Below are 276,588 nucleotides of genomic sequence, written 5' to 3'. Positions count from 1 at the left end.
TCAGAACCTCCCCTGATAATTCCCTGCCAGGTGTGTCACTCACCTCTCCTTTCCCCTCCCAGCACTGTCTGTCAATCCTGGAATTCCAGAATTGGCAGATCCAAAGGATGCCCTCTACCCCTGGGGGCATTGGGCCATCCAGGTGTCCTTTGTCCCTTTGTCCCTCCCCTCCTGTCCCTGCTTGGTGGCTCCCTGCCCCTTCCCTGCCCCTCTCCCCGGGGTTCAAAGGAGCAGCAACCATGGGCTCAGGGAGTTCTGTTGGAGCTGGTGCTGCATTCAGAGGCCTGTGGGCCAGAATAAAGCTCTGCATCCAAACCCTCCATCAGAACCGACTCCTTTCCTTCACCATCGCCTCAAAGCTTCTCCACAGAGGGAAACCTGAGGAGCAGCCCCTGTTATGGGGGGCAGCTCCATCCCAGCACCACCAGAGCTCCTGCAGGCCTGGACTTGTCCCCACGGGCCCAGTGCAGCACCCAGCCAGCCCAAAGTGTCTGTGGGGTGAAACACCACACACCCAGCCGGCCCAAAGTGTCTGTGGGGTGAAACACCACACACCCACAGCCCAAAGTGTCTGTGGGTGAAACACCACACACCCACAGCCCAAAGTGTCTGTGGGGTGAAACACCACACACCCACAGCCAAAGGTGTCTGTGGGGTGAAACACCACACACCCACAGCCCAAAGTGTCTGTGGGGTGAAACACCACACACCCAGCCAGGCCAAAGTGTCTGTGGGGTGAAACACCACACCCCCAGCCAGCCCAAAGTGTCTGTGGGGTGAAACACCACACCCCCAGCCGGCCAAAAGTGTCTGTGGGGTGAAACACCACACCCCCAGCCGGCCAAAAGTGTCTGTGGGGTGAAACACCACACACCCAGCCAGCCCAAAGTGTCTGTGGGGTGAAACACCACAGTGCCGCTGTTTGGTTCAGCACCAAGGGCCAGACAAGCTCAGGCACATCCCATCCTGCTATATTGGTAATTATTCCAATAAAACCCCACTTGGAGAATAATCCAATGGTTTAAGCGTGGCCCCCAGCGTGGTTTGGAGAAAGGAATTCCAAGGGGAAGGGGTGGATTTGGGGTGTTTCCTCCCTGGCTGTTTATGGAACGACTGGAGAAATTCAAACTCCCATTAAATGCTTGCTTCTCAATTTCAGGAATTCGTTTTGCCTTTAACCAAAATTCCCCAGAGCTTGGTCTCGGAGCAGGAATTCACAGTTCTGTGTCACAATGGGGTCTTGGAACGGTTTGGGTTGGAAAGGACCTTAAATCCTGGCCAGTCCCATGGGCAGGGACAATTCCCACCATCCCACGTGGCTCCAGGCCCAGATTGGACCTGGGAATTTGGACCTGGACAGGTTGGACAAGGAATTTGGGATGCTGGGGGATGAGAAGATCCATTTGACCCAGCAATCCAACAGAGTCCTGGGATGAGCAAAGACCTGGAGTTGTTGGAAAAGGGAATCTCCAGGGAAAGCTCAGAGCCACTTCCAGGGCCTGAAGGGGCTCCAGGAGAGCTGGAGAGGGACTGGGGACAAGGGATGGAGGGACAGGACACGGGGAATGGCTTCCCACTGGAAAAAGGGAGATCTGATGGAATTTTGGGAAGGAATTCCTGACTTGGAGGGTGGGGAGGGGCTGGGGTGGAATTCCCAGAGGAGCTGTGGCTGCCCCTGGATCCCTGGGAGTGTCCAAGGAAAGGTGGGAAAAGGGAAGGATCCAAGGAAATCTTGGAGCACCTTCCAGAGCCTGAAGGGACTCCAGGAGAGCTGGAGAAGATTTGGGACAAGGGAAGGAGGGACAGGACACAGCTGTCCTGTGTCCCACTGGCTCCCACTGCCAGAGGGCAGGGATGGATGGGATATTGGGCCAGAATTCCTGGCTGGGAGGGTGAGGAGGGGCTGGGCTGGAATTCCCAGAGGAGTTGGGGCTGCCCCTGGATACCTGGAAGTGCCCAGGGATTTATGGTTGGACATGGGTTGGATTTATGGTCCCTTCCCACCCAGATCACTCTGGAATTCCACGACTCCATGATTCTCCCCGAGCTGCTGACACCCAGGCTGCCACTCCTCCTCCCCAAATCCCGTTTTTCCAGGCACTGGGAACAACTCCTGGGCATGGTTCCTGCTCCCAGATTTCGTGGGCAGCCGCGATTTCCCAGCTTTTCCCACGCGGCAGCAGGTGGTGCCAGGGAGGATCAAGGATAAACAGGGATAAACACGGACACAGGAGCCTCGGGAATTCACTGGGATCTGGGAGTTCTGGCTCAGGAATGTGACCAAATCCAGCATTTAAATCTGGCCTATCCAATCCAAAATAAACCCAAATAACCACATCCAACATTTAAACCTTTCCTATCCCATCCAGAATTGAACCCAGCACCAAACTCAGATTAAAATCTATCCCATCCAGAATTAAATCCAGCGCAAGACACAGCATTTAAACCTGTCCTGACCCATCCAAAATAAACCCCAATAACCAATCCTAGCATTTAAACCTTTCCTATCCAATCCAGAATTAAATCCAGCACCAAACTCAGATTAAAACCCTGCACCATTCTTGTTTTATCCATTCAAAATTAAACCCAGCATCAAACCCAGCATTTAAACCTTTCCTATCCCACCCAGAATTAAACCCAGCACCAAAAGCAGTATTTAAACCTTTCCTAACCCTGCCCCACCCCTCCAAAACACAGCCCAGGAGCCAAAGCTGATATTTAAATTTAGATTACTCCTACTCCCATCTCCAATTATTTTTAATTCCTTTTCCATTTGTGCTACCGGAGACTTTCTCCTTTTGTTGGGAATTAATTTGCTCTAATTTAGGGAAGCGTTTTTGATTGCTTTTGATTAAGTTTAACAAGCAGGGAGGAAAAAAAAAAAGGAAAGCTGCAGCTTTAGACATCAAAGCAAACAAATCCTTGGGCTGGGCTTAATTAATAACGGCTGGCACTCCCCGAACAGGGAATTTATCCATTATGGAACAAGAAATTCCGTGTTGGAATCATTAATCCACATGAAAACACGGCCTGGGCAAATCCATGGATTTCTGGGAGGTGAAGACGAGTGTTGGTTTAAAATCTGGGATTTGGGATGAGGCTCAGGAGCTCAAAAAATGGGAATTTTCCACTGGAGAGGAGAAAAGTCATGCGTGCTTCCCACTGGAAGGACAAAAATTCCCAGTTTTTCCTCTTCCCTGTGATGTTCATGGATCCTCTTTTAACTCCCAGAGCAGGGCAGGACAGAATTCCAGGCTCAATCCTGCTCCAGCCAGGAGTGGGAAGCAAAAATCCCCAAAATCCCAGTGCTTCAAGATCTTTTAGGAAAACGTCCCATAATCCATTCTGGGATGGATCCTAAATCAGGAATTTGATCCTAAAATGGGAATTGGATCCCAAAATGGGAGTTGGGTCCTAAAATGGGAATTAAATCCTAAAATGGGAAATGGATCCTTAAATGGGAAATGGATCCTAAAATGGGAATCGGATCCTAAAATAGGAAAGGGATCCTAAAATGAGAATTGGATCCTAAAATGGGAATTGGACCCTAACCTGGGAAATGGATCCTAAAATGGGAATTGGATCCTAAAATAGGAAAGGGATCATAAAATGGGAATTGGATCCTTAAATGGGAAATGGATCCTAAAATGGGAAATGGATCCTAAAATGAGAATTGGATCCTAAAATGGGAATTGGATCCTAATCTGGGAAATGGATTCTAACCCAGCTTCTCCCAGGATAAGGCATGGACAGCTCTGGAAGATGCTCCTCTTAATTACCCTAATTAGAGAAGAAGCTGCCCCAAACGCTGCTTTTCCAACATTCCCAAGGAAATTTGTGGATTGATCCCTTTGCCATTGGATTTTATGGATGGAGAGAGTTGGGAAATGAGAGTCCCTTGGTCCTTTCCCTTAATTGCTCTCCCTCACCAGTTCAGCAGATGGAAAATCCCTTTCCAAACATTCCAAGGAACCCCAAAAACTCCTCCCAAATATTCCAAGGAATCCCAAAAATCCCTTCCAAACATTCCAAGGAATCCCAAAAGTGCCTTTCAAACAGTCCAAGGCATCCTTAAAATTTCCTTCCAAACATTCCAAGGAATGCTGAAAATCCCTTCCAAACATTCCAAGGAACCCCAAAAACTCCTCCCAAATATTCCAAGGAATTCCAAAAATCCCTTCCAAACATTCCAAGGAATCCCAAAAGTGCCTTTCAAACAGTCCAAGGCATCCTTAAAATTTCCTTCCAAACATTCCAAGGAATGCTGAAAATCCCTTTCCAAACATTCCAAGGAACCCCAAAAACTCCTCCCAAATATTCCAAGGAATCCCAAAAATCCCTTCCAAACATTCCAAGGAATCCCAAAAGTGCCTTTCAAACAGTCCAAGGCATCCTTAAAATTTCCTTCCAAACATTCCAAGGAATGCTGAAAATCCCTTCCAAACATTCCAAGGAATCCCGGCACCACAGCCAGGCCTTCCAAAAGATTTATTCCCAGTTTTCCACCCAAGACAAGGTGTGGGAAAGGGAAACCATGGATCTCTTCAGGTTTTGGGAGCTGAGTATGCTTTGGGAAGGCAGCTGGGATAATTTGGGATAAATCCCGGGAAATCCGAGGCTGTGGGATGTGGATGGAATTTTTTTATTCCATGCAAGGAATTTTGGATGCTTTTTCATTTAGGGAATTGGAGGGGGGAGAGAGAATAAGGGGGGAAAGTCGGGAGAGAGGGAATGGGAAGAATGGAATTGGGAGATGGGGAAGGAAAGGAGAGGGAAGGAAAAGGAGGGGGAAGGAAAAGGAGGGGGAAGGAAAAGGCGATGAACAAACAAACAAACAAAAAAAAATTCCCAAATCCACCCGAGCGAAGGCTCCAAAACAAATTAAGGTTGCCACGGCAACCGGGGGTGTGTGGGCAGCTCCGAACGCACGGAATTAAAACCGGCGTCATGTTCAGCGCTTAATTAAAGCCCGGCCCGGAGCTGCCTCCCCGGGACACCGGGAATTCGGGATATCGGGACACCTCCGCTCTGCCGCGCCGGGAATGGGGCTGGGAATTCATCCCAAATCCCCGGGATGAGCGCTGGGCTTGATTCCCAAACGCTCCGAGTGCGGCCGGTGCTCGACCCCCATCCCCATCAAGGCACGGGGAGGGGTTGGGAGCGCATCCAGCGGGGGGAAATTCCAAGTTTTCCCCCCCTTCCCGCTTCCTATGCACTTGATTTTCTCCAGGAGTGACCGCGCGGGGTCATCCAGAGGAGGCCGGGGCCGCGGGGCTGATGGAGACAGCGGAGCCCTTGTTCCTGCCCGGGCTCCTCGGGGATCATCCAGGGGCTGGAGCATCCTCTGGAAAATGAGGCCTTTATGCCTCGAGCTCTGGGAATGGGGCCGGGAGAATTCCTGGAGGAATTCCTGGGGGATCCAACCCCATTGATCATTGACACTGTGACCAGTTCAGTGCCAGCCTGGGGGGAAGTGGGAGCGCTGGGAAGGAATTTTTCCGCGCTGCCCCAGGGAATTCGGGATGATTTTGGGTTTAATTCCAGCGGGATCCATCAGGTTTTCCATTCCACGGGTTTGAAATCCGTGCTGGAGCCACCTGTGACTTCCCAGCTCCTGCCTTAATCCTCCTTGACATCCCGGCTGCTGCTGCTGCTTCCATAATGAATATCCAGACAGGGAATTAGGGCCGGGATTCATTTCACCCACCGAGCCTAATTAACGGATGCAAAGATGCAGCGCTGGAGCGGGAGGCAGGGATAATTCCTGAATAATTCTGGAATAATTCAGGAGGGCACAGAAAAGGCTCCACGCAAGCCTTGCCCTGGCCAGGACAGCAAAACCTCCCCCTGCAGAGGTTTGGGAGAGCTTTTCCAGGTTTTCCAGCCCTTTTAAAAGGCACCCAGATCCAAGGAATTGGAAGGCAGGGGCTTGGAGCGCCCTGGGATCGTGGGAGGTGTCCCTGCCCCTGGCAGGGGTGGGATGAGAGGAGCTTCAAGGTCTCTCCCAAGCCGGAGCATCCCATGATTCTGTGAATTCCTCTCCTGGAAAAGGCTGCTGGTTGTGCCCCCACTCCCACGGCAGGGCAACATCCCAGCTGGCAGGGAATTACTGCTGGCACATCCCAGGATTTGCTGTCTTTAACCCTGTGTAAATCCCGGGAGCTTTTCCTCATTTTCATGGATTTCTTCCCGAGGCCAGAGGTTAAAGAGGAAACCTTCCAAGGCTGTCATTTATCCTGGTTTGGATTTTTTTTTTTTTTTTCCCGCCAAGGAGCCTCGAGACAGGCGTTTTACTGGAATTTACTGGGATTGAAACCTCCTCCCCTGGAAGGTTTGGTCTCTCCAGGAAAGTTTTTGGGAGAATCATGGAATCCTGGAATGCTTTGGGTTGGAAGGAACCCTAGGGATCAGCCAGTTCCAGCGTCTCCCACTATCCCAGATTCCCAACCTGCCCTTGGGCACTTCCACTGGATGGTTCGGTCTCTCCAGCAAAGTTTTTGGGAGAATCAATCATGGAATGCTTCGGGTTGGAAGGGACTTTAGGGATCAGCCAATTCCAACGTCTCCCACTGTCCCAGATTATCCCAACCTGGTCTTGGACATTCCCAGGGATCCAGGGGCATCCACAGCTCCTCTGGGAATTCCATCCTCACCCTCCCAAGCAGGAATTCCTTCCCAAAATCCCATCCATCCCTGCCCTGTGGCAGTGGAATCCATTCCCTGTGTCCTGTCCCTCCATCCTTTTTCCAGCTCTCCTGAATCCCCTGGATGAAAACCCAGCCACGTTCCCCCTCCAATCCCAAACATCTGCAAATCCTCCCATCCCTATCCCACATTTCCACCCCTTTTCCTTGGATTTTCAGTGGAGAAACACCAAAACACCAAGACAGCCCCAATCCAGCAATGAACGAATCCAAATTTTCCAGAAAATTCTTTCCCCCTCAGGTTTGAGGCTCCCTCCTGATGCCTTCCCAGATTTCTCCTCCAAAGATCCGCTATTTTTAAAACCCTCCCTAAAACCCTTTTCCGTCTATTTTTTCCTCCCTGCTCCCACTGCTTGGCATTTCCTCCGAGGAGCATGGGGACTTTTAAACTGCTCCAAAAACCTGGATGCAAAACAAAATTTAAAAATCTCTCTTGGAATATTTCCTTTGGAAGGACCCAGCTGGGATCTACAGCCCCGGGCACAGAGAGAAGGAATAAAAACACCTGGAGAGGCAAAAATTCCTTAAGGATCCAAAATGCCCATCATGAAATCTGGACACGGCCAGGAGGAAAAAGCTTGGGAATTCATGTGGAATATTCCAGGAAATGCTTTGCTTTCCAAAGAGGTTCAATGGCTTTTTATTCCCCTTGGAACGGCTGGGAATGGGGGAATTCCTCATGGAATTATCCATTGGGATTTGAGGATTTGTAGAGTTTTTGTGAGGGCACCACAAGGTGACCCCAGGGACACAAAATATTCCTTAAAACTCCTCCAAAATTCCAAAATATCCCACAAAAAACCTCATTTCCCAGTAATTCCTCCTTGGAGCAAACCCCATGACATTCTCACCCCAGCTGATCCATCCTAAAACCCCCAAAATGTTCTTTATTCCCCCAAATCAAACTCCAAATTCCCCCAAATTCCCCCAAATCAAACTCCAAATTCCCCCAATTCCAAGGACAGGAGGGTGATGCCAAGCTGGAATTCTGAAGCATTAATTGGGATTTATCTTCTGCTTTATCCCAGGAAGGAAAAGCTCTCCTGGGAAAAGCTTGAGTGGATTTTTCCCATTATTATTTTATGCCACATCCTCCCAAAAAAAAAAAAAAAAAAAAAAAAATTGTGTTTTCAGCGCTTTCTCCTATCGGGAAAGTAATTGAGTCCAAATGAAGAGGGAATTATCTCCAGAGTTAATTATCCATCCTGGCAGCCGGGGTTTTACATCCCAGCATTTTCCACTTCCACACAAAGCACGGGAATTCTCCTCTGCTGTAATTAATGTGCTGGGAATGTGGCGGAGGAAGCTCCAGGGTTTGGGGTGGATTTGGGGAGATTTTGGCAATCTAAGCAGAGAGGGGATGGGAATGACTCCAAACCTGGGCACAGAACGGTGCTGGAATTGCCATTCCTGAAGTGAATGTTGGAATGGCCGTTCCTGGAGGGAATACTTGAGCAAAACCCATTCCAGGGCTGGAATCACCATTCATGGAAGGGATCCTGGATCAAGACCCCATTCCCAGTGCTGGAACTGCCATTCCCAGAGGGAATCCTGGAATCACAAATCCTGGAGGGAATCCTGGATCAATTCCCCATTCCCACTGCTGGAATCACCATTCCCAGAGGGAATTCTGGAATCACCATTCCTGGTGGGAATCCTGGAGCAAAACCCCATTCCCAGTATTGGAATCACCATTCCTAGAGGAAATTCTGGATCAATTCCCCATTCCCAGTGCTGGAATTGCCATTCCTAAATGGAACACTGGATCAAGACCCCATTCCCAGTATTGGAACTGCCATTCCCAGAGGGAATTCTGGAATCACCATTCCCAGAGCGAATCCTGGATCAATTCCCCATTCCCAGTATTGGAATCACCATTCCCAGAGGGAATCCTGGGTCAATTCCCCATTCCCAGGGCTGGAATTGCCATTCCTAAATGGAACACTGGATCAAGACCCCATTCCCAGTTTTGGAACCGCCATTCCCAGAGAGAATCCTGGAATCACCATTCCCAGAGGGAATCCTGGAGCAAATCCTTTTCCTGGAGGGCATCCTGGAGCAAATTCCCATACCACTGCTGGAATTCCTGGAGGAATTATTGGGAAAGATCTGCTTCCAGTGCTGGAATTGCCATTCCTGGAGGGAATCCTGAATCAAGACCCCATTCCCAGTTTTGGAACCGCCATTCCCAGAGGGAATCCTGGAATCACCATTCCCAGAGGGAATCCTGGAATCACCATTCCTGGAGCAAATCCCCATACCAGTGCTAGAATTCCTGGAGGAATTACTGGGAGAAATCTGCTCCCAGTGCTGGAATTGCCATTCCTGGTGGCAATCCTGGATCAAGACCCCATTCCCAGTGCTGGAATTGCCATTCCTAGATGGAACACTGGGATCACCATTCCTGGAGAGAATCCTGGAGCAAATCCCCACTCCCAGTACCTCCCAGTAACCCCAGGATCTCCATGGATCACAATTCCTGGGCAGGGAACACTGGGGATGCCCAGTGCTGCTGGATGGAGACACTTCCCTGACCTTTCCAAGCAGCTCCCACTCCTTCAGGAAAATCCCAGAGCACTCCCAGCTTTCGCAGGGAAAAATCCCTGCTGGATTTTCCAGCCTCTTTCCCAAGGAAACCCAGCAGCACTCAAGGCTCCCAAACTGAGAAACGCCCAGATTTGGGAATCACCCCCAGGAGGGATCCCAAATTTTGCTGTGGAGCTCCCAAATCCCTTTTTTTGGCTGCCCCACACCCGGCTCCGGCTCAGAGCTGCCCCATCCCAGAAAAAAGCAGCCTGAGATTGTGGCAGGAATTCCAGGAGGGACAGGATTTGTTTATGTTTCCTGTGCCAGCTCCCACATGCCCCCGTCGGATTTTCCATGCTGGAAAAGGGAATGTTCATCCCTCCCTCCCCTCTCTGCCAGCTCCAGCTCCTGGCAAACAGCTCTGGGATCCTTCCATCCCATTTTCCACATCCCTGGAACATCCAAGACCTCCTTGGAACAAGCTGGGATAATGGGAATTGTCCCAGTCCGCAACAGAGGTTGGAATGAGATTATTTAAAACTCCATCCCATCTGGAATTCTGTGATTCAACAATTTTACCATCCCCAAGATTCCCAAAATCCCTTTTTTTCCACGGGCACAGCTGGATGGGAATTGATATTTCTGCTCCCCAAATAAAAATCCACTGCACCGAACAAAAATCCCAAATAAATAAAAATATCCAGCCCCTCACTCTTCCTGTGCCCCAAATCCGAACATTTTCAGCACTGCCAGGTTGTCTTGGGAGAAAAAAAATTCCAAATCCCATCAAGGGAGGGACTGGAATTTGAAACCTGAAATTCTTGCACATAAAAATTCCCAAAATACCACCAGAAAACGGGAATGTGGCAGCTCCTTGGGAATTTTTTCCTGTTTGTTGTCTCCTGCAGGAAAAAAAAGGTGGGGAATTGTTGAATTCCAACCCAAATCTTGGCATTCCTGCAGCTGAAGGGTTCCTGTTTTTCCCCTGCCCCCAGATATGGGGATTTTTATGGAATTTTGGATTTTAAGGCTGCTTCATTCCTTGGTTTGTTCTCCTTGGTTTATTTTGGTTTTTCTTTTTTTCCATTATAGACATCGTTAAAAAAAATAAATTTTCCAAGAATACATTTGGAAGTTGTTGTGGGAATCGGAGGAATTAAAAAAAAATTTTAAAAAAAAAGAGGGAAAATAAAGGGAAAAATAGGAATTAAAAAGCCACAGCATGGGTAGGGTTATGTATATGGGAATATCCATATGTTATATGTATATAGGAAATAAAGTGGAGAGGGAAAATAGGGAATTCCGACCCTGGATGGGTCAAATTCCACTCCCAACCCAAATTCCAAATTAAAAAAAAAAACTAAAAAAAAAAAGAAAAAGGAACCTCTTCCCCTGGAATGATTGAAAACATCAGCACAACCTCACACGTTTCACACCAGTTTCTTTTCTCTTCCATTCGGAAACTCTCCGAGGAAAAATCCCAACCAGAATCCCCCAAAATCCAATGGGAAGAGCAGCAGGAGTCCCCTCGAGGTGGCTCCCGATGGCGCCTTCATCCTCCAGGATGTTCCCATGCGGAATCCTCGTTGTCCCTGTGGCCACCCCAGTGCAAAGAATCCTGAAATTCACCTTTCCCAACTCCTTTCTCCGACTTTTTTCCCCCCTCCCCGGCACCGCTGGCAGCTCCAGACCCCCATTCCAGGCCCAGTCCAGGGAGTTTTCCTTGAAAACCAACCCAGAAAAGACCAAAAAAAAAATAAAAATGCCCCCAAAAAAACGGGTAAAACAAAAAGTAGGAAGAAAACCACCAAAGTTTCCCAGCGTGGTGGAGGCTCCTCCTGCCTCTCCAGAGCTCGGCATTCCCGGGATTTGGGAGCGTTCCAGTCTCCGGCACGAACGCGGCAGCGGTGGGCACTGGTGGGCACTGGTGGCACTGGTGGGCACTGGTCCGAGCGTCCCCGTCCCACCGGCCGCTCCTTCCCACCCCTTTTATAGCCCCAGAACTGGGATCAGGATGGGAATGAGGAGCAGGATCCGGCTCTCCCGCTGCCGGCTGCTTCCCGCCTTGGGATCCATGAAAGTCTTCTGGTCCGGCATCACATCCGTGGTCAGCTGGGCCTGGGGAGGAAGGAAAAGAGAGGGGTTTTAGGGAAAAGCATCCCAAAGTTGGGAGACACCACCAGGGTGGCGTTCCCAAGATCTCTGCTTTGGGAGAGAATTCCCAAGTACCTGGGAGTAGCACAAGCTCTGCTCCTTGGATTGGTTGGGCTTCAGGCCTTGTTCCTGGCAGGAGAAATTGGGAATGGTTAGGGGAGGAATGTGCCCCGGGAGCTGGTTTGGGATCTTGAATTTCCCTGCAGGAATCAGCTCAGAGCAGGTGATGGAGCACTGGGAGATTTGGGAATGGCTCATCCCATCTCCACAGGGAGCCCAGGGGCTTCGGTGGATCCTGCCTCACTGTGATCCTGACAGGAATCCTGCCTGGAATCCTGGGATACACCACCAGTCCCCATCCTACTCCTCTGCATTCCTGGGACATCTCCAGCCATCCCCCAATCCCATTTCCCTCCCATTCCTGGAACATCCCCAGCCATTCCCCAATCCCATTTCCCTCCCATTCCTGGAACATTCCCCAATCCCATTTCCCTGAATTCCTGGAACATTCCCCAACCCCATTTCCCTCCCATTCCTGGAACATCCCCAGCCATTTCCCAATCTCATTTCCCTGAAGTCCTGGGACATTCCCCAGCCCCATTTCCCTCCCATTCCTGGAACATCCCCAGCCATTCCCCAATCCCATTTCCCTGCATTCCTGGGACATTCCCCAGCCCCATTTCCCTCCCATTCCTGGAACATCCCCAGCCATTCCCCAATCTCATTTCCCTGAAGTCCTGGGACATTCCCCAGCCCCATTTCCCTCCCATTCCTGGAACATCCCCAGCCATTCCCCAATCCCATTTCCCTCCTACTCCTTTTCCACCCATGGAACAAAACATGGATGCCCAAGCCCAGCACTCGGCAAGACAACACGGATTTTCCAGATTTCCCAAAAACTATGGAATTCCAGCTCCCAAACGAGAAGAAGTCAGGCTCAGAGATCAACCTCGACAGGCGAGGGGTAAGATGAGCAGGGAATCCCATTTCCCTCCCCAAACAGTGCCCGGATCCCTCAAACCCCTGGATGAATCCAAGCAGGACATTTCCCCAATCCCACGGGATGCAGCCACTGTCCCACACCCCACCAGTGCTCCCAGTTTGCGGCAGGGACTGGGCCCCACCTGGAGGGAGGTGCAGGTGCTGATGACGCTCGTGTCGTAGGCGGTGTTGCTGTCGTTGACGTCGTCCGGCAGCACCGGGCTCTTCTCCACCTTCGGCGGCACCGTCACGGCGGGATTGGGAATTTTGGGAGCCAGGTTCACGTCGGTGCCGTTCCCAAAAGCCTGGATGGCGTTTCCTGGCAGCGGGAGAGATTTAGGAAGGGTGGGAATGATAGGATGAGGGAAAAGGGGTGGGGTGGGGCGGGGAAGCGCCTTACGGAGACAGGGATTTTCCGTGAAATCCCGCAGGAATTTCTCGCACTCCTCCTCCATATTCCCGCTGCCCTTGCAGGAGCACCAGGGCGAGATGGTGATGCTGGTGGTGCTGGCGTCCACGTAGTTGGGGGTGATGTCAAAGCCTGGCAAGGAGGAGGGAACGGAGATGAAATCCCAGTGGGAAAATCCATTCCCAATCCCGACTCCCGGCACTCACCGATGAGCCCTGCATAGGAGCCCAGGCACGCCTGGAAGTTGTCACCAGGACAGTTGGTCAGGGACTGGAAGGTGGCCTGGCAGTTGGTGTGGAAATCGGCCAGCCGGGATCTGCAGAGGAGGAAAAGTGGGAAAACAATGGGATTTCAGCGCCAATTCCATCCCAGAGTGACTCTGCGGCCAGCAGGAATTTTTGAACGGAATAAAAGTGCCCCATTCCCAATATCCCCACATGGGCTGTGAAATTCCAGGGCCATTCAGGCTCTCCAGCTTGGTTATCCAAGTGCTCCCAAGAGGAGACAGGATCCTGGGAATAGCTGTGCTCATCCACGCCTCAGATCCCAAAGAACAGCAAAAACACAAGGGGAGTGTCCTCGAAAAGGGACGGAATTGGGGTGGTCTGAGGGGCTGCTCCGTGATGGGGATGGGAGGATGGGGAAGGAGGAAGAGCTCAGGATGAAGCAGGGATTTCAGGGAAAACCAGGATTCTGCAGCCCTGCCATGGTGCATGAGGCAAGGAGGAAACGTTCTCCTACTCCTTCTTCCTGGAAATAAAACTCCCCCACCAGGAGCGTTGTTTTCATGTTTATTTTCCTTCCTTGTGACTCAGCCCATGGAAAACTCCCCACAGAGCGGAGCGGCTCCATCCCACTCCCATTCCCAGGGCAGGTGCTCAACTCCTGGAAGGGAATTTTCCTTGCACAAAGCCCAGAAAAGCTTTTCCAGCATTTTTATTTTTGGAGGGACGCTCCACCCTCCCTGCAGCCAAACCTCAGCTCCAGGGTGGGAATGGCAGAAATCCAAAAAACCTGCTCCTTCCCCCAGCTTCTCCGCGGGAGAGGAATAAAACTTTCCGACAGCATTTCCCTCTCTTCCCAAATCCGAGGCGAAGGGACGTCAATTCCCTGCAGGAAGCGCGGCGAGTTCAGCGCCGAGCGCCAGGAAAATTTGTCACCGCTTCTCCGCGGGGCTCCACTCCCGGCCCGGAGCATCCTCCCAGGCAAATGTTATTCCTTTCATAATCCATGAAGACGCAGCTGGGAAATCCTTCAGGAATATCCAAGCCAGATGTCACTCTTCCCGTTGGACACGGCGACTTTGGAAGCCGCTGGATGGGATTCGCTGCCAGGAATAAAAGCTCGGCCCCAGCCCGGCGGGTTTTGGCTTTCAGGAGCTCCAAGAGAATGAAAACAAGGGAAAGGAGAAGGAGCCAAGTCCATCTTAGCAGGAACAAGGAGGGATCGGTGCCAAATCGCTGCTGGCAGCTGGAGGAGGCAGGCAGGTGGGGATGGCTTGGAAAAGTTGGGAAGAGCTGGGCTGGCTCTGGGTGAGGGATGGAGGAGGATTTTCCTAAGAGTTGCCTCCTCCTCCCAAAAAAAAAAAAAAAAACAAAACCCAAAGGAGTGGAAGAAAAGGGATTTTAAACATTAATTCTGGATGCACACTCAGATCTGCCATCCAAGGGCTTCCAAACTGCTCCTCTTGGATTCCTGCAGAAAAATTGACAGGAAAGGATCCCAGGGGTGAACAGGCCCTGCTCCCAAATCCAGGCACTTCCCAAGGATGTGGATCCCTGGATCCCATTAATTATCCTGGATTTAAGGGACTTTTTAATTCCATACCTTTAATTCCCAGTGCATAAATCCCAAATTTCTGGAGTTCTGTGCACCTGTACATTTATCCCAAGGGCTTAAATACCAGATTTAAGGGACTCTGAGCATTCCTACACAAACACCTGGTGCCAATATCCCAAATTTATGGGACATTTCGTGCCTGTTCTTTTATCCCAGGTGCATAAACCACAAATTTAGGGGATTTTTTGGTACCTGTGCATTTATCCCACATGCATAAATCCCAAATTTAAGGGATTTTTATTCCTGTCCTCCCACCCCCAGTGCACATATCCCAAATTTACAGGACATTTTGTGCCTGTACTTTTATCCCAGGTGCATAAACGACAAATTTAGGGAATTTTTGTTCCTGTCCATTTAGGGGACTTCAATCATCCCTACAGAGCCCACCTGCCTCCAGCTCCTCTCCCATTCCCTGTTTTTCTGCAGGAATTCAGCACCACCAAAACCCCACCGGCTCTGACATTAAAATTTACCAAACACGGAGGTTTTGGGAGAGGTTTGGGGGGTTTTTTTGTGATTATTTAAAGCGCTTAATTGAGTGTTAAATACTCCCATCCCCCTCAGCCGCGGTGATAACTCAGCACACATCAAACCCAACAGCATCCTGCTCCTGAATATTTCATGGAAAAGACACCGGGATTCCTCCTGAAGTGGATTTTTTTTTTTTTTCACGGGCAATTTATGGGGACTGAGGGAATTAAAAATAAAAAAAAAAAAGCTGGGAAAAATCGGCTCCCCCTCTCCTGCCCAGCTGGGGATGTTCAGGAAGCTGCGACAACACGGAAAAAACTCGGCGAGACACGAAAATCCCACTGGGCATCGCCCTCCCAACATTCCCATCCTGCTGGAGAGGGATTCTTTTGAAGCTGGAGAGATGCTGAGATTAAAAAAAAAAAATTCCCCTCCAAACGCTCCCAGGTAAATTCAAAGAGTCCCAGGGAGGGGGAGCAGCTGGAGGAAAGAGGGAAGCTGGAATATAAAAGTCGGCTTTGGTGGATGACCCGCTGCCAAATCGAGCGAGGAGTTCACAGGGGAGGGAAGGAAAGATCAATGGATGGATTTGTTTTATCCAGGAGAAGTTGTCTGGGGAGAGGAGTCACCTGCTCCGGGCTGAGCCGCGGGAGGCTGGAGGGGAAAAAGGGAATTTTTTGTTGTCGTTCTGAGGCTCTCGGCCTCGATTCCAGAGGAATTTCTGCATGGAAAAAAAGGGGGTCAGGCTTGGGAAAGGGGCTGCACGTGGTGGGTTTGGAGTCTCCATGGGTGAAGGTGTCCAGGGAACCCCTGGAGGCATCCAGGGAATGCCTGGAGATACCCAAGGAACAACTGGAGTGGCCAAGGATGACCTGGAGGTGCCCAAGGAACCCCTCGAGGTGTCCAAAGTTCCCGTGGAGGTACCCAAGGAACCCCTGAAGACATCCAGGGAATGCCAGGAGGTTGCCAAGGAAGCCCTGGAGATGCCCAAGGATGACCTGGCAATGCCCAAGGAAGCCCTTGAGATGCCCAAGGAACCCCTGGAGGCATCCAAGGGACCCCTGGAGGTGCCCAAGAAATCACTGGAGGTGTCCAGGGAATGCCTGGAGATACCCAGGAAACCCTTGGAGATGCCCGAGGATGACCTGGAAGCGCCCAGGAAACCCTTGAAGATGCCAAGGGAACTCCTGGAGATGATCAGGGATGGCCTGGAGGTGCCTAAGGAATCCCTGAAGGCATCCAGGGAATGCCTGGAGATGCCCAAGGAACCCCTGGAGGTGTCAAAGGAACCCCTTGAGGTGCCCAAGGAATCCCTGGCGATGCCTAAGGATGACCAAGAGATGCCCAGGGAACCCTTGGAGATGCCCAGGGAACCCTTGGAGATGCCCAGGAAATCCTTGGAGGTGCCCAAGAAACCCCTGGAAGCATCCAAGGAACCCCTGGAGATGCCCAAGGAACCCCTGGAGGTGACCCCCAGAGCTCTGGGCTGGGGACAAGTGGGGACCAAAGCCCGGACTCTGCTCCTGGAGGACTTTCCCTGATCCTGGAGGACTTTTCCAGCCTCTGCAATTCCTTGCTCGGGGCCATGGACACGGCAGGAAAACCCCAAACCCACAACAAACCGAGGGAGAAACTCCCGAAGCTGAGAAAACCCAGCAAGAGGCAAAACAATCAGGGCAGAACCTCAAAGCCGGCAGCTCCTAATTAACAAATTAATAAATTAATTTAATTCTCCACGTTTTTCAGGCCACCAAATTTTGCTCCAGCGCTGAGATCGGTGACTCAAAGGCCTTTTTTGTGGTGGATTTGTTTCCTTCTCCAGCCGGGAAGGGGAGGACGGAGCGCAGGCACCGCTTGATTTTAATTGCGGGCCCGTTCTGTCCCATTGAGCCGCTAAGTGAGCCCAACAGGAGATTGTGTTTACACAAGCAAAGCCCGGCTCAAGACAGACTCGCTGTCACATTAAGTCAATACTCGGGAAGCCTCTCGAGTTAATTATTCAGCGAGAATTGACTGATTCTCGTGGTGAGAGCCCGCAGGGAGCCGAGCCCTCCCCCAGCCTCCTCCTCCTCTTCCTCATGCGGGGGAACCCCCCCAGTGCTGCCCCTCTGCTTCGAAATCCACCGGATTTGGGGATTTTCACAGATATCCCAATCCCAAAAGGGGTTTGGAGGCTTCTGCACACCCTCCAAACCCGAGCTCTCCCAGCTCCCGTTAAATCCTGGAGAAATTTTTCCCTACTCCTTCTTCCTCCCCTGCTCCTTCTCCTCTTCTTCCCCAGCCACCTCCACGAGTGAGGGAGCTCCCAGTGCTGCCCCTCCTCTTCAAAATCCACCAGATTTGGGGATTTTCACTCATTTCCCAATCCCAAACCAGATTTGGAGGCTCCTCCACTCGCCTCCAAACCCGAGCTCTCCCAGCTCCCATTAAATCCTGGAGAAATGTTTCTATGTTCCTTCTTCTTTCCCTGCTCTCTCTCCTCTACTTCCCCAGCCATCTCATACGAGGAACCCCCCCAGCGTTGCCCCTTGGCTTTCCAAACCCACCAGATTTGGGGATTTTCACAGATTTCCCCAAACCAGGTTTGGAGGCTCCTCCGCTCCCCTCCAAACCCGAGCTCTCCCAGCTCCCATTAAATCCTGGAGAAATGTTTCTATGTTGCTTCCTCTTTCCGTGTTCCTTCTCTTCTTCCCCCAGCCACCTCCATACATGGGGGACCCTCCAGTGCTGCCCCTCCGCTTGGAAATCCACCAGATTTGGGGATTTTCACTGATTTTCACAGATTTCTCCAATTTCTCCCAGATCCTGTTAAATCCTGGAGAAATTTTTCCCTGTTCCATCTTCTTTCCCTGCTCCTCCTTCTCTTCTTCTTCCCCAGCTGCCTCCTCATGTGAGGGACCCCCCCAATGTTGCCCCTCCAAACCTGGTTTGGGAAATCCATGAAAATCCCCAAATCTGGTGGATTTCCACTTATTTTCCCAGATTTCTCCAAGCTCTCCCAGGTACGGTTAAATCCAGGAGAAATTTTTCCGTTCTCCTCTTCTTCCCCAGCCTTCTCCTCATGTAAGGGACTTCCCAGTGCTGCCCCTTGGCTTTCCAAATCCACCAGATTTGGGGATTTTCACTGATTTCCCAATCCCAAACTGGGTCTGGAGGCTTCTTCACATCCTGTTCCTCTGAACCTGAGTTCTCTCAGTTCCCGTTAAATCCTGGAGCAATTTTTCTCGGCTCCTTCCTCCTCCCCTGCTCCTTCTCCTCTTCTTCCCCAGCCACCTCCATACATGGGGGACCCTCCAGTGCAGCCCCTCCACTTCGAAATCCACCAGATTTGGGGATTTTCACTGATTTTCACAGATTTCTCCGAACTCTCCCAGCTCCCATTAAATCCTGGAACAATTTTTCCCCGCTCCTTCTTCTTCCCCGACAGGCTCTCATTACAGGGAGTAATGAGGATTTGAGCTGCTGTTTATCAAGGGAACATCCATTACAAACAACGGCCGCGCCCGCAGCCGCCGCCGCGTTCCCTTCCCGTGTTCGGTGCTCCATCAATCCCCAGCCAGCCTGGATCCCCTCCCTCCCTCCTTCCCCAGCCCAAACCTGGCCAAAATGCTTGGTGCACAACTATCCCGAGAGGGGGAGCATCCCTGATTCCCCTGGATTTAAATACACCAAAAAGTGGGATTAAAAAATCTGAGAAATGATCCAAGATCTCCACTTTGGATGTTTCAACCCCAGCCAAAATCCTTGACAAAAATCCTGACCCCCCCGCCCCTTGAATTTAAACACATGAAAGCAAGAGATAAAAATCTGGGAAATGACCCAACATCCCCACTTTGGATGCTGAGGAGCTCCAGCCCAACCTTGGCCAAAATCCTTGACACACAAATATCCCAAGAGGGGGAGCATCCCTGAATCCCCTGGATTGAAACACATCAAAAAGTGGGATAAAAAAATACAGGAAATGGCCCAACATCCCCACCTTGGCCAAAATCCTCTTCACAAAAATATTCTGGGAGGAGGGAGCGTCCCTGACCCCCTTGGATTTAAACACAACAAAAACTGGGATAAAAATCTGGGAAATGACCCAACATCCCCAGTTGGGACACTGAGGAGCTCCAGTCCAACCTTGGCCAAAATCTCTAACACATAAATATCCTGGGAGGAGGAGCATCCCTGACCCCCCTGGATTTAAACACAACAAAAATCTAAAATTAAAATCAGAGAAATGACGCAACATCCTCACTTAGGATGCTCCAACCCCAATCAAAACCCTTGACAAACAAACATCCCATAAGAGGGAGCATTGCTCACCCCCCTGGATTTAAACACAACAAAAACTGGGATAAAAATCCGGGAAACGACTCAACACCCCCACTTTGGCCAAAATCCTTGACACACAAATATCCCGGGAGGGGGAGCATCCCTGACCCCCTTTGGATTTAAAGACACTGAAAACAGAGATAAAAATCTGGGAAACGACTCAACATCTCCACCCTGGATGCTTCAACCCCAATCAAACCCTTGACAAATATCTCGTAAGAGGGAGCATTCCTCACCCCCCTGGATTCAAACACACCAAAACCAGAAATTAAAATCAGGGAAATGACCCAACATCCCCACTTTGGATGCTCCAATCCCAGCCAAAATCCTCTTGACAAAAATATCCTGTAAGAGGGAGCATCCCTCACCTACCCAAAACTGGGGTAAAAATCCAGGAGATGATCCAACATCCCCACCTTGGCCAAAATCCTTTGCACAAAAATACCCTGGGAAGGGGAGCATCCCTGATCTCCTCTGGCTTTAAACACACCAAAAACTGGGATAAAAATCCTGGAAATGACCCAATGTCCCCACTTTGGATGCCGAGGAGCTCCAGCCAGTGGAGGCTGGGAATTTCTCCGGCACCGGCACCACTGAAGCGTGTAAGAGCAGATTATTTGTGCTCCCGACTTGCTGATGCAAGATGAAAAATCCAGCCAGCTGCAGCTGCTGAAATCAGCTCTTTTCTCCCCTTCCCTTCCCTTTCCCCTTCGCTGAGGTTTGCGCTTCGCCAAAGGTTTTTGTATTCCGGGAGCTAAAACCTGTCCCTTGCAATCAGCCGCAAAAACTCTGGGACTTTGTCAGCTCCTGCGAGCTGGGAAAGATGGGGTAAAAATAGGGAAAAGATGGGGGGAAAATAGGGAAAAGATGGGGGAAAATGGGGGGGAAAGATGGGGGAAAATGGGGGGAAAAGATGGGGGAAAAAGATGGGGGGAAAGATGGGGTAAAAATAGGGAAAAGATGGGGGAAAATGGGGGGGAAAGATGGGGGAAATAGGGAAAATATGGGGGAAAAAGATGGGGGGAAAGATGGGGGAAATAGGGAAAAGATGGGAGAAAAGGGCAAAAAAGATGATGGGGGAAAAAAGATCATGGGGGAAAAAAGATCATGGGGGAAAAGATGAGGGGGAAAAGATCATGGGGGAAAAGCTTCTCGAGCTGGGAAAGATGGGGAAAAGATGGGGAAAGATGGGGGAAAATGATGGGGGAAAAATGATGGGGTAAAAATGATGGGGTAAAGCTTCCAGAGCTGGGAAAAGCTGGGGAAAAACATGGGAAGAAAAAGGTGGGGGGAAAATGGGGGGAAAAGGTGATGGGGAAAAGGTGATGGGTGAAAAGCTTCCCAATCTGGGAAAAGCTAGAGGAGAAAGGTGGGGGAAAACGGTGGGAAGAACAGGTGGGGGGAAAAAGATGATGGGGGAAAAAGATGATGGGGGAAGCTTCTCAAGCTGGGAAAAGCTGGGGAAAATTGTGGGGGGAAAGGGGGGGAAAAGGGGGAGGGGAAAGGTGGGGGGAAAAAAAGGTGATGGGAGAAAAGGTGAGGGAAAAAGATGGGGAAAGCTTCCTGAGCTGGGAAGAGGCGGGGAAAGCATCCCAAGCTGCATAAATCACGGCTCAGTTGCTCCCGGAGTCCTGGGGCAGCTCCCGTGGGATTTGAGCCCGGGTCGAGGCCGTTGGAATGGATTTATGTGGAGCAAAAACCTGGGATTTCAGCCCAGGATAAACCAGATCCTGCTCTCCAAAGATCCTGTCCCCTCGCCCTGATGCGAGTCCTTGAGGGGACACAAGGAGGGACATCTCAGACCCTCCGAAGGACGGCAGGGAAGGGTTAAACCCCTCCTGCATCCAGAACATTCCACATGCAGAGCCATTCCCAGCAGGATGGAGCAGCTGGTGGCTTCCTTGAGACCTTTGTGACCGAGGGGACAGGGCTGGTATCCGACCCCAGCAGCCCCACCCAGATGGAAAGCAGCACAGAGAGTCAGGAGAAGCTCTGGCAGGGCTGTTTTCCATGCTGGAATATTCATTTTCCCTCTCCTCCAATTATTCTGCTTTTTTTTTTTGGTGTGGAATTCTTGCCCTACAGGAGCAGCAGCCCCTGGATCAATCTCCGTGCAGGAAAAATCCCAGCCCGCCAGAGAGGGTTTTCCCTCATTGGGCTTTGAGCCAGGAGGGTTAATTAATTATCCTGGCAGGTTAATTACTCTGGCAGGAGAATTATCTCATCTCCTGTCACCTCTGGCTCTGGGAGCACTTGGGATCTGCTCTGGCTCCAGAGACTCGCCAGGCCCCTGTCGGATCGGGATGAGCATCGGGCTGGGATGTTGGATCGAGAAATTAACGGAAAATGGGAAATCCCATGGGCCTTCCTCATCCTTCAGGATCAGAAGACATGGAGGAGTTTGGGCTGGATGAACTCATGGATAATGGGAAATCCCATGGCACTGCCTTGTCCTCTGGGATCAGGGGACATGGAGGAGTTTTGGCTGGATGAATTCATGGATAATGGGAAATGCCGTGGCCCGGCTGAGCCCTACTTTGTCCTCCAGGATCAGGAGGAGTTTTGGATGGATAAACTCATGGAAAATGGGAAATCCCACGGCCCAGCCTTGTCCTCTGGGATCAGGGAACATGGAGGAGTTTGGGATGGATAATGGGAAATCCCATGGTCCTGCCTTGTCCTCTGGATCAGGGGACATGGAGGAGTTTGGGATGGATAAACTCATGGATAATGGGAAATCCCACGGTCCTGCCTTGTCCTCTGGGATCAGGCGACATGGAGGAGTTTGGGATGGATAAACTCATGGAAAACGGGAAATCCCACGGCCCAGCCTTGTCCTCTGGGATCAGGGAACATGGAGGTGTTTGGGATGGATAAACTCATGGATAATCGGAAATCCCACAGTCCTGCCTTGTCCTCTGGATCAGGAGGGGACATGGAGGAGTTTTGGCTGGATAAACTCATGGGAAAACCCATGGCACAGCCTTGTCCTCCAGGATTAGGGACACGGAGGAGTTTGGGAATGGATAAATTCCTGGATAACGGGAAATCCCATGGCTCTGCCTTGTCCTTCAGGATGAGGGACATGGAGAAATTTTGGATGGATAAATTCCTGGATAATTGGAAATCCCATGGCCCTGTCCATGTCCTCCAGGATCAGGAGTTTTGGCTGGATAAACTCCTGGATAATGGGAAATCCCTGCCTCGTTCCCCAGGGTGAGGGGACACAGGGGTTTTGTGCCCCATCATTCCCAGCTGGAGATGCCAGAGGGGACCGGACGGGTTGAGATTTTCTCCTGAAAACCCAGATCCAAGGAATGCATCCCTGCGCCATCCCAAGGAAAAAATCCCTGAGCTTCCAGCAAAACCAACACAAACAAATCCCAGATTTGGGCATTTTCCAGAGCAAGAGCCCCCGTCCCATCTCCCAAAAAACCACATTTCCACCTTGGAGCAAACAAAACCTCCCAGCAGCCGCTGCCTCTTCCCTCTTTCCCCCTTTCCCTCCTGGTGTGGGGATTTCATTCCATGCAGGAATTAAAGCTCTGCAGCCCCCCCAGCTCTCCCGGCCCCGTTATCCCTCTCGGAGCGCGGATCCGTCGGCAGCATCCGCCTCGGAGCGCGCTGATGGAGAGGAGCTGCCATTCCCGGGTATCTTTTATTCATGGCCACCGGCTCCTCGGATTACTTTTTGATAAAAAGCCACATTCCCACATTTCAAACATCTCCACTCGCAGCCCGAGGAAGACCCGGAGCTCGCATTTATTTCCCTGCTGAGCGCCGGGGAGCTCCATCACCTTGACGGGAGAAGATCCCGCTCCTGGTGGGGCCGTCGGGAAGCGGATCCGGCTCCCGAGGGGGACAGGAGGGGTCGTGCCCGGTGACAAACGGGTGACAGAAGGAGCAGGAACCTCAGTGCCCGGGGGAAACAGCGGGAATTCAGCAGCCGGGGAAGGTTTGGGGGACGCAGTTCCATCCCTGGGGTTTGTCCCCTGGATGTCCCCAGGGCAGTGTCCCAGTGCCACTTCCAGAGCCAAACATAGGCGAAAACAGAGCCTGGGGGTTGGCACTGATACTGGGGGTGACACTGATGCTGAGAGGGTGACACCAGTGCCAGGGCAGTGACGCTGATAGTGGGGAGTGGCACCAATGCCAGGAAGGTGACATTGATGCTGAGAGGGTGACACTGATACTGAGGGTGACACTGATGACCAGGTGGTGACACCAATGCCAGGAAGGTGGCACTGATGACCAGGGCAATGACGCCAATGCCAGGACTGTGACACCAATGACAGGAAGGTGACACTGATGACCAGGGCAATGACATCAATGCCAGGAAGGTGACACTGATGGCCAGGGGCCGACACTAGTGATTGGGAAGGTGCCACCAGTGCTAGGGAGGTGACATTGATGCCAAGGGATGACACCGATGCCAGGAAGGTGGCACTGATGACCAGGGCAATGACACCAATGCCAGGACTGTGACACCAGTGCTAGGGAGGTGACACTGATGACCAGGGGGTAACACCAATGCCAGGAAGGTGACACCAATGCCAGGAGGGTGACACTGATGGCCGGGGGCTGACACTAATGACTGGGAAGGTGCCACCAGTGCTAGGGAGGTGACACTGATGCCAAGGCGTGATACCGATGCCAGGAAGGCGACACTGATGACCAGGAGGGTGACACCAATGCCTGGAGGGTGACACTGATAGCTGGGGGGTGACACCAGTGCCAGGGAGGTGACGCTGCTGACTGGGCGGTGACACCAACCCCAGGGAGGTGACACAACACCCGCCCCACACCCCAAAACCCCCCACGGCACCCCCTTTTTACCTGCACAGGTGATCCGCCCGGCAGGCGCCGCGCAGGTCCAGGCAGTTGGGCTTCTCCTTGTCCTCGTAGGAGCAGGAGGGGACGATGGTCTGGCGGCGGCGCTCGGCGCACGCCGGGTCCCTGCACGAGCAGAAGAGCAGGCGGAAGGTGAACTCGCCGGGCACGCGGTCGAAGAACTGGCGCAGGGCCTTGTGGCACTTGCGGCGGCTGCAGGGCTCGGTGGCCGACAGCTCCCGGCTGCAGGTGGAGATGTAGCCCGAGCGCAGGCGCTTGCAGTTGTCGTTGAGGTTGCAGGCCTTGGCCGCGTCCAGGCAGTGGTTGCTCTTGGAGGTGGTGGCCGGGTCCATTCCTACGCAGGGAAGAGGATATTTGGGGTCAGGAAGGTGGGGAGGGATGGATGGGTGGGTGGATGGATGTGGTAAAGCTGGGCAGGTGGAGTGTGGGAAGATGGGATTGAGGTGGGGGAATTGGCCTTGACTCCTGGAGATGCCCTCAAGGCTGTGGAGATGCCCTCAAAAACAGCCTGAAGCTGGGACTGGGAGATGCCCGCAAAGCTGGGGAGATGCCTTCAAAAGCGTCCTTAAATTGGGATTGGGAGATGCCCTCAAAGCTGGGGAGATGCCCTCAAAACCACCATTAAACTGGGATTGGGAAGTGCCCTCAAAAGCATCCTTAAACTGGGACTGGGAGATGCTCTCAAAGCTGGGGAGATGCCTCCAAAAACACCCTTAATCTGGGACTGGAAGAGGCCCTCAAGGCTGGGGAGATGCCCTCAAAAACAGCCTCAAACTGGGACTGGGAGAAGCCCTCAAAAACATCCTTAAACTGGGACTGGGAGATGCTCTCAAAGCTTGGAAGATGCCTTCAAAATCATCCTTAAATTGGGATTGGGAGATGCCCTCAAGGCTGGGGAGATGCCTTCAAAATCATCCTTAAATTGGGACTGGGAGATGCCCTCAAACCTGGGATGGGAAGAGGCCCTGAAACCTGTGAATAAGCCCTCAAACCTGGGATGTGAAATATCCTTGACCCTGGGATGAGGAGAATTTCTCGAAACTGAGGAGATGTCCTCAAATCTGGGATGAAGAAATGCTGTTGACCTGGGATGGGGAGGAACCTCCAAAGCTGGAGAGATGTCCTCAAAACTGGGGCTGGGAAAAGCCCTCAAACCCAGGCAGATGCTCTCAAAACCGGGGAGATGGCCTTAAACCCCGGGAGATGCCCTCAAACCTGGTGAGATGGCTTCAAAACCCGGGGAGATGCCCTCAAAACCCAGAGAGATGCCCTCAAACCCAGGATGGGGAAGTGCCCTGGACCTGGGGAAGATGCGACCGGCATTGTGTCATCCCCGTGGCATCGGTGTCACCTCCCAGCATCTCCAGCCCAGCCCATCCCTGGGCTGACCCCATCCCATTCCAGGCACAATCTGTAGGATCAACATTCCCCAACCGGGATCCGCTGGGCAGAATCCAGGCTGTGAATTTTGAATTTGCAACATTCCTTTCCTCTTGTCAATTCTTCAAAGAATGGTTATTAATTATTAATTAATTAATTAATAATTCTTCAACTCCAAAAGTGGAATAATCAGCTCAACTCCACGGTGGACCCCACAGCCCCTCCTGGGGCTCCCCAAAAGTGGGACAGCTCCAGACAGGGATGAGAGGGACAAGAGAGGATCAATCCCGGATCCATCTGGGAATCCCATCCTGGGAATCCCATCCAGAATCCATCCTGGGAATCCCATCCCAGGGATCTCATCCTGGGAATCCCATCCAGAATCCATCCTGGGAATCCCATCCCAGGGATCTCATCCTGGGAATGTCACCCTGAATCCATCCTGGGAATCCCATCCCAGGGATCTCATCCTGGGAATGTCACCCTGAATCCATCCTGGGAATCCCATCATGGGAATCCCATCCAGAATCCATCCTGGGAATCCCATCATGGGAATCCCATCCTGCATCCAACCTGGGAATCCCATCCCAGGAATTCCATCCCAAATCCATCCTGAGAGGCCCATCCTGGGAATGTCACCCTGAATCCATCCTGGGAATCCCATCCCGCATCCATCCTGGCAGTTCCATCTCAGGAATCCCATCCCAAAGCCATCTTGGGAATCTCATCATGGGAATTCCATCCAGAATCCATCCTGGGAATCCCATCATGGGAATCCCATCCAGAATCCATCCTGGGAATCCCATCATGGGAATCCCATCCTGCATCCATCCTGGGAATCCCATCCCAGGAATCCCATCCTGCATCCAACCTGGGAATCCCATCCCAGGAATTCCATCCCAAATCCATCCTGAGAGGCCCATCCTGGGAATGTCGTCCCACATCCATCCCAGGAATCCCATTCTGGGAATCCCATCCCATATCCAGCCCAGGAATTCCATCCCGGGAGTCCCATCCTGAGGAATCCAATCCCTCAGGAGAGGACAGACAAGGCCAAACCCCAGCCTGGGAACAAACGCTGAGTTTTCCTTTTTTTTTTTTGCTGGGAATGATGGATCATCCTCTGCAGCCGCCCAGGTGCTGCTTCTGAATTCTCCTCCATCCCTCATTCCCTCCACATCCCGGCCAAATCCATGGATTCTCCTCCACCCCCTCCCAGCTTCTGCTGGCGTGCCAAGGAAGGCTCCTAATTGGCCTAATTGGAGGGTGCTGCTAATTAACAGGACAGGGGATGGACACATCAAGGGGGAAAATGGGATTGGAGAGGTGGGGAAAAGGAGGATTAAGGTGGGGAAAAGGAGGGTTGAAAAGGTGGGGAAAAGGGGAATTTAGGTGGGAAAAAGTGGACTGGGGAGGTGGGGAAAATAAGGATTTAGGTGGGGAAAAGGTGATTGAAGAGGTGGGAAAAAGAGAATTCAGGTGGGAAAAGGGGGATTCAGGTGGGAAAAGAGGGATTGGAGAGGTGGGGAAAAGGAGGACTGAAGAGGTGGGAAAAATAAGGATTTGGGTGGGAAAAAGGAGGATTTATGTGGGAAAAGGAGGATTTAGGTGGGAAAAATGGAATTGGAGAGGTGGGGAAAAGGAGGACTGAAGAGGTGGGGAAAATAAGGATTTGGGCGGGAAAAAGGAGGATTTATGTGGGAAAAAAGGAATCGGAGAGGTGGGGAAAAGGGGATTTAGGCGGGGAAAGAGGGATTGAAAAGGTGGGGAAAAGAGGATTTAGGTGGGAAAAGGGGGATTGGAGAGGTAGGAAAAAGGTGGATTTAGATGGCAAAAAGGGAATTCAAGAGGTGAGAAAAAGGGGATTGAAGAGAAGGGGAAAAGGAGGACTGAAGAGATGGGGAACACCAAGGTCTCTTTACTCCCCTGTTTTTGGGGATGCATCGAGCCCTGCCCGCACCCCAGATCACCCCGAGCCCTGGAAGGGCTGAGCAGCAGATTCCGGGCTCCAAGCCGGGATTTTGGGATCCGCGGGAAGCGGCAGCCGATTGTCTCCTGCTCGGGAGCTTCGCTGCTGCCCTGCCCGAGACCTGCGGGGCCCCGGCTGCATCTTAATGGAGCCGCGGCTTTGGAAGCGCTGCGCTCCTGTGGGGAGCTCATTAATAAAGCACGAGCATGAAAATTGCATGAGCAGAGACGGAAACGGGCGCCGAGGAGCTGGGCACGGGGGCTGGGGCCACCAGCTGTCCCCTCTGCGTGTCCCCACTGGGGACAGGGGAGGAGGAGGAGGAGGAGGATGGGATTTGGGGGATTTGGGTGTGGACAATTCCCAGCTGGAGCCTCTCCCTTCTTCCACGGGCTGTGATTTCCCTCGGGATCCAGCAGGGATGAGCATCCCGTGGGGAGGGGGCAGCGTTGGCTCCGCGGGCGCTCTGCGCTCTTTACGCGCGGGTTACGCGCAGGTTACGCGCGGCTTGCACAGCCCTTGCCATTCCTCCGCTCCCAATTACCCCTCCGGGCAATTAACAGCTCCTGATCCAGGAACAGCTCCAAGAACGCGCTCGCTTCAGCGCTCACCATCAGGTCGGGACCGATGGCCCCGAGGTCCCCGGGGAGGGGACAGGCAAGGGGTGGCAGCAGCGAAGCCATCCCTGTGCTCACAGCCCGTTCCTCACCTTACCCCATCCCCAAAATCTCCCTCGTGGCTTTTCCTGTGCCACCCAGATAATTCAGTGTCTAATCCCCGCTCCAGACTCTCCGCTTTCCAGATTTCCAGCTGGAAAGGTTCCGGATTTTGCAGCTCCGAGGGTTTTTCTGACGCCAATATAATCCCAAAAAAAGGCGGGCCGGGGATGGCAACGTCACCCTAAAATCCCCCAGGGGAGAATCCACCTGGAAAAGGCTGGAAAATTCCCTCAGGGATGCAGGGGACAGCGTTGGTGTCACAGCCCTGCTCAGATATGTCCCCAATGAGGGGACAGGGAAGGGGTGGCAGCAGCAGCAGCAAGGCCATCCCTGTGCTCACAGCCCGTTCCTCACCTTACCCCATCCCCAAAATCTCCCTCGCGGCTTTTCCTGCTCCTCCCGGATAATTCAGTGTCTAATCCCTGCTCCAGACTATTTCCAGATGGAGAAGTTCCGGATTTTGCAGCTCCGAGGGTTTTTCTGACGCCAATGTAATCCCAAAAAACGTGGGCTGGGGGTGGCAGCGTCATCCCAAAAATCCGGGGAGAATCCACCTGGAAAAGGCTGGAAAATTCCCTTAGGGGTGCAGGGACAGCGGTGTCACAGCCCCGCTCAGAGATGTCCCCAATGAGGGGACAGGGAAGGGGTGGCAGCAGCAGCAGCGAGGCCACCTCGGTGCTCACAGCCCGTTCCTCACCTTACCCCATCCCCAAAATCTCTCTCGTGGCTTTTCCTGCGCCTCCCGGATAATTCGGTGTCTAATCCCCGCTCCAGACTATTTCCAGCTGGAGAGGTTCCGGATTTTGCAGCTCCAAAGGTTTTTCTGACGCCAATGTATTCCCAAAAAAAGGCGGGCCGGGGGTGGCAACGTCACCCTAAAATCCCCCAGGGGAGAATCCACCTGGAAAAGGCTGGAAAATTCCCTCAGGGATGCAGGGGACAGCAGTGTCACAGCCCCGCTCAGAGATGTCCCCAATGAGGGGACAGGGAAGGGGTGGCAGCAGCAGCAGCGAGGACACCTCGGTGCTCACAGCCCGTTCCTCGCCTTCCCCCATCCCCAAAATCTCCCTCACGGCTTTTCCTGCGCCTCCCGGATAATTCAGTGCCTAATCCCCGCTCCAGACTCTCCGCTTTCCAGATTTCCAGCTGGAAAGGTTCCGGATTTTGCAGCTCCAAGGGTTTTTCTGACGCCAATGTAATCCCAAAAAAAGGCGGGCCGGGGGTGGCAGCGTCACCCCAAAAACCCGCGGAAAATCCACCTGGAAAAGGCTGGAAAACTCCCCCAGGGCAGAATCCACCTGGAAAAGGCTGGAAAATTCCCCCAGGGGTGCAGGGGACAGCGGTGACAGCGTTGGTGTCACAGCCCCGCTCAGAGATGTCCCCAGGGAGGGGACAGGGAAGGGGTGGCAGCAGCAGCGAGGCCACCCCGGTGCTCACAGCACCCCGGTGGCCAATCCCAAAGGATTCCAGGAGCTGAGGGAATTTGAGTTGGGATATTCCAGGGGTGGGTACTGAGTTCAAGACTGGAAGCTTTGGAGTCCCCAGCCTGGGACGATCACAAACAGAAAGAACCACCCCAAAAATGATGCTCAGGAGGCCAAATTTGGTGGGAAGAGAAGGGGAGGAGAGGTTGAAGACAACACAAATTCAGGGAATCCCGGGAATTCCACATTTTCCAGCCATTTTATGGAAACCCAAACTGGAATGAACTCTTGGGGACGACCCTCCAATAAATAAACACCAGGATCTGGTTTGGGATGATCCTCGAATAATTAAACACCAGGATCTGGTTTGGGATGATCCTTGAATAATTAAACACCAGGATCTGGTTTGGAGAGACCCTAGAATGAATAAACACCAGAATTTGTTTTGGGAAGACCCTACAATGAATAAATACCGAAGGCAAAGAGCTAAAACCTTAAAATCCAACCTGCGATAATCAGAAACAGAAAGAACCACCCCAAAAATGATGCTCAGGACCCCAAATTTGTGGGGAAGAGAAGGGGAGGAGAGGCTGGAGGAGCAAAGGCTGGGGATAACACAAATTCAGGGAATCTTGGGAATTCCACATTTTCCAGCCAATTTATAGAAACCCAAACTGGAACGAGCTCTTGGGGACGACCCTCCAATAAATAAACACCAGGATCTGGTTTGGGATGACCCTCCAATAAATAAACACCAGGATCTGGTTTGGGATGACCCTCCAATAAATAAACACCAGGATCTGGTTTGGGATGATCCTCCAATAATTAAACACCAGGATCTGGTTTGGGATGATCCTCAAATAATTAAACACCAGGATCTGGTTTGGAGAGACCCTAGAATGAATAAACACCAGGATTTGTTTTGGGAAGACCCTACAATGAATAAATACTGAAGGCAAAGATCTAAAACCCTAAAACCCAGCCTGGGATGATCAGAAACAGAAAGAACCACCCCAAAAATGATGCTCAGGACCCAAAATTTGTGGGGATGAGAAGGGGAGGAGAGGCTGGAGGAGCAAAGGAGGGCGGAGGGAGGTGAGGGATGGAGGATTCCCCTGGCTGGGAGCAGCTCTGCGCTCGAGGCAGGAGATAAAACACGGAGCTTTTATTACCTGAGAAAATTGAAGCAAGTCTGAATATATCAGAGAGACGAGAGGTGACCGGCTCGTACGGGGAGGCTTCATAAAACTCCTCTCCTTTGGCAGGGAAAAAAAAAAAAAAAGGGAGAAAAAAAAGCAAATTAAAGCTTGTGGTGAATAATCTCAGGCAGTTCCAGGCACAGGAACCACCCTGGGTCAGGGAGGGAAAAGCAAAAAGGGTTCCAGGCACTAGGATTAAAGGGAAAAGGGATTTGGGAGAGGTTCTTGGAATTTTGGCTGCGTTGGTGGCCAATTCCAAAGGATTCCAGGAGTGGAGAGAATTGGGATTGGGATATTCCAGGGGGTGGGTACTGAGTTCAAGGCTGGAAGTTTTGGGGTCCCACTCGACTCTGGGTTCTTTTATTGTGACAGAATCCCCTAAAAACACCTACAACACCCTAAAAACCTTAAAAAAACCCTAAAAGCCTATTCTCAACTCTGCGTTCTTTTATTGTGACAAAATCCCTTAAAAACCTAAAAAAACCTAAAAGCCTGTACTCAACTCTGCGTTCTTCTATTGTGACAAAATCCCCTAAAAACAGAATTCAGGAATCCCCTGTGTGGAAATCCAGGTGGGGAGCAAAGCAGGAGGGTTTGCTCTGAGCCTGGCGACATTCCCAGGAAATTCGTGAGGGAAATTGCAAAATCTGGGAGGGAAATCCCCAAAGTTTGGGAGGAAAAGACCCCACTGGGATGCTGGGCTGGGCTGTCCCCGTGCCAAGTGTGATTGGATTTGGGGACAACGCCCGAAGGACGGCTCTGGCTTCTCCTGATCCTCACCAGGAATGGGAACAGGATCCCAACCCCGCTCCAGGCCATTCCTGGAAATCTGGGAGGGAAATTTGGGAGGGAAATGGGAGAAGCTGGGAGGGAACTGGGATGTCCCCGTTCCCCACGGGTTCCCAGCACTGCTCTCAGGGTGACAGAATTTGGGGACAACGCCCTGAGAACAGTTCCTGATCCTCCCCAGGAATGGGAACAGGATCCAAATCCTGCTCCAGGCCATTCCCAGGAAATCTGGGAGGGAAATGGGAGAATTTGGGAGGAACTGGGATGTCCCTGCTCCCTGTGGGTTCCCACCACTGGTCTCACGGTGATGGAATTTGGGGACAACACCCCAAGGGTGGCTCTGGCTCCTCCAGACCCTCACCAGGAATGGGAACGGGATCCAAACCCCACTCCAGGCCATTCCTGGGAAACCTGAGAGGGAAATCTGGGAGGGAACTGGGATGTCCCTGCTCCCTGCAGCTTCCCAGCGATGTCACCCTGCTGTCAGGGTGATGGAATTTGGGGACAACATCCCAAGGGCAGCTCCTGATCCTCACTGGGAATGGGAACAGGATCCAAACCCTCTCCAGACCATTCTTGGGAAATCTAGGAGGGAAATTTGGGAGGGAACCAGAATGGCCCCGTTCCCTGCAGGGTCCCACTGCTGCTATCAGGACGATGGGATTTGGGGACAACACCCCAAGGGCCACTCCTGAGCATCACCAGGAATGGGAACAGGATCCAAATCCTGCTCCTCAGTGACATTCCCAGGAAATCTGGGAGGGGAAGGACCCTGCCTGGATGTCCCTGCTCTCTGTGGGCTCCCACCACTGCTCTCAGGGTGATGGGATTTGGGGACAACGCCTTGAGGGCTCCTCCTGATCCTCATCAGGAATGGGAACAGGATCCAAATCCTGCTCCTCATCCACATTCCTGGGAAATCTGGGAGGGAACTGGGATGTCCTTGCTCTCTGCAGCTTCCCAGCGATGTCACCACTGCTCTCAGGGTGATGGAATTGGGGGACAACACCCCAGGGGCTCCTCCTGATCCTCCCCAGGAACGGGATCAGGATCCAAACCCTCTCCCGGCCATTCCCTCCCCGCCTCTCCCGCTCAGATCCTGCGCGTTCCGGCGGCCCCGGCGAACTCCAGCGCTGCCATAAATAATTAAACACCCGCTTGACTCCTGCTGCTCGCCGGGGAAATTACCGAGCATTACCGGGGCCCCGGACCTGCCTGGAGCCGCAATTAACCCCCGGGAAGGAGGCTGGAGCCTCCCTAATAGCAGGGAGAGCTCGGAGGGGAGGGAGGGGAACCCCAAAATCTCCGCTAAAAACCACAAATTTGCCTTTGAGCGCCGTAAAGGATCGCCACAAAGCTTCTGCCTCTTAAAACCTCGGTTTAATCGCTGCTCTTCCCTCCTCCTCCTCCTCCTCCAGGTGCAATTCCCGTCCCAATTCCCTCATTCATTCCCCCCCAAAAAAAAAAAACCCTGGGAAGCTGCTCAATGAGGGCAGCTAATGAGAGGGAGAAAACAATTAAGGCGTAATTCTTGCTCTGGGCCGGGTTTGGGGCTCTGATTCCTGCGCTGACCCAGATTTGAAGGGAATTTCACCCAAGGGGGCCCTGGGCTTGGGTACGGCTCCCCCCACATCATCTGGAAGAGTTTTCCCATCCTCTGGAAGAGATTTTTCCACCCTCTGGAAGAATTTTTCTGGTTTTCCCATCCTCTGGAAGAGTTTTTCCAGTTTCCCCACCCTCTGGAAGAGGTTTTCCACCCTTTGGAAGAGTTTTCCCATCCTCTGGAAGAGTTTTCCCCAGTTTTCCCACATCCTCGGGTACAACTCCTCCATCCTCAGCTCCGGCTTTCCTACACCTACACCCACAGAATTCCAGAATTCCCGGCCTGATCTGGGCTGGAAAAGGCCTTAAAAATCTCATCCCAACCCCCCTGCCCAACAGGCAGGGAGCTCTGCCACCAGCCCAGGGGGTTTTGGCCCAAATGCAGGTGGGTTTGGGGGCTGAGGCGCCCATCTGGATTCCCTGGGGTTTTAATCTGAATTTCCCAAGATTTTCACCTGAATTTCCTGGGCTGCCCATCCCTCTTTTCTGGACCGTTCATCTGCCCTATCTGAGCTGCTCCCCTGGGGTTTTAATTTTAATTTCTTGGGATTTTCACCTGAATTTCCTGGGGTGCCCATCCCTCTTTTCTGGGCTGTTCATCTGCCCTACCTGAGCTGCTCCCCTGGGGTTCTAATTTTAATTTCTTGGGATTTTCACCTGAATTTCCTGGGGTGTCCATTTTTCCTCCCTGCGATCCACATCTGTTCTATCCAGAGATTGCAATCCTCTCCCCATCCCCATCACTCCAGGGCATTCCATTGGGGTCTCCCCCAACCCAAAACGCTCCTTTAGGGTCTCCCCATCACCCCAGGGTGCTCCTTTGGGGTCTCCCCATCACCCCAGGGTGCTCCTTTGGGGTCTCCTCATCCCCATCACCCCACGCTGATCCATTGAGGACTCCCTCACCCCAAAACACTTCTCTGGGATCTCCCCCCTCCCCAAACTGCTCCTTTGGGTTCTCCTCCACCCCAGAACTCTCCTTTGGGGTCTCCCCATCACCCCGGGGTCTCCTTTACTCTCCAGAACTCTCCTTTAGGGTCTCCCCATCATCCCATCCTGATCCATTGGAGTTCCCCCATTCCCATCATCCCAAAATGCTCCTTTGGGGTCTCCCCATCCCCATCACCCCACGCTGATCCATTGGCATCTCCTCCACCCCATCACCCCAAAACTCTCCTTTAGGATCTCCCGCACCCCAAAACTCTCCTTTAGGGTCTCCCCATCACCCCCAGGGTCTCCTTTACTCTCCAGAACTCTCCTTTAGGGTCTCCCCACGCTGATCCATTGGAGTCTCCCCATCCCCATCACCCCAAGATGCTCTTTTGGAGTCTCCCCATTCCCATAACCCCAGGTGATCCTTTAGGGTGTCCTCATGCCCGTCCCCAACCCCATGACCCCAGGGTCATCCATTGGGGTGCCCCCCACCCCAAAACGCTCCTTTAGGGTCTCCCCATCACCTCCAGGGTCTCCTTTACTCTCCAGAACTCTCCTTTATGGTCTCCCCATCACCCCCAGGGTCTCCTTTACTCTCCAGAACTCTCCTTTAGGGTCTCCCCATCACCCCATGCAGATCCATTGGAGTCTCCCCATCCCCATCACCCCAAGATGCTCCATTGGAGTCTCCCCATCCCCATCATCCCACGCTGATCCATTGGAGTCTCCCCATCCCCATCACCCCAAGATGCTCCTTTGGGTTCTCCCCATCCCCATCACCCCCAGGGCACTGCTTTAGGGTCTCCCCATCACCCACCACCCTGGGGCCTTCCCTTGAGGCCTCCCCACCCCAAAACTCTCCTTTGGGATCTCGCCATCACCCCACGCTGATCCACTGGGCTCTCCCCCATTTCAAACCCCTCCTTTACCCCCTCCGTACCTTCGGCCAGCCCCAGGTGGATGCTCCAGTAGATCTGCAGGCACTGCAGCTCCTTCTTCATGCCCCTCTTGCAGCGGCAGCGCTCCAGGGGGCTCTCCTGCAGCACGCCCAGGGCCAGCTGGCACTCGCGGTTGGCCAGCAGCGTGTTCCGATCGCGCCCGGCCAGGCACTGCCGCAGGGTCCGGTACCGAGAGCTGCAGCCCGGGTCGGCCGCGCACAGCTCCGTGGCTCGAACGCAGTCCATGGGCACGGCGGGCACGGCGGGCACGGGGGGCGGCCCGGCCAGCGAGCGCAGCATCTCATCTGGGACAGGGAGGGAGAGGAGGGCACGGTCAGGGAGGAAGGTGAGCAACAAGCACTGACCCGAAGGAGCACCACAGATAGGGCGGATGGGGATGCCGGGAGGGAAAATGGGCGGGAAAGTCAGGTTAAAATCCCAGGAAAGTCAGATTAAAACTCCAGGAAATTCAGAATAAAATCCCAGGAAAGTCAGATTTAAACCCACGGGAAATTCGAATTGAAATCCTCAGGAAATTCAGATTAAAATCCCAGGAAAGTCAGATTAAAAATCCCCAGGAAATTCAGATTAAAATCCCAGGAAATTCAGATTAAAATCCCAGGAAATTCAGATTAAAAATCCCAGGAAATTCAGATTGAAACCCACGGGAAATTCGAATTGAAATCCTCAGGAAGTTCAGATTAAAATCCCAGGAAATTCAGATTAAAAACCCCAGGAAATTCAGATTAAAAACCCCAGGAAATTCAGATTGAAACCCACGGGAAATTCGAATTGAAATCCTCGGGAAGTTCAGATTAAAACCCCAGGAAATTCAGATTTAAACCCACGGGAAATTCGAATTGAAATCCTCAGGAAGTTCAGATTAAAATCCCAGGAAATTCAGATTAAAATCCCAGGAAATTCAGATTAAAATCCCCAGAAAATTCAGATTAAAATCCCAGGAAATTCAGATTAAAATCCCAGGAAATTCAGATTAAAATCTCAGGAAAGTCGGATTAAAATCTCAGGAAATTAAGATTAAAAACCCCAGGAAATTCAGATTTAAACCCACGGGAAATTCGAATTGAAATCCCCGTGAAGTTCAGGTTAAAGCCCCCAGGTGAGCAGTCCATGGGCACGGCGGGCACGGGGGGCACGGGGGGCATGGGGGGCGAGCGCAGCATCTCATCTGGGACAGGGAGGGAGAGGAGGGAAAGGTCAGGGAGGAAGGCAAGCATTGAAATGAAGCAGAGCCCCAGATAGGCTAAATGGGGACACCAGGAGGGAAAATGGGTGAGAAATTCAGATTGAAAGCCCAGGGAATTCAGATTTAAACCCCAGGAAATTCAGGTGAAAATTCCAGGAAATTAAGATTAAAAACCCCAGGAAATTCAGGTTAAAACCCCAGATGAAAATTCCAGGAAGTTCAGGTTAAAACCCCCAGGAAATTCAGATTGAAATCCCCAGGAAGTTCAGGTTAAAACCCCCAGGAAGTTCATATGGAACTCCCAGGTGAGCACCCCAGGTAGGGCAGATGGGGAACCCGGGAGGGAAAACCGGCAGGAAATTCCGATTAAAACCCCAGATGAAAATCCCAGGAAGTTCAGGTTAAAACCACCAGGAATTTCAGATTAACACTTCAGGGACTTCAGATTAAAACCCCCCAGGGAAATTCAGATTAGAACCCCCTGGGAATTCACATTAAACCCCAGGAATTTCAGGTTAAAGCCCCCAGGTGAGTAGCCCAGTCATGGAAGATGGGGACCCTGGCAGGGAAAATGGGCAGGAAATTCAGACTGAAAGCCCAGGGAATTCACATTAAAACCCCCCAGGAAATTCAGGTTAAAACCCCCAGGTGGGCAGCCCAACTCCGTGAGGAAGGGAGAGGAGGGAATTGTTAGGGAGGAAGGTCCCAAAGGAGTTCCCCAGATAGGGCAGATGGGGACCCCCAAGAAGGAAAATGGGCAGGGAATTCAGATTAAAAACCCAGGAAATTCAGATTAAAAGCCCAGGGAATTCAGACAAAAACCCCCAGGAAATTCAGGTTAAAAGCCCAAATGAAAATCCCAGGAAATTCAGGTTAAAACGCCCTGGGGATTCAGATAAAACCCCCTGGGAATTTCAGGTTAAAACCCCCAGGAAATTCGGGTTAAAGCACCTGGAAAGGAAAGGGGGGAAAGGAAAGGGGGGAAAGGAAAGGGGGGTAAGGAAAGGGGGGAAAGGAAAGGGGGGAAAGGAAAGGGGGGAAAGGAAAGGGGGGGAAGGAAAGGGGGGAAAGGAAAGGGGGGAAAGGAAAGGGGGGAAAGGAAAGGGATTGCTCCCTGGGAGGGTCTGGGATGGAATTCCCAGAGGAGCTGTGGCCGCCTCATCCCTGGAAGTGCCCGAGGCCACCTTGACATTGTGGGAGGTGTCCTTGCCCATGGCAGGGGCTGGAATGGGATCCCACAATCCTGGAAGGATTTGGGTGGGAAGAGACTTTAAAACCAGCACGGGCAGGGAGAGCTTCCCTACCTCAAGCTGCTCCGAGCCCCTCCAGGGACGTCCCTGCTGCCCCCCAGCCGAGATTCCCAAAAAATGGGAAACTGGGAAAAACTGGTGGCGGTGGGAAGGCGCGGGGTTAACCCCACACCTCGGCTGGTGGATCTGATGTTCCCTGTTCCATCCTGAGGGATCGATGGCCCCGATCCGTTCCCGGATCGCATTCCCGGAGCTCACTGGAGCCCAGGGAGTAGCGGTTCCATCCCCAGCCCCTGCCTTTGGCTGCTTATCGGTCTCAGCCACATCACGGGATTTTTAGGGCGTCTGACTCATGGATTTTGGAGCCTTGGCAGGGCCGCGGGGCCCCTCCAGCCTGTCCTGCAGCACTTCCAGGGAAGCGGGAGTGGAATCTCCTGCTCCCCCCGCAGCCGAGCCGCCCAGATCGGGGTGGGAAGGTGCAGGGTTAACCCCACACCTCGGCTGGGGGATCTGATGCCCCTTGTTCCATCCTAAGGGATGGATGACCCCGATCCCTTCCCGGATCGCGTTCCCGGAGCTCTCCGGAGCCAGGGAAGCAGCGGCTCCATCCCGACTCCCCTCCCGAGCCTGCCTTTGGCTGCTCATCGTTCCCATCCCCGTCACGGGATTTTTAGGGCATCTGACTCATGGGTTTCGGAGCCTTGGCAGGTCCACAGGGCCCCTCCAGCCTGTCCTGCAGCACCTCCAGGGAAGTGGGAGTGGAATCTCCTGCTCCCCCCGCAGCCGAGATTGCCCGGTGGGGATGGGAAGGTGCAGGGTTAACCCCACACCTCGGCTGGGGGATCTGATGTTCCCTGTTCCATCCTAAAGGATCGATGACCCCCATCCATTCCCGGATCGCATTCCCGGAGCTCACTGGAGCCCAGGGAGCAGCGGCTCCATCCCCAGCTCCTGCCTTTGGCTGCTTATCGGTCTCAGCCACATCACGGGATTTTTAGGGCGTCTGACTCATGGATTTCGGAGCTTTGGCAGGGCCGCGGGGCCCCTCCAGCCTGTCCTGCAGCACTTCCAGGGAAGTGGGAGTGGAATCTCCTGCTCCCCCCACAGCCGAGCCGCCCAGATCGGGGTGGGAAGGTGCAGGGTTAACCCCACACCTCGGCTGGGGGATCTGATGTCCCTTGTTCCATCCTTAAGGGATCGATGACCCCGATCCATTCCCGGATCGCGTTCCCGGGGAGCAGCGGCTGCATCCCGAGTCCCGAGCCCGCCTTTGGCTGCTCATCCTTCCCATCTCCGTCACGGGATTTTTAGGGCGTCTGACTCATGGGTTTCGGAGCCTTGGCAGGTCCACAGGGCCCCTCCAGCCTGTCCTGCAGCACCTCCAGGGAAGTGGGAGTGGAATCTCCTGCTCCCCCCGCAGCCGAGCTGCCCAGATCGGGGTGGGAAGGTGCAGGGTCAACCCCACACCTCGGCTGGGGGATCTGATGTCCCTTGCTCGATCCGAAGGGATGGATGACCCCGATCCGTTCCTGGATCGCCTTCCCGGAGCTCTCCGGAGCCCGGGGAGCAGCGGCTCCATCCCGACTCCCCTCCCGAGCCTGCCTTTGGCTGCTCATGGTTCCCAACCCCGTCACGGGATTTTTAGGGCATCTGACTCATGGGTTTCGGAGCCTTGGCAGGTCCACAGGGCCCCTCCAGCCTGTCCTGCAGCACTTCCAGGGAAGTGGGAGTGGAATCTCCTGCTCCCCCCGCAGCCGAGATTGCCCGGTGGCGGTGGGAAGGTGCAGGGTTAACCCCACACCTCGGCTGGTGGATCTGATGTTCCCTGTTCCATCCTAAAGGATCGATGACCCCGATCCATTCCCGGATCGCGTTCCCGGTGGAGCAGCGGCTGCATCCCGAGTCCCGAGCCTGCCTTTGGCTGCTCATCCTTCCCATCCCCGTCACGGGATTTTTAGGGCATCTGACTCATGGGTTTCGGAGACTTGGCAGGGCCGCGGGGCAGCTGCGGCTCCCAACAGGCGCTTCCCCTCTCCCGGGGTGGCACCGGGCCAGCCCGGCCGGCTCCTGTCGCTGTCGCTGTCCCCGTCCCCGCTCGGACCCTGCCCCCGCATTCCCGCAGCCACCCCCAGCATTTCCACATCTGTTTTTTGGAGATATCGCTGCTAAATCCGGCCCAGGCTCAGCCTGGCTTGGCCGCTCTCGGGTGAGTTGGGGACAGGCAGCGCTGGTCCCCCCCGTGCCCAGAGTGATGGGGACAGGATCCGCTGCCATTACCCGCCCTTCCTCCACCCTCCAGCTCGCAGGGAAAGCCCTGGAGCAGGGAAAAATGGGAATGGCAGGACCTGGAGGGGACTCTGGAGGAGGGCACCCCTCTCTGTGGCCGCCATGGTGCCCCCCGAGGGTGGCGGGCACGGGTGACCCCCCCGTCCCTGTCCCCTCCCGCCTGGCACCGCGGGCAGCCCCTTCCCAGCGCGGGTCTGGCAGGGGGACAGTGACACCTACAGGAACGCGACAGGGGCCACCCGCGTGTCCCCCCCGGCGGGCGGGGTGGGTCCCCTGCCACCCCCGGGGCTGGGCACGGGGGTCCTTCCCTCTGCGTCCTTTGGGAGTGGCGGGCACCGGGGCGGGTCCCTGGGCACCGGAGCGGGTCTTTGGTACCACAGCCGGTCCCCAAAACCAGAGCGGGTCCCTGGGCACCGGGGCGGGTCTTTTGTACCACAGCCGGTCCCCAAAACCAGAGCGGGTCCCTTCCCTCGGGAGTGGGTCCCTGGGCACCGGAGCGGGCACTGCAGTGGGTCCCCAGCACTGGAGCAGGTTCCTGGCACCTGAGCAGGTCCCCAAAACCGGAGCGGGCATTGGAGCGGGTCCCTGGCACTGGCGCAGGTCCCTGGGCAGCTCTGCCCATCTCGGGGGCCTCTGAGGAGGGGCAGGAGCAGGGTGGGCAGTGCCCAGGTGGGGACAGCTCCGCTGGCTGTGGTCATTCCAAGGAACAGATCCCACAGGTCCCACAGGTCCGGTCGATGTCCCCAGATGGGCCCCGCTGGGTTCTGACAGGTCTGGAGCCCCCAGAGCCACCTTAGATCCAGGCTGGAGCAGCAGATTCCCCTCGGGAAGGCAAGGCCAGGCCAGGCCTGGCAGGATTGTATTCCACACGGGATCCATGGAGGGGCTACAGGAGAAACGGGACCCCAAACGCTGATCCCGGGGCTGGGAACGTCAGAGCCTCCCCACACACCATGGATGGGGCCTTGGGGTGACGGCCTGGGACTCTGCACCTTCCCACACCAGGAAATCCCATCCTGAGGCATCCAAAACATGGGAAACTGGGAAAAAACTGATCCTGCTGCAGCCATGGCCACAGGGAAACAGCTCCAGGGCTTTGGACACGTTCCAGAGATCCACCAGGCATGGAGAGCTGACCCAGAATTCCATGGAGAGCCATCCCAGAATTCCATGGAGAGCCATTCCAGAGATGCACAGGGTGTGGAGAGATGTTCCAGAGCTCCATCAGGCACGGGGACTATTCCAGAATTCCATGGAGAGCCATTCCAGAGCTCCATGGGGTGTGGAAAGCCATCCCACGGCTCCACCAGGCCTGGAGATTCATCCCTCAGCTCCACCGGGCGTGTGGAGCCATTCCAGAATTCCATGGCCATGGAGAACCATCCCAGAGCTCCACCAGGCATGGAGAGCTATTCCACAGATCCACTGGGCGTGAAGAGCCATTCCTGAGCTCTGCTGGGCTTGGAGAACCATTCCAGAGCTCCAGTGGGTGTGAAAAGCCATTCCAGAATTCCACTGGGTGTAGACAATCATTCCAGAGCTCCAGGGTGTGTGGAGAACCATTCCAGAGCTCCACTGGACGTGGAGAACCATTCCAGAGCTCCAGGGTGTGTGGAGAACCATTCCAGAGCTCCACTGGGTGTGAAAAGCCATTCCAGAGCTCCGGTGGGTGTGGAGAACCATTCCAGAGCTCCGGTGGGTGTGGAGAACCGTTCCAGAGCTCCAAAGGGTGTGGAGAACCATTCCAGAGATCTGTTGGGCTTGGAGAACCATTCCAGAGCTCCAATGGGTGTGAAAAGCCATTCCAGAGCTCCGGTGGGTGTGGAGAACTGTTCCAGAGCTCCACCGGACATGGAGAACCCTTCCAGGGCTCTATTGGGCTTGGAGAACCATTCCAGAGCTCCAGTGGATGTGGAGAACCATTCCAGAGCCCGAGGGGGTGTGGAGAACCGTTCCAGAGCTCCACTGGACATGGAGAACCCTTCCAGGGCTCTGTTGGGCTTGGAGAACCGTTCCAGAGCTCCAGGGGATGCAGAGAACCATTCCAGAGCTCCAGAGGGTGTGGAGAACCGTTCCAGAGCTCCACCACGTTCCAACCTCTCCCAGCTCATCTCCAGCTCCAGCTCACACTTCTCCAGGAGCCTCTCCCCACAAATCCCCTCCTCCGGCCGCATTCCTGTCCCCGCGGGCAGGGCAGGGCCACATCCTCACCCTGGCACCACTTGGAACACCCTCGGGTGCCCTCCCGGTGCCAGCTGGGCCGGGTTGGGAACCCCACAGGAGCAGCAGGGATGAGGGGTGTGGGCTAGCTGGCCCCAATCCTCCTGGTTTTTACCGTTTTCCCAAATTTTTGCAGGGATCGGGGTCCTGCCAGCCCCTGGGTGGCACCGGTGGAGCCGGGAGTGGGAAGGGTGGGCACAGCCCTTTGTGCTGCCCCCAAATCCCGCAGGATTGGGGCTTTTCCCAGCCTGGCCGCTTTCCCTGGAGCCCCCCTGCTCCTCATTCCTACCGAGGAGTTTGGGTGGAGGGGGAAGCTGAGGAGAGGGATGATGATTTTCTATCCCCAAAAAACCAAAACCCCTCCCGGCAGAGCCGAACTGCCGGCGCTGAAACATCCGCAGAGAATTCCCGGCTGATCCTCGGCAGGCTCGGGAGCACAGCGAGGCTTTGCACAAGGCTCTGGCCTCTTTTCCTGCCGCTCCTCCCGGCTCCAGCCGCCTCTCCCCGAGCTCCAATCCGTGTTCTCCTGCTCTGCTGCTGCCGGAGAGCTCCGGACACCCGGCAGCTTTAGAGGGAAATGTTTCTCCTGGCCACGATCGCCCCGGAACGCGCAGATTCCCAGCCAGGACCAGGCAGGGATTTTGTGGCTTCCCGGGAATGATCCCGGCTGGGAAGAGCTGGATCTCCAGGATCCTCAGAGCGAGGCCACCCCATCGCTGGATCTGGGGGTGCAGGGACCCTGCTGGAGGTCCCCAGAACCTTGAAATGGGGGACAGGGTCCTGCTTTGATCCAGGGTCCTGAATGATCCCGGCTGGGAAGCGCTGGATGTTCCCTGCTCCAGGACCCTCAGGATCACCGTGGTCACCCCATCCCCAGATCTGGGGGTGCTCAGGATCCCCAAAACCTTGGGGACACTCAGGAATGTGTGGGGAGGACACCCAGAAATGGGGAGCAGGGTCCTGCTTCGATGCCAGCCCCACAGAATGGTCCTGGCTGGGAAGAGCTGGATGTTCCCTGCTCCAGGATCCTCAGGATCACCGTGGTCATCCCATCCCGGATCTGGGGGTGCTCAGGATGCCCAAAACCTTGGGGACACTCAGAAATGTGTGGGGAGGACACCCAGAAATGGGGAGCAGGGTCCTGCTTCAATGCCAACCCCGCAGAATGGTCCCAGCTGGGAAGAGCTGGATGTTCCCTGCTCCAGGATCCTCAGAGCGAGGCCACGCTGTGGTCACCCCATCCCTAAATCTCGTCCCTGCTCGGGGTCCCCAGAACCTTGGGGACACCCAGAGACATGGAGGGGACACCAGAAATGGGGAGCAGGGTCCTGCTTTGATGCCAACCCCGCAGAATGATCCCGGCTGGGAAGAGCTGGATGTTCCCTGCTCCAGGATCCTCAGCATGGAGCCACACCGTGCTCACGGATCTGGGGGTGCAGGCTCCTTGCTCGGGGCCCCCAGAGCCTTGGGGACACCCAGGGATGGGAGAGGGACACCCAGAAATGGGGGGCAAGGTCTTGCTTCAGTGCCAACCCTACTGTGAGAGCGGGTGGGCCCTGCGTTGGACGCCTGAGGTGGGGCACCCCTCTCCCTCTGGAGGTACCTGCGCCCCAAATTTCCCCCTGAGCCATCCAGATGTGCCCAGACACGTCCAGATGTGCTCAGACACGTGTGCAGCTGTGCCCCCAGCCAGGCTGGAGCACTCTTTCCCCCCCTCTGCGCAGGGGTGTCCCCACTCGTGTCCCTTTCTCTGTGTCTGAGGGCTCCACCCGAGCCCGGCACCACTCCGGGCGGGGGGAACAGAGGCTCCCCCTCCCCAAAGGCTTTGGGGGGCACCCCTCCATGGCTGGGGTGGCGCTGGGAGCCGGGCACAGCCCGTGCCCCCCGTTCCACCGGGACCCCGAGCCCCACGGAACGAGGCTGTGCCAACCTTCAGGTGTCCCCCAGCGGCCTCCTGTCCCCGTCCCTTGTCCCCTGTGCCTGTCCCCGAGCCCAGGCTGGCTCCGCGAAGTTCTGCGGGCGCTGCAGCGAGCCGGGATCGCATCCCCGGCAGCCGCGGGGCTGCGGGAACCGGGGACGGCTCCGGGGGCGCGGCACGCCCGAACCCCCAACATCGCCCGTTTCCTTTCATTTTCACCCCAAACCCAGCGCGGTCTGAGGGTTCTCTCCCTTCCCAGCGGCGGCTGCCGGGGATCGGGAGCGATCTCCGGGCACAAAGCTCCGAGCCGAGCCCAGCCCGCGGCTCCGGCGCGATCCGAACGCGGGGACGGCGATTCCCGCACGCAGGAACCGGAGCCGCGAGCCCAACTTTGCCCGCTGAGTGCCCACACGGCGTTCCCAAGCTCTGGAATGATGGTGGGGAGGATGGAGGGCAGCGAGATGGGGGAGAAGCGGAGATTTCTCCCGGAACGCAAATCCTGGTTCTCCAAGGGGAGCGGGCATGGGAGACGGGCAGGGCTGGGCTGCGGGGTGATCCCGCCCGCCCTGGCTCCGAGGGGGCGGCTGGGCTGGTGTCCCCCGCGTCCCCCTCGTCCCCTGAGCCCCCCGAGTGCCCGCTGTATCCCCCTCCCCGTTCCAAGTTGCCGGGGAACAGGGGATGAAGTTGAGCCCCTCTCTGCGGTGCCGCAGCGCCGGTGCCAGCTCCAAGGGGCTCGCCCCAGCCCTTCGCCCATGGCTTGGGGACGCGCCACCTCGGCCAGGCGACAGCCGCCACCACCACCCCGCCCCCGGCACCCCCGCCGGGGCCGCTCACTCACCTACGAGGAGGACGATGCAGAAGGCGTTTGCCAAGATCATGGTAGGAAATCCACGCGCTCCTCCACGTGTGCGAAAAAATTATGGTTAAAAAAAAAAATCGGGCAAAAAAAAAAAGAAAAAAATATAAAAAAAGAGGGGGGAGGGGGGGTGGTAAAAAAAAATTATGTGAATAATTCCCAAGGCGGTCAGGTAGATCCCAAATCCGAAGCGGAGGGAAGGAAGGGGGGATGCTCCGCCCGGCCGGAGCCGGGTCCTCAGCCGCTCGCCGCCTCCCGCATCCCCGGCGGGCTCCGCTGCGCGCTCCGGGCTCCGCCGGGCTCCCGCCGGCTTCTGCCGAGCTCCGGCTGCCGGGGAGGGGGCGCGGCGAGGGGCGGCTGCGCTCCGCCGAGCCCCGGCGAAGGGGCAGAGCCGGCGGGGCCGCCGTCCCCTCCCCGCCCCTCCGCCGGGGCCGCCCTTCCGCCCGGGGCGGGGGTCGGGGGGGGGCTCGGTGCGGGGCTGTGCTCGTTATCCTCCGTCCCCGGGTCCCCATCCCTCCATCCATCCATCCATCCATCCATCCATCCATCCATCCATCCATCCATCCATCCATCCATCTGTCCGTCCATCCATCCATCCATCCATCCCGGGATGCACCTGCCCGGCCCCTCCGGGGACCCCGCGGCTCCCGCGATGCCGCAGAGCCCAAGGCGAGACCCCCCCCCAGCCCTCCCCAAATTCCAGCCCCGGGACCCCCGAGCTGCTCCGGCCGAGGGGGGGGGAGAGGAGGGGACACGCGGGGGGCGGCAGGGACAAGGTGGCACATCCCTGGATAGGTGACAGAGGGACACCAGGGGGCTGCAGGGACAAAATCGCCACATTCTGGGGTGGGTGACAGCCGTGAGGGTGGCAGAGGGACACTGGGACAAGGTGGCACATCCCTGGATGGGTGACAGAGGGACACCAGGGGGCTGCAGGGACAAATTGCCACATTCTGGGGTGGGTGACAGCCGTGAGGGTGGCAGAGGGACACTGGGACAAGGTGCCACATCCCTGGGTGGGTGACAACGGTGGGAATGGGAGAGGGACACCAGAGGGCTGCAGGGACAAGGTGCCACATCTCTGGATGGATGGCAGCCATGGGAACGGGAGAGGGACACTGGGACAAGGTGCCACATCCTTGGGATGGATGGGTGACAGCCACGGGGGTGGCAGGGACAAGGTGCCACATCCGTGGGTGGGTGACAGCTGTGGGAATGGGGAAGGGGGGAAACTATGGGGTGGGGAAGGGTCCCTGGGTGAGGGATGACCTTGGGAACGGGAAATGGGGACACACTGGGGGCGGCAGAGGGACACTGGGGGCGGCAGGGACATGGTGCCACATCCCTGGGTGGGTGGGTGGGTGACAGCCAGAGGAACACGAGATGGGGACAAAGGGGACAAGGTGCCACCCGGTGCCAGGGGTTCCCCCCCCCAGAAAGGGGCACCCAGCAGGTGCCGTGCCCTCTGCACTGTGGGGTTTTTGGGGTCACACCCACAACCCAGGGAGCCCCAAATTCCCATGGGACACTCCCAGCACTGTCCATCCTTCCCAGTGCCCGACCCCTCTGCCCCACACTGGGAGTGGGAATGGGGTCACCACTTCCTGCAGGGCCACAGCGCAGCCTTCCTCATCCTCCTCATCCTCATCCCCCAGCCCCAACGGGGTGCTGGAACCTCTCACTCCACCCCTGATTTGGGGTCAGGCCCCCCCCAGCCCCAGGGATGAAGATCCCATCCTGGGAAGCAGCAGTGAGGAGGAGGAGGATGCTCCACTGGGATCACCCCAATGAAGGCCCTGGGCAGCAGGAGGGAAGGGGGGTCCCAGGGCTGGGGGTGTCCCCGTTCCCCTGAAGTGACCAGGACATTTCTCACTTGGCCAGGTCCCAGCCGGGTCACTCTGGGTATTTTTTCCAGACTTCCCAAAATCCATTCCTGGCACACAGATCCCGCTGCTCTCCTTCCCAAAATCCATTCCCAGGACACAGATCCTGCTGCTCTCCTTCCCAAAATCCATTCCTGGCACACAGATCCCGCTGCTCTCCTTCCCCTTCCCGCTCCGATGGGATCCCAGCAGCAGGAGCTGCTTCAGGCCATGGCCAGGTCCCTCTGCCTCTTCCTCAGGAGAGCAAATTCCTGCTCCTTCCCTGCCTGGAACCTTGGATAAATCCTGCCTGGATCCCTGGAAAAATTCTACATGGATAAATCCTGCCTGGATAACTCCCACCTGCATCCCTGGGTAAATCCAACCTGGTTAATTCATGTCTGGATAATTCCTGCCTGGATCCCTGCATAAATCCCTGGTTAACTCCTGCCTGGATCCCTGGAAAAATCCCACCTGGATAATTCCTGCCTGGATCCCTGGATAATTCCTGGATAAATCCCACCTGGCTAATTCATGTCTGGATAAATCCTGCCTGGATAATTCCTGCCTGGATCCCTGGATAAATCCCACATGGAAAATTCCTGGATAAATCCCACCTGGCTAATTCATGTCTGGATAATTCCTGCCTGGATCCCTGGATAATTCATGTCTGGATAATTCCTGGATAAATCCCACCTGCATCCCTGACTAACACTTGCCTGGTTAATTCATGTCTGGATAATTCCTGCCTGGATCCCTGGATAAATCCTGCCTGAATAATTCCTGGATAAATCCCACCTGGCTAATTCATGTCTGGATAAATCCTGCCTGGATAATTCCTGCCTGGATCCCTGGATAATTCATGTCTGGATAATTCCTGGATAAATCCCACCTGCATCCCTGACTAACTCGCCTGGTTCATTCATGTCTGGATAATTCCTGCCTGGATCCCTGGAAAAATCCCACATGGATAATTCCTGGATAAATCCCACCTGGATAATTCATGTCTGGATAATTCCTGCCTGGATCCCTGCATAAATCCCTGATTAACTCCTGCCTGGATCCCTGGAAAAATCCCACATGGAAAATTCCTGCCTGGATCCCTGCATAAATCCTGCCTGGATAATTCCTGGATGAATCCCACCTGGTTAATTAACATCTGGATAATTCCTGCCTGGATACCTGGGTAAATTGGATAAACCCCACCTGGATCTCTGGGTAACACCCGCCTGGTTAATTAATGTCTGGATAATTCCTGTCTGGATCCCTGGGTAAATCCTGCCTGGGTAATTCCTGGAAAAAATCCCACCTGGTTAATTCATGTCTGGATAATTCCTGCCTGGATCCCTGGAAAAATCCTGCCTGGATGATTCCTGCCTGGATCTCTGTGTAAATCCCACCTGGATCCCTGGTTAATTCATATCTGGACAATTCACGTCTGGATAATTCCTGCCTGGATCCCTGGATAAATCCTGCCTGGATAAGTCCTGGAAAAAATCCCACCTGCTTAATTCATGTCTGGATAACTCCTGCCTGGATCCCTGGATAAATCCTGCCTGAATAATTCCTGAAAAAAATCCCACCTGGTTAATTTATGTCTGGATAATAAGGCCTGCCTGGATAAATCCCGCCTGGATCCCTGAATAATTCCTGCCTGGATCCCTGGCTAAATCCCACCTGGGTAAATCCCACCCGGATCCCTGGATAATTCGCATCTTTATGCCACCTCGGTGCCAAGGAAAGCATTCCCAGACCAGGGCTCTCCCTCTCCATCCCCTCCCAGGCTCAGGGCTGTGCCAGAGCTTGGCTCAGTCCCCCTGAGGAGACACCATGGAAATTTTTGTCCCCACAGCTCCACCCGGGTTTTATCCCCTCAGCCCCCTCCCCAGAGCCTGCCGGGGGTGGGATCCAGCGGGTAAACGCCCCCTCTAATTAGCTGAGCGCCTTAATTAGCTCGGGGTGGGATCGGGGTCATGGATTCCGTGGGGTTAATCTCGAAGTGTTTAACTGGCAGCTCCCCGGCCTCTCGTTTGGGGAGAGGCCAAATTTATTCCATTTCTTTAAAATTAAATTTATTTATTCCAGCCCAATTTACAGCCTGGCAGCTCCCTAAACCGAGGGCAGCACCCCACAGTCCATTGTCCCTGTGCCCCACAGTTCATTGTCCCTGTGCCCCACATTTCATTGTCCCTCTGCCCCATATTTCGTTGTCCCTCTGCCCCACAGCTCATTGTCCCTGTGCTCCACAGTTCGTTGTCCCCGTACCCCACATTTCCTTGTCCCTGTGCCCCATATTTCATTGTCCTTCTGCCCCACATTTCGTGGTCCCTGTGCCCCACAGCTCATTGTCCCTCTGCCCCACAGCTCATTGTCCCTCTGCCCCATATTTCGTTGTCCTTCTGCCCCACGTTTCGTTGTCCCTGTGCCCCACATTTCATTGTCCCTCTGCCCCACATTTCATTGCCCCTGTGCCCCATATTTCGTTGTCCTTCTGCCCCACATTTCATTGTCCCTCTGCCCCACAGTTCACTGTCCCTGTGCCCCACAGCTCATTGTCCCTGTGCCCCACATTTCATTGTCCCTGTGCCCCACAGTCCATTGTCCCTGTGCCCCACAGTCCATTGTCCCTGTGCCCCTCAGTTCCTTGTCCCTGTGCCCCACAGCTCATTGTCACTCCGCCCCACAGTTCATTGTCCCTGTGCCCCACAGCTCGCTGTCCCTGTGCCCCACATTTCATTGTCCCTGTGCCCCACAGCTCGCTGTCCCTCTGCCCCACATTTCATTGTCCCTGTGCCCCACAGCTCGCTGTCCCTGTGCCCCACAGCTCATTGTCCCTGTGCCCCACATTTCATTGTCCCTGTGCCCCACAGCTCGCTGTCCCTCTGCCCCACATTTCATTGTCCCTGTGCCCCACAGCTCGCTGTCCCTGTGCCCCACAGCTCATTGTCCCTGTGCCCCACAGCTCGCTGTCCCTGTGCCCCACAGCTCATTGTCCCTGTGCCCCACAGCTCGCTGTCCCTGTGCCCCACATCTCATTGTCCCTCCTCATGCCGGGTTTTGGGGAAGGGGAGCTCGGATTCTCCCATATCAGTGGCAGGAGGGGACACGCAGGGGACGCGCAGGGGACACATAGGGGACAGTCCCTTTGCGGCCATCCCTGCACAAAGGCGGCTCTGTCTGGAGCTGCCCAGAGGGAAAAGGAGGCTCGGAGGGGCGAGGGTGGGATGCAGATCCGGGTTTTGGGATCAGAGCAGACCGGCAAGGCCTCACCGTGGTGGAGGCGAGGAACGAGCAAAAAAATAAAACCTACAAAAAAAAAAAAATGCAAAAAACCTGCAAAAACACAAGAAACTCCACAACTTTATTCCCAGCCTTTGTGGGGTGACGAGGTTAATCAGCAAAGCCGATTATAGGGAGGCCGCTCCCAGTGCTCCCAGTGCTCCCAGTTCCTCCAGCAGCATCATGATGGCTTGCTACTCTCTCCCATTTCCAGAAGATCCCGATGGCTCCAGAGGATCCCGATGGCTCCAGCGTCCCCTGGGGATGCAGAACCCTCCCTGGCTTTGTTCCCACTCCGGATTTGATCGATGGGACCGGCGGATCCCTCCCTCCCTCCCTTTAAGCCCCATTAACATGGGTGGGATTTGCTCACCCTCCCGGCTCCGGGCTTTAATTCCGCCGAGCGTTATCACATTAATGGGAGTCAAGGTTGTTACCGTGATGGATTAGGCATTAGCGGTGTAATCCCTGGGGACGGAGCCGCTCTCCCCGCCCGCTCCTCATCCTAAAAACGCCGAGAGGAGCCTCAGCAGCTCGGGTGTGTCCCCCTCAGGGACACCTGGGTGGCGAGAGGGGACATCCGCACCTGGATGCTGCTTCCCTTTCTGCCGAGTCCTGGCTCTGCTCTGAAATGCCCCATTTCGGGCGCCTGCAGCAACCTGAGCCCCAAAATTGGGGGTTTTTGGGTCTCAGGGATGGCTGGAAGGTGGGGCCTCATCTCTGCTCCCAGCCCTGGCACTCCTGAATCCCAGCGGTGGAGCAGGAGTGAGGCATCACCTCCCTGAGCCCAGTTTGAGGCTGGGAATTCCCACATCGGGGCTTTTCCCCTCCTTGGATGTGCACCAAACCGAGCCCCTCTGATTAATTCCTCTGATTAATTCCCCCAACAAATCCTCAGATTAATTCCCCTCCCCAAACTCTGGAATCCCACCCATCACAGACCCCCAGCTCGCTTTGCTTGCGAGGGACCCTGAAGCCACCCAGTGCCACCTCCCACCATCCCAGCTCGCTCCGAGCCCGGCCTGGAATTCAATTCCTGCCCTTGCCGATGTGACTCTGACTTTTTTTTATCTATTTTTTTATTATTTTTCACTCGGGGCAAGGTTTGCCCCCCAGCCCCGGCAGTGCGGCGGGTTCAGTGCGGGCACAAGGACGCCCTTGGGGACATTCCGCGTCCCTCCCTCCTCCCAGAGCCGGGAAAGCCCTTCATCCTCAGCCTCATCCTCATCCTCATCCTCGTCCTCGTCCTCATCCTCATCCTCATCCTCATCCTCGTCCTCATCCTCGTCCTCGCTCTGTCTCCGGGCCGGCCGGGTCTCGCTGCTCCCAAACCCGCGGGGTTCAGCCCGGCCTGTCGCCCTTCCCGCAGGGAATTCCTCGGGAATGGCGTTCCCAGGGCTGCTGCTGACAGTGCCCACGGGCCACGGGAGTCCTTGGAGCGCCCCGACGCTGATGGGCCCCGACAGCTCCACGCAAAGCTCAGGCTATTTTTGCCCTCGCTGCTGTTGCCGAGCTGATTTTGCCTCTTTAACCTCTGCCGGGGAATCCGAGCCCTTCCCTGCTGCTTGCTGATGGATTGGGAGGCACGGGGAGAAATGCCAGCCCCTCCTGGCACCGGGTTTTTGGGAGTTGGAGGTGACCTGCACGTGGCAGGTGGATCTGTTTGGGGACAGAGCCAGGGCCACCAGGGATGCTGCAGCCACGCCCTGCTGTCGCCGAATTTTTGGGACCTGCACACGGCAGAGCCACCACGCTGGTGGCATCCCAGTGCCACCATGGATGGTGCAGCCACTCCCTCCTGTCACCGAATTTTTGGGAGTTCACAGTGACCTGCACATGGCAAGGTGGCCCTGTGAGGGATCACGCCCAGTGCCACCATGAATGCCATGGCCACTCCCTCCTGTCACAGAATTTTTGGGAATTTGAGGTAACTTGGACATGGTAGGTGGACCTGTGAGGGGACAGACCCAGTGTCACCATGAATGGTGCAGCCACCCACTCCTGTCACAGAATTTTTGGGAGCTCTCCATGACCTGCACATGGCAGAGCCACCACGCTGGTGGCATCCCAGTGCCACCATGGATGCTGCAGCCACCAGCACTAAATTTTTGGGAGTTTGAGGCAGGGATCCCATCCCAGCTCCATCCTGAGGATTCCAAGGCAGGGATGCCCTCCCCTCTCCCGCCCATCCCATTCTACTTACACTGTTGTGGCTTGCAGATCCTCATATAAAATTGGTAATTTTTTCCACAAGTCATAATCAAACCCACACACACATTTTGGGCTCTGTGTCGGGGTCTCTGAGCCCCCTCGATGAGTCTTGTCCATCCAGGACAGCCAGAGGGATGTCCCGGGTTCTGACAGGTCCAACCTGGCCTTGGACACTTCCAGGGATGGGGCAGCCCTGGCTTTTCTGGGAATTCCATCCCACCACCCTCACAGGGAAGGATTTCTAACACCGAATTCCCATTTTTCATGGCGTGGGGATCCTCTCCTGTCCCTGCAAGGAATGAGGAGTCATCCACCTCGGCCTCCTCTGCTGATGCACAGGATTTCAATGTTTTTCCAGACATTTCCCAGTCCTGCTGTTCCCCTGGAGCCGTGGAGGCTCGGGGAGCACCAGCCAAGGAGCCACGTCCAGGCCAGCGCTGCTGCAATTACTCATTTACCATGCTGGGAGTGCCTGGAAATCTCATTCCCGGGAATGGGGGGCGGGAGCGGCCGCCCGGCCCGGCCCCAGCTCTCGGCCAAACTCGATTTGCTGCATTCCCTGCCCGGGAGTGTGTGAGGAGGGAGCCGGCCCAGCTCCGGCTGCTCCCGCAGCGTTCCCGAGCCTCGGCAAGGGCGGCTTGGGCTGGGCTGGGTGTGTGCCCTGTGCCCTCATCCCATGGGAACAATTCCCTTTGTCACCATCCCTGTGCCCTTCATCCAACAGGAACGATTCCCTGTGCCCTTCATCCCATGGGAACAATTCCCTTCATCTCCATCCCTGTGCCCTCCATCCCATGGGAACAATTCCCTTTGTCACCATCCCTGTGCCCTTCATCCAACAGGAACAATTCCCTTTGTCACCATCCCTGTGCCCTTCATCCAACAGGAACAATTCCCTGTGCCCTTCATCCCATGGGAAAAATTCCCTTTGTCACCCTTTCCTTCATCCCATGGGAACAATTCAGTTTGTCACCGTTCCTGTGCCCTTCATCCAACAGGAACAATTCCCTGTGCCCTTCAACCCATGGGAACAATTCCCTTTGTCACCATCCCTGTGCCCTTCATCCAACAGGAACAATTCCCTGTGCCTCCATCTGATGGGAACGATTCCCTTTGTCACCCTTCCCTTCATCTGACGGACACAATTCCCTGTGCCATTCATCCCTGTGCCCTTCATGTGATGGGAACAATTCCCTGTGCCCTCCATCTCTATATCCTCCATTCCTGCGCCCTTCATGTGATGGGAACAATTCCTTGTGCCCTTCATGTGATGGGAACAATTCCTTGTGCCCTTCGTGTGATGGGAAAAATTCCTTGTGCCCTTCATCCATTGAGAACAATTCCCTGTGTGCCCTCATCCAATGGGAATAATTCCCTGTGCCTTTATCTGATGGGAACAATTCCCTTTGTCACCATCCCTGTGCCCTTTATCCAACAGGAAATATTCCCTGTTCCCTCACCCAACGGGAGCAATTCCCTTTGCCTCCTTCCCTGTTCCCTCATCCGATGGGAACAATTCCTTCTTCCTTGCCTCCACTCCCATTCATTCCACCCGACGGAACAATTCCCTTTGCCTCCATCCCTGCTCCCTCCATTGCATGGGAGCAATTCCCTCTCCTTTTCCCCCATCCCTATTTTCTCCATCCCATGGGAACAATTCCCTCTCTTTTCCCCCCTCCATCCCATGGGAACACTCTAGTCCCCCACGGAAGATCCCAGCCCATCCTAGCAGTGTCCCGATCCCAAATCCTGGCCATTCCCATGCTGGCCCTCCTGGTGATCCCCTCCCAGTGATCCCTGTCCCTCCCAGTGATCCCATCCCGGTGATCCCTGTCCCTCCCGGTGATCCCAGCCCCTCTTGGTGATTCCTCCCAGTGATCCCTTCTTCTCCTGGTGATCCCTGCCTATCCCAGTGATCCCTGTCCCTCCCGGTGATCCCAGCCCCTCTCGGTGATCCCTCCCAGTGATTCCTGTCCCTCCCGGTGATCCCTGCCCTTCCTGGTGGTCCCTCCCAGTGATCCCTTTCCCTCCTGGTGATCCCATCCCAGTAATCCCTCCCGGTGACCCCAGCCCTTCCTGGTGATCTGTGCCCCTCTCGGTGATCCCTGCTTCTCCTGGTGATCCCTGCCCATCCCGGTGATCCCTGTCCCTCCCGGTGATCCCTGCCCCTCTTGGTGATCCCTCCCAGTGATCCCTGTCCCTCCCAGTGATCCCAGCCCCTCTCAGTGATCCCTCCCAGTGATTCCTGTCCCTCCCAGTGATCCCTGCCCTTCCCGGTAATCTCAGCCCTTCCTGGTGATCCCTCCCGGTGATCCCTGCTTCTCCTGGTGATCCCTGCCCATCCCAGTGATCCTGGTCCCTCCCGGTGATCCCTGCCCTTCCTGGTGATCCCATCCCGGTAATCCCTCCTGGTGGCCCCAGCCCTTCCTGGTAATCTGTGCCCCTCTCGGTGATCCCTGCTGCTCCCAGTGATTCCCGTCCCTCCCGGTGATCCACCCCAGTGATCCCAGCCCCTCCTGGTGATCCCCGTCCCTCCTGGTGATCACTCCCGGTGATCCCTCCACCTCTCGGTGATCCCTCCCGGTGATCCCTGCTTCTCCTGGTGGTCCCTACCCATCCCGGTGATCCTGGCCCTTCCCAGTGATCCCTACCCATCCCGGTGATCCCTCCCTGTGATCCTGGCCCCTCCCAGTGATCCCGGCACCTCCCGGTGATCCCTCCCAGTGATCCCATCCCGGTGACCCCTCCTGGTGTTCCTGGCCCTTCCCAGTGATCCCTGCCCCTCTCGGTGATCCCAGCTGCTCCCGGTGATCCCTGCCTTCCTGGCGATCCCCTCCCGGTGCTCCTGGCCCTTCCCAGTAATCCCCGTCCCTCTCGGTGATCCCTCTCGGTGATCCCTCCCGGTGTTCCCCTCCCCGTGATCCTTGCCATTCCCCATGATCCTTTCCCGGTGATCCCGGCCCCGCTCGCACACCGGGGCCGGGCGAGGATGGGCAGGGATCTGTTCCTTGGCACAGAAAATTCCCGAGCGTTTCCCTCCCGGCGCCGGCGTCTGGCTCAGGTGCCGAGGGCTGGCACGGAAATGTCAGCAGCGATTCGGGGCGGCCGAGGCTGACGGCTGAGAGAGCAGCGGAGGTGACAGCGGCTCCTCGGGGAGGGACCGCGACTGTCCCCGCCACCGGGGCCACCAGCGAGGTGGCACTGCCCTGTGCAGGGCAAGGAGAGCTCCAAAAATTCCATGACAGGAGAGTAGTGGCTGCAGCATCTCTAGTGGCACTGGGATGCCACCAGCATTGTGGCTCTGCCATGTGCAGGTCACCATGAGCTCCCAAAAATTCTGCAACAGGAGAGAGGTGGCCACAGCACCCCTGGTGGAACAGGGTCTGTCCCCAGCTGGGGCCACCTGCCATGTTCAGGTCACAGAGAGTGCCCAAAAATTCACTGAGAGCAGGAGGTGGCTGCGGCACCCATGGTGGCACTGGGATGCCACCAGTGTGGTGGCTCTGCCGTGTGCAGCTCATCTCAAACTTCCAAAAATTTGGTGACAGAAGGGAGTGGCTCCACCATTCATGGTGGCACTGGTCGTGTCCCCTCACAGGGCCACCTGCCACATGCAGGCCATTGTGAGCTCCCAAAAATTTGGTGACAGGAGAGAAGTGGCCACAGCATCCATGGTGGCACTGGGTCTGTCCCCTCCCAGGGCCACCTTGCCTCAGGAATGGCTCCAACAGGAGCTGGGATGGGATCCCTGCCTTGGGAAAGGCTCACGAGGGAGGTGCCAGCCCAAGTGAGACATTGGGGATGTGCGGAGGACAGATCCTGGGAAAACATCATGGGAGGTGCCACTCAAGTGATGCCACTCCGGAGATGCCACTCAGAAAATGCCACCCAGGCGATGCCACCCAGGAGGTGCCACCCAGGAGGTGCCACAGCCACTCCCGGCTCCGCTGGCACCGCTCAGCCCCGGGGGCCTTGGCAAGGTCCCCAAATCCCTTTGGCTCTCTGCTGTCTCAGCCCTGCAGCCCAGCCTGCTGTGTCAGCAGCGATGTTTATTTATTTATAGCTGCAGGAGCAGCTCTGCCGCCATCTGATCCCGACCTGGCACCCCGGGCTCCTCCACCCCGGCTGCTTTTCCTCCCCAGGCAGCTCCGGGTTCCCCTTCCCGGGGCTGGAGCGGCTCTGGGGACAGGAATTCCTCAGGAATCCCTCGGGAATCCCTCGGGAACACGGGCGGGACCCCTGGGTCGGGGCTCTCCATCTGGGATTTGCTGTTTTCCTTTTCCAGCTTAATTAGGTGTTGGGGAAGATGGAACAGGAAAGCCTTATAAATATGATTGCCTGGCAAAAGATTTTGAGAATATAGAAACTATAAGTGAGATGGAAATGAAAGCAAGCTTTGAGATCCCTCAGTTACTGAACAACTGGAAAACAATGGTGTGGCTGGCTGAAGGTGATCCCCTTTTGATGGAACAACACCCTCTGCTTGCAGACAGCTCCAAGGCTCAGAGCAGACCCTACAGCTTGGCAGAAGGGCCCAAAGAGGAGTTTTTAGGGTTTAAAATGTAACACAGTATGGGAATGTAATGATTCTTATAGGCTGTATGGAAATGCTGTAGGATTTGTATCTTGTACTGCATTGGTTAGTGAGAATCAGAATACTCAACACAGAAGAAGATTTATTGTATTGGAATGGGAACTTCGCTCTCTTGCCCCTCTTAGCTCTTGGCTCTTACCCCGTTTGTTCTCTTGGCTTTTTACTCTCTCACCCTCTCATCCTCTCTCTTCCCTCAGTCCTGCTCCAGCTGTGCCTGGCAGCTCCCAGCAGGGCCCTTTGCAATAAACCCCAAATTCCACACCCTGGCTTCAGAGATCTCTCATCTCCGTCCATCCCCACCATGCTACCCCCCATTGCTCCCACAGTTTGGGATTTTTTGGTGCTGGGAGTCAGGAGGGAGCTGTGAGGGCTCAGCAGCTCTGCCAGCCCTGCACGACCCCGTCCCCAATTAAAACAGGGCCAGCACAAGTTGGGTTATGGGGAAAATGGGATTTAATGAAGCTGATTTAATTAAAACCCAGCATAGGTTGGGTTATGGGGAAAATGGGATTTAAGGAGGCCGATCCCATCCCCAGCAAGGGCACAGGAATGGTGACAAAGGGAATTGCTCCCTTCGGATGAGGGCACAGGGACTTGTTCCTCACAGGGGTGGGGCTGCTCCATCCTCTTCCTCAGGGAGGAAATTCCCATGGCTGGGGTGGCTTTCCTGCCCCTTAGGCCGTGGGGAAAATCACAAGCGTGGGGATGCTCCAAGAGCCCGAGGGATCCATCACGCCCCCATCCCCATCCCAAATCCTGCCCCGTTCCCGTCTCCATCTGAGGCAGGGAATGCCGTTTCAAGCACCACCCAAAAACCACCCAAAAGCTTCCTTTTCCAGGAAGCTTTCCCAAAGGAAAACTTGGGGGTTGATTTACAAGTAAAAAAAAAAATACCAAAATACAAATAAGGGTGGCAAATTCCCTGCTGCCTGTGGATCCCAGGATGGAAATTCCATTGGAACTGGAATCCAGGCACGGCCTGGCTGCCCTCACGCCCTCACCAGCGCAGGGGGAGCGGGGTGGGATTGATTAGAAAAGCCAGAGCAGCTTAATTGAGCTTCCCGAGGCTGCTGCCGGCACAAATTGGATGTGCCTGGCTCTGAATGCACCGATCCCGGCTCCTCCTGCGCATACGGGAGATTCATTTAGGCAGCTGCCAATTAACTCGGGGGCTCTCATTAGCGCCCTGGCGTTGATTGGCCTGCAGGGCTCCTCCTGGAGCCGCGGGAATGAGCCTGGAATGGGTTTGGATCCTGCGGCTCCGAGTGTGTCCAGGGGTTTGGGATGGGCAGGGCTGGAGTCTCCTCTCTCTGTTCTCACGGGATCAGGGAATTCTTCAAGTTGGGAAAGATCAGATCCAACCACCCTTCCTTCCTTCCTTCCTTCCGCCACTTCCGCCACTTCCGCCACTTCCGTCACTTCCTTCCGCCACTTCCGCCACTTCTGCCACTTCCTTCCGCCACTTCCTTCCTTCCTTCCGCCACTTCCTTCCTTCCGCCACTTCCGCCACTTCCGCCACTTCCGCCACTTCCGCCACTTCCTTCCTTCCTTCCTTCCTTCCTTCCTTCCTTCCTTCCTTCCTTCCTTCCTTCCTTCCTTCTTTCCTTCCTTCCATCCATCCATCCATCCATCCATCCATCCATCCATCCATCCATCCATCCATCCCCTTGAATCCCTCTTTGGGATCAAAGCTGGAATTTCAATCCCAATGCCAATCCTGGTTTTCCTGGGATGGATAAATTGGAGCCACCTGGGGGTGGCTGCACCCTGTGCTGGGGCTGGCACCTCCCTGAAGGCTCCTTGGGACAGGCCCCAGGGGTGTCCCCAATGTCCCCATTCCAAATGTGGATTAAAATATTCCCATTAAATTTGGGGTTTTCCTTGCCAGATATTCCCAGAGAGTTGAACATTAATTCCACCGCAAATTCCAAGCGTGGATCAAAATATTCCCGTGAAATCTGGGAGTTGCCTTGCTGGCTATTCCATCAAGTGTCCTCAGTGCCCTCGGTGTCCCCAGTGTCCCCAGTGTCCCCATTGTCCCCCCCGTCCTCAGTGTCCCCGGTGTCCCCAATGTCCCCATTGTCCCCGTTGTCCCCCCTGTCCTCAGTGTCCCCAGTGTCCCCAGTGCCCCCAATGTCCCCAGTGTCCCCAATGTCCCCAATGTCCCCAATGTCCCCAGTGTCCCCACTGTCCCTAGTGTCCCCACTGTCCCCATTGTCCCCAATGTCCCCAGTGTCCCCGGTGTACCCATTGTTCCCACTGTCCCCAATATCCCTGGTGTCCCCATTGTCCCAATTGTCCCCATTGTCCCCAGTGTCCCCATTGTCCCCAGGATCCCCATTGTCCCAATTGTCCCAATTGTCCCCATTGTCCCCAATGCCCCCAATGTCCCCCATGTCCCCGGTGTCCCCGGTGTCCCCAGCAGCCGCCAGCTCCGGTGCCATCCCCGCTGATGTCCCTACCGCACGCGGACGCTGCCGTAATCGAATTAGGGAACGTTATGGGCAGGGAAATGGGCGCGTAAGTGGCTTAAAGTGATCGAAATGAGCTGGAGGTGCCCGTGCCAATGGTCTGGAAAATATCCCTGAGCAGCCCCGGCCTGGCAGCTCCCGGAGCCGGAATTCCGGAATTCCAGGCACGGGGAGGGGGGTCACTGAGCCTCTGTCCCCGTGTCCTGGTCCCCTTGGGGCAGGGGACAGCCCTGGCACCCCCTGCCCACCCCCGGGCACAGGGAATTCCATCCAGGGAATTCCATCCAGTTTGGGATGAGGGATTTCACTGCTGGGATGGTTTTTGCCCGCAATCCATGGATTCCCCTCCCCAGGGATGCAGGAATTGCTGGGTTTTTCAGGATGCTGGAATTGCAGTTTCGGGATGTTGGAATTCCTGCTTTGGGATGCTGGAATTTTTGCAGTTTTGGGATGCTGGAATTGCTGTTTGGGGATGCTGGACTTGCTGCTTTGGGGCGCAGGAATTGTGGTTTTGGGACGCTGGAATATCTGCTACAGGGTGCTGGAATTGCTGTTTTGGGATTTCACTGCTGGGATGGTTTTTCCCCCCAGTCCATGGATTCCCCTCCCCAGGGATGCAGGATTTCCTGGTTTGGGGTGCAGGAATTTCTGTTTTAGGGTGCTGGAATTGTTGCTTTAGGATGCTGGAATTGCTATTTTGAAATGCTGCAATTCCTGCTTTGGGATGTTGGAATTGCAGTTTCAGGATGCAGGAATTCCTGCTTTGGGGTGCTAGAATTTTTGCAGTTTTGAGATGCAGGGATCGTTGTTTTGGGATGCTGACAATATCCTGGAATTCCCAATCCTGGCCCTTTGATTTTTGCTCACGAAATCTTGGAATTCCCAAACCTGGCACACCCAGGATGGGGCTGGAATCTCTTTAAATCCCCTTCCGTGCAGGTAGGGAAGCCAGGAGGCGTTAAAAATTAAAATTAAAATTGAAAATGAAAGTTAAAATGAAAAATAAAAATTAAAAAAAAATAAAAATAATCCTTTTCCCAGCGGCCTGGAGGAGCCTTTTCCCCTTTTCCTTCCCTGCTGTGCTGAATTCCAGAGGAAATGCTGGAATTGGGAGCGGAGCAAAGCCAGCGCTGGCTGGAGACAACGTGTGTGTGTGTGACAGCGGCTGCTGTCACCAGCCAGGGTGACAATTGTCCTGACAGCAGGCCCTGCTCCACGGGAGTTGGTGCTGGAGCATCCAGAGGATGGCAGGTGGCTCAGGTGGGAGCCTGGGGCTCTGCTTGCCAAACAGCGATCCCAAAACAGCAATTCCTGCATCCCAAAACAGCAATTCCTGCATCCCGAAACAGCAATTCCTGCGTCCCAAAACAGCAATTCCTGCATCCGGAAAAAAAATGAATTTCCTGCATCCCAAAACAGCAATTTCTGCATCCCAAAACAGCAATTCCTGCGTCCCAAAACAGAAATTCCTGCGTCCCGAAGCTGCGGTTCCTGCATCCTGAAAAAAAACTGAAATTCCTGCATCCCAAAACAGAAATTCCAGCACCCCAGAAGATCAATTCCTGCATCCTAAAACTGCAATTCCTGCATCCCCAAAAAAAAGGGCAATTCCTGCGCCCTAAAACAGGAATTTCAGCATCCCAAAAGTGCAATCCCTGCATCCCCAAAACAGCAAGTCCTGCCTCCCAAAAGAGGAATTCCTACACCCCAAAACTGCAATTCCAGCATCTCAAATCAGCAATTCCTGTACCTGAGCAGCAATTCCTACATCCCAAACCAGCAATTCCTGCATCCTGGAAAAACCAGCAATTCCTGCATCCCAAACCAGCAATTCCTGCATCCTGGAAAAACCAGCAATTCCTGCATCCCAAACCAGCAATTCCTACATCCCAAACCAGCAATTCCTGCATCCCGGAAAAACCAGCAATTCCTGCACCCCGAAAAAGGAATTCCTGCATCCCAGGAGGGATGGGGAGGGAAGAGGGAGCAGGGAGAGGAGGCAGAGAGGAGCCGATAGCATCTCCCTCCCTGCTTGGCGTTATCCTGCAGGATTTCGGATTTCGGGAGGCGGATTTGGGGTTTCGGCAGCCGCTGACAGGAGCAGATTAAAGGGTTGAGCCGGGGCCGGGCTGGCGGCTCGGGGGGTGCGGGGAAAAAGGGGATTTGGGATCTGGGAGGGAGCGGGAAGAGCGGGCACCGCCTCCATCCCTGTTCTCCCTCTCATTTACCCCGGGAGAGGAGCAGGAGCGGCCACTCCTCTTCCTCCTGATGGTCCCAGTTTTATCCTCACTCTCCACTTCCCCATCCCGATTTCTCTCTCCCGGCTGCGATTATTGCCCGTAATCTCCATTTAATGATAAGGCTGGGGCTGGGAGATGTCACAGCGGCGGCAGAGTGGCGACAGGAGGGACAAAGGGGACACAGGAAAGGGGTGGGGCAGGAATGCAGGTGGCAGCGCCAGTGGGATCCCTGTGGAGCACCCATGGGATTGGCACCCGTGGGATCCCTATGGAGCACCCATGGGATCCCAATGGAGCAACCATGGGATTGTCATCAATGGGATCCCAATGGAGCACCCATGGGATTGGCACCCGTGGGATCCCTACAGAGCACCCATGGGATTGTCACCAATGGGATCCCTGTGGAGCACCCATGGGATTGGCACCAATGGGATCCCTATGGAGCACCCATGGGATTGTGACCAATGGGATCCCTATGGAGCACCCATGGGATTGTCACCAGTGGGATCCCTGCAGAGCACCCATGGGATTGGCACCAGTGGGATCCCTGCAGAGCACCCATGGGATTGGCACCCGTGGGATCCCTATGGAGCACCCATGGGATTGGCATCCGCCATGTCACAAACGGCAAGTGTCACAGACACCTTTTATGGAAAATCCTTTCCTTAGGGTTTTTCCTCCTGAGAAGCTGGGAGGCCTCAGGAACAAAATGTAAACATTGATTATCTGCTGCTGTGGAATGCAACAGGGGCATCTGTGATTGGTCTCATGTGGTTGTTTCTAATTAATGGCCAATCACAGTCAGCTGGCTCGGACTCTCTGTCTGAGCCAGAAACCTTTGTTATCATTCCTTCTTTTTCTATTCTTAGCCAGCCTTCTGATTAAATCCTTTCTTCTATCCTTTTAGTATAGTTTTAACGTAATGCTGGAATTTTTGCCCTTTTGGGACGCACGAATTGCTGTTTGGGCATGCAGGAATTCCTGCTTTGAGGTGGTGGAACTGTGGTTTTGGGACGCTGGAATTCCTGCTTTGGGATGCTGGAATTTTCGCGGTTTTGTGATGCTGGAATGGCAGTTTCCGGACACAGGGATGCTCATCCAGGCAGGGCCAGCACGGAGGAGCCTCGGCGGCCTCGGATCGCCCCGGAGCATCCTCGGCGAGCACCCGGCGGGGCAGCAGCAGCTCCTGCGGGTGACAGCTCCGTGCAGGATGAGTTATATAAGCCGCGCCGAGCCCGAGTCAGCCGTAATGAGCCGCTTGTGAAATCTTGCACCGATCTGTGTCAGTGCCCTAATCGCGGGCGACAGCCGCGCTCTGCGGCTGCTCGGGGATGATAATATTAATGTCAGGAAGCATCAAGCGCCGGGATGCGCCTTTCAAAGGGGGGATTACGCCAAAAGGAAACAGCGCTAATCTTCCCTGCCGCATCCCGGGGCTGCCGGCGGCTGCGGGGCTGGAGGGAGAGCGGGGTGTGAGTGTGCAAGGGGCTGCCCGTCTGTGCTGTGAGCGTGTTTATGCTGCTCCAGACCCCATCCTTGTGGTGTGAACACCCTAATACTGCTCCAGACGCCATCCCTGTGGTGGGAACACCCTAATACTGCTTCAGACCCCATCTCTGTGGTGGGAACACCCTAATACTGCTCCAGACCCCATCCTTGTGGTGTGAACACCATAATACTGCTCCAGACCCCATCCTTGTGGTGTGAACACCATAATACTGCTCCAGACCCCATCCCAGTGGTACGAGCACCCCGATCCTGCTCCAGACCCCATCCTTGTGGTGTGAACACCCTAATACTGCTCCAGACGCCATCCCTGTGCTGGGAACACCCTAATACTGCTCCAGACCCCATCCCTGTGGTGTGAACACCCTAATATTGCTCCAGACGCCATCCCTGTGTTGGGAACACCCTAATACTGCTTCAGACCCCATCTCTGTGGTGGGAACACCCTAATATTGCTCCAGACGCCATCCCTGTGGTGGGAACACCCTGATCCCGCTCCAGACGCCATCCCCACAGTGTGAACACCCTGATCCTGCTCCAGACCCCATCCTTGTGGTGTGAACACCCTGATCCTGCTCCAGACCCCATCCCTGCCTCCAGTGACACCCCATTCCTTGATCCCATACCTCATCCCCACTATGTGAACATGTTTATGTGCTCCAAACCCCATCCTTGTGGTGTGAGCACCCTAATCCTGCTTCCTACCCCATCCCTGTGGTGTGAACACGTTTATTCTGCCCCAGACCCCATCCCCAACTCCAGTGCCACCCCATTCCTTGATCCCACATCCCATCCCAGTGGTATGAGCACCCTGATCCTGCTCCAGACCCCATCCCCACAGTGTGAACACCCTGATCCTGCTCCAGACCCCATCCTTGTGGTGTGAACACCCTGATCCTGCTCCAGACCCCATCCTTGTTGTGTGAACACCCCGATCCTGCTCCAGACCCCATCCTTGTGGTGTGAGCACCCTGATCCTGCTCCAGACCCCATCCCCACAGTGTGAACACCCTGATCCTGCTCCAGACCCCATCCTTGTGGTGTGAACACCCTAATACTGCTCCAGACCCCATCCTTGTGGTGTGAACACGTTTATCCTGCTCCAGACCCCATCCCTGCCTCCAGTGACACCCCGTTCCTTGATCCCATACCTCATCCCCACGATGTGAACATGTTTGTGTGCTCCAGATCCCATCCTTGTGGTGTGAGCACGTTATTCTGCCCCAGACTCCATCCCCAACTCCAGTGCCACCCCATTCCTTGATCCCACATCCCATCCCAGTGGTACGAGCACCCTGATCCTGCTCCAGACCCCATCCCCACAGTGTGAACACCCTAATCCTGCTCCAGACCCCATCCTTGTGGTGTGAGCACCCTGATCCTGCTCCAGACCCCATCCCCACAGTGTGAACACCCTGATCCTGCTCCAGACCCCATCCCTGTGGTGTGAACACGTTTATTCTGCTCCAAACCCCACCCCCGAGGTACGAGCACCCTAATCCCACTCCAAACCCCATTCCCAACTCATTTTCCCCCATTCCTCGATCCTGCATCCCCTGTCCATGGTGTGAACACCCTAATCCTGCTCCAAATCCCATCCTGGGCTGGCTTTTCCCCCATTCCTTGTTCCCACATCCCCTGTCTGCAGTGTGAGCACCCTAACCCCGTTCCAAACTCCATCCCCACAGTATGAACACACTAATCCTTCTTGAAACCCCATCCCCGTGGTGGGAACACCCTAATCCTTTTCCAAACCCCATTCCCAACCCATTTCTCAATCCCACATCCCCTGTCTGCAGTGTGAACACCCTAATCCTGCTCCAAACCTCATCCTTGGCTCGCTTTTCCCCCATTCCTGGATCCCACAGCCCCTCCCCACATCCCCACCCTTTGATCTTTGCCCACAAAATCCTGGAATTCCCAATCCCGGCCCTTTGATTTTTTTTTTTTTTTCACAAAATCCTGGAATTCCCAATCCTGGCCCTTTGATTTTCTTTTTCACAAAATCCTGGAATTCCCAATCCTGGCCCTATGATTTTCTTTTCACAAAATCCCAGAATTCCCAATCCTGGCCCTTTGATTTTCTTTTTCACAAAATCCTGGAATTCCCAATCCTGGCCCTATGATTTTCTTTTCACAAAATCCCAGAATTCCCAATCCTGGCCCTTTGATTTATTTTTTTTTTTTTTTCACAAAATCCTGGAATTCCCAATCCTGGCCCTTTGATTTTTTTTTTTCTTTTCACAAAATCCTGGAATTCCCAATCCTGGCCCTTTGATCTTTGCTGACAAAAATCTTGGAATTCCCAATCCCTTCATGCTCCTGTTGGATGCAGGGGGAGGGGGAATGCTGCGAGATTGTTGGGATGACAGCAAGCAGTGGGGAAAATGGAGCCATACCAGAGCAGAGCCCCTGGAGGGGGATTTGGGATGGATAATCCCAAATTATCGAGGAGGAAAAGAGCCAGGAGCCCTGGAGAAGGGGCTCAGGGCAGAAGGAGGGGCTGGGCCTGGCCCTGATGGGGCTCTGGGGACAGCGAAGGGCTGAGGGCTGCAGTAATGGGATGAAGGTTGAAGTGCAGTGAGGGAGCACTGCACTCTCCAGGAAAAAAATGGGAATCAGCCCTTGGGAACGGGGCTGGAAGGGAAAAAACAGCAGGGAGGGGAATAATGGGGCATCAGGGAGGGGAATATTGGGGCAGCTCTGCTGCTTCCTGCAGGACCAGATCCCATTCCAGGCTCTCCTCAGCCCCACGGAGATCCAGGGGCTCCATCCATGGGGTACCCAAACCTTGGGCACAGCTGGGATGGAGGGAGGGTCCCTGCCCATGGGATTTCTGGTCTGTGCTGAGATTCCGGGATTCTATTCCCCCTTTTCCCTTGGGGCTGCGTGCCCAGGGCACGGGGTGAGGATGATGAGCGCACAAATCACCTCGGCACGGGGCCAGGAGAGCCGGGCTAATTGGAAACAGGCAGGAGTCTGGGGTGTCCATGAGGCTGGGATGATGGAAAAGTGGAGCTGTGAGTCAGTGATGGAGTTTGTAACTCGATTACTGCGGGTGCTGATGCACTGGCTCATCCCCACAGCCCCCAGCAGCTCTGCCAGGATAATCCCAGGGCTGCCCTTCCCTCCCGGCCAGGCTCCTCCATCCCAGCCCCATTTCCAATGGGATCAGCGTTCCCTGAGATGCTCACTCTTCTCTGGGACTTCCTGCCCTGCCAGGCTGCTCCATGCTGGCCCCAGTTCCAACAGGATCAGCATTCCAAGAGCTGCCCACCCCACTCCCCTCCCTGACCCTTCCTGCTCCATCCTGGTCCCAGTTCCAGCGGGATCAGCATTCCCTGAGCTGCTCACTCTGCTCTCTTCTCTGGGCAATCCTGCCCAGCCAGGCTGCTCCATCCCTGTCCTGGTTCCAATGGGATCAGCATTCCGTGAGATGCTCACTCTGCTCCCTTCCCTGGGCAATCCTGCCCTGCCAGGCTGCTCCGTTTCCAACGGGATCAGCATTCCACAAGCTGCTCACCCCACTCCCCTCACTGACCCTACCCACCCTGACAAGCTGCTCCATCCCTGTTCCAGTGGGATCAGCATTCCATGAACTGAGCTGCTCACTCTGCTCTTTTCCCTGGCACTCCCTCCCTGCCAGGCTGCTCCATTGCCAGTGGGATCAGCATTCCCTTGGCTCATTTTCCCCCCATTCCTCGATTCTGCACCCCCTGTCTGGGGTGTGAGCATCTTAATCATGCTCCTAACCCCCATCCTCCCTCTCTTCCCTTCTCTGGGCCCTCCTGCCCTGCCAGGCTCCTCCATCCCTGTCCTGGTTCCAATGGGATCAGCATTGCATGAGCTGCTCACTCTGCTCCCTTCTCTGGACCTTCCCTCCCTGCCAGGCTGCTCCATCCTGGTCCCAGTTCCAGCGGGATCAGCATTCCCTGAGCTGCTCACTCTGCTCCCTTCCCTGGACCTTCCCTCCCTGCCAGGCTGCTCCATCCTGGTCCCAGTTCCAGCGGGATCAGCATTCCGTGAGATGCTCACCCTGCTCCCTTCTCTGGACCTTCCCTCCCTGCCAGGCTGCTCCATCCTGGCCCTAATTCCAATGGGATCAACGTTCCCTGACATGCTCACCCTGCTCCCTTCCCTGGGCCTTCTCTCCCTGCCAGGCTCCTCTGTTTCCAACGGGATCAGCATTCCCTGAGCTGAGCTGCTCACTCTGCTCTCCTCCCTCACCCTTCTTGCCCTGCCAGGCTCCTCCATCCTGCTTCCAACGGGATCAGCATTCCATGAGTGGCTCCCCCTGGTCCTGGTTCCAGTGGGATCAGCATTCCCTGAGTGTCGGTTTCTCGGCTGTTTGGGTGACCTGGAAAGGCCCGGGGTGGCCTTGGGACAGCCCGCGCTTCAAAGGACAAGAAGAGGCTTCAGGTTTTTTCTCGGTCTCGGTGTTTATTAATTGTTTATCTAAAAGATTTTCTCTCGGCCCGACAGAGGTCTGCACAGCAGCCAGCCATGAGCACACTGAGAGCCCCCGGGGCAGTCACCTATCTTTATACTCAAAACTACGTATACAATATTTATCAATTTTCCCCAATACCTTTTACCCTTATTGACCAGTGCACCTTTAGTAATAACCAATCCCAAAGTGCCACCACCACCACAGAAGATGGAGGCTAAGAAGAAGAAGAAGAAGGACAGGACACGCCCCAATTCCTCCATCTTACTTCTCCAGACCCCCCTGTACAGAAATCCCAAACCCTGTGTTTCACACTCTAATTAACCCATCCCTTCACCATTTATCCCAGTGAGATCCTCCCATCCTCATACAGGTGTCGTCTCCCGTGCAGGATCAAAGTCCAGCCACCAGACACTTCTGGCAACATCCCAGGACCTCCGAGCCCCCCAAGGGTGGTCTCGGTCACTCTGCACATCAGTCCTGAGCTGCTGAGATCCCACACTTGAGCTGCCCACCCCATTCCTCTCCCTGACCCTTCCTGCTCCATCCCATTTCCAACGGGATCAGCACTCCCTGAGCTGCCCACCCCTCCCGGTCACTCCGCATCCCCAGCAAAGGGCACTCCGGATCTCAGCTCCCGTTTTCCCCGGGTTTCACCTCCCCGGAGCTGCGCCCTGCGGGAGGAGCTGGGGCAGAGCCCGGAAGGTCGGGAGCTGCGGCTGCACTCCATAAATCCCGCCGAGACGGTGCCTCCGCTTCATCTCCATTATTGCTTCCTTCTGCAGAAACGCTCGGCAGCGCCGGGGCCGTGAATCATCTCCCGGCTGGGTCAGCACGATCGGGAGCTGCTCCGTGGATCGGCCTCTCCCTTCCCTCCCCCGGGGCTCGGGAAATGTGGGATGGGCGGGTTTGGAGCCCCACGCCTCGGGAATTCGGTGCGATGAGTGATGCAAAACATCGGATCCTTCAGGCTCCTCCCGGGATCCCCCTGGAAGGGCTGGGAGCCGAGGAGATCCAAGGAAAAGGCTCCATCTCGAGGTTTCTGCTCCTTCAGGGCCTGAAATTTCTGATATTCCTCCGGGGCTGTGCTCAGCTGCTCGTCTCCCCTTTATCCCTCTGGGATTTATTTCAAGGGGCTGCAACCCCAGCGGGTCCAGGTTTGCCTGGCCTGAATCCAGGGTGAGGGGCAGGAGGGAGCTGGAGCTGCCCCATCCCACCCCTGGATCTGCCCCATCATGGATCTGCCCCATCCCACCCCTGGATCTGCCCCATCATGGATCTGCCCCTTTCCATCCCATGGATCTGCCCCATCTCACCCCATGGATCTGCCCCATCGTGGATCTGCCCCTTCCCACCCCATCAATCTGCCCTATCATGGATCTGCCCCTTCCCATCCCATGGATCTGCCCCATCCCACCCTGTGGATCTGCCCCTTCCCACCCCATCAATCTGCCCTATCATGGATCTGCCCCTTCCCATCCCATGGATCTGCCCCATCATGGATCTGCCCCATCCCACCCTGTGGATCTGCCCCATCATGGATCTGCCCCTTCCCATCCCATGGATCTGCCCCATCCCATGGATCTGCCCCATCTCACCCCATGGATCTGCCCCATCCCACCCCATGAATCTGCCCCTTCCCAGCCCTGGATCTGCCCCATCTCACCCCTGTGGATCTTCCCCATCCCGCCTCTGGATCTGCCCCATCGTGGATCTGCCCCCTCCTGCCCCAAGATCTGGCCCTGCCCACCCCACGGATCTTCCCATCCTGGATCTGCCTCATCCCACCCCACGGATCTGCCCCGTTGTGGATCTGCCCCATTCTACCCCTGGAACTGCCCCATCCCACCCCATGGATCTGCCCCTTTCCACTCCCTGGACCTGCCCCTTCTCATCCCTGAATCTGCCCCATCCCACCCTGTGGATCTGCCCCATCCCACCCCACAACCCCATCATGGATCTGCCCATTGTGTATCTGCTCCTTCCCACCCCATGGATCTGCCCCATTCCACCCGTGGATCTTCCCCATCCCAGCCCTGGACCTGCCCCATCCCACCCTGCTGATCTGCCCCATCATGGATCTGCCCCTTCCCATCCCATGGATCTGCCCCATCATGGATCTGCCCCATCCCACCCCACAAATCTGCCCCATTCCTCTCCTGGATCTGCTCTTTCCCACCCCATGGATCTGCCCCATCCTGGATCTGCCCCATCCCACCCTGCTGATCTGCCCCATCATGGATCTGCCCCATCCCACCCCACAAATCTGCCCCATTCCACTCCTGGATCTGCCCCATCCCACCCCATGGATCCCAGCCGGATCCCCCAAAAATTCCCATTTTCATTAAAAACCGGGAATTAAACCCAAGCGCTGCCCGGGGCACCCAACGGCTCCAGGGCTGGAATTCAGACCCCTGAATTTTCTTTCCTTGGCATGGAGCAGCTCCTTCCTCCTCCTCATCCTCCTCCTCCTCATCCTCCTCCTCCTGCCCTCCCATCCCACCCTGGACCTTCCTTCCCAGGACCTTCCCAGGGCTCTGCATGCTCCACGCCGGGAATGTTCCATCCCAAGCGCTCATTAAGCTCATTCCTGTCTGTCCCCGCTGGGATAATTAATTATTCCTATTTTTAACGAGCGCTCGCCCCTGCCCTTGACGGAGCCCGGCTGCTCCCGCGGCCGCGCACTCCGAGTTATTTTTACCGCTCTTCCCTGGAGAGGTTTCGCTCCCGATTCCAGCCCCGGGGTTTAAAGGGACGGTGACGATGCCGCCGCCGCATTCCCGGAGTTCCAGAAGGAAGGGAAAGGCTCCGAGATTCCTTAAAATTCAAAAATTCAGGAGTTTGGGTGCGGCGGGAGGACGTGGGGTTGTTGACCCCGACATCCCGGGTTAATCCTGTGGATTCACCTCTGGAGCCCCCCCAAAGGGATTCATTCCAAGCATTGCTGGCACTAAAAGGTGGAGAAAAGCGAGGTGCAGGGAAATCTGGGCAAAATTCCCAAGGAAAAGGGTTTTGCTGGAAGTTGGGGGTGGAGAGGACCAAAGGAAAGTCCAGGCTGGGATCAGAGTGGGAATTGGGATCTAGAATGAGGAGGGATCAGGAATTCTCTGGGTTGGGATCAGGCTGGGATCAGAATGAGAATTGGTCTCAGCATGAGCAGGGATCAGGGATTCTCCAGGCTGGGATTAATCTGGGAATTTGGTGCCAGCATGAGCAGGAGTGACGGATTCTCCCGACTGGGATCAGGCTGGGAATTGGCCCCAGAACAAGCAGGGATCAGGAACTCTCCAGGCAGGGATCAGGCTGGGATCAGACTGGGAATTTAATCCCAGCATGGGCAGCGATCAGGTGTTCTCCAGGACGGAATCAGGCTGGGAATTTGGCCCCAGAATGAGCAGGGATCGGGAAATCTCTGGGCTGGGACCAGGGATTCTCCAGTCTGGGATCAGGCTGGGATTAATCTGGGAATTTGCTCCCAGAATGAGCAAGGATCAGGGCTGCTCTGGGCTGGGATCAGGCTGGGAATTTTGTCCCAGAATGAGCAGGGATGGTCAGGGATGTTCCAGGCTGGGATTAATCTGCATGAGCAGGGATCAAGGATTTTCCAAGCTGGGATCAGGCTGGGATCGAGCTGGAAATTGGTCCCAGCATGAGCAGGGATCAGGGATTTTCCAAGCTGGGATCAAATTAGGATCAGGCTGGGATCAGGCTGGGAATTCAGTCCCAGCATGAGCCAGGATCAGGAATTCTCTGGGCTGGGATCAGGCTGGGAATTTGGTCCCAGAACGAGCAGGGATCAGGGATTCTTCAGGCTGGGATCAGACTGGGATTAATCTGGGAATTCGGTCCCAGCATGAGCAGGGATCAGGAATTCTCTGAGCTGGGATAAGGGATTCTCCAGTCTGGGATCAGGCTGGAAATTGCTCCCAGAACTAGCAGGGATCAGGGATTTTCCAGGCTGGGATCAGACTGGGATCAGGGTGGGATCAGGCTGGGAATTCAGTCCCAGCATGAACAGGGATCAGAAATTCTCTGGGCTGCGATCAAGGATTCTCCAGGCTGGGATCAGGCTGGGAATTGCTCCCAGAAGGAGCAGGGATCAGGGCTGCTGTGGGCTGGGATCAGGCTGGGATCAATCTGGGAATTCTGTGCATGGCAGGAGCCATTCCCAAGGCGGGCTGAGCCATCTGTCCAGGCCGGGCCCTTCTGCCACGGCTCGGGCATGGATAACACGCAGCATATGCTCGCCTGGAAATTAATAACAACCCTCAGCTCTCACCAGCTGCCCGTAACCGGCTCCCCCTCCGCCGGCAGAGGGGGAAATGCCGAAATTCCGCCGCTTCCCGGCTCCGAGGAGATCCCGGGAAAGGCAACTCCGGGCACGGGGATGGGCACAGGGCATGGAGGGAGCAGGGATGGGCACAGCCGGGCACAGAGATGCCCTCGGGCATGGAGGGAGCAGGGATGGGCACAGGGTTGCCCCGGGAGCACAGGGAGAGCCAGGATGGGCATGGGCGGTGCAGGGATGGGCACAGGGATGCCCTCAGGGTAGGGATGGGCACAGCCGGGCACAGCGATGCCCTCGGGGCACCCAGGGAGTGGATCCGTCCCGGAGCACGCCTGGGTGGGAAGCGCAGCAACCCTGGAATGCTCTGGGCGGGGGGAGATGTTCAATCCCTGCTCATTCCGTGGCCCCAGATTATCCCAACCTGGCTGCGGACACCTGCAGGGAGAGACGGACGTGAAAACAAAACCTGGAATGGTTTAGAGCGGAAAGAGCTGAAATCCCACCCAGTGCCAACCCTGCCATGGCAGGGACACCTCCACTGCCCCAGGAGCTCCAGCATGGCCTGGTGTGGGATCTCAGCACCTCAGGATGGAGGTGCAGAGAGGCCGGGACCACCCTTGGCGGGCTCGGGAGTCCTGGAATGTTGCCAGAAGTGTCTGGTGGCTGGACTTTGATCCTACACAGGAAATGACACCTGTATGAGGACTGGGAGGATTTTACTGGGTGAATGGTGAAGGGATGGGTTAATTAGAGTGTGAAACACAGGGTTTAGGATTTCTGTACAGGGGGGTCTGGAGAAGTAAGATGGAGGAATTGGGGCGTGTCCTGTCCTTCTTCTTCTTCTTCTTGGCCTCCATCTTCTGTGGTGATGGTGGCACTTTGGGATTGGTCATTACTAGAAGTGCACCGGTTAATAAGGGTAGAAGGTATTGGGGAAAAATTATAAATATTGTATACGTAATTTTGGGTATAAAGATAGGTGACCGCCCCGGGGGCTCTCAGTGTGCTCATGGCTGGCTGCTGTGCAGACCTCTGTTGGGCTGAAAGAAAATCTTTTAGATAAACAATTAATAAACACCGAGACCGAGAAAAGATCTGAAGTCTCTTCTCGTCCTTTGAAGCGCCGGGCTGTCCAAGGCCACCCTGGGCCTTTCCAGGCCACCTAAACAGCCGAGAAACTAACAGCCTGGGACAAAACCCTGGGATGGTTTGGGTTGGGAGGACCAGCCAGATCCACCTCTGACACTTCCCACCATCCCAGATTGTCCCAGCCTGGCCGTGGACACTTCCAGGGACAGAGAGATGGGACAACAAAACCCTGGAATGGTTTAGAATGGAAAGAGCTGAAATGCCACCCAGTGCCACCTCTGGCATGGCAGGGTCACCTCCACTGCCCCAGGAGCTCCACCCTGGCCCTGGGACACCTCTCAGGGCCTCTCCACGCCGCAGAATTCCCGTCGGTGCCGAGGACAGAATTGCGGATTCCGTCTCTGCAGCCTCAGCCTGGCCAGGTGGGAGTTGGGATATTTTTATTTCCTGACAAAATCCGCCCGCAGAGCGGCTCCGGGAAGCGCATGGAGCATTATTTTGGTGCAAACACGGCGGATTGAGGCGAAGGAACACATGAAATCTTCACTTCCATGGAGACCTGGGAGGGAGGGAGGAAGGCTTGGAAAAATCCCAGGATTCCAGAGAGGCTTTTAAACAGTGGGGGAGCAGGGAGGGGCAGGCAGGGCCGGGAATTCGGGATGTGGATCCATCCTCTCCTCATCGTCAGGGTCTGGGTGATCCCGTTAATGGGCTCTGGATGATCCCGTTAATGGGTTTCCCATTATTAATTAATTAATGAGGAATTGGATCCAAAGAGCTCCGGTGTTTTCCCAGCTCCAGGCAGGGAGTTGCAGCCTCCATCAAACGTTCTCTGCTGGAGTTTGACACGGAGGGATTTGGGGGTCCCACGAACCCCCAGCCCAGCGAGGCTGCAGAAACCCACACAAAACACGGATCTGGCAGCAAAATCCCATAAAAACCAGCGACTCCCTGGACCAGAACCAGCTGGAAATTGCCTTCCCAGAAGCTTTTCCACACCCTTGGAATGAGATCTTTGCATCCTCAGCAGTAATTTCGGTTTCTCCTTTGATCCAGGTTTTCCACGGTCCTCTCCCATCCCATGGGATCTCATCCACGCCCCCATAAACCCCTCGATCTCACAGATCCCAAATTCCCTGCATCCCCCAGCAGGGAGTTTGGTGCTGTGGGATTTGGGATTTGCCTCTTGCAGCTGTGGAGGGTTTTATCCCCCCAAAAAAGCCAAAATTGTAAATATTGCCTGGTGTTTATGTGGGTGGGAAGGAGAGGGAAGACAGAGGCTGGGATGAATCTGGGAATTTGGTCCCTGAACAAGCAGGGATCAGGGATTCTCCAGGATGGGATTAATCTGGGAATTGCTTCCAGAATCAGCAAAGATCAGGAATTCTCCAGGCTGAGATCAGCTGGGATTAATCTGGAAATTGTTCCCAGAACAAGTGGAGATCAAGGATGTTCCAGGCTGGAATCAGGCTGGGAATTTGGTCCAAGAATGAGCAGGATTCAGAGATGTTCTGGGTTGGGATCAGACTGGGATCAGGCTGGAATCAGAGTGGGAATTCCTCCCAGAATGAGCAGGGATCAGGGATGTTGCAGGCTGTGATCAGGCTGGGAATTTGCTCCCGAAACAAGCAGGGATTAGGGATTCTCCAGGTTGGATTAATCTGGAAATTGCCCCCAGAACAAGCAGGGATCAGGGATGGTCTGGGCTGGGATCAGGCTGGGAATTTGGTTCCAGAATGAGCAGGGATCAGGGATGCTCTGGGCTGGAATCAGACTGGGATTAGACTGGGAATTTCTCCTACAACAAGCAGGGATCAGGGATGGTCTGAGCTGGAATTAATCTGGGAATTGCTCCCAGAATGAGTGAGAATGTTCCAGGCTGGGATCAGGCTGGGAATTTGGTCCCAGAACAAGCGGGGATCAGGGATTCTCCAGGCTGGGATCGGGCTGGAATCAGGTTGGGATTAACCTAGATATTAGTCCCAGAACCAGCAGCGATCAAGGATATTCCAGGATGGGAATTTGGTCCCAGAACAAGCGAGGATCAGGGACTCTCCATGCTGGGATTAATGTAGGAACTGCTCCCAGAATGAGCAGGGGATCATGGATTCTCTAGGCTGGGATTAATCTGGGAATTGCTCCCGGAACGAGCAAGGATCAGGGATGTTCCAGGCTGGAACGATCCGGGGAAATCCCTCCTGAAAAGACCAGGGGCAGAGCGTGCTCCAGGCTGGAATGATCCCGAGAATTCACTCCTAGAGCAAGCAGGGGTTGAGGATGCTCCAGGCTGGAATGATCCCGAGAATTCACTCCTAGAACAAGCAGGGGTTGAGGATGCTCCAGGCTGGAACCACCCTGGGGATTCCCTCCCGGCACGGGCAGGGTCAGGGGTGCCCTGGCATGGCCGAGGTGCCCGGGATCGATGCCCAGGGGTGCCCCAGCTCGTGCCCCCCGGCCAGGATCGATGCCCAGCCGGTCCCTCGGCCGCTCCGTGGGCAGCAGAGGCCGCGGGATCAATGCGGGGTGAAGGAATTACGGCTGCGGACACGCGGCTTTACGGCTTCCTCCCCAACAAACCCCGGCTTTGTGCACTCCCAATTGTGATTGCCAATTAATTCTGCAGCAGCCCGGGGCAGGGAAGGGCTCAGCTCCCTCAGGACAGCCTAAACCCGGGGTTTTTCCCAGCTCTGGAACGCTGGAATTCCAAGGAATGACCAATCTGGGAGGGCAAGGACGAGCAGGATGGATGGATTTGGGAGCTTTCCCTCTCTTCTTCCACCTCCACCTCCTCACCCCACTCACCCACATCCCAAGGAGCTCCAGAGCTCCGGGAAGGAGACGGGCAGAGACAATCCAGACCTTCCCAATTAAACAATTTCTGCTGAACGAAGGGCCCTGCTGCTACTGCCGGCTCCGGGAGCGGCCTTTCCATCAATCCCGGCCTGATGAGCTCCTTGTCACTTAGCACCTCTAATGCTGGCCCCTAATGGCATCAGGGGCTCCTTGGCACGGCCCTAATGCAGTTTCCAGCTCCTGCTGGCGCCTGGGATTCGGCCGGAGCGGGAGAGCGAGCGCATCCCTAATCCGAGCAGACACTAATGGGGAAACGAGCTGCGAGGAGCCGCAGGAAAAACGGGAGCGGCGTCTCCGGCCCGTGGGCAGCGTCCCCATCCCGCTTTGCAGCAGGTTTGTTCCCTGTTTTCCTCATCCTGGAGATTTCTGTTCCCCTCTTTCCATGCCCTGACCATCCCAGCCTTTTCCAGATCAGTTTCTTGTAAGATCATCCTGGTTTTTTCCACTCCTGATCTGTTCCCAATCCAAATTTCCCATTTTCTCCATCCTGGAGATCCCCACACCCCTCTTTGCATTACCTGACAATCCAAGCCTTGCCAGCCCAGCTTCCCCTTGAAATCATTCCAGTTTTCTCCATTTCTAGTCTGTTCCCAATCCAAATTTCCCATCCTGTCCATCCTGGAAATCTCCACACCCCTCTTTCCATTATCTGACCATCTGAGCCTTGCCAGCCCAGCTTTCTATTGGGATCATCCCAGTTTTCTCCATTCCTGGTCTGTTCCCAATCCAAATTTCCCATCTTCTCCATCCTGGAGATCTCCACACCCCTATTTCCATTATCTGACAATCCAAACCTTGCCAGCCCAGCTTTCCCTTTGGATCATCCTGTTTTTCTCCACTCCCAGTCTGTTCCAAATTGAAATTTCCCATCCTCTCCCTCTTGGAAATCCCCACTTTTCTCTATTGTTCCCAATCCAAATTTCCCATCCTCTCCATCCTGAAGATCTCCACTTCCCTATTTCCATTATCTGACCATCCCAGCCTTTTCCAGATCAGTTTCTTTTAAGATCATCCTGGTTTTTATCCACTCCTGATCTGTTCCCAATCCAAATTTCCCATTTTCTCCATCCTGGAGATCCCCACACCCCTCTTTGCATTACCTGACAATCCAAGCCTTGCCAGCCCAGCTTTCCCTTGGAATCATTCCAGTTTTCTCCATTCCTGGTCTGTTCCCAATCCAAATTTCCCATCTTCTCCCTCTTGGAGATCCCCACTTCCATATTTCCATTATCTGACAATCCAAAACTCTTCCACAGCACTTTCCCTTGGGATCATCCTGGTTTTTTTCCACTCCTGATCTGTTCCCAATCCAAATTTCCCATTTTCTCCATCCTGGAGATCCCCACCCCCCTCTTTCCATGCTCTGACCATCCCAGCCTTTTCCAGAGCCATTTCCCTTGGGATCATCCCAATTTTCTCCCAAGGAATTTTTACTTTTCCAGGGGTTTCACCTTTCCAGTTGTTTTTACCTCTCCAGGAATTTTCACCTTTCCAGGAACTTTTACCTTCCCAGGAGTTTTTCACTTTTCAGTAGTTTTTACTTTCCCGGGACTTTTTACCTTTCTGGGACTTTTTACCTTCCCAGAATTTTTTACTTTTCAAGGAATTTTTACCTCCCCAGGAATTTTTACCTTTCCAGGGGTTTTTACCTTTCTGGGACTTTTTACCTTCCCAGGATTTTTTACTTTTCCAGGAGTTTTTACCTCCCCAGGAATTTTTTACCTTTCCAGGGGTTTTTACCTTCCCAGGGCTGCATTCCTGATCCCTTCCCCATCCCGGACTTGTCCTTATCCCACTTCCCTCGCTCTGCTCCCACCATTTCCCATTTTCTCCATCACAGCCCCAATTTTCCCATCCCAGGGATCCCCAGGCCCCTTTTTCCTCTCTCTGCCCCTCCATTCCCAGTTTTCCCTCGGGATGCAGCTCTGCCCCCTGGAAGAGGCTCGGGAGCCCCTCGGAGCCGGGAACAAATCCATGTTTTGATTATCCCTGCTCCTAAATGATCCATAATCAGCGTAATTCCATCAGGACAATAACTCCCAAATCAGATTAAATCTCTCCATTTGTCTGGAGCTTTGGGCTTTAAGCTCTTCCCTCCCCCTTTTTCCATTGATTTTTTTTTCCCCCTAGCCCAGCCCAGCTCCTGGCTGAGCCTTTCCGAGGGTTTTTCCAGCTGGAATTCTCCAGGCCAGGAGAATTTTCCACTCTAAACCCCCACCCAGGTAGGTGATGCAATTCCAGCGCCAAAATTCCCAAAATTTCCCCCAATCCCTGCTAAAACTTGATTGGTGCCATTCCAAACAAACTCTGCTGCAAATCCCACAGGATTGGGAATTTTGGCAATTGTTTCCATGTTTTTACAGCTCCATTCCCAGGATTGGGAATTTTGGGAAGTGTTTCCTCATTTTTACTGCCCCATTCCCAGCCATCCCTCATTCCCTGGCTTCCCAAAGGATTGGGAATTTTGGGGATTGCTTCCAGGTTTTTCCAGTAACATTCCCAGCAATTCCTCATTCCCTGGCTTTCCATGGGATTAAGAATTTTGGGAAGTGTTTCCTCATTTTTACAGCGCCAGTCCCAGTGATCCCTCATTCCCTGGCTTCCCCCGGGATTGGGAAGCAAAGTCTGGGCAGATTTTCCTTTCCTTTGGTTAAGGAAGGAAAGCTGGAAGGAGCAGGGATGCAGCGGGAGGAGGGAGGGTTGTGTTAACACCAATTAATAATGAATAAGCCGCTAATGAGCGTTAATTAATTAATTAACAATAACATGTGCTCCAGCAATCGATTCCCGATGAACAGCCCTGAGCTGCCAGGAGTCCCCAGCTCCAGACAGGGAATTCTCCTGGATCTCTGGAGATGGGAACCAGCTTGAAAAATCGGGATCATCCCATTTTTCCAGCTCAGGAATTCTGGATTTCCCTGATTCAGTATCCCAGGCATGGATGGGAATGATCCCATTATCCCATCTTGGGAATTCTCCTGGATCTCCTCAGCTCTGGAGATGGGAACCAACTGGGCATGAACAAGGATTATCCCATTTTTTTCATCTTGGGATTTTCTGGATCTCCCCAGCTCTGGAGATAGGAACCAGTTGGGGACGGATGGAGATGGTCCCATTTTTCCAGCCTGGGAATTCTCCTGGATCTCCCCAGCTCTGGAGATGGGAACCAGCTTGAAAAATGGAGATCATCCCATTTTTCCAGCTGAGGAATTCTGGATTTCCCCAGCTCTGGAACCCACGCATGGACAGGGATGATCCCGTTTTTCCACCCTGGGAATTCTCCTGATCTGCCCAGCTCTGGAGATGGGAACCAACTGGGCATGAACAAGGATTATCCCATTTTTTTCATCTTGGGATTTTCTGGATCTCCCCAGCTCTGGAGACAGGAACCAGTTGGGGACGGATGGAGATGGTCCCATTTTTCCAGCTCAGGGATTCTGGATTTCCCTGGCTTTGGAGCCTGGGCATGGGTGGTGATCATTCAATTTTTCCATCTTGGGAATTCTCCTGGATCTCCCCAGCTCTGGAGATGGGAACCAGCCTGGACATGGACAGGAATCATCCCATTTTTCCATAGGAAAGGGGCAGGGAAAGGATGGGAAGCATCTCCCACCCCTCAGTGCATCCCAAACCCTCCCAGCTCTGCCTCTCTCCATGATTTTCCTTAATCCCACGTGGAAAATCCTGCTGGAGACTTTTCCCTTTATTTTGGACCCCTTGTAGGGGTTTTTCCCTGTGTGATCCCACCTGGAGCAGGATCCCACCTGTGCACCCCATTCCCCCCAATGCATCCAACCTGGCACGCAACGATGGACCTGGAGCTTTAATCAGCATCTCTTATCAAAACCACTTAATTTGGCTCATTAATTGGAGTCTCAGGATCCAGGAAATGAACTGCAGCACCTGAGCCTCGCCTTTGATTGAGAGAGGTTTATAAATAATTCATGGAATGGCCGAGCTTTCCATGGAAAACCTGAGGAACCGGGATCCCGAGGTGGGGATGGGGCTTGGGGGTCTCAGGGGGGTTCTGGGCACAGAGGGATCCAGGGAAATCCCGTGGGAATTGGGGTGGGGCTGCTTGAGAGGCTGGATGTACCCCAGGAAAGGCTGGAGGGGTTGGGAAGAGGAGGAGGAGGAGGAAGATGAGGAGGGAAAAGCAAAGGGGGGAAAAGGAGGGAAGGGAAGGGAAGGGAAGGGAAGGGAAGGGAAGGGAAGGGAAGGGAAGGGAAGGGAAGGGAAGGGAAGGGAAGGGAAGGGAAGGGAAGGGAAGGGAAGGGAAGGGAAGGGAAGGGAAGGGAAGGGAAGGGAAGGGAAGGGAAGGGAAGGGAAGGGAAGGGAAGGGAAGGGAAGGGAAGGGAAGGGAAGGGAAGGAAAGGAAAGGAAAGGAAAGGAAAGGAAAGGAAAGGAAAGGAAAGGAAAGGAAAGGAAAGGAAAGGAAAGGAAAGGAAAGGAAAGGGGGAAAGGAAAAGGGGAAAGGAAAAGGGGAAAGGAAAAGGGGAAAGGAAAAGGGGAAAGGAAAGGGGGAAAGGAAAGGAAAAGGAAAAGGACCCCATGGCTGTGTACTGGTTTGCACTGGAAGGACTGCAGCCAGCCATGAAAATAAAGCCCAGTTTTCCATCTGGAATTCAGAGGGGTTGGAAAGTGCATTTATAAAGAGAATTAAAACCAAAAGTGATGCTGAAACACACAGAATTTGTGGGTTTGCTGAGCAAGGGGGGGAGGAACCTCTGGGCAGGGAAGGATCCAGTGCTGCCGTGGCACTGGGACGTACTGGGAGCACTGGGAGCTGTGTGGGGGCACGGGAGGGCTCAGGGATGGGATCTGCACCCCTGGAATGAGCACTGCCCATCCCATGGGGTGGGATCTGCATCCCTGGGGGATTTGGGATGTCCATCCTGTGAGATTTGGGATGTCCATCCTGCGAGATTCGGGATGTCCATCCTGGGGGATTTGGGATGTCCATCCTGTGAGATTCGGGATGTCCATCCTGGGGGATTTGGGATGTCCATTGTCTAGAGGGATTTGGGATGTCCATCCTGTGGGATTCGGGATGTCCGTCCTGGGGGATTTGGGATGTCCATCCTGGGGGATTTGGGATGTCCATCCTGGGGGATTTGGGATGTCCATCCTGGGGCATTCGGGATGTCCATCCTGTGGGATTTGGGATGTCCATCTTGTGAGATTTGGGATGTCCATCCTGGGGGATTTGGGATGTCCATCCTGTGGGATTTGGGATGTCCATCCTGGGGGATTTGGGATGTCCATCCTGTGAGATTTGGGATGTCCATTGTCTAGAGGGATTTGGGATGTCCATCCTGTGAGATTTGGGATGTCCATCCTGTGAGATTTGGGATGTCCATCCTGGGAATTTGATATGTCCGTCCCTGGAATATTTGGGATGTCCATTCCATTCCAGGGGGATTTGGGATGCCCATCCCTGGAGGATTTGCGATGTCCATGCTGGGGATCTGGGATGTCCATACTGAGGGATTTAGGATGTCCATCTCGGGAAGATTTGGGATGTCCATCCTTAGGGAAGCACACCCAGCTGAGCCCCCAAGCCCACTCCCTCTCCAGCCGCCCCTGGAAGCGCATCCCGAGGGGATGAGCGGGGCAGAGCCGCTGCTCGAGCGGCCTTTGGGGTCCCGGGGCTGCGGCTGCCAGAGCGCCGCTGCTCCGGTGGGTTCGCACTGCCCTCCAGTGGGCACAGCCAGCGCTTCCAGATGTCCCTTGCTACCTCCCTGGTGTCCCCTGCCACCCTCAGGTGTCCCCTGCCACCTCCCTGGTGTCCCCTGCCACCCTCAGGTGTCCCCTGCCACCTCCCTGGTGTCCCCTGCCACTCCCCAGCTGTGCCCCCTCGCCATCCCCGGCTGCCCTGAGCTCGGGGTGTCTCAGCTCTCCCTGGGATGGGGTAAAGCCTGACTGGGGGGATTTGGGGCGTCCCCTCCTGCTCTCCCCCGCTGCCGCCGCTCACTGCAGGTTCCTCTTCTTGGCCACCCTGAGGGCCACGTTGTCATAGTCGCTGTCGCCGAGCCACTCCTTGCCCTGCAGCAGGAAGGGCCTCTTGGGGACAGCGTAGTCGTCGCGCTGGGCGTTGTAGGGAGAGCCGAGCCCGGGGGGCTCCTCGGGGGCCGCCTGCAGCCTCCAGGCCTCGCCCTTCACCTCCTCGGGCTCATCGTAGAGCGAGAGCCCCGAGAGCCCCGAGAGCCCCGAGAGCCCCTCGGGCTCGTCGTAGATGTGCTCGGGTTTGGGGGCCGTGGGGCGGCCAGGGGGCTGCTGAGCATCCCTGGGGACGCTGGGGGGTTCGGGGAGCCCCTCGTGGGCACAGCCCAGGGCGCCGAACTGGCGCGCCAGCAAGGCCTTGGCGATGGCGTCAAAGGGCACGGCGTACTCGGACTCCACCCGGGCGCCGTCCGGCCTGCGGGCCTTGTCGGGCGGGCGCAGCGAATCGCGGGGCTCGGCGTAGGGACAATCCCCACCCCGTGACACCTGCGACGGCCCCGAGCCCTCCCCAGCGCCGGGGGGCATCACCAACCTGCCCTTGGGCACCTTGCCCTCCCCTTTGGGCACCTTGGGGTCCCCGGAGGGACCCTTGGGCTCCTCGTGGCCTGGTGCCCAGCTGGGTGTCCTGGCGTGGTCCGGCGGCCGCGGGGCTTCGTCCGAGGGGCCCCCCCGGCCCCGCTGGAGCTCGATGGCCGCCTCGATGGCCTGGAAGATCTCGTTGCCCTGCCTGGTGTCGAACTCGAAGTTGCCCTCTCCGGACGCGCAGCGCCGGCCGGCCTCGAAGGAGAAGGTGACCTGTGGAGGGCATGAGGCGAAGTGGAAGTTTTCCAGGGTGGAAATTCATTTTGGTTTTGGTGAAATGTACATTTTTGAGTTGAGTCTGTGGTTGGAAAACATGGCTATTTAGCCTGACTGCAGAACCTAGGCTCAGGGAAACTGCTTCAGTGAAGGACAGACATAAGGGGGAGGAGACAGAGACTGCTGTGAGAGCAGCTCAACCTGACCTAGGAATTCTGATAAAAAAGAACTAGAGGCAAATATCACACAAAATTCGTAAAAATGAATATGTATGAACCTAGTGTGAAATTGTGTGCATATGTATTTGAGAGGGGGATAAAAAGGGACCTGAAGTTCCCACATATCATTTTGAGGGAACAATTCCCACATGCGTCCAGCGCTGTAATAAACACACCAGCTTTACAACTTTCACAAAGCTGTGGAGTTTTGATTATCTCCACAAAACACAGGTGCCAGCACCGTGGTGCCCATCTTGTCCCTTTCACAACCTATTGTGAAACTGTATGTATGTGTGTCTGAGAGGGGGATAAAAAGGAACCTGAAGTTCCCAGAGGCACACGTGTCATTTCAGGGGAACGATTCCCACATGAGTCCAGTGCTGTAACAAACATCCCGGCTTTACAACTGTCACAAAGTTGTGGAGTTTTGATTATTGTTGCAGTGTGATGTAATAGCCTGTTTCAGCTATCCCAGTTCCTTTCCCAGGTGTGCCAATACCCTCTCCCTTCCCCTTCCCTTGCCCCTACTGAGTGCTGTCCACCAATCTCGGTGTGCCAGCAAGGACATTGTGTGATTGGCAAAGTTCAAAAGATGCCTCTCAGCCCTGGGGACATTGAGCCATCCAGGTGTCATTGTCCCCTGAGACTTCCCCCCCTTACCTGGTTGGTGGGACCCCTACCCCTTCCCTGCCCCTCTCCCCGGGCTTAAAAGACATGGCACCACGTTGTTTTGTTGGAAAAGAAATGAAATTTAGCAAAATATTTAATTATAGTGAGTTGTGTGTGAACTGGTTTGTTAAAAAGTAGTTTTGTAGCCGTTGAAAGTGTGTTGGGTTTTGTGTGTAACCTAGCAGGTAGTCTTAGGGATTTAATAAATAATTAAACTAGTGCAGGAAAGTAAGAATGCTAACCTGTCTGGAGGCAGCATACAATGCTCTTAGAATAAGATAAGCAGAGGATTAATGATCTTGTTTGTGAACCAAGGAATGTATCACAAGGGGTCTGTGACCAGGCAAGGGGAACGGGGAACTGTTTCTTGGAGACTTTGTTGTGAATCGCATGTATAAGAGGGAAGCACCCATACGTGAATTTGGGGGCTCGGACTTTGGGACGTGAGTCCCCCAAGCTCCCCGGGCCCTTAATGAAGCACCCACAAAACTTATCCGAGTTTTGTGTCATTTATCAATCGGGCAACAGTTTGGGGTTTTGTTGGAGTCTGTGTGCCAGGAATAAAGCTCTGGATCAAACCCTCCAGCAGGACCCATCTCCTTTTCCTTCACCTCACCTAAAGCCTTTCCACCAGAGGTAACCCTGAGTTCCTGTTTGCCTGGACTTGTCCCCTGTGCCTGCTGCAACATCCAGCTCAGCCAAAGGTGTCTCTGAGGTGAAACCACCCCAGCTACCGCCCTTGGTCAAGCAGCAAGGCCAGACCAGCCCAGGCACGTTCCATCCGGTTATACTGTGATTTATCCCCGTAGATTATCTCCCCAAAACAGGCAGGGTCAGTCCCCGCGGCGCCCAGGCCATGCCCAGCCCGGCCCCGGTGGCACACACTGACCTTGTCGCGGCCGAAGCGGCGCAGGAAGCGGTAGGGCCAGCTGGAGAGCAGCTCCTGGCTCTGAGGGTGCCGCAGCTCCAGCGCCTCCTCGCCCGCCCGCAGGATGCAGCGGCCCCGGAGGCGGCAGCGCTGCGACGACGGCGTCACCCGCACGGTCACCTCAAACGCCTGCTCCAGGCCGGCTGGGGATGGACACGGCGTTGGACATGGGTCCCACCCCTCAGAGTGACCCCCAGGCCAGAACCCCGGACACAGCTGGTGCTGGACACATGTCCCACCCCTCAGAGTGACCCCCAAACCGGGGCAGCCTGCTCCAGGCCGGCTGGGGATGGACACGGTGTTGGACACGGGTCCCACACCACAGAGTGACCCCCAGGCCAGGACAGAGGGCTCCAGGCCAGCTGGGGATGGACAGAGTGGACATTGGACATGGGTCCCACCCCACAGAGGGGCTGTGAGTGACCCTCGAGCCAGGAGAGGCTGCTCCAGGCCAGCTGAGAGGGACATAATGTTGGACACGTGTCCCACACCACAGAGGGGCTGGGAGTGACCCCCAGGCCAGAGCCTTGGACACAACTGGTGCTGGACACGTGTCCCACCCTGCAGAGTGACCCTCAAGCTAGAACAGCCTCCTCCAGGCCAGCTGGGATAGACAGGGTGGACACTGGACACATGTCCCACCCTGGAGAAGGGTTGTGAGTGACCCCCAAGCCAGGACAGAGGGGTCCAAGCCAGCTGGGGATGGACACGGGTCCCACACCACAGAGGGGCTATGAGGGACCCCCAGACTGGAGTCCCGGACACAGCTGGTGCTGGACACGTGTCCCACCCCACAGAGTGACCCCCAAACCAGGACAGAGGGCTCCAGGCCAGCTGGGATGGACAGGGTGGACACTGGACATGTGTCCCACCATGGAGAAGGGTCGAGGGTGACCCCCAAGCCAGGACAGACTGGACACATGTCCCACCCTACAGAGAGGGTGTGAATGACCCCCCAAGCCAGGACAGATGGCTCCAGGCCAGCTGGGATGGACACAGCACTGGACACGTGTCCCACCCCACAGAGTGACCCCCAAACCGGGACAGCTGGGTCCAGGCCAACTGGGGATGGACACGGTGTTGGACACTGCAGAGGGGCTGTGAGGGACCCTCAGGTTGGAGCCCTGGACACAGCTGGTGCTGGACACGTGTCCCACCCCACAGAGTGACCCCCAAACCAGGACAGATGGGTCCAGGCCAGCTGGGATGGACAGGGTGAACAACCCACCCTGCAGAGGGGCTGTGAGTGACCCACGGCCGTGACAAGCCCCACGTGTCCCACCCCACAGAGTGACCCTCAAACTGGAACAGACAGGTCCAGGCCAGCTGGGGATGGACAGAGTGGACACTGGACACGCGTCCCACCCTGCAGAAGGGCTGTGGGTGACCCCTCCAGCCAGGCCAGCAGTGTCCGGCTGATAAGGGCTGGCCAGGCTGACCACAGCTGATAGCGCACCCAGCCGGCCCCACAGACAGGAAGAGGCTTTTGGGGGAGGAGATTTCCCCACCCCACACAGCCCCAGCCCCGCTCCCACCTTTGCCCCGAGAGCTGTACAGGGAATTTTCCTCCATGGAGAACTCGCCCTCCGTGCCCTCCTTGGCTGCTCCCGGCTCCTCCCGGCTCCTCTGCCCCGGGGCAAGAGAGGCAGGTGAGGGATCCCATCCATCCCCGCGGATCCCACCCATCCTAGTGGATCCCATCCATCCCCATGGATCCCATCCATCCCCGTGGATCCTATACATCCCCAATGAATCCCATCCGTCCCCGTGGATCCCATCCATCCCAGTGGATCCCATCCATCCCAGTGGATCCCATCCATCCTGGAGGATCCCAACCATCCCCGTGGATCCCATCCATCCCCGTGGATCTCATCCATCCCAGTGGATCCCATCCATCCCAGTGGATCCCATCCATCCCCATGGATCCTATACATCCCAATGGATCCTATACATCCCAATGCATCCCATCCATCCCCGTGCATCCCATCCATCCCCGTGGATCCCATCCATCCCCATGGATCCTATACATCCCAATGCATCCCATCCATCCCCGTGCATCCCATCCATCCCCGTGCATCCCATCCATCCCCATGGATCCTATACATCCCAATGCATCCCATCCATCCCAGTGGATCCCATCCATCCCAGTGGATCCCATCCAATCCTGTGCATCCCATCCAGCTCAGCAGATCCCACCCGTCCCACTGGATCCCATCCATTGTGGTGGGTCCCATCCATTCTAGCACACCTCATCCACCCTGGTGGATCCCAGATCCCATCCATCCCACCTATCCCACTGTATCCCATCCATCCCAGCAGATCACATCCAACTCAGTGATCCCACGAACCCCAGTGGATCTCATTCATCCTGGTGGATCCCTTCCATCCCAGTGGATCCCATCCATCCCAGGGGATCCCATCTATCCTGGTGGATCCCACTCACCCCAGTGGATCCCACTCACCCCAGTGGATCCCATCCACCATGGCAGATCCCATCCATTCTATCAGATCCCATCCACCCCAATGGATCTCCTCCATCCTGGCAGTGGATCCCATCCACCCCGGTAGATCCCACCCACCCTGCTATATCCCACCCATCCCCGTGGATCCCACCCACCCCAGCAGATCCCACCCACCCCAGTGCATCCCACCAAACCCAGTGGAACCCACCCACCCCGGTGGATCCCATCCATTCTATCAGATCCCCTCCACCCTGGCAGATCCCATCCATCTGAGTGGATCCCCTCCACCACAGCAGATCCCACCCATTCCAGTGGATCCCACCCACCCCAGCAGATCCCACCCACCCCAGCAGATCCCACCCACCCCAGCGGATCCCACCCACCCCAGTGGATCCCCCCCAGTGGATCCCCCGTTCCCCAGCCGCTCTCGGGCCGTACCGGGAACGCCAGCTCGCAGAGCCGCTGGATCCATTCGGCCGCCTCAGCGCCATCAGCAGCCAGCAGGAATCTCCGCTCCGTGGTCTCCAGCAGGAAGGGCACGGTGTCCTTGGGGCAGGAGGCGTCGCCGCCCGCCTCGGCCACGTGCACGCAGTCGCTGAGCCGCACCAGGCGCCGGCCGCCCTCGGCCTTGCGCTGCCGCTCGGGGCCCTCCTGCAGCTCCAGGCGCGCCGTGGAGCACGGGCTTTCCCGGTACAGCACGGCCCAGAACTTCTTCCACTTCTGCCGGGGGACAACCGGGGTGTCTGCCTTCCCAAAGGGGTTCTACCTTCTGTGGGGTTCTATCTTTCATGGGGTTCGACCTTCCCTGGGGTTTGACCTTCCACGGGGTTCTGCCTTCCAATGGGATTTGACCTTCCATGAGGTTCTACCTTCCCAAAAGGGTTCGACCTTCCCTGGGGTTCGACCTTCCATGAGGTTCTACCTTCCCAAAAGGGTTCGACCTTCCCTGGGGTTCGACCTTCCATGGGGTTCTGCCTTCCAATGGGATTTGACCTTCCATGAGGTTCTGCCTTCCCAAAAGGGTTCGACCTTCCCTGGGGTTCGACCTTCCCTGGGGTTCGACCTTCCATGGGGTTCTATCTTCCCAAAAGGGCTCGACCTTCCCTGGGATTCGACCTTCCCTGGGGTTCGACCTTCCATGAGGTTCTGCCTTCCAATGGGATTTGACCTTCCATGAGGTTCTACCTTCCCAAAAGGGTTCAACCTTCCCTGGGGTTCGACCTTCCATGGGGTTCTGCCTTCCCAAAAGCGTTGGACCTTCACTGGGGTTCTACATTCCATGGGGTTTTTACCTTCCCTGGCCCAGAACTTCTTCCACTTCTGCCAGGGGACAACTGGGGTGTCTGCCTTCCCAAAGGGGTTCGACCTTCCATGGGGTTCTACCTTCCCTGGGGCTTTTACTTTCCCAAAAGGGTTCTACCTCCCATGGGGTTTTACCTTTTCTGGGGTTCTGCCTTCCCAGAGGTTTTCATCTTCCCAAAAGGGTTCTACCTTCCTTGGGGTTCTACCTTTTCTAGGTTCTACCTTTCCAGAAGGATTTGACCTTCCCTGGGGTTTTTACCTTCTCAAAAGGGTTCGACCTCCCCTGGGATTTTTTTCCTTCCCAGGAGCTTTTACTTTTCCCAGCATTTTAAACTCTCCAGGAGTTTTTACCTTCCCAGGAGTTTTTGCCTTTCCAGGATTTTTCACCTCTCCAGGAATTTTTACCTTCCCATAAGTTTTCACCTTTCCAGGAACTTTTACCTTCCCAGGAATTTTTACTTTTCCAGGAATTTTTACTTTTCCAGGAATTTTTACATTCCCAGGGTTTTTTACCTTTCCAGGACTTTCTATCTTTCTAGGAGTTTTTACCTTTCTGGAAGGGTTTTACCTTCCCAGAGGTTTTTACTTTACCAGGAGTTTTTACCTTCCCAGGACTTTTTATCTTTCCAGGAGATTTACCTATCCAGAATGGTTTTACCTTTCCAGGGTTTTTTACCTTCCCAGGAGTTTTCACCTTTCCAGAAACTTTTACTTCCCCAGAAATTTTTGCCTTTCCAGAATGGTTTTACCTTTCCAGGGGTTTTTACCTTCCCAGGAGTTTTTATCCCCTTGGGACCATGCTTAGGATTACCCAAGGCAGGACAAGGGTGCAAAACCCTGCAAGGTCTGGCTGAAGATAGAGGGGTGACATAAATTGGGATTTAAATCCCTGGATAAACCCTTGACACTCAGCAAAGCCTTTCCAGCACCCCAGCCTCACCCACCCCACAAGGCATGAACAACTTCCAGCTCCATTTTCCCTAAAAAACCCCAAATTTTCATCTCTCAGGCTCTGTCCCAAAAGCAGCAGCAGTTCCGGGTTTGGGGAGCGCAGGAGGCCCCAGGGCAGAGGGGAAGTGGGGGCAGGGAAAGAGGCTCCAAAACCTCCCCAAAACCTCCCTGTCAGCTCTGGGTCCCCAAAACCTCCCCGGCAGCTCAGAGTCCCACGGCTCCCTTTTCCTGGGATGGGGTTATGGGATCCCCACCCTTCCTGTGGCTGGATCCCCTCGGGATGGGCTCTGTGGGGAGGGAGAGAAGGGAGAGGGGCAGGAGAGGCCCCTCAGCTCCTTCCCTCAGCTCCTTCCCCCTCGCAGCCATTGCCCAACCCCGGCCCTTTATCAGCAGCGGAAGCCGCGCGGCTTTGGGGCCTGCAGCCGTCGCTGTTCCCTAAATGAGGTTTTGGGGCCTGCAGCCGTCACTGTCCCCAAATGTGTCTTCGGGGCCTGCAGCCCTCATCCCCTGGTTGGAACTGTCCCCAAATGCAGCTTTGGGGCCTGCAACTGTGACTGTTCCCAAATATGGCTTTGGGGCCTGCAGCCGTCGCTGTTCCCTAAATGAGGTTTTGGGGCCTGCAGCCGTCACTGTTCCCAAATATGGCTTTGGGGCCTGCAGCCGTCACCTCCCAGCTGGAACTGTCCCCAAACGCAACTTTGGGGCCTGCAGACATCATTGTCCCTAAAAGAGGTTTTGGGGCCTGCAGCCATCACTGTCCCCAAATGAGGCTTTGGGGCCTTTAGCCGTCACTGTCCCCAAATGAGGCTTTGGGGCCTGCAGCCGTCACTGTCCCCAAATGTGGCTTTGGGGTCTGCAGCCATCATTGTCCACAAATGTGGCTTTGGGGTCTGCAGCCATCACTGTCCCCAAACGCAACTTTGGGGCCTGCAGCCGTCACTGTCCCCAAATGTGGCTTTGGGGTCTGCAGCCATCGTTGTCCCCAAATGTGGCTTTGGGGCCTGCAGCCATCATGCCCTGGCTGGAACTGTCCCCAAATGTGGCCTTGGGGGTCACATCCATCCCCCCCAGGTGACATCTGTCACCCCTCCTAACTCTGCAGAGCTCTTTTGGGGGTCTGTACAAAGTGTCCCCAGCATCTCCTGTCCCCTCATGGTGGCTGAGGGACAGCAGAGCATCAACAGGTGGGATGACCCTGTTCCCATGAAATTCACCCCATTCCCATGGGATTCGTTCCATTCCTGTAGGATTCACCCCATTCCCGTGGGATTCACCTGATTCCCAAGGGATTCACCCCATTCCCAAGGGATTCACCCCATTTTTGTGGGGTTCACCTGATTCCCACAGGACTCACTCCATTCCCAAGGGATTCACCCCATTCCCGTAGGATTCACCCCAATATCACAGGATTCACCCCATTCCCAAAGGATTCACCCCATTCCCATGGAATTCACCTGATTCCCACAGGATTCACCCCATTCCCAAGGGATTCACCCCATTTTTGTGGGGTTCACCCCATTCCCGTGGGTTCCCCCCAGTCCCGCTGACCTTGCCGAAGGTTTGCTGCAGCTGCAGGTACAGCCAGCCCTGCTTCACCACCGCCTCCTCCATGGCCAGTGGCCGTGTGTCCGGCCTGTCCTGAGTGTCCTTAAATGTCCTCAAGTGTCCCCGAGTGTCCGGCCTGTCCCGAGTGTCCTCGAGTGTCCCAAGTGTCCGGCCTGTCCTCAAGTGTCCGGTGTGTCCCAAATGTCCTGAGTTTCCTCAAGTGCCCGGTGTGTCCTGAGTGTCCCCGAGTGTCCTGAGTGTCCAGAGTGTCAGCAGTGTCCAGAGTGTCCCCAAGTGTCCACAGTGTCGGCAGTGTCTGGCGTCCAGAGTGTCCCCAAGTGTCCAACGCGTCCCGAGAGTCTGGAGCGTCCAGAGTGTCCTGGGGGTCCCAAGTGTCCGCAGTGCCCACAGTGCCCGCAGTGTCCTGGGGGTCCTGAGTGTCCCCAAGTGTCCCTGAGTGTCCTCAGTGTCCCAGGGGTCCTGGGATCTGTGTCCCCGCGGTGTCACCAAGGCGGGTTCCACCCCTGCCGCGCTCAGCCCGGGCTCTGCCGCTTCCTGAGCGCGGCGACTTCCTGTGGGTCCCCACGGGGAGACGGGGGTGGCGCTGGGGACACGGGGGTGTGACATTGGGGACACAGGGGTGTGACATTGGGGACAGGTGGGTGTGACACCGTGGGTGTGGCGCTGGGGACACGGGGGAGTGGCACAGCACACACATGGATGTGACATTGGGGACATTGGGGTGTGGCACAGCCAGACAGGTGGGCATGGCGCTGTGGGTGTGGCACTGGGGACACCTGGGTGTGGCACTATGGGTGTGGCACCGCAGATAGGTGGATCTGGCACAGCTGGACATTTGGGTGCGGCACTGTGGGTGTGGCACCGAGGGCACGTGGGTGTGGCACTATGGGTGTGGCACTGCTGACAAGGGGACACGTGGGTGTGGCACTGTGGGTGTGGCACTTGGGACAGGTGGGTGTGGCACTGTGGGCGTGGCACCGAGGACACGCCCCTGTGTGGGCACGGGCACTGGGAGCAAAGGGGGCGGACACCGAACACTGGGCAGGACACTGGGGGCACTGGGAGCACTGGTGGAACAGGTGGCGCTCGTGGCACTGCTCACACCGGTGGCAGTGCTCACCGTGATGACAGTGGTGACACTGGGGGGACTGGGAGCACTGGTTATACTGGTGTTAGGTCACACTGGCGGCACCGGTGGCACTGGTGTTAGGTCACACTGGTCACACTGGAGGCATCGGTGGCACGGGGCGTGCTGGTGCCAGTGATCACAGTGCTGTCCCTGCACTGTCCCCGCTGTTCCCGCGTTGTCCCGGCTCTGTCCCCGTGCTGTCCCCGTGTTGTCCCCGTGTTGTCCCCGTGCTGTCCCCGGGTGCGCGGCCCCTTTAAGGCCGTGTCAACAAACCCGCCTCGCGCCCCTCCCTCCTCCCCCCGCCCCTCGCCGCCGCCGTGACGTCAGACGTAGCGCGCCGCGCGCGCAGAGGGGGCGTGGCCAGACCGCTGTGGGCGTGTCCCGGCGCCGCGCGCAGGCCCCGCACAAACACGGGGGCGCGGTCTCACCGGGATGGGCGTGGTTTCCGCCTTAGGGGCGTGTCCTTCGGGCGCGCGCAGGCGCGGGATAGGCCGGGCGGGCGCGGAGGGGGCGTGTCGCTCCGGCGCGCGCAGGCGCGGGAGGGGCGTGGTCCCGGCGCGGCGCATGCGCGGTGCGGGCGGCGGCGCGGGGGGACGCGGTGGCGCCGGGCCCGGCGCAGGCGGGGGCGGAGGCGCGAGCGGAGCATGAATGGGGCAAGATGGCGGATCATGTGCAGGTGAGCTCCGGCCGCAGCGCGGGGCTCGCCCGGGCCCGCCCGCCGCCCTCCCGGCACCCCCGCGCCGCCCCCCCGGCCCGCGCGGCCGAGCCCCGCACGGCCAGGCCCGGCCAGGCCCGGCGCGGCCCAGGCGCGCAGGCCGCGCTCCCCCCGTGGCCCCCGGCGGCCTCTCCGAGGGTCCCCCCGGCTGCCCGCGGCTCCTCCCGGCCCCATCGCGCCCCCGCCGTGTCCCCGCGTCCCTCCCCCCGTCCCTCCGCTCCGTGCCCGGTGCGGAGATCCCGGGACGGGCTCGCTCGGATCCCCGTTATCCCCTCGGGAGCCCCGGCCGTGCCGCTGGCACCGGCGGCGCTGGGATCCGCTCCTTGCTCCGGGCTGGGCATCGCGGCTTGCGGGATCTCGGCACTCCCGGCCCGGGTCGGGTCATTCCGGCCGGGTTTGGGGGCTTTGCCCGGCCCGGGTCGGGTCCGTTCCCGGCCGGGTTTGGGGTCGGTTCCCGGCTGGGTTTGGGTTCCTCCCCTGCCCGGTTCTGTTTCTTTGCCAGGCGTGTTTGGGGTCATTTCCCGGCCGGGTTCTGTTCCTTTCCGAGTCTAGTTTGGGTTCCTTTCATTGCCTGGTTCTGTTTGTTTCCCAGCCAGGTTTGGGATCATTTCTCTGCCCTGTTTGGGGTCATTTGCCAGACAGGTTTGGGATCCTTTTCCTGCCTGGTTTGGGGTCATTTCTGTCATTTCTGTTCCTTTCCCAGCCGGGTTTGGGGTCATTCCCCAGCCAGGTTTGGGATCCTTTCCCTGCTCAGTTCTGTTCCTTTCCCTGCCTGGTTCTGGTCCTTTCCCAACCCTGTTTGGGGTCATTTCCAGGTCCTGTTTGGGATCCTTTCCCTGCTCACTTCTGTTCCTTTTCCATCCAGGTTTGGGATCATTTCCCAGCCAGGATTTTTCCTTCCCGAGTCCAGTTTGGGTTCCTTTCCCAGCCGGGTTTGGGGTCATTTCCCAGACAGGTTTGGGATCATTTCTCTGCCCTGTTTGGGTTCCTTTCCTTGTCTGGTTCTATTTCTTTCCCAGCCGGGTTTGGGGTCATTTCCAGGTCCTGTTTGGGATCCTTTTCCTGCCTGGTTCTGGTCCTTTCCCAGCCCAGTTTGGGATCCTTTCCCAGCTGGGTTTGGGGTCATTTCCCAGACAGGTTTGGGATCCTTTCCCTGCTCAGTTCTGTTCCTTTCTGAGTCCAGTTTGGGATCATTTCCCAGCCCTGTTTATGTTCCTTTCCTTGCCTGGTTCTATTTCTTTCCCAGCCCTGTTTGGGGTCATTTCCCAGCCCAGTTTGGGATCCTTTCCCAGTCATGTTCAGGTTTCTTTCCCAGCCCTGTTTGGGATCATTTCTCTGCCCAGTTTGGTTCCTTTCCTTGCCCGGTTCTATTTCTTTCCCAGCCGGGTTTGGGGTCATTTCCAGGTCCTGTTTGGGATCCTTTCCCTGCCTGGTTCTGTTCTTTCCCAGCCCTCTTTGGGATCATTTCCCAGCCAGGATTTTTACTTCCCGAGTCCAGTTTGGGATCATTTCTCAGCCCTGTTTGGTTCCTTTCCCTGCCCAGTTTGGGTTTCTTTCCCAGCTGGGTTTGGGGTCATTTCCCGGCCCTATTTGGGATCCTTTTCCTGCTCAGTTCTGTTCCTTTTCCAGCCAGGTTTGGGATCATTTCTCTGCCCTGTTTGGGGTCATTTCCCAGCCAGGTTTGGTTCCTTTCCTTGCCTGGTTCTGTTCCTTTCCCAGCCCTGTTTGGGTTCCTTTCCCAGCAGGGTTTGGGTTCCTTTCCCAGACCTGTTTGGGTTCCTTTCCCAGCCCTATGGACACTCAGCTTTGGGCAAGGTTTTCCTTTTGGGTGTTTCAAGGGAATTTCAGAATGGAAAAGTTGACGGGGCAGGAGCGAGGAGGGAAATCAGGGCTGGGAAAGTTCCAGGTTCTGTTCCAGGGGACAGAACCCCCTGGGAAATGGCCCTGAACCCCTGGGAAATGGCCCTGAACCCCTGGGAAATGGATCTGAACCCCTGGGAAATGGATCTGAACCCCTGGGAAAGGGCCCTGAACCCCTGGGAAATGGAGCTGAACCCATCAGGAAGGGAACAAAACCCTCTGAGTGGGCTCAAACCCCCAATGAGGGAACCCAAAACCCTTTGAAAGTCTCTGAGAGTGACCCCAAACCCTCTGAACTTGACCCCAAACCCTCTCAAATTGACCCCAAACCCTCTGAACTTGACCCCAAACCCTCTCAAATTCACCCCAAACCCTCTCAAATTCACCCCAAAACGTCTTAAGAGTGACCCCAAACCCTCAGGGAGTGACCCCAGGCCCTCTCAAATGGACCCTGAACCCTCTGGGAGTGACCCCAAACCTCTCCAATTGACCCCAAACCCTCAGAGAGAGGCCCCAGACCCTTTGGAATTGACCCCGAAACCTCTCAGTGACTCCAAAAATCTCTGAAATTGACCCCAAGCACCCTAAAATTGGCCCCAAAGCCCTTGAAATTGATCCCAAACCCTCTGAAATTGGTCCCAAACCCTCTAAAAATGACCCCCAACACTCTAAACTTGACCCTAAACCTTCTAAAATTGACCCCAAATCCCTTGAGATTGACCCCAACACCTTAAAATTGACCTCAAACGCCCTAAAATTGACCCCAAACCCTAAAATTGACCCCAAACCCCCTGAAATTGGTCCCAAACAACCTGAAAATGACCCCAAATGCCCTAAAATTGACCCCAAAACCCTAAAATTGACCACAAGTCCCCCAAGGAATTGACCCCAAACAGCCTGAAATCAACCCAGCACCCTAAAATTGACCCCAAATTGCCTAAAATTGACCCCAAACCCCCTGAAAATGACCCCAAACACCTTAAAATTGACCTCAAACGCCCCAAAATTGACCCCAAATTGCCTAAAATTGAGCCCAGGCTGGAAAAAGGATTTGGGAACTCAGAGTTACTCCAGGAATTCCTGCACAAAGTCCCAGATTAAATCCCATTTAATTTCTCATTAAATTCCTGCCCAAAATCCCATTTAATTCCCATTTTCCAGGGAGAAATTCCTGCAATTCCTCATGAAATTCCTCCTCAAAATTCCATTAAATTTCTCCTTTTCCAGAGGGAGATTCCTGTTCAAAATCCCATTTAATTCCCATTTTTTCGGGGGAAAATTCCTACCCAAAATCCCATTTAATTTTATGGGATATTCTTTAAAATCTGTGGATTTTTATGGAAAATTCTTCGGGAATATTGAGATTTTTAGGAACAGAATTGAGAAATTCGGAATTTCCAAAAATTCAATTCTGGGATTGTGCTGGAGCCCAAAAAGATTTTTTAGAGATTTTATTCCCTGGGATGAAACCTGAATAATTCATTTTTGATGGATTTTTCCTGCTTTGATGAAGCCCTAAAATTTTTTTAATGGATTTTACCTGGAATGAAGAAACCCAAATCCAATTTTTCTTGATTTTTCCTGGAGTTGTGAAGCACAAAATTTTTATTTTTTCTGGATTTTATCTGGAATTATGAAGCACAAATCCAATTTTAAAGAATTTTTCCTTGTTTGATGAAGCTCAAATCCAAATTTTAAGGAATTTTTTGTGGTTTTGTGAAGCCCTAAAATGATTTTTAATGGATTTTACCTGGAATAAAGAAGCACAAATCCAATTTTAAGGAAATTTTTCCTGCTTTGACTAAGCCCTAAAATAATTTTTAATGGATTTTACCTGAAGAAAACCCCAAAAATTTTAATGGATTTTATGTGGAATTATGAAGCACAAATCCAATTTTAAATAATTTTTTGTGGTTTTGTGAAGCCCAAAAATAATTTTTATGGATTTTACCTGGAATGAAGAAACCCAAATCCAATATTTCTTTATTTTTCCTGGAGTTGTGAGGCACAACATTTTTATTTTTAATGGATTTTATCTGGAATTATGAAGCACAAATCCAAATTTTAAGGAATTTTTTCCTGGTTTTGTGAAGCCCTAAAATAATTTTTAATTGAAATTTTGATTTAAATTTTTTATTTAAATAGGATTTCACCTGGAATGAAGAAACCTAAATCCATTTTTTTTTTTTTTGGATTTTACTTGGAATGATGAAACCCAAATCAAAATTTCCTTAATTTTTCCTGCTTTGGTGAAGCCCTGAATTAATTTTTGTGGATTTTACCTGGAATGAAGAAACCTAAATCCATTTTTTTCTGGATTTCACCTGGTTTTTATCCCCCCCAAAAAAAAATCCAAAATGCTGGGAATTATTCTCTGTGTTTTAATGGGAATTTTTGGGGGATTTTCCAAAATATTGGAGCAGAGAAGCCTCATAAATTCAATTTTTTTTCCCCATTTGGAAGCAGATTTTTCCAATTTTTTTCCTTTAAATTCCTCTTCCTGAAGTGTTTCCTTAAACCCAAATTATGGAAATTTTATGGAAATTATGGATGAAAACTCCCAAAATTATGGAAATTTTGTGGAAATTATGGATAAAAACTCCCAAATTTATGGAAATTATGGGTTAAAAATCCCAAATTTATGGAGTTTGTGGATGAAAACAGAAATGATGGAATTTTGTGGAAATGATGAATAAAAATGCCTGGTTTTCCCTGTTTCCCCCTGGTTTTTTCCTCATTTTTCCCTGTTTTTCCCCTGTTTTCCCCCTGGCTTTACCCCTGGGTTTTTTTTCCCTGTTTTTCCCCATTTTTTCCCCTGTTTTCTCCCTGTGTTTTCCTCATTTCTCCCTGTTTTTTCCCCATTTTTCCCTGGTTTCTCCCTGGTTTTCCCCTGTTTTTCTCCTGTTTTCCCCCTGTTTTTTCCTCATTTTCCCCTGTTTTCTCCCTGTTTTTCCCCATTTTCCTCTGTTTTTCCCCTGCCTTTTCCCCATTTTTCCCTGTTTTTCCCTGTTTTTTCCCTGGTTTCCCCCTGGTTTTTCCCCATTTTTCCCTATTTTTTCCCTGTTTTTCCCATTTTTCCCTGTTTTCTCCCTGGTTTCCCCCTGTTTTTTCCCCCCTGTTTTTTCCCCCATTTTTCCCCTGTTTTATCCCCGTTTCCCCCTGTTTTCTCCCTGTTTTCCCCCTGGTTTCCCCCTGTTTTTCCCCCTGGTTTCCCCCTGTTTTCTCCCTGGTTTCCCCTGTTTTTTCCCTGTTTTTTCCTCATTTTTCCCTGTTTTCCCCCTGCCTTTTCCCCCTGCCTTTTCCCCATTTTTCCCTGGTTTTTCCCCTTTCTTCCCTGTTTTCCCCTCATTTCTCCCTGTTTTTCCCCTGTTTTCTCCCTGGTTTTTCCCTGTTTTCCCCACTTCCCCCTGTTTTCCCCCATTTTTCCCCGTTTTTTTCCCCATTTTTTCCCTGTTTTTCCCCTGTTTTTTCCCCTGTTTTCCCCTCGTTTTCTCCCTGCCTTTTCCCCATTTTCCCCTGTTTTTCCCTGGTTTCCCCTGTTTTTCCCCTGTTTTCCCCCTGCCTTTTCCCCATTTTTCCCTGGTTTTTCCCCTTTCTTCCCTGTTTTTCCCCTGTTTTTTCCCCGTTTTTCCCTGTTTTTCCCCTGTTTTCCCCCCGGCTTTTTCCCTTTTTTTCCCCTTTCTTCCCTGTTTCCCCCTGGCTTTTCCCCATTTTTCCCTGGTTTTTCCCTGTTTTTCCCCTGTTTTCCCCCTGGCTTTTCCCCATTTTTCCCTGGTTTTTCCCTGTTTTCCCCCTGTTTTTCCCCTGTTTTTTCCCCATTTTCCCCTGTTTTCCCTTGTTTTCCCCCTGGTTTTTCCCTGTTTTTTCCTCATTTTTCCCTATTTTTCCCCCGTTTTCTCCCTGCCTTTTCCCCCTGTTTTTCCCCTGTTTTTCCCCTGTTTTTCCCCCTGTTTTTCCCCATTTTTCCCTGGTTTTCCCCCTGTTTTCCCCCTGTTTTTTCCCCATTTTTCCCCCCGTTTTCCCCCATTATTTCTCCCCGTTATTCCCCTTTGCCCACGCCGTGCTGTGTCTCACGCTGTGCTGTGTCCCTGTTTTTTCCCCCATTTTTCCCCCCGTTTTCCCCCATTATTCCCCCTTTGCCCACACTGTGCCGTGTCCCTGTTTGCCCCTTTAGAGCCTGGCCCAGCTGGAGAACCTGTGCAAGCAGCTCTATGAGACCACGGACACGGGCACGCGCCTGCAGGCCGAGAAGGCCCTGGTGGAGTTCACCAACAGCCCCGACTGCCTGAGCAAGTGCCAGCTGCTGCTCGAGAGGGGCAGCGTGAGTACACCAGAAATATCCCCAAAATATCCCCAAAATATCCCCAAAATATCCCCAAAAATTCCCTAAAATATCCCCAAAAATTCCCCAAAATCATGGAATTCCATGTCCTGGTGGGGTTCACCAACATTCCCTAAGTGCCAGCTGCTGCTCGAGAGGGGCAGCGTGAGTACACCCCAAATATTCCCAAATTATCCCCAAAAATTCCCCAAAATATTCCCAGAATATTCCCAAACATTCCCCAAAATCCTGGGATTCCATGTCCTGGTGGGATTCACTGACAGCCCCAAGTGCCAGCTGCTGCTCAAGAGGGGCACCGTGAGTAAATCATAAATATTCCCAAAATATTCCCAAAAATTCCCTAAAAATCCTGGAATTCCATGTCCTGGTGGGGTTCACTGACAGCCCCAAGTGCCAGCTGCTGCTCGAGAGGGGCAGCGTGAGTAAATCATAAATATTCCCTAAATATTCCCAAAAATTCCCTAAAATCGTGGGATTCCATGCCCTGGTGGGGTTCACCAACATTCCCCAAGTGCCAGCTGCTGCTCGAGACAGGCAGCATAAGTAAATCATAAATATTCCCAAATTATCCCCAAAAATTCCCCAGAATTCCCAAAAATTCCCCAAAAATCCTGGAATTCCATGCCCTGGTGGAGTTCAGCAACATTCCCCAAGTGCCAGCTGCTGCTCGAGAGAGGCAGCGTGAGTACAACCCAAATATTCCCAAACATGCCCAAAAATTCCCCAAAATCATGGAATTCCACATCCCAAATATTCCCTAAAGTTGTGGAATTCCACATCCCCAAATTCCCCAAAATCCTGGGATTCCACATCCCAAAAATTGCCCCGAATTGTGGATTTCCACGTCCCAAACGTCCCCCAAAATCCTGGAATTCCACATCGCAAACATTCCCTAAAATTGTGGAATTCCACGTCCCAAAAATTCCTTAAAGTCTTGGAATTTCACATCCCAGACATTCCCAGAAATTCCCCAAAAATTCCCCAAAATCCTGGAATTCCACATCCCAAAAATTCCCCAGAATCATAGGATTCCACGTCCCCAACATTCCCTAAAGTCATGGGATTCCACATCCCCAAATTCCCCAAAATCATGGAATTCCATATCCCAGAAATTTCCCAAAAATAATGGGATTCCACATCCCAAAAATTGCCCAAAATCCTGGAATTCCACATCCCAAAATTGCCCCGAATTGTGGATTTTTACATCTCAGAAGTTCCCCAAAAATCATGGGATTCAACATCCCAAAAATCCCCCAAAGTCATGGAATTCCACATCCCAAATATTCCCCAGAATTCCCCAAAATTGTGGAATTCCACATCCCCAAATTCCCCAAAATCCTGGAATTCCACATCCCAAAAATTCGTGTGGAGTTTCTGCAGAATTGCTGCAAAATTCCTGTAAATTCCTGCAACATTCCTGTCAATCCCTATACATTGCTGCAAAATTCCTGCTAAATTCCTGTAAATTCTTGTAAATTCTTTCATAATCCCTGTAAATTCTTGCAAATTCCTGCAAAATTCCTGTGAATTCCTGTAAAACCTTGGGGATTTTCTCCCAGTAAATTTGTGGAATTTGTGGAATGTCCTTCACCCACATCCTTCCGAGGTGGGAGCTGCTTCCTTTCAGCTCCTGGGCTGCAATTTGCTTCAAAGCCATGAGTTAAAATTCCATGAATTAAATAAAATTTCATGAATTTTGCTTCCCATGAATTAAAATTCTTTTGTTTTGTTTTTTTTGGGTTTTTTTTTTAATTTTTTCCCCTTTTTTTCCAGTCCTCCTACTCCCAGTTGCTGGCGGCCACCTGCCTTACCAAACTGGTGTCGCGCACAAACAACCCCCTGCCCCTGGAGCAGCGCATCGACATCCGTGAGTGCCCTGGGATTGTCCCAAAAATCCTTGGGATTGTCCTAAAAGCCTTTGGGATTGGCCAAAAATCCTTGGGATTGTCCCAAAAATCCTTGGGATTGTCCTAAAAATTCTTGGGGTTGTCCTAAAAATTCTTGGGGCTGTCCTAAAAAATCCTTGAGATTGTCCTAAAAACCTTTGGGGTTGACCCAAAAAATCCTAGGGATTGTCCTAAAAATCCTTGAGATTGTCCTAAAAACCTTTGGGATTGTCCTAAAAATCCTTGGGATTGTCCAAAAGCCTTGGGGTTGTCTTAAAAACCCTTGAGATTGTCCTAAAAGTCTTTGGGATTGGCCCAAAAAACCTTAGGGATAGTCCCAAAAACTCCTTGGGATCCTTCTAAAAATCCTTGGGGTTGTCCTAAAAAATCCTTGGGATTGTCTTAAAAACCATTGAGATTGTCCTAAAAACCTTTGGGATTGGCCAAAAGTCCTTGGGGTTTTCCCCAAAAACCCCTTGGGATTGTCCCCAAAAGTCCTTGGGATTGTCCCCAAAAGTCCTTGGGATTGTCCCCAAAAATCCTTGGGGTTGTCCTAAAAATCCTTGGGATTGTCCCAAAAAGTCCTTGGGGTTGTCCTCAAAAATCCTTGAGATTGTCCTAAAAATCCTTGGGATTGTCCAAAAGCCTTGGGGTTGTCTTAAAAACCCTTGAGATTGTCCTAAAAGTCTTTGGGATTGGCCCAAAAAACCTTAGGGATGGTCCCAAAAACTCCTTGGGATTGTCCTCAAAATCCTTGGGATCCTCCTAAAAATCCTTGGGGTTGTCCTAAAAAATCCTTGGGATTGTCTTAAAAACCATTGAGATTGTCCTAAAAACCTTTGGGATTGGCCAAAAATCCTTGGGATTTTTCCCAAAAACCCCTTGGGATTGTCCCCAAAAGTCCTTGGGGTTGTCCTAAAAATTCTTGGGGTTGACCCAAAAAAGTCCTAGGGATTGGCCCAAAAACCCCTTGGGATTGTCCTAAAAGTCCTTGGGATTGGCCTAAAAAATCCTTGGGATTGTCCTCAAAAATCCTTGGGATTGGCCCCAAAAGTCCTTGGGATTGTCCCAAGAAACCTTAGGGATGGTCCCAAAAAATCCTTGGGATTCTCCTAAAAATCCTTGGGATTGTCCTCAAAAATCCTTGGGGTTGTCCTAAAAAATCCATGGGATTGTCCTCAAAATCCTTGGGGTTGTCCTAAAAATCCTTGAGATTGTCCTAAAAATCCTTGGGGTTGTCCTCAAAATTCTTGGGATTGTCCAAAAGCCTTGGAATTTTCCCATAAACCCCCTTGGGATTGGTCCAAAACCCTTGGGGTTGACCCAAAAAAGTCCTAGGGATTGTCCCAAAAACCCCTTGGGATTGTCCTAAAAGTCCTTGGGATTGTCCCAAAAAATCCTCGGGGTTGGTCCAAAAAACCTTTGGGTTTGGACCATAAACCCCTTTAGGATTGTCCCCAAAAGTCCTTGGGATTGTCCCAACAAACCTTAGGGATGGTCCCAAAAAATCCTTGGGATTCTCCTAAAAATCCTTGGGATTGTCCTAAAAAATCCTTGGGATTGTCACAAAAAATGCTTGGGATTCTCCTAAAAATCCTGGGAATTGTCCTAAAAATCCTTGAGATTGTCCTAAAACTCCTTGAGATTGTCCTAAAACTCTTTGGGATTGTCCCCAAAATCCTTGAGGTTGTCCCCAAAATCCTTGGGATTGTCCCCAAAATCCTTGGGGTTGTCCCCAAAAGTCCTTGGGATTGTCCCAAAAAACCTTAGGGATGGTCCCAAAAACTCCTTGGGATCCTCCTAAAAATTCCTTGAGATTGTCCTCAAAAATCCTTGGGATTGGCCTAAAAACCCCTTGGGATTGTCCTAAAAATCCTTGAGATTGTCCTAAAAATCCTTGGGATTGTCCCAAAAATCCTTGGGATTGTCCAAAAGCCTTGGAATTTTCCCATAAACCCCCTTGGGATTGGCCCAAAAAAACTTTGGGTTGTCCCCAAAAGTCCTTGGGATTGTCCTAAAAATTCTTGGGATTGGCCCAAAAAATCCATGGGATTGTCCTAAAAACCTTTGGGGTTGACCCAAAAAATCCTAATAATAGGCTGGGATAAAATCCAACCCTTTCCCAGGTCTATTCCAGAGTTAAATCCAACTCTTTCCCAGGGCTGAATCCAACCCTTTCCCAGTTTTATTCTGGGACTAAGTCCAGTCCTTTTCCAGGACTAAATCCAATCCTTGCCCAGTTTTATTCCAAGGCTGAATCCAATCCTTGCCCAGGTTTATTCCAGAGCAAAGTCCAACCCTTTCCCAGGTTTATTGCAGGGCTAGGAAATAGGATTTAATAGGCTAGGATTTAAATCCAGCCTTCCCAGGTTTATTCCAGGACTAAATCCAACCCTTTTCCAGGGCTAAATCCAACCCTTTCCCGAGTTAATTCCAGGGCTAAGTCCAACCCTTTTCCAGGGCTAAGTCCAATCCTTTCCCAGTTTTATTCCAGGACTAAATCCAACCTTTTCCCAGGTCTATTCCAGAGTTAAATCCAGTCCTTTCCCAGGTTTATTGCAGAGCTAGGAATTTGGATTTAATAGGCTGGGATAAAATCCAGCCCTTTTTCAGGTCTATTCCAGGGTTAAATCCAACTCTTTCCCAGGGCTAAATCCAACCCTTTCCCAGTTTTATTCTGGGACTAAGTCCAGCCCTTTTCCAGGGCTAAATCCAATCCTTGCCCAGTTTTATTCCAGGGCTAAATCCAACCTTTTCCCAAGTCTAGTCCAGAGCTAAATCCATCCCTTTTCCAGGACTAAATCCAGTCCTTTCCTAGGTCTATCCCAGAGTTAAATCCAACCCTTTCTCAGGCCTAAATCCAACCCTTGCCCAGGTCTATTCCAAAGCTAAATCCAACCTTTTCCCAGGTTAATTCCAAAGCTAAATCCATCTCTTTCCAGGGCTAAATCCAGCCTTTTCCCAGGTGTATTCCAGAGCTAAATCCAGCTCTTTCCCAGGGCTAAATCCAATCCTTGCCCAGTTTTATTCCAGGGCTAAATCCAGCCCTTTTCCAGGGTTAATTCCAGAGCTAAATCCAGCCCTTTTCCAGGGCTAAGTCCAACCCTTTCCCAGGTCTATTCCAGGCCTAAATCCAACCCTTGCCCAGTTTTATTCCAGGGCTAAATCCAACCTTTTCCCAAGTCTAGTCCAGAGCTAAATCCATCCCTTTTCCAGGACTAAATCCAGTCCTTTCCTAGGTCTATCCCAGAGTTAAATCCAACCCTTTCTCAGGCCTAAATCCAACCCTTGCCCAGTTTTATTCCAGGGCTAAATCCAGCCCTTTTCCAGGGTTAATTCCAACCCTTTCCCAAGGCTGAATCCAGCCCTTTTCCAGGTTTATTCCAGGGCTAAATCCAGCCCTTTTCCAGGTTTATTCCAGGGCTAAATCCAGCCCTTTTCCAGAGCTAAGTCCAACCCTTTCCCAGGTCTATTCCAGAGCTAAATCCAACTTTTTCCCAGGGTTAAATCCACCCCTTTCCCAGCATCTTAAATTCCCAAATAAAACCCCAACACTTCTCTCTTATTCCCAACATTTCTCCCACCTTCCCCCGCTCAAACCAACCTCCCCAAAGCTCCTTTTCCTCCAGGCCGTTCCCCAGAGCTGAACTTTGCCTGCAGCTCCATCTTTTCCCCGGTTTTGCAGGGAATTATGTGCTGAACTACCTGGCCACGAGGCCGAAGCTGGCGACGTTCGTGACGCAGGCGCTGATCCAGCTCTACGCCAGGATCACCAAGCTGGGCTGGTTCGACTGCCAGAAGGACGAGTACGTCTTCAGGAACGTCATCAACGACGTCACCCGCTTCCTGCAGGTCAGATTCCCTCCTCAGAGCTGCCAGGATCCACCAAAATCCACCAGAAAGGAGTTTGGAGATGGCCTGGAGGAGTTCGGGTTCTTCCGTGTTGGTGGTTTTCAGCAGGGGCTTCTGAGGGTGAAGAGCTCCTTAAAAATCAGGGATTTGTTCCTGGGAGCAGGAAACTGTTCCTTGATCCTCCTAGATTTGCTCCAGGTCCTTGCAGGTCAGATTCCCTCCTCAGAATTCCCAGGATCCACCAGAAAGGAGTTTGGAGATGGCCTGAAGGAGTTCGGGTTCTTCCGTGTTGGTGGTTTTCAGGAGGGGATTCTGAGGGTGAAGAGCTCCTTAAAAATTTGGGGAGCAGGTAATCATTCCTCCTCCCAGCTCTGCACCAGGTCCTTGCAGGTCAGATTCCCTCCTCAGAATTCCCAGGATTCACCAAAATCCACCAAAAAAGGAGTTTGGAGGTGGTCTGGAGGAGTTTGGGTTCTTCCATGTTGGTGGTTTTCAGCAGGGGCTTCTGAGGGTGAAGAGCTCCTTAAAAATCAGGGATTTGTTCCTGGGAGCAGGAAACTGTTCCTTGATCCTTCTAGATTTGCTCCAGGTCCTTGCAGCTCAGATTCCCTCCTCAGAATTCCCAGGATCCACCAGAAAGGAGTTTGGAGATGGCCTGAAGGAGTTCGGGTTCTTCCGTGTTGGTGGTTTTCAGTGGGGGATTCTGAGGTTGAAGAGCTCCTTAAAAATCAGGGAATTGTTCCTGGATGCTCACAGCTCTGCACGAGGTTCTTGGGGTTCAGATTCCCTCCTCAGAGCTGCCAGTTTCACCAAAACCCACCAGAAAGGAGTTTGGAGGTGGCCTGGAGGAGTTTGGGTTCTTCCGTGTTGGTGGTTTTCAGCAGGGGCTTCTGAGGGTGAAGAGCTCCTTAAAATTCAGGGATTTGTTCCTCGGAGCAGGAAACTGTTCCTTGATCCTCCTGGATTTGCTCCAGGTTCCTGCAGCTCAGATTCCCTCCTCAGAGTTCCCAGGATCCACCAAAATCCACCAAAAAGGAGTTTGGAGATGGCCTGGAGGAGTTCGGGTTCTTCCATGTTAGTGGTTTTCAGGAGGGGCTTCTGAGGGTGAAGAGTTCCTTAAAAGTCAGGGAATTGTTCCTGTATGCTCACAGCTCTGCACAGGTTCTTGGGGTTCAGATTCCCTCCTCAGAGGTCCCAGGAACCACCAAAATACACCAGAAAGGAGTTTGGAGGTGGCCTGGAGGAGTTCGGGTTCTTCCGTGTTGGTGGTTTTCAGGAGGGGATTCTGAGGGGAAACAGCTCCTTAAAAGTCAGGGAATTGTTCCTGGGAGCAGGAAACTGTTCCTTGATCCTCCTAGATTTGCTCCAGGTCCTTGCAGGTCAGATTCCCTCCTCAGAATTCCCAGGATCCACCAGAAAGGAGTTTGGAGGTGGCCTGGAGGAGTTTGGGTTCTTCCGTGTTGGTGGTTTTCAGGAGGGGCTTCTGAGGGTGAAGAGCTCCTTAAAAATTTGGGGAGTAGGGAATCATTCCTCCTCCCAGCTCTGCACCAGGTCCTTGCAGGTCAGATTCCCTCCTCAGAATTCCCAGGATTCACCAAAATCCACCAGAAAGGAGTTTGGAGGTGGCCTGGAGGAGTTCGGGTTCTTCCCTAGTGGTGTTTTCAGCAGGGGCTTCTGAGGGGAAACAGCTCCTTAAAAGTCAGGGATTTGTTCCTGGGAGCAGGAAACTGTTCCTGGATCCTCCTAGATTTGCTCCAGGTCCTTGCAGGTCAGATTCCCTCCTCAGAATTCCCAGGATCCACCAGAAAGGAGTTTGGAGATGGCCTGAAGGAGTTCGGGTTCTTCCGTGTTGGTGGTTTTCAGGAGGGGATTCTGAGGGTGAAGAGCTCCTTAAAAATTTGGGGAACAGGGAATCATTCCTCCTCCCAGCTCTGCACCAGGTTCTTGGGGTTCAGATTCCCTCCTCAGAATTCCCAGGATCCACCAAAATCCACCAGAAAGGAGTTTGGAGGTGGCCTGGAGGAGTTTGGGTTCTTCCATGTTGGTGGTTTTCAGGAGGGGTTTCTGAGGGTGAAGAGCTCCTTAAAAATTCAGGGATTTGTTCCTGGGAGCAGGAAACTGTTCCTTGATCCTCCTAGATTTGCTCCAGGTCCTTGCAGGTCAGATTCCCTCCTCAGAGTTCCCAGGATCCACCAAAACCCCCCAAAATTTGGGCGTTTGGAGATGGCCTGAAGGAGTTTGGATTCTTCCGTGTTGGTGGTTTTCAGTAGGGGATTCTGAGGGTGAAGAGCTCCTTAAAAGTCAGGGAATTGTTCCTGGATGCTCACAGCTCTGCACGAGGTTCTTGGGGTTCAGATTCCCTCCTCAGAGTTGCCAGGATTCCCCAAAACCCACCAGAAAGGAGTTTGGAGGTAGCCTGGAGGAGTTTGGGTTCTTCCGTGTTGGTGGTTTTCAGGAGGGGATTCTGAGGGTGAAGAGTTCCTTAAAAGTCAGGGAATTGTTCCTGCAACCAGGGTTTTGTTTGTGGATGCTCTCAGCTCTGCACCAGGTTCCTGCAGGTCAGATTCCCTCCTCAGAATTCCTGGGATTCACCAAAATCTGGGGGTTTGGAGATGGCCTGAAGGAGTTCGAATTCTTCCATGTTGGTGGTTTTCAGGAGGGGCTTCTGAGGGTGAAGAGTTCCTTAAAAATCAGGGATTTGTTCCTGGGAGCAGGAAACTGTTCCTTGATCCTCTTAGATTTGCTCCAGGTCCTTGCAGCTCAGATTCCCTCCTCAGAATTCCCAGGATCCACCAGAAAGGAGTTTGGAGATGGCCTGAAGGAGTTCGGATTCTTCCGTGTTGGTGGTTTTCAGTGGGGGATTCTGAGGGTGAAGAGCTCCTTAAAAGTCAGGGAATTGTTCCTGGATGCTCACAGCTCTGCACGAGGTTCTTGGGGTTCAGATTCCCTCCTCAGAGGTCCCAGGAACCCCCAAAATCCACCAAAAAGGAGTTTGGAGATGGCCTGGAGGAGTTCAGGTTCTTCTGTGTCTGTGGTTTTCAGGAGGGGTTTCTGAGGGTGAAGAGTTCCTTAAAAGTCAGGGATTTGTCCCTGATTTGTTCCTGGATGCTCCCAGCTCTGCACCAGGTTCCTGCAGCTCAGATTCCCTCCTCAGAATTCCCAGTTTCACCAAAATTTGGGAGTTTGCAGATGGTCTGAAGGAATTGCGGCTTTTCCATGTTGGTGGTTTTCAGTAGGGGCTTCCAAGGGTGAAGAGCTCCTTAAAAATTCAGGAAATAGGGATTTGTTCCTGGATGCTCCCACCTTTAGGATCCATCTTTTCCACCCTCAAATCCACCCTATGCATGAGTAGAAAATGAAGAAATTTGTTCCCTTTCCATCCATGGAAATCCCATTTAATGTTTGGCCCCTTAAAAATTCGGGGAGCAGGGAATCGTTTCAGGGAGCAGGGATTTGTTTCTGGGTGCTCCAAACTTTAGGATCCGTTTTTTCCACCTCATGGATGGGTAGAAAATCAAGGAATATTTTCTTTGTTTTCTTTCCTATCCATAGAAATCACATTTCATCTTAAAAATTCAGGGAGCAGGGATTTGTTTCTGGGTGCTCCAACCTTTAGGATCCATCTTTTCCACCTCATGAATATTCCTGATATTTCTTTCAACTTCCTGCATTCATTGACTCAGATCAACCTGCCAAAATCTCCTTTATTTTATTTTATTTTATTTTTTGAATAAGGATTAAGCTTTTCTAGCCAAGAATTTTTCCAAGGAAAAAACAACAAAAAAAGGGAATTTTTCAAAAAAAAAAAAGCTGTGCCTTTGCCTCCCCAGGACAGTGTAGAGCACTGCATCATAGGAGTGACAATCCTGTCCCAACTAACGAATGAAATTAATCAAGTAAGTGCTACAGCCTTCCTCAGTGAAGTAAGTGTCCAATTTTCTCATTCATATTGTTGTGTCCTGCCTTTTCTGGGTTTTTATTTTGGGAATTTTGCTGTCTGGGAGGTGTTTCAGGGGGAATTTCTGTGTTTGTTGGGTATTTGTTGTTGTTGGTGTTGTTGTTGTTATTCACTCCCTCTTTGTGGTGAGATGCTGAGAGCTCCTGTCTGGAGGGATTGTTTTGTTTCATTGGCATCTTCCATCTTTTCCCATGTTTTGGTGTGGTTTTCTGGCATGAGAAGGGGGAAAAAAAAACAAGAAAAAAGAATGATTTAGTGAGGATATGTGTGAGAACTTTCTGTTGTCAGCCTCTCATATTTACCAGGGAGAAAAACCCAAAATTACCAAATTATCCCCATTTTTAAACAAAGCCTTTCATCCAGGATGAAAGTCTGAATGAATTTTTGGGATAAAATTCCCACAAATCCTGCTGAATTCTCACATTGTGGCCCTTTCCCAGTCCCTGAGGCCTGGCCCAACTTTTCCAGAGGATTTAAAATCCCTCCCAGGCTGTGCTCTGGAATTCCCTCTGGAATTTGTCTGGAATTCCTCTGGAAACTGGAATAAGCACCTTTACCTTCTGCTATCCCAATTTCTGTGGTTTTTTCTGTCTTTTTTCCATGGTTTTTCCATGGTTTTCCCTCATGTAGGCATAATGTGATGGAGTCCTGAGGGTCATAATGAGAAGAAAAGTCTCTGATTTTCTGACCCTCCTTCTAGACCAAGGAGAAATAACCCCAAATTTTCCAACTCTGCCATTTTTAAAGCATTGTTTTCATCTAGGATGAAATTCTGAATGAATTTCTGGGATAAAATCCCCAGAAATCCTTCAGGATTCTCAGATTGTATCCTTTTCCAGGCCCTGAGGCCCAGCCAGGCCCAATCCTGGCCCAGCTTTTCCACAGGATTTAAAACCTCCCCCAGGCTGTGCTCTGGAATTCCCTCTGGAATTGCTGCTGGAAACTGGAATAAGCACCTTTACCTGGTGCTTTCCCAATTTCTGTGGGTTTTCCATGGTTTTTTCATGTTTTTTTTTAATGGTTTTCCCTCAGGTGTGCAGATTGAGTTACAGTCCTGAGGGTCACAATGAGTGCAAAAGTCTGTGATTTTCTGCCCCTCCTTCTAGACCAGGGAGAAAAAACTCAAATTTTCCAACTGTCCCAAATTTTAAACCATATCTTTCATCCAGGATGAAACTCTGAATAATTTCTGGGATAAAATTCCCAGAAATCCTTCAGGATTCTCAGATTGTGTTCTTTTCCAGGCCCAATCCTGGCCCAGCTTTTCCAGAGGATTTAAAATCCCTCCAGGGTGTGCTCTGGAATTCCCTCTGAAATTCCCCTGGAAACTGGAATAAGCACCTTTACCTGATGCTATCCCAATTTCCATGGGTTTTTTTGTCTTTTTTCCATGTTTTTTCCCATGGTTTTCCCTCAGACATGCAGATTTTGCTGCAGTCCTGAGGGTCACAATAAGTGGATAAGTCTTTGTTTTTCCTTAAAAAAAAAACAGCTAGAAAAAACAAATTGGTTTTTTTTTGGTCTCATTAAGTAACTAACTTCAGATTTCCCTGGGATGCTGTTTAATCCAGAGAAATCGTGGAGGGATTTCAGAACTGGAAATGGAGAAGCCTGATTCATTGATTTAATCCAAGTTTACTGATTTAAGCCAAGTTCACCAGTTTAAGCACAGTTTAGTGATTTAAGCTGAATTCACTGTTTAAGCCAAATTTACTGTGATGGTGAAGAAGGAAATCCCATTTTCCCAAGGCCAAAAATAAAAGGAATTTTCCATCCCCACAAAATGGCTTGAAATAGGAATTAAATAATATTCATTTACCTAAACTCCCTGAAATCGCAATAGTCTGAGCTGAGGAATAACTTGGGTATTAAAACACCTGAAAAATTTAGGATCTGTTGGAGCTTTTCTTTCTACAATATAAAAGATGGGAGTTTTGGGGTCCTCCATGGAATTGTTGGGAAAATTCAGGTCTAAAATCCAACATTGGAGCTGTCCTGGTTCCTCAAATACTGGAGGAGAGGTTTGGAAATTGAAATTTAATTTTATCATAAATTTCAATTTCATTTGTTATTTCAGTTTTTAATTGAAAATTCAACTATATTTATGTAATTCTAATTAATATTTAATTTAATTTAGTTTAAACAGTGAAATATAAACATTTCTGCAGGAATTCTTCATCCCACCAGGATAACCCAATGCCCATCTGAGGCAGGTGCAATTTGACTGGGAATGGTCACAAAAATGGGAATTTTGCCTAATTTTTCCGCTTTTCATGGGAAAAAAAAACCCTGAGTTTTGCTGAAGTTCTGGGCTCCAGTGTCAGATCCAGGAATTTATCCCATAAAACAGCAAAGTCCAACCTGGATAACTCCTTCCAGTTCCCTTTTCTATCTGGAATTTTAATTCCTGCTGTTTCTTCTTTTCTGCCCAGCAGCTCCAGGAGGGATTGAACCCTTTGGAGTTCCTATTCCTAAAATTCAAAATAAATCCCATTTTTGCTGCTGTTTTGGGCAAAGACTGAAGGAATTGGGAATAAACCCAACCCAGCTTTGTGACAGAAATGTGGATTTTTCCATGGAAAAGCTGGGGAATTGCATCCCACTGGTTCTGGGGAGGGAAATCACCACTTCCTTCTGGAATTTCTTATATTTGATATTTTCCCTCATTTTTCCCCTTTTCATGAGGAAAAAAAATCTGAGTTTTGCTATTTCCCAGCTCTGGTCTCCAGTGGTTGATTCAGGACTGGCATTTTTCCCATAAAACAGCAAAGTCCAAGCTGGATAATTTTAATTGCTGTTCTTCATCCCTGTGTACCCAGCAGCTCCAGGAGGGATTGAACCCTTTGGAGCTGGGAATTCCCATTCCTAAAATCCCAAATAAAACCAAATTTTGGGCAAAGATTGAAGGAATTGGGAATAAACCCAGCCCAGCTTTGTGACAGAAATGTGGATTTTTTTTTTTCCATGGAAAAGCTGGGGAATTATATCCCACTGGTTCTGGGGAGGGAAATCACCTCTTCCTTCTGGAATTCCTTATATTTGATATTTTCCCTCATTTTTCCCCTTTTCATGAGGAAAAAAAATCTGAGTTTTGCTATTTCCCAGCTCTGGTCTCCAGTGGTTGATTCAGGACTGGCATTTTTCTCATAAAACAGCAAAGTCCAAGCTGGATAATTTTAATTGCTGTTCTTCATCCCTGTGTACCCAGCAGCTCCAGGAGGGATTGAACCCTTTGGAGCTGGGAATTCCCATTCCTAAAATCCCAAATAAAACCAAATTTTGGGCAAAGATTGAAGGAATTGGGAATAAACCCAGCCCAGCTTTGTGACAGAAATGTGGATTTTTTTTTTTCCATGGAAAAGCTGGGGAATTATATCCCACTGGTTCTGGGGAGGGAAATCTGGATTTCCTGGGATTCCTGCTGGATTTCCTGGGATTCCTGCTGCTTTTCCTGGGATTCCTGCTGCTTTTCCTGGGATTCCTGCTGCTTTTCCTGCTTTTCCTGGTGTGACCCCAGCAGCTCTGAGCCCAATTTCTCTCCCCTGCAGGCGGACACCACCCACCCCCTGACCAAGCACAGGAAAATCGCCTCTTCCTTCCGAGATTCCTCTTTATTTGATATTTTCACCCTGTCCTGCAGTTTACTGAAACAGGTAAGGAAAGTTTGGGAAGGTTTTTTTTTGGGGGAAGTGGAATGTTGGGATGAAATTCCTTCCTCAAAAAATCCGGTTTTGGGTTGTTCTTCAAGGAAAAAAATGGATTAATTAAGGAAGTTTTTGTTTGTGAAGAAATCTATATTAATAAATGGGTTTTATTTAAATTATTAATATTTAATAGACTTTATTTAAATAGGAAATATTAAATATTTTAAATATTTTTTTTAATTAAATAATAAGTCGAAAATAGAGAAATCAAACTCTTCTCTACAATTCCAGCTGCAAATAAATCCCTGGATCCTGAGCCTGGGGTTAAGGTTCCCTGTTGTTTCTCAAGGAAAAAATTGATTAATTAAGGAAGTTCTTCCTAAAGACATTGATATTAATAAATAGATTTTATTTAAATAATACATATTAAATAGATTTTATTTATACATCTAATATACATATTTACATGTTGTATATTTACATAATATATATTTATATATACATAGATGCGTATATACATATGTATATAATACATATTACATACATTATATACATTTTTATATAATATATATTTATATAAAATATTTTTATTATTATTTAGGTAAATATATTTTTAGGTAATGCACAGAAAATAAACCCAGAAATCAAAACCTTCTCTACAATTCCAGCTGCAAATAAATCCCTGGATCCTGAGCCTGGGGTTAAAATTCCCTGGCTTAAAACATCACGAAAAAAGGAGAATTTGGGTTTCTGTTTTAAATATCTTTGACAAATAAATCCTTGTCCCAGTTTTATCCCAGTTTTCCTCATTCCCTCGGGAGGGGGAGCACAGGATTCCTGTCAGACAGAAAAGAATTCCATGATCTCCTGGATCCCTCAATCCTCATCCCTGTGTAGTTCAGGGGGGAACATGGGAATGCTGCCTGTTGCCCCTGATATGGAAAAACTCTGGGATTTTATTTATGCCGGAATATATTTTTTTTTTTTTATGTCTTTTATTTATGCCTCGCTACCTATAAAACCACACCAGCTGCTCGTCCCACAAATAAAATCCTGCCTAAATTCAGCTGCCGCTTGGATTTTTATATATTTTTTTTCCTTTTTCTCTGCCTTAATTCCACGTTTTCCTCAGGCTTCTGGGAAGAACCTGAACCTGAACGATGAGAGCCAGCACGGGCTGCTGATGCAGCTCCTCAAGCTCACCCACAACTGCCTGAACTTCGACTTCATCGGCACCTCCACGGACGAGTCCTCGGATGATCTTTGCACTGTGCAGATCCCAACCAGTTGGAGATCAGGTGATCCCACCTGGAAAATGCTCCCAGCCTTTGGGTTTTTATAAATAAACCCAACTTTGCCAAGCCAGGGGTTGAACTCAGCACTAAACCCCACCTGATTAATTCCTAGGGGGTTTTATGTTGCTTTTAAAACCTCTTTTCTCTTCCAGTCTTTCACCTCTTGTTCCAAAAACCAGGAAAAATGGATCTAAAAAGAAAAATAAGGAATAACTTGAATAACTTGGCACCTTTTTCCCACATCCTGCTGTTCCCAGCAGGCATTTGACAGGCACAGATTGTGTTCTTAAAATACTTTCCTGTCATTTTCTCCCAGTTCCAAGTGCCTGTGGGTGACTCAATTTCTAGGAAAAGCATTTAGCCTTAAAAATACAAAATCCTGGGAGAATTTTTCTTGGGGTTGTGGTGCTTTGGTGTGACAAATCCATGTGCCACGGGTGGTAAAATAAGGATTAGACCTGTGGGAAGCTGTAAATGGAGGTAAAATCCTCTTTTCTCTTGCAGCATTCTTGGATTCTTCGACCCTTCAGTTGTTTTTTGATCTTTATCATTCCATCCCTCCTTCATTTTCTCCTCTGGTAAGTCCAGGGTTAATTTTCCTTTATTTTAGGATTCCTCTGGGAGATTCCCTGGGGATTCAGATACCCCAGGTTGTGCTGAGGTGTCCAAATGCTGCTGAGAGTTTTGAAGCATCTCCGAGGTTGAATTTTCCCTAAAACCACTTTTTTTGCTGGAATTCCAACCTCCTTTCTCCTCACACAGCTTGGAATCTCCTGTTTGCTCATCCCCTTGAGGGAGCAACTCCTGTTATTCCCAAACCAAGTCCTAAAACCACACCAGGAATAGGGGAGCAAACCTGGGATTCCAGGTTTGGAATTTCTCCTTCCACCCTTCCAAACGAGGCCATGTCCATTGGGATGAAAACACAACTGAGCTAAAAGTTGGAAAATTTTTATTCTGGAAAAATAAAAAGTTGAATTATTTATTTTGGAAAAAGTTGAATTATTTCTTCTAGAAAAATAAAAAGTTGATTGTTTCTTCTGGAAAAATAATTTTTAAAGGCCTTTCAGGCATTTATCTGATAAATATTTCCCATACTTAAAGCTCAGTGAAAACAAGGCTGAGAGGGAAGGGCCTTCAGAAAGAATTTTTCCAAGGGGACTGCACTTATTCTGGTGGAGAGTTAATGGCTAATTCTGAATTTCAAGCCTTAAAAGGAGAGGTTTGAGGTGTGAGAATCAAATCTCAGGAGAGGTTTGAGGTGTGAGAATCCTTTTTTTGAATGGAAATCTGAAATTATTCCATTGGAATCTCCATCCCTGGAGGTGTCCAGGGAAAACCTGGACTCAAAGCTCTGGGCTGGGTGCCAAGGTGGGGATCAAAGGTTGGATTCTCACCTTGGAGGGCTTTTCCAACCTCAGAAATTCCATAATTCTGTGATTTTTGGGATGGAGCTGTTGCTTTGGGTGCTGCGATTTCTGAGGAGACAGAATTGTTTGGTCCCTAAAGGAGCACCAAACCTCAATCCCTGCTCATGTCATGAGGGGAAAATTTCTTCATTTCCTTGTTTTCACCCCTGTTTTTGTGTTTATTCCCGTTTTTCTGTGTCCTGGCAGGTTTTATCCTGCTTGGTGCAGATCGCCTCCGTGCGCCGCTCCCTCTTCAACAACGCCGAGAGGGCAAAGTTCTTATCTCACCTGGTGGATGGAGTGAAACGGATACTGGAAAACCCCCAGGTGAGTATTCCAGGGGAAAACTGAGTCTGTGCATCCTCTCCAGCACGTTTCATCCCAAAATATCATTTTCATGAATTTCATGGAAAAAATTTCTTGGAAAAAATCCTTTTTCACGTCCCACTTGGCGAAGTGCGGCGTTGTCCTGCTCTTCCCTTTTCCTGCCATTCCACCACCAAGGAAGGTTCATGGTGGATATAAGAACAATTTCTCCATTGGAAGGGTATTTAAGGACTGGAAGCATCCCTGGAAATGCCCAGAAACCAGGAAATGTGCCAATTGCTGACTTGGTTTAATGGGCAGAGTGAGTTTTGCTGGGAGCTTGGACTTGTTCTCCGATTTCATGATGATCTGAGTCTCTGGCAGAGGACAGCAGAGCTGCTCCTGTAGGAGCAATTTCTCAGTTGGAAGAGTATTTGAGGACTGGAAGTATCCCTGGAAGTGCCTAAAAACCAGGAAAATTGGCAATTGCTGACTGGGCAGAGTGGGATTTGTTGGGAGCTTGGTTTTGTTGTTGCAGCTCTCTCTGATTCCATGATAATCTGAGTGTCTGGCAGGGGACAGCAGAGCTGCTCCTGTAGGATCAATTCTCCATTGGAAGAGTGTTTAAGGACTGGAACCCTCCCAAAAAATAGGAAATGTGGCGATTGCTGACTGGGCAGAGTGGGATTTGTTGGGAGCTTGGACTTGTTCTCTGATTTCGTGATGCTCTCAGCCTCTGGCAGGGACCAGCAGAACTCATCCTGTAAGAACAATTCTCCATTGGAAGGGTATTTAAGGACTGGAAGCATCCCTGGAAATGCCCAAAACCCAGGAAATGTGGCAATTGGTGACCTGGTTTAATGGGCAGAGTGGGATTTGTTACGAGCTTGGGCTTGTTCCAGTCATGGAATTGGAGCTGTCTCCAATTCCATGATGATCTGAGTCTCTGGCAGGGGACAGCAGAACTCATCCTGTAAGAACAGTTCTCCATTGGAAGGGTATTTAAGGACTGGAAGCATCCCTGGAAGTGCCCAAAAAACAGGAAAATTGGCGATTGCTGAGTGGGATTTGTTGAGAGCTTGGTTTTGTTGTAGGAGCTCTCTCTGATTCCATGATAATCTGAGTCTCTGGCAGGGGACAGCAGAGCTGCTCCTGTAGGAACAGTTCTCCATTGGAAGAGTGTTTAAGGACTGGAAGTATCCCTGGAAATGCCCAAAAACCAGGAAATGTGCCAATTGCTGACTGGGCAGGGCGGCATTTGTTGGGAGCTTGTTTTTGTTGTTGCAGCTCTCTCTGATTCCATGAGGGTCCATCCCAGCCTCTGGCAGGGGACAGCAGAGCTGCTTCTGAGTCCCCCTCCTCTTTTTGTCCCCTCAGAGTTTATCAGACCCCAACAATTACCACGAGTTCTGCCGGCTGCTGGCCCGGTTGAAAAGCAATTACCAACTGGGAGAACTGGTGAAGGTGGAGAACTACCCCGAGGTGATCCGGCTCATCGCCAACTTCACCGTCACCAGCCTGCAGGTACAGCCCTCCCCTGGCCCCTGCATTCCCTGGAAAACAGGGAATTTTTACAGAAATCCTGCCTGGATCATCCTCTGAAATCCTGAATGGAATCCATGTGGGAAGGCAGAGTTGTTGCCATGCCTCCAGAGGCTTTTCCATATCATAGCAGGGAATAAAAAAAACGTGTTAAATAAGGTTTATTTTTAGGATTCTGTCTCACTTCACTGTTGCAATGCACTCAGGGGGATTGGGAAGAATTGGAATATCTGGATGTTTCCACTGAGCTTTCCAGCTGTGTGTACAGCTCACAACCACAGCCCTGCACGGGGGAAGGTTTAAAAAACAAATTCCTTTGTTTGTGGAATTGGAATTCCTGGGAAGCAGCTCAGGCTGTGCAGTGTGTGGGAGCTGGGGAAGGGCTGGGATTCAGCTGCATGTCCTGGGAATTTGGGATTATCTCCCAGTGTTTCCTGAGTGCCGGGAACAACTGATCAATGTGTGCCCTGAAATTCCTGGTTCATTTGGCCAGTGCAAGGTGCAACAAGCTGAGCTTTAAACCACTTCCAACCTAAATTCTGTGGGAAAAACCTGAGTCAAACAACACAAATCAGAACTCCCTGCTTTGTTTTCCTTCCCTTTTTCCTCTGGAAACACTGGGAATTTACTACCAACAGTGTGCTCTGAAATTCATCGTTAATTTAGCAACTAGGCCAGTGCAAGGTGCAGCAAGCTGAGCTTTAAACCCCTTCCAACCCAAATTCTGTGGGAAAAACTCAAGTCAAACAATACAAATCATAACTCCCTGCTTTGTTTTCCTTCCATTTTTCCTCCAGAAGCACTGGGAATTTACTCCCAACAGTGTGCCCTGAAATTCCTGCGTTATTTGGCAACCAGGGCATTAAAGGCCAGTTGAAGGTGCAACAAGCTGAACTTGCAACCCAAATTCTGTGGGAAAAAATTAAATCAAACAGCACAAATCATATGTTCCTGGTTTGTTTTCCTTCCCTTTTCCCTCTGGAACCACTGGGAATTTATTCCTAACAATTTGCTCTGAAATTCCTGGTTAAGTTAGCTACCAGGCCATTAAAGGCCAGTAGAAGGTGCAGCGAGCTGAGCATTAAACAACTTCCAGCTCAAATTCAGTGGGAAAAACTCAAGTCAAACAACAGAAATCATAACTCCCTGTTTTGTTGTCCTTCTTTTTTCCCCTCCAGAAGCACTGGGAATTTGCTCCCTACAGCATGCCCTGAAATTCCTGGCTAATTTGTGAACCGGTGGAAGGAACTGAGCTTTAAACACCTTCCAACCCAAATTCTGAGGGAAAAATTAAAGTCAAACAACACAAATCATAACTCCCTGGTTTATTTTCTTTCTCTTTTCCCTGTGGAAGCACTGGGAGTTAGCTCCCAGCAGTGTGATCTGAAGTTCCTAGTTAATTTGGTCAGCAGTTCAATGGAAAGTGCAGCGAACTGAGCGTTAAAAAGCTTCCAGGACAAATTCTGTGGGAAAAACCTGAGTCAAACAACACAAATTGAACTCCTTGCTTTGTTTTCCTTCTGTTTTCCTTGTGGAAGCCCTGGGAATTTTCTCCCAGCAGTGTGCTCTGAAATTCCAGGCTAATTTGGCCACCAGGCCAATGGAAAGTGCAGCAAGCTGAGCATTAAACACCTTCCAGGACAAATTCTGTGGGAAAAACTCGAGTCAAACAACACAAATCATAACTCCTTGCTTTGTTTTCCTTCTGTTTTCCTTGTGGAAGCACTGGGAATTTTCTCCCAGCAGTGTGCTCTGAAATTCCAGGCTAATTTGGCTACCAGGCCAATGGAAAGTGCAGCGAGCTGAGCATTAAACACCTTCCAGGACAAATTCTGTGGGGAAAAACTCGAGTCAAACAACACAAATCATAATTCCTTGCTTTGTTTTCCTTCTCTTTTCCCTGTGGAAGCACTGGGAATTTGCCCCCAACAGTGTGCACTACCTGCTGAGCCTGTGGCAGCGCCTGGCCGCGTCCGTGCCCTACGTGAAGGCCACGGAGCCGCACATGCTGGAGACCTACACGCCCGAGGTGACCAAAGCCTACATCACCTCCCGCCTGGAATCCGTGCACATCATCCTCAGGTGAGGCCACCCCACACCTGGAGGCTTCTGCTGATGCTCCTGGGGCTGGGAGGGCTGGGAAGAGTGGCGGTGTTCCCCCTGGAGAGGACATGGCTGAGGTGGCCCTGCCCACGGCACGGGGCAGGATGGGCTGGGATTTTAGCTCTTTCCAACACAAATCACAACTCTCTGCTTTGTTTTTGTTCTCTTTTCCCTGTGGAAGCACTGGGAATTTGCTCCCAACAGTGCCCTGAAATTCCTGGTTAATTTGGCAGTCTGGCCAGTGGAAGGTGCAGCAGGGCTTTAAACACTTCCAGCCCAAATTCTGTGGCAAAAACTTAAACTACACAAATTATAACTCCCTGCTTTGTTTTCCTTCTTTTTTCTTTCTGGAAGCACTGGGAATTTACTACCAATAGTGTGCCCTGAAATTCCTGGTTCATTTGGCAACCAGGCCATTAAAGATGTCCAGTGGAAGGTGCTTGAAACCTCTTCCAGCCCAAATTCTCTGGGGAAAACTTGAGTCAAACAACAGAAATCACAACTCCCTGCTTTGTTTTCCTTCTCTTTTCCCTCTGGAAGCATGGGGAATTTGCTCCCAACAATGTGCTCTGAAATTCCTGGTTAATTTAGCACCCAGGCCATTAAAGGCAAGTGGAAGGTGGAAGGAACTGAGCTTTAAATCCTTCCAGCCCAGATTCTGTGGGAAAAACTTAACACAAATCATAACTCCCTGCTTTGTTTTCCTTCTCTTTTCCCTCTGCAAGCACTGGGAATTAGCTCCGAACAGTGCCCTGAAATTCCTGGGTAATTTGGCAACCAGGCCAGTGCAAGGTGCAGCTGGGCTTTAAACCCTTGCAGCCCAAATTCTGTGGGAAAAAACCTGAGTCAAACAACACAAATCACACTCCCTGCTTTGTTTTCATTCTCTTTTCCCCTGTGGAAGCACTGGGAATTTGCTCCCAACAGTGTGCTCTGAAATTCCTGATTAATTTAGCACCCAGGCCATTAAAGGTCGGTGGAAGGAACTGAGCTTTAAAACTTTCCAGTCCAAATTCTGTGGCAAAAAACTTAAATCCAACAACACAAATTGTAACTCCCTACTTTGTTTTCATTCTTTTTTTCCTTCTGGAAGCACTGGGAATTTACTCACAACAACATGCTCTGAAATTCCTGGTTAATTTGGCAAGCAGGCCTTTAAAGATGTTGTCCAATGGAAGATGCTTGAAACCTTTTCCAATCCAAATTCTGAGGGAAAGCCTTTAATCAAACAACACAAACTGTAACTCCCTGCTTTGTTTTCCTTCTGTTTTCTCTCTGGAAGCACTGGGAATTTGTTCCAAACAGTATTCCCTGAAATTTCTGATTAATTTGGCAGCTCCGCTATTCAAGGCAAGTGGAAGATAAAACGAACTGATCTTTAAATCCTTCCAGTCCAAATTCTGTGGGAAAATCTTGAATCAAACAACAAAAAATGTAACTCTCTGCTTTGATTTAATTCTTTTTTTCCTTCTGGAAGCATTGGGAATGCACTAAGAAATTCCTGGTTAATTTGGCAAGCAGACCATTAAAGATGTTGTCCAATGGAAAGTGCTTGAAACCCCTTGCCACCCAAATTCTGTGGGAAAAACTTGAGTCAAACAACACAAATCACAGCTCCCTGCATTGTTTTCCTTCTCTTTGGAAGCACTGGGAATTTGCTCCCAACATTTGGCAAGCATGCCACTAAAGATGTAGTCCAATGGAAGGTGCTTGAAACCTTTTCCCACCCAAATCCTGTGGGGAAAACCAAACCATTCCATGGTTGTGTGAATTCCAACCCGTATCTCCTGTCAGTGAAACCAGGGATCTGCTGCTCCTGGGAGTTCCCTGCCCCATTTTCCATGTGCTTTTTGCAGGGATGGCCTGGAGGACCCTCTGGAGGACACGGGGCTGGTGCAGCAGCAGCTGGACCAGCTGTCCACCATCGGGCGCTGCGAGTACGAGAAGACGTGCGCGCTGCTGGTGCAGCTCTTCGACCAGGCCGCCCAGTCCTACCAGGAGCTGCTGCAGAGCGCCAGCGCCAGCCCCATGGACCTGGCCGTGCAGGAAGGTCAGCCTGGACAGGGAATGGGGGCTCCTTCCCAAGGGAACTGGCCTGGGAAATCCCTGCAGAGGAGAGGCATCCCTCTGTGCATCCCTCCCTATGGTGTGGTTGCTCCTTGAGCAGGGTTTCCTATCCAGTGCTGCCCACCCCATCCCACCCCACAGATCTGTATCCCATCCCATCAATCCCAATCCTATCATAAATCCCATCCCATGGATCCAAATCTCATCCAATGGATCCCATCCCATGGATCCCAATGCCATCCCAAATCCCATCCCATGGATTCCCTCCCATCAGTGGCACCACCAGCCCCATGGACCTGGCCGTGCAGGAAGGTCAGCCTGGACAGGGAATGGGGGCTCCTTCCCAGAGGAACTGGCCTGGGAAATCTCTGCAGAGTGGGGAGGGATGGTGTGGTTGCTCCTTGGGAGGGGTTCCCTATTCAGTGTTGCCCATCCCATCTCGTCCCATGGATCCCAATCCCATCCCATGGATCCCAAATCCTGTCATAAATCCCATCCCATGGATCCAAATCTCATCCAATGGATCCAGTCCAATGGATCGCATCCCATGGATCCTGATCCCATCCCATGGATCCCAATCCCTTCCCAAATCCCATCCCATGGATCCTAAATCCCATCCCATGGATCCCATCCCATCCCATCCCATGGATCCCATCCCATCCCATCAATCCCATCCCATCCCATGGATCCCATCCATCCCATCCCTCTTTTCCCTGCTCTGGGCTCTGGGTGTGGATTTGCTCCTCCCCACAGGCTGGAGATGGTGCTGTCCTGCAGCTCATCCCATTTTCCAAGGGGAAAATGGATTTACTTTGTGAAAAATTAATTTATTTGGGATTTCTTTTGCCACACCATGCCAGTTGTGCGTTCCCAGGGCGGGTGGCACCCCTGGCAGTGTCGCCTGTGTGTCCCCAGGGCAGAATGAGGTTCCTCACCCTATGGCCACTACAACCATGACTTTTCTGAGGGAAAAAACAGATTTATTTTGGGAAAAATGGATTTATTTGGGATTTCTTTTGCCACGGGGTGGCCGCTGTGGGTGCCCTGGGTGGGTGGCACCCCTGACAGTGTCCCCAGGGCAGAATGAAGTTCCTCACCCTATGGCCACTACAACCGTGACTTTTCTGAGGGAAGAAATGGATTTATTTTGGGAAAAATGGATTTATTTGGGATTTCTTTTGCCACACCATGCCAGCTGTGCATGCCCAGGGTGGGTGGCACCCCTGACAGTGTCCCCAGGGCAGAATGAGGTTCCTCACCCTATGACCACTACAACCGTGACTTTTCTGAGGGAAAAAGTGGATTTATTTGGGAAAAATGGATTTATTTGTGATTTCTTTTGCCGTGGGGTGGCCGCTGTGGGGTGCCCAGGGTGGGTGGCACCCCTGGCAGTGTCCCCTGTGTGTCCCCAGGGCGGCTGACGTGGCTGGTGTACATCATCGGCGCCGTCATCGGCGGCCGCGTGTCCTTCGCCAGCACGGACGAGCAGGACGCCATGGACGGAGAGCTGGTCTGCAGGTAGGGAGCTGCAGGGGAATCCACTGAGATATTCCAGGAATTCCAGCAAAATCCATCCAGGAATTCCAGCAAAATCCCCTGAGATATTCTAGCAAAATCCACCCGGGAATTCTAGCAAAATCTACCCAGGGTGTTCCAGATATTCCAGGAAAATCCAGAATCAGGATATTCCAGAAAAATCCTCCCAGGAAATTCCAGATATTCCAGCCAAACCCACCCAGGATATTCCAGAAAAATCTACCTGGGATATCCCAACAAAATCCACTCAGGATATCCCAGCAAAATCCACCTGGGATATTCCATAAATCCACCCAGGATATTCCAGCAAAATCCATTTGGGAATTCCAGCAAAATCCCCTGAGATATTCTAGCAAAATCCACCCAGGAATTCTAGCAAAATCTACCCAGGATGTTCCAGATATTCCAGGAGAATCCATCCAGGCATTCCAGCAAAATCCACCAAGACATCCCAGACAAATCCACACAGGAAATTCCAGATATTCCAGCAAAATCCATCAGGATATTCCCAGAAAAATCCACCCAGGAAATTCCAGATATTTCAGCAAAATCCACCCAGGATATTCCAGCCAAATCCACCCAGGATATTCCAGCCAAATCCACCTGGGATAGTCTATTAAATCCACCTGGGAATTCCAGCAAAATCCATCCCAGACATCCCAGCAAAATCCACCTGGGATATTCCATTAAATCCACAGGGGATATTCCATTAAATCCACATGGGATATTCCAGCAGAACCCACCTGGGATATTCCAGCCAAATCCACCCAGGATGTCTCAGAAAAATCCACCTGGGATATTCCATTAAACCCACCCAGGATATCCCAGAAAAATCACCTGAGATATTCCAGCAAAATCTACCTGGGATATCCCAACAAAATCCACTCAGGATATCCCAGAAAAATCCACCCAGGAATTCCAGCAAAATCCACCTGGGTTATTCCATTAAACCCACCCAGGATATTCCAGCAAAATCCACCTGGGATATTCCATAAATCCACCCAGGATATTCCATCAAATCCCACTCCCAGAAAGCTGGGAGAGCATTATTCCCATTTTTCCAGCTCTGATTCCAGTGGGAAATCCAACTGGAAAGGGATGGAGGGGGCTGGGTGCTGCTGCTGATTCCCAGTGGGAATATTGGACTTGGAAATGTTGGGAGTTATTGGGAATATCAGGCTTGGAAATATTGAGAATTATTTGGAATATTGGGCTTGGAAACACTGGGAGTTATTTGGACTGTTCCCACTGGGAATAATTATTGGGGAGTATTGGCTTGGAAAGTTCAGATTTTATCATGGCATTAACGGGATTTTTGGGATTGAAATCCAGTGGAAATTGAGGTTTTAACAAAGAAAACCCTTTATTCCTCCTTGTCCCCTCTCCTCGTTCTCCCCTTTTTCCCCTTTTTCCTCTTTTTCTGCCCCTTTTTCCCCTTCACCTCTTTTCCCCTTTTCTCCCATTCTTCCCCCATTTCTTCCTCCATTTTTTCTTCCCCCCTTTTCCCTCCCTTTTCTCCCCTTTTGTCCCACTTTCCCCCCATTTCCTCCTTCTTTCCCTTCCATCTTTCCCCCCATCTTTCTCTCCTTTTCTCCCACTTTTCCCCACATTTCTTTTCTTCTCCCATTTCTTTTCCCCCCTTCCCCCCATTTTTCTCCCACTTTCCTCCGTTTTCCTCTTCTTTCCCTCCTCTTTCCCCCTTGTCTTCCCCCTTATTTCTTCCTCCCCTTTTTCTCCCACTTCCCCCCCATTTCTTTCCTCCTTTACCCCCGATTTCTTCCCCCCCTTTCCCCGCTTTTCTCCACCTTTTCTCCCACTTTCCCCTGTTTTCCTCTTCTTTCGCCCCTTTTCTCTCCCATTTCTTCCCCCCTTTCCCCCATTTCCTTTTCTGCCTTTTCCCCTTTCCTTTCCCCCTTTCATTTTCCTCCTTTCCTTCCCCCCTTTTCCTCTTTACCTTCCCCCTCTTTTCCCCCTTTCCTTTGCCCTTTCTTTCCCCCTTTGCTTTCTCCCATTTCCCCCTTTCCTTTTTCCCTCTTTCCTTTTTCCCCTTTCCTTCTCCCCGTTTTCCTCTTTACCTCCCCCCTTTCCCCCTTCCCTTTCCCCCTTCCCTTTCCCCCTTTCCATTTCCCCTTTTCCCCGCTCTTCCCCCTTTTCCCCCTTTCCTTTTCCTTCTCCCCCTTTCCCCCTTCTCCTTTCCCCCTTTCTTTCCCCCTTTTCCCCTTTTCTCTCCCCCATTTCCCCCCTTTCCTTTCCCCCATTTCCCCCCTTTTTCTCCCCATTTCCCCCCTTTCCTTTCCCCCTTTTCTCTCCCCCCTTTCCTTTCCCCCATTTCCCCCCTTTTTCTCCCCCATTTCCCCCCTTTCTTTCCCCCTTCCCCCCTTTCCTTTTCCCCCTTTCCTTTTCCCCCTTTCCTTTCCCCCCGTTCCTTTCCCCATTTCCCCCTTTTTCTCCCCATTTCCCCCCTTTTCTCTCCCCCATTTCCCCCTTTTTCTCCCCCATTTCCCCCCTTTCCTTTTCCCCCTTTCCCCCCTTTCCTTTCTCCCCTCTCCTTTCCCCCTTTCTTTCCCCCTTTTCCCCTTTTCTCTCCCCCCTTTCCTTTCCCCCATTTCCTCCCTTTTTCTCCCCCATTTCCCCCTTTTTCTCCCCCATTTCCCCCTTCCTTTCCCCCTTTCTTTCCCCTTCCTTTCCCCTTTTCCCCTCAGGGTGCTGCAGCTGATGAACCTGACCGACTCTCGCCTGGCACAGGCGGGCAATGAGAAGCTGGAGCTGGCCATGCTCAGCTTCTTCGAGCAGTTCCGCAAGATCTACATTGGGGACCAGGTGCAGAAGTCTTCCAAGGTGGGCAGAATTCCCAAATCCCCAAAAAAATTCCCAAAAATTTCCCCTTGAGAACCAGCCCTCAGTCATTCCCTTCTCCTCATTTTGGCTGCAGTTCGCTCCTGTTTTCTGTCAGTTCTCAGCGTGTCTCCTCAAAATAAATCCCGTTTTTGGGATTTCTCCTCATATGATCTGGAGTTAAATCCCACTTTCTGGGATTCTTCCTGGAATTAAATCCCATTCCTGGGATTCTTTTCTAATTTTTCCTGGAATTAAATGTCATTTTCTGGGATTTCTCCCAGAATTAAATCCCATTTTCTGGGATTCTTCCAGGAATTAAATCCCATTTCTGTGATTTCTCCTCATTTTAGCTGAAGTTGTATTTCTCCCAGAATTAAATCCCATTTTCTGGGATTCTTCCAGGAATTAAATCCCATTTCTGGGATATCTCCTAATTTTAGCTGGAATTTAATAAAATTTTCTGTGATTTCTCCTGAAATTGAATCCCATTTTCTGTGATTCTTCCAGGAATTAAATCCCATTTCTGGGGTTTCTCCTCATTTTAGTTGGAGTTAAATCCCATTTTCTGGGATTTCTCCCAGAATTAAATCCCATTTTCTGGGATTTCTCCTGAAATTAAATCCCATTTTCTGTAATTTCTCCTGAAATTAAATCAGTTTTTCTATGATTTCTCCCAGAATTAAATCCCATTTTCTATGATTTCTCCTGAAATTAAATCCCATTTCTATGATTTCTCCTCATTTTACCTGGAATTAAATCCTATTCCTGTGATTTCCTCATTCATTCCCAAATTTTTACTTTCCAAACACTGATCTGGGATCAAAATATTGGCAATTAGAGATGTGGATTTGGCTTTTCCCAATTTTTTATTCCTGAGTTTCTCCCTGGTATTAAAATTGTAATAAATCTGAATTCCCTTCATCCCAAGGGATTAGTAGCTGTGCTTTGGGGTATAAAATCCATTTTTTCCAATTAAAAAAAGGAAATGTTGCTCTGGGATTGGGATTTGTTCCTTCCTGGAGGAGAAATTGGATTGGGGTCAAATCCCTTCCCAGGGAGAATTCCAGAGAAATCCACTCAAATCCTGGCTGGGTTTGGAGGTGCAGCACAGTTAAATCCAATTTTTTTAGGGATTTTTTCTGGGAAAATCCAAATCCTCTTTCTTTCTGTCAAGCCATGCTGCTAGGACAAAAAAAAAATACTAAAAATAATGAAAAAATCAGGATTATGACAGATTCCATCAACCCAATGTGCAAACCCCACAACATCCCTTTTTCCAGAGATTGAAAATCGGATTTTTTGGGGAGAATTCCCAGTTTTCCTGGCAGTTTGGAATTCTTTTTTCCATGTTTTTTTTTTTGGGCAGCTGTACCGGAGGCTGTCGGAGGTGCTGGGGCTGAACGATGAGACCATGGTGCTGAGCGTGTTCATCGGGAAGATGTGAGTGGCCTGCAGGATTCCTGGAATTCTGGAATTCTGGAATTCCTCACCCCAAAATCCTGGGATTGCTGCTGCTCCTTGGGAGGGGGTTTAGGGAGCTCGGGGAGTTTAGGGTGGGATTTTTCCAAATGCCACAAAAATTCCAGGTGTGGCCAATCCCACAGGGCCTCAGAGGCCTGGAATCCCAGAGAATTTCAGATGCAGCCAATCCCAGAAATTCCAGTGCAGCCAATCCCACAAAATACCACCAGTAACCTGGGATCCCACAGAATTCCAGGTGTAACCAGTCCCACAGAATTCCAGGTGCTATCAATCCCAGAAATGTCAGGTGCAACCAATCCCACAGAATCCCAGGGGCCTGCAATCCCTCAGAATTCCATGTGCAGCCAATCCCAGAAATTCCAGGTGTAACCAATCCCAGAAATTCCAGGTGTAACCAATCCCCACAGAATTCCAAGGGCAGCCAATCCCAGAAATTCCAGATGTATCCTGGGATCCCACAGAATCCCAGGTGCAGCCAATCCCACAGAATTCCAGGTGCAACCAATCCCACAGAATCCCAGCTGAAACCAATCCCACAGAATTCCAGGTCTATCCTGGGATCCAGGATTTCCAATTTTCCCACCCAGCCAAACACGATCCCTGATGATTTTACTCCCAAATTTTATGCCCTGTGCTATTGGGAAACGGGGAAATCAACCACAATTCCCAGAAAAATCCTGGGAAAAATCCCATAAAATCCCTCTGATCCGTGTTTTTCCTTCCCAGCATCACCAACCTGAAGTACTGGGGCCGCTGCGAGCCGATCACCTCCAAGACCCTGCAGCTGCTCAACGACCTCTCCATTGGATATCCTTTTGGGAAGGGCTCCCAAATCCTTGGGAAAAGCCACCCAGAAGTTCTGCTTGGAATGGGAGCAGCCCCACATTCCTGGTTTTCCCCCGGATTTTTTGGGAATGAGGGGGGAGAGGAGGCCGGGATGAGGCTCGTGGGGGGTGTTGATTTTTTTTGGTTATGTTTGGGTCAGAATTCCTTTTTGGAGTTGAGCTTCCACGGGCGGGTTGCAGTTTTGTCTTCTGGTTTTCCAGGAATTCCACAAGTTTTAGGAATTCCAGAGGTTTCAGAAATCCCACAAGTTCCAGGAATTCAAGAGGTTTCAGGAATCCCACAAGTTCCAGGAATTCCAGAGGTTTCAGAAATTCCACAAGTTCCTGGGTTTTTCCCCCCCCACACCAAGAGTTGCACAGTTTGGGTTATCCTTGGCACAAGCAGAGGACAATTCCCAATTTATTGAGAACCAGACAGAATTCCCAATTTCTGAGTAATCCAGCCCCAATCCCAGTTTTCCAGCCTGGCTCTGGAAGTGTTTCCCAGGAATTCCAGAATTTCCAGGAATTCCACAACTTCCAGACCCTGAGTTTTCCCCATGACGTCTTCCCAAGCCGAGATTTGCAAAATTTGGATTATCCTTGAAAAAAAACAAAAAATTCCCAATTTCCTGAGTAATCCAGCCCAAATCCTGTTATTCCAGCCTGGCCCTGGAAGTGATTTGCCAGGAATTCCAGAATTTCCAGGAATTCCAGAATTTCCAGACCCCGAATTTTTCCCCAGGACGTCTCCCCAAGCCGAGATTTACGAAATTTGGATTATCCTTAGAAAAAACCATAAATTTCCCAATTTCTGAGTAATCCAGCCCCAATCCCATTTTTCCAGCCTGTCCCTGGAAGTGTTTCCCAGGAATTCCACAATTTCACAACTTCCAGACCTCGAGTTTTTCCTCAGGACGTCTCCCCAAGCCGAGATTTACGAAATTTGGATTATCCTTAGAAAAAACCATAAATTTCCCAATTTCTGAATAAACCTGCCCCAATCCAACTTTTCCCAGCCTTTCCCTGGAAAAATCCCATGGATTTTTTCTGGGAATTCCAGCAATTCCAGGGGTTTTGTCTCTTCCTTGACGCCCTGCACGTACAGCAGCGTGCGGAAGCTGGTGAAGCTCAGCGCCGTGCAGTTCATGCTCAACAATCACACGGTGAGCTCCCTCCTTCCCCAACAAAATTCCCAGCAAAATTCCATCCTGGATCCCCTCTGGAATTCCATCTCCCTCCCTGGGTTTCTGCAATGCTGGAGGAACCTCTGGAAAATTGGGGGTTTTTTTGGGTTTTTTTTTGGTGGAATATTTTGGTTTTTTAGGGGGTGGCGTTTGGTGGCGCTTCCCGTTCCCAAAGATTTTTGCTCTCCATGAAATCCAAGCTCATTCCTGGAAAATTCCCAGTGTGGGATAGTGGGAGGGTTGGATTTGAGGTCCTTTCCAGGGTTCCATTCCTTACTGTTCCCAATCCCAGCAGCATTTCCAGAGGGTTTGCAATCCTGGAGGTCAGGGATGATTTCCAGGCGGTTTCCCAGGAATTCCTGGAATTAAAGGAGGTTTTCCAGACATTTCCAGGGATGTTTTCCCTGCATTCTTTGAGTTCAGGGATCATTTCCAGGCATTTCCAAGAATTCCTGGAGTTCCCAAAATGTTTTCCAGGCATCCTTGGAATTAAGGGAGATTTTCCAGGCAATTCCAGCAAAGTTTTCCAGGCAATTCCTGGAATGTTTTCTTGGCATTCCTGGAGTTCAGGGAGGATTTCCAGAATTTCCTGGAGTTGCCAGGATGTTTTCCAAGCATCGCCAGGGATGTTCTTCAGGCATTCCAAGGGATTTCAGCCCCAGTTCCCAACCAGGAATTACATTTTTTCCATGGAAAACCACCAGCAATCAACCTGAAGGATTCCTACCCCAAAATTCCTGGAATTCCCTTGGGAATTCAGCAGGAGGGAGAAAATTGGGGTTTGCAGCTCCTGCTGGCTCTGGGAATGCTGCAGGCTCCAGAATTCCATCATTCCACCAAACCCAGTGAATTTTTGGGGATTCTGGATGCTCAGGATCCACCTCAAGCTTGGAAAAACCAGATTTCTCCATTTCCCACCAGATTTTCCCCACTTTTTCTCTGGAAAAATAGTAGGAAAAATGCCCTTTTCCATGTGGGATTTTTTTTTTCCTGGAGCTCTTCCCTCCTCACCTCATCCCAATTTTTTTTTTCCTTTTCCAGAGCGAGCACTTTTCCTTCCTGGGCATCAACAACCAGTCCAACCTGACGGACATGCGCTGCCGCACCACCTTCTACACGGCCCTGGGGCGGCTCCTCATGGTGGATTTAGGTATTTTTGTGTTTTTTCCTGGGAATTCCCGCTGAATTCCAGCTTTTGGGAGGTGGATTTTGGGATTTAGGGAGGTGGAGATCCACCAGGTTAAAGGGGGTTGGGGTGGGAAATGGAAAATCAGGAATTGGGGTCGGTGAGGGGAATTATCCCGTAAAAAATTGAGGGGGAAATTTTCACGTCGCGCCAAAAGTTGGAAAATTTTTTCCATCCCAAAACTGGGGATTGAAATCCCAAAAAGATTTGGGGTCAGTTTCCCATCCCAACAAGATTTGGGGATAAATTTTCCCTGGATTTTCCCATGTTTTTGCAGGGGAGGACAAGCATCAGTAGAAGCAGTTAATGGGGGGTTTTTCCATGATTTCCCATGGATTTTTCCATGATTTCCCATGGATTTTTCCATGTTTTCCCATGGATTTTTCCATGTTTTCCCATGGATTTTTCCATGATTTCCCATGGATTTTTCCATGATTTCCCATGGATTTTTCCATGATTTCCCATGGATTTTTCCATGTGTTCCCAAGGATTTTTCCATGATTTCCCATGGATTTTTCCATGTTTTTCCTGCTTTTCCAGAGGAGGATGAGGATCAATACGAGCAGTTCATGGGGGATTTCCCATGTTTTTCCACAGATTTTTCCATGTTTTTTCCATGTTTCCCATGGGTTTTTCCATGTTTTTTTCCTGTTTTCCAGGAGAAGATGAGGATCAGTACAAGCAGTTCATGGGGGATTTTCCCATGGATGTTTCCCCATGGATTTCTCATGTTTTTCCACAGTTTTTTCCATGTTTTCCCATATTTTTAATGATTTTTCCATGTTTTTTCCATGTTTCCCATGGGTTTTTCCATGGATCTTTCCCTTTTTTCCTGGGGAGGATGAGGATCAGTACGAGCAGTTCATGAGGGATTTTCCCATGTTTTTTCCATGTTTTTTCCATGTTTTTTCCATGTTTTTTCCCTGTTTTCCAGGGGAGGATGAGGATCAGTCTGAGCAGTTCATGAGTGATTTTCCCATGTTTTTTCCATGTTTTTTCCATGTTTTTTCCCTGTTTTCCAGGAGAAGATGAGGATCAGTACGAGCAGTTCATGGGGGATTTTCCCATGTTTTTTCCATGTTTTTTCCCTGTTTTCCAGGGGAGGATGAGGATCAGTACAAGCAGTTAATAATGGGGGATTTTTCCATTGATTTTTCCATTGATTTTCCCATGTTGTTTCCCTGTTTTCCAGGAGAAGATGAGGATCAGTCTGAGCAGTTCATGAGTGATTTTTCCATGTTTTTTCCATGATTTTTCCCTGTTTTCCAGGGGAGGACGAGGATCAGTATGAGCAGTTCATGGGGGATTTTCCCATGTTTTTTCCATGTTTTTTCCCATGTTTTTTCCCTGTTTTCCAGGGGAGGATGAGGATCAGTACGAGCAGTTCATGGGGGGTTTTCCCATGTTTTCCCATGTTTTTCCCATGTTTTTTCCATGTTTTTTCCCTGTTTTCCAGGGGAGGATGAGGATCAGTACGAGCAGTTCATGCTGCCCCTCACCGCTGCCTTCGAGACCGTGGCTCAGATGTTCAGCACCAACTCCTTCAACGAGCAGGAGGCCAAGGTCAGCCAGGCCCAATTCCCATTTTCCTGCTTTTCCTGGGATCTTTTCCGTGGGATTTGGGGGTTTTGGGGCAGGCAGGGGGAGCAGGGAGCTGGGCCCAGCTCTGGGAGAAAAACTGGAATGGTGGGAGCTGGCCAGGAGGGAATTGGGATCAGTTTAATGGGAATTTGGGTTCCCGAATCCATTGGGATCAGTTTAATGGGAACTGGGGTTCCTGAATCCCTTGGGATCAGTTTAATGGGAATTTGGGTTCCTGAGTCCCTTGGGATCAGTTTAATGGGAACTGGGGTTCCTGAATCCCTTGGGATCAGTTTAGTGGGAATTGAGGAACCTGAATTCATTGGGATCAGTTTAATGGGAATTGGGATCAGTTTAATGGGAATTTGGGTTCCTGAATCCCTTGGGATCAGTTTAGTGGGAATTGGGGGTGCCTGAGTCCTTTAGGATCAGTTTAATGGGAATTGGGATCAGTTTGGTAGGAATTGGGGATTCCTTAATCCCTTGGGATTGGTCCAGAGGGAATTGGGGGTTCCTGAATCTCTTGGCATCGGTTTAGTGGGAATTGGGGTCAGTTTAATGGGAATTGGGGTGCCTGAATCCCTTGGGATCAGTTCAGAGGGAATTGGAATCAGTTTGATGGGAAATGGGGGTGCCTGAATCCCTTGGGATGGGTCCAGAAGGAATTGGGATCAGTTTAATGGGAATCAGGGGTGCCTGAATCCACTGGGGTAAATTTAGGGGGAATTAGGGCTGCCTGAATTCATTGGGATCAGTCCAGAGGGAATTGGGATCAGTTTAATGGGAATTTGGGTTCCTGAATCCCTTGGGATCAGTTTAGTGGGAATTGGGGGTGCCTGAGTCCTTTAGGATCAGTTTAATGGGAATTGGGATCAGTTTGGTAGGAATTGGGGATTCCTTAATCCCTTGGGATTGGTCCAGAGGGAATTGGGGGTGCCTGAATCTCTTGGCATCAGTTTAATGGGAATTGGGGTCAGTTTGATGGGAATTGGGGTGCCTGAATCCCTTGGGATCATTTTAATGGGAATTTGGGTTCCTGAATCCCTTGGGATCAGTTTAGTGGGAATTGGGGGTGCCTGAATCCCTTGGGATCAGTTTAGTGGGAATTGGGAACCTGAATTCATTTGGATCAGTTTAATGGGAATTTGGGATCAGTTTAATGGGAACTGGGGTTCCTGAATCCCTTGGGATCAGTTTAGTGGGAATTGGGGAACCTGAATTCATTGGGATCAGTTTAATGGGAATTGGGATCAGTTTAATGGGAATTGGGGTTCCTGAATCCCTTGGGATCAGTTTAATGGGAATTGGGATCAGTTTAATGGGAACTGGGGTTCCTGAATCCCTTGCGATCAGTTTAATGGGAATTGGGATCAATTTAATAGGAATTTGGGTTCCTGAATCCCTTGGGATCAGTTTAGTGGGAATTGGGATCAGTTTAATGAGAATTTGGGTGCCTGAATCCCTTGGGATCAGTTTAATGGGAATTTGGGTTCCTGAATCCCTTGGGATCAGTTTAGTGGGAATTGGGGGTGCTGAGTCCTTTAGGATCAGTTTAATGGGAATTGGGATCAGTTTGATAGGAATTGGGGATTCCTTAATCCCTTGGGATTGGTCCAGAGGGAATTGGGGGTTCCTGAATCTCTTGGCATCAGTTTAGTGGGAATTCGGGTCAGTTTAATGGGAATTGGGATGCCTGAATCCCTTGGGATCAGTTCAGAGGGAATTGGGATCAGTTTGATGGGAAATGGGGGTGCCTGAATCCCTTGGGATGGGTCCAGAAGGAATTGGGATCAGTTTAATGGGAATTAGGGGTTCCTGAATCCCTTGGGATCAGTTTAGTGGGAAGTGGGATCAGTTTAATGGGAATCAGGGGTGCCTGAATCCACTGGGGTAAATTTAGGGGGAATTAGGGCTGCCTGAATTCATTGGGATCAGTTTAGTGGGAATTGGGGTTCCCGAATCCCTTGGGTTCTGTTTAATGGGAACCAGGGGTGCCTGAATTTTACTCTTTTTTATTGTTCTATTTTATTCCATTCTTTTTTATATTTTTATTATATTTTTCTATTTTTCATTTTATTTTATTTTATTTTATTTTATTTTATTTTATTTTATTTTATTTTATTTTATTTTATTTTATTTTTATTTTTTCATTTCGTCCCGCGCAGCGCACGCTGGTGGGGTTGGTGCGGGACCTGCGGGGCATCGCCTTCGCCTTCAACGCCAAGACCAGCTTCATGATGCTCTTCGAGTGGATGTATCCTCATCCCAAACCCTGATCTGATCCCAGATCCTGATCCCTGTCCTGGTCCCAGTCCTGGTCTCAAATCCTGACCCTGATCCCAGTCCTGGTCTCAAATCCTGATCTTGATCCCAGTCCTGATCCTGATCCCTGTCCTGGTCCCAGTCCTGGTCTCAAATCCTGATCCTGATCCCTGTCCTGATCGAGATCCCAAATCCTGATTCCAAGTTTGATTCCAAATCCTGATCCTAAATACTGATTCTGATCCCAAATTCTGATCCCAAATCCTGATCCTGATTCCAATTCTGATCCCGATCCCAAACCCTGATCCTATCTCAAATCTCGATCCCAGTCGTGATCCCATCTCAAATCCCAAATCCTGATTCTGATCCCAATCCTGATCCTGATCCCAAATCCCCATCCCAAATCCTGATTCTGATCCTGATCCCAAATCCTGATTCCTATTCTGATCCCTGATCCTGATCCCCATCTTGATCCCATCCCAAATCCTGATTCCAAACCCTGATCCTGATCCCAGTCCTGGTCCCAAATCCTGATCCTGATACAAATCCAGATCCCAAATCCTGATCCCATCCCAAATGCTGAATCCTGATCCCAAATCCTGATCCTGATCCCCAACTGTGATCCCAATCCTGATCCCAGTCCTGATCCTAAATCCTGATCCCAGTCCTGATCCCAAACCCTGATCCTGATCCCAATCCTGATCGCAAATCCCATCCCAAATCCTGATCCCAAATCCTGATTCCAGTCCTGATCCTGATCCCCTATCCTGATCAAGATCCCAGTCCTGATCCCATCCCAAATCCCAAATGCTGGTCCCAAATCCTGATCCAAATTCTGATCCCAATCCTGATCCCAAATCCCGAATCCTGGTTCCGAATCCTGATCCCAAATCTTGATCCCATCCCAAATCCTGATCCAAATCCTGATCCCAATCCTGATCCTGTTCCCAATCCTGATCTCAAATCCTGATCCAAATTCTGATCCCAATCCTGATCCTGTTCCCAATCCTGATCCCATCCCAAATCCTGATCTCAAATCCTGATCCTGATCCCAAATCCTGATCCTGATCCTCATCCCATCCCAAATCCTGATCTCAAATCCTGATCCCAATCCTGATCCTCATCCCAAATCCTGATCCCAATACTGATCCCATCCTCAATTCTGAACCTAAATCCTGATCCCAAATCCTGATCCCAAATCCTGATCCTGATCCTCATCCCAAATCCTGATCCCAATCCTGATCCCATCCCAAATCCCGATCCTGATCCCATCCTCAATCCTGATCCCAAATCCTGATCCCAAATCCTGATCCTGATCCCATCCCAAATCCTGATCCTGATCCCATCCCAAATCCTGATCCCAGAATCCCAGGAACTCTTTATAAATCCCATTTCCCGCCATCCCACACCGATGATTTTTCCAGTATAAAACCCACCAACAACAGCCCCAAAACCCCCAAATTTCACCCTCATGTCCCCCTAACCCCCTCCCTGCCCTGCTGCCCTCCTGCCATGCCCCATTCCCGTGGGATTTCTGCCCTGGCAAAGCGGGAATTCCTTAATGGGCCCAGTTACCCCTCGTACATGCCCATCCTGCAGAGAGCCATCGAGCTCTGGTACCACGACCCCGCCTGCACCACGCCCGTGCTCAAACTCATGGCTGAGCTGGTCCACAACAGGTAGGAGCTCCCAAAAATCCAGGATTCCCTGGAATTCTGAGCCTCGGGAGGGGTTATTTCATCTTTCCCTGTGTGGTTGTTGCCCCCAAAATCCTCATTTTTTTTCCCAAATTCCCATTTATAACAGGTAGGAGTTCCCAAAAATCCAGGATTCCCTGGAATTCTTGGCAGGGGTTGTTTCATCCCTCCCTGTGGGGTTGTTGCCCCAAAACCCTCTTTTTTTTCCCCTAAATCCCCATTTTTTCCCCCATTTTTTCCCCATTTCCCCCCCATCAAATCCCCTCAAATTCCCATTTATAACAGGTAGGAGATTCCCAAAAATCCAGGATTCCATGGAATTCTGTGCCTTGGAAGGGATTATTTCATCCCTTCCTGTGTGGTTGTTGCCCGCCAAATCCCCTTTTTTTTCCCCATTTTTCCCCATTCCCCCCATCGAATCCCCATTCCCCCCCCCCCCCATTTTCCCCTCAAATTCCCATTTATATCAGGTAGGAGTTCCCAAAAATCCAGGATTCCCTGGAATTCTCAGCAGGGGTTATTTCATCCCTCCCTGTGGGGTTGTTGCCCCCAAAACTCATGTTTTTCCCCAAATCCCCAGTTTTCCACCATCAAACCCCTTTTTTTCCCCGCATTTCCCCCCAAATCCCATTTTTGCCCCATTTTCCCACCTAAATTCCCATTTATATCAGGTAGGAGATTCCCAAAAATCCAGGATTCCATGGAATTCTGAGCCTTGGGAGGGGTTATTTCATCCCTCTCTGTGTGGTTGTTGCCCCCCCCAAATCCCCATTTTTTTCCCCACTTCCCCCCCCCCATTTTCCCCTCAAATTCCCATTTATAACAGCTCAAGCTCATGGCTGAGCTGGTCCACAACAGGTAGGAGCTCCCAAAAATCCAGGATTCCCTGGAATTCTTGGCAGGGGTTGTTTCATCCCTCCCCGTGGGGTTGTTGCCCCCCAAAACTCCTCATGTTTTTTCCCCAAATCCCCAGTTTTCCACCATCAAATCCCTTTTTTTCCCTGCATTTCCCCCCCATTAAATCCCCATTTCCCCTCCATTTTCCCCTCAAATTCCCATTTATATCAGTTAGGAGATTCCCAAAAATCCAGGATTCCTTGGAATTCTCGGGAGGGGTTGTTTCATCCCTCCCCGTGGGGTTGTTGCCCCCAAACCCCTCTTTTTTTTCCCCTAAATCCCCATTTTTTCCCCATTTCCCCTCCATTTTCCCCTCAAATTCCCATTTATATCAGGTAGGAGATTCCCAAAAATCCAGGATTCCATGGAATTCTGAGCCTTGGGAGGGGTTATTTCATCTTTCCCTGTGGGGTTGTTGCCCCCCAAAACTCCTCATGTTTTTCCCCAAATCCCCAATTTTCCACCGTCAAACCCCTTTTTTTCCACCCATTTGCCCCCAAATCCCATTTTTTTTCCCAAATCCCATTTTTCCTCCCAAAGCCCGTTTATAACAGGTAGGAAATTCCCAAAAATTTGGGATTTCATTGAATTCTGCACTTTAGAAGGGATTTAAAACATGTTTAAATACCTGGGGGATCCAACCTTTCCTTGGACACTCCAGGGGCAGCCTGGGCTCCTTTGGAAATTTCATCCCAACCCCTCCCAGCCAGGAATTCCTTCCCAAAATCCCACCAAATTTCCCCTTTCCCAGTTTAAATCCATTCCCTGCGTCCTGTCCCTCCATCCCTTATTCCAAATTCTTCTCCAGCTCTCCTGGATCCCCTTTAGGCTCCGGAAAGGGCTCCAAGATTTCCTCGCATCCTTCCCTTTCCCCACCTTTCCTTGGACACTCCCACGGATATTTGGGAATTCCATCCCAGCCCCTCCCCACCCTCCCAGCCAGGAATTCCTTCCCAAAATCCCATCAAATCTCCCCTTTCCCAATTTAAATCCATTCCCCTGTGTCCTGTCCCTCCATCCCTTATCCCAAATCCCTCTGCAGCTCTCCCAGAGCTCCTTCAGGCCCTGGAATGTTCTGGAAGCTCTCCCTGGGGTTTCCCTTCTCCAGGGGAGCATTGCCAGCTCTCCCTGGGGTTTCCTCTGAGCATTCCCTGCTTTTCCTGCAGGTCCCAGCGGCTGCAGTTCGATGTCTCCTCTCCCAACGGGATCCTGCTCTTCCGGGAGACCAGCAAGATGATCACGACCTACGGTGAGGGCTCCTGGAGCTGCCTGGGGTGCACCCCTGGAAAAATCCCAGATAAATTCTGGATTTGAACTGGAAAAATCCTGGAAAAATCTTGGAAACATTCTGGGTTCGTCCTGGAAACGTCCTGAAAAAATCCTGGATTTGTCCGTGGAAACGTCCTGAAAAAATCCTGGGTTTGTCCGTGGAAACATCCTGGATTCGTACATGGATAAATTCTGGTTTCATCCTGGATTAATCCATGGATAAATCCTGGAAACATCCTGGATTCATCCATGGATAAATCCTGGATTCATCGTGGAAAAATCCTGGGTTCATCCTGAAAACATCCTGAAAAAATCCTGGATTCATCCATGGAAACGTCCAGAAAGCATCCTGGAAAAATCATGGATTCATCCATGGATAAATCCTGGATTCATACTGGGTTCATCCATGGATTCATCCTGGAAAAGTCCTGGGTTCATCCATGGAAAAATCCTGGTTTTATCTTGGAAAATCCTGGGTTCATCCTGGAAACATCCTGAAAAAATCCTGGATTCATCAATGGAAACATCCAGAAAGCATCCTGGAAAAATCATGGATTCATCCATGGATAAATCCTGGATTCATCGTGGAAAAATCCTGGGTTCATCCTGGAAACATCCTGAAAAAATCCTGGATTCATCCATGGAAACGTCCAGAAAGCATCCTGGAAAAATCATGGATTCATCCATGGATAAATCCTGGATTCATACTGGATTCATCCATGGATTCATCCTGAAAAAATCCTGGATTTGTCCGTGGAAACATCCTGGATTCATACATGGATAAATTCTGGTTTCATCTTAGAAAAATCCTGGGTTCATCTTGAAAACATCCTGGAAAAATCCATGGATAAATCCTGGAAACATCCTGGATTCATCCATGGATAAATCCTGGATTCATCGTGGAAAAATCTTGGGTTCCTCCTGAAAACATCCTGAAAAAGTCCTGGATTCATCCATGGATTCGTCTAGGAAACATCCTGGTTTCATCCTGGAAAAATCATGGATTCATCCATGGATTCATCCACGCATAAATCCTGGTTTCATCCTGGAATATTTCTGGATTCATCCATGGATAAATCCTGGACACATCCTGGATGATAGAATGGTTTGGGTTGGAAAGGAACCATGTAAATAATTCCCGGATTTCAGGTTGGAATGGATTTGCAATCCCATCCCAATTCCCAGATTTTGCCTTGGAATGGATTTGGAATCCCATTCAGTTTGGAATTCCTGGGATCATTTAATAGTTTGAGTTGGTATGGATTGAAATCCCATCCCAATTCCCAGATTTTGCCTTGGAATGGATTTGGAATCCCATCCAGTTTGGAATTCATGGGATCATGAAATGGTTTGGGTTGGAAAGACCTTAAATCCCTACGGGTGAGAGCTGGAAAGGAACCACATAAATAATTCCCAGATTTCGGGTCGGAATGGATTTGAAATCCCATCCAGTCTGGAATTTATGGGATCATTTAATAGTTTGAGTTGGAATGGATTTGGAATCCCAACCAGTTTGGAATTCGTGGGATCATGGAATGGTTGGGGTTGGAATGGATTTGAAATCCCATCCCACTTCCCAGATTTTGGCTTGGAATGGATTTGAAATCCTATCCAGTTTGGAATTCATGGGATCATGGAATGGATTGGGTTGGAATGGATTTGAAATCCCATCCAGTTTGGATGGAATGGGTTGGGATGTCTTTGGAGCCCCGGGGCGGGACGGGAGTGGTGATCCCGAGCCGGAATTCCCGCAGGGAATCGCATCCTGACGCTGGGCGAGGTGCCCAAGGACCAGGTGTACGCGCTGAAGCTGAAGGGAATCTCCATCTGCTTCTCCATGCTGAAGGCGGCGCTCAGCGGCAGCTACGTCAACTTCGGCGTCTTCCGGCTCTACGGCGACGACGCGCTGGACAACGCGCTGCAGACCTTCATCAAGCTGCTGCTCTCCATCCCCCACAGCGACCTGCTGGTGAGGCTGCCCGGAATTCCGCCCTGGGAATTGGAATTCCAGCCCGGGAATCCCAGTTTCATTCCTGGGAATCCCAGTTCCATCCCCAGAATTCCAGTTCCATCCTGGGAATCCCAGTTTCATTCCTGGGAATCCCAGTTCCATCCCCGGGAATCCCAGTTTCATTCCTGGGAATCCCATTTCCATCCCCAAAATTCCAGTTCCATCCTGGGAATCCCAGTTCTGTCCTGGGGACTCCAGTTCCTTCCTGGGAATCCCAGTTAGGTCCTGGGAATTCCAGGTGCATCCTGGCAATCACAGTTCCATCCTGGGAATTGCATTTCCATCCTGGGAATCCCAGTTTCATTCCTGGAAATCCCAGTTCCATCCCCAGAATTCCAGTTCCATCCTGGGAATCCCAGTTCTGTCCTGGGGACTACAGTTCCTTCCTGGGAATTCCAGTTCTGTCCTAGGAATTCCAGGTGCATCCTGGCAATCCCAGTTCCATCCTGGGAATTGCATTTCCATCCTGGGAATTCCAGTTTCATCCCTGGGAATCCCAGTTCCTTCCTGGGAATTCCAGTTCCATCCTGGGAATTGCAGTTTCATCCTGAGAATCCCAATTCTGTCCTGGGAATCCCAATTCCATCCTGGGAATTTCAGTTTCTTCCTGGAAATTCCAATTCCATCCCCAGAATTCCAGTTCCGTCCTGGGAATCCTAATTCCATCCTGGCAATTCCAACTCTGTCCTGGGAATTCCAGTTCTATCCCTGGGAGTTCCAATTCCGTCCCTGGGAATCCCAATTCCATACTGGGAATTCCAATTCTATCCCTGGGAATCCAAATTCCATCCTGGAAATCCCAACTCCATCCTGGGAATCCTGATTCCATCCCCAGAATTCCAGTTCCATCCTGGGAATTCCAGTTTCATCCTGGGAATCCCAATTCCATCCTGAGAATTCCAACTCCGTCCTGGGAATCCAAATTCCATCCTGAGAATCCCAATTCCATCCTAGGAATTCAATTCCATCCCTGGGAATTCCAATTCCATCCTGGGAATTCCAGTTCTGTCCTGGGAATCCCAGTTCCATCCTGGGAATCCCAATCCCATCCCTGGGAATTCCAGTTCATTCCTGAGAATTGCAATTTTTCCTGCTTTTCCTTCAGGATTATCCCAAGCTCAGCCAATCCTACTATTCCCTGCTGGAAGTGCTCACCCAGGACCACATGAACTTCATCGCCAGCCTGGAGCCCCACGTCATCATGTACATCCTGTCGTCCATCTCTGAGGGCCTCACCGCACTGGGTAACTCCTGCTGCTCCCTCCTGCCTTTCCTGGGATTTGGGGTGGGATTTTTCTGGGATTTGTAAAGAAGTCAGGGCTAAAAACCCCATTTTCCATGTGGGGATTTGAATTTTCCGTGTGGGGATTTCAATTTTCCATGTGGGGATTTGAATTTTCCGTGTGGCGATTTGAATTTTCCATGTGGGGATTTGAATTTTCCGTGTGGGGATTTGAATTTTCCATGTGGCGATTTGAATTTTCCATGTGGGGATTTGAATTTTCCGTGTGGGGATTTGAATTTTCCATGTGGGGATTTGAAATTTCCATGTGGGGATTTGAATTTTCCGTGTGGGGATTTGAATTTTCCATGTGGCGATTTGAATTTTCCATGTGGGGATTTGAATTTTCCATGTGGGGATTTGAATTTCCGTGTGGGGATTTCAATTTTCCGTGTGGGGATTTGAATTTTCCATGTGGCGATTTGAATTTTCTGTGTGGGGATTTGAATTTTCCATGTGGGGATTTGAATTTTCCGTGTGGCGATTTGAGTTTTCCATGTGGGGATTTGAATTTTCCGTGTGCGGATTTGAATTTTCCATGTGGCGATTTGAATTTTCCGTGCGGGAATTTGAATTTTCCGTGCGGGGATTTGAAATTTCCATGTGGGGATTTGAAATTTCCATGTGGGGATTTGAAATTTCCGTGTGGGGATTTCCACGTGAGGGTTTGGAATTTGAAGCTGGGATTTGGAGAGTTTGGAGCAGTGGTTCCTTCACTGATCTCACCACAAATTAAAGGTTCTGGGAATTGTTGGAATTTTGGGATGGTTTGGGGTTGGAAAAGATTTCAATCCAATCCCAGGGACACCTCCCACAATCCTGGATTATCCCAACCTGGCCTTGGATGCTTCCACTTTATTTTCCTCCAAAACCCCTTTTGTTCCCCATTTTTCAATTTTCCCTCCCAACCCCGCATTTTCCCCCCAAACCCTCTTTTTCTTTTCCATCCAAATCCCCATTTTTTCCCCATTTTTTCCCCATTTTTTCCCCCTTTTTTTCCCCATTTTTTCCCATATTTTCCCTTCCCAAAACCTCTCATTTTTCCCCCCTGTCCCCCTCAGACACCATGGTGTGCACGGGCTGCTGCTCCTGCCTGGACCACATCGTCACCTACCTGTTCAAGCAGCTCTCGCGCAGCACCAAGAAGAGATCGACGCCGCTGGCGCAGGAGAGCGATCGCTTCCTGCACATCATGCAGCAGCACCCCGAGATGATCCAGCAGGTCAGCCCCAGCACACCTGGGGGGGCACAAAAAATACACCTAGGGGGTAAAAAATACACCTGGGGGGGTAAAAAATGCACCTGGGGGCTCAAAAATTACCTGGTGCACTCCAAAAACAACTGGAGAGGCCAAAAATTCACCTGGGGGGCTCCAAAATGCACCTGGGGGGCTATGAAATGCACCTGGAGAGCTCAGAAAATACCTGGGGGCTCCAAAATATACTTGGGAACGCCAGAATACACCTGGGGAATCCAAAATACACCTGGGGGCTCCAAAAACAACTGGAGAGGCGAAAAATTCACCTGGGGGCTTCAAAATGCACCTGGGGGCTCAAAAATTACCTGGCGCACTCCAAAAACAACTGGAGAGGCCAAAATTCACCTGAGGGGCTCCAAAATACACCTGAGGGTTCCAAAATATACCTGGAGACTCTTAAAAACATTTGGAGAGCCCAAAAAATGTCTGGGGGCTCTGAAAAACATTTGGAGAGCCCAAAAAACAACAGAGGAGCCCCAAAACCCACTGGGATTTATTGGCTGTCAGTGCTCAAAGCTCCAGAACCTTGAGTCTCCAGGAGAATTCCAGGAGATTCCCAAATCCCAGAGCGAGGAGGGAGCTGGGGTGGGATTGGGATCCATGGGATGGGATGGAATGGGATCCATGGGATGGGATCCATGGGATTGGGAACCATGATATCAGTGGCATCCATGGGATAGGGTGGGATCCATGGGATCCACAGGATTGGGATGGGATCCATGGGATCTGCAGGATTGGGATGGAATTTGGGATCCATGAGATCCGTGGGGTCCATGAGATCCTTGGAGTCCATGGTATTGGGATGGGATCGATGGGATGGGGTGGGATGGGATTCAGGATCCCTGAGATCCATGAGATCCATGATACTGGGATGGAATGGGATCCATGGCATTGGGATCCATGCGATGGGATTGGGATCCATGAGATCCACGGGGTGGGATGGGATCCATGAGATCCGTGGGGTCCATGAGATCCTTGGAGTCCATGGTATTGGGATGGGATCCATGGGATGGGATGGGATTGGGGATCCATGAGATCCATGATACTGGGATGGAATGGGATCCATGGCATTGGGATCCGTGGGATCCATGGGGTGGGATGGGATCTATGAGATCCGTGGGGTGGGATTGGGGTCCATGGGATCCATGGGGTGGGATGCAGGGGCTGCCTTTAACCCTTGGCTCCCCGTGCCAGATGCTCTCGACGGTGCTGAACATCATCATCTTCGAGGACTGCCGGAACCAGTGGTCCATGTCCCGGCCCCTGCTCGGCCTCATCCTGCTCAACGAGAAGGTGAGGGATCCATCCCAGCTGGAAAAGGCTGGGATGAGGGAGGAGAGCATTCCCAGAAAATCCTTGGAATGATCCCTTGGCCAGGAGAGCTCCTTTGGAATGATCCCATGGCCGGGATGGTCCTTGGGATGATCCCATGGCCGGGATGGTCCTTGGAGTGATCCCGTGGCCAGGGGAGCTCCTTGGAATGATCTCATGGCCAGGAGAGCTCCTTGGAATGATCTCATGACCAGGATGGTCCTTGGAATGATCCCGTGGCCAGGAGAGCTCCTTGGGATCATCCCATGGCCAGGAGAGCTCCTTGGGATCATCCCATGGCCAGGGTGGTCCTTAGAATGATCCCATGGCCAGGACAGCTCCCAGGAATGATCCCATGGTCAGGATGATCCTTGAGAAGATCCCATGGCCAGGATGATAATTGGGATGATGCCATGGCCAGGGTGGTCCTTTGGATGATCCCGTGGCCAGGATGGTCCTTGGAATGATCTCATGGCCAGGATGATAATTGGGATGATCCCATGGCCAGGAGAGCTCCTTGGGATAATCCTGTGGCCAGGATGATCCTTTGGATGATCCCATGGCCAGGATGGTCCCTGGAATGATTCCGTGGCCAGGAAAGTTCCTTGGAGCTGATCATTCCACTCCACCCCTCACACCTTGGGGTGCTCCCTCCTCGTCCCCAGCACCCCGAGGGGGCTGCGGCAATCCCAGATCCCAATCCCACGGGAGTTAACCCCTCGCTGTCCTGCCCCCCCAGTACTTCTCGGACCTGCGGAACAGCATCGTGAACAGCCAGCCCCCGGAGAAGCAGCAGGCCATGCACCTGTGCTTCGAGAACCTCATGGAGGGCATCGAGCGCAACCTGCTCACCAAGAACCGCGACAGGTGGGAGCGGGAATGGGAATGGGAACGGGAACGGGAATGGGAACGAGAATGGGAATGGGAATGGGAATGAGAACGGGAATGGGAATAGGAATGGGAACGGGAACGAGAATGGGAACAGGAATGGGAACGGGAACGGGAACGGGAATGGGAATGGGAACGAGAATGGGAATGGGAACGGGAATGGGAATAGGAATAGGAATGGGAACGGGAACGGGAACGGGAATGGGAACGGGAAAGGGAATAGGAATGGGAACGGGAATGGGAATGGGAACGGGAATGGGAATTAGAATGGGAATTGGAATGGGAACGGGAATGGGAATGTGAATAGGAATGGGAATGGGAACGGGAATGGGAATGGGAACGGGAATGGGAATGGGAATTAGAATGGGAACGGGAATGGGAACGGGAATGGGAACGGGAATGGGAATGGGAACGGGAATGGGAACGGGAATGGGAACGGGAATGGGAATGGGAATGGGAACGGGAACAGGAATTAGAATGGGAATGGGAATAGGAACGCGAACAGGAATGGGAATGGGAAAAGGAATGGGAACGGGAACGGGAATGAGAATGGGAATAGGAATGGGAATGGGAATTGGAATGGGAATGGGAATTAGAATGGGAATTGGAATGGGAACGGGAACGGGAATGGGAATTAGAATGGGAATGGGAACGGGAATGGGAACAGGAACGGGAACAGGAATGGGAACGAGAACGGGAATGGGAACAGGAGCGGGAATGGGAATGGGAACGGGAATGGGAACAGGAATGGGAATGGGAATGGGAACGGGAATGGGAACGGGAACCGGAATGGGAACGGGAACCGGAATGGGAATGGGAACGGGAACGGGAATGGGAACGGGAACCGGAATGGGAATGGGAATAGGAATGGGAATGGGAACGGGAATGGGAATGGGAACGGCGTTCCATGGGATGGGCCGGGGCAGGGCTTGGGCTGGGAGGCAGCCTGAATATCCACAGGTATTTCCCACTGGCCCAGGGGGATCCAACCTGGCCTGGGACACTTCCAGGAATAGAACAGCCACAGCTCCTCTGGGAATTCCATCCCAGCCAGGAGTTCCTTCCCCATTATATCCCCATTTCAGTTTGAGACTTCCCATGGGATTCCGTCATGGCTTCATGGTTGGAATGGTTTGGGTGGGAGGGGATCTTAAATGTCCACGGGTATTTCCCACCACAGCATCTGCTGTCCCAGGTTGATCCAACCTGGCCAGGGACACTTCCAGGAATAGAACAGACACAGCTGCCCTGGGAATTCCTTCCCGGTATCCCCATTCCAGTTTGAAGCTTCCCATGGAATTCCTTCATTGGGCTTGCAGTTGGAATCATGGAATTGTTTGGGTTGGAAGAGAGTTGAAATATCCATGAGCTGGGACTCATTCTGCTGTCCCAGAGTGCTCCAACCCGGCCTGGGACACTTCCATGGATCATGGGGCAACCACAGATTTTCCTCTGGGAATTCCATCCCAGGCAGGAATTCTTTCCCAATAAAATCCCTTCATGGGAAGTGGTGGATCCCCATCCTTGGTGTGGAGACAGCGCCGGGCTCAGAGTTGTGGGGGGAACTGGTCTGAGGTGGACAGTTCATGGGATGGGGAATGGAGGAGTGGGGGAATGGTGGCATGATGGAATGGTGGAGTGGTGGAATGGTGGAGTGATGGTATGGTGGAATCATGGAATGATGGAATGGTGGAATGATGGAGTGATGGAATCATGGAATGATGGAGCCATGGAATGATGGAATGGTGGAATCATGAAATGATGGAGTGATGGAATGGTGGAATCATGGAATAGTGGAGTGGTGGAATCATGGAATGTGATGGAATGCTGGAATGGTGGAGTGGTGGAATGATGGAATGGTGGAATGTGATGGAATGCTGGAATCATGGAATGGTGGAGCCATGAAATCATGGAATGACTGAATGCTGGAATCATGGAACCACGGAGTGGTGGAATCGTGAAATGATGGAATGCTGGAATCATGGAATGATGGAATGGTGGAATGATGGAATTATGGAGTGATGGAATGCTGGCATGTGATGGAATGCTGGAATCATGGAATGGTGGAATGATGGAATGCTGGAATGATGGAGCGATGGAATCATGGAATGATGGAGTGATGGAAGGTGATGGAATCATGGAATCCTGGAATGACAGAATGGTGGAATGGTGGAGTGGTGAAATAATGGAATGCTGGAATCACGGAACCATGGAATGGTGGAATCGTGAAATGATGGAGTGATGGAATTATGGAATGATAGAATGCTGGAATGTGATGGAATGCTGGAATCATGGAATGATGGAGTGATGGAAGGTGATGGAATCCTGGAATGACAGAATGGTGGCAGGATGGAATGGTGGAACACTGGAATCGTAGAATTACAGAATGCTGGGATGATGGAATGTGATGGAATCCTGGAATCATGAAATGGTGGAGCGATGGAATGCTGGAATGAGGGAATGGTGGAATGTGATGGAATGGCGGAATCATGGAGCAATGGAACGTGATGGAATTCTGTCATGCTGGAACGTTCTCTCTCCTGTCCCACCAGGTTCACCCAGAACCTGTCGGCGTTCCGGAGGGAGGTCAACGACTCCATGAAGAACTCGAGCTACGGCGTCAACAGCAACGACATGATGAGCTGACAGCCGCAGAGCCCAGCCTGGCCCGGGGCCGACCCGGGGCCTCCCCCAGCCCAGGGAGGAGGGAGCAGCAGGTGGAGCTCACCTGGGCAGGCGTTTTCCCGCGGGAAGGGCAGAATCCAGGTGCAGGAATTCCAAGGTGTCTGTGTCTCTCTTTTTCCTTCCCTGGCCGGAATGTGGAACCGGCGGCGCACCGCTGCGAAAAGCCTGCCTTGTATAAAAGCAAAACAAAAAAAAAAAACAAAAAAAAAAAAAAAAACAAAAAACAAACAAAAAAAAAAAAAACATGTACATTTTTTCATAACATTTTGGAGCAAGGTTTATATTGAGTTTCAGAAAAACGAGATTAAAAAAAAAAAAAAAAACGCGGCGAAAAAAAACTGCAAAAAAAAATCACAAAAAAAAAAAAACACAAAAAAAAAAAACAAAACGATGATAAAAAAAATGACAAAATGATAAAAAAAAACAAAAAACAAAGTGTGATTGAAATTTTTACAGAGTCCTGGTGCACCCAGTGCTGGTGTGAGGGTTGTGAATGCGAGTGAGGAAAGCGTGGCCTGAAGCTTTACTGGGCGAGGGGGTGGCTGTGTGAAAGTGCAGAGATCTATTTAGTGAGACGAGCTGTAGAGAGAGAAGCAAAAACTCAAACAACACAAAAAAAAATAATAAATAAATAAAAAAAAACAACAAAAAAAAGATTAAAAATAATAATAATAATAATAATAAAAAAACCACCACAAAAAAAAAAAAAAAGGCATTGTAAAATTCCAAATGTATATTTTTTCTTATTAAGCCCCCCTGAAAAATCATAAATTTCCCGGTCCCGTCTCGCCCTCGTTCTTGGGAACTCGAAGCCATGACGTGACCCCTCCGTTCGTGCTTGCTCGTGGGTGTCCCTCCTGTCCCCTCTGTAGCAGTAGCCCCTCCCAGGGCCCTTTTTCCCCTTTTTCCATCCCTTTTTTCCCGTTTTTCCGGGCTGGGGCGGGGCTGGCGGCGGCGCGGGGGTTCCCGACGGGGTAACCCCGAATCCCCCCCGGCAGCAGCGAGGCCCCTTCTCCTGCAGAGCCCCCCGAGGGTGTTTGGGATGGGGATGGATCCCAAACCCGGGTCAGGGGAGGGAGCCCCTTTGCCGTGTCCCCCACTATTGTTGCTGCTAGTCGTGTGCATCCTCTTGCTCAGCTCTCCCAAAAACACTCGGGGCCTTTTGGGGCTTCGGTTTCTCTCCCAGACACTCTATTATAATTTTATTAATTTTTTTCCTCTTTTGTTTGTTTTTTTTTGTTTTTTTTTTTTGTTTTTTTTTTTTAATTTTATTTGGTTGGGTTTTTGTTGGTTCCCTGCCCCCCTGGTGTGTGTTGGGTCCTTTCCCGCGTGAGCAGATGCTGGTTGATGTCGGGGTGTTTGCTGCAAACAGTGTAAGCATTGTGACTGCAAATAAACTCAATGGTTTCTACTGAGCCGCGCGCGAGTGGCTGACACCCCAAAAGTGACCCCAAAAGTGACCCCACAGGGACCCCAAAAGTGACCCCAAAGTGACCCCTGAGGGACCGCACAATGACCCCCACAGGGACCCCGAGAGGGACCCCATGGTGACCCCACAGGGACCCCACAGTGAGTGGCTGAGACCCCCAGGGACCCCAAAAGTGACCCCACAGGGACCCCAGAGTGACCCCCAAGGAACCCCGAGAGGGACCCCTGAGAGACCCTGAGTGACACCACAGTGACCCCTGAGGGAGCCCACAGTGAGCCCAAGAGTGGCCTGAACCCCTGAGGGACCCCACAGTGACCCCAAGAGGGACCCCAGAGTGACCCCAAGAGTGGCCTGAGCCCCTGAGGGACCCTACAGTGACCCCATGGTGACCCCACGGTGACCCCACAGCACTCCCAAGAGTGGCCTGAGACCAAGGAACCCCACAGTGACCCCAAAGGGACCCCAGAGTGACCCCGAGAGTGGCCTGAGCCCCAGGGATGCCAGAGTGACACTGAGGGACCCCATGGTGACCCCACAGTGGCCCCAAGAGTGCCCCTGAGAGTGGCCTGAGCCCCGAGGGAGCCCAGAGTGCCCCCAGAGCCCCAAGAATCACCCCAGAGTCACCCCCAAACCCTGAATGTGTCCCCAAAACACCAAGAGTCACCCCAGAGCCCCGAGAGTGACCCCAGAACCCCGAGATCCCCCCCCCCAGTCCTTTCCCTCAGGGTGATTTCCCCAATCAAACCCCCCAAAAATCCCCAAATCCCCCTGAATTTGGGGGAAGATCCTTGGACCCCAAGCCAAGCCCTAAAACCCACCTGGATCGACCCCAAATCCTGGAATTTGGAGCCCATTTTAGGGAACAACCTGAGAGGGGATGGGGGACCCCAAACTGGGACTGGGATATTCAAACAGGGACCCCAAACTGGGAATTGGGATTTTGGGATTTCAGACAGAGACCCCAAACAGGGACCCCAAACAGGGTTTGGGATTTTGGGATTTTCAAATGGGGACCCTAAACTGGGGATTGGGATTTTGGGATTTTCAGAGACCCCAAACTGGGATTGGGATTTTGGGATTTTCAAACTGGGACCCCAAACAGGGACCCCAAACTGGGAATTGGGATTTCAAACTGGGATTGGGATTTTGGGATTTTCAAACTGGGACCCCAAACTGGAATTGGGATTTTAAACAGGGATTGGGATTTTCAAACTGGGACCCCAACCAGGGACTGGGATTTTCAAATGGGGACCCCAAACTGGGATTGGGATTTTCAAACTGAGACCCCAAAGAGGGATTGGGATTTTAAACAGGGATTGGGATTTTCAAACAGGGACCCCAAACTGGGGTTGGGATTTTGGGATTTTCAAACTGGGACCCCAAAGAGGGATTGGGAATTTGGGATTTTCAACTGGGGACCCCAAATTGGGATTGGATTTGGGGATTTGCAAACTGAGACCCCAAACTGGGATTGGGATTTTCAGATCTTTATTTGCAGCTGGAAGGGGCAGAGGCAGCTCTGACCTTCCAGAACCTTCCAGAGCCTGGGAATGGCCCCATTTGGGGTCATTTGGGGAGAAAAATTCCTAAAGGGGCTTCTTAAAAATGCAAGTTCAAGCAGCCCCTCTGCTGAAGTGGTTTGGGGAAGAGATTTCCTTGGAGTGAAGTGGGAAAAAAATGTTTATTTATCAGGTAAAATAAAATTAAATCAAATTAAATTAAACTAAAGTTTAAAATAAAATTCAAAAGTAAAATAAAATAAAATATTAAACAATAAAAACTTTTGCTGTTTTAAGAGATAAGAAATTCAAAGTCTCTCCTCGTGGGTTGCAGTTTGGTTTATTTCATCTTTTATAAAAAAATACTGGAAATGTGGTTGAGGTTTTGAGGGGTCACAGGTGGGAGGTTTGGGGGTTTTTGGGGTATTTAGGTTTAAATAGGTTTTAAAATAAGGAAAAAATCTACAGCTTAGGGAACTTCTAGGATTTATTAAAATAATTTTAGGATTTATTAAAGTTCTTATAGGATTTATTAAATTCATTTCTGGGTTTATAGAAGTAATTTTAGGATTTATTAAAGTTCTTTTAGGATTTATTAAAGTCATTTTAGGATTTATTAAAATCATTTTAGGATTTATAAAAGTTCTTTTAGTATTTATTCAAGGTCTTTTAGGATTTATTAAAGTTCTTTTAGGATTTATGTAAGTCCTTTTAAGATTTACTCTAGTTCTTTTAGGATTGAAGTCCTTTTAGGATTTTTAAAAGTCATTTTAGGATTTATAAAAGTTCATTTAGGATTTATTCAAACTCTTCTAGGATTTATTAAAGTTCTTTTAGGATTTATGAAAGTTCTTTCAGGATTTATTGAAGTAATTTAGGATTTATTGAAGCAATTTCAGGATTTATTAAAGTTCTTTTAAGATTTATTAAAATCATTTTAGGATTTATTAAAGTTCTTTCAGGATTTATAAAAGTAATTTTAGGATTGATTTAAGTTCTTTTAAAAGTCCTTTTAGAATTTATTAAAGTTCTTTCAGGATTTATAAAAGTCCTCTCAGGATTCATTCAAGTCCTTTTAGGATTTAAATTCTTTTACCATTTACTGCAGTCCTTCTAGGATTTACCAAAGTTCTTTCAGGATTATTGAATCCTGTCACAATTTATTGAATTCTTTCAGGATTTATTGCAGTTTCTTCAGGATTTATTGAAGTTTTTTCAGGATTTATTGCAGTTTTTAAGGATTCATTGAATCCTTTCAGGATTTACAGAAGTCCTTTCAGGATTTATTGAACTCTTTCAGGATTTATAAAAGTCCTCTCAGGATTTACTGCAGTTTTTCAGGATTCAATGCAGTTTTTCAGGATTTATAAAAGTCCTTTCAGTATAATTGAAGATTTTTCAGGATTCAATGCGTTTTTTCAGGATTTACTGCAGTTTTTCAGGATTTATAAAAGTTTTTTCAGGATTCATGGCAGTTTTTCAGGATTTATTTCAGGATTCCACCCCGTGGCTCCTCTCCCCCATCCCTTCCCCTCTTCCCCTCCTGTGCACGTGTTCATTGCAGCCCTCCCTGTTCCGGGCGATCTCGATGGCCAAGAATTGGATCCTGGTGGCTGCAGAGGGGGACAGGGGTCAGTGCGGGGGGATTTGGGGTCCCCCCCCAGCACCCCCAGACCCCAAACCCACCCAGGATGGAATTTTCCTCCGAGTATTCCCCGCGCGAGTCCAGGCGCAGCAGAGTCCCGAAGTTGAAATCCTCCACCACGCCCTCGAAGCTGAGGCAGAACGGGCGCCACTTCTGAGGGGGGAAAAACACCCTCAGCACCCCAAAATCTTAATAAACCACACCGCAATCCCAATAAAACCCCCAAAATCCCAATAAAACACCCCCAAACCACACTAAAACCCCCCAAACCCAACCCAAGCCTTGCCCAGGCCTAGCTGAAATCCTCCACCATGCCCTCGAAGCTGAGGCAGAACGGGTGCCACTTCTGAGGGGGAAAAAACACCCTCAGCACCCCAAAATCCCAATAAAACCCCACTAAAATCCCACTAAAACCCCCTCACAAAACCCCATCCACGGCCTTGGGGGGAAATCCCAATAAAACGCCCCAAGCCCCAGCCCCAAAGCTGAAATCCCTCACCATCCCCTCAAAGTGGAGCCGCCATTTCTGAGGGGTTAAAAACACCCTCAGCACCCCAAAATCCCAATAAAACCCCAATAAAACCCCTCCAAACCCCAATAAAACCCCCTCACAAAACCCTATCCACGGCCTTGGGGGGAAATCCCACTAAAACCCCTCCAAGCTTTGGCCCCATAGCTGAAATCCTCCACCAGGCCCTCGAAGCTGAGGCAGAACAGGCGCCACTTCTGAGGGGGGGAAAAAACACCCTCAGCACCCCAAAATCTTAATAAACCACACCAAAATCCCAATAAAACCCCCCAAAATCCCATTAAACCCCCCCCTAAACTCCACAAAACACTCCCAAACCCCACCCAAGCCCTGGCCTGGCCTAGCTGAAATCCTCCACCATCGCCTCAAATCGGAGGCGCAATTTCTGAGGGGTTAAAAACACCCTCAGAACCACAAAATCCTACAAAAAAAGGGGGAAACCCCACTAAAACCCCTCAAAACACCCCTGGGTTTGGGGATTTTTCAGGGTATTTTGGGGGATTTTTGGGTTTTTGAGAGATTTTTTTGTGGTTTTGGCTTTTTGAGGTATTTTTTGGGGTTTTGGGGTTTTTTGGGGGGTTGAGGTATTTTTTGAGGGTTTTTTTGAGGTTTTGGGGATTTTTGATTTTTTTTTGGGGGGGGGTTGTAGATTTTTTGAGGTATTGTTTGGGTTTGGGGGTTTTTTGAGGTATTTTTTGGCGTTTTGGGGGTCTGAGATGCTTTTGGGGTTTTTTTGCGGTATTTCTTGATGTTTTTGGGGTTTTTTGAGTTTTTTTTGAGGAAATCCCATTAAAAAGGAAGGAAACCCCACTAAACACCCGCAAACCCCACTAAAACCCCAAACCCCACCACACCTCCTTGGCTGCCTCAGATTTCAGGTCCTCGGGGTCCAGCACATCCACGCGCAGGTTCCGGAAGGTTCTGCGGAATTCCTCATAGATCCGCTCGTCCACCTGGGTGAGCTTCAGGAACTTGGGCTCCACGGAGGAGATCAGCTGCAGGGGGAGCATCAGCTGGAACACCCCAAAACCCTACCCCCAAAGACCCAAAATCCCACCTCAAAACCCCAAAATGCCAAAACCCCACTCCAAAGCCCCAAAACCCAAAAAATGCCAAAACCCGAGTCCAAAATGTCAAAGCTCCACCCCAAAACCCCATCCCAAAGCCCCAAACCCCAAAACCCCACCCCAAAACCCCCAAAATCCTACCCCAAAAGCCCCAAAATGCCCAAACCCCCAAAATCCTATCCCAAAAGCCCCAAAATGCCCAAACCCCAAAATGCCAAAACCCCACCCCAAAGCCCCAAAACCCTAAAATGCCAAAGCCCCAAAACCACAAAGTCCCAAGAGCCCACCAGAAAACCCCAAAATGCCAAAATCCCACCCTAAAGCCCCAAAACCCCAAAATGCTAAAACCCCAAAACCCCACCCCAAAGCCCCCAAACCCCACCCCAAAGACCCAAAGCCCCAAAACCCCTAAAACCCCAAAACATCATCCCAAAGCCCCAAAACCCCAAAGCCTCAAAACGCCAAAACTCCACCCCAAAACCACAAAATGCCAAAACCCCAAAACCCCAAAGCCCCAAAACCCGAAAACCCCACACCAAGACCTCAAAACTCCCACCCCAAAACCCCAAAAGCCCAAAACCCACCCCAAAACCCACCCCAAAACCCCCAAACCCCACACTCACGTTGAAGTAGACCTCGGCGTGCTGATGCGCCTTCATGGCCCAGGCCAGCTCCACGCGGGGCTGGGTGGCACCAGGGACACCTGGGTCACCTCCTGGGGACAAACGTCCCCTCGGGGGGGGTCCCCGTCCCCATTTTGGGGACCCTCTCCCCATTTTTGGGGTGTTCTCCTTGCTTTTGTAGGGTTTTCCCTGCCTTTGGGGTTCCTCTGTTCCCATTCTGAGGGGTTTCTTTTTGGGGTTTTCCTCCTCCCAGGGGACAGGGCTGGGACCCCCGTGCTGGGAGTGAGAGCCCCAAAACTGGGACACCCCAAAACCTGGACCCCATCCCAGGACTGGGATCCCCTCCCAGGACAGGGACCCCAAAAGTTGAAACCCCCAAATCTGGGACCCCCCCTGCAAGGATAGGGACCTTTCTCTGTGGACTGGGACCCCCAAAATGGGACCCCCATACTGGGACCCCCTCCCAAGATTGGGACCCCAAAAGATGAAACCCCATCAAAGCTGGGACCCCCCTGCAAGGAGAGGGATACCCAAGGCAGGGACCCCCAAATATGGGGCCCCCTCCCAGTAAGGACCCCCAGTCGTCCCAGTGTCCCAGGGCCCTCAGTGTCCCAGTCCCCCCATTCCCAGTCCCCCCAGTGACCCCATTCCCAGTCCCCCCAGTGTCCCCCCAGTCTCACTCACCTTCCCAGTCCCAGTCCCCTCCAGTGTCTCCAGTCCCCTTCAGTGTCCCCATTCCCAGTGTCCCCATTCCCAGTCCCCACAGTCCCCCCGGTGTGTCCCCAGTGTCCCAGTCCCCCCACTGCCCCAATTCCCAGTCCCCCCAGCGTCCCCCCCAGTGCCACCACTCCCAGTTCTCCCAATCCCCCCAGTGTCCCAATGTCCCCAGTGCCCCCCAGTGTCCCCGGTCCCCATTCCCAGTCCCCCCAGTGTCCCCCCAGTGTGACTCACTTTCCCAGTACCCCCAGTGTCCCCATTCCCAGTCCCCCCATTCCCAGTGCCCCCAGTCCCCCCAGTGTCCCCATTCCCAGTCCCCCCAGTGTCCCCATTCCCAGTGCCCCCAGTCCCCCCCAGTCCCCCCAGTGTCCCCATTCCCAGTCCCCCCAGTGTCCCCCCAGTGTCACTCACGTCGTTGCCGAAGCTCTCCGCGGGCAGCGACAGCGCCTGAGCGGCCGCCGCGGCCTCGCCGGGGCCCTGCGGGGACACGGGAATGCGACACGGCGGGGACAGAGGGACAGCGGGACAGGAGCCCCAGAGCCACCCAGTGCCCCCCAGTGCCCCCCAGTGCCCCCCAGCCTCACCAGCCCCGCCAGTCCCGCCGCCGCCATCGCTGCCGGAAGGGGAGGGGCACCGGCACCGGAGGGGACACCGGGCACCGGGGAGGGACAGGAGGGACAGGGGAGGGGACAGAGGGGACACGAGGGGGACATGGGGGGATATGGGAGGGGCGGGAGGGGACAGGGGGGAGAGAGGGGGACACGGGGGGATATGGGGGGGACAGGGCGACACGGGGAGAGAGAGGGGGACAGAGGGGACACGGGGGGGAAGAGAGGGGACACGGGGGGACAGGGGGAGATGGGGGGGACACGGGGGGACACTGGGGGGACAGGGGAGGACACGTGGGCCGGGGGAGGGACAAGGAGGGACGGAGGGAACAAGGGGGGACGCCTGGGGCAGTGGGACACGGTTGTCTCAGGGGGACACGGGAGGGACACGCAGGACACGAGGGGACATGGAGGGACACGGCGGGCACAGGACACGAGGGGACATGCAGGACAGGGGGACATGGGAGTGTCACGGGGGGACATTGAGGGACAGACAGGACAACACGGGGGGGGACGCGTGGGGAACACGGGGTGACATGGTGGGGACACGAGGGGGTCACGCAGGACAGGGGGACACGGAGGGACATCGAGGGACCCAGGACAAGACGGGAGGACACGTGGGGTGGGGGACACACGGGGACATGGAGGGGACAGGGGGGACACAGGACAACCCGGGGGAACACGCGAGGCAAGGGGACACGGGTGGTGTGAGGGGACACAGGAGAACACGAGGGGACATCGGGGAACATGGAGGGGACACGAGTGACATCAAGAAACATGGAGGGCAACACGGGGGGACATGAAGGGGACACGGGTGGCATCGAGGGACACGGCACAATACGGGGGACATGGAGGGGACACGTGGGGACACGAGGAGCATAGGGACACGAGGTGACATGGAGGGGCCAACACGCGAGGCAAGGGGACACGGGTGATGTGAGGGGACACAGGACAATATCGGGGGACACGGAGGACATCAAGAAACAGAGGGTGACATCAAGGGACACGGGGTGCCATGGAGGGGACACGGGTGACATCGAGGGACACCCAGGATGAGGCCACCACCACAGCGATGTCCCCACACGCTGACCCCTGTCACACAGCGCGGGGGGTGCTGGGGCTCCCACGCTCATTAACCCCACACCTGAGTAGTTCATTAACAAATTCCAGCGCGGCTGCTCCTAATTACCCTGGGGGGGGGGGTGGGCGGGGTCCCTGTGACCCCATAAATGCCGCTCTGGGGTGGCCCCACTGTTTGTGGGATCCCCTTGGGCTTCAGAACCGCGGCGCTGCTTTGGGTGAGTGTTTGGGGTGGGAAATTTGGGGGATTTTGCCCAGATTTGAATTTCCTCACAGCTCTCTGTTTGTGTGTGTCCCCACTCAGGCTGGGCCACCCCCGAGCCGTGTCCCCTCCCCAGCCATGTCCTTCACGGACAGCACCGACAGCGGCTCCGACAGACCCGTGTCCGTCCTTTGGGGTGAGTGTCACCCCCTCCCCACCCCAAACACCCCCAAAGTGTCCCCCCCCTGCCCCGGGGGGACCCGGGGGTGGCTCTGTCGCCTCCCTGTCACCTCCCTGTCCCCGCAGGGTGCGAGCTGAGCAGCGCCAGGAGCTCCTGCACATTCCAAGTGAGCGAGGATTGGAACTGCGAGCAGCAGCTGGTGCTGCGCACGGTGAGCGACCCCAAAAATACCCCCAAGACCCAAAAAAATATGCCCCCAAAACCCTCGAAATCTCAAAAACAAACAAAAAACTCCCCCCCCAAAAAATACCCCGAAAAAACCCCTTTAAATCCCTCAAAAATTCCCCCCAAAAAAACCCTGAGACTCTAAAATCCAAAAAAAATACACCCCCAAAAGGAAGCTTAAAAAAATACCCCCAAAAAAGCCCCTAAGGTCCAAAACCCCCCAAAATAAACCTAAAACCCTCCAAAAAAACCCTCAAAATCTCAAATAATACCCCAAAATACCTCCCGAAGGCCTAAAAAAGTACCTCCCAACAAAACCCTAACTGCCCTAAAACTCCTCAAAAAATACCCCATAAAACCGAGACCCCAAAACCCAAACAAAAGCCCCCCAAAAAAAACTCAAAGACCCAAAAAGCACCCCCCACAAAAACCCAAAGCCCCTCCCAAAAAAATCTCAAATTCCCAAGTATATCCCAAAAATAACCCCTAAAATAACCCCCCCAAAAAAAACCCAAAACTCAAAAAAATACCCCCCCAAAAAAACCCCCAAAAATACCTCCAAAAACCCAAAAATACCTCAAAAAAACCCCCAAAAATACAAAAAAAAGAAAAAAAAAAGAAAAAAAAAAAAAGAGGGGGTTGAGGGGGTTTGTTCTTCCCACAGCCTGGAATTAATTCTGTGTTTATTTAAGGAAATAATTGGGATGTGGGAGCGATGGTGGTGGGCAGGGAGGGGGTGCTGCTGTCCCTCAGCCCCCCAAATTCCCGGTGCTGTGATGACTCCTGCAGGGGATGTTGGCTGGGCAGGGGCTCCCCTCACCCCCCAAACCCCAATTTCGGGGTTCAGGCCGCATTTTGGGGCTGTTCTCAGGGATTTCCCTCATTTTTCCCTGCCCAGGCGTGCCTGGGGGAGGCGGCCCGGGATGAGTTCCACGTGCTCGAGGTGGTGGCCGAGGGCGGCGAAGGCCGCGCCCCGCTGCCGCTGGCCACGCTCAAACCCTCGGTGCTGCCCATGGTGAGGCCCGGGGGGCTCGGGAGGGGTCTGGGGGCTGTCCCGAGGGGCTCCGGAGCTCGGGGGGCTGCCCTGAGGAGGGGTCTGGGGGCTGCTTCTGTCCTGTGGAGGGCTTGGGGGAATGAGGGCTCCTTCGGGGGCTGCTGTTGCCTCAGGGCGGGCTCCGCGGTCTGGGGGTTATCCCCGGGAGGACTCGGGGGGCTCCGAGGGTCTGGGGGCTGTCCTGTGGAGGGATTGGGGCTTCTCCTGTCCTGTGGAGGGATTGGGGGACTGGGGGCTGCTCCTGTCCCTGGGAGGGTCTGGGGGCTGTCCTGGGGAAGGTTCAGGGGGACTGGGAGTTGCTGCTGTCCCGGGGGGGCTCCTGTTCCTGCCCCGGGAAGGGCTCAGGGAGTGGGGCCTACTCCGGGAGGGAGCTGCCGCTGTCCCGGGGAGGGTTTGAGGGCTGCCCCTGTTCTCCTATCCTGCCTGTCCCCTCGTGTCCTGTGTTCCCCGTGTCCCCACGTGTTGTCCTTTGTCCCTCAGTCCTTCGAGTCCCGCCCCTCACATGTCCCCCTGTCCCGGCCATCCCCTTGTTGTTTTCCCCTCTTGTACTGGGAGGGCTTGGGGTGGGGGAGCTGCTGCTGTCCCGGGGAGGGTTCTAGGGGTCTGGGGGCTGCTGCTGTCCCGGGGAGGGTTCTAGGGGTCTGGGGATCGCTGTTCCTGTCCCGGGGGTCGCTGTTGCAGTCCCGGGGGTTTGCCAGCATTTATTCCCACCCCCGTTTCCAGGCCTCGCTGGCCGGAGTGGAGCTGATCCCCCCGGTGACCTTCCGCCTGCGAGCCGGCTCGGGGCCCCTCTTTGTCAGCGGCCAACATGTGTCCAGTGAGTATTGGGGGGGGGGTCCCCCCACTCCCTAAACCCCCCCTTCCACGTGTCCAGTGAGTATCGGGGGCTCCCCTCACCCTCTGAACCCCCCACAACGTGTACAGCGACTATGGGGGTCCCCCACACCCCCTGAACCCCTCCACATGTCCAGTGAGTATTGGGGTTTCCCCCTGGCCTGTCCAGTGACTATTGGGGTCCCCCCATCCCCTGATCCCCCCCCACAACGTGCCCAATAATTATTGGGGTGCTCCCCTCCATGTGTCTAGTGAGCATCGGGTTCCCCATCCCCTGATCCCCCCCACAGCATGTACAGTGATTATGGGGGTCCCCCACAACCCCTGAATCCCTCAATGGTGTCCAGTGAGTATTGGGGTGTCCCCCTCCATGTGTCCAGTGACTATCGGGGACCCCCACCCCCTGACCCCCCCCACCACTGTCCAGTGTTGAGTATTGGGGTCCCCCCGACCCCCCCCCAGCGGGGTTTGGGGGCTCAGCCAGCCTCTCCCGCAGTCATGGACCTGAGCTCGGATGAGGATTATGATGATGAGGAGGAGGAAGAAGAGAGAAGCAGCAGTGCAAGCCCCCAAGAAGCCCCCCAAGGGCTCAGGTGCCCAGAAGGGCAGAACAACCAAGGTCAGCACCTGATGGGGGCTTCGGAGGAGTTTTGGGGTCCCTGCGGCACAGGGGGGGAACCCCAAATTCCTCTCTGCTATGGGGATGAGCCGTGACCTTCATCCCTGCAGGAGGAAGACTCCTCATCCTCCATCTCTTTCTCTCTCCCGTAGAAAAGGAAGTGGGAAAAGGAGGAGGAGCCGTGAGTATGGAAACCTGGGGGTGAGGGGGGGGGTCCCCATTGCCGGGACCCCCAGTGTGACCCCCCCTTCTCTCCAGCAGGAACAGACTCGTCCCCCCACGTGCCTCCCCAGCCAAGGTAGGAGCAGCTCGGGGTCTCCCCGAATCCCTCGGGATATGGGGGGAGGTTTGGGGGTCGGGGTTGTGACCAGCAGCACCGCTGGACCCCAAAACGAGGGGAAATTGGGGATTTGGGGGCTCCCCCCACCCCCATATCGAGCCCCCTCCTCGTTCTGCAGGGACGCGGAGCCGGCCGGGGCAGGAAAAGAGCAGCGAAAAAATGACGGGAATTATTGGGGAATTCTGGGAATTCCATCCAGGTGAGGATTCAGGGGTGTCCCTGGGTGGGGGGGGGGGCAGCTCGGTCCCCACAGCAGGGTCACCCCACTAAAAACCCTTCTCCTCCTTCCCCTCCAGGTGCCTGGAAGCAGCAGCAGCAGCTGCTGGTGGTGGTGTTGTTCCCTATTAAATAAAGCACATTTTGCACTCCTGGATCCCCGTGCTGCTGGGGGCGTGGGGAGCTGTGGGAGCACCCCCAGCCTGGATTTGGGGGGCTGTGACAAGGGGATTAGAGGGACAGGATGGGGTCCCACAGACCTGGCTAGAATTTGGGGGGGCACCTGGGTGTCCCAGAGGGGACCTGAACCCCCGTTTGGGGGTTAATCAGCTCTGCACCCCCAGGATGGGGTTGGGGACAGGGCCACAGCTGTGACAGAAGCGTTGTCCCCACCCTGCAGGGGCTGTTGGCACCTCCGGGGCACATCCTGGCGGGTGGCAACGGCTCCACACCCATCACTCATCCCTCTCTGAATCCAGAACATTGTCCTGCACTCCTTCCACCCCTGTGTGTGTGTGTGTGTCCAGGAGATTGTTCTGCACCTCCTCCATCCCTCCCTGAATCCACAGGACTCTCCTGCACTCCCTCCATCCCTCAGGGTGTCCACAGGACTGTTCTGCACTCCCTCATCCCTCAGTGAAGCCAAAGGACGTTCCTGCACCTCCTCCATGCCTGTGTGTGTCCAGGGGCTCGTTCTGCACCTCCTCAATCTCTCTCTGAATCCACAGGACTCTCCTGTGCTTCCTCCATGTCTCACTAAATCCATTGGATTGTCCTGCACTCCTTCCATCCCTGTGAATCTCCATGGGACTGTTCTGCACTCCCTCATCCCTCAGTGAAGCCAAAGGATGTTCCTGTACCTCCTCCATCCCTGTGTGTGTGTCCAGGGGCTTGTTCTGCACATTCTCCATCCCTCGCTGAGGCTGAAGGATGTTCCTGCACTTCCTCCATCACCTGGCAAGGCCAGAGGACTGTCCTGCACTCCTCCCATCTCTGTGTGTGTCCACAGGATTGTCCTGCACTCCCTCATCCCCCTCTAAATCCACAGGATGCCTCTGCACCTCCTCCACCTCTGTCCCTCTATGACTCCCCAGGGTTGTCCTGCACTCCTTCCATCTTTTGTGTGTCCAGAGAATTGTCCTGCACATCCCCCATCCCTCACTAAATCCAGACAATTGTCCTGCACATCCTCCATGTCTCAGTGAAGTCAAAGGATGCTCCTGCACCTCGTCCATCCCCTGTGTGTCCGGGGGCTTGTCCTGTACATCCCCCATCCCTCTCTGAATCCACAGGATTGTCCTGCACTCCTCCTGTCTCTCTGAGTGCCCACAGGACTGTCCTGCACCTCTTCTGTTCCTCAGTGAGGCCGAAGGATGCTCCTGCACCTCCTCCATCCCTGCGTGCGTCCAGGGGATTGTTCTGCACCTCCTCCATCCCTCTCCGAGCCCGCAGGATGCTCCTGCACCTCCCTCATCCCTCTCTCAATCCCCAGCACTCTGCTGCACCTCCTCCCTCCCCGGCCGAGCCCCGGGGCCTCTCCCGGTGCCGCTCCCGCCTCTCCCGGTGCCGCTCCCGGTGCGGCGGCGGGCGGGGGGCGGTCGCTGTGGTAACGCGCGTGCGGCGCAGGGGCGGGAGCGCTGCTGGGCGCGGGGATGGCTCCCGGCGGACGGGCAGCGCTGCCTGCGGGCCATGGGCTCCCCTGAAGGTACGGCCTGACCCCCGCACCCCACCCCGCACCCCCAGCGCGGTCCGCGCTCGCTTTGAACGGTTGCACGAAACGCCGCGCGTTGTGGGTCGGAGCGGGATCGGGGCGCCCCCCGAACTCCCCCCGGCGTGTCGGTGCCGCGGCCGGGTCAGGAGCCGGAGCAGCCCCCGGGCGCAGGTGGCAGCCGCCGAGCAGCCGCTGCGATCGTCTTCATGCTTGAGAAACTGGGTTAGTGGCGGCGGCGAGGCGGCCGCAGCCCCGATGAGTCGCGGGCACGGCCCCGGGGGGCGGCGGGGGCCGGGGGAGCGCCCCGGGCACGGGGGGATGGCGGAGCCAGGAGCGGGGATGCTCCTGGCGCTGAAGGACGCGCGTGTGCATCCCCCTGGGGCCGTATCCCTGCCAGATGTTCACCGCTGGGCCTGCATCCCCCCAGATGTGCAGCCCTGGGTGTGTTTCCTCCCAGATGTGCAGCCCGGACACACCCCAGGCCCTGCGTGTCCATCCGGGGGGGTCCAGCAGCGCTTTCCTTAGCGGGGGTGCGGGGAAACTGAGGCAGCGAGGAGCAGGAGCAGCGAGGAGGAGCCCCGGAACGGGCGCTGCTGCCGCTGTCACCAGGCAGCGCTCCCACACAGAGCCGGGAATAGACTCCGGCTCCCGGCGCTGCGGCACCAACGCAGCCCCGCCGCCCCCGGCGCCTCCGCTCCCGAGCCCCATCCCGGGGCGCCGGCACCGCGATCCGAGGGACCCCGGAGGGATGGAGGCGGCCGCAGCCTCCCCGCCCTGCCCTGCCCTGCCCAGAACCGCGATCCCCAGGGTTTGGGGGAAATTGGGGTTTTGGGGGCCAGACCCCAGCGCTGGGTTGTGGCAGATTCCCCAGCACCGCCCAACCTGCGCCGGTGCCGCGGATGGAAATTCCCGCTGGATTTCCCCTCCTGGAACAGCCAGGGGTGGGCGCAGCGCCCCCAGACCCCTCCTGGGGGGGTCGCATCGAGGGGGAGGTTCCGTCCCCCCCCCTCCCCACGCTGCCGCAGCCCCGTGCGGTGCTGGGGGTGCCCAAATCCCCCCAAAATCCCCGCAGGAGGAGCTGGGGCGGCCGCGCCCCGTGCCCAGCGGGGGCCGTGGGGGTGCCAGGGCTGGGTTATTCCCCTGCCAGGCCGGGTTATCGCTGTTTTCCTCCCTCTTTGTGCCGGGGAAAGCGGGAGGAGCGGCGGCCAATACTGCTTCGTCATGATGCCGGCTAATTCTCCTCTTGTTGGGAAAGGGACTGAGCCAGCAGCGAGCCGGGGAGAGGCGAGCGCGGCACCCACGCGGCCACCGCCACCCCCTCCCCGGGCAGCCACGCACACTCCCGCACCCTCCCACGCCCCACGCAGCCTCCCCCGCACGCCCCGCGCGGTTATCGGCGGCGGGGCCGGGCTGCCGGGGGGCGATAGGCTCGTGCCGCCGTTCTCCCGCCCGTTCCGCCGCTCTCCCGGCTCTGGATGCGCCGCAGCCCCCGCGGGAGCCCACGCGTGATTTCGGGGGCTGGGTGCGAGCATCGGCCCGCAGGGATGCGGTGAGCGCGGCCTTGGGTGAGTGAGCGGCTCGGCGGGGACGGGGACACGCTGGGGACGCTGTGGGGACACGATGGGGACACGGAGGGCGCCGGGGCAGCCGGGTGGCGGTGGCCGCTCTCCGTTTTCCCGTCGCTTTTTTCCCCCCCCCCCACCCACGTTTTGTCCCCATCGCTGGGGGGAGGAAGGCGGGGACCCCTCCCTGAGCCCCCCCGGGCCACCCCCGTGTCCCCTCCGCGGGGACATCGCCGAGGGACGAGGCCGGGGCCGCCCAGCCCCACCTGAGCAGGGAATTTGGGAATTTGTGGGGTCTCAGCGCTGCTGCTGGGGGGGAACCCCCCCAAATCCATGAAGGGTTTGATGCTCCTTGGCCGTGGTGGACGCGGAATTTTGGGGTGCCCCAACCCCCCTGGCAGAGCCCGGAGGGGCCAAATTCCCGTTTAGTGGAGCATTAGTGAGGGATTTAGGGGCAGAATGAATTCCCTTTTCCCCACGCCACAGAGCATTGTGGGGGAATTTAGGGGCAGAATAAATTCCCGTTTAGAGGAGCATCGGGGCTGGATTTCGGGGCAGAATAAATTCCAATTTCTGCACCACCATGGAGCATCGGGGGGGGTGATTTGGAGGCAAAATAAATTCTCATTTCCCCACTGCCACGGAGCATCGTGGGGGGATTTAGGGGCAGAATAAATTCCCATTTAGAGGAGCATCGGGGGTGGGTTTCGGGGCAGAATAAATTCCCATTTAGAGGAGCATCGGGGGGGGATTTAGGGGCAGAATAAATTCCCATTTCTCCACCCCACGGAGCATCGGGAGGGGATTTGGGGCGCAAATTTGGGGCGTCCCCCCTAATCTCTTGGCTGTGGATGGAGCTTTCTCTGGGGGGGGGGGGGGGTTCAGCTCCTGGCTCTGGGTGCCAGGCTGGGGTCGTTCCAGGGCCACTTTGGGACCCCCGGGCACCTCCTGGATGTCCTGTCAGGTGTGACCCCAGACCCCCCAATCCTGGGGTACCCAACGCTGGGCGTGCAGAGCCAAGGGTTGGCAGATCCTGGGGGGGTTTTTTGGGGTGCGGGGGCTCCCCCAGAGGCTCAGGGGGAGGCGCGGAGGGTGCGGCCTCCTCACACATCCCCGGCGGGTCCCTCCGCGTGCGGGATGAGCAGGCTAATCCCACTCTAATCCCGGATTAGGAGCCACGTGAGGCGCGGCCCGGAGCGGGGCTGTGGGGTGGCCATCGGGACAGGGGGGCCGAGCAAGGACCCCCCCCCATCATCCCCGAGGGTTTTGGGGTTCAGGCCGCGTCTCCCCCCTCTTTACACCTGCAGGGCAGGCCCGGGGGAAGCTGCGCTGGCCCAGATTCCGCGGATGGGAGGAAACGAGGAGGTGGAAATTCCTCCTTCATCGCCATCCGCTCCGGGATGGGGTGGGCGGGCTGTTGATACCCCCCCCCCTCCCCATCCGTGCGGGGAAACTGAGGCACGGATGGAAAAACGCCCGGCCGGGGGTGGCAGCTGGTGGCGTTTGGTGGCTTTGGAGGCCACCGAGGTGGCGGGGCAGTGACACGGCAGCGATGGCCGGCGACAGAAACAGGACAAGGGAGGAACCGGACACCGGCGGGGCGCGGGTCGCGGAGCCGCTGTCACTGTCGCTGTCGCGCTCAGGTTGCCGCTGGGGCCCCGCGTGTGGCCGTGCCTCAGTTTCCCCGCTGAGCGCGGAGGATGCTCCGGGCCTCGCCGCGCTGTTTGTTTGGAGCTTTGCTGGGAGGAGGAGGAGGAGGATGAGGATGAGGAGGGCTGGGCCGGGCTGGGAAGCGCCGGACACCGTTCCAGGGCGGGCGGGATCCGTCTGTTCAGGGAACTTGTGACCCCGAGTGTCCCCCCCCCGTGTCGCTGCTGGCTGCGAGCCGCGACAGCCGCGCCGCAATTCGGTGGCACTCGGGGGGGTGAGGAGGAGGATGGAGGATGGAGGAAGGCCGGGGGGTCCCCTGGGGGTTCTCAGGGCCTGGCTCCTGGCGCGGCGCCGGGCGCTGATGGCTTTGGCGGCTGCGAAAAGTCAAATCCGGATTTCCTCGGGGTGGGGAGGAGGGAACCGAGCTCTTCCCGCGGCAAGGGGGGAGGGGGGGGGGGCACCGGCACCCCTGCATCGCTGTGAGCCCCGCCCGCACGCGTCCTGTCCGTCTGTCCGTCCATCCATCCTTCCTTCCTCCCTCTCTCCCTTCCCACGCTCCCCGCCCGGCTCCTTTCGGTGCCCTCAGCGTCTCCCTGACACGCTGCTTGTGTCCCCCCCGTCCTGTCCCCGCTCCCCCGAGCCCTCCTGGCCGGGAAAATCCCAAAACAGCCGCGCTTATCTCGGGTCAGGCGCGGTTCCACCGGGGCTCGTTGCCATGGGGAGCGCGGGGCGGTGGCTCCTGCCCGCTCCTGATAAGCTGTCCCCGCGCTCTGGGGACACGGGGGGGGGTGGCACAGTGGTGGCCGAGGTGGCACTGCGGGCCTGGCACCTGTCGCCAGTTTGGTGGCGTCTCTCCGCACGCCCGAATCGGGTTTGTTTTCCTTTTCGTTCTCCTCCATCGCCTCCATCCCCTCGCCGTCCCCGCGTCCCTCCGGTGTCGCCGCGTCCCTCCCGTGTCCCCGCAGCGCCACCGGGGCCGGGGGGCGAGCCTGGAAATTGTGAGCTCAGGGCTGTGCCCAAGCGGACAATGCCGCCCTTGTGCCGCTCGGGCACTGCCCGTGCCACCGATCCCGGGGCTGGGCATGGGGTCAGCGCCTTCAATCCCATTCCAGGGGCGGCTCTGGGGGGTCTTGGTGGTGGGGGGTCCCCAGGGAGGGCTCCGGCAGCCCGGGGATGCTCCCGTTCCATCCCCGCCATCTGCGCTTGGGGACAGCGGGCTTGGTGTCCCCAAAGGCGGTGCCACCCCCGTGCCCTGCCCGGGCCGCTGTCACTGTCGCTGTCGCACGAGCTGTTTCCAGCTCCGTCCCTCCCGAAAGGAGAATTTGGCGGAGAATGGGGAATTTTCCCCTTTGTGAGCGCCTTTGTGGCCCCGCGGCGCGGCCGGGCCCGTCCCGTGCCCGGGGAGGGTTCTGGAGGCCGCGCGAGGGACAAAAGGGCGACACGCGACACCGTCAGCACGGGCGGGCACGGGGACAGCGTGGGGACAGCGCGGGGACAGGGGCAGGGCTGGCACCCGCTCAGCGCCGCTGTGCTCTCCCTGCAGGGCGAACGGCCGAGCCCCAGCGCCCCGGGGGATGCGGAGCCACGGAGGCGGCGGTGAGTGCGGGGCCCGCTCCTGTCACTGTCCCTTGTCGCTGTGTCCTGTGTGTCACTGTCCTGTCTGTCACTGTGCCCTGCCTGTCCCTCACCTGTCCCCTCCTGTCACTGTGCCCTGTGTGTCACTGTGCCCTGTGTGTCACTGTGCCCTGTGTGTCACTGTCCTGCCTGTCACTGTCCCTTGTCACTGTGCCCTCCCTATCCCCTGTCTGTCCCCCTGCTGTCCCTGCTTGTCCCTGCCTGTCCCTCACCTGTCCCTTACCTGTGCCCTGCCTGTCCCTTGGTGTCCCCTTGCCTGTCCCTGTTCCCTCCCTGTCCCCTCCTCTTCCCTCACCTGTGCCCTGCCTGTCCCCTGTCCCCCTGCCTGTCCCTTGCTGTCCCCTCCCTGCCCCTCACTCGTTCCCCTTCCTGTCCCCTCCTTGTTCTTCCCCTGTGCCCTTCCTGGGGGACAGTGGTGGCACCTCCTGGCGGGCCTGTCCTGCTGCCAGCACTGGGGCCGTGCCACCCTCCTTTGGCACCGGGGCTGTGCCACCCCTGCGCTGTCATCGTGCCACCCCCATGCCCGCTGTGGGGATGTGCCACCCCGGGGCTGTGCCACCCGCATGCCACCCTCCTTTGGCACTGGGGCCGTGCCACCCCCGTGCCCGCTGTGGGTCCTGCAGTGCCCAGCCCGTGCCAGGAGGGCGGTGGGATGTGGGACCTCCAGCCCGGGGGGCTCTGTGCCCACCCTGGCAGTGCCCAAACCCCGCGGGGCTCTGTGCCCACCCTGGCAGTGCCCAAAGCCACGGGGGTCTCTGTGCCCACCCTGGCAGTGCCCAAAGCCCCATGCCCTCTGTGCCCACCCTGGCAGTGCCCTCTGTGCCCACAGGAGCCTGTGACTGACACAGCCCCAGCCCGCGGCTGAATGGAAAGGCTGCAGAAGGTACGGGGGGAAGGGGGGGGTGGGGACGGGTTTGGGGGTACAGGGAGGATAAAGGGGGACCAGGGAGGGTCTTGGGGGTCCATTACAGGGTTCTGGGGGGTCCGGGAAGGGTCTTGGGGATCCCTGGAGGGTCTTTGGGGTCCCAGGAGGGTCTTGGGGGTCCAAGAAAGGTCTTGGGGTTCAAAGGAGGGTAAAGGGGGTCCTGAACAGGGTTCTGGGGGGTCCAGGGAGGGTCTTGGGGGACTGGGAAGATCTTAGGGGTCCAAGGCAGGTTCTGGGGCCCGAGGAGGGTCGGTCTGGGGGTTCAGAACAGGGTTCTGGGGGTGCAGGGAAGGTTCTGGGCTTCAGGAAAGGTGTTGGGCTGCCAGACAAGGTGCTGGGGGTCAGGGGAAGGTGCTGGGGTGGAGAACGGGGTGCTTGGGGCACCAGAGAAGGTTCTGGGGGTCCAGAGAAGGTTCTGGGGGTTCCATAAAGGGTGCTGGGGTCTGGGAAGGTTCTGGGGTAGAGAACAGGGCGCCTGGGGGTCCAGAGAAAGTTCTGGAGGTCCCAGAAAGCTTCTGGGGGTGCAAGAAAGGATATTGGGGGTGCAGAGAAAGCGCTGGGGGTGTGGGGAAAGTTCTGGGGATGCAGAACGGGGTGCTGGGGGTGCAGGCAGGGTATTGGGGGGCCAATAAAAGGTGTTGGGGGTCCGGGAAAAGTGCTGGGTCTGGGAAGGTGCTGTGGGTCCTTGCAGGGTGTTGGGGGGTACAGAGAAGCTTTTGGGGCTCCAGGAAAGGGTGCTGGGGGTTCGGGAAAAGTTCTGGGGTCTCGGAGGGTGCTGGAGGTGCTGGGGGTCCAAGAGAAGGTTCTGGGGGTTCAATAAAGGGTGTTGGGGGTCTAGGAGGGTGCTGGAGGTGCTGGGGGTCCAGAGAAGGTTCTGGGGGTTCCATAAAGGGTGTTGGGGGTCCAGGGAAGGTGCTGGGGTAGAGAACGGGGTGCTGGGGGTCCAGAGAAGGTTCTGGAGGTCCCAGAAAGCTTCTGGGGGTGCGTGAAAGGATATTGGGGGTGCAGAGAAAGTGCTGGGGGTGTGGGGAAAGTGCTGGGGATGCAGAACGGGGTTCTGGGGGTCCAGAGAAGGTTCTGGGATGTTCAATAAAAGGTGTTGGGGGTCTGGCAGGATGTTGGGGGTCCGGGCAAAGTGCTGGGTCTGGGAAGGTGCTGTGGGTCCTGGCAGGATGTTGGGGGGTACAGAGAAGCTTTTGGGGCTCCAGGAAAGGGTGTTGGGGGTTCGGGAAAAGTGCTGGGGTCTGGGAGGGTGTTGGGGGTCCAGAGAAGGTTCTGGAGGTCCCAGAAAGCTTCTGGGGGTGCAAGAAAGGATATTGGGGGTACAGAGAAAGTGCTGGGGGTGTGGGGAAAGTGCTGGGAATGCAGAACGGGGTTCTGGGGGTCCAATGAAAGGTGTTGGGGGTACAGGAAAGGTGCTGGGGTCTCTCAGAAGGTGCTGTGGGCTCCGGCAGGGTGTTGGGGGGTACAGAGAAGGGTTTGGAGGTCCAGGGAAGGATGTTTGGGGCCTGGCAGGGTGTTGGGGGTCTGGGAGGGTGCTGGGGTTCAAGAGAAGGTTCTGGGGGTTTCAATAAAGGGTGTTGGGGGTCCAGGAAAGGTGTTGGGGGTCTGGAGGGTGCTGGAGGTGCTGGGGGTCCAGAGAAGGTTCTGGGGGTTCAATAAAGGGCGTTGGGGCTCCAGGAAAGGTGTTGGGGGTCTGGGAGGGTGCTGGGGTGCTGGGGGTCCAGAGAAGGTTCTGGGGGTTCCATAAAGGGTGTTGGGGGTCTGGGAGGGTGCTGGGGGTGCTGGGGGTTCAAGAGAAGGTTCTGGGGTTCCATAAAGGGTGTTGGGGGTCAGGGGAAGGTGTTGGGGGTCTGGTAGGGTGCTGGGGGTCCTGGCAGGGCGCTGTTTCATGGGGTGCCCCGCACGCACACGGGGCTGGTACCAAAGGCAGGGGCAGGCCTGGGCTGCTGCGAGCAGGGCCCTGCCTTCCTCCTCCTCCTCCTCCTCCTCCTCCTCCTCCTCCTCCTCCTCCTCCTCCTCCTCCTCCTCCTCCTCCTCCTCCTCCTCCTCCTCCTCCTCCTCCTCCTCCTCCTCCTCCTCCTCCTCCTCCTCCTCTCCAGCCCAGCCTGGCAGCCCCATCTAGCGGCAGCGCGTCCTGGCCGAGCGCTGTCACCTCCCAGCTGTCTCTCCCTGCCCGTGCCACCAGAAATGCCAACCCTCAGGGGTCTGGGGTCTGTGGGTGTGATGGTGCTCACAGGGGTCTGAGGTTGAGGGAAGAGATGAGGATCTGACTCCGTGTTTCTGAAGGCTTGATTTATTATTTTATGATATATATTACATTGAAACTATACTAAAAGAATAGAAGAAAGGATTTCATCAGAAGGCTAGCTAAGAATAGAAAAAGAAGGAATGATAACAAAGGTTTGTGGCTGGGACAGAGAGCCCGAGCCAGCTGACTGATTGGCCATTAATTAGAAACAACCCCATGAGACCAATCCCAGATGCACCTGTTGCATTCCACAGCAGCAGATAATCAATGTTTACATTTTGTTCCTGAGGCCTCCCAGCTTCTCAGGAGGAAAAATCCTGAGGAAAGGATTTTCCATAAAAGATGTCTGCGACACGTGGGCACAGGGGGATCGGGTTCTCCACTTCCCACAGTGACCCCGAGATGTGTTAAAGTCTCTTTTCCCACCCCAGCAGCCAAAAAAGGAGCCAGAACACTTCTATCTCCACTCTCAATGTTGCTTAGTGTATTTCATCTATAAAATTCTTTCTCTGCCCAGCCGAGTTTTATTCAGCAGGACAGACAGAAGCACGCTGACACCCTCGGTTATCTTTTTATACAAAAACTACGTGTACAATATTAACAATTCCTTCCCAATACCCATCACCTGTGTTAGACAGTGAGTTTCTACTCTAAACCAATCTGTCAGTGCCACCATCACAGCAGGAGATGGAGGCCAAGAAGAAGGAGAAAGGCTGGACGTGCCCAGATTCCTCCATCTTGCCCACTCAACTCCCCTTCTAAAAACCTCAAAAAATCTATTTTTCACCCCATGACAAACTAATGATTATTCTGCTTAGACATTTGTGGCTTGCAGGTCTTCATATAAAGTTGGTAATTTTTTTCCATGGGTTAAAATCAAAATCTCAGGTCTCTTGAGCTCTGTGCCAGGGTCTCTGAGGCCCCATTCTAAAAACCCCCAAAAAATCAAAATTTTCACCCCATGACAACTAACTATTATTCTACTTAAACTCTTTTGACTTGTAATTCTTTGTAATTGTTTTTTCTTTTGACTCTTTTGACTTGTAATTATTTGTAATTTATTTTTCCAAGGGCTAAATCAAAGCTACAGGGGTCTTGAGCTCTGTGCCAAGATCTCTGAGCCCCCATTCTAAAAACCCCCAAAAATCAAATTTTCCACCCCATGACAACCAGCTATTATTCTACTTAAAGTCTTTTGACCTGTAATTCTTTGTAATTGTTTTTTCCAAGGGCTAAATCAAAGGCACAGGGGTCTTGAGCTCTGTGCCAAGGTCTCTGAGCCCCCATTCTAAAATCCCCCAAAAATCCATTTTTTTCACCCCATGATAAATTCATTATCATTCTACTTAAACTGTCGTAGCTTGCAGGCCTTCATATAAAATTGGTAATTTTTTTTTTCCATGGGTTAAAATCAAAATCACAGGGGTCTTGGGCTCTGTGCCAGGGTCTCTGAGCCCCCATTCTAAAAACCCCCAAAAATCAAATTTTTCACCCCACGACAACTAACAATTATTCTACTTAAACTCTTTTGACTTGTTACTCTTGGTAATTTTTTTTTCCAAGGGCTAAATCAAAGGCACAGGGGTCTTAGGCTCTGTGCCAGGGTCCCTGAGCCCCCATTTTAAAAACCCCCAAAAATCCATTTTTTTCACCCCATGATAAATTCACTCTCATTCCACTTAAACTTTCATGGCTTGCAGGTCTCCAATAAGGTTGATAATTTTTTTTTCCACGGGTTAAAATCAAAATCACAGCGGTCTTAGGCTCTGTGTGAGGGTCTCTGAGCCCCCTGGCAGGGGTTTGTGCAAGGACAGACAGACGGATGCCCCGAATTCTGACACAGGGGTGTCCCCAAAACCCCTGGGCTGAACCCCCTCCCCATTTTCCACCCAGCAGCCTCTGACCTCCCCTGGGAGCGTCTGCTCTTCCCGCGGATCCAGCGTTCCCGGCTCTCCCTCCAGCATCGTGGTAAGGAGCCGTTCCCCGCTCCCCACCTCACCCCTAAATCCCTGAGGAGGTCGGGATGGGACCCCCCAAAACCATCCCCGTTCCCCCCGGCACGGCCTTGGAAGGTGTGAATCCTGAATTTCCCAAAAAATCCCCTTCTGAACCCCAAATGAAGGCGTTTTCCCTTCATTCCAGGCCAAAATGGACAATAAGGTCTTGAAGTACGAGGACCTTATAAAGAATTCCCTAAATTTCCCAAAACTTCCCTAAAATTCCCCAAAAATTCCCAAAATTTCCAGAAATTTCACTTCTGCACCCCAAATCAAGGTGTTTTCCCTTCTTTCCAGGCCAAAATGGACAACGAGGTTCTGGGCTACAATCCCATTATTCACAATCCCATGAGCTCCTAATCCCACGAGCTCCAAGTACTTTACAAAAAATTCGCGAAATTTCCCAAAATCTCCTTTCTGCACCCCAAATTAAGGCATTTTCTTTTCCTTCCAGGCCAAAATGGACAACGAGGTCCTGGGCTACAAAGACCTTGTAACAAATTCCCAAAAAATTCCCTTCTGCACCCCAAATGACTTTTTCCCTTCATTCCAGGCCAAAATGGACAACGAGGACCTGGGCTACAAGGATCTTATAAAAAATTCCCTAAATTTCCCAAAAATTCACTTCTGCACCCTAAATCAAGGTGTTTTTCTCTTCATTCCAGGCCAAAATGGACAATGAGGTTCTGGGCTACAATCCCATTATTCACAATCCCATGAGCTCCCAATCTCATGAGTATCCATTGAGTATCCATTCCCAACCCCATGAGCTCCAAGTACCTTACAAAAAGATTCCCTAAATTTCCCAAAATCTCCTTTCTGCACCCCAAATTAAGGCATTTTCTTTTCCTTCCAGGCCAAAATGGACAACGAGGTCCTGGGCTACAATCCCATTATTCACAATCCCATGACCTCCAAGTACCTTACAAAAAAATTCCCGAAATTTCCCAAAATTCACTTCTGCACCCTAAATCAAGGTGTTTTCCCCTTCTTTCCAGGCCAAAATGGACAACGAGGTTCTGGGCTACAATCCCATTATTTGCAATCCCATGAGCTCCCAGTCTCATGAGTATCCATTCCCAACCCCATGAGCTCCAAGTACCTTACAAAAAGATTCCCTAAATTTCCCAAAATCTCCTTTCTGCACCCCAAATTAAGGCATTTTCTTTTCCTTCCAGGCCAAAATGGACAACGAGGTCCTGGGCTACAAGGACCTGGCTGCCATCCCCAAGGACAAAGCCATCCTGGACATCGAACGCCCCGACCTGATGATCTACGAGCCCCACTTCACCTACTCGCTGATGGAGCACGTGGAGCTGCCCCGCAGCCGGGAGGTGAGCGGGAATTTCCAGGGGTTTTTGGGAAAATCCCACCTGGAAAGGAGAATCAACACGATGGATTAGAATTCTAGAATGATACGAAAAAAATTCCAGCAGAAAAATAGCTGAAATTGATTAAAATTCATTATAATTCGTGGCGGCTCGTGAAGGTTGTTAAAGTTGTTGAGATTCAGTTAAAACAGTGAAATTAATGAAAAGTAATTGAAAATAATTAAAAATTAAATTGAAATTAATTAAAATAAAATGAATAAAAAATAAAATTTAAAAAGAAATTAGCAATAAAGAAAATTTTATTATAAATAAGACAATGCTTTATAATTATAATATTTAATATATTTAATACTATATTAATTCAGTATATAATATACATTATATTACATTATATTACATTGTATTACATTCCATTCCATTCCATTTTATTTTATCACATTACATTATATTCTATTACATTACATTACATTATAATAATCATATTATTTTTATATTTTATAATTATTTTTAAAAGAAATTAAAATAATTAATAAAATTAATTAAAATGTAATGTATTATATTACATTACATTTAATTATATATATTATTATATTATATTATAATACATTATATTCCATTATATAATTTATAAAAATAAATTACAATATAATGTGGTATATTGCACAATAAATTATAATATAAATTATAATATAATGTATAATGTATATATATTATATACATTTTGTATATAATGTATATATACACATATATATAATATATACATTATATAGTATGTATATATACATATAAATAATATATATATATTATATACATAATATATAATGTATATAAATTATAATATAATGTATAATGTTACACTATATTACATTTAATTATATTGTATGATATTATATTAAATATATTAGTTTTATATATTTAAATTTTTTTTAATTAAAAATAATTAATTAAAAATAATTATAAAATTATTTTTATATATTTAAAAATTAATTTTTAAATATATAAAAATAAATTAAAAATAAATTAAAATTACGTCAATCCTTGCCTTCTGCAGCGCTCCCTGTCTCCCAAATCCATGTCTCCTCCTCCGTCTCCAGAGGTGAGTGCTGGCCCTGCTGTGGGATGAGGGGGTGGTGCTGACCCGGGGGGGTCTCTGACCCCAATCCCGTTTCCCGCAGGTGATCCGGGAGTGGCTGGAGAGCCGCCCCCCCAGCAGCACCCCGCTGCCCCCCTCGCGCCAGGGCCCCGCGCCCACCCGCAGCAGCGTCCAGCACTTCCACCGCCCCGGTAACGGAACCGCCCCGGCGCCCCAAAGGGGACCCCGGCACTGCCCGGGCCAGCCAGGCTGCCCTGGAGCCTTCTCCCAATCCCATCACCTTCCCTTCCCAACCCCATCAGCTCCCAACCCCGTGTGTTCCCAGCCCCATAAACTCCCACTCCCAACCCCATGAGTTCCCATTCCCAACCCCGCCAACTCCCACTCCCAACCCCGTGTGTTCCCAGCCCCAAAAACTCCCACTCCCAACCCCATGAGTTCCCATTCCCAACCCCACCAACTCCCGCTCCCAACCCCATGAGTTCCCATTCCCAACCCCACCAACTCCCGCTCCCAACCCCATGAGTTCCCAGCCCCATAAACTCCCATTCCTAATCGCATGAGTCCCCATTCCCAACCCCACCAACTCCTACTCCCAACCCCATGAGTTCCCATTCCCAGCCTCACGAGTTCTCATTCCCAATCCCATGTGTTCCCAAACCCATAAATTCCCATTCCCAATCCCATGTGTTCCCAAACCATAAATTCCCATTCCTAGTCCCATGTGTTCCCAAACCCATAAATTCCCATTCCTAGTCCCATGTGTTCCCAAACCCATAAATTCCCATTCCCAATCCCATGTGTTCCCAAACCATAAATTCCCATTCCTAGTCCCATGAGCTCCCAACCCCGTGAGTTCCCACTCCCAATCCCATGAGCTCCCATTCCCCACCTCATAAATTCCTACTCCCAAGCCCATGAGTTCCCATTCCCAACCCCAAGAACTCCCACTCCCAACCCTATCAGCTCCCACTCCCAATTCCATGTGTTCCCAACGCCATGAGCTCCCAATTCCCTGAGCTCCCATTCCCAACCCCGTAAATTCCCACTCCCATTCCCATGAGTTCCCATTCCCAACCCCGTAAATTCCCATTCCAAACCCCATGAGCTCCCATTCCCAACCCCAGAGTTCCCAATCCCAACCCCATGAACTCCCATTCCCATGAGTTCCCAATCTCATGAACTCCCATTCCCAACCCCATGGGTTCCCAATCCCAACCCCAGAGTTCCCAATAACAATGCCATGAACTCCCATTCCCAACCCCATGAGCTCCCAATCCCAACCCAATAAATTCCCAATCCCATAAATTCCCACTCCCAATCCCATGAGTTCCCAATCCCATAAATTCCCACTCCCAATCCCTTGAACTCCCACTCCCAACCCCACAAATTCCCATTCCCAATCCCATATATTCCCAACCCCATGAGCTCCCAACCCCACAAATTCCCATTCCCAATCCCATATATTCCCAACCCCATGAGCTCCCAACCCCATGAGTTCCCATTCCCAATCCCATAAATTCCCACTCCTAATCCCATGAGTTCCCAATCCCATAAAAAAATTCCCGCTCCCAATCCCATGAATTCCCAATCCCATAAATTCCCACTCCCAATCCCTTGAACTCCCACTCCCAACCCCACAAATTCCCACTCCCAATCCCTTGAACTCCCACTCCCAACCCCACAAATTCCCATTCCCAATCCCATAAATTCCCAACCCCATGAGCTCCCAACCCCATGAGTTCCCATTCCCAATCCCATAAATTCCCAACCCCACGAGTTCCCACTCCCAACCCCAAACCTCCCTTTCCTCCCAGAGACCGACACCACAGAGCTCAACATTTACAAGAAGCCCCCGATCTACCGGCAGAAAGGTGAGTGTGGGAAGGGCAGGGGGGTCCATCCCATGGGATGGGGCACCCCAGGAATGCCCCCTCACCCCCTCTGTGCCCCCAGACCACCATTCCAGTGCCCACCACGGGAAGCATCTCATCGAGGACCTGATCATCGAATCCTCCAAATTCCCGGCGGCGCAGCCCCCAGACCCCAACCAGCCCGCCAAGATCGAGACCGACTACTGGCCCTGCCCGCCCTCGCTGGCCGTCGTGGGTAGGTGGCACCAGGGGGCTCTTCCCTCCCGGAGACCCCAGGTGGGGTGGGAATGGCTGGAATGTCCCTTTGTCCCTTTTCCCGCAGAGACGGAGTGGAGGAGGCGGATGGCGTCCAAGAGAGGCGAGGAGGAGGATGAGGATCTGACCGAGGAGATGAAGAACCTGCGGGAGCTCCAGAGGCAGGAGCTGAGCAAGGTCAGGGCTGGGTGGCATCTTTGAGGGGCTGGGGGTGATGGGACCAATCCCAATGGGTGTCCCTTGGTGGCATCTTTGGAGGGCTGGGGATGATGACACCGATCCCAATGGGTGCTCCCTTGGTGGCATCTTTGGGGGGCTGGGGGTGATGGCTCCAATCCCAATGGGTGTCCCTTGGTGACATCTTTGGGGGGCTGGGGATGATGGCACCAATCCCAATGGGTGTCCCTTGGTGGCATCTTTGGGGGGCTGGGAGTGATGGCACCAATCCCAATGGGTGTTCCTTGGTGGCATCTTTGGGAGGCTGAGGGCGCTGGCATTGGATGTCCCAATGAGGGTCCCTTGGTGGCACCTCTGGGGACTGGGAGAGCTGGCACTGATCCCAATGGGGGTCCTTTGGTGGCACCTCTGTGGGGACACTGGCACTGATCCCAACGAGGTCCCTTGGTGGCACCTCTGAGGGGCTGGGAGTGATGGCACCAATCCCAACAGGGGTTGGGATAAAAATAAATTAAATTGAATTAAAATAAATTAAAAGTAAATTTAAATTAATTCAATCCTTGGTGGCATCTCTGAGGGGCTGGGGGTGATGGCACCCATCCCAACAGAGGTCCCTTGGTGGCACCTCTGGGAGTGATGGCACCAATCCCAACAGAGGTCCCTTGGTGGCAGCTTTGGGGGGACACTGGCACCAATCCCAACAGGAGTTGGGATAAAAATGAAATAAAAATAAATTAAATTAAAATAAATTTAAAACAAATTAAAATTAATTCAATCCTTGGTGGCAGCTCTGGAGGGCTGGGGATGCTGGCACCGATCCCAATGGGGGTCCCTTAGTGGCAGCTTTGGGGGGCTGGGGACAATGGCACTGATGTCAATGGGGGTCCCTTGGTGGCAGTTTTAGGGGGCTGGGGATGATGGCACCGATCCCAACAGGGGTTGGGATAAAAATAAAATGAAAATAAATTAAATTAAATTAAAATGAATTTAAAAGAAGATTAATTCAATCCTTGGTGGCAGCTCTGAGGGGCTGGGGGTGATGGCACTGATGCCAATGGGGGTCCCTTGGTGGCACCTCTGGGGGGACACTGGCACTGATCCCAATGGGGTTCCCTTGGTGGCACCTCTGAGGGTGTGATGGAACCAATCCCAATGGGGGTCCCTTGGTGGCAGCTTTGGGGGGCTGGGGGTGATGGCACCGATCCCAATGAGGTTCCTCGGTTCCCAGGTCACCTCCAACCTCGGGAAGCTGATCCTGAAGGAGGAGATGGAGAAGTCGCTCCCGATCCGGAGGAAAACTCGCTCGCTGCCGGACCGGACGCCTTTCCACACGTGTGAGTGGGATGGTTCTCCTGGACCCCGGCCCTTTCCCTCCTCATTTCTGGGTGCCTGCACCCCAAATCCTGCCTGTACCTTCCAAACCCCACCTGCACCTCACAAACCCCTGCCTTCATCCCTGCCTGTCCCTGGTGGTCCCTGCCTGTCCCTAAATGTCCCTGCCCATCCCTGGTGGTCCCTCCTGTCCCTAAATGTCCCTGCCCATCCCTGAGGGTCTCTGCCTGTCCCTACAGGTTTCTGCCTGTCCCTGCCCATCCCTAAAGGTCCCTAAAGATTCCTGCCTGTCCCTGCCAATTCCTAAATGTCCCCATCCTTCTCTGCCCGTCCCTGCCTGTCCCTAAAGGTCCCTGCCAGTCCCTGCCTGTCCCTAAAGGTCCCTGATGGTCCCTGCCTGTCCCTGATGGTCCCTGCCCATCCCTGCCTGTCCCTAAATGTCCCCAAAGGTCTCTGGCAGTCTTGGCCCATCCCTGCCTGTCCCTAAAGGTCCCTAAAGATTCCTGCCTGTCCCTGCCAATTCCTAAATGTCCCCATCCTTCTCTGCCCGTCCCTGCCTGTCCCTAAAGGTCCCTACAAGTCTCTGCCCATCTTTGGTGGTCCCTGATGGTCCCTGCCCATCCCTGCCTGTCCCTAAATGTCCCCAAAGGTCCCTGGCAGTCTCGGCCCGTCCCTACCCATCCCTGCCTGTCCCTAAAAGTCCCTACAAGTCTCTGCCCGTCTTTGGCGGTCCCTGATGGTCTCTGCCCGTCTTTGGTGGTCCCTGATGGTCTCTGCCCATTCCTGGTGGTCCCTGCCCATCCCTGCCTGTCCCTAAATGTCCCCAAAAGTCCCTGGCAGTCTCAGCCCGTCCCTACCCATCCCTAAATGTCCCCAAAACTCCCTTCCTGTCCCTGCCTGTCCCGAAATATCCCTAAAGGTCCCTGCCTGTCCCCAAATGTCCCTGACTCTCTCTCTGCCTCTCTCCCAGCCCTCCACACGAGCTCCAAGAGCTCCTCCCTCCCCGCCTCCGGCCGGAGCACCCTCACCCGGGTAAGTGACTGTCACCTGTGTCCCCCACCCCAACACTGCTGGGGTCACCCCAGGCTGCTCAGGGGTTGGGTTGTCACCCCTGTGACCCTGTCCCTGTGTCTGACCCTGTCCCTGTGTCTGTCCTTGTCCCCCACAGCTGCAGTCAGCAGAGTTCGGCTCGGCGGGGAGCGAGAAGGGGAGCCCTGGTGAGGGGCAGGGACTGGGGGTGTCCTGGGGAGTTGGGGTGTCCTGGGGGTGTGGGGGTGATCCTGGGGTGTCCCTGGGAATGTGGGGATGTCCCTGGGAGTCTGAGGGTGTCCTTGGTGATGTGGGGGTGTCCTGGGGATGTGGGGGTGTCCCTGGTGATGTGGGGGTGTTTTAGGAAATGCGGAGGTGTCCCTGCGGGTCTGGGGGCGTCCTTGGGGGATGTGGGGGTGATCCTGGGACTGTGGGGGTGTCCAGGGTGATGTTCCCAGGAATGCGGGGGTGTCCTGCGGATGCCGGAACGTCCTGCAGAGATGTGGGAATGTTTTGGGGGTGTGGGGGTGTCCCTGGGAGTGTGGGAGTGCCCTGGAGATGTGGGGGGGATCCCGGGTAGCGTGGGGGTATCCTGGGGATCGGGGGGGGTGTCCCGGGGAATGTCCCCCGGAATGTGGGGGTGTCCTGGGGATGTGGGGGTATCCCTGGTGATGTGGGGGTGATCCTGGGGATGTGGGGGTGTTTTGGGAGTGTCCCCAGGAATGTGGGTGTGCTCTGGGAGATGTGGGGGTGTCCCGGGGGTGTGGGGGTGTCCTGGGGATGTCCCCGGTGATGTGGGGGTGTTCTGGGAGATGTGTGGGTGATCCTGGGAGTCTGGGGGGGTGTCCTGGGGATCTGAGGGTGTCCCTGGGAATGTCCCCAAGAATGTGAGTGTGCTCTGGGAGATGTGGGGGTGTCCTAGAGGGATGCTGGAATGTCCTGGAGATGTGGGAGCCTTTTGGGGATGTGGGGGTGTCCTGGGAATGTGGGGGTGTCCTGAGGGATGCTGGGGTGTCCTGGGAGGTGCGGGGGTGTCCCTGGAGATGTGGGGGTGTCTCAGGGACCGGCAGGGTGCCACAAGCCCGAGCTCAGTGGGATGCGGGGGCGCAGCACAATGTTGGGGTCCCCCGGGCTGAGCCCCCTCCTCTCTCTGTGCAGCCCTGCAGGTAAGAGCTCACCCGGACACGGACACGGAGACGCAGGAACGGTGACGGGGGCGGGGAGGGGACACCGGGGCCACCTCGGGACGGTCCCTGCAGGGGGGGGAGGGACCTGGAGCTCCTCACCCGGGCTTCAAGAGGGGGGAATTGGGGGTGGGGGCCGGGCTGACCTCAGGTTTGCCCCCCCAGAACGGCCAGCGGGGACGGATGGACAGAGGGAACTCCCTGCCCAGCATGCTGGAGCAGAAGGTGAGGGGGACTGGGGGGGCTTAAATGGGGTTTGGGGCATTGGTAGGGGCTTGGATGGGGTTGGGGGCTCGCCTTGGATGGGGCTTGGATGGAGCTGGGGGGACTTGGATGGGGTTGGGGGCCTTGGATGGGGCTTTGGGGCGTTTGGATGGGGCTGGGGGGTGTCGGATGGGGTCAGGGGAGGAGCTTGGGTGGGGTTTAGATGGGATTTGGATGGGGCTTGGGGGGGCTTGGATGGGGTCAGGGGAGGCTCTCACAGCCCTGTGTCCTCCCTGTTAGGAAAATGAATCCCCAAACACCAGAGGTTTGTGTCCAAAAAGGAGACAGAGGAGTCCTTTGACTTTATTCCAATCAAGGCAGAGGCCATGGGGCATCCCCTGGGGTCTCTCCAAGTTTTGGAGGAGCAGCCTCCCTTTTTATCCCAATTTCCAGCCACATTTCCCTTCTCTCTTTCCCCATTTCTGAGGCACTTGAGAGGTTCAGACTCCCCAGAACACCTGATCCCAAAGGTTCCCCTCTAATGCATAACCCTGCCTTTTAATTTTTAATTCTTATGGAATTTAGGGGTTTTCCCCCATTTCTGAGGTACTTGAGAGGTTCAGACCTCCCAGAACACCTGATCCCAAAGGTTCCCCTCTAATGCATAACCGTCCCTTTTCATTTTTAATTCTTATGGAATTTAGGGTTTTTCCCCATTGTTTCTTTCATCTTTCAATATCCAATTTCATTTCTCAGCAAAACTGAAATCAGTTTACTTGTAAAAAAATCAGTTTATTTGTAAAAGCAAATATCTCTTTTCCCATTCCTCCATCAGTGGAATCCTTCCCATTGTTCCTTTTACCTCCCAGCCCCGGTTTTATCAGCCCCACAGCTCGTTTGGAAACCCGAATCCCCCGTTTCTCTGCCCGTTTTTCCAGATTTACCCCTACGAGATGCTGATGGTGACGAACCGAGGCCGAGTGAAGCTCCCGCCCGGCGTGGACAGGACCAGGCTGGAGGTGGGGCTGTGTCATTGTCACCCTCGGGGGTGCTCTGGGGGTGTCACCGTCCCCTGTCCGTGTCACCATTCTCTATTGGTGTCACCGTCCCCTGTCCGTGTCACCATTCCCTGTCTGTGTCACCATCCTCTATTGGTGTCACCATCCCCTGTCCATGTCACCAACCTCTATTGGTGTCACCATCCCCTGTCCGTGACACCATCCTCTATCTGTGTCACTATCCAATGTCTGTGTCACCGTCCCCTGTCCGTGTCACCAACTTCTATCTGTGTCACCGTCCCCTGTCCATGTCAATATCCCGTGTCCGTGTCACCGTCCCCTGTCCGTGTCACCATTCTGTATCTGTGTCACCATCCTCTGGGTGTGTCACCGCCCTCTATCCGTGTCGCCATCCTCCAGTTTTGTCACCATCCCCTGTCCGTGACACCATCCTCTATCTGTGTCACTATCCAATGTCCGTGTCACCAACTTCTATCCGTGTGACCATCCCGTGTCCGTGTCACCGTCCCCTGTCCATGTCACCATTCCCTGTCCGTGTCACCATCCTCTATTGGTGTCACCATCCCCTGTCCTTGTCACCATTCCCTGTGTCACCCTCTTCCATTGGTGTCACCGTCCCCTGTCCGTGTCACCGTCCCCTGTCCGTGTCACCATCCCCTGTCCATGTCACCATTCCCTGTGTCACCATCTTCCATTTGTGTCTCCTTTTTGGACACCAACCTCTATTGGTGTCACCATCCCCTGTCCGTGACACCATCCTCTATCTGTGTCACTATCCAATGTCCGTGTCACCGTCCCCTGTCCGTGTCACCAACTTCTATCCGTGTGACCATCCCCTATCCATGTCACCATCCCCTGTCCATGTCACCATCTTCCATTGGTGTCACCGTCCCCTGTCCATGTCACCAACCTCTGTTGGTGTCACCATCCCCTGTCCGTGACACCATTCTCTGTGTCACCATCCTCTGTCCATGTCACCATCCTCTGGGTGTGTCACCGTCCCCTGTCCGTGTCACCATCCTCTATTGGTGTCACCATCCCCTATCTGTGTCACCGTCCCCTGTCTGTGTCACCAACCTCTATCCGTGTCACCGTCCCCTGTCCATGTCACCATCCCCCGTCCGTGTCACCAACCTCTATTGGTGTCACCGTCCCCCGTCCATGTCACCAACCTCTGTCTGTCACTATCCTCTATCCGTGTCACTGTCCCCTGTCCGTGTCACTGTCCCCTGTCCGTGTCACCGACCCCTGTCCGTTTCACCATCGTCTATCAGTGTCACCCTCCCCCGTCCGTGTCACCATCCTCTATCCATGTCACCGACCTGTGTCCATGTCACCATCTCCTATCCGTGTCACCAACCTCTGTCCATGTCACCATCCTCTATCCGTGTCACTGTCCCCTGTCCGTGTCACCGACCCCTATCAGTGTCACCCTCCCCTGTCTGTGTCACCGTCCTCTATCCGTGTCACCGACCTGTGTCCATGTCACCATCCTCTATCCGTGTCACCCTCCCCTGTCCATGTCACCATCCTCTATCCATGTCACCGACCTGTGTCCATGTCACCATCTCCTATCCGTGTCACCAACCTCTGTCCCCTCCCTTGCAGCGCCACCTGTCCCCCGAGGATTTCCTCAAGGTGTTCGAGATGTCGCCGGAGGAGTTCGGCAAGCTGGCGCTGTGGAAGCGCAACGAGCTGAAGAAGAAAGCCTTCCTCTTCTGAGCCCTCCTCCTCCTCCTCCTCCTCGGGCCAGCTCCGTCCGTGTCGTGCCGTGGAATCGCTTCAGGGCTCCCCAGCCGGTTTTTATTGGGGTTCCCCCCACAGCTCCTCCTCCAGCCCCCCAAATCTGTGTGCCCCCCAAATTTGTGCCCCCCACCTCAATCCTGGTGGGACTGGGGGGGATTGAACCCGCCTGGCATGGCGAGAAGGGGGGGTCGAACCTGCCTGGCACGGGTTGGGGATTGGGGGGCTCCAACCCGCCTGGCACGGGGGAATGGGGGGGATTGAACCCGCCTGGCATGGGGAGATGGGGGCATCGAACCTGCCTGGCATGGATGGGGCTGGGGACATTGAACCTGCCTGGCATGGGGAGCTGGGGGGGTACAAACTTGCCTGGCACAGGGAGTTGGGGGGCTCCAACCTGCCTGGCATGGGGAGATGGAGGCATCGAACCTGCCTGGCATGGGGAGATGGAGGCATCGAACCTGCCTGGCACGGGGGAATGGGGTCGGGGGGGCTCCAACCTGCCTGGCACAGGGGGAAGGGGCTGGGGGGACTCGAACCAGCCCCTGCCCCATGGTGGGCACGGTTCGGCTGAGGGGGTCTCTGGGCTTTGTGCCCCCCTTTCCCCCCCCTTCCCCCAGGAATGTTCCTGGCTCTGCTTTCAGCCCCCTGGCACCGCTGAGGTGGCGCTGGGGGGTTCTGCTGTGCCCATCTCCCACCCCGAGGTGCCCCCCAAGGTGTCCCTGTGCCCACCCCGAGGCTCGGGAAGAGCCCACACTGCCAGACCGATGTTCTCCCAGCAAAGCCAGGCCTAAATCCCAGCTTAACCCCCAATCCCTGCAGCCCCCCAGCTCCGTCCCCCCCCGGTCCCTCCTGTGCCAGGAGCTGCAGAGGGGACCCCAAGGACACACTGCCAACGCCCCCCAGCTCCGGGCTGGGCAGAGGGGCAGGGAGGGCACCCCGGGGGTGGCAGGGTTGGGGTGGGGGGACCCTGGGGCATCTCCAGCTGTGGATGGGGGGGATGCAGGGGGCGATGATTTGGGGGGCACAGGAGCGATGATCTGGGGGCATTAGGGCGATTATTTGGGGGGCACTGGGGTGATGATTTGAGGGGCACAGGAGAGCACTGGGGTGATGATTTGGAGGGCACTAGAGTGATGATTTGGGGGGCACAGGAGAGCACTGGGGTGATGATTTGGGGGGCACAGGAGAGATGATTTGGGGACACTGGGGCAATGACTTCGGAGGCACCAGAGCGATGATTTCAGGGGCACAGGAGAGCACTTGAGTGATGATTTGGGGGCACAGGAGTGATAATTTGGGGAGCACTGGGACGATTATTTGGAGGGCACTGGAGTGAAGATTTGGGAGGCACAGGAGGGCACAGGAGTGGTGATTTGGGGGGCACAGGAGGGCACTGGAGTGGTGATTTGGGGGGCACAGGAGGGCACTGGAGTGATGATTTGGAGGGCGCTGGAGTGATAATTTGGCCACCGAACAGACACGGATGGACTGGAGCAGGGCACGGCTCGATGGGCACCGTGCCCGCTCTCCAGGGCTCGCCACTGTCCCTGTCCCCTCCCGGACAAGGCTCGGCACCGGGCAGCACCTTCCCTTCCCTTTCCCCTCTCCAGGCACACGTTTTGGGCAGGACCCCTCTCTCCCCGCACCCCCCGACCCCTCCACGCTCCCCGGTTTTTGTTTCCAGCCACTTTCCAGCCGCTAGACCTTGTTGGGATGTAAAGAATGTAATTTATCGGGAATTCACTGGCCCATACTTGCCTTTCACTGCTACAAACGACATATCTATAAATATATATATAAATATGGGTTGTTTTCAGACTGGACTACAGTGATTCACTTTCTCTGTTTTTTGTTAGAGTTTATTTTATTTGCTGGTGTCGGAGAATCCGCGTGAGAGTGATTTTTTGCTTACAATTAAAGGTGAAATGGCTTTATCCAGCCCGGCTCCGCAGCTTTTCTTCCTCCCCTTGTCCAAAATTCCCCCTGGATTTTTGGGGGCCGGGTCCCTGCAGATGGCGGTGCTGCTCCGAGGAGGACGCGGAGCCTTCCCCGCCTTCCTCCCGCCCCGGCCGGGCTGCGCTGGGGGCCCGCAGGGCGTGTGCGAGCCGAGCCGGGCCGGGACAGCGCGGGCCCGGTCCCGGTGCCCAACCCGGTACCGATCCCCATCCCGGTCCTTGTCCCGATCCCATTCCCGATCCTCATCCTAATCCCGATCCCTGTCCCGATCCTGGTTTCGGTTCCGGTACCGATCTCGGTCCCGGTCTCGATCCCGATCCCTGTCCTGATCCTGATCCCCGTCCTGATCCCGGTCCCGACCCCGATCCCGTTCCCCGTCTGGATCCCGATCCTGATCCCTGTCCCAATCCCGATCCTGGTTTAGGTTCCGGTACCGATCCCGATATCGATCCCGGTCACTGCCCTGAACCCGAACCCAATCCCGATCCCTGTCCTAATCCTGATCCCGGTTCCGGTCCCGGTCCCGATCCCTGTCCTAATCCCGATCCCGGTCCTGGTCCCAATCCTGATCCCTGTCCCCAGTCCAATCCCGATCCTCATCCCGGTCCGGATCCCGGTCCCCATCCCGGTCCAGATCCCGATCCCTGTCCTAATCCCGGTCCGGATCCCAATCCCGATCCCGGTCCCGGATCCCGATCCCAGTTCGGATCCCGGTCCCGGTCCCGGTCCCGGCGCGATGTGACCGCTCCCGCACCATGTCCCGGCAGCGAGGTACGGGGGGGCTCCAAAGGGATGCGAGGCCGGGGGGCACCGACCCAAACCCGGGGGGAAAAGGGGGTTCAGCCCTGGGGGAGGCTGCGGGGCTGCCCGTGGGGGCGAGGATGGGAAAAGGGGGTTCGGGAAAAGAGGAGGGGGTGAAATGGGGGGGTGGGAGGCGCGGGGGGAAAAGGGGTCAGAGCTGGGGGGGGAAGGAGGGATCGGGGTGTCCCCCTGACATTGGGGTCTCCCCCCGACATTGAGGTGTCGCCCCGACACTGCCGTGGCAGGGTAGGGGGGGCACAGCGCCCCTTTCCAGCGCCCTCCCAGGGGCAGTTTGGGGGCGCAGCAGCCGCGGGGGGAGCGTCCCCACCCTGCAGCCGTGGCCTGGAGCCTCCGCACATGACGAGTCACGCCGTGGCCGCGAGCAGCTCCCGCAGCCTCCTCTGAGTCATCCCGCGCTGGGCCCGAGCCACCCCCGGGTCACCCCCACACACGCCCCGATAAAACCCCAAAAAGCTGCCCCGAACCGCGCTGGCATCACCCGGGCACCGCCGTTCCCATGGCATCCCCGGGGCCGCGAGGATGAGGATGAGGATGATGATGATGAGGAAGCCACGGTGCCGCTGGAGCTTTGCTAGGAGACGCTCTGTGTGTGTTTGGGGGGGCGTTTTCCTCCCGCCCCGCAGATGTTTTCCATCCCGGCCGCTTTCCCTTGGCACGGCGGCGGGCACCGGGCACCGGGCCAGCGCTCAGGGCAGCCCCCGCGCGGGCTGCGGGCACGGCTGGGCACGGCTGGGCACGGATCGCTGCCCCAGCGGCCGGGGGGCAGCGCGGGGGGGGCGCACGGAGGGCAGAAGGGTGAGAGAGAGGACGGAGATGTCATTGCCGAGGAATTCAGCCTGGGCGGAGGAGAGCACGGAGGGAGGGAGGGAGGGGACGAGCCAGGCGCGCTGGCCAGGGGGGGACAGTCCCCGTGTGCCCCGCAGGTCCCTCCAGCCCGGCCCTTCCCCAGCCCCCGCCGCTTTCCCCGCTGGGAGCGCTTCCCCCCCCGCCCCTGCCCCGGTTTCCAGGCAAATCCAGATGTTTGGGCCCCGCTCCGGCGTTGCTCGGCCCGGACTCAGCGCTGCCAGATGTTTCCTCTCCCCCCGGGCTGGGTGTGGGCTCCGCGGCCGGGGATGCGCGGAGGGGACGGGGGGACCCCCGTGCCAGCAGCTCCGGGGTGGGGAGGGGGCTTCACCCACGCCTGGACACGCGTGGAAGGGGGGATTCCTTTCCCCTCCTCACCCATGGGGTGCCAGCACTTTTTTGGGGGGCACCACATCCCCATTAACCCAGAGAAATTTGCAATTCATCCCCCTTAATCCGGAGAAATTTGGGATTCATCCCTGGAGAAATTTGAGCTTCATCCCCATTAACATGAAGAAATTTGGGATTCATCCCCATTAACATGAAGAAATTTGGGATTCATCTCCGTTAACTTGAAGAAATTTGGGATTCATCCCCGTTAACCTGAAGAAATTTGGGATTCATCTCTGTTAACCCAGAGAAATTTGGGATTCAGCCCCATTACCTGGAGAAGTTTGGGATTCATCTCTGTTAACCCAGAGAAATTTGGGATTTATCCCCATTAACCTGAAGAAATTTGGAATTCATTCCTGGAGAAATTTGGGATTGATTCCCATTACCCGGAGAAATTTGGGATTCATCCCTGTTAACTTGGAGAAATTTGGGATTCATCTCTGTTAACCCAGAGAAATTTGGGATTTATCCCCATTAACCTGAAGAAATTTGGAATTCATTCCTGGAGAAATTTGGGATTCATTCCCATTAACCTGAAGAAATTTGGAATTCATCCCTGTTAACTTGGAGAAATTCTCCAGGGATTCATCCCTGGAGAAATTTGAGATTCATTTCCGTTAACCTGAAGAAATTTGGAATTCATCCTTGTTAAACCAGAGAAACTGGGGATTCATCCCTGTCAACCTGAAGAAATCTGGGATTCATCCCCCTTTATCTGGAGAAATTTGGGATTCATCCCTGGAGAAATTTGGGATTCATCCCCGTTAACCCGGAGAAATCTGGGATTCATCCCTGTCCGTGCCCTCAGCATTTCAGCCTTCATCAGCTGCTCCAGCCTGCCAGGGCTCCTCTTCCTCCTCCTCCTCCTCATCTTCCTCCTCCTCCTCCTCCTCTGCACGTGCAGCAGCAACCGGGAACAAACCGGGAACAAACCGGGAACAAACCGGCTCTGTCAGCGCAACAGAGGAGCCTTCATCCCCACAGGGCCCCCTCCTCATCCTCCCCCGATGCCCCCACGCCACTCAATGGCCGGATTGTGCCCGGCCGGGGCAGGTGCCACAGAAGGGCAGGGCTGGTGGGACCGGGCACGTGCCCGCCACAGCATCAGGGACACCTCATGGCATCAGGGACACCCCCCTGGTATCAGGGACACCCCCCTGGTATCAGGGACACCCCCATGGTATCAGGGTCCCTCCATGGAATCAAGGTCCCTCCATGGCATTGGGGACACCCCAAGGCATCAGGGACACCCCCATAGCATCAGGATCCTCCTATGGCATCAGGGACCCCTCACGGCATTGAGGCCACCCCATGGCATCGGGGACTCTCCATGGCATCAGGGACACCTCATGGCATCAGGGACATCCCAAGGCATTGGGGTCCCCCCATGGCATTGGGGACACCCCCATGGCACTGGGGACCCTTCATGGCATTGGGGACATTTCCATGGCATCATGGTCCCCCCACAATATTGGGGTCCCCCCAAGGCATCAGGGACACCCTATGGCATCGGGACACCCCCAAGGCATCAGGGTCCTCCTATGGCATCAGGGACCCTTCGCAGCATTGGGGCCACCCCATGGCATCGGGGATCCTCCATGGCATCAGGGACATCCCCAAGACATCAGGGACCCTCCATGACATTGGGGACACCTCATAACATCAGGGACCCTCCGTGGCATCGGGGACATCCCCAAGACATCAGGGACCCTCCAGCAGTGCCCAGGGCAGGGCACCCGTGCCCACACGGTGCTCTGGGGTGCGGTGTCACATCTCTGTCACTGTCCCTGTCCCCTGCAGACCTGGACAAGCTGCTGTCGGACCTACGCTCCTTCCTGCTCCTCCTGGACCGCGAGAGCCTCAGCGCTGCTGCTCGGGCCAAGAAGAAATCGGTGTGGGAGCTGCTGGGGCGGCTGCAGGGCCCGGGTGAGTGCGGGGCTGGGGGTGCAAGGATTGGTATCTTGTACTGGATTGGTTAGTGAGAATTAGAATACTCAACACAGAAGAAGATTTATTGTATTGGAACAGGAACCTCGCTTTCTTACCCCTTTTACTCTCTTACCCTCTCATCCTCTCCCCCTCTCTTCTCTCGGGCCTGCTCCGAGCTGTGGCTGGCAGCTCCCAGTAGGGCCCTGCACCCAGGCCCTGTGCAATAAACCCCAAATTCCATGACCAGAAGAAGATTTATTGTATTGTAACAGGAACCTTGTCCTCTGATCCTCTCTTTTACTCTCTCATTCTCTCTTTATCACGCTCTTGCCTTCTCTCTCTTTATCTCTCTCTCCTTCTTTGGGGCCTGCTCTGAGCTGTGCCTGGCAGCTCCAAACAAGGCCCCTGCACCCAGGCCCTGTGCAATAAACCCCAAATTCCACGACCAGAAGTAGATTTATTGTATTGTAATGGGAACCTCTCTCTCATCCTCTTTACCACTCTCTTTACCTCTCTTTCTCTCTCTCAGGCCTGCTCTGAGCTGTGCCTGGCAGCTCCCAGCAGGGCCTTTTGCAATAAACCCCAAATTCCACGACCTGGCTGCAGAGATCTCTCCTCTCTGTCCGTCCCCACCATCCTGCCCCTGACACTCCCACAAGGATGGGGTGGAGAGGGTTATTAGGGTTAGGAGTATGAACATGTTTAGGACCAATGACAGGTCCATGACTGTCCCTCGGCCTTGCCCCCTTGCAGCAGAGGATGCCGAGTACATGATCATGCGCTGCCTCTCGCCCTCCCCAGGGCCTCAGCAGGGCCAGGCCAGCCCGGGTGAGTCCCACCAACCCAATCTCCTCCTCCACGCGTGTTTTGGGGGGTCCCTGACCCCTCAGCACCCCAGCATGGAGCTGATTTTCCCCGCAGGCTCCGGGAGCGCGGATGCAGCGGGAGGCAGAGCCCGGCTGGGCCCTCACGGAGAGGTGAGAGGGGAAACGAGGGGCTGGGGGGGGATCAGGGGTGTGGGAGAGGGGGCAGCAGGATCAGGGGGATGGCAGAGGGGGCACTGAGGGGCTGGGGGGCTCAGGTGGGCACTGAGGGGTTTGGGGGGCTCAGGGGGGTCGGAGAGGGGGCACCGAGGGGCTGGGGGGTTCAGGGAGTGGGAGAGGAGCACCGAGGGGGCTCAATAGGGTGGGAGAGGGGATACTGAGGGCTGAGGGGCTCAGGGTGGGCAGCAGGAGCTGGAGGGCTCAGAGGCTGGGAGAGAGGGGCCCATCCCATGCCCGGGATGGCACCGCTGGCCAACCTTACTGGCACCGAGGGTCCAGGCAGACCTGAAGGGTTTTTGGTTCCCACCTGCCCCCGGACCCTGTGAGGTTCCCCGGGGTGGGCAGCACATCTGGAACCCCTTTGTACCCCCAGAACAAGGAGCTGGGTGCCCCCCCAAGACCCCCAAACCCTCCAGCCCTTCCAACCAATGACTCCTACGAGGACACCGAACCCCCCGGGCACGGCAGCACCGGTGAGATCCCCCCGCGCCCCCTCCCCAGCGCCCCCCACCCTCCCAGCCCTGACCCCATCCCCGCTCCCAGGCGGCGGCGACAGCGACAGCAGCCACTACGAGTCGTACGGAGAGGAGGAAGAGGAGGAGGAGGAGGAGGAGGAAGGGGTGAAGGACCGGGCTCATTACCTGCGCTCCAGCACCGAGGCCGAGCCCCCCGGGCGCCCCGAGCCGCAGCTCTGCGGGTTCCTCTGGAGGAAGCGCTGGCTGGGACAGTGGGCAAAGCAGCTCTTCATCGTCAGGGAGCACGTGCTGCTGGTGAGGAGGGTGGAGGAAGGCGTGGAGGGGGGAGATGGAACAGGAAAGCCTTGTCAATATGATTGTCTGGCAAAAGGTTTTGAGAATATGGAAATTATAAGTGAGATGGAAATGAAAGCAAGCTTTGAGATCCCGCAGTTACTGAACAACTGGAAAACAATGGTGTGGCTGGCTGAAGGTGATCCCCTTTGGATGGAACAACACCCTCTGCTTGCAGACAGCTCCAAGGCTCAGCAGACCCTACAGCTTGGCAGAAGGGGCCCAAAGAGGAGTTTTTAGGGTTTAAAATGTAACACAGGATGGTAATGTAATGATTCTTATAGGCTGTATGTAAATGCTGTAGGATTTGTATCTTGTACTGGATTGGTTAGTGAGAATTAGAATATTCAACACAGAAGAAGATTTATTGTATTGGAACAGAAACTTCTCCCTGGTACCCCTTTTACTCTCTTACCCTTTTTTACTCTCTTACCCTCTCATCCTCTCTCCCCCTCTCCTCTCTCGGGCCTGCTCTGAGCTGTGGCTGGCAGCTCCAAACAAGGGCCCTGCACCCAGGCCCTTTGCAATAAACCCCAAATTCCATTACCAGAAGAAGATTTATGGTATTGTAATGGGAATTTTTCTCTCTCATCCTCTTTACCACTCTCTTTACCTCTCTTTCTCTTCTCTCAGGCCTGCTCTGAGCTGTGCCTGGCAGCTCCCAGCAAGGCCCCTTTGCCATAAACCCCAAATTCCACCACCTGCCTTCAGAGATCTCTCATCTCCCTCCATCCCCACCATCCTACCCCCTGACACTCCTACAGCCATGGACGGGTCTCTGTGCCCCCTCTGTGCCCCCCTCACCCCTCTGTGCCCCCTCAGTGTTTCAGGTGCGCCGCTGACCTGCAGCCCGTGCTGGAGCTGGACCTGCGCGGCTGCCGCGTCACCGCCAAGGAGCAGCGGGGCAAGAAGATGCCACACGCCCTGAAGGTGACAGGGACAGCAGGAGAGGTGCTGGTCATCGGCTTCCAGAGCCGGCAGCAGGCCGAGGACTGGAGGAAGGTTTGGAGGTGTTGCAGCCGGGCAGGAGCGGGGTGGGCAGGGGGATGCTGCTGGCTGGGGGCTGCGTATGTCACAGACATCTTTCATAGAAAGTACTTGCCTTCAAATTTTTTTCCTCCTGAGAAGCCCGAGAGGCCTCAGGAGCAAAATGTAAACAATGGTTGGCTGCTGCTGTGGAATGCAACGGGTGGATCTTTGATTAGCTCATGTTGGATGTTTGTAATTAACGGCCAATTATAGCCCAGCTAGCTTAGACAGAGAGCCGAGCCGCAAGCTTTTGTTATCATTCTTTTCTATTCTATTCTTAGCTAACCTTCTGATGAAACCTTTTCTTCTTTTAGTATAGTTTTAATGTAATATATATCACAAAATGATAAATCAAGCCTTCTGAAACATGGAGTCAGATCCTCATCTCTTCCCCAGTCAGAAACCCCCGTGAACACGGTCACACTGTGTACACATCACAAACGGGACAGGACTGCTGGGAACGAGCCTTGAGCTGTTTTATTTTCCAGCATCAGCCTCATCCCATGGTTATGACAATGGGAAGATGCCAGCAGCTCATATCCCAGCCAGCAGACCAAGAACTTAATGTTAAAACTCACTTTATAAGCTTCTTGACCAATCACACAAAGCAAAAGCACATTGACAGCAGTTCTATCCAACCACTATAAGCACAGGTACCTTTGGTTAAAACAGTGCTTGTTTATTTCGAATATAATGCTTACTTGTAAGCCTTAAAGCACAACACACAGAGCTCCATTATTAAGCTTCAAACTTCCTAATATCTCACCAGATAAACTTTTGTGTAGCTTAGGGAGTTATTCTAGACAAGCGTTAATACACAGGCCATTGTTCTATTTGTCCTTGCTTTTCTACATTTTACATAATTTTTCTGCTGACCAATCTCATGGCTGCTGCTTGGCTCTGATCACAGTTCTGCTGTCTCTAAGCCTTGCCTTTTGCAGCTTTCCCAAAACCCTCTGATTTTGTGGATTCCCACAGGGGAAATGGGGGTGTGGCCCCGCTCTGGTGCTCCCGGGGTGTGTCCCCATGCCTTTCTCGGGGTTGTGAGGAGCGTTTTTAGCTGCAGCACTGCCCCTTTCACCCGGCAGGTGATCGAGGAGGTGAGCAGCGATGCCCCGAGCGGGCTGGCGGCCCTCAGTGTCCCTGCGTCACCTTCCTCGAGGCTCTGCAGGGTGAGTTTGTCCCACGGGAAACCCAGGAACGGCTCAGGAATGCACCCCAACATCATATCTGGGCTCCTTTTGGGGAGGGGGTCAGGGATACACTCCAACCCCATATCTGGGCTCCTTTTGGGGAGGGGGTCAGGGATACACCCCAACCCCAAATCCTGTGCTCCTTATGGGGAGGGGTCAAGAATCCACCCCAACCTCTTATCCTTGGCTCCTTTTGGGGAGGGGGTCAGGGTCAGGGATACACCCCAACCCCAAATCTCGCCCTCCTTTTGGGGAGGGGGTCAGGAATGCACCCCAACCCCATATCTGGGCTCCTTTTGGGGAGGGGATCAGGGTCAGGAATACACCCAAACCCCTCATCTTTGGCTCCTTTTGGGGAGGGGGTCAGGAATGCACGCCAATCCGTTATCCTTGGCTCCTTTTGGGGTCAGGGTCAGAAATGCACCCCAACCCCTTATCCTTGGCTCTTTTTGGGGAGGGGGTCAGGGTCAGGAATGCACCCCAAGCCCAAATCCCGTGCTCCTTTTGGGGAGGGGGTCGGGGTGCAGGGGGCTCAGACCCCACCGAGCTGGGTTCTCATCCTGCCACGCCCCAGCTCGGCAGGGAGGAAGAGGAGGATGAGAATCGCTGCCGGCAGAGCCCGGCCCGCAGCCCGCGGCACGGAGAGGACGCCAAAGGAGGTGGGGGCTGCAAAAGGGCCGGGGGTCGGTGGGGCTGCAAAGGGCCGGGATTTGGGGGGGCTGCGAGGGGTTAGCAATTCATTGATTGCCTAGGGATGGTAATAGGAGAGCTGGGAATGTTATTGAGATGAGGATTAGAGGGATTCCTAGGAAGGATGGGCTTGAAAATTGGTCAAAGAAGCTTCAGTTCATGGCCAGGTTCAGGGGGTAGAGGTTGGAGCAATGGGTGGTTTGCTGGAGGGGGGATTTATTGATATGAGTGACAGAAGTTTGGGTTGGATAATTAAAGAGAAAGTGAGTCATGAAGCGAGCATGATAAAAAATCAGGGACTGGGGTTTAGTTGAGGCAAATCATTAAGCAGGGGGGAACCCTCTTTATTTAGCTTATAAGCCTAATGCTGGTTCATAGCTTCTTAATGGTTAGGATGATATTAGAGAGGATCAGCTTTCGAAATTGGCTAGTGGGGTTCAGGGGGTGCCGGGCCGGGGGTTGGAGGGTGCCCGAATGTCCCCAGGGGGCTGCAAAGGGCCGGGGTTTGGGGGGTGCTGCCCCCGGTGGAGGGTGCGAGGGGCCGGGGTTTGGGGGTGCCTCTCCCGGTGGGGCCTGCAAAGAGCTGGGATTTGGGGGTCCCGCTGCCCAGGGTTACAAGGGGCCGGGGTTTGGGGGGGCTGCGAGGCTCCGGGATTTGGGGGTTCTGCTGACCAGGGTTACAAGGGGCCAGGGTTTGGGGGGGCTGCGAGGCTCTGGGATTTGGGGGTTCCGCTGACCAGGGTTATGAGGGGCTGGGGTTTGGGGGGGCTGCGAGGCTCCGGGATTTGGGGGTTCTGCTGACCAGGGTTATGAGGGGACGGGGTTTGGGGGGGCTGCGAGGCTCCGGGATTTGGGGGTTCCGCTGACCAGGGTTATGAGGGGCCGGGGTTTGGGGGTGCCCGCTGACCAGGGTTACAAGGGGCCAGGGTTTGGGGGGGGCTGCGAGGCTCCGGGATTTGGGGGTTCTGCTGACCAGGGTTATGAGGGGCCAGGGTTTGGGGGGGCTGCGAGGCTCCGGGATTTGGGGGTTCTGCTGACCAGAGTTATGAGGGGCTGGGGTTTGGGGGTGCCCGAATGCCCCCCGTGCCCGCTGACCGGGTGCCCGCAGGGTTCCTGGCCGTGCGGCTGCGGGGCCGCTGGCAGCGCCTGTGGTGCGCGGTCCGGCACGGAGCCCTGCGCATGTTCCCCGAGCCTGGCGGTGCCCAGCGCCCCGTGTGTGCCCTGCGCCTGGACGGCTGCGAGGTGACCCCTGGGGCTGCCGCCGGCTCCCCCCAGAACCTCCGGATCCGAATCGCCCAGCGCGGCCGGGAGCTCGCCCTGCTGCAGGTGAGGGACACCAGGGTACCCCGGGGAGCACCTGCACCCTGTCTAGGGGGGCACCCCTGAGCCCAGACCCTGCCCTGGGACACCCCTAAGCCCGCACCCTGCCCAAGGAGCACCCCCTGAGCCCAGACTCTGCCCTGGAGGTGTCCTCTGCGCCCAGACTCTGCCCTGGCAGACACCCCCTGAGCCTGAAACCTGTCTAGAGGGGCACCCCCTGAGGCCAGACCCTGCTCCGCGGGCACCCTTAGCCCAGACCCTGCCCTGGGGGCACCCCTGAGCCCAGACTCTGCCCCAAGGGGCACCCCCTGAACCCAGACCCTGTCCCGAGGGCGCTCCCTGAGCCCAGACCCTGCCTCGTGGGTGCCCCCTGAACCCTGCCCCTGCCCCTCCAGGCCCGTTCGGACGAGGAAAGGGAAGCGTGGCTGAAGACCCTGCAGGCCAGGGGAGCAGTGGAGCCAAAGAAGGGCAGTGGGCCCCCCCCGAGACCCCCCAGGCCGAGCACCCGCCCCGCTGCCGGGTAAGGACCTGGGGACCCCCCCGGCCCTCCCGCTCCGGGCGGGGTTTGGGGGTAACGCGACCCCTCTGCCCTCAGGGGGCTGCTGCTGCGCCGGGTGCCCACCCCCAACGCCTACATGGACGATCCCTCCGGGCAGGGACCAGCTGAGACCCCCAAACAGCTCCACTCCAACGCGGAGCGGCTGCAGCAGCTGGTAACACCTGCTGGGGGTCTGTGCCACCCATTTATGCCCCTCAGCCTGGGGGGATCCACTCCCACTCCCACTCCCACCACCCCCTTGCCCACGGGCTTCTCCTCTTCGGCAGCAGCAGAGCCTGGACCGGGCAGCGCAGGGGCAGCGCCCGAGAGCAGCGTCTGCCGTGCCCAGCTGTGCCAGCAGCAACGCCCTGGCTGGTGCCCGGCCCGGGCAGGCAGGTGAGAGGGGCTGGGGTGTGCCCATCTTCCCTGGCTCCACAGGCTGGGATGGGAGATGGGATTTTTGTGTCCTTGCCCTGTTCTTCCTCTTCCCTTCCTCCTGATCATCCTTTCTCTTGCCTTTCTCCCCAGTGTTCCTCCTTTGCTCTGTCTCCCGAGCATCCTTCCCCTTCCCTTCCCTTCCCTTCCCTTCCCTTCCCTTCCCTTCCCTTCCCTTCCCTTCCCTTCCCTTCCCTTCCCTTCCCTTCCCTTCCCTTCCCTTCCCTTCCCTTCCCTTCCCTTCCCTTCCCTTCCCTTCCCTTCCCTTCCCTTCCCTTCCCTTCCCTTCCCTTCCCTTCCCTTCCCTTCCCTTCCCTTCCCTTCCCTTCCCTTCCCTTCCCTTCCCTTCCCTTCCCTTCCCTTCCCTTCCCTTCCCTTCCCTTCCCTTCCCCATGATCAGCCTTTCTCTCCCCTTCCTCCTCACCCTCCTTCGTCCTCTCTTCCTTTTGATCATCCTTTCTCTTCATCTGGACCCTCCCTCCTCTCTCCTTCCTCCTCACTCTCCCTCCTCTTCCCTTCCTCCTGATCCTCCCTTCTCTCCCCTTCCCTCCCCGCCACCTCCCTGCCCTTCCTCCTGACCGTGCCTCCTCTTCCCTCCCTCCCCAGCTCTCCGTGCCAGGCCTGCCAGTGCCCAGCTGCCCCAGGACAGCCCCAGCGTGCAGAGCCGGGATCTGTGCCTGTCCCAGCACACCCTGACCCTGCCCCAGAGGAGGGGGACACGGGAAGGGCTCGATGTCCTCATCGGTAGGAGCACACAGGGGCTCTGGGGATCTCTTCCTGCCAGGTTTTATGAGCTCTCCGAGAAATATTTCACACCTAAAGTAGCATAAAATCAGCACGATGGCTTCTGTAGTAACGTTAGAAACAGTAAAGTTTTAATAGAAGGCAAAATAACAAAGCTCTTTACAGAGAAAACCTGAGCTGAGGGCAAAAAGCTTTTGCTCCCAGTAAAACACCCTACAAAACCCATCAGTTCTCTTCCTTTTCTAGTAAATTGCTTAAGCAAGACTTTTTAGCTTCTGTCCAATTGGCTGTCCTTCAGTTTGAAGTAAAGTCTCCAAAGTCCTATAAGTGTCTTTATTCCCAATTAAAGAGAGAAACTTCTGAGCTTTTTTCCTTTTTTAAAAAGACAAAAAATAATTTCATCACTCCATTGTGGCATTCACATTCTCTGAAAAAATTCCTTCGCCCAGGATTTTTCTCCTGGGAAGCTGAGAAGCCTCAAAGAAAAGGAAAACAATTCTGATCTCATTTGCTTCTCCTGTGTTTTGCTTGTCTGGAATGTGTTTGGAGATTGTTTACCCACAGGTGATTGTTTCATTGGATTTGATGTGAGTTGTTTTGACTCTTTTGGCCAATCAGGGCCAAGCTGTGTCAGGACTCTGGAAAGAGTCACGAGTTTTCATTATTATCTTTTTAGCATTGCGTAAGCATCCTTTATGTATTCTTTGGCATAGTTTTCTTTATTTTTATATTATATAGAATATAATACTGTATTATATTATAATACTGTATTATATTATTTAATATAACACAGTATTATAAAGCAATGAGAACATGGAGTCAGATGCATCATTCCACCTTTGTTGGGGCATTTCCCAGCAAATACAAAATTCTGTCAACAGAGAGCACATTCCTGCACTCTGGGACTGGGCACTGCCCACTCCTGGTCAGGCACTGCCCAGTCCTGGTCAGGCACTGCCCACTCCTGGCTGGGCACTGCCACTCTGTGATTGGGCACTGCCCACTCTGTGATCAGGCACTGCCCATTCTGTGGCCAGGCACTGCCCACTCTGGGGCCACACTGGGTTGGGCACTGGCCACGCTGGGTTGGGCACTGCCCACTCTGTGGCCACTCCTGGCTGGGCACTGCCCATTCCTGGCCTTGGAAGCGGGCAGAGCTGTGGTGCCCAGCCCTGGCAGTGCTCCCGCTGTCCTTGCAGGGCACAGAGCCTTTCCCAAGCTGGAGCAGCAGGTGCAGGGGCAGCTGGAGCGGGGCGTGCAGGGCAGGCTGAGAGCCGGCTCCGAGATGAACCTGCTGAGCCTCGGGAGGTCCCTCAAGGGTCACATCGCTGCCACCGCCAGCTCGGCTGGCTCCGAGGTGGGAACACCGAGATTTGAATTAAAGGATCCCCTGAATTACACAGATAGCGAGGTCTGGAGGGCACCTCTGACCCTTTTTTGTGCTGTTTTTCCCTCAGGGATCGTTCCTCAGGCCACTGCTGAAGCGCACCACGTCAGCCAAGAGCGCCCTGAGGCCGCCGCCGTCCCCGGTTGTGGCGGGGAAGGGAAATGTGATGAGGAAGACAAAGGTAAATTCTGGATCAGGTGTCTCAGTTTGAAAGCCAGGTGTCTGCTGAGGAAGGCAGGAGCCTCCCCTGAAACGGAAAATGTAAAACCCCATCTGTGACTGTGTTCACAGGGGTCTGAGGAGGAAGGAAGAGACGAGGATCAGACTCCATGTTTCAGAAGGCTTGATTTATTATTTTATGATATATATTATATTAAAACTGTACTAAAAGAATAGAAGAAAGGATTTCATCAGAAGGCTGGCTAAGAATAGAAAAAGAAGGAATGATAACAAAATCTTGTGGCTTGGACAGAGAGTCCGAGCCAGCTGAGCATTGATTTGCCAATAATCAAAAACAACTAACATGGGCCAATCACAGATGCACCTGTTGCATTCCACAGCAGCAGATAACCATTGTTTACATTCTGTTCCTGAGGCCTCTCGGCTTCTCAGGAGGAAAAATCCTAAGGAAAGGATTTTTCATAAAAGATGCCTGTGACACCCCCCTCCCTCTGAAGTGCTATAAATTTTAAATTAAGGGTCTCTCTCAGGCAAAAATATGGGAGCAGGAATAGCAGTTTATTAGGGAAGAAAATAAAAGGATAAAATAAACAATGCAGTAAATAAAAAGATAAACAATGCAGAGTCAGATCCCAACCTGACACCCTGTGGGTCAGGGTGTTGGCAGCAGTCCCACTGGAATTGTGGCTCAGCCCTCCTGCAGTGTCAGGGCTGGTTCTGCTGGAGCAGGGATCCTGGACAAGGGTGGAGTCTTCCTCTGAAGATCCAGGGGCAGAGGCAGCTGCTGCTCCTCTGGGGAATCCAGTGGAGAAAAGCCGTGCTGTTAATCCTAGAAACTCGAGATTGTATCTGGGTAGGAATGCTTGGCTGGTGTTCCAGAATCTCCAGATTATATCCAGGCAGGAATGCTTGGCTGCTGTTCCAGAATCTCCAGATTATATCCAGGCAGGAATGCTTGGCTGGTGTTCCAGAATCTCCAGATTATATCCAGGCAGGAATGCTTGGCTGGTGTTCCAGAATCTCCAGATTATATCCGGGCAGGAATGCTTGGCTCCTCCCTCTGGGCTCACATCTCCCAATGGGATGCTGTAGCTCTTATCAGCCATGCAGGGACATTCAATGGCCTCTTATCAGCAGATAAGGGAGGAGTAGGTGTGGAAGAGATAAGGATAACTGCCCACTGAACAGAAGCCAGCTGCCATGCAGAAGGCAAATAGGACACAGTTTGCTCGGCAATCCAGGACAGAAAGGTTTAGGGGATCCTACAGAACAGGGAAATGAGGGATTGACCCCCCCCCCCCAATTTAATTTATCTAGGAATGGGAGATGAAATCTGCGATGTGAGCACCACAGAGTCTCCCAGAGAACATCGGGCCGCGCGTGGATCGTGCAGGACCAGCCTGGGATCAGCCTGGAATTCGAATTTTACCCACCAGTATCAACGCTACCACTACGCACATCTATTTTTATATCCAGATATATCGATGCACACATATCAGCTCCCCACCTGGGGCTCTCCTGCCTCTCCCTGCTGCATCCCCACCTCCTTTTTTGGGGTGCACAACTTCAGAAGCTGCTGGCTCTGTCCACACCCCGAATTTCCAGGGATGGGTGTGGATAAACCCCGGGGGACCCAGATTTATTTGGGAGGGATCCGATTCCATTCCCTGGAGCCAGTGGGACCCGGGCTGGGCCCTGGGTGCTTTTCCAACAGCTGTGCTTGTCAGGGCTTGATTTGAATTGGAGAAATGGTATATTATTTTTTTTTTTTTTTAGAGAATTAAAAAATAAATGTTGTAAAACTTGAGGTTTATGGGAAAGGGTGAGCTGGGAAGAGGGGGTGTCCTTGTCCTTATCCTGGTGAGTGTGGGTTCCATCCTGGTGAAGGAGTTTGTGGGGTCAGTCCTGATTCCAGGGAAGGAATCTGTGGGGTCAATCCCCATCCCACGGAAGAAGTTTGTGGGGTTCATCCTCATCCTGGTGAAGGGGTTTGTAGGATCACTCCAGATCCCAGCGAAGGAGTTTGTGGGGTGCATTCTCATCCTATGAAGGGGTTTGTGGGGTCCATCCCTATCCCAGTGAAGAAGTTTGTGGGGTCAATCCCAACCCCAGGAAAGGAGTTTATGGGGGGCATCCTGATCCCAGTGAAGGGTGTGTGGGATCAGTCCTGATCCCAGCGAAGGAATTTGTGGGGTCAATCCCCGTCTTGATAGAGGGATTTGTGGACTGCATCCCCATCCCAGCGAAGGAGTTTGTGAGGTCAATCCCAACCCCAGGGAAGGAGTTTGTGGGGGGTATCCAGATCCTGGTGCAAGGAGTTTGTGGGGTCCATCCCCATCCTGGTAAAGGGGTTTGTGGGGTCAGTCCCGATCCCAAGGAAGGAGTTTTTGGGGGTATCCAGATCCCAGTGAAAGGGTTTGTGGACTCAATCCCGATCCTGGTTAAGGGGTTTTGTGGGGTCTACCCAGCGTGGGTTGATGCCTCACCCTAATGTAAGAGGGTTTTGTTCCCATCCAGGTGTGTGGGGTCCATCCCCATCCCAGTGAAGGAGTTTGTGGGGTCAATCCCAACCCCAGGGAAGGAGTTTGTGGGGGGGATCCAGATCCTGGTGCAAGGAGTTTGTGGGGTCCATCCCCATCCCAGTAAAGGGGTTTCTGGGGTCAGCTCCGACCCCAGTGAAGGAGTTTGTGGGGTCAGTCCCAGTCCCGAGGAAGGAGCTTGTGGGGGTATCCTGATCCTTGTGAAAGGGTTTGTGGGATCAATCCCAATCCCAATCCCAATCCCAGTGAAGAGGTTTGTGGCGGGTATCCTGATCCTGGTGAAGGGATTTGTGCGGTCCAAGGGTTGATGCCTTACCCCAGTGTGAGCGGGCTTTGTTCCCACCCCGGTGCCCCGGGTCCATCCCCACCCAGACCCGCCCGCGGAGCAGTTTTAGGGCAGCGCCACCTTCCCAACCCCTCCGTCCCCCGCCCTTCCCGCTCCCAGCCCGGCCCATCCCGCCGGGAGCGGCAGCGGAGCCGCCGGGGGCGGGACCGGGCGGGCGGGGCCGGGCGGGGCGGGAGCGGCGGGGCCGGAACGGGGCCGGGACCGGGGCCGGGACCGGGGCCGGGACCGGGCCGGGGGTCCCAGCCATGCTCAGCCGGCTGGGAGCGCTGCTGCAGCAGGCGGTGGAGACGGTGAGCGGGGCCGGGGAAACGCGGCAGGAACGGGACCGGGAACGGCACCGGGAATGGGACCGGGAATGGGGGTTCCGAGCCTCCCTGACCCTGATCCCGGTGTGAGCAGCGGGAACCCAGCGTGGACCTGCTGGAAGCCTTCACTGAGCACTGGACGGGCATCACCGGCTACTACCTGGAGGCCACAGGTGAGTGGGGCGCGGGTCCCGGTGTCCCGGGCTTGGGGTGCTTTTGTCCCGGGATGGGCTCCGTGTTTCCCGGGATGGGGTCCATTTTCCCCGGGATGGGGTCTCAGGTGCCAATAAAGTCCTTGTGGTGTGGGAGCAGAGTTGTCGTGTCCTAGGAGAGGTCTTTGTGTCCTAAAATAGGGTGTCCTAAAAACGGGAATAAGGTCTCTGTGCTCTAATAGGGGACCCCATTCCCTGGGACACGATCCCATATCCTGGGAAGGGTCTTTGGAGAAGTTCCCTGTGCCCTAAAACGGGGTCCCCGGCCTAGGAATGATACTGGGACAGGGGACATGTCCCGGGATCCTGACCCCGTGTCCTGGGACAAATCCCTGTCCCCTGCCATGGGACCCCGTGCCCTGGCACAGGACCCAGGTGCGCTGTGGCTGCCCGGGCACGTGGGAACGAGACGGGACCCCCTTGCCAAATCCCGGCAGGATTAACCTCCCCCGGGGTTCCCTCCCTGCGCAGCCCCCCTGAGTCCCCGGTGGGGTCGGCACGGAGGGTTTGGGGTGGCCGGGGACACTCCCGGTACAGGGACACTCCTGGACAGGCTGGGACACTCCTGACACAGGAGGGACACGTCCCTCCGGTAACCCCGGCAGCGCTCCCGCCCCAGCTCCCGGCGGATCCCGGTGCCCGCTCTGCCCGGGGGGCTCCGGTGCCCACCGGGGGAACGGAACGGGCGGCGGGAGGAGCGGGATGTCCGGCAGCGTCCTAGGCCGGAGCGGAAGCGGCTGCACCATCCTCACATTGCCATCTAGCGTTGTTCCCGTTCCGGAGGAGCAGGGTTTAGGGATGGCACGGATCAGGGAAAAGCACGGCTGGCACCTCAGCGGGGCATCCCTCCTGCTGCTGTGCCCGGGGGATGCCCCGCCACAGCCCCCTATCCTTGAATCCCTGAATCGGTGAACAGCTGGATCCCTGAATCTCTGAATCCATGAATCTCCAGATCCCTGAATCCTTGAATCCCCAAATCCCCAGGTCTCCGAGTCCCTGAACCACTGAACCCCTGGATCCCCAAATCCTTGAGCCCCTGAACCCCTGAATCACTGGATTCCTGAACCCCCAAATCCCTGAACCTCTGATCCCTGAACCCCTGAATCACTGGATTCCTGAACCCCAAAATCCTCAGATCCCCGAACCCCTGAATCCTCGAATCCCTGATCTCTTGAGTCCCCTGATCCCCATATCCCCGAATCCTTCATCTCTGAATCCCTGAACCCCTGGATCCCTGTATCCTTGAATCCCTGGATCTCTGATCTCTGAATCCCCAAATCCCTTAACCCCTGAATCCCTGAGTCCCCAAAGCCCTGAATTCCTGAACCCCCGGATCCCTAGATCCTTGAATCCCTGAACCCCTGGATCTCTGAATCCCTGAATACCTGAATTGCCGAACTCCTGAATTCCCAAATTCCAAGATCCCTGAACCCCCAAATCCCTGAATCTCCAAATCCCCAAACCCCTGAATCCCTGATTCCCAAATCCCGAATCCCTGGATCCCTGAATTCCCAAATTCCCGTATCCCTGAATCCCCAATCCCTGAATCCCTGATCTCTGAATCCCCAAACCCCTGAACCCCTGAATCGCCAAACCCCGCAGACGAGAGCGTCCCGGCGCAACAGACGGACATCCCATGGCGCCTGCGGCAGACGTGGGACCCCCAAATCCCCCAATCACCCAATCCCAGATCCCTGAACCCCTGAATTCCCAAATCCCCAATCTCGGATCCCGAAATCCCAAACCCCCTGTCCCTGATCCCCAAACCCCGCAGACGAGAGCGTCCCAGCACGACAGACGGACATCCCGTGGCGCCTGCGGCAGATGTTGGACCCCCAAATCCCTGGATCCCCCAAATCCCTAATCCCTGATTCCCAAATCCCCAAACATCTGATCCCTGAACTCCCCAATGCCCCGAATCCCCGATCCCTGACCCCCAAACCCCACAGACAAGAGCTCCCAGCATGACAGACGGACATCCCATGGTGCCTGCGGCAGATGTTGGACCCGCAAATCCCCAAATCCCTGAACCCCTGATCTCCAAATCCTCGACCCCCAAATCCCAGATCCCTGAATCCCTGAATTCCCAAATCCCCAAATCCCTGACCCCCAAACCCCGCAGACGAGAGCGTCCCGGCACGACAGACGGGCATCCCGTGGCGCCTGTGGCAGATGTTGGACCCCAAATTCACCCAAATCCCCCAATCCCAGATACCTGATCTCTGAATTCCCAAATCCCCAGATCCCTGAACCCCTGAATTCCCAAATCCTCAATCTCTGATCCCCGATCCCAAATCCCCGATCCCCGCAGACGAGAGCGTCCCGGCACGACAGACGGACATCCCATGGTATCCCCCAATTCCAGATCCCTGAACCCCTGGACCCTGAACCCCTGATCCCCGAATCCCCAAATCCCTGATCCCCAAATCCCTGATCCCCAAATCCCTGATCCCCTGATCCCCAAATCCCTGATCCCCAAATCCCTGACCCCCAAACCCCGCAGACGAGAGCGTCCCGGCACGACAGACGGACATCCCATGGCGCCTGCGGCAGATGTTGGACCCCAAATCCCCCAATCCCCTAATCCCAGATACCTGAACCCCGGTATCGCTAAATCCCTGATATCTGAATCCCAAAATCCCCCAGTCACTGAACCCCTGAATCCCTGATCCCCTGAATCCCCAATCCCCAAATCCCTGATCCCTCAATCCTGGAATCCCCGAATCCCTGGGTCCCCGAATCCCTGAATTCCCAGATCCCTGAACCCCAAATCCATGAACACCCCAATCCCTGATCCCAAATCCCCAAACCCTGCAGACGAGAGCGTCCCGGCGCGACAGACGGACATCCCGTGGCGCCTGCGGCAGATGTTGGACCCCAAATTCCCCAATCCCTGATCCCCAGATCCCTGATCCCCTGATCCCCAAATCCCTGATCCCCAAATCCCTGACCCCCAAACCCCGCAGACGAGAGCGTCCCGGCGCGACAGACGGACATCCCGTGGCGCCTGCGGCAGATGTTGGACATCCTGGTGCACGAGGAGCGGCAGCGCCCGCCAGGGGACACGGGGCCGTGCCTCGAGTTCCTGCTGCAGCACAAACTGCTGGAAACTCTGGGAACGCTGGGGAAGGCAGAGGTGAGCCCGGGAATCGGGAAAATCCTCGGGAGAGGCCGAAGCCGCGGCCTTGCCCGGCTGCTTTACCTGTGCCCCTCAATAATTTGAATTTTGGAGCATTTTTCCGGTTTGTGAAGTGGGAGGTGGTCACAGGGCTTGGGGTTTTTTTGGGGAAAATTGGGTTTTTGTGAGGGAAAACTTGGCTTTTTTGGGAAGGTCTTGGGGTTCTCAAGTTCCCCACTGGGATCCTTTCTGGGAGCTCAGCACATCCCTGCTTGCACAGGAAGGGTTTTTATCTGGCACACAGATAGTTTAAAAATTAAAATTAAAACAGGCGTTTAAAAAATAAAAATAAAAACATCTGAGGGATTATTTCCCATTTCCCAGCACCCCAAAATCCCAAATCCTCCTGGGTGCGAAAGGACCGGCGTGTTTCCACCTCTATTTGAATAAAAATCAATTTCTAGGGGCCTTGTTGCTATTAATAGCTGGAAAAGGACAGCAGAGCTGTTCTATTTGTTAAATATTTGGCCAATATTTCCTTTTTTTCCACACCTGGCACTTCATCCTGCAAAGCCAAGTAGCAGATTTTTTTTAATTTTATTTTTAATTTTAATTTTTGTTTTTATTTTTATTTTTTATTTGTACTTTTATTTCTTTTAAAAAATATCTGTGTGCCTGACTCTTTTTATTGTTTATGCTTATTTTTATTTATTTTCATTTTTAAAATATCTGTGTGCCAGACTCTTTCCAGAGTCCCGAAACAGCTTGGCCTTGATTGGCTAATGAGTCAAAATAACAAAGATAAACACATAAAACAAATGCAAAATAACTCAGAGCAGAACCCAGTGAAACAATCACCTGTGGGTAAACAATCTCCAAACTCATTCCACATCAGCAAGACAGAGGAGAAGCAAATGAGATCAGAATTGTTTTCCTTTTTCTCTGAGGCTTCTCAGCTTCCCAGGAGAAAAACCCTGGGTGAAAGGATTTTTCCAGAGAATGTGAATGCCACATTTAAAGGGATCTGGGGGGTTGTTTGGGGTGATTTAGGGGGACACCAGGGATGTGGCTGATGGCTTGTCCCCTGTCCCTGTCCCAGTATCCCCCCGGCATGAGGCAGCAGGTCCTGCTCTTCTTCAGCCGCCTGCTGGGGCAGCTGCAGCACCCGCTGCTGCACTACCTCAACGTGCACCGGCCCGTGCAGGTGAGCTGCCACCTGTCCCCGAGGGGTGACACCCACGGTGGCACCCCCAGCACCCCCACACATGCCCTCCCCTGCTCCCCAGAAGCTGCTCCAGCTCAGCGGGGACCGCCTGGGCTCCGGCACTGAGAGGGAGGAGGTGCAGTTCACCGCCGTGCTCTGCTCCAAGATCCAGCAGGATCCCGGCCTGCTGCCCCACATCCTGCAGGTGGGACACTGTGGGGTCACCTGTGGGGTTTGGGCTCCCAGCCTGCTGCCCCACATCCTGCAGGTGGGACTCTGTGGGGTTTGGGCTCCGGGATCCCAGCCTGCTGCCCCACATCCCACAGATGGGACACTGTGGGGTTTGGGCTCCCAGCCTGCTGCCCCACATCCCGCAGATGGGACACTGTGGGGTTTGGGCTCCAGCAGGATCCCGGCCTGCTGCCCCACATCCTGCAGGTGGGACTCTGTGGGGTCACCTGTGGGGTTTGGGTTCCAAGATCCCAGCCTGCTGCCCCACATCCTGAAAATGGGACACTGTGGGGTCACCTGTGGGGTTTGGGTTCCAAGATCCCAGCCTGCTGCCCCACATCCTGCAGGTGGGACACTGTGGGGTCACCTGTGGGGTTTGGGCTCCAGGATCCCAACCTGCTGCCCCACATCCCACAGATAGGACACTGTGGGGTTTGGGCTCCCAGCCTGCTGCCCCACATCCTGCAGGTGGGACACTGTGGGGTCACCTGTGGGGTTTGGGCTCCCCCAACTGGGGTTTTGGACCCCCTTTGCAGCCTCCTCCCTGCCATAAAGCTCCTCAGGGTGAGGAGGAGGAGGAGGAGGAAGGTGATGGCTGCAATGCTTTGCTGCTCCTCTTCCTCTCCAGGGAAAGAGCGTCCTGAATGGGGGGAGAGCCCCGGAGAGCCCCAGGACGGAGGGTTTGGAGCATCCCTCGGGCACCTCTGCCAGCTCCATGCCCAGGGCAGAGGGTTTGGAACATCCCTCGGGCACTGGTGCCAGCTCCGAGCATTTGAAGCATCCCCCGGGCACCGCTGCCATTTCTACCCCCAGGGAAGAGCATTTGGAGCACCCTCTGGGCACCTCTGCCAGCTCCATGCCCAAGAAAGAGGGTTTGGAGCATCCCTTGGGCACCACTGCCAGCTCGGAACATTTGGAGCATCCCCTGGGCACCGCTGCCAGCTCCATGCCCAGGAAAGAGAATTTGGAGCATCCCCCGGGCACCACTGCCATTTCTACCCCCAGGGAGGAAGGTTTAGAGCATCCCCCGGGCACCACTGCCAGCTCTGAGTGTTTGGAGCATCCCCCGGGCACCAATGCCAGCTGCATGCCCAGGGCAGAGCATTTGGATCATCCCTCGGGCACCGATGCCACCTCCCCTCCTGCCCAGCCCTCCCCGGCACGCAGGGACAGCAACCTCGTCACCTGCCTGGTGGCACTGTGCAGGAGCAAGGTACGGCCTCAGGGGTGGCACCTCGGGGGCAGAGGGCACTGCCAGGCCTGTGGCCACCCCCGTGCCCTCCTCCTCTTCCTCGCAGAAGAGCCGGGTGGCGCTGAAGGCTCGGGAGAACGTGCTGCTGCTGGCGGGGCTGTCCCAGGAGGCGGCTGCCACCTGCCTGGCGCGGGGCACTGCCCTGTGCCAGCTGCTCGTGGGGCACCTCTGCGACCTCTACAGCGCCGTGCCCGCCGGCACCGACCCTGCTGATGTCCTCGGCATGGACAGGGCCAGCTGGAGGTGAGGGGGTGCCAGGCTGGGAGTGCCAGGTGCCAGCCGGGCGGTGCCACAGCCGCGCGTTGTCTGTGCCGTGCAGGTCGCAGGGGGACGGCGCTGGGGACGGGGGGTTCCCGGGCAAGGAGAGCCTGGCAGAGTTCCTGGGCTGGCTGGATTTCCTGGATGAGCTGGTGATGGGTGCCCACCCGGTGAGAAGCACGGGGTTCATTAATCTGGGGGTTAATTGGGGCCTGATGCCCACCTTGTCACCGAGTGCCACCTCCAGGGATGGGGATGGTGACACCACCACTTCCTGGGCAGCCCCATTCCCACACCCTTCCTGTGGAGAAATTCTTCCTAATCCAACCCAAACCTCCTGGGGTGCAATTTAAGGCAAATTGTGGTTTGTCCTGAGGGGTTCCCCATTTCTCCCCCCCCAGCTCGTGGCCGATGCCATCAGCCAGGCCGTGGAGGAGAAGTTCTTCCAGGGCACCCTGCAGCCGCAGCTCCTGCAGATGTGAGTGACCCCAGGAGTGAGGGGTTTCGCTTTCCCTGACCCCATCTGGGGTGTTCTGCTCCTCAGGACCCCCTCAGGAGTGGCGGGTTCTCCCTTTTCCCTGGACATCCACCCCGACCCCAGCTGAGGCTTTCTGCTCCTCAGGGTCCCCTCAGAGCCAGGAGTGGGGGGTTCCCTTTTCCCTGACCCCAGCTGGGATGTTCTGCTCCTCAGAGCCAGGGATGGGAGGGTTCCCCCTTTTTCCTGAACAACCTCCCTGACCCCACCTGGGGTGTTCTGAACCTCAGGACCCCCTCAGGAGTGGGGGGTTCCCCCTTTTCCCTGGACAACCACCCCAATCCCAGCTGGGGGATTCTGCTCCTCAGGAGCCAGGAATGGGGGGATTCTCTTTTTCCCTGGACAAACACCCCAACTCCAGCTGGGGTAGGGACCCCCTCAGAGCCAGGAGTGGGGGTTCCCCTTTCCCTGACCCCAGCTGGGGCGTTCTGCTCCTCAGGAGCCAGGAGCAGAGAGGTTCCCCCTTTTTCCATGAGCAGCCACCTTGACCCCAGCTGTGGGGGTTCTGCTCCTCAGGCTCCCCTCAGAGCCAGGAAGGGGGTATTCCGTTTTTCCCTGGACAGCCTCCCCAACCCCAGCTGGGGCATTTTTCTCCTCAGAGCCAGGAAGGGGGTATTCCGTTTTTCCCTGGACAGCCTCCCCAACCCCAGCTGGGGCATTTTTCCCCTCAGAGCCAGGAATGGGGGGATTCCCTTTTTCCCTGGACAGCCTCCCCAACCCCAGCTGGGGCATTTTTCTCCTCAGAGCCAGGAGCAGGGGGGTTCCCCCTTTCTCTGTCAAACCCCCCGCTGCCACCCCGCAGGTCGGAGCTGGCCGTGCTGGGCGCCACGGCCGTGCTGGCGGGCACGGTGAGGCAGCTCCGCTCTCCCGCCCTGCTCCACCGCCTGGTCCTGTTCCTGCTGGGGCCCCACCGGCACCCCGAGACCCCCGGGGACGCCCCCCATGCCCTGAGGGCGCAGCTCATCGAGCGCTGCGACCACCTGAGCGACGAGGTGAGCCCACCGGGGCTGAGCTGGGTGGGTGGGCAGCAATGCCAGGGTTCTGATGCTGCTGGCTGTGCCCAGATCAGCCTGGCCAGCCTGCCAGGGTTCTGACCATGCTGGCAATGCCCAGATCAGCCTGCCAGGGCTCTGACCATGCTGACTGTGCCCAGATTAGCCTGGCCAGCCTGCCAGGGGTCTGACCCTGGCACTGCCACCCCAGATCAGCCTGGCCAGCCTGCCAGGGCTCTGACCATGCTGGCAATGCCCAGATCAGCCTGCCAGGGCTCTGACCATGCTGACTGTGCCCAGATTAGCCTTGCCAGCCTGCCAGGGGTCTGACCCTGGCACTGCCACCCCAGATCAGCCTGGTCAGCCTGCAGGGGTCTGACCCTGCTGGCAATGCCCAGCTCAGCCTGCAGGAGTCTGTCTGACCATGCTGGCCGTGCCCAGATCAGCCTGCCAGGGTTCTGACCCTGCTGGCAGTGCCCAGATCAGCCTGGTCAGCCTGCAGGGGTCTGTCTGACCCTTCTGGCCGTGCCCAGATCAGCCTGCCAGGGGTCTGACCATGCTGGCCATGCCCAAATCAGCCTGACAGGGGTCTGTCTGACCCTGCTGTGCCCAGATCAGCCTGCTCAGCCTGTCAGGGATCTGACCATGCTGGCCATGCCCAGATCAGCCTGGCAAGCCTGCAGGGCTCTGACCCTGGCACTGCCACCCCAGATCAGCCTGGGCTCTGATCACTGCCACCCCAGCCTGCCAGGGCTCTGACCATGCTGGCAATGCCCAGATCAGCCTGCCAGGGGTCTGACCATGCTGGCAATGCCCAGCTCAGCCTGCAGGGGTCTGTCTGACCCTTCTGACCATGCCCAGGTCAGCCTGGCCAGCCTGCCAGGGGTCTGTCTGACCCTTCTGACCATGCCCAGGTCAGCCTGCCAGGGGTCTGACCATGCTGGCCGTGCCCAGGCCAGCCTGCAGGGCTCTGACCGTGGCACTGCCACCCCAGATCAGCCTGGCCAGCCTGAGGCTCTTCGAGGAGCTGCTGAGGAAGCCCCACGAGCACGTGGCTCACAACCTGGTGCTGAGGAACCTGGAGGCCAGGGCGTACCTGCAGCGCGGCGCCGAGGAGCGCGGGCCCCCCGAGACGGACCCCGAGGAGGACGGGCTGTGAGCAAGGGGGGCTGGGCAGGGTCAGGGGGGTGCCCCCCACCCACTGCCCACCCCCCTAATGCTGACCCCACACAGGGAGCTGGAGGAGGATCCCTATTTCACCGATGGATTCCCTGACGGCTTTGGGGTGACAAAAAATCCTTCACGGGCATCGACCCCGTCGGGGAAGGGGCGGGTGAGCGAGGTGGTGAGCAGGTGAGGGTTTGGAGGAGCTGGGCTGGAATGGGGGGCTGCATCCCCCTCCCCATCTGTAGGAGTGTTGAGGGGCTAGGATGATTGGGATGGATGGAGATGAGAGATCTCTGAAGCCAGGTGGTGGAATTTGGGGTTATTGCACAGGGCCTGGGTGCAGGGGCCTTGTTTGGAGCTGCCAGGCACAGCTTGGAGCAGGCCCAAGAGAGAGAAAGAGAGGTAAAGAGAGTGGTAAACACAATGAGAGAGAGGTTCCCATTACAATACAATAAATCTTCTTCTGGTCATGGAACTTGGGGTTATTGCGCAGGGCCTGGGTGCAGGGGCCTTGTTTGGAGCTGCAGCCACAGCTCGGAGCAGGCCTGAGAGAGGAGAGGGGGAGAGAAGATGAGAGGGTAAGAGAGTAAAAGAGTAAGGGAGTAAAAGGGGTAAGAGGGCAAAGTTCCCATTCCAATACAATAAATCTTCTGTGTTGAATATTCTGATTCTCACTAACCAATCCAGTCCAAGATACAAATCCTACAGCATTTCCATACAGCCTGTAAGAATCATTACATTCCCATCCTGTGTTACAATTTAAACCCTAAAAGCTCCTCTTTGTGCCCCTTCTGCCAAGCTGTAGGGTCTGCTCTGAGCCTTGGAGCTGTCTGCAAGCAGAGGGTGTTGTTCCATCCAAAGGGGATCACCTTCAGCCAGCCACACCATTGTTTTCCAGTTGTTCAGTAACTGAGGGATCTCAAAGCTTGCTTTCATTTCAATCTCACTTATAATTTCCATATTCTCAAAATCTTTTGCCAGACAATCATATTGGTAAGGCTTTCCTGTTCCATCTCCCCCAACACCCATCCTCTCCTCTGTCTCTTCCAGCTTCCTGTGCCTGGTCCCTGAGGAGGCCAAGACCTCGTCGTGCATGGAGGAGGGCGGATACGACACCTACGTGCACGACGCCCTGGCCATGGTGGGTGCCATGCTGGGTGCCATGCTGGGTGCCATGATGGGTGCCCAGGGGTGTCCCCAGCCCCTGCTGCTGGCTGTCCCCACCCTGGCTCTCACCTGCTGTCACCCCTGGGCAGGTGCAGGCGTGCCGTGCCAGCGCTGCCCCGTGGGGGTGGCCCTCGTGCCCCCGGCCCCTGGACTCCTGTCACTGCTGTCACCCCATGGTGGCGTTTTACGAGGGACATTTCCTCAAGGTGCTGTTTGACAGGATGAGCCGGATCCTGGATCAGGTACTGGGGTACACCTGGGTGCCCCCTGAGCCCCGCAGGACCCCCATCATGGGGACAAAGTGGCCAAAAGCATCACCTTGGTGGGGATGAGGGGATGTTGGGGGTCACCCAAGGTGCTGAGTGTCCCCCCCATCCCAGCCCTACAGCCTGAACCTGCAGGTGACCTCGGTGCTTTCCCAGCTGGCCGCCTTCCCCCACCCCCACCTGCACGAGTACCTGCTGGACCCCTACCTGAGCCTGGCCCCCGGCTGCCGCTCGCTCTTCTCCGTCCTTGTCAGGGTAATGGTGTCACCCTCGGGGCTGTGGGGACACGGGGACACCCCCTGGCCAGGGGGTTGTCACGATCCGTCCTCGTGATGGGTCGTGGACTGATCTCAGGGTGCAAAAAACCAACACGGCACAAGGGGGTTTGCAGTGATAATCAAAACAAATGCAGCTTTGTTGAATGATCACAGCAAAATGGGATAGAGGGATTAAGAGGGAGAAAAAGATACAGAAAGAGAGAGAAAAAAAGAGCGAGTGTCGCAATCCATCCTTACGAACGGGATTCGTGATGGTTCCTGGATTGATCTCAGGGTGCAAAAGAACCAACACAGTACAAGGGGGTTTGCAGTGATAATCAAAATAAATGCAGCGTTATTGAATGACCACAGCAAAATGGGATAGAGGGATTAAGGGAGAGAGAAAGAGAGAGAAAAGAGAGAGAGAAAGAGGGGATATAGCTACCAAACGTAGAGATATATTACATTAACACTATACTAAAAAGAATTGAAGGAAAAGTTTCATCTCAGAAGGCAAGCTAGCTAAGAATAGAAAGGAATGAATGATAAAGGTTTGTGGCTCGTACAGAGAGTCCAAGCCAGCTGGGCTGGGATTGGCCATTAATTACAAACATCCAACATGGGCCAATCCCAGATGCACCTGTTGCATCCCACAGCAGCAGATAACCATTGCTTGCATTTTGTTCCTGAGGCCTCTCAGCTCCTCAGGAAGAAAAAACCTTAAGGAAATATTTTTAGTGAAAAAAAAAGTCTGTGACACTCCCCAGTGATGCTGGTGAGGAAATGAGGGATATTTCAGGGGGCTGACACTCTGCTCCCTCCGCAGGTGATCGGGGAGCTGATGCAGCGTCTCCAGCGCGTGCCCCACGCCAGGGCCAAGCTGCTCCTGGTGCGCCGGCAGCTCCTGGGGCTGGTGCCAGGCGAGCAGTGAGTGCCCCCAAAAACGCCCTTTTGGGGGAGGGGTCGTGCCCCACAGAGCCCCATCTCCATGGCTGGTGTCCCCGCAGGATGGATCACGCCGTGCTGCTCAAGGCCGTGGTGGTGCTGGAGGAGTTCTGCAAGGAGCTGGCGGCCATCGCCCTGGTCAAGGGGCCACCCGAGGGGCCACCCTGAGCCCTCGCCGAGCTCCCCCTCTTGTGGTGGCCCTGCCCACGTCCCGGTGGCTCTGCAGGAAGGACCCGGCAGGAGGATGAGGATGAGGAGGATGAGACCTTCGCGGTCACCGTGGCCAGCCCCGAGGTGTGGCCGCGTCCCCGTGCTGGGTGCGGGGTGGTGGCTGCTGTGGCTCCTCCTGGGTGGTGGTTCCTGCTCCCCTCAAGGCTCCAGCAGGGAATTTTTAGGCAATAATGAATGGGGTGTGTGGGACAGAGCCCCCCCCAGCTCAGCTGCAAGGACTCGAGTGTCCCCTGGCCTGGCTGTGTGGCAGGGGGAGTGTGACATGTGTGACATGTGTGACATGTCTGTGTGTGTGTGTGTGTGTGTGTGTGTGACACGTGTGTGTGCTCTGGTGGGGGACTGTCCCCCCCAGGCCCCGCAAAGCCCCTCCCCAGGGTGATGGGACTCTGCTCCAATAAAGCTGTGACTCAGCACCAATGCCTGTGTGCCTTCCCAAACACCCCAAAATTCCATTCTCCATTTCCCCCAAACCCACTCCCCATTTTCCCCCAAACATCCCAAAACCCCACTCTGCATTTTCCGCCAAACCCCGTTCCCCATTTTCCCCAAACACCCAAAAGTCCCACCCCCTGTTTTCCCCCAAACACCCCCAAACCCACTCCCCATTTCCCCCAAACATCCCCAAACCCCACTCTGCGTTTTCCTCCAAACCCACTCCCCAATTTCCCCCAAACGTCCCGAAACCTACTCCCCATTTTCTCCCAAACACCCCCCAAACCACTCCCCATTTCCCCCAAACCACTCCCCATTTCCCCCAAACACCCCCAAAACCCCACTCCCTATTTTCCCCCAAACACTCCCAAACCCACTCCCATATTTTCCGTGAAACCCACTCCCAATTTCCCCCAAACATCCTCAAACCCACTCTCCATTTTCCCCCAAACATCCCCAAAACTCCACTCTGCATTTCTCCCCAAACCCACTCCCCATTTACCCCAAACATCCCCAAACCCACTTCCCATTTTCCCCCAAACATCCCCAAAACTCCACTCTGCATTTCCCCCCAAACCCACTCTCCATTTCCCCCAAACACCCCCAAACCCCATTCCCCCCACAAACCCCACTCCCCACTACAGCCCGGACACAGAACCAGCAGCAGTAGCAGCAGCCGTGTCTATTTTATTTTACTTTATTTTATTTTATTTGATTTCTGCTCCCAGCACCCCCAGCCCCACAGCACACTCCGGGGTTCCTGTGAGCCCCCCCCAACCCCAATTCCCATCTCTCCATCCCTAACTACGCACGGGCACGGCTGCCCGCATCCTCTGCAGGACGCGGCCCCGCAGCTCCTCCCGCACCGGCCACCAGCGCAGCGCGGGGTCTCGGGGCTCGGGCGGCCGCTCCCGCTGCCCCCCCGGCTCCACGCTCAGCAGCACGTTGAAGCAGATGCCATCGGTGTCCCCAGCGTCGCCGGGGCTGTGCTGCAGCCCCAGCAGCCCCAGAGCCGCGGGCTGCGCCTCCCAGCCCAGGCGCTCCCGCAGCAGCCGCAGCAGCGGCGGCCGCAGCCCCGCTCGCAGCTCGGCCGGCGATGTCCCGCACGCCACCACGGGCAGCTGCGGGGTGGCAGCGGCGGCCAGCAGCAGCCACAGCTCGCCCGAGGCGTTGGAGAAGGGCAGCAGGAGGCGCAGGCAGAGCGGGGAGCAGGGCAGCTCCCGCGGCAGCGTCGGGGGATGCGCGGGGCTGCGGCGGTAGCGGGCGGCGAGCTCCAGCACGGGCAGGATGTCCGCGGAGCGCAGCGGCAGCGAGCGCGGGTCCCCGCGCCACCAGGTGGCTTGGAGGGACTCGGAGTCAGCGTCCTGCAGGGTCTTCAGGGTCCCACCTGAGCGCACAGGGGGGGGGCACGGAATGGGGGGACAGCGGGAAGGGGCTGGGGGGACACCGAGACCACCGAGGGTATCGAACACCCCCAAACCCACTCCCCATTTCCCCCAAACACCCCCAAACCCACTCCCTAATTCCCCCAAACATCCCCAAACCCACTCCCTAATTCCCCCAAACACCCCCAAACCCCACTCCCTATTTTCCCCCAAACATCCCCAAACTCCACTCCCTGTTTTTCCCTAAGCACGCCCAAACCCACTCCCTATTTACCCAAACACCCCCAAACCCACTCCCCATTTCCCCTAAACACTCAAAACCCCACTCTGCATTTTCCCCCAAACCCACTCCCCATATCCCCCAAACACCCCCAAACCCACTCCCCATTTCCCCTAAACACCCAAAACCCACTCCCCATTTTCTCCCAAACCCACTCCCCATTTGCCCCAAACCCACTCCCCATTTCCCCCAAACACCCCCAAACCTCACTCCCTATTTCCCCGAAGCAGCCCTAAAACCCCACTCTGCATTTTCCCCGAAACCTACTCCCAATTTCCCCTATTTTCCCCAAACACCCCCAAACCCACTCCCCATTTCCATGGCTCAGAGGGGACACTGGTGGGACATGGTGACCCCCTAGGTGGGCTCAGAGGAGACATTGAGCCCTGTGTGGGGGTTAGGGGGTAGTGGCAGGGGACAGCGGTGGCCTGGCACAAAGGTGGCAGGGGACACTGATCCCTGGGCACAGGAGGGGTGGGGACACTGATACCCACCATGGGGCTGGCAGGGCACGGGGACACCCAACATGAAACTGTCAGGGGACACAGATAGCCATCACAGGGGTGCCACTTTCCATCATGGGGCTGGCAGGGGACAGGGATACCCAACACAGGGGTGCCACTTGCCATCATGGGACTGGCAGGGGACAGGGACACCTATCATGGAACTGGCAAGGGACATGGATACCCATCATGGGGCTGGCAGGGGACACTGATACCCATCACAGGGGTGCCACTTCCCATCATGACACTGGCAGGGGACAAGGATACCCATCATAGGGGTGCCACTTCCCATCACGGGACTGGCAGGGGACACAGATATACACCATGGGGATGCCAGGGGACAGGAATAAACATCACAGGGTTGGCAGGGGACACAGACACCCACCATGGAACTGACAGGGATACCCATCATGGGGTTGGCAGGGGACAGGAATAAACATAATGAGGCTGGCAGGGGACATAGATACCCATCATGGAACTGGCAGGGATACCCACCATGGGGTTGGCAGGGGACAGGGATAAACATCACAGGGTTGGCAGGGGACACAGATACCCACCATGGAACTGACAGGGGACAGGAACACCCACCATGGGGGCGCCACTTTCCACCATGGAGCCAGCTGGGGACACTGACACCCACCACAGCGCCAGCTGGTGACACTGCCCCCGTGCCCCCCGTGCCCCCCGTGCCAGCACACACCTGTGGCCCGTGCCAGGAAGGAGAAGCGGATCCAGGCGGGGCCGCGCTCCTCCAGCGCCAGCAGCGTCTCGGGCTCGCAGAGCAGCCCCGACTCCTCCCGCACCTCCCGGCGCAGCGCGGCCATGAGGGGCTCGCCCCGCTCCACCCGGCCCGCGGGCAGGTACCAGAGCCCCCGGCACTCGGGCTTGGCCTCCTGCACCAGCAGCAGCGAGCCCTGGGCAGGGAGAGGGGAAAGGGGGATGGAATCGGGGCTAGAATGGGGGTACTGGGGGTGGAATTGGGGTACTGGGCCCCTGGGCAGGTACCAGAGCCTGTGGCACTCAGGCTTGGCCTCCTGCACCAGCACCAGCGAGCCCTGGGGACAGGGGGATGGAGTGGGGCATGAGGGGAAAGGGGGGCCGGAATGGGTTATGGGGGCTGCACTGGGGGTACTGGAGGGATTGGGGGGCTGGAATGGGGTACTGGGGGGCTGCACTGGGGGTACTGGGCCCACAGGCAGGTACCAGAGCCCCCGGCACTCAGGCTTGGCCTCCTGCACCAGTGAGCCCTGGGGACAGGGACATGGGGATGGAGTGGGGTGCTGGGGCTGGAATGGGGTACGGGGGGCTGCACTGGGGATAGTGGGGGCTGGACTGGGGTACTGGAGGCTTGAATGGGGGCACTGGGGGGATTGGGGGGCTGGAATGGGGGTACGGGGGGGGGGAAAGGGGGGCCTGGAATGGGGTACAGAGGGAAAGGGGGGCTGGAATGGGGTACGGAGGGAAAGGGGGGCTGGACTGGGGTAATGGGGGCTGGAATGGGGCACAGGAGGCTGGACTGGGGTCTCGGGGGGAATTGGGGGCTGGAATGAGGTCCGAGGGGAAAGGGGGCTGGAATGGGGGTACTGAGGGGTGCTGGGGTTGCTGGACTGAAAGATGCTGGAGAGAAAGGGGCGGCTGTACTGGGGGCACTGGGGAAAGGCCTGGGTGGACTGGGAGCACTGGAGGGCACTGGGGATGGCCTGACTGCACTGGGGGACACTGGAGGGATGGCCTGGCTGCACTGAGGGGCACTGGGGGGATGCACTGGGGGCACCTGGGGGATGTTCTGGCTGCACTGGGGGGCACTGGGGGATTGCCTGGCTGTACTGGGGGATGGCCTGGCTGCACTGGGAGGCACTGGGAACACTGGGGGAATAGCCTGACTGTACTGGGGGGCACTGGAGGAATGGACTGGGGACACTGAGGGGCACTGGAGGGATGCACTGGGGGCACCTGGGGGATGGCCTGGCTGCACTGGGGGGCACTGGGAACACTGGGAGGATGGCCTGGCTGCACTGGGGGGCACTGGGAACACTGGGGGGATGGCCTGGCAGTACTGGGGGGCACTGGAGGAATGGACTGGGGGCACTGGGGTATGGCCTGGCTGTACTGGCTGCACTGGGGGGCACTGGGGGATGGCCTGACTGCACTGGCTGCACTGGGAGGCACTGGGAACACTGGGGTATGGCCTGGCTGTACTGGGGGGCACTGGAGGAATGGACTGGGGGCACTGGGGTACGGCCTGACTGTACTGGCTGCACTGGGGGGCACTGGGGGATGGCCTGACTGCACTGGGGGATGGCCTGACTGTACTGGCTGCACTGGGAGGCACTGGGAACACTGGGGTATGGCCTGGCTGTACTGGGGACACTGGAGGAATGGACTGGGGGCACTGGGGTACGGCCTGACTGTACTGGCTGCACTGGGGGGCACTGGGGGGATGGCCTGGGGGCACTGGGGTATGGCCTGGCTGTACTGGCTGCACCGGGGGGCACTGGGGGATGGCCTGGCTGCACTAGGAGCACTGGGGGGGGATGTTCTGGCTGAACTGGGGGCACTGGAGGAATGGACTGGGAGCACTGGGAGCACTGGGAGCGGGGCTGCCTCACCTCCTGGTTGAAGAGCACGGCCAGCACCACGTAGCACACGTTCCTGCCCAGGCGGACGGGCGCGGGGGTGCCCCCGAGCGTCTCCCCCAGTTCCCAGGCGCCTCCATCCAGCACCGCCTCCAGCTCCGGCTCCGGCGCGTCCCCCATCGGGGCGGGGGTCCCTGCGGGCGGGCCGGCGCCGCTCAGGGCGGGGCGGGCTCCTGGGGGGGCGAGGGGACCCCCCAGAGGTGCAGGGACACCGAGAGGGGCTCCGGAGATTGGGGGGAGGCGGGGAAGGGTCGGCTGGACTGGGGGATGGCCAGGGGGGCGTGAATGGGGAGGGGGCGGCTGGACTGGGGGTAAGCGGGGAAGGCTTTGGGGGGCAGGCGCGGGGGGCTGCGGTAGGACAGCGGCTGGCTGGACTGGGGGACCCCCGGCGGGGCGCGGCTCGGGAAGGGCTGGCTGGGCTGGGCCGGGGGGCACGGGAAGAGCTGGCAGGATTTGGGGAGCCGCGGGGGGCTGCGGTACGGGAAGGGCTGGCTGGACTGCAGGATGCACGGGAACAGGAAGGACGTGAAGGGCTGGCTGGACTGCAGGATACTGGGGGGAAAGGGGTGACCGGACTGGAGGATACTGGGGGGAAAGGGGTGGCCGGACTGGTGGTTACTGGGAGGGAAAGGCTGGCCGGGCTGGAAGATACTGGGAGGGAAAGGCTGGCTAGACTGGAATATACTGGGAGGGAAGGGCTGGCTAGACTGGAATATACTGGGAGGGAAGGGCTGGCTGGATTGGAGGATACTGGGAGGGAAGGGCTGGCTAGACTGGAATATACTGGGAGGGAAAGGCTGGCTGGACTGGAGGATACTGGGAGGAATGGGATGGCTGGACTGGAAGAGGTAGCGGGAAAAGGGGAGCCCAGACTGGGGCGTACTGGGAGGAATGGGATGGCTGGACTGGGCGGCACTGGTGGGGAAAAGCTGGCTGGACTGGGAGATACTGGGAGGAATGGGCTGGGCGGTACTGGGAGGGAAGGTCTGGCCGGACTGGGCGGCACTGGGAGGGTACGGGCGGCTGGACTGGGCGATGCCCGCGCTGGGGTAGAAGAGCTCGCTGGGCTGGGGGGTGCCGGGGGGGCTGGAGCTGGAGCTGGAGCTGGGGGGGTCCCGGGGGTCCCAGGGGGGGAGGGGCTGCAGGGCGAGCTGGGGGGGGCACGGGGGCGAGCTGGGCTGCAGCGTGCACGGGGGGCTGGGGGCGCACCAGGGCCGGGGGCTTGGGGGGGCTGCAGTGAGGGCTTGGGGGGCTGTAAGGAAATATTTGGGGGGGCTGCCGTGAGGGTTTGGGGGGTTGCAGCAAAGGAAGGGCTTGGGGGGCTGTAAGGAAATATCTGGGGGGGCTGCAGGAGAGGATTTGGGGGGTTACAGGGTGCAGTAAAGAAAGGGTTTGGGGGGGCTGCAAGGAAATATTTTGGGGGGCTACAGGAGAGGATTTGGGGGGTTACAGGGTGCAGTTAAGGGAGGGTTTGGGGGGCTACAAGGAAGGGTTGGGGGGGCTGCAATGAGGATTTGGGGGCTGCAGTAAAGGAAGGGTTTGGGGGCGTCTACAGGGTGCGATTATGGGAAGGTTTGGGGGGGCTACAGGATGCAGGAAGCAAATGGGTGGGGGGGCTGCAATGAGGATTTGGAGGCTGCGGTAAAGGAAGGGTTTGGGGGGCTGCGAGGAAGAATTTGGGGGGGCTGCAGGGTGCAGGAAAGGAAGGGTTTGGGGGGCTACAGAGGGCAGGTTTGGGGGGCTACAGGGCGCAATTAAGGGAAGGTTTGGGGGGCTGCAGTGACGGTTTGGGGGTGCGGTAAGGGCAGAGTTTGCGGGGCTGCAGGACGCAGGAAGAAAACGAGTAGGGGGGGGGTCAATAAAGGTTTGGGGGGGTGCAGTAAAGAAAGAGTTTCGGGGGTGCAGGAAGGAAATGGGTTGGGGGGTTCAATATAGCTTTGGGGGGTTCAATAAAGCTTTGGGGGGGGTTCAATAAAGCTTTGGGGGGGTTCAATAAAGCTTTGGGGGGGGTTCAATAAAGCTTTGGGGCGCTCTAAGGAGGCTGCAATAAAGATCTGGGGCTCTGCAATGCGGGCACGGTTTTGGGGGGTCCCAGCGAGGCTCGGGGGGCTGCCCCAAGGATGGGTGGGATGCAGGAAGAGTCGGGGGGCTGCGGGAAGGGGCGGGCGGGGGGCTGCCAGCGGCATCGGGAGGATGCGGGAAGGATGGGGGGGCTGCGGGAGGGTGCGGCGGGGGTCGGGGGGCCGCGGTGAGCCCGGGGGGGCCCCGTTGAGCCCGGGGGGGCGGCGCTGGAGCTCGGGGGGGGCAGCGGCGGCTCCGGGGGTCGCGGGCGGGCTCCGGGACCCTCCGCCCCCCCCACCCCGCACCGCGCATGCGCCGCGCACTCACCGCGCCGGGGCTCCGCCGCGCCGGCACCGCCCCCCTACTCAGCGCCTATTGGGCAGCGCGCCGGAGCAGCTCGCCGCTCATTGGTTGGTGCTGCTGCCACTCAGGTCGGGCGGGACTTGGACTTAAAGGGGCCGCGGGGAGCGTGGCGCAGAGTTAATTAGGCGGGGTTAATTAGGCGGTGGTGATTCCGTAAGGGTCATCGCTTGGTGGCCCTCGCTTCTTGTTCATGGCCCAGTGCCCTTTGACCAGTGCTCATTAAGTGTGAATTAATTACCCCGTGCCCAATGCCCGATGTTAACTAATTACCCCGTGCCCATTTCCCGGTGTTAATTAATTACCCAGTGCCCGTGTTCTGGCGTTAATTAATTGCCCAGTGCCCGCGTTCCGGTGTTAATTAATTACCCAGTGCCCATTGCCCGGTGTTAATTAATTACCCCGCACTAATTGCCCGGCAGTGTTCAGTCATTTTCCTCCATCGCACAGGACGGAGCAGCGCCCTGGCTCCCTCAGCCTCTGGGGGACCATCCAGCTGTGCCCAGCTGTGTGTGACACTCATGGCAGCGGTGCCCCCTGCCAGCCCCGGCTCTGCCACCTGCCCCTATCCCGGGACACCGCAGCGTCCCTGGCCCCAGGGGGATGAAGGAAGAGCATCCCTGACCCCAATGGGATGTGGGGAGAGCACCCCTGACCCTGGTGGGTGAAGGCAGAGCCCCCTGGCCCTGGCAGTGACAAAGGGACACACCCAGGTGGGCGCTGCTGGTGCCACGGGAGCCCCCTGCCCGCGATGGCACCGCAGGAGGGGCACAAAGGGACACAGCGAGGTCCTGGGGGTGCTGCCAGCGGCCCTGGCACGCTCCGGACGCTTTATTCCTCCTGCCCCGAGATGCCCGGGCAGCTCTGGGAGCAAAGCACCGAGCAGAAAGCTCCCGGTGTCCCGGCTGTGACCGTGCCCGGCCTCCCGGTGTCCAGGCCACGGCTGTGACCGTGCCCGAGGCTGCCGGCCGTGGTTGTTCCCGAGGCTCCCGGTGTCCCAGCCATGCCCGAGGCTCCCAGAGGTGTCCCGGTTGGTCCCGACAATGGCTGTGACCGTGCCCAAGGCTCCCGGTGTCCCAGCCATGCCTGGGGCTCCCGGTGTCCCGGTTGTTCCCGAGGCTCCCGGTGTCCCAGCCATGCCCGAGGCTTCCGGTGTCACGTCCATTCCCGAGGCTCCCGGTGTCCCGGCCGTGCCCGGGGCTCCCGGTGTCCCGGTTGTTCCCAATGTTCCCGGTGTCCCGGCCATGCCCAAGGCTCCCGGTGACCCGGTTGTTCCCAATGTTCCCGGTGTCCCGGCCATGGCTGTGACTGTTCCTGAGGCTCCCGGTGTCCCGGTTGTTCCCGAGGCTCCCGGTGTCCCAGCCATGGCCATGCCCAATGCTCCCGGTGTCCCGGTTGTTCCCGACAATGGCTGTGACCGTGCCCGAGGCTCCCGGTGTCCCAACCATTCCCGAGGCTCCTGGTGTCCCGGTTGTTCCCGAGGCTCCCGGTGTCCCAGCCATGCCTGATGCTCCCGGAGGTGTCCCTGCCGTGCCCGATGCTCCCGGTGCCCTCCGGTGGCTCCGTGCCCTCACTGGCAGCCCCGCAGCACCCCCAGCGCCTCCCGCACGGCCGCCAGGATCATCCCGTCCAGCTGCCAGGGCACAAAGAGGGCGCTCAGCCCCGCTCACCCCACACCCCGAACCCCCAAATCCCCCCTCCCGAGGCCTCACCTGGGCGCGGAGGCTCCGCGGGGCGCCGGTTCCGAGGCTGTGGAGGCGCACGGCGCTCTCCGGGGACAGGAACCGCTGCTCCACGCTGATGGTGCCGCTCAGGCTCCGCACCTGCCCGTGTGTGCCGTGCCTCAGTTTCCCCAGAGGCTCGGGGAGGGGAATGGGGGGTGCGAGGAGGGGATGGATGGGGGGCGCGAGGAGGGGATGGATGGGGGGCGCTCACCTGGTGGGGAGCCCCGGCGGGGACCAGCACGGCGTCCCCGGGCAGCTGCAGGAGGCTCCAGCCGCAAACGCCGCACTCGTCCCGCAGCCGCCGCCGCAGGGTGGGGTCCAGGTACAGCCCGGGGGGCTGCAGGTGGAACCCGGGGGGCTCCAGGGAGGTCCCGGGGGGCTCCACCGCCTCCTGGCCCGGCTCCTGCGCCACCTGTGGGGTGAGCAGGACTCGGTTCGCTCAATAATAGCTATGCCTAAGTAGCCTCGCTTGGGTTTTGGGATGGGCAAACTTAAATTAATTTCGGTTTTTGTTGCTAGACCGTGGTGTGAAAGGTACGAGGGTTGATCTTTGCTGTTTCTAGCTGAGTTTGCTCGTTGTTGTTTCGTCTTTTGGTGTCTTTTCTATCGCCTGTATGGGACTGGTAAATGCTTTAGCTGGGTGTGGGGAGTAGTTTTGTTATTCCGGGTGGTGTCGATTGGGCTGGAGTTTGGCACCAAGACCATCTGCTATTAGCAGACACCTTGGCCGTGGTGTCCTGGTGCCAGGGGTGAGCGGGGCCGGGCGCTGGAGGGTGCCAGGGCTGGTGGTGTTGCAATTTCCTGTTTTACTCCCCAGTTCCTTCCCCAGGTGTGGCAATACCCCTCTCCCTTTCCCCTAGCCCCCTTGCTGAGTGAGTTCTCTCAATCAGGCTTAACATTCCAGCAAGGCCATCGTGTGGTTGGTCGAGTTCAAAGGATGCAGTTCAGCCCTGGGGTCATTGGCCTGTCTGGGTGTCCCTCGTCCCCTGAGACCCTGCCCGTCCCACCTGGTTGGTGCTCACCTGTCCCTTCCCCTCCCCCTGTCCCTGGGCTTAAATTGAGCCTGAACCCTGTGGTCAGGATTCTGTTGGAGCTGTTACCTGAGATTCAGACCTCTGTGACCATGGAATAAAACTCTGGATATTAATCCTCCAACAGAATCCGTCTCCCTTTCCTCTTCACCCTCGCCTGAAGCCTTCCCACCTGAGGTAAACTGAGTTTCTACAAGCCTGGGTTTGTTTCAGTGCCCAGCTGCAGCATCCAGCCAGCCAAAGGTGTCTCTGGGGTGAAACACCACAGTTTCTGCTTTTGGCCCAGCAGCAAGGGTCAGACGGGCCCAGGCACAATCTACCTGGGAATATTGGGATTTTATTCCAATAGGGTGGCACCTGCAGCAGACTCCATGGAGCTGGCCAGAGCTCCGTGGAGGGCTGAGACTGAACAGCAGGAACTGCTGGGTTATGATGAGACAGCAAAACAAGCTCCTGTCTTCTGTCTCGCCCCACAGCTTATCTCTGTGACCCCACAGGCCACCTTCCCCTAACCTTTAGTATTGGACAAGTTTGGATCCCCCTTTACCCTATAAAAAGGAGCTGGTTTAGCCCATTTGGGAGAAGAAGAGCTGTGGCTGGAACCCTTCACAGATTCCCCAATAAACCATTGCTGTGGAACACCAGGATCCTCCTCCTCCTCTCTCTCATCTGCTTCTGCCCCAGGCAAAGGCGCCCGGGCAGGCAAAGAGCTGAGATCCTAAAAGAGCTGAGATCCTAAAAGAGCTGAGAATCACCAAAGTGCTGAGAATCCCTAAAGAGCTGAGATCCTAAAAGAGCTGAGAATCACCAAAGAGCTAAGATCCTAAAAGAGCTGAGAATCCCTAAAGAGCTGAGAATCCCTAAAGAGATGAAATCACCAAAGAGCTGAGAATCACCAAAGAGCTGAGATCCCTAAAGAGCTGAGAATCACCAAAGAGCCGAGATCCTAAAAGAGCTGAGAATCACCAAAGAACTGAGATCCTAAAAGAGCTGAGAATCCCTAAAGGGCTGAGATCCTGGGAGAGCTGAGAATCACCAAAGAGCTGAGATCCTGGGAGAGCTGAGAATCACTAAAGAGCTGAAATCCTAAAAGAGCTGAGATCCTAAAAGAGCTGAGAATCACCAAAGAGCCGAGATCCTAAAAGAGCTGAGAATCCCTAAAGAGCTGAGATCACTGAGCTTGCCAAGGGTGGGCACGGCCGTGAGCTCACTGGGTATTGGCGCTCTCTGTCTCACAGAGGGATGAGTTATCCAGGCAGTCCTGCCTCGCTCAAGGATAAGCCCAATCGGGTTTTATCGGGTTTTATGGGGTTTTATTGAGTTTTATCGGGTTTTATTGGGTTTTATCGGGTTTTATCAGGTTTTATCGTGTTTTATCGTGTTTTATCGTGTTTTATCGGGTTTTATCGGGTTTTACCAGGCACCCACCTTGCGCAGGAAGTCCCGGATCCGCGGGGCATCCTCGGCGCGGAAGATGTGCCACAGGGCACCGGGCACCGCGCCCGCCCCGAGCCGCTCCCGCAGCGGCGCCTCCAGCTCGGCCAGCTCGGCGGGCACCAGCGGCTCTGCGGGCACAGGGGGCGCAGGGTGGGCATGGGGGCACCATCACGGGGGTGCCAGGGGCGGGGTGGGACCCCCAGGGGGCTCAGGGGGGTGCCAGGGGCAGGGTGGGCATGAGAGGGCCTGCAGGGGCTCAGGAGGTGCCAGGGGCAGGGTGGGCATGGGGGCACCATCAGGGGGGTACCAGGGTGCAGGGTGGGCATGGGGGGACCCTCAGGGGGGTGCCAGGGGGCACGGTGGATATGGGGGGACCCTCAGGGGGGTGCCAGGGTGCAGGGTGGGCATGGGGTGACCCTCAGGGGGGTGCCAGGGGCATGGGGGGAGTCCCACACTCTGCCCCTACCCCGCGCTGCGGGCACCGCGTGTGCCAGGACGCTGATGGAATCGGCCGCTTCCACCGTCAGGGGTTTGGTGCCCAGGTTCTGCTCCTGAGGGGGCACAGCTGGAAGGGGTTTGGGGTTGGAGCGGGCAGGGCGAGCCCGGCTGCCCCACAGAGAGCGGGAACCCACAAAGCCCGGTGTCCCCAAAAGCCCCGGCGCCCCACAAATTCCAGTACCCCCAAAGCCCCGGTGCCCCCCAAAACCCGGGTACCACCCAAAGCCCTGGTGTCCCCCAAAGCCCCGGTGCCTCCCAAAGCTCTGGAGCCCCTAAAGCCCGGGAACCCCCAAAACCTGGCTACCCTCCAAAGCCCCAGAGAGCCCCAAAGTCCCAGTGTCCCACAAAGCCCTGGTGCCCTCCAAATCCCCAGAGCCCCCCCAAAGCCCAGTGCCTCCCAAACCCCAGTGTCCCCCAAAGCCCCCAAAGTGCCCTGCAAAGCCCAGGTACCACCCAAAGCCAGAGAACCCCCAAATCCCGAGTGCCTCTCAAAGCCTAGCTGCACCCCAAAGCCCCAAAACCTCGGAGCCCGCAAAGCCCGGATACCACCCAAAACCCCAGTGCCCCAAAAAACCCCGGTGCCCCCCAAAGCCCGGTGTCCCCCAAAGCCCCAGTGCCCTGCAAAGCCTGGGTACCACCCAAAACCCCAGTGCCTCCCAAAGCCCTGGTGCCCCACAAACCCTGGTGTCCCCCAAAGCCCCAGTGCCCTGCAAAGCCCTGGTATCACCCAAAACCCCGGTGCCCTCCAAAGCCCGGTGCCCCACAAAGCCCCGGTGCCTCCCAAAGCCCCGGTGCCCCACGAAACCCCAGTGCCCCCCAAACCCCGGTGTCCCCCAAAGTCCCGGTGCCCCACGAAACCCCAGTGCCTCCCAAAGCCCCGGTGCCCCACAAAGCCCCGGTGCCCCCCAAACCCCGGTGCCCCACAAAACCCCAGTGCCCCCCAAACCCCGGTGTCCCCCAAAGCCCCGGTGCCCTGCAAAGCCCGGGTACCACCCAAAACCCCGGTGCGCCACAAAGCCCCGGTGCCTCCCAAAGCCCCGGTGCCCCACAAAACCCCAGTGCCCCCCAAACCCCGGTGCCCCCCGAAGCCCCGGTGCCCCTCTCACCGTAGGACACGCAGAGTCGCGGCCGCAGCCAGCGCCGGCCCCGCGGGCCCCGCAGGAAGGAGCCCAGGTTGAGGCGGCCGCCGGCCCCGCAGTACTCGGGCAGGGGCAGGCTGGCCCGCAGGTTGGTGGCCCTGTGGCAGGCGGGAGGGTGACACTCAGGAACCCTGCCAAACCCCAGCTGGCGCGGGGAGGGGACATGGGGTGATGCCACCCTGCGCTGTCACCCACCGGCTCAGCTCCGTGTCCCCAAAGCCACGCTCCAGCTTCAGCAGGTCCCCGCCGCCCTGCTCCCGCTCGGCTGTGGAGGGACCCCGGGGGCACATCAAGGATGGAGCCCGGCTCCCCTCACGCCTCACACCTCACCCCAAAATCACCCCGGGCACCCCACAGCCTCCCCGTGCCCTCACCGGTGCTGGCGGCAAATCCATCCCAAAACCTCCGGCGGCTCATCCGGACCCGGCTCCGCGGGGCCCGCAGGTTCACGGCCTTCACCTCCTCCTCCTCCTCCTCGTCCTGCCCCGCGGGCTGGAAGGATTCGGGCGCCCAGAGCCGAGGCTGCAGCCGCTTCTGCAGCCCTGACACCAGCACGGGCTGCGGGGGGAGCGGGGCTCAGTGGGGAAAATGGGGGGCTCCGGGTGTCACCCCAAGGCAGAGATGGGGGGCTCTGGGTGTCACCCAAAACACAGGGACGGGGGCTCCAGGTGTCACCCACAGGCAGGGATGGGGGGCTCTGGGTGTCACCCACAGGCAGGGATGGGGGGCTCTGGGTGTCGCCCCACACTCAGGGATGAGGGGCTCTGGGTGTGACCCGACTTCCAGGGACAGGGGGCTCCGGGTGTCAAGGATGGGGGGCTCTGGGTGTCACCCCACAAACAGGGATGGAGGTCTCCCGGGTGTCACTTCATACTCAAGGACGGGGGGCTCTGGGTGTCACCCCACAGGCAGGGACAGGGGGCTCTGAGTGTCACCCAGCTTACAGGGATGGGGCCTCGGGGTGTCACCCCACACTCAAGGACAGAGTTTGGGCTCTGGGTGTCACCCAAAACACAGGGATGGGGGCTCTGGGTGTCACCCCACAGGCACCCAGGGGCTCTGGGTGTCACCCAGCTGACAGGGATGGGGTGTCACCCCACACTCAAGGGCAGAGGGGCTCTGGGGTGTCCTCCCCCAGGCTCTCGGGGTGATGCCACCCTGTGCTGTCACCCACCCGGCTGTCACCCCACACTCAGGGACGGGGGGCTCAGGGTGTCACTTCCCACACAGGGACGGGGTCTCCCAGGTGCCACCCCACGCTCAGGGACGGGGGCTCAGGGTGTCACCCCACACTCAGGGACAGGGTCTCACGGCTGTCACCCCACACAGGGACGGGGTCTCCCGGGCGTCACCCCTCACGGCTGGCACTGGGGTGTCCCCCCCTCACCCGGCCGTGCCTCCAGTGCTCCTGGAAGGTTCCGTAGGCGCCGCCGGGGCCGGGCCGGTGCAGCCAGAGCAGCCCGCCGGGGCCCAGCACGCTGTGGGGGCCGGGGGGCTCCGGGGGGCCGGGGGGGCTCAGCTCGGGCCCTGCCCGCCGCTCCTGCAGCTTCCTCTCCACCACGCGGGCGATGATGCTGTCCAGCAGGCTCGTCAGGCGGGTGTCCTGGCAAAAGGGGCACGGGGATGAGATCGGGGAACCCCCTCAGGCCCAGCAGAAGGGGTGGGAAACGGGCACGGGGTGGGCAGAGGGGCAGAGGTGGGCAAAGGGACGCAAGGTGGGCAGGAGGGAAGGGATGGGCATCAGGCACGGGGTGGGCGGCAGGACAGGGATGGGCAGGAGGGGCACGGGGTGGGAAGAGGGGCACGGGGTGGGCGGCAGGGCAGGGGGTGGGCAAAGGGGCACAGGGTGAGGAGCAGGGCAGAAGTGGGCAGGAGGGCAGGGGTGGGCAGCAGGGTGGGGTGGGCAGGAGGGCACGGGGTGGGAAGAGGGGCATGGGGTGGGCAGCAGGGCAGGGGGTGGGCAAAGGGGCACAGGGTGGGCAGAGGGGCACAGGGTGAGGAGCAGGGCAGGAGTGGGCAGGAGGGCACGGGGTGGGCAGAGTGGCACGGGGTGGGCAGGAGGGCACAGGATGGGCAGTGGGACACAGAGTGGAGAGCAGGACACAGGGTGGTCAGAGGAGCAGGGGATGGGCAGAGGGGCACAGGGTGGGCAAGAAGGAAGGGAGTGGGCAGAGAGCGGGTGGGGAGCAGGGTACAGGATGGACAGCGGGGCAGGGGATGGGCAGGAGGGCACGGGGTGGGCAGCAGGGTGAGGTGGGCAGAGGGGCACAAGGTAGGCAGTGGGGCATGGGGTGGGCAAGAAGGCAGCAAGTGGGCAGAGACGCACAGGGTGGGGAACCAGGCAAGGGGCGGGCATCGGGGCACCACGGGGGTGCCCGGGGCACATCGGGACTCACGCTGGGCAGCGCCGGTGCCACGGGAGCGAACGCCATGCGCACGCCGTCGTGCCCCAGGCACAGCTTCACGGCCGTGGATGCCAGCAGCTCGCACAGGGTCGCGCTGTGCGCGGGCGGCGCCCCCTCCTCGGCGCTCTCTGCTCGGGGGGCACAGCGCGGTCAGGGCGCCCCACATCCCTGGCACCCCAAAAACAGCACCGGGTGCGCACCCCTGACCCACCGGAGCTCGGGGGGTCGCGGCCGGCCCCAGCCCTACCTTCCTTAACGGGCCGGGCGGGCTCGGCGGGGCCGCGGCTGGGCATGGCGGGCACGGCGGGCACCGGCGGCTCCTGCAACAGCCGGGGGCAGTGGGGATCCTGCGAGGAGTTGTGGGGCACCCCCAAACCCTTTCACCCCTTTTCCCATCATCCAGAGCCCCCCCCCGTCCATACCTGCGTGCCCGGGGGCTCCGCCGGGCTCTGCCCCGCCGCCCCCTCGGCGCACGGACAGCGGGAGGCGATGGCGAACTTGGCCCGGAGCTCGTGGAGGAGCTTCCAGAGCCGGCTCAGGACTGCGGGAGGGTGGGGACAGCGGGGTCACATCGCCGGCACGGGGGGTTTGGGGTTTGGGGGGGTTTTGGGGGTTTTTGGGGTTTTGGGGTTTTTGGGGTTTTTTTTTTGGTTTTGGTGGTTTTGGGGTTTTGGGGGTTTGGGGGTGTTGGGGTTTTTTGGGGATTTTTTTGGTGGTTTTGGTGGGTTTGGGGTTTTTTGGGGGTTTTTTAGGGTTTTGGTGGGTTTGGGGGTTTTGGGTTTTTGGGGTTTTTTTGGGGTTTTGGGTTTTTTTGGGGGGTTTTTGGGGTTTTTTGGTGGGTTTGGGGTTTTGGGGTTTTTGGGTTTTTTTGGGGTTTTGGTGGTTTTGGGGATTTTGGTGGTTTTGGTGGATTTGGGTTTTTTTGGGGTTTTTGGGGTTTGTGGGGGTTTGGGGGTTTTGGGTTTTTTTGGGGTTTTGGTGGTTTTGGGGGTTTTTTGGGGGGGTTTTCAGGGTTTTTGGGGGTTTGGGGGTTTTTGGGGTTTTGGGGTTTTTTTGGTGATTTTGGTGGGTTTGGGGGTTTTGGGTTTTTTTTGGGGTTTTGGGGTTTTTGGGGGTTTGGGGTTTTTTTAGGGGTTTTTGGGGGTTTTGGGGTTTTTTGGTGGTTTTGGGGTGTTTTTGGGGGTTTGGTGGTTTTGGGGTTCTTGGGGTTTGGGGGTTTTGGAGTTTTTGGGGTTTTTTGGAGGTTTTGGTGGTTTGGGGGGTTTTGGGGTTTTGGGGGGTTTTTGGGGGTTTTTTTTTGGGTTTTTTTGGAGTTTTTGGGATTTTGGGGTTTTTTGGGGGGTTTTGGGGATTTTGAGGATTTTGGTGGTTTTGGGGGTTTTTGGTGGTTTTGGAGTTTTTGGGCTTTTTTTGGGGGGGGTTTTTGGGGACACACTCACCACAGGTGGGGACGAACTGCGTGGGCACCAGCGATGACACGCGGTGCTCCCGCCCGGGGCTGCACTCGGGGGGCAGCGCCGGATCCTCTGTGGCACAGAGGGGCTTGGTTTGTTTGTCCCCACAGAGGGGCTTGGTTTGTTTGTCCCCACCGAGCCCCCCGTGGCTGTCACCCCCTGTCCCTCCCCGCCTCGTGCCCCTACCAGCGCCGCTCTCCTCCCGCCAGCCGCGGTGGCACTCGGGGCACAGCTGGAAGCCACATCTGGCGCAGCTCCAGTGCGAGTTGAAGAAGCCGCGCTGGCAGCGGTCACAGAGCTGGGGGGCTCCTTCCCCCCGGCGCCAGCGCGTCAGCCCTGCGGGAAACACGGCCCCAGGGTGCCCGTGTGCCCGTGTGCCCAGTGCCACCCTCACCCTGCTCCCCGTGTGCCCAGTGCCACCCTGCTCCCCGTGTGCCCAGTGCCACCCTCTCCCTGCTCCCCGTGTGCCCAGTGCCACCCTCACTCTGCTCCCCATGTCCCCGTGTGCCCAGTGCCACCCTCCCCGTGTCTCTATGTCCCCGGTGCCACCCTGCCCGTATCCCCAGTGCCACTCTCACTCTGCTCCCCATGTCCCCAGTGCCACCCTCACCCTGCTCCCCATGTCCCCAGTGCCACCCTCCCCGTGTCCCCGTGTCCCCAGTGCCACCCTCCCCGTGTCTCTATGTCCCCAGTGCCACCCTCCCCATGTCCCCAGTGCCACCCTCCCCATGTCTCTATGTCCCCAGTGCCACCCTCCCCATGTCCCCAGTGCCACCCTCACCCTGATCCCCATGTCCCCAGTGTCACCCTTCCCATGTCCCCAGTGCCACCCTCCCCATGTCTCTATGTCCCAGGTGCCACCCTCCCCGTGTCCCCATGTCCCCAGTGCCACTCTCCCCGTGTCTCTATGTCCCCAGTGCCACCCTCCCCGTGTCCCCAGTGCCACCCTCCCCGTATCTCCGTGTCCCCAGTGCCACCCTCCCCGTGTCCCCATGTCCCCAGTGCCACTCTCCCCGTGTCTCTATGTCCCCAGTGCCACCCTCCCCGTGTCCCCAGTGCCACCCTCCCCGTGTCTCCGTGTCCCCAGTGCCACCCTCCCCGTGTCCCCGTGTCCCCAGTGCCACCCTCCCCATGTCCCCAGTGCCACCCTCCCCATGTCCCCAGTGCCACCCTCACCCTGATCCCCATGTCTCCAGTGCCACCCTCCCCGTGTCCCCAGTGTCACCCTCCCCATGTCCCCAGTGCCACCCTCACCCTGATCCCTATGTCCCCGGTGCCACCTTCCCCATGTCCCCGTGTCCCCAGTGTCACCCTCCCCATGTCCCCAGTGCCACTCTCACTCTGCTCCCCATGTCCCCAGTGCCACCCTCCCCGTGTCCCCGTGTCCCCAGTGCCACCCTCCCGTGTCCCCGCTCACCCTCGGGCGCTCCCGGCCACGCGTCCCTGTCCCTGCGGACGGCGGCACAGAACGCGTCCCCCAGGACCCCCAGCAGGTGCTTGGCCAGGCAGACGCTGCTCCCCAAGTTCCTGACACCCCAATTCCTGTCACCCCCATTCCTGTCACCCCCGTCGGGGTCGGCCACGTCCCCCTGGGTGTCCCCCAGGCCGCAGAGGCCATCGACGCTCAGCTCGCCGCTGTCCCCAAGGGTGAACCTGCGGGCAGAGGGGACAGAAACGGGGTGACAGGAGACAGCCCAAAGAGGGGTGACAGGAAAGGATGTCCCAAAGAGGAGTGACACAGAGGTTGTTCCAAAGTGGGGTGACAGACAGGATGTCCCAAAATGGAGTGACAGGAGAAGATGTCCCAAAGTTGGGTGACAGAGAGTGTGTCCCAAAGAGGGGTGACAGAGAGGATGTCCCAAAATAGGGTGACAGAGAGACTGTTGTGAAGCAGGGTGACAGCTGAGGGTGTCCCAAAGAGGGGTGACAGAGAGGATGTCCCCAAAGAGGGGTGACAGGAGAGGACGTCCCAAAGTTGGGTGACAGAGGGGATGTCCCGAAGAGGGGTGACAGGAGCAAAGAGGGGTGACAGGAGACGATTTTTGAAGCAGGGTGACAGAGAGGATGTCCCCAAAGAAGAGTGACAGGGTTGGATGTCCCAAAGAAGGGTGACAGGAAAGGATGTCCCAAAATGGAGTGACAGGAGAAGATGTCCCAAAGTTGGGTGACAGAGGGGATGTCCCCAAAGAGGGGTGACAGGAAAGGATGTCCCAAAGAGGGGTGACAGGAGCAAAGAGAGGTGACAGGAGAAGGTTTTGTGAAGCAGGGTGACATAGAGCGTGTCCCCAAAGAGGGGTGACACAGAGGATGTTCCAAAGAGGGGTGACAGACGGGATGTCCCAAAATGGGGATGTCCCAAAATAGGGTGACAGAGAGACTGTTGTGAAGCAGGGTGACAGCTGAGGGTGTCCCAAAGTGGGGTGACAGAGAGGATGTCCCCAAAGAGGAGTGACAGAGAGAGTGTCCCCAAAGAGGGGTGATAAAGAGGATTGTCCCAAACAGGGGTGACAGGAAAGGATGTCCCAAAGAGGGGTGACAGGGTTGGATGTCCCAAAGAGGGGTGACAGGGTTGGATGTCCCAAAGAGGGGTAACAGGGTTGGATGTCCCAAAGAGGGGTGACAGAAGTAAAGAGGGGTGACAGGAGACGGTTTTGTGAAGCAGGGTGACATAGTGGGCGTCCCAAAGTGAGGTGACAGGAGAGGTTGTCCCAAAGAGGGGTGACAGGAGAGGATGTCCCAAAATGGAGTGACAGGAGAAGATGTCCCAAAGTTGGGTGACAGAGAGTGTGTCCCAAAGAGGGGTGACAGGAGATGGCCCAAAGAGGGGTGACAGGGTTGGATGTCCCAAAGAGGGGTGACAGGAGCAAACAGAGGTGACAGGAGAAGGTTTTGTGAAGCAGGGTGACATAGAGCGTGTCCCCAAAGAGGGGTGACAAAGAGGATGTCCCAAACAGGGGTGACAGACAGGATGTCCCAAAATGGAGTGATAGGAGAAGATGTCCCAAAGTGGGGTGACAGGACAGGGTGTCCCAAAGTTGGGTGAAAGAGAGTGTGTCCCAAAGAGGGGTGACAGAGGGGATGTCCCAAAGAGGGGTGACAGGAGCAAAGAGGGGTGACAGGAGACGGTTTTGTGAAGCAGGGTGACATAGAGGACGTCCCCAAAGAGGGGTGACAGGAGAGGATGCTGCAAAGAGGGGTGACAGGGTTGGATGTCCCAAAGAGGGGTGACAGGACAGGGTTTTGTGAAGCAGGGTGACATAGTGGGTGTCCCAAAGTGGGGTGACAGGAGAGGGATGTCCCAAAGTTGGGTGACAGAGGGAATGTCCCAAAGAGGGGTGACAGGAGAAGGTTTTGTGAAGCAGGGTGACAGAGAGGATGTCCCCAAAGAGGAGTGACAGAGAGGATTGTCCCAAAGAGGGGTGACAAAGAGGATTGTCCCAAACAGGGGTGACAGAGAGGATGTCCCCAAAGAGAAGTGACAGGAAAAGGTGTCCCAAATTGGGGTGACAGAGAGGGTGTCCCCAAAGAGAAGTGACAGGAAAGGATGTCCCAAATTGGGGTGACAGGAAAGGATGTCCCAAAGAGGGGTGACAGGAAAGGATGTCCCAAACAGGGGTGACAGAGAGGATTGTCCCCAAAGAGGAGTGACAGGAAAAGGTGTCCCAAATTGGGGTGACAAAGAGAGTGTCCCCAAAGAGGAGTGACAGGAAAGGATGTCCCAAATTGGGGTGACAGTAAGGGATGTCCCAAAGTGGGGTGACAGAGAGGATGTCCCCAAAGAAGAGTGACAGAGGGGATGTCCCCAAATTGGGGTGACAGAGAGGATGTCCTCAAGAAGGGTGACAGGAAGGGGTGCCCCTACAGCAGGCGATGCTCTAAGACATGGGTGACACTCGAGAGGAAGGGTGACAAGGAAATCCCCTTAACCTGGGTGACAGAAGGTGACATTCCATGGCAGGGTGACAAAAGGGACATTCCAAACACGGAGCTGCTCCTGACACCCCGTGGTCTCCCCTGGGCTCACCTGCGGAAGTGCAGCAGCCTGCAGCTGCTCTCGGGGCGCTCTTCCTCCTCCTCCTCCTCCTCCTCCTCCTCCTCCTCCTCACCCCGGGGGTCCCTGCGGGCGCGGGGGGCGCAGGCCCAGCACCGGGGGATGCCGGGGGGCAGCGCCGAGCAGGGCAGGCTCTGCAGGCAGCGGCGGCTCGGCGGCCCTGGGGACACCGGGAACGGCTTGGGGACACTTGGGGACACCAGGAAGGGCTTGGGGACACTTGGGGACACCGGGAACGGCTTGGGGACACCGGGAACGGCTTGGGGACACCGGGAAGGGCTTGCGGACACTTGGGGACACCGGGAACGGCTTGGGGACACTTGGGGACACCGGGAAGGGCTTGGGGACACCAGGAAGGGCTTGGGGACACCAAGAAGGGCTTGGAGACACTTGGGGACACCGGGAACAGCTTGGGGACACCGAGAAGGGCTTGGGGACACCGGGAAGGGCTTGGGGACACTTGGGGACACTGGGAACGGCTTGGGGACACCAAGAAGGGCTTGGGGACACCGGGCAGCGCTTGGGGACACCGGGAAGGGCTTGGGGACACCAGGAAGGGCTTGGGGACACCGAGAAGGGCTTGGGGACATCAGGAAGGGCTTGGGGACACCGAGAAGGGCTTGGGGACACCAGGAAGGGCTTGGGGACACCAGGAAGGGCTTGGGGACATCAGGAAGGGCTTGGGGACACCAGGAAGGGCTTGGGGACACTTGGGGACACTGGGAACGGCTTGGGGACACCAAGAAGGGCTTGGGGACACCGGGAAGGGCTTGGGGACACCGGGCAGCATTTGGGGACACCGGGAAGGGCTTGGGGACACCGGGAAGGGCTTGGGGACACTTGGGGACACCGGGAAGGGCTTGGGGACACCGTGGAGCCCCATCCGAGCCAACCGGGAGGGGCTGGCAGTGCCCAAGGGCAGCTTGGAGCAGCCTGGGAGGGTGCCCGGTGTCCCTGGGCATGGCAGGGGGGTGGCACTGGATGGGTTTTTGGTCTTTTTTAGGGTTTCTTCCGAGCCAAAGCATTTCTGGGTGCTGGCATCCTGTGCCAGGCGCGCCGTGGCGGGGGCTGGAAACTGGGCCAGAAAGTAGGGCTGGAAAGTAGGGCTGGAGCTGCCAAGCCAAGAGGTCAGGCCTGCGGTGCCAACACCTCCCAAGCCCCGGGAGTCCCACCCGAGGCTGCCACGCTGTCCCAAAGGGACATTTCCGTCCGTGCCAGAGCCGGGAAGAGCCCCAGCCCGGCAGTTCCACAGCCCACGCGTGTTCCCAGCTCGCCTTGTGAGCTCCGAGATGCAAAATCCCCTCGGGATCGGGCGCTGCCCCCGCCCTCACCCTGCTCATCCTCACCTTCCTCCCGCAGCTCCATCCTGCTCTCCTCGCTGTCCCCCGCGCTCTTGGAGCCCCTTTTGGCCGCGGCGCCCTCGCTGCCGGTGCGGGGACCCTCGGCGGGGCCATGGGGGCGCTTGGCCGAGCGCTTTCCCTCGCCGGGGGGCTCGGGACCCCCGTCCCAGCGCGGGGCTTTGGGCCGGGGCAGCGACTGCTCCGAGTGCCGCGTCAGCCACGTCTTCTTCAGCTTGGTGTGGTTGCTGGGTGGGCACGGAAAGCGCCCCAAAGTGGGCTCGAAGGGCACCCCAGGGCACCCGTGGCATGCCGGGGTGGGGCACAGACAGCCCGAGGAGGGTTCGGGTTTGGCCAGAGCCGCTGGGTAGCGCCCGTCCGCCAGCACCGCCGGGGGATTGGGCTCCTTGGGGGCATCTCTGGGCTCTGAGGGTGGTCCCGGCCCCGCGTCCACGGAAAAGTCAGCGCCCAGCGGCCGTGAGCGCGCCCAGGGGCCGGGCTGCAGGAGGAGCAGGGGGCGGCTGGAGCCCGGGGGGGGCGTGCGGGGATGGGGATGGGGAGGGGGCACCGCCGAGCTGCCCCCGGCCCGGCCATCCCCCCACGGGGCTCCGGGCAGCGCCGGCTCCCCCTGCCCGGCCCGCTCCGGCCCCGCTCGGCTCCTGCCCAGCAGCGGCGGCGCCGCGTGGTTCTTGCCCGAGGCGTGGAACCCGGCGCCTTTCTTGGCGTAAAACTCCTGGAAGGGAACGGAGAGGCGGCGTCACCCCGCATCGGGGTCGCCGTCCCGCTGGTGTCACCCACATCCCTGCGAGGGGGCGACGCGGAGCATTCCGTTCCCGTGCCTCAGTTTCCCCACACCCCTGCCAGGCCTGGGCATCCGCCCGGTGCTTGGCGGTGCCCGGGGCCGGCTGCCGCGGTGCCCGGCGTGGGAAAGGAATGGGGAGCCGCGGCGGCGGCACCGGGCGCGCCCAGGGCTGGCAGCGCTGCCTCCCGCCGCCCCCGTTCCGCCGTGACTCAGCCGGGGGTGGCAGCACCCCGGGAAACCGAGACCCCCCCTGCCCACCGCCCTCGGGGCTGGAGCCGCTGTCACCCCCCGGGACCCCACGGAGCGTTCCTACCTTGTTCCCCGAGCTGGAGCAGCCGTCGAAGGGGGGCAGAGCCGCTTTGCAGCTCGGCGGGACCCCCAGGTAGAGGGGCTGGCCCCAGGCGGGCCCGTAGGAGCCCAGACTCCACTCCGGGCCGGCGAAGCGCCCGTTCCCCAGCGGGCCCGGCCCCTCGAAGGCGGGGGACAGCAGGAAGGGGCTGTGCTTGGCCTCGACGAGGAAAGGGCAGTGCTGGAAGGAGGCCGGGGGCTCTGCGGCCACATCGCGGGCTTTGCCGGGCACTGCCAGGGGGTGGTAGCGGTGGTACGAGTGGCTGTAGAGCGCCAGCGGGGCCAGCACGGCCTCGGCCCAGCGCGGCTCCTCGCAGGGCTCCCCCCAGCCCCCCTTGGGCTGCCCGTTCCGCGGGGGCAGCAGCGGGGGCAGCTCCGCTCCGTCCTCGGCGCGCCGCGGGTAGGGGCAGCCCAGGTGGGCACCGGCTCCCAAGCGCCCCTCGGAGCTCCTCCAGCCTTTCTCCAGGGTATAGCTCAGCTCGCCGGGCTCTGGGTAGGCCGGGAGGCGCAGCTCGGTCCCGGCGCTCCGGGATAGAAGCGTGGCCGAGCTGCTCTCCATCCCCCGCGCGTCCTGCGCTGCCTCCGCCGCTCCTCTCCAGCGCGCCGGGCTCTCCCCCATGCTCGCGTCGCTGGCCGTGCTGCTGCTGCCGCGCTCATGTGGTGCTCAGCGCCGTCCCTGCGGGCAGCGAGAGCGGCATCAGCGGGGAACGCGGCCCAGCCCTGCCCGGGCAGCGCTGCGGGGAAACTGAGGCACGGCGATGCTTGAGTAGGGGGGCGCTGCTTTCTCCATCCTGCAGCGTTTTTGGGGAGATCAGGCACTGGGCAAGGTGGCAGCACCGCAAGCTGCAAGGGGAAATCAGAGGGGGAACAACAGCCTCCCGTCCTTGGCCCGCCAGGACCCCTCGCCATCAGCCATTGTGCACCACGACAAGCGCAGGGGAGCAGCGCCCACCCCTGCGGGGAAACTGAGGCACGGCGGGGAAACTGAGGCACGGCGATGCTCAGGGGGGTTGCTGGAACTCTGCTTTCAACCCCCCAGCTCCATCCTGCGGTGTTTGGGGCACGGGAGGATGGAGCACGCTCATTTCATAGGACTGCCCCAGATCCACGCAAGGTGAGGAGAAAATCACTTTTGTTTTCCGTTTAAAGATGCCAGAAGCAGAGATGCTCTCAAACAATGAGACTTTCTCTTTTTCCTGGAGGTGCTTCATGGCCACAAGTCCTGCCCAGGGCTCTTGGCTCTGCAAACAGGCACTGGGCAAGGTGGCAATCACAAACTGCGAGGGGAAATCAGAGGGAGAACAACAGCCCGCCAGGACCCCTCGCCATCAGCCATTGTGCACCACGACAAGCGCAGGGGAGCAGTGCCCACCCCTGCGGGGAAACTGAGGCACGGCGGGGAAACTGAGGCACGGCGACGCTCGGGGGTGTTGCTGTGGCGCTGCTTTCAACCCCCCTGCTCCATCCTGCGGTGTTTTTGGGGAGACCCCCGGGACCCCCGGCTCCCCTGATCCCAGCGGAGCCGTGTCTGGGCCGGGTGTCGCTGTCGCATCCCGTCCCGTCCCGTCCCGGCGGGGCTGGCGGCTCCCCGCGCCCACCGCCGGTCCCTCCTTGCCCAGGCTGGCGCCGTGCCCGGCCGCTGGCACCCTGGCACGCAGCGTGGGGAGGCCGTGCCCTGTGCAGGCATTCGCCCCCGGGCAGGGCTGGGTGCGCTTCCCACGAGGGCTCCCAGCCAGGGGGGAGCTCCGCGCTCGCAGGGGCCCCTCCTGGGAGAAATGCCGGCGGGGATTTGTAGGATTAACGCTCCGCCGGGAGCCGGGCCACACGCAGAGGAGGGTGCGGAGCCAGACCCGGCATCCTGTCCCCTGTGTCCCCCGTGTCCCCCGTGTCCCCCGTGTGCCCCGGTCCGGAGCGGCCCAGGGGGACAGAGCCGAGCTCAGCCAGCTCCCGGCCCTGCTGTGGGGTGGGACAGACAGCCCCGAGGGCCGCGATGGGGACAGGAGCAGGGTGGGGACAGCACCGTGTGTCCCCAGAGCCGCTCGTTGCTGTCACATCCTCCCCCTGAAGAGGGCAAAGCTCCCATTGCCACGGGGCTCGGGAGGCATCCCGGGACAGCCTGGGGACACCCTGGGGACAGCCTGGGGCACAGGGACAGCCTGGGGACACCCTGGGGACAGCCTGGGGACACCCTGGGGACACCCACCGTGGGGCAGAGGGACAGCCTGGGGACACCCTGGGGCACAGAGACACTCTGGGGACAGTCACGCTGGGGCACAGAGACACTCTGGGGACAGCCTGGGGACAGCCTGGGGCACAGAGACACCCTGGGGACGGCCACGCTGGGGCACAGGGACACTCTGGGGACACCCTGGGGCACAGAGACACCCTGTGGACACCCACCGTGGGGCAGAGGGACACCCTGGGGACAGCCACGCTGGGGCACAGGGACACCTTGGGGACAGCCCCCCCCATCCCTCCAGGCTGTCCCACCCAGCCCCACCTCAGAGAGCTCCCCCAGCGCTGTCCCCAGGCTGTCCCATCCCCGAGGGTGACACCGTTCCTGTCCCTCGGGCCAGCCCAGGACGCCGCTCCCGCTGTTCCGCAGCCCCCCCAGGGCTACCAGAGGTACCTGCAGGGTCCATCGGGGCCGAGGACGAGCGCGGTCTCCGCCGGTGCCACCGGCGCCGGGAGAGGCGAACGCGGCCGGGCGGGAGCACCTACACCCACAGGCTGAAGGGGTCCGGCTCCGGGATCTGCAGGAGGCACAAAGCCGCCCGGGCAGCCCTGGGGATGTTCCTCTCCTCGTGCTGGAGCTGAGCTTTTTGATCCATTGGCTCGGGAGGCTCCGCGGTGCTGCGAGCCGGGGGTGGCGAGTCGGGGATTGGGGTGCCCGGGGAGCGGCGGCGGCGCGATCGGGACCTTCCCCGGCTTCTAGGCGGCCCTGGGCATCGTGGGGCTGGCCAGGAGCTCCGGCAGCGCTGGGCGGGCGGCAGGGACGGGGTGGGACGGGGTGGGGTGGGATGGGATGGGATGGGATGGGATCCATGGGATGGGATGGGGTGGGATGGGATCCATGGGATGGGACTGAATGGGATGGATGCTGGCGCTGCTGACGCCCGGCAAGCGGGAATCGCCCAGCCCCGGGGGCACCGGCGGCGGTGCCAGGGCGGGCAGGTGTGCTGTGCCCCGTGTGCGGGTGAAGAAAGCGCCCTTTGTTCGCCAAGGCCGCCCCGGCAGCCATGAAAGGCTCCGAGCCGCCCGCTCCGGGACCAACCGGGACGGGACAAACACCGGGACGGGACAAACACCGGGACGGGACAAACACCGGGATGGGACAAACACCGGGACGGGACAAACACCGGGAACGGGACAAACACCGGGACGGGACAAACACCGGGACGGGCCGCGAGTCCCTGAGCTGGCGCTGGGCACAGGGACAGCGCGGGCAGGGGGCGACCCTGTGGGGTGGGAGTCGCCAGGAGCCCAAATCCCTTCGGCTTTGGCAGCGATCTGGCCTTGAGGGTGCTCCAGAGCTGGGTCCGACCCTGCTGCCCCTGCCCGGGGGGCACAGAGAGATCTTGGGGGGCACAGAGAGAGATCCTGGGGGGCACAGAGAGATCTTGGGGGGCACAGAGAGATCCTGCAGCCCCCCCAGCAGAGCAGGGAGTGCTCCGAGGGGTGCAGAGGGGACAGTGTCACACACAGGGGTGCTGTGACAGCAAGCTGGCAGTGGCACCCTCACCAGGCATGGGGAGGGAGTGCCTGGGACTCTCGTCCCTGCCCTGCAGCCCATTAGAGTCATACCCATGCCAGCTGTGCCCACCAGGGTCACCTAGATGCCACCAATGACCACCAGGGTCACACAGACCCCGCCTGTGCCCACCAGGATCACACAGACCCTGCCTGTGCCCACCAGGATCACATCCATACCAGCTGTGCCCACCAGGGTCACACAGATCCCTCCAATGCCCACCAGGGTCACATAGATCCCGCCTGTGCCCACCAGGATCACACCCATGCCAGCTGTGCCCACCAGGGCCACACAGAGCACACCAATGCCCACCAGGATCTCACAGACCCCACCTGTGCCCACCAGGATCACATCCATGCCAGCTGTGCCCACCAGGATCACACTCATCCCGGCTGTGCCCATCAGGGTGACACAGACCCCACCCATACCCACCAAGATCATATCCACGCCACCAATTCCCACCAGGATCTCACAGATCCCACCAATGCCCACCAGGCTCACACCGTGCCAGCCATGCCCTGCATGCCGCCAGCCCAACCTGGCACCTTGTGGGTGCCCCCCCACTGTCCCCAAGCCCCAGGACCCCCAGCACGAGGACCCCCGACCCCACCCCACCCACTGTGGAGCACAACCTTGGGGGTCTCCCAGTGGAACCCCCCGTTCCCGGGCTCCCGGGGGGGGCTGGCACCGCTGCCAGGGTTTATGTAACCCACGTGTGCCCAGGCCATGCCAGCCTTACATAAACCTGGGCACGGCTGGCTCGGGGGGCACGGCAGAAGGGCTGAGGGCTCTCCGGAGCCCGGCAGTGCCAGGGCAGCTCCAGCTCAGCGCTTTGCTCCCGCTGGCAACTGGCAGAGTGGGGGTTAACCCTTGCTGGGCCGGTGCCAGGTTGTGCCATCCCATGGCTGGGCACAGCGGGACCCCCCAACCTTGCTCGCCCAGGGGGGTTTTTGGGGCGCTGCTGGCTGCACCCAGTGGGTGCCAGGGAACAGGGAGGGGACCCAGACAGAGCTCGGGGCGAGGGAGAGCCCGCGCCTGCTGCGATGAGAAGGTGCTGAAAGACGAACTCTTCCCTCTGCCTCCCTCCCTCGCTCGGGAATGATGGATCCGGAAGGGCTGGCACCGAGCTGGCAGCGGGAGCTGTCGTGTTGTGGTGTGCTGTAATGTCCCATTTTGGCCTTCCAGGTCACTCCCCCAGGTGTGCCTGTACCTCTCTCCCTTCCCCCTCGCCCCCATGCTGAGTGAGTCCTGTCAATCAGGCTGAACATTCCAGCAAGGCCTCGTGTGCTTGGTCAAGTTCAAAGGATGCCCCTGTGCCCAGAGGTCATTGGCCTGTCTGGGTGTCATCTTCCCCTGAGACCCTGCCCCTCTCACCTGGTTGGTGGCTCACCTGGACCTCCCCTCCCCTGTCCCTGAGCTTAAAAGGTGATCAGACCATGCGGTCGGGTTCTGTTGGAGCAGTTGCTCACGTTCAGACCTCTGTAACCATGGAATAAACCTCTGGACATTAAACCCTCCAGCAGAATCCTCTCCTTTTTCTCTTCACCATCGCCTGAAGCCATTCCTCCTGAGGTAAACGGGGTTCCTAACAAGCCTGGACTTGTTCAGTGCCCAGCTGCAATCTCCAGCAAGCCAAGGTATCTCTGGGGTGATACACCGCAGTTGCTGCCTTTGGCCCGGCAGCGAGGGTCAGACTGGCCCAGACACAATCTAACTGGGAATACTGGGAGCCGTTTTTCCAATAGTGTCGCAGACATTTCTCCACAGAAATCCTTTCTTTCGGATTTCTGTGTCTTCGGGAGGCCAGAGGCTTCAGAAGACAAGGTAAACAATTATTATCAGCTGCTGGGGAATGCAACAGGGACACCTTGATTGGCTCATTTCCTATGTTTATAATTAGGGGCCAATCACCAGTGCAAGCTAGGGGACTGAGTCCTTGGCCACAACTTTGTTGTAGATTCTTTTCTATCTCTTCTTTTCTAGCCTAGCTGCTCTGCAAACCTCTCTCTATATTCTATTAGTATAGTAATAATGTATTATATATAATATCTTAATAAATCAGCCTTCTGATCAAGAAACAAGATTCACCGTCTTTCTCTCACCAGCTGCGACCCACTCAGGCGCGGGAATAGGGAGGGAGCCCGGGGAAGGCTCTGCTAACTGGGGGTGCCCTGGGAATGTCCCCAGGAGGGGACAGGAGGGGACAGGAGGGGACAGGAGGGGACAGGGACGGACGCACCGGGCTGGAAATGCCAGCAGGGTGGATGGGGTGAGGAGCGGGGAGCAGGGGGACCATGGAGGGAAAACAGGGGACGATGGAGGGACAGCAGGGGGATGGACGATGCAGGGACAGCAGGGGATGGACGATGGAGGGACAGCAGGGGGACCATGGAGGGACAGCAGGGGAAGGATGGAGGGACAGCAGGGGGACGATGGAGGGACAGCAGGAGGATGGACGATGGGGGGACAGCAGTGGGATGGACGATGCAGGGACAGCATGGGGACAATGGAGGGACAGCATGGGGACGATGCAGGGACAGCAGGAGAATGGACGATGGGGGGACAGCAGTGGGATGGACGATGCAGGGACAGCAAGGGAAGGATGGAGGGACAGCAGGGAATTTCCCACCATGCACTGGGGCAGCATCCCTGGGCACCGTCCCCTCCCCACGCCGCGCTGCCAACGAGCCCTGGTGGAGCCTCCCCGCGGCCGCTGCGGTCCCCACGGGGCGGTCACGCTGTGTGAAGCTCTGATGGAGCTCCGGCACCGCATCCCCATCCCCTGCCTGCTCTCACAGCCCCTGCAGGGTCCCTCCACTCCCTGCTGTCCCAGCAGGACCCCCAGAGGGTCCCCAGGGTGAAGCGGGGGGGGTCCAGGCTGGGTTTGAGCTCTGCCAGCTGGGAGTAAACCCCCGAGGGGGTTCTGCCTTTGTGGCTTGGCACAGAGCTCCAAAACCTTTGGTTTTATCCCCAAACAGAGGGACGGCAACAGCCAGGAGCTGAGAGGCGGCCAGCAGGAGGCCGGAAACTGCCGGAGGAGAGAGCTCGGCATCCCTGCCCCGCTCCGGCAGCGGGGGGACGCTGTGGGGACGTGGGGCACAGGGACACTGTCCCCACGGTGTCCCCTGGGATCATGGGACAGAGGGACATTGTCCCCACGGTGTCCCCTGAGATCATGGGGGACGCTATGGAGATGTGGGACAGAGGGACACTGTCCCCACGGTGTCCCCTGGGATCATGGGGGACACTGTGGGGACGTAGAGTAGAGGGACACGGTCCCCATGGCAGTCCCTGGGATAATGGGGGGACACTGTGGGGACATGGGGCAGAGGGACATTGTCCCCACGGTGTCCCCTAGGATCATGGGGCAGAGGGACATTATCCCCATGGTGTCCCTGAGATCATGGGGGATGCTGTGGGGACGCAGAGCAGAGGGACACGTTCCCCTGGCAGCCCCTGGGATAATGGGGGACACTGTGGGGATGTGGGGCACAGGGACATTGTCCCCACAGTGTCCCCTGGGATCATGGGGCCGAGGGACATTGTCCCCACAGTGTCCCCCATGATCCCAGAGGACACCGTGAGGATGTGGGGCACAGGGACACTGTCCCCACGGTGTCCCCTGGAATCATGGGGGACCCTGTGGGGACGCAAGGCAGAGGGACACTGTCCCCACGGTGTCCCCTGGGATCATGGGGCAGAGGGACACTGTCCCCACGGTGTCCCCATGGGGGATCTGTGAGGGACAAGGGATCCCCAGAATGATCCAGCACCGGGGCAGGGATAGATGAGGGTCCTGGTCCCCCAAACCCCTCTGCTGATGTCCCAGCAGGGTCCTGCCAGCCCCAGCCCGGTGCCCACAGTGCCAGCCTGGAGCAGGGACCAGGGCACCCCCAGCCCCACACACTGCCTCTGCCCCAGGAGGAACCCAAAATCCACCGAGGGAGAACCCAAAAATCCACCGGGGGAGAACCCAAAAATCCACGGGGGAAGAACCCCAAATCCATCGGGAAGAATCCAAACTCCACCAGGGAAGAATCCAAAATCCACCAGGGGAGAACCCCAAATCCACCAGGAAGAACCCAAAAATCCACCAGGGGAGAACCCAAAAATCCACCAGGGGAGAGCTCAAAATCCACCAGGGGAGAACCCAAAAATCCACGGGGGGAGAACCCAAAATCCACCGAGGAAGAACCCAAAATTCACAGTGGAAGAACCCAAAATCCACCAGGGGAGAACTCAAAATCCACCGGGGGAGAACCCAAAAATCCACCGGGGAAGAACCCAAACTCCAGCTTTTTCCTCATGCAAAATGGATCCCCGCTCCGGCTTGCCCGGAGTGCGCACACAGAACCTCAACCCTTCCTCTTCCTCCTCCTCCTCCTTCCTCCTCCTCCTCCTCGCAGCCCGGCACGGAGCCCGGCACGCACCTACCTGCCTGCAGCGCAGGTGAGGAAGCTGAGGGCGCAGGCAGAGGAAGCAGCCGCGATCCCACCCCGTGCCCAGCACCGGGCAGAGCTTTTGTTAATCTGCGCCCGGCGCTTAAATTAAAAAAAAAATCAAAGAAAAAAAAAAAAAAAAAAGAAAAAAAGAAAAGAAAAAAAAAAAAAAAAACCACGTCAAACCTTCAGGAGTCTGGAGGCTGCGGCGGAGCGGAGGGCACGGGAGGACACTCACTCCCACACGAGCAGCTTTCTGGGAATTAGGGCCACAGCCCAACTGCTCTGGCAGCCCGCGCTCCCCTCCAGCCCCGGCTGCCGGTTCGCCGGGGCCCGGGCACCTCCCCGGTGCCGGTGCCGGTGCCGGGCAGCCCCAGCGGCCCCGCCGCCGCAGGGTCGGACACTTCTGCCGGCGCTAATCTGCCGCTTTTCCCCGGGGAGGTGAGTAAGCAGCGCTGATCCCGCAGCTCGCTGCGGACGAGCCGCTGGCCCCGGGCTGGGGCCGCTCTCGGCACCCGCAACGCGCCCGGCTCGGCCCGGTTCGGCCCCGGTTCCGCACGCCCTCAAGGCAAAGCTTGAGACGGACGGAGCGAGAAGCGGCGTCAGAGGGCACGGCGGGATGCGGCAGCCAAACCCACCTGTGCCAGGGGTGCCCCCCACGCCGCTGTGCCAGCCCGGGGGTGATGGGCGATGCTGCCCGGTGCTGCCGTCCCCGCATCCCTCCTTCCCACCTCTCACGGGCACCGTGCCCGGTCTGTGCCACGCCGTGCCCCCCTCCACGTGCCCGGCGCTCCTGTTTACCCAGCGCCAGGAACCCGCTTCAAATACCTTGATGCCATTAAAAGCTCACCCCGGGGCCAAGGGCTTAGCGCGGCAGCCAGGGACGCGGGCAGCCTGCTGTGCCACCCCGGCGGGCCTGGCAGCACCTACCTGGCAGTGCCCGGGCGTCCCCACGGTGCTCCAGCTGGCGGTGACACGGGACGGAGCGCTGGCTCAGTTGGAAATGCCGTGCCTCAGTTTCCCCGCTCCGCCTGGGGTGCCCAGCTCGCCCTGGGGGTTGCAGCCCCCCAAAAACTGCTCAGCCCCGCGGTGTCACGGCGGGGACACGGAGCCGGAGCGGCGCTCGGTGCCAGCGCGGGCTGGCTGGGGACAGACGCGTCCCCGGGGGGACAGGCGGCGGCGGGGAGGAGGGGGGGATGCAGCAGCAGCAGCAGCAGCAGCAGCAGCCGCGCTCCTTCAGCCGTGTCCTCCCACACTCCCGTCACCTCGAACGCCCTTTTCCCGACCCCTCCCGCCACCGCCGCGCTTCCCACCCGTCAGCCTCTTCCTCGCCATCATCCTCCTCCTCCTCCTCATCCTCACCGGCAGCCTGGGGGGGGGGGGGGGCATGAGCGCGCTGTAGACGCGGTGTGGGGGCGCAGTGGGGACCCCCCCCAGAATCCCCAGAATGAGTGGGGAGGTTTGACCTGGGGAGGGATGGATGGATGGATGGATGGATGGATGGATGGATGGATGGATGGATGGATGGATGGATGGATGGATGGATGGGGGTCTCATCACCCCCCCCCCGCTTCTCCTCAGCCCGCCCTCGCTGCCCTCTGCGGCGGGAGGCAGCTGAGAGCTCCCGGGGCTGCCAGAAAAGAGGCTGCGTTTAAAACAACAGACATAATTATGCTTTTGATACCGTCTGCTAAAAATACAGCGCGGAGCCGCGCGGGGAGCCATGTGTGCGCGGCCTCACATGGCTGCGGCCCCAGCAGCTGACTCAGAGCGCGGCCACCGGCAGGGGACAGCGTGGGGGGAGCCCCGTGGGCACCGGGGGGTGCCACCCCCACAGCCGGGCTGGGGGGAGAAGGGCAGCGCGGGGATGGCAGGAGAATCGCAGAGAAAAGGGGTGGAAATGAGCCGGGCATGGGGAGGGAAGGAGGGGGGTGGCAGGAGCCTGGTGTCGCTCGGTGTCACCAGGGTGGGTTTGGGGGGCTCAGGCTGCTCTCAGGGGTGGCACCCCAAGCACCCAGCAGCTCCCCAGGTTGGTAAATCCCACTCAGGAGCAATAACCCCACATTTCCCTGAGCCTGAGAGAGAACAGGGCTGGGTGAGTGGGTGGCACCCCCGCAGTGCCCAGCCCTGGCGCCCCCAGCCCTGCAGGAACCGCGGCCCAGGGTTGGCACAGCATCAGCCGTGTCCCTGTCAGCTGGCACAGAGCAGCCGTGCGTCACCGGGTGCCCTGCCAGCTGCAGGGATGCAGGCAGGGAGCCATTCCCTGTGGCCTGGCCCTCCCTGCCGTGTCCCCAGCCCCTCTGGGGTGTCCCTGGAACTTCTCCTCTCCAGGTGAGCACCCCCAGCTCTCCTAACCCGGCTCCAGCTCTGGAGCAGCTCCGTGGTCTCCTCTGGGCTGGCTCCAGCAGCTCCACTCTGATATTGGGGACCCCCGAGCTGCAGGTGGGGTCTCACCTCAGCAGAGCCCCCTCGGTTGTGTCACCTCCTCGGTTGTGTCACCTCCTACACCCCCCAGCCCCGCTGTCCCCCACTCCAGCCACCCAAACCTTGCCCCAGGGCTTTGGGGTTGGCACAGGTTGGCACAGGGGGTGCCCACATCGGTGCCAGCCGGGCTCAGCCCCTCCCCGGAGGGCACGGTGGCAGCGGGCGAGCTCGGGTCAGGGCGCTTAAAGCGCTGCGCTGGGGCGGTGCCAGGCGAGCCGCGGGGGATTAGGGCTCTGCTGAGGCAGCCTGGCACCGGCCCGTGCGCTGACACAGCTGCCATCAGCGCTGGCACCGCCGCAGCTGCCGAGCCCCGCGGGGACGGGCAGTGCCACCCTGCCCTCCTCCTGTCCCTGTCCCTGTGCCCTCCTTGGGTTTCAGCCCCCGCGGGGTTAACAAAGCAGGACACCAAAACTCGCTGTCCCTTCCTGTCCCTTCCCTTCCCTTCACAGAAATCCTCTCTTTAAGATTTCTGCGTCTTCTAGAGAGTAGAAGCCTCAAAAGACAAGGCAAACAATTATTATCAGATACTGTAGAATGTAACAGGGCTTTCTTAATTAGCTCATGCTTATTGTTTACAATTAAGGGCCAATCACAAAGTGCAAAGCCAGAGACCGAGTCCTTGAGCACAACTTTGTTGTAGATTCTTTCTATCGAGTCCTAGCTTAGCTTAGCAGCTCTGCAAACCTCCCTCTATATTCTATCTCGCATAGTTATAATGTATTCTATAGAATATATCATAAATTCAGCCTTCTGATTCAAAAAACAAAATTCACCATCTCTCTCTCTCACCAGCAGCGACCCACACAAGTCGCTGTAATACCTTCCCCGCACGGCGCTGGTGCCGTGCCTCAGTTTCCCCAAGCCGGGAACCCCCCCCCCACACACCCCACGGATGCAACACCGAGGTTCCAACGCTGCCGTGACCCCACTCGGAGGCCCCCAAACATACACGAACCCCCCGTTTGACCCCGGGGTGGCCCCAGTCGTATCCTTGGAGGAACCGCGCTCCCTAAGCGGCTTTAGGGGATTAGAGGCAGCCCCTGGCCCTCGCTGTCCCCACCCAGCCTTCCTCCCTCGGCTGCTCTCGGTAATCGTCTCGTTGCACAGGGCTAATCCAGCCACCTCCACCTAAGCTGCTCCAACACCTCTGCCCGGCCCGGGCTGCCCCGCAGAGCCCTGGGAGAGCCCCGAAATCGGGGCGGCAGCCAAGGGCTAAAAATACAAAATAGAGCTGGCCCCGAGGTGAGTGAGGGCAGGCGGGATTGGGAGCGAGGGGATTGATGCCAGCCAGCGGGGGCACAGCGGGACGGGCACAGAGTCACCTTGTGCCACCCTCCCGGCTGGGGATGGGACAGGGATGGGACAGGGGACAATCCGGGACAGTCTGGGTGTCCCGGGTGCTGCTGCCACGCCGTGGGGGACGCGGCTACTGCAGGAGCGCCGGGAATCGGGGAATGTCACCAAAGGGACACAAAAGGGACACGGGAGATGCCCGTGAGGAGCGTGGGGTGGGAGTCCCAAGGATGGAGCTGCTTCCAAATGAGGAAATGGTCTCGGGAAGCTTCCCTGGAGGAGTTGGGGGATGCTTCTGGATCCTGAAATGTGGGGAAAGGCTCTGGAGGGAGTCTTGGATGGATCCCTGAGGGCACAGCTTCCTCCAAAGGAAAAAATCTCAGGAAAGTTCTCTGGAGGAGTTGGTGGGTGCTATGGGGGATTCTGGAACCTGAAATGTTGGGGAAAGGCTCCGGGAGATGCCTGGAGAACCCCTGAAGGTACAGATTCCCCCAAAGGAAAAAATCTCAGCAAGTTTCCTTGGAGATGGGGGGTACTATTAGGGATTCTGGAACCTGAAGTGGGGGGGAAAGGCTCTGGGAGATGCCTGGAGAATCCCTGAGGGTGCAGTTTCCTCCAAAGGAAAAAAAAAATCTCAGGAAGCTTCTCTGGAGGAGTCAGGGGATGCTATCAGGGATTCTGGAAGCTGAAATGTGGAGGAAAGGCTCTGGGAGATACCTGGAGGGATTCTGGATGGATCCCTGAGGGCACAGCTTCCTCCTAAGGAAGAAATCTCAGGAAGTTTACTTGGAGATGGGGGTACTATTAGGGATTCTGGAACATGAAGTGTGGAGGAAAGGCTCTGGGAGATGCCTGGAGGGAGTCTTGGATGGATCCCTGAGCTTCCTCCAAAGGAAAAAATCTCAGGAAACTTTCTTGGAGGAATTGGTGAGTGCTATGGGGGATTCTGGAACCTGAAATGTGGGGAAAAAGCTTGGGGAGATGCCTGGAGGGAGTCTTGGATGGATCCCTGAGCTTCCTCCAAAGGAAAAAAATCTCAGGAAACTTTCTTGGAGGAATTGGTGAGTGCTATGGGGGATTCTGGAACCTGAAATGTGGGGGAAAGGCTCTGGGAGATGCTTGGATGGATCCCCGAGGGTACAGCTTCCTCCAAAGGAAAAAATCTCAAGAAACGTTCCTGGAAGAGTCTGGGACTGTACCTGGGATCCTGGAACAATGATGGAAACACTCTGGGAGAAGCTCTGGAGGAGTCCCAGGTGGATTCCAGAGCTTCCTCCAAGAGAAAAACCAATCTCAGGAAGCTTCTGTGGGAGGGGACAGCACTTGGGACAACTCCTGCCTCCCAAAGTCTGAAACAAACATTTATTTCTCCAGGTACAAAACCCTCTTTTTGGGAGAGGGGAATGTTAAAAGCTGTGTGCTGCCCAGCGCTCTGGGCTCAAGTATGGGGGTGTCAGTCTGTGTCTGGTGGGGGGCCCAGGCAGGGCCTGTGGCTTTGGCTTCAGAGGGACAAGGCACATGCACTGCTGGCTCCCAGGGCAACAGGAATGTTGTGAACAAGGCACCGTGGCAGCAGGAGACGGGGGGAGCCTGTAGTGTTCATGGCATGGGGGAAAAGGAGGGACCAGACCCCACAGGGGAGGCGCCAGCGCTGAGCTGGGGGGGCTGGGGGTGAGCTGCTCCCCCTTCTCCAGGGGCCACGTGGAAGGGATTTACACTGGGAGGATCCCAGGGGTGCAAGGAGCCTCCCCAGGCGTGCAAGGAGCCACCCTGGGGACACAAGGAGCCTCCCTGGGGACACAAGGAGCCTCCCCAGGGGTGCAGGAGCCACCCTGGGGACACAAGGAGCCTCCCCAGGGGATGCCAAGAGCCACCCCAGGGACACAAGGAGCCACCCCAGGGGTGCAAGGAGCCACCCTGGGGACACCAGGAGCCTCCCCAGGGGTGCAAGGAGCCACCCTGGGGACACAAGGAGCCTCCCCAGGGGATGCCAAGAGCCACAGGTCCCTCCTGATGCCGCAGCAGCAAATTCCTGTCCAGCCTCCTGGCAGAGTTTCCTGGCATTCTCAGCTCTCCTGCTCTCTCCTCCTGGTCCGGCTGCGCAGGAGGCGGCAGGAGGCCTGGGCAGGGAAAGGGAAAAGGGACAGGGACAAGGTCAGGACACCCTGACACAGCCCCACAGCCCCCAGTGTGTGTCCCCCTCCCAGGTCACCTCTTTTTCTGGGTTCTTCCTCAGGTTTCTCAGGCTCTGCCAGCGGGACAGGGGTCTGGCATCCCGGCGTGGGGACGCCGAGGGGGACACCTGCGAGTCCGACCACAGCTCCTCCTCGTCCGACTCGCTCTCGTAGCGGAGCCCTGGCGACAGAGGGGACGTGCCACCTCCAGCACGGCCACCGTGGGCTTTGCTGGGTCCCCCCTCTCTGTGACCACCCAGCTGCTCACCCAGGGGCTGCTGGAGGCCCTCCTGCTCCTCCAGGTACAGCGGGTCCTGCAAGTGCACGGGGGCCTGCTCGGTCAGGGAGCGCAGGTCGTGCATGCTGAAGCTGCGGAGCCGCCCGGTCAGCGCGCCCTGGCTCTGCACGGGGACAGGAGAGGACAGTCAGTCCCCATCCCAGGGAGTGTCACCCTCCTCTGTCACCCTGCTGGGTACCTTGGTGGCTGCCTGGACAGCGGCAGTGGCCGCCAGGTTGAGGCCCCTCTTGCCGAAGCTCAGCGCGGTCTCGTAGCTGCGCTCGCGGGCGCGCACCAGGAACGCGTCGATGTCCTGAGGGACAAACGGGGACGTGATGGCAGGGCAGGGGCTGGCCTGGGCAGGGTCACCTCTGGGGCATGGCTGGGACCCTGGGCATCGTCACCTCCCTGGGCATGGTGACTTCCTAGGGCACTGTCACCTCCCAGGGCGATGCCATGTCCCTGGGCACTGTCACTCCCACATGCATCCCCATGTCCCTGAGCATTGTCATCTCCCATTACCTGCGGCATTCCCTGAGCACTGTCACCTCCAAGGGCAATGCCATCACCTGGGGCATTCCCTGAGCATTGTCACCTCCAAGGGCAATGCCATCACCTGGGGCATTCCCTGAGTTCCCTTTGCATTGTCACCCCCCAGTGCATGCCCATGTCCCAGGGCACTGTCCCCTCCCAGGGTAATGCCATGTCCCTGGGTATTGTCATCTCCCAGGACATCATAACAACCTGGGGCACCATCACCATCCTGGGGCATTGCAAGTGTCACCTGCCAGGGCAATGCCATGTCCCTGGGCATCGTCACCTCCCTGGGCATGGTGACTTCCTGGGCACTGTCACCCCCACATAGCATCCCCATGTCCCGGGGCACTGTCACCTTCCATGACCTGGGGCATTCCCTGAGCATTGTCACCTCCAAGGGCAATGCCATCACCTGGGGCATTCCCTGAGTTCCCTTTGCATTGTCACCCCCCAGTGCATGCCCATGTCCCAGGGCACTGTCCCCTCCCAAGGTAACACCATGTCCCTGGGTATTGTCATCTCCCAGGACTTCATAACAACCTGGGGCACCATCACCATCCTGGGGCATTGCAAGTGTCACCTGCCAGGGCAATGCCATGTCCCTGGGCATCGTCACCTTCCACAGCATTGCAATGTCCCAGGGCACTGTCACCTGCCAGGGCAATGCCATGTCCTGGGGCATTCCCTGAGCATTGTCACCTTCCAGGGCACTGTCACTCCCAGGGAAGTGTCACTCCCAGTGCATCCCCATGTCCCAGGGCATTGTCACCCCCCAGGGCAATGCCATGATCTGGGGCATTCTCCAAGCATTGGCACCTCCCAGGGCAATGCCATGTCCCTGAGCACTGGCACCTCCCAGGGCACTGTCACCCTCCAGAGCAATGCCATGTTCCCAGGTATTATCAACCCCCAGGGCATGCCCATGTCCCTGAGCATTGTCACCTCCCACGACCTGGGGCAATGCCACATCCCCGGGTTGTCACCACCCCAACTTGAGGAGGGGCTGACGCCCCCCAGTCCGGGCAGGGGGACCCTCAGAACCCCGGAATTTTGGGGTTTTACCTTCCCAGATTTTGGGGTTTTACCTCCCCGGACTTTGGGGTTTTACCTCCCTGAATTTTACCTTCCTGGATTTTGGGGTTTTACCTCCCCGGATTTTACCTTCCTGGATTTTGGGGTTTTACCTACCCAGATTTTGGGGTTTTACCTCCCTGGATTTTGGGGTTTCACCTCCCTGGATTTTGGGGTTTCACCTCCCCGGATTTTACCTCCCTGGATTTTGGGGTTTCACCTCCCCAGATTTTGGGGCTCACCTCCCCGGATTTTACCTTCCTGGATTTTGGGGTTTCACCTCCCCGGATTTTGGGGGTTTTACCTCCCTGGATTTTGGGGGTTTACCTCCCCGGATTTTGGGGTTTCACCTCCCCGGACTTTGGGGGTTTTACCTTCTCCCTGCGGGCCAGCGCGGGGTGCACGAAGCGGCGGTAGAGCAGGCTGGCCCCCCGCGTGTATGGGGACAGCAGCCAGATGACAAAAGCCATCTTCACCTCGTAGTAGAAGGGGAGCCTGGAAGAAAAGACAGGAGATGGGGGGGTCCAAAGGCACCTCATGGTCCCCCCACACACCTGGGGGGGTTTGGGAGAGACAAGAGTCCCTCCCCAGGCTCACCAGAAGATGAGGAGGTCGGTGAAGGTCTCTGCGGTCATGAAGAGAGCGAAGACGATCCAGTACATCATCCATCGGACCTGGGGAGCCACGGGGAGCACATCAGGGGGGCTGAACCCCAGAAAGGGGGACTGGAGACTGGAAAGAGGGACTGGAGACTGGGAAAGGGGGCTGAACCCCAGAAAGGGGCACTGGAGCCTGGGAAAAGGAGACTGGAGCTCAGGGAAAAGGGGAGACTGGAGCCTGGAAAGATGCGGGGAGGACTGGAGCCCCAGAAAGGGTGGCTGAACCCCAGAAAGGGGGACTGGAGCCCCAGAAAGGGGGACTGTGATCTGGGGAAAGAGGGGGACTGGAGACCCAGGAAAAGGGTGGCTGAACTCTGGAAATGGGACACTGGAGTCTGGGGAAAAGGAGGGACTTGGAGCCCGGGAAACAGGGGGGGACTGGAGCCTGGGAAAAGGAGGGGCTGAACCCCAGAAAAGGGGACTGGGGACTGGAAAGGGAGACTGGAGCCCCAGGAAAAGGGGGGCCTGGAGCCCCAAATCACTCAAGGGGATGGACTGTGGTCTAGGAAAAGAGGGGACTGCAGCCCCCAGGAAAAGGAGGGGACTGGAACCCCAAGGAAAAGGAGGGGACAGGAGCCCCAGGAAAAGGAGGGGACAGGAGCCCCAGGAAAAGGAGGGGATTGGAGCCCCAGGAAAAGGGCTCCTCAAGCACTCGACTCACGTATTCCCGGATGTTTTTCGTCTTCACAGCCTTGTAGGAGGCGTAGGCCGGGTAGAGCATCCCGAAGAGCAGCCTGTAGCGCAGGGGGGGTGTGAAGCAGCTCGGCCAGCCCGCGTAGAGCAGCAGCAGCCCGGCCCAGCAGAGCCGGCGGGCCCGGCGCCGCAGCCCGGCCCGGAGCCCCTCCAGAGCCGAACCGAGCCCGGGACAGAGGCCCGGGAGGCTCCCGGGAGGCTCGGCCATGTTCCTCCCACAGCCCCGGGACCGGCCCGACCTGTCCGGGCGGGGCAGGGCCCGGGCTGCTCCCTGCGGGCTCGGTCCCCGGTGCCAGGCTCGGTGCTGGGGCTGAGGGAGGCGCCAGCACCGCAAAAACCCACCTGGTGTCCCTGCTCTGGGCAGGGATCCCGCCAGGGAATGGGGGCACCCTCAGAGCAGGGACCCCGAGAGACCCCGCCAGGAAATGGGGGCACCCGGTGGGCAGGCACCTCACCAGGGAATGGGGGCACCCGGTGGGCAGGGACCTCACCAGGGAATGGGGGCACCCTGCGGGCTGGGACCCTCAGAGCAGAGACCCCGCCAGGAAATGGGGGCACCCTGCGGGCTGGGACCTCACCAGGGAATGGGGGCACCCTGCGGGCTGGGACCCTCAGAGCAGAGACCCCGCCAGGGAATGGGGGCACCCGGTGGGCAGAGACCTCACCAGGGAATGGGGGCACCCTGCGGGCTGGGACCTCACCAGGGAATGGGGGCACCCTGCGGGTTGGGACCCTCAGAGCAGAGACCCTGCCAGGAAATGGGGGTATCGTCTGGGCAGGGACCGCCCTAGGAAATGGGGGGATCTGCTGAGCAGAGACCCCAAGAGACCCCGCCAGGAAATGGGGGCACCCTGTGGGCAGGGACCCATCAGGAAATGGGGGCACCCTGTGGGCAGGGACCCCATCAGGAAATGGGGGCACCCTGTGGGCAGGGACCCCATCAGGAAATGGGGGCACCCTCAGAGCAGAAACTCTGCCAGGAAATGGGGGGATCCTCTGGGCTGGGACCCTCAGAACAGAGACCTCGCCAGGGAATGGGGGCATCATCTGAACAGGGACCCTCTGGGCAGGGACCTCCCTAGGAAATGGGGGGATCCGCTGAGCGGAGACCCCAAGAGACCCCGCCAGAAAATGGGGCGACTCTGTGGGCAGGGACCCTCTGGGCAGAGACCCCTCCAGGAAATGGGGGCACCCTCAGAGCAGGAACCCCCCGGTTGGGGCAGGGCCTCCTCAGGGGACCCCCACCCCTGGGTGGTGCTGGGGTGCCCACCCTGCCCAGGCCGCAGCAGCAGCTCAGGGACCCATTTTGGGGGTGGCACGGTTGGGGGGGGGGTTGTGTTGTTGGTTACCCCCATAGGGAAATTTGGGGTCGCTCCCCCAAACATCGCCGGGGGCCTCTCGGAGGAGTCCCCGCTGCGAGCCCAGCACGGGGAGCTCCGTTAACGGAACAGCGGGAGGGGGGACCGAGAATGGGGGATTGGGAATGGGGTATCGGGAATGGGGGACCGGGAATGGGGAGAACGGGAATAGGGAATCCCCGTGACCACCCTCCCCGCCTCCCCCTCCCGTTACACCGCCCGGACCCTACTCACTCAATCACCCGGCTGAGGATCCAGGACACCATGGCGCGGCCGGGGCTGAAGGCTCGGGGGGTGCCGGCCGGGAGGGGAGGTGCTGCGCCCCCCAGGAGCTCCCAAATCCCCCTGAATTCCCCCCAAATTCCCCCCGAACCCCGAGGGAGCGAATCCCAAAAGTTGAAAGTTGCAGCAACCGAGCCGCGCAGGCGCGGTCCGGGCCCCACCGGCCGCTCTTAAAAGGGCAACGGAGCTTCTTAAAAGGGCAGTGCCCTTAAAAGGGCAACAGAGTCTCTTAAAAGGGCAACAGGGCCACTTAAAAGTGACCCACGGGTGAAGCAGTGAGTCACAGCTTTATAAAATAAAAACATGTTATAAATTGCCTAAATATATTAAATATCAATATATTTATATAATACATATACTAGAAATATGTATTATAAAATATATATATATATTCATCAATATATTTCTATTATATATTATATACATAATAAAAATATAATATATTATATATATTATATATTATATATTATATATTATATATTATATATTATATATTATATAGTATATAGTATATAGTATATAGTATATAGTATATAGTATATAGCATATAATAATTTATATAATATCAATATAATATATATTGATTATGTAACAAATATGGTATATTAGTATATATAATATATATTGATATATTGATATATTAATTTCTTTTTTGATATATATACACACACATATTAAATTTCAATAAATATCCTAAACATACCTAAAAATGTGTTTTTTAAAATTCCCTATATACGTTGAATATCACTACATTAATGTGCAATATATTGTTATATAATCTCTATTAAATGTTTCTTAAAACTTATAAATTAATTCCCTCATACATATATTTTTATATATTAAAACACACCATTTTTAAATCAATAAACTAAGGAAAGGAGGGCAGAGCCACTCTGATTGATATTAAAGATTTTTTGGGGGGGTCTGGAGGGGATGCGATGCTTTTTTGGTGCCCTAAAGGACAACGAGGATCACTCTGCTGGAAGAGTGGAGCCCTGAAATACGCTCCCAAAAAACCAAAATCTGCTCGAATCCCCTCTCCGAGCCTTGCAGCCCCAAGACTGACCCAGGGCTCCCCAGATTCCCCATCCCAGTCACGGCCGCCACTGTGGAAGTGCCAGAACCCTCCTGCAGTGCTCCAGAATCTGCTTTTCCCTGCCAGGGAAACTGAGGCAGGGCTGCATGGCAATGCCCTGCCGGACCCATCCCTCTCCCCGAACCCATCCGTGCCCCGGGGCCGCCCGGTTACCTGCAGAGGATCTTTATTTGTGCTCTTAATTGCTGGTTTTTCACATGCATATTTATCCACCTGGCAGCCGGGGAAAGGCTCCCCTGGCAAACCAGTTTCCCCTGCCTGGGGAAACTCCTCCCGCTCCCCACCCGCGCCCTGGGACAAGGTTTCCGCTGAAAAAACACCCCAAAACCCACGTGTAGGGCCCGGAGAACCCAGAAATGAGGATTTCCCTCTCCCTGGAGGAGCAAAATGTGGGATGGAACAGGCACGAAGGCGCGATGAGGTTTTCTGTTGGAAAAAAACCCATATGTGGGGTCAGGAACACCCTAAAATGAGGAATTCCCTCTCCCTAAGGGGTCAGAATGTTGGATAGAGCAAGCACTGAGGTGGGCCAAGATTTCTGCTGGAAAAAAACCACCAAGTGCACCCTAAAAATGAGGAATTCCCTCTCCCTGGCTCTGCAGAAATCAGGCACCAAGGTGGGCCAAGGTTTCTCTTGGAAAAAAAAACATGTTTGGGTCAGGAGAACCCAAAAATGATGATTTCCCTCTCCTTGGGGGAGCAGAAGGTTGGATGGAGCGGGCACTGAGGTGAGCTGAGGTTTCTGCTGGAAAAATCCCATGTGCACCCAAAAATGAGGAATTCCTTCTCTCTGGGGGAGCTGAATGTCATGCACCAAGGTGGGCCAAGGTTTCTGTTGGAAAAAAACCCCTATGTAGAGTCAGGAGAACCCAAAAATGAGGATTTCCCTCTCCTTGGGGGAGCAGAATTTTGGATGGAGGAGGCACTGAGGTGGGATCAGGTTTCTGGTGGAAAAAACCCACACGTGGGGTTCAGGAGCACCCAAAAATGAGGAACTCCCTCTCCCTGGGGCTGCAGAATGCCGGGCACCGAGGTGGGCCAAGGTTTCTGCTGGGAAAAACCCCACGTTCACCCTAAAACGAGGAATTCCCTCTCCCTGGGGCAGTGCAATGTCGGGTGGAGCTGTGGGTGGCACCACCCGAAGGAGACACGGGCAGGGCTGGGGGGCACAGTGTGTTTATTGGGGGGTTGGTGGGCACGGAGGCCCCGCTGGCACGCTGGGTCCTGCCTGGCAGCGGGGCCGTGGGCACGGGGAGCTGCTGGGCATGCACGGAGAGGGGCAGGAGCTGCTGGCCTGGAGAGTTCCTCTGTCCACTGCTTCATCCATCCCGGAGCTTCCATCATCCTCAGGGCATCCCATCATCATCCTCAGGGCATCCTGGAGCTTCCCATCATCATCCTTGGGTTGTCCCCCTGGGCTTGGAGCTTCCCATCATCATCCTCAGCATCCCATCTGCATCCTCAGAACCTCCTGGAGCTTCTCATCATCACCCTCAGCATCCCATCAGCATCCTCAGAGCATCCCATCATCACCCTCAGCATCCCATCATCATCCTCAGAGCATCCTGGAGCATCCCATCATCATCCTCACCATCCCATCCGCATCCTCAGAGCATCCTGGAGCTTCTCATCATCATCCTCAGCATCGCATCTGTGTCCTCAGAACCTCCTGGAGCTTCTCATCATCATCCTCAGCATCCCATCATCATCCTCAGAGCATCCTGGAGCTTCCCATCATCACCCTCGGCATCCCATCATCATCCTCAGAGCATCCTGGAGCTTCCCATCATCATCCTCACCATCCCATCTGCATCCTCAGAACCTCCTGGAGCTTCTCATCATCACCCTCAGCATCGCATCAGCATCCTCAGAGCATCCCATCATCACCCTCAGCATCTCATCATCATCCTCAGAGCATCCCATCATCACCCTCAGCATCCCATCCTCATCCTCAGAGCATCCTGGAGCATCCCATCATCATCCTCACCATCCCATCTGCATCCTCAGAACCTCCTGGAGCTTCCCATCATCATCCTCACCATCCCATCTGCATCCTCAGAGCATCCTGGAGCATCCCATCATCATCCTCACCATCCCATCTGCATCCTCAGAGCATCCTGGAGCACCCCATCATCACCCTCACCATCCCATCTGCATCCTCAGAACCTCCTGGAGCTTCTCATCATCACCCTCAGCATCCCATCATCATCCTCAGAACCTCCTGGAGCTTCTCATCATCACCCTCAGCATCCCATCAGCATCCTCAGAGCATCCCATCATCACCCTCAGCATCCCATCCTCATCCTCAGAGCATCCTGGAGCATCCCATCATCACCCTCACCATCCCATCTGCATCCTCAGAGCATCCTGGAGCTTCCCATCATCATCCTTGGGTCATCCCACTGGGCTTGGAGTGTCCCGTCATCATCCTCACCATCCCATCTGCATCCTCAGAACCTCCTGGAGCTTCTCATCATCACCCTCAGCATCCCATCATCATCCTCAGAGCATCCCATCATCACCCTCAGCATCCCATCATCATCCTCAGAGCATCCTGGAGCTTCCCATCATCACCCTCAGCATCCCATCATCATCCTCACCATCCCTCACCTCACAACACCCCATGCTCCCCAGGCCATGCCACCACATCCACCTTGGCCATCCCACCCCCTTTGGACCATCCCAAAGCCTCTCAGCATCCTGGGAGCCCCCCACCCCTCCCACCACATCCCTGCCCGCTGTCCCCCTCCTTTCCTACCCCCATCTCCCACCCCAAAGACCCCCCCCCAAACCCTCTCCACCCCCCAGGGGTGACGCTCTGCAGCGCAAGGGGCGTCCCACAGCGTGAACCCGGGAGCACCGTGGGGAAACTGAGGCACCGTGGGGCTGGGTGAAGGCGGAGGGCCGGCACGTGGGGTGGGACGAGGCGCGGTGGGCTCATGCATGTCCGGTGGCTCTCGGGGTGCCAGCTACAGGCTGAGGTCCACCACCACGTGCCGGTACACCAGCGTGTTGGCCTTGAAGCTGGGCGCCAGCAGCAGCTGCACGTCGGCCGCCGGCACGGCCCGGAACGCCCGCGGCGCCTGCACCGACAGCTCCTGGAACTTGGCGAATTTCTGCTTCTCCTCCTCCCACAGGTAGACGTGGGTGAAGGAGAAGTCGCTGCCCAGCGCCAGGTACTGCCGCTGGCCCACGGCGAAGGGCTGCATCACCATGGAGCCACGCGACGGCAGCGTCTGCACCTCCACGAAGCGCTGCCCTTCCCAGCGCACCACCTTGGAGTCGCCGATGTAGCGGCTGAGGCACAGGAACTGCTCCCGCTTGGCCCTGAAGTGCTTGACCATCTGCACGTCCAGCATCTCGCCCACCTCGCCCTGAGGCACGAACTGCTTCTGGGCCCGGCTCCACTGGTAGATGACGGGCGCCTGGGAGCTGCTGGAGATGATCAGCCGGGGTTTGCCGTCGTTCTCCACGTACTCCACGTCGGTGTCGCGGTGCCAGGCGTGCAGGGCTTGGTGCGAGTAGAAGCCGTTCTGGTTGAGGCGGTAGAGGCTGGTGGAGCCCGCCTTGGAGCTGTCGGCGATGACGAAGTACCAGTCGCCCTCGATCTGGAAGGCCTCGATGTCGTTGGGCTTGCGGATCTTCTGGCTGTCGATGTCCTGGATCTTGATGAACTTGTCCACGGCCGTGTCCCAGCGGTAGATGTAGGAGCCGCCAAAGAGCTGCGCCACCACCACGTAGAGCTGCTCCTGCGCCACGATGGGCTTGCAGTGCACTGCCGAGTGAGCTGGTGGCACAACCACGGAGTCACACCGTGCCAGGCCACCCCAAAGAGGGTCCCAGCCCAGGAGGGGACCCCCAGCCCGGTTCCTCACCGGGGATGCGGTCGAAGTCGCGGAGTTTGCGCTCCACGTAGTCCCACTTGAGGATGGAGCAGCTGCTGGCGCTGGGCTGGGCCAGGGCCACGTACAGGTCACTGGCGTAGGTGAAGGGCTCGGCCGACACCGCCTGGAAGGGCAGGACCTGGTGCATCACGAAATCTGGAGCAGGGAGAGGCGGCAGTGAAGGTCTGAACAGCCAGCAGTGAGGTGACAGGTGACAGATGGCAGGTGGCGGTGTGTCACAGACATGTTTTATGGAAAATCCTTTCCTCAGGATTTTTCCTCCTGAGAAGCCGAGAGGCCTCAGGAACAAAATGTAAACATTGATTTTCTGCTGCTGTGGAATGCAACAGGGGCATCTGGGATTGGTCTCATGGGGTTGTTTCTAATTAATAACCAATCACAGTCAGCTGGCTCGGACTCTCTGTCCCAGCCACAAACCTTTGTTATCATTCCTTCTTTTTCTATTCTTAGCCAGCCTTCTGATGAAATCCTTTCTTCTATTCTTTCAGTATAGTTTTAATATAATATATATCATAAAATAATAAATCAAGCCTTCAGAAACACGGAGTCAGATGCTCATCTCTCCCCTCACCCTCAGACCCCTGTGAACACCGTCACTGCCGTGGTGCCCTACCTGTGGTGATGCACTGGAAGTCACCGAGCGCCAGGTCCCGGATCCGCTGTCCCTCGAACTGCCCGGGGCTGCTGCAGAACACGGCGGGGACCGTGGTGTTGGTGCTCTCCAGCCACTCCACCAGCCACTTGATCTTGCAGTCACAGGCCAGCGAGTTGCCACGGAGGTCCCTGCCAGGGATGGCACCGAGTCACGCCCAGAACTCACTGTTGTGTCACCCTCTCCCCACTCAGTGTGCTGGGGTTCCCTGCCAAGGATGGCACCAGCGCCCACCAGGATGTCACCTCGTCCCAGCTCGGTGTCCTGGGGTTCCTTGCTAGGGATGGCACCGAGTCGCCCCCAGAACTCACTGCTGTGTCACCCTCTCCCCACTCAGTGTCCCAGGGCTCCCTGCCACAGATGGCACCATCACCCCCAGCCACCCACTGGTGTGTCACCTGTGCCCAGTTCAGTGTCCCAGAGGTCCCTAGCAAGGATGGCACCATCACCCCCAGCACCCACTGGGATGTCACTCTCTCTCCACCTTGGTGTCCCAGGGCTCTGTGCCAGGGATGGCACCGAGTCCCCCCCCAGGATGTCACCCTCTCCCATCTCAATGTCCTGAGGGTCCCTGCCAGGGATGGCACCATCACCCCCAGCACACCACACCCTGCCCCAGTGCCAGCCCCTGGCATGTCACCCTGTCCCAGCCCGGTGTCCCCAGAGCTGTGGCAGCCTCACAGGTCACTCAGGATGTCCAGCGGCTTGAAGAGGTCCCGTGGCAGCGTCTGCAGGTTGTTGTTGGCCAAGGAGCTGGGGACAAGAAGGGTTGTGGAGGTGACACATCCCTGACAGAGTGATGAAGGGACAGGGCCACCCCCACAGTGTCCCCCAGGTGCTCACAGGTGTGTCAGGGACTTGAGCCCGCGGAAAGTGGCCTTTGAGAGTGCCTGGATGTCGTTGTTCTCAATGAACCTGGAACGGGAGCAGACAGTGACGGGGCCATCCCGAGTGTCCCCCTGTCCCCTCCCTGTCCCCTCCCCGTGTCCCTGTCCCGGTGTCACACACAGGTACTGCAGGTGCGAGAGCCCCGCGAAGGCGTTGTCCCCGATCAGCGTGAACTTGTTGGAGTTGAGGAGGCTGCAAAGAGAAGGGGGAGACATCAGTGCCAGGCTGGGCGTGGTGAGCACCAGGTGGGCACCAGGTGGGCACCAGCTGGGCACCAGGGGGGCACCTACAGGAACTGCAGGGAGGGGATGTGGGCGAAGGCCGCCTCCCGGATCTCCGTGAAAGCCGCGTTCACCATGGTCCTGTGGGAAAGACGGAGCTGCAGGACAGGGGATGGCAGCAGCCTGGCACTGCCACCCTCGTGCCCACCAGCACGGGCTGGGTGTCACCTGCTGCCTGCCAGGGCAGCCCGTGAGGGGCGCTGGCATTGGCACAGGAACCCCAGCAGCCGCCCTGCCCGGTGTGGGGACACGGAGGGGACGGGGCTGGCACCAACCCCAGGCTGCCCACGCCCTGCGGCAGCCCCTGGCCCGGGGCCATGTGCTTGCACATGTGTGTGAACACACAGAAACAGGTGTGCAAGCACACACAGACTGGTGTAACACACACACAGACAGGTGTAACACACACAGACAGGTGTAACACACATGAACGAGTGTGTAACCACACACAAATGGGTATGTAAGCACACACACGTGTAAACACACATGAATGGGTGTGCAAGCACACACACAGGTGTAACACACACAGACAAGTGTAACACACACAGACGTGTGTGTAAGCACACACAGACAGGTGTAACACACACAGACAGGTGTAACACACACAAATGGGTGTGTAACCACACACAAATGGGTATGTAAGCACACATACATGTGTAAACACACATGAATGGGTGTGCAAGCACACACACAGGTGTAACACACACAGACAAGTGTAACACACACAGACAGGTGTAACACACGTGAATGGGTGTGTAACCACACACAAATGGGTATGTAAGCACACACACATGTGTAAACACACATGAATGGGTGTGTAAGCACACACACAGGTGTAACACACACAGACAAGTGTAACACACACAGACGTGCGTGTAAGCACACACAGACTGGTATAACACACCCAAACAGGTGTGCAAGCACACACAGACAGGTGTAACACACATGAACGGGTGTGTAACCACACACAAATGGGTATGTAAGCACACACACATGTGTAAACACACATGAATGGGTGTGTAAGCACACACGCAGGTGTAACACACACAAACAGGTGTGTAAGCACATGCACACGGGTCTAACACACACAAATGAGTGTGTAAGCACGCACACACTGGTGTAACACATATACAGATGTCACACACACAAATTCATGTGCAAGCACACAGGTATAACACACACATGGGTGTAACACACACAAACAGGTGTGTAAGCACACACAAATGGGTGTGCAAGCACACACACAGGTGTAACAAACGGGTGTGTAAGCACATAAACACATGTAAATATCCACAAGCGGGTGTGTAAACATGCACACGCAGAGGTGTAGCACACACAAACACGTGTGTAACACACACAAACTAGTGAGTAAGCACACACACACGTGTAAATATACACAGACAGGTGTGCAAACACACACTCACGCAGCTGTAAACACCCCCCACCTGCCACACCTCCCCGTGCCAGCCTCCGGGGCACAGCCCTGTCCCCGGGGACCCTCCATCATCATCATCATCATCATCATCATCATCATCATCACCCTCCCTCCTCAATCGTGTCCCCGTGGGGCTGTGGTCACCAAGGTCACAGCCGTGTCCCCCCGGGGTTCTGCTCCCCACGGTCACAGCCGTGTCCCCCCGGGGTTCTGCTGCCCAAGGTCGCGTTGGGGACAGGCTGCAGCCCTGCTCCGCTTGGCACCGATGGATGGCTGCGTGTGCCAGCACCGCAGGACACAGGGACACGTCCCGGGCTGTCCCCAGCCTCCTCCTGCTCCCGGACCCCGCCCTGCCACCCCTTTGTCCCCCTGCGCAGCACATCAGGGGTGTCCCTGCCCCTCCAGCCCCTGCCAGCTCTGCGCTCCTGGGGTGTGACGCTGTCCCCATCGCTGTGCCCATCGCTGTCCCCACCCCGGTACTCACAGCGAGATGACCTCGGGGGGCAGGTTTTTGGGCACGGCCTTGGAGTCCACGCAGAAAGCCGTGTCCCGGGTGCAGGAGCAGCTCGGGGGGCAAGGGGGAGGCCGGGGGGGCCGCCGCCCCTCCGCCGGCAGCCAGAGCCAGGCCACGGCCAGGAGGAGGAGGAGGAGAGCGGGGAGCTGCTCCCTGGGCATCCTCCAGCGCCGCAGCTCCATCACTCCCTGGCCTGATATCCCTGCTCGATCCCGGGAGATGCTCCCAATGCCCGGCAGCTGTGCAAAAACCTTTTTTTTTTTTTCCCCTCTTTTTTTTTTTTAATTCTTCTGGGGATTTCAGTGTGGAGGAGAAGCGGCGGAGGCTGCGGGCGCCTGACCCGCGGCTCTGCAGCACACCATGCCCGGGAGCTGCTGCGGGAGGGAGGGACGGAGGGAGAGGAGGAGGAGGGAGGGAAGGAGGGAGGGATGAAGGATGCGGTGAGTGACAGCTCCAGCATCCCTGGACACGCGTGTCCGTGCGCGCGTGTCCCAAGCTCGGCGTTCCCCGCCTGCCACCGGCTGCTCTTGGGGTGCGCAGAACTTGGGGGGACACGCCAGGGGTGACGCCCCCCACAGCAGCTCCCCCAGCCCCTCGCCGTGCCCGCTGTGCCCGCAGCGCACCGGGCACCCATCCACGCCGCGCTGGGCACCCATCCACGCCGCCCTGGGCACCCGTCCGTCCCTGGCACCCATCTCTCCCATGCCAGGCGTCCATCTGCGCCGTCCCTGGCACGGTGCCCTCGGGAACAATGAGTGCAGCCAGCTCCTTGCCCGCCCCGGGGGGGACTGGCACAGCTGCCCGTGCAGAACCAGGGGTGCAGCTCCCCCCACCCCGGGACGTGCTGGGTGTGTGGAGGGCGGGCAGTGCCCGCTGTTTGCCTTGGCACCCCCACAGCTGCCGCGGAAGGGCCCTCGGAGGTTTTGAGTCCCCTCCCTGGCTCTTTGCGGGCTCAGCAAACAGCACAAGTGGCACTCGGCAGGTGGAGTGTCCCCAACCCTCCCCGGCCACACGGAATCCTATAAATGCCCCCAAGCCCGGGCTGGCAAAGGGACAGGAGCGCACGGAGGGATGGAGGACAGCTCTAAAGAGGCGCTGATGGAGGAGGCACCTCCGGTAAGGAGCACCCACCACCCACCCCGAGGAGCCCCCGGTGCCACCCCCGGCTCTGGCTCAGCCGGGCGCTCGCCTGTCCCCAACAGAGGTACACGGAGTCCCCGCGCCTGCCCTGCATCCCCCACGAGCTCAAGAGCCTCCTGCTGATGGTGGCGCTGGTGGTGGTGGCCCTCGTGGTGGTCAACGTGGCCTTCCTGCTGCTGGGGCTGCACCTCAGCGAGTCCCACGCCGAGACGGTGAGGACAGAGCGGTGCCACCAGCTCCGGGATGGCACCGCGGCTTTGTGGGGACAGGGGGACAGGGTCAGCCCCCGCGGAGCCCCCTGAGCGCTGTCCCCCCCCGGCAGGTGCTGCGGATGAGCATCCAGGGGCTGGATGGCGAGGGGAGCCCCCAGCAGCTCGCCGTGAGCAGGAGGGAGAGGAGCGGCACGTTCGCCGTGAGGGACGGGCACAACGGCTCGGCCGCCGTGGTGTACGACTACGGCAAGGTGCGTGGGGACACGGGGACACGGGGACACGGGACATGGGGACATGGGACATGGGGACATGGGGACATGGGGACACGGGACATGGGGACATGGGGACACGGGACATGGGGACACAGGACATGGGTGTGTGGGGACAGGGACATGGGGACACGGGACATGGGTGCGTGGGGACACGGGACATGGGGACACGGGACATGGAGACACGGGACATGGGGACACGGGGACACGGGACATGGGGACACGGGACATGGGGACATGGGGACATGGGGACACAGGGACACAGGGACAAGGGGGCATGGGAGCATAGGGACACGGGGACATGGGGACATGGGGGCATGGGTGTGGGGGGACACGGGGACATGAGGACATGGGGACATGGGGACACGGGGACATGGGGACATGGGGACACAGGGACACAGGGACATGGGGGCATGGGAGCATAGGGACACGGGGACATGGGGACATGGGGGCATGGGTGTGGGGGGACACGGGGACATGAGGACATGGGGACATAGAGACACGGGGACACGGGGACATGGGGACATGGGGACATGGGGACACGGGGACACTGGGACAGGGGTGCGTGGGGACACAGGACATGGGGACATGGGGACATGGGGACATAGGGACATAGGGACATGGGGTGTGGGGACACGGGACATGGGGACACGGGGACATGGGGACACAGGGACATGGATGTGTGGGGACACGGGGACATGGGGACACGGGACATGGGGACATGGGTGCGTGGGGACACGGGACATGGGGACACGGGACATGGGTGTGTGGGGACATGGGGACACGGGACATGGGGACATGGGACATGGGGACATGGGGACATGGGTGCGTGGGGACACGGGACATGGGGACACGGGGACATGGGGACACGGGACACGGGGACATGGGGACATGGGGATATTGTGACATAGGGACATGGGGACAGGGGGTACTTGGGGACTTGGGGATATGGGGATACAAGGACATGGAGACACAGGGACACGGGGACACGGGGACATAGGGACATGGGGACATAGGGGCGTGGGGACATGGGGACATGGGGACATGGGGACATGGGGACATGGGGACACGGGGACATGGGGACATGGGGACATGGGGACATGGGGACATAGAGACATGGGAGCACGGGGACATGGGGATATGGGGACACGGGCACATGGGGACATGGGGACATGGGTGCGTGGGGACACTGGGACATGGGGACATGGGGACATGGGTGTGTGGGGACACGGGGACACGGGGACACGGGGACACGGGGACACGGGGACATGGGGACATGGGGACACGGGGACATGGGGACATGGGGACACGGGGACACGGGGACACAGGGACACGGGGACACAGGGACATGGGTGCGTGGGGACACAGGGACACGGGGATATGGGGACACGGGGACACGAGGACATGGGGACATGGGGACATGGGTGCATGGGGACACTGGGACATGGGGACATGGGGACACGGGGACACGGGGACATGGGAACATGGGTGCGTGGGTACACTGGGACATGGGGACACCCGGACATGGGGACATGCATGGCACCACAGCACCGTGCAGGCTGAGCCAGCTGTGTCTGCCCGCAGCTGCTGGTCGGATACAGGTCCTGGCGCCACCGTGCCTGCTACATCACCCGCGTGGACAAGGACAACTTCCCGGGGCTGGACGCTGTCACTGCGACCTTCCAGCACCGGCAGGTGAGGTGACAACTGTTTGTGGAGATAACTAAAATGTACAACTTTGTGAAAGTTGCAAAGCCGGTATGTTTATTACAGCATGTGGAGATTACTCTCCTTAAAAGACATGGGAACTTCAGGTCCCTTTTTATCCCCCTCTCAGATACATGTGCACACAATTTCACACTGGGTTCATACATATTCATTTTTATGAATTTCGCATGATATTTGCCGCTAGTTCTTCTCTATCAGAAAGAATTCCTGGGTCAGGTTGACCTGCTCTCACAGCAGTCTCTGTCTCTCTTTATCACTTTTTGTCTCCTCCCCCTTATCTCTGTCTTTCACTGGAGCAGTTTTTCAGAGCCTGGGCTTTGCAGTCAGGCTACATAGCTCTGTTTCTAACCACAGACTCAAAGATGTGCGTTTCACCTAAATCAAAATGGATTTCTACTCTGGACAATTTCTCCTCTGGAGAATTTCTCCTCTGTCTCACAAGCGCAGGGGTGGAGCCGCACCAGGCTGGAGAATGCGGGGCTGGGCTTTGTTTGTCCTTTTGTGGGTGCTCTGCTCCGTTCTGTGTCCTGCAGGACGAGGACAAGGTTGGGGACAAGGCCGTGCCCCTGGCTGACCGCTCCATCCTGGGCACCACCATCAACATCCTCTGCAGCGCCGTCCCCGTGTTCTGGGCATAGCGGGACGGGACAGCCACATGGGGGTGGCACTGTCCCCACTGTCCCCTTCCAGGCGGGGATCTCTCCTCCTCCTCCTCCTCGTCCCCACCCTGGGGACAGCCACCCCGCCCATTGTCGCTTGGCACCGCGTTTATTTTTATTGCTCCCGCCATAGAAAAAGCGGGATTTTGCGTCGGGGTTTGCTTCTGTCTACAAAGTAAAGGCTGTGTCACCGCCTCCGAGTGTGCTCTTGCCCTTCCTGGGGCTGGGGACGGGGGCACGGGGTCCCAGGGGTGTCCCTTTGTGGGGGTGCAGGGTGGGGAGGGGAATCCCTCGTGTTGGGAGGGATCAAACATGGGGGCCAGCAGCAAAAGGGCACACGATGACCCACCTGTGCCATCTCATTGTCCCCAGCTGTGTCCTCTCATAGTCCCCAGCTGTGCCCTCCCATTGTCCCCAACTGTGCCTTCTCATTGTCCCCAATTGTGTTCCCCCAGTGTCCCCAGCTGTGCCCTCCCATTGTCCCAGTTGTGTTCCCCTATTGTCCCCACCTGTGCCCTCCCATTGTCCCCACCTGTGCCCTCCCATCATCCCCTCCTGTGCCCTCCCATTGTCCCCAACTGTGTCCCCCCACTGTCCCCACTTCTGTCCCCCCAGTGTCCCCAAGTGCATCCTCTCATTGTCCCGCACCTCTGCCCCCTCAGGGTCCCCAACTGTGCCCTCCCATCGTCCCCAACTGTGTCCTGCCAATGTCCCACCTGTGCCCTCTCATTGTCCCACCTCTGCCCTCCATTGTCCCCACCTCTTCCCTCCCATTGTCCCCACCTGTGCCCTCTCATTGTCCCCACCTGTGCCCTCCCATTGTCCCCACCTGTGCCCCTCTCATTGTCCCCACCTGTGCCCTCCATTTGTCCCACCTGTGCCCTCTCATTGTCCCCACCTATGTCCTCTCATTCCCCACCTGTGTCCCCCCATGTCCCCACCTGTGCCCTCCCAATGTCCCCACCTGTGCCCTCTCATTGTCCCCACTTGTCCCTCCAATGTCCCCAGCTGTGCCCCCCCAGTTGGGAGCGTGGAGGGTGAGCACGAAGGAGCAGCCCCTGCACTTTCAGCCCTTCAGTAAAATCTCCCAACCCTGTCCCCTCCTGGTGCAGCTGGGGACAGAGGGACAGCGCCACATCCCCAGTGGGAACCAAGTGTCACCCACAGACACCACGATCCACTTGCTCCAGCTCCTCCTCATCCTCATCCTCATCCCACCCTTTTCCCAACCATTCCAGCCCCTCTTGCCCCTCCATCAGCCTTGGGGCCTCTCCCAAGTGCAGCACTGAAAACCAGAGCAGCAGCGAGGCTGGGAGGGGGAAAAAGAGACCCCTGGGAGTTGATTTGATCTTTCCAGAGCTGCAAACTCACTGCTGTCCCCAAAATCACAGCCAGAGAGCAAGGTCATTGCCCCGGGGGGGTGACACTTTGCTGGCAACAGGAGGGACATTGCAGGTTTCCATGTGCTGGCTCAGGGCCAGCAGCTCTGCTTCCCAAACACCCCGACCGTGATAAGGAGCCGGGTCAAGGGGGTGCCGTGGGCCAGGAAACTGATAAGGGCTCCCATGGGGACAGAACAAACAGCCAGGAGCCACTCAAGGAGCTCTTGTGGCCCTTGACACCCTGGGAAAAGAGGCAACGTTCAGTATTGGGGGGTGTTGGGGGTCTCAGGGGGAACTGGAGGGGTCCCAGTTGCAGGAGAGCTCATGGATGGGCAAAAGCAAGCTCAGCAGTGTCCCCGTGCCACCTGAGGGGGACACACCGGAGCTGGGACCCCCTAACCCAAAAAAATCCCCGCTGTGGGCACCTCTGCCAGCCCCAAAAGCCACCAGCAGTGCCTGGGCAGCCTCAGGAGCAGGAATGAGGGTCAGGGACACTCAGATCTGCACTGTGGACACCTCTGCCAGCCCCAAAAGTGACCAGCAGTGTCTGAGCAGCTTCAGGAGCAGGAATGAGGGTCAGGGACACTCAATCCCCACTGTGGGCATCTCTGCCAGCCTCAAAAGCCACCAGCAGTGCCTGGGCAGCGTCAGGAGCAGGAATGGGGGTCAGGGACACTCAAATAAATCCACCCTGGTCAGGGACACTCAAATAAATTCACCCTGTGGGCACCTCTGCCAGCTCCAAAGCCACCAGCAGTGCCTGGGCAGCCCCAGGAGCAGGAATGAGGGTCAGGGACACTCAATTCACCCTGTGAGGCACCTCTGCCAGCCCCAAATGCCACAGCAGTGTCTGAGCAGGCCTCAGGAGCAGGAATGAGGGTCAGGGACACTCAAATCTGCACTGTGGGCACCTCTGCCAGCCCCAAATGCCACCAGCAGTGCCTGGGCAGCCTCAGGAGCAGGAATGAGGGTCAGGGACACTCAGATCTGCACTGTGGGCATCTCTGCCAGCCCCAAAAGCCACCAGCAGTGCCTGGGCAGCCTCAGGAGCAGGAATGAGGGTCAGGGACACTCAAATCCACACTGTGGGCACCTCTGCCAGCCCCAAATGCCACCAGCAGTGTCTGAGCAGCCTCAGGAGCAGGAATGAGGGTCAGGGACACTCCCCACACCACGGTGACCCCCGTTCCCACCCCGTCCCCAGTGGATTACAGGAAATATTTCACGTCCTGTTTGCTCCTTGCCACATCAAGCAGCTGCAGGTGCCCGAGCTGGCGCAGGGACACGAGGCAGCTGCCACCCTGGGCACGGGCACAGCCGGATGCTCCACCCTGGAGGGTTTGTTTTGGCCCTGGCACCTCGCTGCTGGGCGGCAGAGAGGTGCCCGTGCCTGGGGACGAGGGTCCTTGACCCAGTGCCCTCTGAGCCTCTTGAGCTGCGGGTTCCCAGGGGAGCCAGCTGGGAGCGGGCGCTCAGCAAACACCACTGGAGTGGGTCACATGCCAGGGCCTGGCTGCACCCCAGGGCCACCAAACCCCTCACAGCGTCCCCACCCCTGTGCCCCAGTATAAAGATGCCAGTCCCTGCAGTCAGACCGGGCTGGGAATGGGAGGAGGAGGAGGAGGAGGAGGCAGCAGCCATGGAGGGCAGCATGAAGCAGGTGGTGCTTGAAGAGGAGGTGAGTCCCTGCAGGGTGGCACTGCCATCCCTGCGGTGTCCCTGCAGCCAGCTGGGCACAGGGCTTTGCCCAGTTTATCCCAGCAAGGCACCAGTGCCCGACAGGGGGGTTTGGACTGTGGGATGCTGCCCAGGGTGAGGGGTTGGATGTGGGATGCTGCATTCCCAGTGCCCAGGATGAAGGGTTGGATGTGGGATGCTGCATTCCCAGTGCCCAGGATGAGGGGTTTGGCCATGGGATGCTGCATTCCCAGTGCCCAGGATGAGGGGTTGGATGTGGCATGCTGCATTCCCAGTGCCCAGGATGAGGGGTTTGGCCATGGGATGCTGCATTCCCCGTGCCCAGGATGAGGGTCTGAACCATGGGATGCTGCATTCCCCGTGCCCAGGATGAAGGGTTGGACCATGGGATGCTGCATTCCCCGTGCCCAGGATGAAGGGTTGGACCATGGGATGCTGCATTCCCAGTGCCCAGGATGAGGATTCCCAGTGCCCAGGGGGGCAGCAGGATGCTGGGGGACAGCAGGATGAGAGCTGCAATCCACCCCCAACCTCCTGCATCCCCCAGCTCCCATTTCCACCCCCCTGACCCCAAATCCCCCCATTTTCCTGCCCCCCCAGGACTCGGGGAACGGCTGCTGCTGCCCGGGCTGCTGCGTGCCCTGCGCCACGTGCTGCGCCAAATGCTGCACCAAATGCAGCTGGTGCTGCACCAAATGCTGCGCCAGATGCGGCTGGTGCTGCGCCAAGTGCTGCTGCCTGCCCAAGTGCTGCCAGTGCCCCAAGTGCCCCAGGTGCCCCAAGTGTCCCGGCTGTGCCAGCTGCTCCGGCTGCCTCAGGAAGTCGCTGTGCTTCGTGCCCCGGCTGCTGTGCTACCTGCCCCGCAAGCTGCTGGGCTGCGGCCGCCTGCGCTGCCTGCTCATCGCGGCGCTGCTGCTGCTCCTGCTCGTGGTCATCGTGGCCGCCGCGCTGCTGATGTGGCTGAGCGTGGAGCAGCGCCGCGGCGACAGCGTGAGTGCCACCGCCAGTGCCACCCCCCTGTGCCACCCCCTGTCACGGGGCTTGCGGGGGTTGCGGGGTGAAGGGAGGGATGAGAATGTTGGTTCCGTGTTCAGAAGGCTTGATTTGTTAGTTTGTGAGAGATGTGCTGCATTGTAACGATACTAGAAAGAAATAGGAAAGTTCTCAGAAGTTAGCTGAGCTGGGAATAGAAAAGGAATGAATGACAAAGGTTTGTGTCCCGGCAGAAAGCGAGGGAGGTGGGATGCTGCATTCCCCGTGCCCAGGATGAAGGGTTGGATGTAGGGTGCTGCATTCCCAGTGCCCAGGATGAGGGTCTGAACCATGGGATGCTGCATTCCCCGTGCCCAGGATGAAGTGTTGGACCATGGGATGCTGCATTCCCTGTGCCCAGGATGGGAGTTTGGACCATGGGATGCTGCATTCCCAGTGCCCAGGATGAAGGGTTGGATGTGGGATGCTGCATTCCCAGTGCCCAGGATGGGAGTTTGGACCATGGGATGCTGCATTCCCAGTGCCCAGGATGGGAGCTTGGACCATGGGATGCTGCATTCCCCGTGCCCAGGATGAGGGGATGGATGTGGGATGCTGCATTCCCAGTGTCCAGAATGGGGATTTTGACCATGGGATGCTGCATTCCCCGTGCCTAGGATGAGGGGTTGGACCATGGGGTGCTGCATTCCCAGTGCCCAGGATGAGGGGTTGGCCATGGGATGCTGCATTCCCAGTGCCCAGGATGAGGGTCTGAACCATGGGATGCTGCATTCCCAGTGCCCAGGATGAAGGGTTGGACCATGGGATGCTGCATTCCCAGTGCCCAGGGTGAGGGGTTGGATGTGGGATGCTGCATTCCCAGTGCCCAGGATGGGAGTTTGGACCATGGGATGCTGCATTCCAGTGCCCAGGATGAAGGGTTGGCCCAGTGTGCTCCAGAGTGGTCAGTAAATCCAAACATCCACAGAAGACCAAGCACGGATCCACCTGTGTCATTCCACAGCAGCGGATAACCATTGTTTACATTTTGTTGCTGCTCAGAAGGGAGAAAAAATCCTAAAGAAAGGATTTTTATGAAAAGATGTCTGTGACAACCCCCCATGCCAGGGGAAGGGGCTGCTGCGGGCTCTGAGCCCCCCTCGGTGCCCTCCAGGTGCTGCGGGCCGGTTTGTGGGGAGACGACGACGAGAACGCGGCCACTTTCTACCTGGACAGCGGCGACGGCAACGCGGCCACGGTCATCTATGACTACAGGAATGTGAGTGGGGGGCTCTGGGGACACCAGCAGGGGGATATGGGATGAGGCTGAGCCGGGTTTGGCTCCCAACAGCTGCTGGTGAGCTACAGAGCCCGGCTGCACCGCGCCTGCTACGTGACCCGAGTGGACCAGGACAACATGCCAGGGCTGGACAGCGTGCTGGAGACCTTCCAGCGCCGGCAGGTGAGCACCTGGCTGGGTCTGGGGGAGCTGGGGGGGCTCAGCGCCTTGTGCAGCCCCTCCCTGAGCGGAGGAGTGATGAAGGTGGTGATGAAGATGATGATGATGCTGAAGGATGTGCCTTTCCCCCCACTGCCCAGGCTGAAGACAAGATCTCCATGCCCTTGGCTGACCGCTCCATGCTGGGCACCACGGCGGGCATCCTCTGCAGCCTCCTGCCAGTCTACTGGGCTTAGCAGGGTGGGTGGGGGGCTGCGGGATCCCCGCCCACCCTGCAGCGCCCCCACAGCCCCGCTGGGGCCGCCCCCGCCGTGCCCAGCCCAATTTTGGGGTCCGGGGGTGTCTGCGCTGTGCCAGGGGACAGCTGGTTTGTCACTTAAGTCTTCTCAGCTTCGCCAAACCCGAGTGCAAAAACGAGCTTAAAAAAAACCCCGTGACATTTAAAGGAAAACACAATTTCTGCGTTCCAGTTCTTCGCTCCCCCGCCAGCTCCCGCCTTAAAAACGCCTCGAGGGGCTCCGGGCTTGGGTTTTGGGGGAATTTCTGTCACTGACACAACCTGGGGGCTCAGTGGCTGCCTGACCTGAGCTGGCCCGGCGGGATGAATGGGTTTGTGCTGTGCCAGGCTGGGAGAAAGGAGAGGGGCAGGAACCAGAATCAGGTCTGGAGCTATTCCTGGAGGCAGCCTGTGCCCAAAGCAGCGCGGCCACCAGACGCTGCCCGAGGACAGCGATGGTTAGCGCCGAGCGATTTAGGACAGGCTGCTGGCATGGGGAGATACCAGGATGGGGCGTTGTAAGAATTGGGAATTATTGGGGTTTTGGGATGAGGGAGCTGGTGCTGGGATCATTATTCAGCTCAGGTGTTATTAGGATAGGAATGCTGGTGCTGTTAGGGTCAGGAATTATTGGGATCAGGATGTTGGTGTTAATAGGGTCAGGAGTTATCAGGATGAGGCACTCTAAGAATTGGGAATTATCGGGGTTTTGGGATGAGGGAGCTGGCGTTGGGATCAGGCAATATTCAGCTCAGAGAGGAATGCTGGTACTGTTAGGGTCAGGAATTATTCAGATCAGGATGTTGGTGTTATTAGGATCAGGAGTTATAATCACCATGATTTCATTAGGATCAGGCTTTATTAGGATGGGACTCTGACATTATTAGGACCAGGAGTTATCAGGATGAGGCACTGTAAGAATTGGGAATTATTGGGGGTTTTGGGATGAGGGAGCTGGTGTTGGGATCAGGCATTATCAGGCTCCTAATAACATTCCTGTTATCAGGACAGGAATGCTGGTATTGTGAGGATCAAGAATTATTTGGATCAGGAGTTACCAGAATCAGGCATTGTAAGAATTGGGAATTATTGGGGTTTTTAGGATGAGGAAGCTGGTGCTGGGATCATTATTCAGCTCAGGTGTTATGAGAACAGGAATGCTGGTACTGTTAGGATCAGGAATTATTGGGATCAGGATGTTGGTGTTATTAGGATCAGGGGTTGTTGGGACTGGGATATTGGTGTTTTTGGGATCAGACACTATTAGGACTGAGATGCTGGTTCTGTAAGGATCAGGAGTTATAATGACCACGGTTTTATTAGGATCAGGCTTTATTAGGACGGGATTCGGCATTATTAGGACCAGGAGTTATTGGGATCAGGATTGTCAGGATTGGTGTTATTGGGATCAGGAATTGTTAGGGACTGGGATATTGGTGTTTTTGGGATCAGACACTGTTAGGACTGAGATGCTGGTTCTGTAAGGATCAGGAGTTATAAAGACCATGGCTTTATTAAGATCAGGCTTTATTAGGATGGGATCAGGCATGATTAGGACCAGGAGTTATTGGGATCAGGATGTTGGTGTTATTAGGATCAGGAGTTGTTAGGACTGGGATATTTGTGTTATTGACATTGGGTGTTTTGGGATCAGACACTATTAGGACTGAGATGCTGCTTCTGTAAGGATCAGGAGTTATAATTTTATAATAAGGATCAGGACCACGGTTTTATTAGGATCAGGCTTCATTAGGATGGGATCAGGCATGATTAGGACGATTCTGGCATCATTAGGACCAGGAGTTATTGGGATCAGGACACTGAATTGGGGCAGAGAGAAGGAACAGAGCAGCCCACCCAACCCCCAGGAATGGGAGCCCACCAGCCCCAAGGGAGGCCCACCAGCCCCAAGGGAGGACCACCAGCCCCAAGGGAGGCCCACCAGCCCCAAGGGAGGAC

General features: G+C 55.7%; 13 protein-coding genes across 15 annotated transcripts; 6 read left to right on the top strand and 7 right to left on the bottom strand.

Annotated features, from left to right (window-relative positions):
* Nucleotides 1–10,268: 10,268 nt before the first annotated feature.
* GFRA2 (GDNF family receptor alpha 2) lies at nt 10,269–45,263 on the bottom strand. Its single transcript, XM_058042512.1, has 9 exons — nt 44,925–45,263; nt 35,208–35,510; nt 30,917–31,000; nt 24,241–24,589; nt 12,981–13,090; nt 12,766–12,906; nt 12,509–12,684; nt 11,460–11,513; nt 10,269–11,348 (listed from the first exon to the last, which is right to left on the bottom strand). The coding sequence occupies exons 1-9, from the start codon at nt 44,962–44,964 to the stop codon at nt 11,220–11,222; spliced, it is 1,386 nt and encodes a 461-aa protein (XP_057898495.1). The 5' UTR covers nt 44,965–45,263; the 3' UTR covers nt 10,269–11,219.
* A 36,489-nt stretch (nt 45,264–81,752) lies between these two features.
* On the bottom strand, nt 81,753–90,724 carry DOK2 (docking protein 2). The gene is made up of 5 exons (XM_058042513.1): nt 90,662–90,724; nt 87,299–87,580; nt 85,934–86,024; nt 84,360–84,541; nt 81,753–82,580 (listed from the first exon to the last, which is right to left on the bottom strand). Exons 1-5 carry the CDS (start codon nt 90,722–90,724, stop codon nt 81,753–81,755), a joined length of 1,446 nt encoding a protein of 481 aa, XP_057898496.1.
* Nucleotides 90,725–92,399: 1,675 nt separating this feature from the next.
* Nucleotides 92,400–147,410, top strand: XPO7 (exportin 7). Of its 2 annotated transcripts, none has more exons than XM_058042520.1 (28): nt 92,400–92,484; nt 98,558–98,704; nt 100,499–100,592; nt 104,297–104,463; nt 108,294–108,359; nt 111,970–112,074; nt 113,198–113,363; nt 113,865–113,938; nt 114,977–115,096; nt 116,453–116,599; nt 118,527–118,699; nt 120,577–120,770; nt 122,200–122,305; nt 125,026–125,161; nt 126,528–126,601; nt 127,370–127,450; nt 128,570–128,633; nt 129,696–129,804; nt 131,297–131,403; nt 133,587–133,675; nt 135,255–135,362; nt 137,444–137,526; nt 139,301–139,515; nt 140,663–140,801; nt 141,901–142,061; nt 143,292–143,390; nt 144,148–144,275; nt 146,849–147,410. In XM_058042520.1, the coding sequence occupies exons 1-28, from the start codon at nt 92,467–92,469 to the stop codon at nt 146,940–146,942; spliced, it is 3,264 nt and encodes a 1,087-aa protein (XP_057898503.1). In that variant the 5' UTR covers nt 92,400–92,466; the 3' UTR covers nt 146,943–147,410. The 2 variants fall into 2 exon arrangements, with proteins under 2 accessions (XP_057898503.1, XP_057898502.1); XM_058042519.1 differs by having other exon boundaries at nt 108,294–108,386.
* Nucleotides 147,411–151,380: 3,970 nt separating this feature from the next.
* PBDC1 (polysaccharide biosynthesis domain containing 1) lies at nt 151,381–155,101 on the bottom strand. Its single transcript, XM_058042518.1, has 6 exons — nt 155,075–155,101; nt 154,902–154,967; nt 153,774–153,833; nt 152,938–153,078; nt 151,596–151,707; nt 151,381–151,522 (listed from the first exon to the last, which is right to left on the bottom strand). The coding sequence occupies exons 1-6, from the start codon at nt 155,099–155,101 to the stop codon at nt 151,401–151,403; spliced, it is 528 nt and encodes a 175-aa protein (XP_057898501.1). The 3' UTR covers nt 151,381–151,400.
* Nucleotides 155,102–155,785: 684 nt separating this feature from the next.
* NPM2 (nucleophosmin/nucleoplasmin 2) lies at nt 155,786–160,006 on the top strand. The gene is made up of 10 exons (XM_058042516.1): nt 155,786–156,396; nt 156,483–156,576; nt 156,687–156,772; nt 157,685–157,801; nt 158,564–158,657; nt 159,171–159,293; nt 159,446–159,474; nt 159,552–159,591; nt 159,752–159,832; nt 159,930–160,006. The coding sequence occupies exons 1-10, from the start codon at nt 156,328–156,330 to the stop codon at nt 159,983–159,985; spliced, it is 789 nt and encodes a 262-aa protein (XP_057898499.1). The 5' UTR covers nt 155,786–156,327; the 3' UTR covers nt 159,986–160,006.
* A 1,462-nt stretch (nt 160,007–161,468) lies between these two features.
* Nucleotides 161,469–183,237, top strand: DMTN (dematin actin binding protein). Its single transcript, XM_058042521.1, has 17 exons — nt 161,469–161,554; nt 166,316–166,368; nt 167,237–167,290; nt 171,477–171,551; nt 172,759–172,914; nt 173,963–174,007; nt 174,087–174,195; nt 175,822–175,878; nt 175,961–176,113; nt 176,201–176,310; nt 177,539–177,644; nt 178,613–178,674; nt 178,811–178,859; nt 179,830–179,837; nt 180,021–180,080; nt 180,998–181,078; nt 182,687–183,237. The coding sequence occupies exons 3-17, from the start codon at nt 167,273–167,275 to the stop codon at nt 182,798–182,800; spliced, it is 1,203 nt and encodes a 400-aa protein (XP_057898504.1). The 5' UTR covers nt 161,469–161,554; nt 166,316–166,368; nt 167,237–167,272; the 3' UTR covers nt 182,801–183,237.
* A 2,254-nt stretch (nt 183,238–185,491) lies between these two features.
* On the top strand, nt 185,492–199,875 carry LOC131094914 (actin filament-associated protein 1-like 2). The gene is made up of 17 exons (XM_058042508.1): nt 185,492–185,551; nt 188,639–188,764; nt 189,521–189,595; nt 189,689–189,744; nt 190,184–190,283; nt 190,354–190,580; nt 191,442–191,621; nt 192,737–192,820; nt 193,416–193,500; nt 194,640–194,857; nt 195,247–195,371; nt 195,447–195,564; nt 195,677–195,785; nt 196,419–196,568; nt 197,768–197,925; nt 198,026–198,136; nt 199,453–199,875. The coding sequence occupies exons 1-17, from the start codon at nt 185,536–185,538 to the stop codon at nt 199,477–199,479; spliced, it is 1,965 nt and encodes a 654-aa protein (XP_057898491.1). The 5' UTR covers nt 185,492–185,535; the 3' UTR covers nt 199,480–199,875.
* Nucleotides 199,876–201,256: 1,381 nt separating this feature from the next.
* FHIP2B (FHF complex subunit HOOK interacting protein 2B) lies at nt 201,257–213,561 on the top strand. 2 transcript variants are annotated; one of them, XM_058042439.1, is made up of 17 exons: nt 201,257–201,311; nt 201,421–201,499; nt 204,505–204,674; nt 205,756–205,860; nt 205,943–206,065; nt 206,720–207,304; nt 207,390–207,586; nt 207,663–207,771; nt 208,003–208,079; nt 208,939–209,128; nt 210,123–210,283; nt 210,362–210,481; nt 211,346–211,436; nt 211,552–211,704; nt 211,843–211,983; nt 212,812–212,912; nt 212,993–213,561. In XM_058042439.1, the coding sequence occupies exons 1-17, from the start codon at nt 201,267–201,269 to the stop codon at nt 213,096–213,098; spliced, it is 2,553 nt and encodes an 850-aa protein (XP_057898422.1). In that variant the 5' UTR covers nt 201,257–201,266; the 3' UTR covers nt 213,099–213,561. The 2 variants fall into 2 exon arrangements, with proteins under 2 accessions (XP_057898422.1, XP_057898421.1); XM_058042438.1 differs by lacking the exons at nt 201,257–201,311; nt 201,421–201,499 and having other exon boundaries at nt 204,508–204,674; nt 205,946–206,065.
* Nucleotides 213,562–214,383: 822 nt separating this feature from the next.
* Nucleotides 214,384–220,810, bottom strand: NUDT18 (nudix hydrolase 18). Its single transcript, XM_058042478.1, has 4 exons — nt 220,786–220,810; nt 218,371–218,531; nt 216,462–216,675; nt 214,384–214,980 (listed from the first exon to the last, which is right to left on the bottom strand). Exons 2-4 carry the CDS (start codon nt 218,515–218,517, stop codon nt 214,394–214,396), a joined length of 948 nt encoding a protein of 315 aa, XP_057898461.1. The 5' UTR covers nt 218,518–218,531; nt 220,786–220,810; the 3' UTR covers nt 214,384–214,393.
* Nucleotides 220,811–222,312: 1,502 nt separating this feature from the next.
* HR (HR lysine demethylase and nuclear receptor corepressor) lies at nt 222,313–240,048 on the bottom strand. The gene is made up of 19 exons (XM_058042560.1): nt 239,674–240,048; nt 237,010–237,720; nt 235,904–236,627; nt 234,531–234,717; nt 231,924–232,159; nt 230,693–230,842; nt 230,492–230,578; nt 229,475–229,593; nt 229,300–229,372; nt 229,044–229,180; nt 228,035–228,250; nt 227,022–227,205; nt 226,843–226,912; nt 226,615–226,745; nt 225,477–225,575; nt 225,002–225,138; nt 222,754–222,954; nt 222,531–222,641; nt 222,313–222,451 (listed from the first exon to the last, which is right to left on the bottom strand). Exons 2-19 carry the CDS (start codon nt 237,661–237,663, stop codon nt 222,389–222,391), a joined length of 3,579 nt encoding a protein of 1,192 aa, XP_057898543.1. The 5' UTR covers nt 237,664–237,720; nt 239,674–240,048; the 3' UTR covers nt 222,313–222,388.
* An 11,014-nt stretch (nt 240,049–251,062) lies between these two features.
* REEP4 (receptor accessory protein 4) lies at nt 251,063–256,091 on the bottom strand. Its single transcript, XM_058042374.1, has 8 exons — nt 256,015–256,091; nt 254,391–254,463; nt 253,668–253,744; nt 253,445–253,565; nt 251,662–251,775; nt 251,454–251,586; nt 251,224–251,366; nt 251,063–251,131 (listed from the first exon to the last, which is right to left on the bottom strand). Exons 1-8 carry the CDS (start codon nt 256,044–256,046, stop codon nt 251,078–251,080), a joined length of 747 nt encoding a protein of 248 aa, XP_057898357.1. The 5' UTR covers nt 256,047–256,091; the 3' UTR covers nt 251,063–251,077.
* A 3,856-nt stretch (nt 256,092–259,947) lies between these two features.
* Nucleotides 259,948–265,217, bottom strand: LGI3 (leucine rich repeat LGI family member 3). Its single transcript, XM_058042369.1, has 8 exons — nt 264,804–265,217; nt 262,894–262,965; nt 262,724–262,795; nt 262,559–262,630; nt 262,397–262,468; nt 261,677–261,846; nt 261,034–261,198; nt 259,948–260,945 (listed from the first exon to the last, which is right to left on the bottom strand). Exons 1-8 carry the CDS (start codon nt 265,013–265,015, stop codon nt 260,128–260,130), a joined length of 1,653 nt encoding a protein of 550 aa, XP_057898352.1. The 5' UTR covers nt 265,016–265,217; the 3' UTR covers nt 259,948–260,127.
* Nucleotides 265,218–265,327: 110 nt separating this feature from the next.
* SFTPC (surfactant protein C) lies at nt 265,328–274,588 on the top strand. Its single transcript, XM_058042309.1, has 10 exons — nt 265,328–265,949; nt 266,036–266,185; nt 266,296–266,436; nt 268,039–268,149; nt 268,716–268,819; nt 271,790–271,901; nt 272,522–272,911; nt 274,068–274,172; nt 274,245–274,355; nt 274,493–274,588. Exons 1-10 carry the CDS (start codon nt 265,905–265,907, stop codon nt 274,586–274,588), a joined length of 1,365 nt encoding a protein of 454 aa, XP_057898292.1. The 5' UTR covers nt 265,328–265,904.
* Nucleotides 274,589–276,588: the final 2,000 nt, after the last annotated feature.

The sequence above is a fragment of the Melospiza georgiana genome, chromosome 31, assembly GCF_028018845.1.
Source record: "Melospiza georgiana isolate bMelGeo1 chromosome 31, bMelGeo1.pri, whole genome shotgun sequence".
Classification (NCBI taxonomy): Eukaryota; Metazoa; Chordata; class Aves; order Passeriformes; family Passerellidae; genus Melospiza; species Melospiza georgiana.
Note: the sequence above shows the minus strand (reverse complement) of the source record. Positions and strands in the feature narration are given on the sequence as shown.

Bases quoted from the DNA above. Each gene is read 5' to 3' on its own strand.
- LGI3 (XM_058042369.1), bottom strand. From the start codon at position 265,015: ATGGAGCTGCGGCGCTGGAGGATGCCCAGGGAGCAGCTCCCCGCTCTC. The intron at 262,631-262,723 runs GTGTGTGACACC...CTCCCGTTCCAG, and splicing joins CTCTCGCACCTGCAGTACCT to GTTCATTGAGAACAACGACA. The intron at 261,199-261,676 runs GTAGGGCACCAC...TCCCTGCTCCAG, and splicing joins CTTCCAGTGCATCACCACAG to ATTTCGTGATGCACCAGGTC.
- XPO7 (XM_058042519.1), top strand. The intron at 116,600-118,526 runs GTACAGCCCTCC...TCCCTGTGGAAG, and splicing joins TCACCGTCACCAGCCTGCAG to CACTGGGAATTTGCCCCCAA. The intron at 122,306-125,025 runs GTAGGGAGCTGC...TTTTCCCCTCAG, and splicing joins GACGGAGAGCTGGTCTGCAG to GGTGCTGCAGCTGATGAACC.
- FHIP2B (XM_058042439.1), top strand. From the start codon at position 201,267: ATGCTCAGCCGGCTGGGAGCGCTGCTGCAGCAGGCGGTGGAGACG. The intron at 201,312-201,420 runs GTGAGCGGGGCC...CGGTGTGAGCAG, and splicing joins TGCAGCAGGCGGTGGAGACG to CGGGAACCCAGCGTGGACCT. The intron at 207,772-208,002 runs GTGAGAAGCACG...CTCCCCCCCCAG, and splicing joins TGGTGATGGGTGCCCACCCG to CTCGTGGCCGATGCCATCAG.
- HR (XM_058042560.1), bottom strand. From the start codon at position 237,663: ATGGGGGAGAGCCCGGCGCGCTGGAGAGGAGCGGCGGAGGCAGCGCAG. The intron at 236,628-237,009 runs GTAGGAACGCTC...GTTCCCTTCCAG, and splicing joins GCTCCAGCTCGGGGAACAAG to GAGTTTTACGCCAAGAAAGG. The intron at 226,913-227,021 runs GTGAGGGCACGG...GTCCCTCCACAG, and splicing joins TGGATTTGCCGCCAGCACCG to CCGAGCGGGAGCAGGGCGGC.
- PBDC1 (XM_058042518.1), bottom strand. From the start codon at position 155,101: ATGGCGGCGGCGGGACTGGCGGGGCTG. The intron at 154,968-155,074 runs GTGAGGCTGGGG...GTGTCCCCGCAG, and splicing joins CGGCGGGACTGGCGGGGCTG to GGCCCCGGCGAGGCCGCGGC. The intron at 153,834-154,901 runs GTGAGTGACACT...GGTGCCACCCAG, and splicing joins CGGAGAGCTTCGGCAACGAC to CCCCGCGTGGAGCTGGCCTG.
- NUDT18 (XM_058042478.1), bottom strand. From the start codon at position 218,517: ATGGGGGACGCGCCGGAGCCGGAGCTGGAGGCGGTGCTGGATGGAGGC. The intron at 216,676-218,370 runs GTGAGGCAGCCC...CTCCCTGCCCAG, and splicing joins CCGTGCTCTTCAACCAGGAG to GGCTCGCTGCTGCTGGTGCA. The intron at 214,981-216,461 runs GTGTGTGCTGGC...CTGTGCGCTCAG, and splicing joins CTTCCTGGCACGGGCCACAG to GTGGGACCCTGAAGACCCTG.
- REEP4 (XM_058042374.1), bottom strand. From the start codon at position 256,046: ATGGTGTCCTGGATCCTCAGCCGGGTGATTGA. The intron at 251,587-251,661 runs GTACCCAGCAGG...GTCCCCGTGCAG, and splicing joins CTGTCCAGGCAGCCACCAAG to AGCCAGGGCGCGCTGACCGG. The intron at 251,132-251,223 runs GTGACCTGGGAG...TTCCCTGCCCAG, and splicing joins GGAAGAACCCAGAAAAAGAG to GCCTCCTGCCGCCTCCTGCG.
- DMTN (XM_058042521.1), top strand. The intron at 174,196-175,821 runs GTAACGGAACCG...CTTTCCTCCCAG, and splicing joins CCAGCACTTCCACCGCCCCG to AGACCGACACCACAGAGCTC. The intron at 181,079-182,686 runs GTGGGGCTGTGT...CCTCCCTTGCAG, and splicing joins TGGACAGGACCAGGCTGGAG to CGCCACCTGTCCCCCGAGGA.
- GFRA2 (XM_058042512.1), bottom strand. From the start codon at position 44,964: ATGATCTTGGCAAACGCCTTCTGCATCGTCCTCCTCGTAG. The intron at 12,685-12,765 runs GTAAGGCGCTTC...TCCCGCTGCCAG, and splicing joins CACGGAAAATCCCTGTCTCC to GAAACGCCATCCAGGCTTTT. The intron at 11,514-12,508 runs GTGGGGCCCAGT...TTCTCCTGCCAG, and splicing joins GCACCTGCACCTCCCTCCAG to GAACAAGGCCTGAAGCCCAA.
- LOC131094914 (XM_058042508.1), top strand. The intron at 189,596-189,688 runs GTGAGTCCCACC...TTTTCCCCGCAG, and splicing joins GCAGGGCCAGGCCAGCCCGG to GCTCCGGGAGCGCGGATGCA. The intron at 189,745-190,183 runs GTGAGAGGGGAA...TTGTACCCCCAG, and splicing joins GGCTGGGCCCTCACGGAGAG to AACAAGGAGCTGGGTGCCCC.
- NPM2 (XM_058042516.1), top strand. From the start codon at position 156,328: ATGCCGCTCTGGGGTGGCCCCACTGTTTGTGGGATCCCCTTGGGCTTC. The intron at 157,802-158,563 runs GTGAGGCCCGGG...CCCCGTTTCCAG, and splicing joins AACCCTCGGTGCTGCCCATG to GCCTCGCTGGCCGGAGTGGA. The intron at 158,658-159,170 runs GTGAGTATTGGG...CCTCTCCCGCAG, and splicing joins CAGCGGCCAACATGTGTCCA to TCATGGACCTGAGCTCGGAT.
- DOK2 (XM_058042513.1), bottom strand. From the start codon at position 90,724: ATGGAGGAGGCGGTGGTGAAGCAGGGCTGGCTGTACCTGCAGCTGCAG. The intron at 86,025-87,298 runs GTACGGCCCGAG...GCCCCGGGGCAG, and splicing joins TCTGCGAGCTGGCGTTCCCG to AGGAGCCGGGAGGAGCCGGG. The intron at 84,542-85,933 runs GTGGGAGCGGGG...GTCCATCCCCAG, and splicing joins GTACAGCTCTCGGGGCAAAG to CCGGCCTGGAGCAGGCGTTT.
- SFTPC (XM_058042309.1), top strand. From the start codon at position 265,905: ATGGAGGACAGCTCTAAAGAGGCGCTGATGGAGGAGGCACCTCCG. The intron at 265,950-266,035 runs GTAAGGAGCACC...TGTCCCCAACAG, and splicing joins TGATGGAGGAGGCACCTCCG to AGGTACACGGAGTCCCCGCG. The intron at 268,150-268,715 runs GTGAGGTGACAA...TGTGTCCTGCAG, and splicing joins CGACCTTCCAGCACCGGCAG to GACGAGGACAAGGTTGGGGA.